The 245,978-nt window shown below is 42.1% G+C and overlaps 10 protein-coding genes, 1 long non-coding RNA gene and 1 other non-coding gene across 24 annotated transcripts in view; 6 read left to right on the forward strand and 6 right to left on the reverse strand.

Moving 5' to 3' along the window:
- Window positions 1-5,773, reverse strand: part of si:dkey-82f1.1 (DENN domain-containing protein 2A) — a 36,891-nt gene extending 31,118 nt beyond the window's left edge. The window contains 1 exon segment of the mRNA XM_056417203.1: window positions 5,607-5,773. The gene's annotated coding sequence lies outside the window, so the exon portion shown is untranslated.
- A 5,789-nt stretch (window positions 5,774-11,562) lies between these two features.
- adck2 (aarF domain containing kinase 2) lies at window positions 11,563-17,044 on the forward strand. 3 transcript variants are annotated; one of them, XM_056415865.1, is made up of 10 exons: window positions 11,564-13,072; window positions 13,199-13,345; window positions 13,914-14,042; window positions 14,681-14,776; window positions 14,876-15,154; window positions 15,295-15,423; window positions 15,741-15,794; window positions 15,872-15,885; window positions 15,943-15,985; window positions 16,201-16,283. In XM_056415865.1, exons 1-8 carry the CDS (start codon window positions 12,206-12,208, stop codon window positions 15,878-15,880), a joined length of 1,710 nt encoding a protein of 569 aa, XP_056271840.1. In that variant the 5' UTR covers window positions 11,564-12,205; the 3' UTR covers window positions 15,881-15,885; window positions 15,943-15,985; window positions 16,201-16,283. The 3 variants fall into 3 exon arrangements, with proteins under 3 accessions (XP_056271839.1, XP_056271840.1, XP_056271838.1); XM_056415864.1 differs by having other exon boundaries at window positions 11,563-13,072; window positions 15,741-15,885; XM_056415863.1 differs by lacking the exons at window positions 15,872-15,885; window positions 15,943-15,985 and having other exon boundaries at window positions 11,567-13,072; window positions 16,201-17,044.
- A 106-nt stretch (window positions 17,045-17,150) lies between these two features.
- LOC130194952 (SRSF protein kinase 2-like) lies at window positions 17,151-96,067 on the reverse strand. The gene is given in 19 exon segments (XM_056416180.1): window positions 17,151-19,485; window positions 22,282-22,374; window positions 22,742-22,834; window positions 24,787-24,856; window positions 24,975-25,082; window positions 26,415-26,515; window positions 31,165-32,284; window positions 35,544-35,553; window positions 35,703-36,097; window positions 36,929-36,954; window positions 39,099-39,121; window positions 39,123-39,262; window positions 40,183-40,289; window positions 40,397-40,484; window positions 40,985-41,072; window positions 42,490-42,598; window positions 46,016-46,167; window positions 95,652-95,718; window positions 96,006-96,067. Coding segments are annotated over 19 exon segments (2,991 nt in total). The 5' UTR covers window positions 96,022-96,067; the 3' UTR covers window positions 17,151-19,300.
- A 1,404-nt stretch (window positions 96,068-97,471) lies between these two features.
- pus7 (pseudouridine synthase 7) lies at window positions 97,472-105,291 on the forward strand. Of its 2 annotated transcripts, XM_056417562.1 has the most exons (17): window positions 97,472-97,552; window positions 97,756-97,860; window positions 98,785-99,081; window positions 99,172-99,256; window positions 99,649-99,765; window positions 99,846-99,990; window positions 100,983-101,094; window positions 101,200-101,277; window positions 101,430-101,558; window positions 102,167-102,292; window positions 102,378-102,439; window positions 102,545-102,705; window positions 102,868-102,994; window positions 103,217-103,318; window positions 103,635-103,764; window positions 103,953-104,044; window positions 104,785-105,291. In XM_056417562.1, exons 3-17 carry the CDS (start codon window positions 98,795-98,797, stop codon window positions 104,919-104,921), a joined length of 1,890 nt encoding a protein of 629 aa, XP_056273537.1. In that variant the 5' UTR covers window positions 97,472-97,552; window positions 97,756-97,860; window positions 98,785-98,794; the 3' UTR covers window positions 104,922-105,291. The 2 variants fall into 2 exon arrangements, with proteins under 2 accessions (XP_056273537.1, XP_056273538.1); XM_056417563.1 differs by lacking the exon at window positions 97,756-97,860 and having other exon boundaries at window positions 97,490-97,552.
- Window positions 105,292-111,354: 6,063 nt separating this feature from the next.
- aplnr2 (apelin receptor 2) lies at window positions 111,355-113,113 on the forward strand. The gene has a single exon (XM_056416182.1). The coding sequence runs from the start codon at window positions 111,355-111,357 to the stop codon at window positions 112,744-112,746; it is 1,392 nt and encodes a 463-aa protein (XP_056272157.1). The 3' UTR covers window positions 112,747-113,113.
- Window positions 113,114-113,919: 806 nt separating this feature from the next.
- On the forward strand, window positions 113,920-132,315 carry hdac10 (histone deacetylase 10). Of its 3 annotated transcripts, none has more exons than XM_056416517.1 (21): window positions 120,076-120,198; window positions 122,280-122,370; window positions 124,287-124,421; window positions 124,530-124,626; window positions 124,739-124,836; window positions 125,037-125,141; window positions 125,229-125,297; window positions 125,388-125,514; window positions 125,803-125,868; window positions 125,954-126,013; window positions 127,379-127,468; window positions 127,554-127,660; window positions 127,738-127,805; window positions 129,139-129,376; window positions 129,494-129,584; window positions 129,687-129,772; window positions 130,104-130,160; window positions 130,270-130,351; window positions 130,917-131,105; window positions 131,200-131,359; window positions 131,469-132,315. In XM_056416517.1, exons 2-21 carry the CDS (start codon window positions 122,312-122,314, stop codon window positions 131,501-131,503), a joined length of 2,019 nt encoding a protein of 672 aa, XP_056272492.1. In that variant the 5' UTR covers window positions 120,076-120,198; window positions 122,280-122,311; the 3' UTR covers window positions 131,504-132,315. The 3 variants fall into 3 exon arrangements, with proteins under 3 accessions (XP_056272493.1, XP_056272492.1, XP_056272491.1); XM_056416516.1 differs by lacking the exon at window positions 120,076-120,198 and adding an exon at window positions 122,103-122,121; XM_056416518.1 differs by lacking the exons at window positions 120,076-120,198; window positions 122,280-122,370 and adding an exon at window positions 113,920-114,339.
- On the reverse strand, window positions 115,166-120,065 carry LOC130195168 (E3 ubiquitin-protein ligase TRIM39-like). Of its 2 annotated transcripts, none has more exons than XM_056416519.1 (2): window positions 119,933-120,065; window positions 115,166-117,344 (listed from the first exon to the last, which is right to left on the reverse strand). In XM_056416519.1, exon 2 carries the CDS (start codon window positions 117,340-117,342, stop codon window positions 115,699-115,701), a length of 1,644 nt encoding a protein of 547 aa, XP_056272494.1. In that variant the 5' UTR covers window positions 117,343-117,344; window positions 119,933-120,065; the 3' UTR covers window positions 115,166-115,698. The 2 variants fall into 2 exon arrangements, with proteins under 2 accessions (XP_056272494.1, XP_056272496.1); XM_056416521.1 differs by lacking the exon at window positions 119,933-120,065 and adding an exon at window positions 118,827-119,913.
- LOC130195169 (uncharacterized) lies at window positions 120,758-122,074 on the reverse strand. Its single transcript, XR_008832027.1, has 2 exons — window positions 121,986-122,074; window positions 120,758-121,342 (listed from the first exon to the last, which is right to left on the reverse strand). It is a non-coding gene; the product is annotated as an uncharacterized LOC130195169 (long non-coding RNA).
- A 421-nt stretch (window positions 132,316-132,736) lies between the features above and the next one.
- On the forward strand, window positions 132,737-151,490 carry parvb (parvin, beta). Of its 4 annotated transcripts, XM_056417405.1 has the most exons (14): window positions 132,957-133,046; window positions 136,635-136,884; window positions 140,971-141,060; window positions 141,665-141,735; window positions 141,831-141,933; window positions 143,768-143,908; window positions 144,474-144,589; window positions 145,525-145,583; window positions 145,715-145,734; window positions 146,115-146,176; window positions 146,291-146,359; window positions 146,608-146,709; window positions 146,822-146,894; window positions 148,965-151,490. In XM_056417405.1, exons 2-14 carry the CDS (start codon window positions 136,869-136,871, stop codon window positions 149,039-149,041), a joined length of 999 nt encoding a protein of 332 aa, XP_056273380.1. In that variant the 5' UTR covers window positions 132,957-133,046; window positions 136,635-136,868; the 3' UTR covers window positions 149,042-151,490. The 4 variants fall into 4 exon arrangements, with proteins under 4 accessions (XP_056273378.1, XP_056273380.1, XP_056273377.1 ...); XM_056417403.1 differs by lacking the exon at window positions 136,635-136,884 and having other exon boundaries at window positions 132,737-133,046; XM_056417402.1 differs by lacking the exons at window positions 132,957-133,046; window positions 136,635-136,884 and adding an exon at window positions 138,310-139,055.
- Window positions 151,491-152,164: 674 nt separating this feature from the next.
- parvg (parvin, gamma) lies at window positions 152,165-164,914 on the forward strand. Of its 3 annotated transcripts, XM_056417639.1 has the most exons (15): window positions 152,165-152,297; window positions 152,448-152,589; window positions 153,647-153,746; window positions 154,203-154,270; window positions 154,893-154,995; window positions 155,296-155,439; window positions 156,974-157,089; window positions 157,175-157,230; window positions 157,325-157,359; window positions 157,470-157,531; window positions 158,043-158,111; window positions 158,204-158,305; window positions 159,705-159,777; window positions 161,938-162,058; window positions 163,693-164,914. In XM_056417639.1, exons 3-14 carry the CDS (start codon window positions 153,677-153,679, stop codon window positions 162,009-162,011), a joined length of 972 nt encoding a protein of 323 aa, XP_056273614.1. In that variant the 5' UTR covers window positions 152,165-152,297; window positions 152,448-152,589; window positions 153,647-153,676; the 3' UTR covers window positions 162,012-162,058; window positions 163,693-164,914. The 3 variants fall into 3 exon arrangements, with proteins under 3 accessions (XP_056273614.1, XP_056273612.1, XP_056273613.1); XM_056417637.1 differs by lacking the exon at window positions 152,448-152,589; XM_056417638.1 differs by lacking the exon at window positions 152,448-152,589 and having other exon boundaries at window positions 164,126-164,914.
- Window positions 164,915-167,204: 2,290 nt separating this feature from the next.
- On the reverse strand, window positions 167,205-167,318 carry LOC130196005 (U5 spliceosomal RNA). Its single transcript, XR_008832155.1, has one exon. It is a non-coding gene; the product is annotated as a U5 spliceosomal RNA (small nuclear RNA).
- A 5,491-nt stretch (window positions 167,319-172,809) lies between these two features.
- On the reverse strand, window positions 172,810-210,615 carry shisal1b (shisa like 1b). 2 transcript variants are annotated; one of them, XM_056416760.1, is made up of 5 exons: window positions 210,410-210,615; window positions 192,544-192,761; window positions 187,020-187,233; window positions 184,049-184,351; window positions 172,810-176,171 (listed from the first exon to the last, which is right to left on the reverse strand). In XM_056416760.1, coding segments are annotated over exons 2-5 (585 nt in total). In that variant the 5' UTR covers window positions 192,611-192,761; window positions 210,410-210,615; the 3' UTR covers window positions 172,810-176,170. The 2 variants fall into 2 exon arrangements, with proteins under 2 accessions (XP_056272735.1, XP_056272734.1); XM_056416759.1 differs by lacking the exon at window positions 172,810-176,171 and having other exon boundaries at window positions 184,045-184,351.
- Between the last annotated feature and the right edge of the window lie 35,363 nt (window positions 210,616-245,978).

Below are 245,978 nucleotides of genomic sequence, written 5' to 3' on the forward strand. Positions count from 1 at the left end.
CCGGGGGAGCCGAGCGAAGGCGAGAGCTTGGGAAAGTGCACTTCCGGAGCGTAAACTCCAGAGTCAACGTATTTTGACCTCCACACACCCCGTGACCGACAAGTGAGAGCCAGAGCCAAGACCGCCAGTGGACACAAAAGAAAACAGAGTGAAATGGAGAGGGGGTGTTTAGCACTGCTGAAGCGAGCCAAACTAAACTGGTCGAGAAGGTGTGCGTTTCAATCGACTTCTACTCAGGGCAAACATATAACTAATGTACTTTGTAGTTCTAATTGTAGGCAGTTAGCGAAGATTAAATCAGAGCAACGGAAACATCCTGGGCAATATCAAAAGGAGAAAAGATTGTTTATGCAAGAATTGATGTATTTTGAGGCGATCCCTATCCGAACAAGACCTCGATGAAGACTTTCAAAAGGACTGACTACAACCCGACCCTCGTCATCACGCTGGAGACAGACAAAGAGAAAACTACAACTTCCTCAGCTCTAGAGCTTAACAAGACGGTGTTTAGATATGATTCGGGTTGATCAAAGCTACCTTTGTGTCTGGAGTATCTACTCATTAAGGTGTTACACTCGGATGAACCTCCAGACGTCGTTTTAATTCCCGTTGGATCCCTAAATTGACAGGTAAACAACATTTTTCACATTCTCAGTCACGGCTGCAAGAGAAAGATGGAGAGAAGAACAGAAGAGCCGTCGAATGACGATTTGAAGGTCATCGCTCGTGCCGTTTTTCCATCTCGAATATCACACATGCCGCACGCGGCCAAACCGACAAAGCGTGCGGTAAACTCGTTCCCATTTTGCTTGGAATGCTCATTATGCCGTGGCAACCGGAGCCTAAATCAACGAGCTGCACGGCCACATTAGAGTTACACTTTGAACCCAGATGGACGCATTCCTTTCCTCCGCCACATGCACGTTCATTTTTCCAAACTGGGGATGTCAAACAAATGGTCAATGCATGTTCACGCACAAGTCCACTGTTTGTGTCTGTGTGTGTGTGTTTATGCGTACATGTTGCGGTCCGTATTTCCACGTCTGTATTTGCATCGTCCTGTGCCCGTTTTCCTGCATGTTTGTGCGTGTGTTCTGGGAAGGGGAGGGTGGGTGGGGTTGGTGCAAGACCTGCCAGCGGGCAAGTTCCTGCAAAGCCAAACCAGGCCTCAAAACTCTCGGCTTCTCGGTGGTCTTCACCAGCGTCGGTTTGCCGTGAGGGTTTTCTCTCCGGCCCACATCTGACACCCGGCCGTCAAACTGACGTCTTTACCGATCTCTCCGCACCGAGCTCAGCGGTCCACATTCTGTGCCGTCGTCTGTACTGTAAACAACGCGGTAAGGCCGGGTTTCCTGCGAAAATATCTCCCAATTAGAGTCGCGAGAACCATTTTTCTCTCGGGCGATGCTCCGGTTTCTTATTAACGCACAACGTAGAGACACTTTGCAGAGTGAAACTGCCAGACGGATGAAACAGCTGGCAAGCAACAGGCTTTTGTGAAAGGAAGTGAGCGCATGTCAGGGATATATGGGTGCATCGAATGAAAAATGACCATGGCCAGGTGCCAACTGGATACATGCCTCCAGTATCCAGTGTAACGGGATGCATGATCCATGCATGTATTTTAAGTATTCGTGTTGGTTTGACGCACACAAAAAAAAGGTTACTGGTGGAATGCATTACCCATGCATCTGTGTATGTGGGGAGAAAGAGGGTGGAGGGGTGGGGGGGATTGATCATGACTAAACCCATGGCCATCTACCAACATCACAGACAATACGTCCCCACCCACCATATCTGTGAAACAAGAGGAATTCTTTCACCATCGCCACAGGACACATTCTTTTTCCCCGAGTGCGTCACCGTGGCGACAACAGCAGCTCGGGGACGGCAGGAGATTGGCCCGGTGGGGTCTTTAAGTTACAGGCCGCCCCCGCAGAGTGCCTGTCAAAAGCCAGATCCTGTAAGAGGAGGGGTATATATGCACGCTGTAACCTCCGAAAGAAAAAAAAAGGCCAGCTGTCACGTTTCTGAGCGGAAAAGAATAGAGGGAGACAGATGTCACTGGATGCATCCGCTTCGCCAGGGAATCCAGAAGGAGAATGTAATCAAGTGCAAGTTAAACTGTGAATAAACACCAAGGTTATCACGTTATACTGTACATATGGATACAGACTTCTGTGTGTCTGCGGGGAGAACGGGAATCTAAGAGTTAACTCTCTTGTGAGTCGAGGGCCATCGTGCCAACATCAAGCTAAACACCGTTTTCCTGGATGAATTTGCACTCCGGTGACTCATAGCGATCGTCAAGGCCGATTTCTCCGCTGCAGCGTGAATTCCGAAAGAAAAGAAATAACAAGCCGATCCACTTGTGAGAGATGACAAGGCTTAGTCACGGTGCTAAACATCTGGCGTTTGAGTTTTCAAACGGAGCATGCATGCTAATATAAAGAAAACGATCCGTTAACCTCGACTTAATAGATTGTGGGCCTCGTGGGTTGCATGTGTTGATATGTCAGGCCGTGTTTAATGCGAAGGGGGATCATGAGCAGGGTTGCCAGGTCTGTGTGACAAAACCAGCCCAATGGCCAATCAAAACCAGCCCAAAACCAGCCCAATGGCCAATAAAACCAGCCCAATATCAGAACTCGAAATATGCCCGTGCCAAACCATATACACTGCTTTTAAAGTCCATGTCCATGTGTGTACGTGCTGATCTGGAGTCAATTTGGTAGGATTTGGGTATAAATAAATTATTTCATTTAAAATATGGATTTTTATTTCAAGATATTCATGTAATTTGCATGCAAAATAGGTCGACCCGAACCAGCGGACAAAAAATTCAACCCGCGGCAACACTTCAAAAGTAGCCCAATTCCGCGGGAAAGACGCGGACCTGGCAACACTGATCGTGAGTCACGGAGAGCGAAGAGACGTGTCCAGAAATGGGCGTGAAAGAAGAGCAAATTATGCAAATAGAGCAACATGTCCTGAGGACGAAAGCGAGTGTGTCTGAGGAGCAGGCTGAATCTCTCGAGGAGGAAGAGAGAGCCACTGAGAGTGTTTATTCTGCGAGTGAAGAATAAAAGGGTCACAAATACCCTCTTCTCCACCACAGTGCACATTGTCCCACACAGCAGTCATGCAGACAGTTAGCCTCAGAATGTAAACACCCGACCCAATCTGACTGTGTGTGTGTGATAGTAGCATTGGTTCTTGACACACACACAAACCAGAGGCCCTTTGCAAGATTGCGGCACCACTTATTACCTCGCTGACGAGCGGACAGACGGCCCCTCTGTCTTTATCTCCAACTCTATAAAACCTCCTCACAGCAGCGGAGAGTCATGCAGTCTCAATTCAATACACTCTCAACTTAAGCCAGTTAAGTAAATACAACGCCAGAACCAGCAGAGACACAGGAGAGTAGAGGAATGTTTGATCTGTGGTTCGTAAAAACAACAACAACACTGACCTGCGGAAGCTGTTCAGTGTTATGCCAATATGAAAAGAAGCACTTTGACCGCTATTAGAATGAGGAATATAAAATGTAATGTTCCACGGTTACGCGTCCAAAGGGTCTTGTTCGTTGGCCTTTTAGTTCGCCTGCTGGGCAATGATTAAACCCAGAGAAAGCTGCTGAGATGGATTATGTTGGCTGGTTGATAACCATCTCTTATGGGTCATTGCTTATAGGACACAGGAGAGAGATTCCTGTTGCATCGTGGTTTGACATGCAGCAGGCAATCCGTTACCCCCAATGAAAGCGACGCGGTCGCACCACGGATACACCAGTGGGTCAAAAGCTTCACGGTGTCCCGTGGTGGAGTTATTTAGAATTTTGCTTCGTATCACGAGTTCTAGCAGCCGGTGCAGAAAGAACGCATTGCGTATGCATGCCACGAGCAAGAGGCAGCGAAGACATGGCGGGTTTCTTTTGGCAGAGGGCAGTCGGAAGGTGGACATTCCCAAACAAGTCAATAGTATAATCAGGAATGTATATTAACTTGCCCAAGTAGTTAATGAATAAAACGGGTGTTTACATAAAATGTCACTTCAAGGAAAGGGTTATTAATAAGTGCTGGAAAATCAACCCTGTCCTGCAATTCCACCTACTGCCAGTTGGGGGAAGTAAAGTAACAATACTGCAAGTAAGAGAAGATGTTTGTCTTGAAAGATTCACAATACTTCACTTACACTTGAAAAAAAGCCTCTGCCAATGATTTTATGAGGTAAGAAATGCATTCAAGCTGGTTGTTAGGCTGTAAGGACGCATCCTGCTTATACATATAAACTACATTGTGATTGTTTACAATGAAAACTCCACATGGGGCAATTACCAGACAGTCGGACTTGATCTTTTGTCGGTAAAGGATATGAATCATTGTCCTTTGTATTGCTCCTGGAACATATCAACCTCTTAACCTCTCACGTTATACATTCAAACAGTATATCACCTTTTTAAGTCCGTTTAATTTATTCATCATTCATTCATTCAGTAGTGCTGTTTTACAGCTCGTCTACATATTCAAAACAAACTTTGCTGATGCTTGAAATTTCAAACTGCATCCCTTCCTGCATATCAGAGAATATCTCTGAGGCCACAATGAGGAAGATGGTCAAATAAGAAAATGTTAAAACTGTCATCAATTGAAACACTGTCATATATCTTAGACATCCAACAAACTATTGACATTACTTCTTGAAATTGTCATCGGCATCCTATTTGTCGATTAAAAAAACACAGGTCAAAATGTACACTTTCCAACACGACTGCACAGTTTCCTTCATGGCTGATCGTGAATCCACCAAACCACTTGTTACCCCCCTAAAAAACGGACTTCTTTGGAGCCACCTGAACTCCTCTGTCCTCCCTGGGGAGGTCCCCACCCCGGCCTGCCTGCCTCCTCCTCACCGACAGCACCGCCACTGGGACTCTCTCTGCATGAAGAGGTGCCTTTGTTCACAGTGAAGAATGCTCATCTCATCCTCTCCTCTATTCTCCCTCTCCCCCCTTTAATAAGCAGAGTTGTTTTGGAATATGTTGGTCTAGGTGCACACTGACCTCCAATTGGTCACCAAACTTTTTTTCTACACCTTGTTTTCGTTGAATAAGCGCGTGTGTGGGTAGGTCTGTGTGTGTGTGTGTGTGTGTGTGTGTGTGCTCATGTGAACTCAGATACTCCAGTGAGGTGGATGAGCCTCTGGTGGGCAGCAGTAATGGACTTGGAGCAGACAGTTTGAGACTTTAACTGGAGGCCAAAGAAGTCCAGAATGAAATACGACTGAAATAAACACGGACAAACCCACATCCTAACATGTACCATCCCTGTTGCTTTAGACAAGCATGCGGCATACACACTATGTACATACACACACACACACACACACATGCACCCTGACACACTCAAGGTCACGCACGCGCATGCACATATTAGAAAATATGAGAGTTGACGCATATGCATGAAGATGAAAAGCTCAGGTAAATACATATTAATAATTGTCAGACTATATATATATAACGTAATAAAACTCAACCCATGTGTGTTCAATGCGTTAATGACGTACATGCACATGCTGTGCTCTCCAACTCTTCACCGCGTTACCTTTGTGGTGTGGGTGAGCCCTGATGAAGTGCCCTCGGAGTAGTTTCTCATTGTGCGTAACCGGAGCGCGCGGCACGCAGCATCCACTCGCATGGTTCCTTTCCTTCCGAGTAGCTGGCCCCTCTTTTTCCCCTCCTCTCTACCCGGGTTTGTACACCGCTACCCTGCGCCGCCGACCTCTCTCACTTTGCATAGCCGCCCCCCCCCTCCTCCTCCTCCTCCTCCTCCTCCCCGCTCGCCTGCACCTCACACACACACTCGGAGAGGCACGATAAAGTTTTGCAAAGAGGCACAAAGTCAGAGAGAGATCCCTCCTCCCGTCCCCGGCCTCTGCGCCGCCGGACTGTTGACGACTCTTTCTCCACGCGCGCGGCTCCGAAACGCGCACTCACTCACACGGAGTCCCCTCTCTCAATGACGCCGGCCCCTTCTCTCTCTCTCTCTCTCTCCCTCTCTCTCCCTCTCGCTCTCGCTCTCTCTCTCTCAAACTTTTCCCACCCCCTCCCCTTTCTCCCTTCCTCCCTCCTTCCCTCCTCGCTCCTCTCTCTCCTCGCTCTCTATTTTCCATCATCACCCCCCCCCCTCCCCTCTCCTTCCCCTCTTCATCTCCTTCCTCCCACCCACCTAACCCCCCCACCGCTGAACTAATCTGCAGCTGGCCGGCCGATTGGAGGCCTAGTTGCCGGGGTAACGGAGTGTCCTGTTTAAAAAAAAAAAAGGAGGAATGGAGGAATGGAGCAGGAAGGGGCAAAGCTGAACACAAGTGAATACATAAATAACAACCTCCCCTGGGAGCAAATGAAAGAAGCACAAGGGCAACTGTGCCTCTCATTGAGGGGACAGCGTGTTCATTTATTGTATATCTTTCCATGTGACAGTCAACAACAACAACAAACAACACACACTATAGCCTACACGTGTAGTGTATAGGCATGTGTGCTGAATGCTGTGTTGGTTGACCTCAGGGTCAGAATACAAACCGGGGAGTCCGGCTCGCCATCGGGCCCTGGACTCGATGCTCAAAGAGGGGAGAGAAAAGGGAGAGAAAAGGGAGTGAGAGAGCAAGGCTGGACAAGCATACAGATGACCAGTGTGACTAATGATTCATCTCTTTGGCGAGTCAATTACGACTACGGTACGTTTTACAGACGGTCTTCAAAGCCAACCATCTTCAATAATGGAATTGTATTATTGTCATTCATAGGGATATGGGTATTTAATGTGCCACAGGACACTTAGACATTCCCATTTAATAAGGTTGCAGCCTAAAGAGACGTCTTTAATATTGTGCTATACAGTCGTTTAAGTGAAGTATGCAAAGAGAAACTTCATGGAGATCAGAGATGGAATTATTAGCCTCCCCATATCGCATAGTTCATCAACCGGAAATGAATCCGCACATATTTATTTTTTATTAACTTCTTTCTGGATGTTGTGAGTGCTGGATAGCTCTGGGATTTGGACTATAACTGTGGTACATTTAAATGTTGTACTGTAACTTTTGTGTTGTTATTATACACCGTTTAGTTTGATCTATAACAATGCATTTTCTTTTATGAGATGATCATATTTTTCTTGTAAAATTTGAACCTCTATATTGAGCTGTCAAATAAATAAAGTGGAATGAGAAGTTTAAAAAAACCTCTTGACTGAAGTGGAGTATAGCATCAAGTAGATATACTACTAGAATGTACCTCAGCATTGTAGTGTAAAGAACAGTACTTGTGTCACACGTGCATGACAACTGTACAATCACACAATATTGGGTACCATTGATTGTCCTGTCATGTTATTGTACTTTTCAGATACAGCAACTGATCTCTAAACAAATGCACTCATCGGGGCCTTTAGGCTTCATAAAGAGTCGCGGAGCATCACCTCTGAAGAGCAACTATCCTGCTGACCTCTGAGCCCGAACGCTGACCTCGCCTTTGAAAAGCAAGGGAGAACTAAAAAAGCCTGGCTTGTCCATCAATAGCTGGGGTGGAAGAGGGGGGGCAGGGGGGCAGGGTGGGAGGTGGGGGCTGGTAACATCTGTTTGGCGTTCATCCCACCTTATTGTGTTGCCGTGTCCTCTATCGGGCCTACAGATGGGATCCATGGGAGCGCACCGAGCCCAGTGTCCAGAGGACTCACGCCGTGACATGGGAACGTGGATGGAGCCAGTTCTCACTCCTTGATGCTGCATCGTCGGCTGTTTGCAAGACCTCTGGTTTAAGCAGAGGAAATGACAATGAAATGAAGCCCAGGGTGTGTTTTGTCTTCTGCCTCCTTCTTTAACTTTATGATCCAGAAACATATGTCTGCCTTAATAATGCAGCGCTTAAGTAATATTTTAGGATCTTTGTTCAGGAAAAAACAGCATATCCCTTCAGGAAGCCCTTCCATTAAGGCTCATATAGGCGACATACTGTAACTCTGCTCGGCACAATAGCGTTCCCATCCACAACGGACCAACAGCTGGAAATGTTGTTGTTGTTGTTGTTGTTGTTAATTGCATAAAATCTTCCAACTCAAAAATCTCCTGCAATTTTAACGGCAACAGATTAATAAAGTAAATCATTCAAACATGTAATATCATTTAATACAAATATTTTAATAATACTAAAATACATAATTAAAACTATTACTTGCGGCGCTGGAAACTACAGGTGTTGCTTTCTGTCATTTTAGTCAATTTAGAACACGTTTTTTAAAATGCATCAAAACATGGCTCAATCATTATGTTCAATTTTACATCCTGGTTTCATCCATTCATTCCCTTTCCCTTCCTTCACAGGCACACAGAATAATATGTAATTTGTCTCCATCTGCAGGACACTTGGCGTCTCTGCAGTTATTTGAAGAAGTTAGTGGTATTTACGCGTTTAAGTCAAATATTGCTTCAGTGTTGTCTTTTTTACGATTATTATTCATAAATATTTTCTTGTTTATTGACATGTCAAGAATGATATATTTAGTTCTGAAAGCTTTTCAGTTAATTTTTAATTAAATTAATAGTCCTTTTATGAATCTCAATCATAGTGGACACCATGGGATTCAAGATTCAAGATTTCAAGATTCAAGATGTTTTATTTGTCACATACACACACAGGGTGTGCAGTGAAATGAAAGTGGCAATGCTCAACAGGAATGTGCAAGGGCAACAAGTACACACTATTTACAATAAAAAACAACACAATATTTACAGTAAGTGTGTGTGTGTGTGTGTGTGCCTAAGAGGGGCAGTTGTGTGGGTCTATGTGGGGGTCCTGGTGAGGTCGGAGTTCACAATCCTGATGGCCTGAGGAAAGAAACTCCGTCTCAGTCTCTCTGTTCTTGCAGCGTGACTACGGAGGCGCCTGCCTGACCGCAGCAGCTGAAACAGTCTGTTGTTGGGGTGGTGAGGATCCTTCATGATCCTGCCGGCTCTGGTTCTGCACCTCCTGGTGTACAAGTCCTGCAGGGTGGGGAGTGTAGTTCCAATAGTGCGTTCAGCCGAACGCACTACTCTCTGCAGAGCCTTCCTGTCCTGAGCGGAGCAGTTGCCAAACCAGGCTGTGATGCTTCCTGTCAGGACGCTCTCTACAGCTCCAGAGTAGAAGGACTGAAGGATCCTCTGGGAAACTTTAAATTTCCTCAGCTGCCTGAGGTGGTAGAGGCGCTGCCTTGCCTTTCTCACCAGAGTGTCTGTGTTCGTTGACCATGTCAGATCCTCGGTGATGTGGACTCCCAGGTATTTATACCCGCTCACCCTCTCCACAGTAGTCCCGTTAATCCCCAGTGGTGAGTACGTCCTCTGTTGTTGTACCCTCCTAAAGTCCACAATCAGCTCCTTAGTTTTGGTGACATTCATGAGGAGGCTGTTGTCCTGGCACCAGAGTGACAGATCAGCAACTTCCTCCAGGTAGGCCTTCTCGTCGTTGTCGGAGATCAGGCCCACCACCACTGTGTCATCCGCAAACTTGATGATGGTGTTGGAGCTGAACCTGGCCACACAGTCATGTGTGTACAGGGAGTACAGTAGGGGGCTGAGGACGCAACCCTGGGGGGATCCTGTGTTCAGGGTGAGGGTGCTGGAGGTGTGTCTGCCCACCCTGACAACCTGTGGCCTGGCGGTCAGGAAGTCCAGGATCCAAGCACACAGGGGGGTGTTCAGTCCCAGCTCAATCAGCTTGCCGGCCAGTCTGGAGGGGACTATGGTGTTGAAAGCTGAACTATAATCAATGAACAGCAGTCTCACATAGCCCCCCCTCTGGCTGTCCAGATGAGAGAGTGTGGTGTGCAGTACCTGGGAGACAGCATCATCCGTGGATCTGTTTGGGCGATAAGCAAACTGCAGCGGGTCCATGGAGGAAGGGAGGAAGGCGCAGATGTAGTCCTTTATCAGCCTCTCAAAGCATTTCATGACCACCGAGGTGAGGGCCACTGGTCGGTAGTCATTCATACATGCTGGAGAAGCATTCTTGGGCACAGGGACAATAGTGGATCTCTTGAAGCAGGCGGGGACCACGGACTCAAAATGTATGTATTTAATGACTCAACATTGTTGTATGAGGTGTACCAAATGCATGATATTCCTCTACGTTACCAAAAACAGAAAATGTTTCGAGGAATATCACAGCTAAAAATAAAAAATGAAGAACAGTAAAGAATGATGAACAAAGTTAGTTGAGGTAATCCCAATTAAAATAAATATATCTCGTCTAACAAGCAAAACAATTCAGATGGATAAATGATTTAGTTTAATAATCAAGTTGAATGTATTATTGGTTTAAGATCACTCTACGGATATAATTTGTAAGTTTAACTTCTATATTTGTGTCTTTTCGCACGAAAATAGTCCCGTGTATCCTTTATATGCTGTAAAATTAAAAAATTAAAATAATTTTCAAAATGTTTCAATTGTAAGATGTTAATTTAACTCAAAATAGGTAGGAAATCACACACAAATAGTGTAAGTGTGGTTGATGTAGTTGCAGGTGTTCTCCAGGAGGAGGCAGTGTATGACACTCAGGAGAGCTGGTGTGTGAGGCTTTTCATGTGAATAAGAAGATAAAGAAACGCCGATAAAGCTGCTATGTGGCGTACATATCTAATGTTTACGTGTATTTGTAAGCACAGCTAGTTTAAAAAAGAGTAAAAAGAGTAAAAAGAGACTGGGTCCCGCTGTATTACTCAGGCTGCACTCCAGCGTCTATTCACAGGCGCGATCCCACTACTGAGCGGCACGGGGGCTTTGACCTGCTCCGTTTCCGGCCTGGACCGGTGCACCCCTCCTTAGACGACCTGGTAATCCCGGGCTCCCCCAGGAGCACCATATCGATACCGAACTTAGTGCGGACACCCGATCGGCATAGTGCACTGCAGCTCAGAACTCCTGAGCTCAAGCGCTCCGCCAGCCTCAGCCTCCCAGTAACTTGGATTACAGGCGCGCGCCACCGCACCCGGCGAGGAAGAGAAGCGCGCATAGGACTCTTGACTCTTCCTAAAGTGACGTCATCACTACAGCGGCCTCTAGTGGCGGTAAATTGATTCAACACATAATAGAAAAATAGTTTCCTGAAAAGTATCCATAGCTGTCAGACAATGTGGAGAAAAAACTATAACACCATTTTTTTTTAACGTGCATCTACTGCACCTATTTTGCATTATTTTTCCCTATTAGTTTATTTCCTCATCGTACAGTTTCATGTCCTCCTCTGTTGCTCTGCTTCCAGCCAATCAGATTTCACCTCGATGTAAGAACAGAGTCCTGGGGCCTTACTTTGCAGATTCAAGTACATGGGGACATTATCGTTTATTGTCATACGTTTCAACCGATCAGATCTTTAGTTTGACATGATGGGTGTATTCAGTATATCTCTCACACATCACCTCAGACGTTCCCCTTCAGTCGCCACTTTCAAAACAGCACTTAACACCCATTTATTTAAATTTGCATTTAGTCTGTGACACTATTTGTATTTTATTCTCACAATTGTCATCTTTTATTGTTATTATCCTCTTAACAAGACTGCATGGCCCCTTTGTTGCAATTGTATCTTTGAATATTTGCTCAATACAAACGACTGGTAGATGAAAGGTCAGTTCACCAAACAATTAAGATTCATCCTCTGAAAAAGATTCAAAAACATAACTCTGTTAAACTCAGTTTTCCATTAAAGACACAAAACACGACTATTGTTTACATTGCTTCCGGTGACCGCGCTCCTTTAAGAAGGAGCCACGTGGTCTCGTCGGCACGCGTCATACCCGGAAGTAAAGCGACCCCAATGCTGTTTTCATTTCCCTTGGACTGGTACAGGAACGTCACCTGAACCATGAACATGCCTCACTCGTGGGGCAAGAAGCGACCCATTTCCCTCCCGTGTACTGGAAAGTGATAATAACTACTACTGGTCGTCATTAAAACCAGTAGTAGATACATACATATCGTTGTAGCTAGTTTATTATAGCTTTAATCCAGGTCGCTTCTCTATTTACCCTTCCTCGTGAATGTTGACATGTAAGCTCGAGTAATTTATTAACTTCTATTTTGCGAAAGGGTGTTTCGTAAAAACACGACGGCCACATGGACAAAGTCTCCTCCTGGACTGCGCTAACAGCCGTTTGACACGATGGCCGCCGTCGGAGCGAGAGCAGCCCTCCTCAACCTGAGGCGCGCCATCCAGAGAGCGGGTTCCTTTCCCAGACTCGTGCACAGCTCCAGGCCATGTTTCCTTCGAAGAGGGAGGATTTTAACCCACATCCCCAAGGTCACGCTGCTGTGTTGGGGTGCAGTCACTGCGTCGTCCTGGGCCGCAGCCACGTGCCAGGAGGCGACTCTCCCCGCGCGTCACCCCGCGGACAAGAAGTCTCTCGCCAAAGTCCAGGTGCACCGCGTTGTGTTTCTCCTCCGCCTCGGCCTTCGCGCATTGGTGCTGCTCCTCAAGTTCGGCCCCCTGCTCCTGCTGTGCCCCCTGGCCCTGGTGTCCACGCGCTGGGCCTCCCTCTGGCTGGACGCCCTGCTGTGGGTGACTGCGAGATCTGGTCCCACTTTCATCAAGCTGGGTCAGTGGGCCAGCACCAGGCGGGACATCTTCTCTCTGGACTTCTGCGAGCGCTTCTCCACCCTCCACGCGAGGGTGCGCCCGCACTCCTGGGCCCACACCAAGCGGTGTCTCCGCGGGGCTTTCGGGGACGGCTGGAGGAGGGTTTTGATGTTCGAGAGCAAAGAGCCGGTGGGTTCGGGGTGCGTGGCACAGGTGTACAGAGGCTGGGCCAAGGCGGACCAGGTGGAGGACCCGGCCTTCCGGTCTCTGGTGGAGGAGATGGAGAAGGAAGACTTGCTGGAAGCCTGGGAGATCCCCGGTCTGGGAGGGGTGGCCAGATCCCTCTGGCAGCTCTGGAGGGGGAGCGAGGAGGAGGAGGACTTTGGGGAGAGAAGTCATCCAGAAGGGCTGAGCAGCGCCGAGAAGGAGCGGCTGATACCGGTGGCTATCAAGGTGAGGATCCTCGGCCATGTTGGTGGACTGAATCGATCCCCTCGGGGAAACCCTTCGCGTCATACATTTTTTTCATTGAATGTTAATGTGTGTGTGTGTGTGTGTGTGTGTGTTAATGTGTGACAGGTGATCCATCCAGGCATCAGGAAGCAGGTGGAAATCGACATCACGCTGATGAAAGCGGGGAGCTGGCTCCTGCAATGCCTGCCCGGACTCAAGTGGCTCAGTCTGTGCGAGGTCGTGGAGGAGTTCGAGAAGCTCATGATCAAACAGGTGGGAATACCCCCCCCCCCCCCCCCCTAGAGCAGGGGTCAGGAACCTTTTTGACTGGGAGAGCCATATATTTCTAAATATATTTCATTGAGAGCCATATAGTATTTTTAACGTATAATAAATTAAATATGTCTTGCTTTTAATGAGACTTCTGGTGCTGCATGATGCTACGGGGGGGGAGGGGGCGCACACGCCGGCATCGGAGCTCTGTGGCGCGCGAGACGGCGAGCCGAGAAGTGTTAACGCGACACGTCGAGACAGAATGACGTGCTGCTGTAGAGACGATCAATAACAGACGTTTAGTTTAATAGAAGAACAAAGACGTCTTTAGGAAAAGGACCTTAAATTACTTCTGCTGTCATCTGGCGCGATAGAGGAAAATTACAGGGGGGCGGGCGGAGATTTTTTTTTTTTAACTCAAAATTGTCTGGGAGCCATATGCCGTCACCGGAAGAGCCAAATATGGCTCGCGAGCCAGAGGTTCCTGACCCCTGGCCTAGAGTGTTCAGAGAAAACACATAATTAAGTTGCTTCCGCATCCAGCATGAAAACTAAAGTTTTGTTTCAGATCGATCTCCGTTTCGAGGCCAGGAACATCGAGCGCTTCCAGGAAAACTTCCGCAATGTGGACCATGTCAAGTTCCCGACCCCTTTACGACCATTCGTCACCAGGGCCATTTTAGTGGAAACGTTTGAGGTGAGTACACAAGGATTTCAAATGACTGAGCTCCAAATGTCTCTTACCAGCAAGTCGCACACATCAGAATGCCAAACGCACAGTTATGAACTAGAATGGGCACTCGGTAGAGCGCATACCTTCGCATATCACAAGATTGGGCATTGAATTATGAACATGTTGGCATTAGTTGCCAATTGGATAGAAATTGACCGTGCTATGGTAAAAAGAAGATTTTGACCTTTTCATGACCTTGACCTTTGACCCGATTGATCCCAAAATCTAATCAAATGGTCCCCGGATAATAACCAATCATCCCACCAAATTTCATGCGATTCAAGAATATTTTGACCTTTTCATGACCTTGACCCGATCGATCCCAAAATCTCATCAAATGGTCCCCGGATAATAACCAATCATCCCACCAAATTTCATGTGATTCGGTTTAAAACTTTTTTTTAATGTGAGGAACACGCATACAAATAAATAAATAAATACACGGCGATCAAAACATAACCTTCCGCATTTTCAATGCGAAGGCAACTGTTGTCATCTTTAACACACTCCGCCTATGTGACACAATGTCTGTGATTTCCAGGCAATGTGTGATAATCTTGTGTCCATGAGACGTTCAGTTCACATGCAACCTTCTCCTCCAGGAGAGCGTGCCCGTATCCAACTTCCTGAGCCCCGAGATTCCTCTGGAGGTGAAGCAGAAAATAGCCCGGATGGGGATGGAGACCATGCTGAAGATGGTGAGATACGATTGGTCGATGCCATTGCTGTTTCACAACGTGCATAGGTCAGATTATAATCATCCGTGGTTTGTCCCCATCGATACGTCTGCATTCCAGGTGTTTGTGGACAACTTTGTCCACGGAGATCTCCACCCCGGGAACATTCTGGTCCACTGTTGGGGACCTCTTTCCGGCTCCTCCGACGGTGCCGGTGCATCGGGGGAGGCCCCCGGTAAGACCACCCTCACCGACCTGTGGGACACGGTGGTGGTCAGCTTCAGGCCGGACAGGTGTCCTCTCCAGTTGGTGCTGTTGGACGCCGGCATCGTGACCCAGCTCAGCGACTACGATCTCGCCAACCTCCGGGCCGTGTTCACGGCTGTGGTGCTGCATCAGGTGAGGGATCGCATTTTGAATCTGGTCCACAGCAAAGACTTACAAAAAAATATATAACAACAACTACAAAAAACAAGAAAGCAACGTAATGTGTGAGTCAAAGAAAACCTCCACGGTTTCGTTTGATTTCCTCTCTTCAGGGCGACCGAGTGGCGGAGCTGCTGCTGAACCACGCCCGCGCCAACGAGTGCCGCGACGTGCCGCAGTTCAAGAAGGAGATGTCCCAGCTGGTGGACCGCGCCCTCGGCAACACCCTCGCTCTGGGGAAGGTACCGACCTCCGAGTTTGCCTTTCTGATGCAGGATGATGGCCACGATTGATTATATGTTCATTCATTATATTGTTATGTTGGAATATTAGAAAAATAAATTGAATACAGCCACACTCCTGCTAATTAGTGAGTAATTCTCAATCTGTTAGCGGTTCATTTTGCTTTTGCAAAAGCCCATCCATTCTCACCAGAACACTTTCTGGTGATGTAACGTATTCAGAGTTAATAGATACGGGTCCGTCCATGGCGGTCGGCGACGTAATGAAATAAAAGAGTGATTACCAGTAACATGTTTGTTGTTGTTGTTGTTTATAGTTCCGAGTGGGTGAATTGCTCTCCAAAGTCTTTGGTCTACTCATCAAACACAAGGTGAAATATCAGGCGGCTCCAAAGGTCACGCTGAACAAACACTATCTAACTTTTCAGCGTCACGTTTATTCTTGCAGTACTTTTGAGTTTTAGCTTGAAGAACTGTAGTATCGGAGGTCTTGCCTGAGGTCAAAGGTTAATGAGTAGCAGCTTCAGCAACAGAAGGCATTCGAGGTGAACCACCTGAGAATGTGAGCATGGGAATGTGTTACTTATAAGTTACGTATTTCATTTATTAAACTCTTGATTGTTTTGGCTGAACTGATGACTGAATAATCATCCCCCTCCCCCCTTTTTGACTACCAAATGGATAAAATTGCATAAAAAAACCCTAAAAGCCACAGAAACAATGATGTGGTAACTCTGTTGCCGCGTGATGTTCATCGTTGTCGTTTTGTGTTCCTAGGTGAAGCTGGAGAGTAATTTTGCCTCCATCGTGTTCGCCATCATGGTGCTGGAGGGTCTCGGCAGGTCACTGGATCCTCAGCTGGACATCCTGGATTTGGTCAAACCGCTGTTGCTGAAGAACGGCGCTTCACTGCTCTGACAGACGCGTACACACACACACACACACACACAGACAGAGCTCAAGCACAGTGAACCACACACACACACACACCTGAAGTACACAGTACTAAGCTGTATATACTGTATACACACAGTGAAGTCCACTGGACTTGTGTATCCTCCTAATGCGAAGATGATGATGATGACGGGTTGTCTTCATGCGCACGAGATTCCACTGGGGGTCACATGGTCACCGTCTCATCACACTACATTTTCGCAGTGAGCGACCTCATTCAGTTTCACACTTTCATCACTGCTACTCGTGAGTTTTATTTATCTAATTTTTAGCAGTAACATTTTAACCACTTAAAAAATAGGCATTTCTAACCGACACTAATGAACGAGCGACTGCGGGCTTTACTTTTTTTGATCCAGTTCTAATGGCCTCATTAGCAGACACACACAGGTTGCATCAGAGAGCATTTGTAGTGATATAAAAGAACATACTTGATGCTCTTGAGGCATTTGTTTGACTTTTTAATGACCAATATTGATTCAGGATGTCTTTTATCACCCCATCTTTTATTGGATCTGAGATGTTGTCTAATAGGCCGTATTTGCTCGAGTGTGTCTCACAATGTACTGTGACATTGACCATGTGAAGTCTAATTGAACTCGCAACTGACCCAATGTCTTTTAACCTTCCATTAAAATAGTGGAAACACGTGGCATATTTTCAAAAAGAGTGTGACAATCTTTTCTTTCTTTTGTTGCCGTTGGTAACCGGTTGTAGGTTTTCTCACCTTCTTGGTATGGTTTGGCTGATGAAGCATAAAATTCACGACGGGATCCATTAATTTACAATTTTATTAAATCTGTCAATGAAAAACACAGACAAGAGACGCCATTCTGTCAATGTCATCAGGAAGAACAGTCGGCATGGACGAACGAGTGAGATCAGGAGGTTTGGGTGCTAAATAAACTCATCACATTCCCTTTATTGCAAAACTGTAGATTTTTTTTTCTTATTTTGTATCGCCATCAAGAGCCGAGACGGCAGCACTGTTCAAGTAAGGAGGGAGGGGACAGGTGACAACTGTGTAAAAAAAAAAGAAAGAACAAATTTCAATGTAATAATAATAATAATGATGACAAAAGAAATAAAAACATCTCTAAAAGACAAAACACAATCACCTCAGTATAAGAAGAGATTCTGTCACGGTCACAACAACCAGAGAAAAGTTGTTTTCTTGTTTTTTTTCATCTTTTCTTCTTTTTTTAATGAATTAAATAGCTTTTAAAAATATCTCACCATTTACTTATAGTCATCTTTTTTCATTTATTGCGAAAAATAGGCAACTTGACTAATTGTGATGATGCAAGTTTGTGTGTGTGTGTGTGTGTGTGAGAGAGAGATTAAGTGGAGAGATATAGTGGAACGTCTCGTCGCGTTGTCACCGAGAGCGGCAGCAGTGTGTGGCTCCGCAGTACCCTCACTCAGCCACCAGGGGGCACAGTTCAGTCTGAACACTTCCTGCGGGGTCAGAGCTATGGCGCCCCACCCCTCTACCCCCACTGTATTAGAGGAAGTAAACATACTCCAACAACCTCTGTTTTTTTTCTTCTTCTTTTTTTGGAATGATGCTTGTATGTTGAAACTTTGTCCACGGTCACTTCTCTGCGTTGCAACATCTCAGTTCTATGTACAAAGGTTTCAAATCCCTGAAGGACATCGACAAAGACAAGTGCAACCTCCATGTGAGACCGTCCCCTTTTTTTCTTCCTGGAGTAGCTCAGGGGTCAAAGGGCTCCTCTATTGGATGTGGGTGGGGGGGGGAAGAGGGGGAATAGTACTGATCAGGTAAACGTGCCACAAGAAAGAGAAAAAAAGAAGAAAAAAGACTTGTTCCCGTGGAATAAAAGTCAGGAATAATGTCAAAGGATCAAGATTTAGGATTGCAAACGGTTGTAGTTCCCTTCCTCAGAGGGGGCACCGGCATATCCTAACGCACAAGAGAGGTGATGAAACGGGAAAATAAAAATAACACGCCCATCGTCCGCTTGTCGTCTCCGTTCATGCTGATCCATCAGTCTCATGCATTTTGAAAAATAGTCCTTTTAAAGACCAAGTGTTCCTCTTTCGTGTTAAATTGATTGTATTTTTATTTTTGCTCATCCCGCACTTTTTTCCCGTCTGTCTTTTGTCAGAGTGGCAGCGGTCAGCGTGGCGCCCCCTGGAGGACTGGCTGCCCTCCAGTTCTCTTGAGGTGGCCCAGCAGGAGCAGGCAGCTCGTTGAGGACCAGAACAGTGAGGAGGTTTATTTGGGGGGGGGGGGATTGGATTTTTGGAAGAAATCAGGGTGTAAACTTTTAGTCCGATGTGGATGCATCTCTTCCATAGCAGGGTGAGGGAGGCAGGGAGGGGCGACGGGGCTGGAGAGAGAGGAGAGGAGAGGGTCTACGTCGGCAGATCTTGAGCACGTGCGCTCGTTACCTCTCTTAAAACACACACACACACACACAAACGTGTCTGTCTTTGAGGCCCTGGCGATGTAAAGGTCACGGCAGATGGAGCTCCTCGTTGAAAAGATCAGCAGCTGTCAGTGGTCCACGACTGGATCCAAACGCGGTAAAATGGAGCATTCCAGGGGGGGGGGACGGGACATCTTGACGGCCCAAGAAAATGCGTCTCTCTCTGACTTCTCCCTCTTTTTTTCCCCCTTCTTTCATTTTTTTTTTTACCCTTCCAATGATCTCTTGTGGGAGATGTTTTGGAAAGACACGGCGACTCCGTGGCGTTATCTCCGTACGCGTGTCTTTACATTCCTTATGGGAAAAGACGGAGGGCCTCGCGTGGGACTCGAAGCCGACTCAGATAAGCATGTGATGGATGCGAGGGATAAGGAAAGATTACATCATCGTCATCGTCTACTCTTGACTGTTTGCCTCCAGCTTCTCTCCGTGCTGTTGATGGTGATGATGTCGGGGCTAACTTGTGGCTACGAGTTGAGCCACGGGTGGTTGAGGCATTCGCCCGCCGAGGCCCTCTTCTCGGGCACCATCTCCAGCATGGGCAGAAGGAAGTGCGTGAAGTGGCCGGCGTCTTCGTGCGCCCAGCCGTACTTCTCCACCAGCACGTCGAACAGCGACCACGGCTTCAGCTTGGTGATGTGCCGAAGCTCACCTGCAGGGGGCGGTAAGGGTCAGAGTCAATGACGGCAGGAGGATGAGGGGGGGGGGGGGCTTAGTTTAGACCAGGGGTGTCAAACTCATTGTGGGCCACATCAGCATCGTGGCCGCCTCTTAAAGGGCCGGTGTAACTGAAGCAGGGTATAAACTACTCCCAAAACATATTGTTCAATAACTGTCTTTGCATTTGATTGTTGTTTATTCGAGAGTAGAACTATTGTACATTTCTCTCATATTATAACAAAAATCCATTTTATTTGTAACCTTCAAAATAAAAGCACAGGATACAAAGGTGATCGTATGTCTTTCGAGCCGCCAGGGGCCGCATAAAATGACGTGCTGGGCCGCATTCGGCCCGCGGGTCTTGTGTTTGACACCTGTGGTTTCGACGGTAGGTTCACCCAAATTTGAAAAACATGCAATAAGACTGGTGATATTTTCAATAGAAAACTAACAAAACCGACAATTAATTGATCCTGCGAGTAGCCAAATAATGATATTGCGTATTCTTTAGTGCTATGGAGATCTATTTAAAGCACGTCGTTGTGCTCGCTGACATGTTCCTTCATGATGATGAACTTGGCCACTGTGGCTTTTCATGTGTCAATAGTCCACCAAATGTGTATTAATACACAGCTGAATAGTCCCCAATAAATTAACAGCTGTTTTAGAAAACTACAGGGCCTTGTGCCACGTGTTTGTGAGCCATTTATTTTATATTGACATCATCAGTAGGAACACGTGGAGTTATGTCTGAGTTCCACAGAAGGAGCAGGAACGTCAGGAAGTACCGAGAGGCCGACTCACGAATTGTTGGTTTTGTTTTTACCGTGGTATTTGTTAAAATTAGACAAATATAGAATAACACCAGTATTATTATTTAGACTCTCGTCATATCTACTCATGCAGATTGTTTTAATTTTGCAAATCGCTTAAGATATCCATCTCTGAAATTTCAGCCTCCACCCAGGTGGTTGCATCCAGAAATTAAATTATATTTAAATAAATTAAAATATTTATTCAAACCCGCTAATGTACTATCATTGGTACCGATTGGTACCAATTCTCCAAGCATGCCCTTTTTCAGTCGTGTTTTAACTTTAGGAATCAATCCGGCAACCCCTAATCTAGAGTCACCTGGACCACGTTTTGAAGAGAAAAGATGTTGAATAATTTGTCAACGTTTTGTACACAAACAAAACTATCTGCATGGCTAGATTCCCGTAGAGATGAACAGATACGTTTTTGGTTGTGAGAGGAAGGTGTTCATCACGAAAGAGCGGAGGAAAATGATTGGCTGGGAGCACAAGACTGACGTAGAGGATGCATAATGATGGAGGGCCCAGTTTAAACCACGGCTGCCATGGCAACCTCTCCTTCCTTTCCACTGATTGGAGAACTGGGGGAAAGGAAACCATCACTGAATGGATCCAGGCTCAGTGTCGACGCGTTGTTTTTATTACTGTATGTTCACTCTTTTCTTAAAAGACTTTGTACGTTTCAATTGTTTTGTCTCTAATCCATGTATCTAATTCACCCAAGGTAAATCCAGATCAGTGTGCGCGAAGGAAAACGAGGTCACGAGGGCGCCGGATCGCACCGCCGGAGCCCGGAGAGACGGAGCGCCGCGGGATGAAAGGGAGAACATCGAGGCATCGAGCGCAGGCTCAGACCCCCAGATTGAGACGACATCAAAGGCAGAATATTCAGGCCTCATGGAACATTATGAAGAATATATGAGCAGAAAGGGAAGGAGGAGAGAGTGCACGGGGTTACCAGCGGTACCGAACACCGATCCACACACTTACCGGGCTCAAAGACGAGCAGCATCGCAAAGAGGTGTGACGCCCGGCTGGATGTAGGACTTTACTAGAGTATTTATTATATTGCTTTTGGTATTGTATTGCATTCTTTAAAGTGTGAAGGCTTTTTGCTTACCAAAGAAATATCGATGCTAACTGTGATTATACACAGTGTGTACCAACTAGTTGGACTTGATTTTTTTTTCCTTCACAAAATTCAACTGCAAAATATCTGAATATCTTTTGTTGTTATTCTGAAATCCATATTAAGTTAATGTATTTTCTGACTATTTTGAAAAATAACTCAATAACTCAACTAGTTGGACTTGATTTTTTTTTCCTTCACAAAATTCAACTGCAAAATATCTGAATATCTTTTGATGTTATTCTGAAATCCATATTAAAATAATGTATTTTCTGATTATTTTGAAAAATAACTCAATAACTCAACTAGTTGGACTTGATTTTGTTTTCCTTCACAAAATTCAACTGCAAAATATCTGAATATATTTTGTTGTTATTCTGAAATCCATATTAAGATAATGTATCTTCTGATTATTTAGAAAAATAATTCAATAATTTGGCCATTCTATAGAGATAGTTTGATGGAGATAAAGTTATGTTCAACTTTATCTCATTATCAAAATATTAAGTTTTTTTTATTTTTATACTGTTTCTATTTTGTCAACATAAAAAAATATATTTACATTTTTTATTTTATTTCAATTGAAATATTTGAAAAAGACATGTTGTCTTACGGGAGACCAAACGAGGACGCTTAACCTGAAGGCCTGGAACTCAAATGCAATGTGATCAAATCACGATGCTACATTACCAATAAAAATCACTAAACTACAATAATTACTCCGACGAATCACTCATTTCTGCTGCTATTGACGACGTATCCTCTTCTACAACTCCTAATACAAACGGTTCTTGACCTCAAGAGCTCCTCCTCTCGCTACCTCGCCAGCCACCGCGTCGTTTACCTTTCTTGGAGAAAAACTCTCGGCTGTACTTCCCGGCAGCGAACACTTTGCGCGGGACCTTCCCGAGGAGCTCCGTGATCAGAGCGATGTGGTCTGCCCACCACCACATACATCACAGAGGGAACAGGCACGGTTCATCATTACAGCATGCACACACACACACACACACACAACACGGCCGGCTGCGTGGGACCGTCACACACACTGCACATGGACACGCTGCTACTTTAACACCTTGAAGTGGTGAGGATTTGAGTCTCACGCTTTTTCAGTCATTTCTATTAATGCATCCGATTATTGCCAAAAAAGCAAAACGTGAACCTCTGAAGTTTATATGGCGGCCGTTCTCTGGTGTCCAAGTCTGTCCATTTTAGACATCTCTCTGTGTGTGTGTGTGTGTGTGTGTGTGCGTGTGTGTGCGTGTGTGTGTCAGTCCCACCAGGTCTCTGGCCAGCGCTACCTCTTCGGTTGAAGAACTCCCGTGAATATTTTCCGGAGAGCGCAAAGTGCCTCGGAATACAGCCCAGCAGCTCTATGATGTGGGCTATATGGTCTATGGAGGAGAGAGGGAGGGAGGGAGGAGAGGGGGCGAATGAGGGGAGAAAAGAGAGAAGGGCAAAGGGAGGAAGAGGAAACTTAAATGAAACAACGGGAGAGATGAAAGTAAAATAAATTGTAAAGAGGTGGAGGGTGGGATTGTGGGTATAGGAAAAATAAAAACAGGGACAGGTGGAAGAGAGCACAGGGTCGGGGAGGAATAAAAAGAGACGGTCAAAAGACGGCAGAGGAGAGAACCCTGTGTTAGTGAGCTGTGCCTCCACAGCAGAGGTGACACAATGAAGTGGTCAGTCTTGGAATAAAAAAAGTCACATGCATTCAGATCGAGAGTTGATTGAGCCGGCCTCGACGGGCCGAGATCAGAAGGTGCGAATCGGGACGCCGCGAACCAGCGAACACAAGCACCGTGAGGCCGCGTGTCACATGCAATCAGGAAAACGACACGATGAGGAGACGGGAGTTGTGTGAGCTGGGGGGGGCGAAGATGAGTGGAGGCAGAGCAGCAGAATAAAAAAGGACAGGATTTACAGTTGACAGTGGATAGGGGGATGTGGGGAGGGGCGTGGCTATTGTTTAAACTAAGCTCAATGTGGCCTTTTTTTAAAATAAATGTACAATACAACTGGTATTCATCCATCACAGTTGTTGTCCATTGCTTAGATGCATAGTTAGAAACAATAGCCCCTCTTTTTTAAAGATGGCAGGCTTAAATCTCATCATACTGAACAATCAACTACACTACCGTTCAAAAGTTTGGGGTCACTTAGAAATGTCTTTATTTTTCAAAGAAAAGCACTGTTTTTTCAATAAAGATAACATTAATCAAAAATACACTCTATACATTGTTAATGTGGTAAATGACTATTCTAGGTGGAAACGTCTGGTTTCTAATGAAATATCTCCAGAGGTGTATAGAGGCCCATTTCCATCAACTATCACTCCAGTGTTCTAATGGTACATTGTGTTTGCTAATCGCCTTAGAAGACTAATATCTGATTAGAAAACCCTTGTGCAATTATGTTAGCACAGCTGAAAACAGTTATGCTGGTGATATAAGCTATACAACTGGCCTTCCTTTGAGCTTGAAGTTTGAAGAACAAAATTAATACTTCAAATATTAATCATTATTTCTAACCTTGTCAATGTCTTGACTACATTTTATATTCATTTGATGAATAAAAGTGTGATTTTTCATGGAAGACACTAAATTGTCTGGGTGACCCCAAACTTTTGAACGGTAGTGTATGTCAAATGTTGGAGTTTAAGAGTAAAATGTGTACTCAGTTTATGTCATCAGTGTCTACACTGCTCGCGTGTTTTCAAACTTAATTAATAAAAGTAGCTTTGTAACAGTGTGTGATTTTTATGGTATGATAACAGTCTCTGAAAATATCACTGTTTCGCTGTTTATGATATTACACGCTGACTATATTAATATTATTATGAAATATGAGACGATTTATGTATTTATTCATACTGAAAGTGACAGACTGCTCCTGTCTGCGCCTTAAACTCACACATTGATAAGTAAAGTACACAATAGGATAACCGTGAATGTAATAGTGTGGCATAGCGTTCCATTTGAAGCTGTGACTGCATCTGAACAATGGGGATAGTCTGTAAATTCAACTTTAAATAACGCACATACATACATTTTCATAGGAAAATACATGAAACCAATTGAATGTTTTAATTAAATCAGATAAGATAATTAAGATAGTCTGCTTTTGTATTAATGTGCTACATAAAAAAGCTTTCCCTTTACCAAAAGCTCTTTTTTTAATCTTCAAGTCTAGAATCTAGAAAAATATTGCAGATGAAGTCTACAGTGCTGAGATATAACATTCAGCCCTGATTCCGCTGTGGAATACTTTCACATGAGAAGTTTTCTGTTTCTATATTTGGACATTAAAGTTTTGTTTCCGTCATAAAGATCTAAATACTCACCCTCATCACGGGAGTAGTCCTCTCCGGAGTGGGGCTCAAACAAGTAATCTCCAGTCGCCAGCTCAAACGCCTGCAAGAGACCAAGGACAGCACACTGTCCCACAGGCTACGCTGCACATGTGTGTGTGTGTGTGTGTGTGTGTGTGTGTGTGTGTGTGATTTAAAAGTTAATATCTATGTGTCCTCACCATGCAGGCAGTACTCCAGATGTCTGCAGGGTTGCTGTAACCGGCTCCAATCAGGACTTCAATGGAACGGTACTGTCGCGTCTGGATGTCCTCTGTAAAGTGCTTGTGCTGTATCCAAGTGAGGACAGGAGAGGAGAGGAGGAGAGAGAAGAGGAGAGATGAGATGAGAGGAGAGGAGAGGAAAGGAGAGGAGGAGAGAGGAGGAGAGAGGAGAGGAAAGGAGAGAGAAGAGGAGAGGAGAGAGAAGAGAGGAGAGGAGAGAGGAGAGAGAGAGGAGGAGAGGAGAGGAGAGGAGAGAGGAGAGAGGAGAGGAGAGAGGAGAGAGGAGAGGAGAGAAAAGAGGAGAGGAAAGGAGAGAGAAGAGGAGAGATAGAGACGAGGAGAGAAGAGACGAGGAGAGGAGAGGAGAGAGGAGAGAGGAGAGGAGAGGAGGAGAGGAGAGGAGAGAGAGAGGAGAGAGAGAGAGGAGGAGAGATAGAGAGGAGAGAGAGAGAGGAGAGAGAAGAGAGAAGAGGAAAGAGGAGAGGGTAAAACGAGTAGAGGAGAGGAGAGAGGAGAGGAGGAGAGACGAGGAGAGAAGAGACGAGGAGGAGAGGAGAGGAGAGGAAAAAACATGACCAACAATGACCTGTCTTGCCCCCAGTGTGTTGTTAACCTCTGACATCGAGCTCATTACTGAAATGAATCTGAATGAAACCTAATTTAAATGAATGATGTCATCACTCATGTTGCCATATATAGCCCTCATTTATTCTATGAGGGTTTTCTATTACCAGAGGAAGATCTGTGGTTGATCAAAATGTTTATAAGAAAATTAAAAGGGAGCTGTGATTCCACTTCCTGGTGTGTAATTTTAATGGTTAATAATTCTCCAAACTACTCAAACCAAAGAGAGTTCTGCAGGAATGAGTCCTAACATCTGGAAATGAGTTTCCCTCTTCTTTTAATAAGTTAATGGGATTTTTAATGTTTTTTTGGTTAGAATCAACCACGGAAATAAGATCTGTGTTTGATTCAGGCTTAATGATTTCGATGTTTATTTCTGCGATATAAAATACGTCATTAAATCCCCCTCTCATGAAGCTTTTCCTTAAAAAGGCATTCTTCACATCGACTGGTTCGCCTTTACGGCCTCTTGTGTAGACTCACTCAGTTCATTTATAGCCTAAACGTTAGCTTTTCACTTCCGCCAATTGAATTCACACTTAAAATAATCCGATAATTGTTGTTCATTTGTGAAGATTATCTTTAGAATGTGTGTTTCCCACAGAGATTATTTTATAAATCCCATTGGCTTCTTGTCAAGGGAACCAGTGCGATGCTAACTGCCGTACATCATCCCTAAATCGAGCTACATATTGTGCAGTTTGAATGTGGATGACCTTTTGACCCTAAGCTGCTGCACGTAAAAAGCCTTGTCAAATCAATGATGTGTCTTACCACCCAGCAGGCATTCCCAAGATCAGCGATTTTAACTCGAATAGTCTCGGAGTTGCGCGGGTCGAGTGGGTTGATCAGGAGATCTGCGGCTCTGGCCCTGACTGGGAGGGGATGGAGTGGGAGAGAACGGAGTTAACACAAACAGGAAGGAGAGATGAGAAGAGTCGACACACTGTGATGTCATAATATACATTTATAATATAGACCAGGGGCTCAAAAGGAATCCCACCATAACTCCTGATGACCTATTTACAGTGTTGTTGCCTGGCGTAGTGCTTATTAAGCTCCAGTGATGTTGTTGTTGTGTATTTTATTCATTCAGTCTATCAATGTAATACAATACAATATTATTCTATAGAATATACAAAACAAAAAGACTGAAAAGGTATCGGTAGAAGCAAAAATGCTTATATATTCCAATCCTAAATTATTATTACCAAATAAATCAGATAATTGATATAAAATAAAGAAAGCTCCAGTGATGTGATCCTAGAAGTGACCATAGAGTCGAAGTTAATAATAATAAAAATGAATGCTTTGGGTGGATGAGTAATGGTGGTGGTGAGTCATTAATAGCCAGAGGTAGATATTGTAAACACTAAAATGTAATAATGAGCAACCTATTTTCCCCCGGCCAGCTATGATGTATACGACAGAATACAATGAAAACAAATTTAGCATTCAAGTGATTACATGAATGAATGCAGTCAAACATATTACCAATAAATTGTGTAATCTTTAAAGAAATTATTCACATTGTATTTATTAATATGTGTCATTTCATTATTATTAGTATAAGTTTAATTTAATTTAATTGATTATTATTTGCTTCTCAAGTGCTTTTCTGGCACATACAAAAATATTATAAAATAAAAACAGACTTTTGATAAAGGGCATTTGAAATAAAATGAAAAGGTAATGAAAGAAAAATTAACTCCCGAAAAAATTTATTATGAATGTATAAGCATGATGAAATAACATGCCCTGATACTCTGTTTCTTAAACAATTTTTCAAATGATGAGTTATTTTTTATATGTAATACTAATTAATTAACTGTACCATACCATAACCCTAATTATGAATTATGAATGGTTGGAAGGTGTGAATGAACCGCTACGAAACTGCATTGCGGGATATAGGATGCAAAATATAACGTAGTCAATGAAAGTTGCTGAAATTACAGTTTTAGTGTGAGGACTTGAATGCGTCTCAGTGTGAGGATCAGTAGTCGAGGTGCCACTCAAGTGTCTCAGTTGGAATAAGGATAAAACAGCTGTAGTCTAAGTCCTATAAGCACTGCTCTGAGCTGAGGGAGCTGAGTTGTGTGTGTGTGTGTGTGTGAATGTGTGTGTGTGTTTCTATGACGAAGTGTCTGTGTGTTATTACATCTCCAACACCTGCGTTCCGCTGCCTTGAAGCATTTTTTGTGAGATTTAGTATGTGGCAGAAGTTTCACATACATTCCAACATGCGTGAACGTACGTGTCGTTCCTGCTCGCCGAACCTGGAACATCTGACGATCTCATGCCGTCCATTCTACCTTCCCCGGGAGTTCAGCTCGGTCATCACCACAGCCGTCTACATTCCACCACAAGCGGACACCGACGTAGCACTATCGGACCTACATGATGTGTTATGTCGGCATCAGAACAAGTATCCCGACGCGGCTGTGGTGGTGGCTGGGGACTTTAACAAGGCAAACCTAAAAAAAGTCATGCCGAACTTTCACCAGCACATTACGTGTGCTACCAGAGGGGAAAGAACGTTGGACCACTGCTATACGCCATTCAAGAGAGGCTATAAGGCTGTCTCTCTCCCTCCGTTAGGGAAATCAGACCATGCCGCCATTTTTCTGCTTCCGGAGTATAAACAAAGGATCGCGCTGGAAGCGGTAGTGACGAGGAACGTAATGCGGTGGTCTGACCAATCAGAGGCTGAGCTACAGGACGCGACTGGGACATGATCCAATCCAGTTCCAGTGACGAGTAGCAATGAGCCTCATAGCAACGCTAACGGACACCATCGTCCCCACGGTAAAAGTTAGGGTCTTTCCTAATCAAAAGCCGTGGGTTGATAGATCCATCCGTGAAGCTGTGAATGCTGCCTATAACTCCGGTCTTGTATCCTTCAACATGGACGAGTACAAGGCAGCGGTCTATGGACTGAGGAGGGCGGTGAAGGAAGCCAAGAGGAGGTACCGAGACAGAGTGGAATCACAGATGGAGCAGCGCGACACCAGGCGCCTATGGCAGGGGCTACGGACTATCACAAACTACCGGAGCAGACCCCGCAATGGTGAGTGCCGACGCATCCCTAGCGGACGACCTGAACTCATTTTATGCACGGTTTGAGGCTAGCAACAACAGCGCTAGCTCGCCGGCCACAACAACATCGTAGCTGTTAGCGAGGAGGTGAGTTCTACCGCTGGGGATGAACACACACTCTCTGTGACCGAGCACAGTGTGAGGAGGGCTCTGTTGAGGGTGAACACCAGGAAAGCTGCAGGTCCAGATGGCATATCTGGGCGAGTACTGAAGACCTGTGCTAACCAGCTAGCTCCAGTGTTCACCACAATATTCAACCTCTCCTGGCTGAGTCCGTGGTCCCCGCCTGCTTCAAGAGATCCACTATTGTCCCTGTGCCCAAGAATGCTTCTCCAGCATGTATGAATGACTACCGACCGTGGCCCTCACCTCGGTGGTCATGAAATGCTTTGAGAGGCTGATAAAGGACTACATCTGCGCCTTCCTCCTTCCTCCATGGACCCGCTGCAGTTTGCTTATCGCCCAAACAGATCCACGGATGATGCTGTCTCCCAGGTACTGCACACCACACTCTCTCATCTGGACAGCCAGAGGGGGCTATGTGAGACTACTGTTCATTGATTATAGTTCAGCTTTCAACACCATAGTCCCTCCAGACTGGCCGGCAAGCTGATTGAGCTGGGACTGAACACCCCTGTGTGCTTGGATCCTGGACTTCCTGACCGCCAGGCCACAGGTGGTCAGGGTGGGCAGACACACCTCCAAATCCCTCACCCTGAACACAGGATCCCCAGGGTTGCGTCCTCAGCCCCTACTGTACTCCCTGTACACACATGACTGTGTGGCCAGGTTCAGCTCCAACACCATCATCAAGTTTATGGATGACACAGTGGTGGTGGGCCTGATCTCCGACAACGGCGAGAAGGCCTACCTGGAGGAAGTTGCTGATCTGTCACCTGGTGCCGGGACAACAGCCTCATCATGAATGTCACCAAAACTAAGGAGCTGATTGTGGACTTTAGGAAGGTACAACAACAGAGGACGTACTCACCACTGGGGATTAACGGGACTACTGTGGAGAGGGTGAGCAATACCTGGGTGTCCACATCACCGAGGATCTGTCATGGTCAACAAACACAGACACTCTGGTGAGAAAGGCAAGGCAGCGCCTACCACCTCAGGCAGCTGAGGAAATTTAAAGTTTCAGAGGATCCTTCAGTCCTTCTACTCTGGAGCTGTAGAGCTGACAGGAAGCATCACAGCCTGGTTTGGCAACTGCTCCGCTCGGGACAGGAAGGCTCTGCAGAGAGTAGTGCGCGCTGAGCGCACTATTGGAACTACACTCCCACCCTGCAGGACTTGTACACCAGGAGGTGCAGAACCAGAGCCGGCAGGATCATGAAGGATCCTCACCACCCCAACAACAGACTGTTTCAGCTGCTGCGGTCAGGCAGGCGCCCGTAGTCACGCTGCAAGAACAGAGAGACTGAGACGGAGTTTCTTTCCTCAGGCCATCAGGATTGTGAACTCCGACCTCACCAGGACCCCCACATAGACCCACACAACTGCCCCTCTTAGGCACACACACACACACACACACACTTACTGTAAATATTGTGTTGTTTTTTATTTGTAAATAGTGTGTACTTGTTGCCCTTGCACATTCCTGCTGAGCATTGCCACTTTCATTTCACTGCACACCCTGTGTGTGTATGTGACAAATAAAACATCTTGAATCTTGAATCTTGAGAATCCACTCAACGTCGACTCCTGGCTCAGACACGTCTTTTAGGAGAGAGATTAAGCTGAGAGGCAACACTCAGACTCTGGTTTGATACTCAAGAATCTCTGAGAGAGTGGATTTTGATGTACAATATATTTGTGGTGAATAAAGCGAGCTAAAAAAAAGGTATACTTTTCCAGTTATGCTCCTTTTCTGGTCTCAGTGAACACTCCAGTTCTCCAGTTCCCTCCTCTCAACGTGAATAAGTGTTTATAAATGGGTTTTTGGTTGGATGCCTCAACTAGGTCCGCGGTTAATAAAGGTTTAAGATATGGCATTTTAACGTTTTGTCCAACAATGTGAAATACTTCGATAAATATCCTACCGCCCTGAAGCTTTTACGTAACTTAAAAAAAAGTAGAACGCTAACTAAACGAGACGTCAACACTCGAAGGAACATATAAATATAGACGATGGACTGCACTCGTGTCGCTTTAAGGGTCGTGGGGAGTGCATTTTAACATTCTTGTGGAAAATGTGTGAGGAGAAGTCGAGGAGACCTATCCTTCGTCGACCTGTGATGTCATCCACTCTAACGTTCCGTACATTCATCACGCGTTCACTGATTGGACGTCACACACCACAAGTATTTTCGCCGACATATTGAACACTCTTGGACTCCGTTGTGGATTTCTTTTACGAGTGAAAATAAAAATGTCGCGTTTGTAAACCGGCGGACACACGGTGACCTTCGGGTCTTACCTCTGGGTGCGTCTCCCGTGCTCGAGGACGACACAGTGCGACTGCGGTCAGCGGCGGGGCTGTTGGGCGACCGGCCCGCTCCGATGTCTGCCAATCCAACAGAAATGGGGTTTCCCGGCAACGGATCCAGGGGCAGGTCGGGGAAGAGAGGCACGACGGCCCGGTGGCGGTCGCCGCCGCCGTTGGTCAGCACCGGCTCGGCCGGGTCGCCGTTGTACATCTCGTAGCCGGAGCTGAGCGAGAGGTCTCTGTCCGTGTAGCTGAGCTCCGAGTCCACCAGGGGGCAGAGGAGGAGCTCGGGGGTCGGCGAGGGAGGCGCGGGGCTGAGGGGTTTCGGCTTCAGCCCCTCGGACCCCAACAAAATGTGACCGTTGGTTTGGGCCGAATTACTTTTGTTGTTCTGGGGTTTGATCAGAGACGTGGTCTCCGTGAGGAGCTCCGTGGTTGTGTCGTCGTCGTCGTCGTCTTCCTCATCCTCCTCCTCGTTCTCCTCATCCTCGTCCTCCTCATCCTCCCGCTCCTTTGACTCCTCTTTCTTTACCACTGCCTCCTTCTCTGTTTTGCTTTTACTCTTTGGCTCCTCTGTCTCATTCTCCTCTTTTACAATGTCTTTCTCCTCCTCCTCTTCTTCTTCCTCCTCCTCTTCTTCCTCTTCTTCCTCCTCCTCCTCTGCTTCTTCTTCTTTTTTATCCTCTGCGCCTTTTAATCCCTCCTCCTCCTCCCCCTCCTCCTTGTTCTCTACCTCCGCTTGCGTTGGAACTACGTTCCCTTCGTCTGTGGTGGGAGGAATGGGACCATCGTTTTCAGCGGTAGGCGTGGGCAACTCCTCCTCCTCCTCCTCCTCCTCCTCCTCAGCGGGGTCATCATCCACGTTGCGGGGAGCCTCGCTCTGCTCCTGGGGAGGCGCCGCGCCTAACACGGAGAGAGAGAGGATGCAACATCGGTTAGGAGAGGAAGTGAGTGGGAAGGAGATACAAACGCAATCAAAGGCGACGCAGGCAGCGAGGAGAAAAGCATGAAAAGAGATCGGAGAGAAGGAGGCGAGCGAGAGAAACAGATTGGGAAGAGAGAGAAGGTGGAGGAGGGAGACAGGTTGTTTTTTGTGAATCAGCCCAGCCGCCTATAGTTAGAGGGACCGGCGTGGGCCGAGCGCTTGGAGCCACTCCACCTCCGATTCATTCACACACTCACACTCACACAATCACACATTAACACACTCAATCAGTCACTCACTCACACACACACTCAGTCACTCACACACTCACTCACTTACTCATACACTCACTCACACACTCATACACTCACTTACTCACTCACTCACACACTCACTCACACACTCACTCACACATTAACACACTCACTCACACACTCACACACTCACTCACACACTCATACACTCACTCACACACTCATACACTCACTCACTCTCACTCACTCACACACTCACTCACACACACACACACACAATCACACATTAACACATTCAATCACTCACTCACACTCACACACTCATACACTTACTCACTCACACACACTCACACATTAACACACTCACTCACTCACACACTCACTCACACACTCACTCACTCACTCACTCACTCACACACAATCACACATTAACACATTCAATCACTCACTCACACTCACACACTCATACACTCACTCACTCACTTACTCACTCATACACTCACTCACTTACTCACTCACTTACTCACACACTCACTCACTCACTCACTCACTTACTCACTCACTTACTCACTCACACACACTCACTCACACACTCATACACTCACTCACACTCACTCACTTACTCACTCACACACACAATCACACATTCACACATTCAATCACTCACTCACACTCACACACTCATACACTCACTCACTCACACACTCACTCACACACACTCATACACTCACTTACTCACTCACACACTCACTCACACACTCATACACTCACTCACTCACACACACACTCATACACTCACTCACTCACTTACTCACACACACTCACACACTCACTCACTCACTTACTCACACACACACATACACTCACTCACACTCATACACTCACTTACTCACTCACACACTCACAAAATCACACATTAACACACTCACTCACACACTCATACACTCACTCACACTCACTCACTCACACACACACAATCACACATTAACACATTCAATCACTCACTCACACTCACACACTCATACACTCACTCACTCACTTACTCACTCACACACTCACTCACACACACTCACACACACTCACTTACTCACTCACACACACAATCACACATTCACACATTCAATCACTCACACTCACACTCACTCACACTCACACAATCACACATTAACACACTCACACACTCACACATTAACACACTCACTCACTCACACACTCATACACTCACTCACTTACTCACTCTCACTCACTCACACACTCACTCACACACACACAATCACACATTAAATCACTCACTCACTCACACACACACTCATACACTCACTCACTCACTTACTCACTCACACTCACTCACACACACTCACACACTCATACACTCACTCACACTAACTCACTTACTCACTCACACACACAATCACACATTCACACATTCAATCACTCAAACTCACACTCACACTCACTCACACACTCACACAATCACACATTAACACACTCACTCACTCACACACTCATACACTCACTCACTTACTCACTCTCACTCACTCACACACTCACTCACACACACACAATCACACATTAACACACTCAATCAGTCACTCACTCACACACACACTCAGTCACTCACACACTCACTCACTTACTCACTCACACACTCACTCACACACACTCACACACTCACCACTAACTCACTTACTCACCACACACACAATCACACATTCACATTCAATCACTCAAACTCACACTCACACTCACTCACACTCACACACAATCACACATTAACACACTCACTCACACACTCACTCACACACTCATACACTCACTCACACTCACTCACTCACACACTCACTCACACAATCACACATTAACACACTCACTCACACACTCACACTCACTCACACACTCACACATTAACACACTCACTCACTCAGACACTCACTCACACACACTCATACACTCACACACTCATACTCACTCACACACACACACAATCACACATTAACACACACTCATACACTCACTCACTCACACACACAATCACACATTAACACAACACTCACTCACACACTCACACACTCACTTACTCACTCACACACTCACACACACACAATCACTCACTCACACTCACCACTCACTCAATCACTCACACACACTCATACACTCACTTACTCACTCACACACTCACTCACACTCACACTCACACACTCATACACTCACTCACACACACTCACACACTCACTCACACTCACACTCACTCACACTCACTCACTCACACTCACACACACTCACACACTCACTCACACTCACTCACACTCACACACTCACTCACTCACTCACTCACTCACACTCACTCACACTCACACACTCACACTCACTCACACACACACTCACTCACACACACACACTCACTCACTTACTCACTCACACTCATACACTCACACACTCATACACTCACTCACACACTCACACACTCACACAATCACACATTAACACACTCACTCACACACTCATACACTCACTCACTCACTCACACACTCACTCACACACACACAATCACACATTAACACACTCACTCACACACTCATACACTCACTCACTCACTCACTCACACACTCACTCACACACACACAATCACACATTAACACACTCACTCACACACTCATACACTCACTCACTCACACACTCACTCACACTCACACAATCACACATTAACACACTCACTCACACACTCATACTCACTCACTCACTCACTCACTCACTCACTCACTCACACACTCACACACACACACACTCACACACTAACACACACACACACTCAATCACTCACTCACACACTCACACACTCATACACTCACACACACACACACTAACACACTAACACACTAACACACTCAATCACTCACACTCTTCTAGTTGTCGGCGACCGTAACCAGAGCAACGTGACCGAAACATGTTGTCCAGTGCTTTTAAAAAGACAAAGATGTATAGGAAGGAAAAATAACTAACTGGTGACTTTAAAGCAAAATAGAACAAGACAAGAATCAACGATAGGATTCAATCAATGAGCTTATTGATAAAGCCAATATTATCTCAATATGTAGGAACGCTCCATAATGCTCTTTCAGACAAGGCGTGTAACGTTCCTTCAGGATACCCTTAGGTCTGCCCTCCACTACACATGTCTATGAACCAATCACATGCATCTTCCTGGATTCATCACATTAAAGATGGAGAGCACTTATTCCTGACATCAGATTTATTTTTTCAAAGGGATATTTTTGTCTATTTCTGTGAACAACATTCATTACCATGGTGAAAACTTGATGTGACTCACATGTATGATTGGTCAACCTGACGGGCCTGGGCCTCTCCCTCTCTCTCTCCCTTTCTCTATCCCTCTCTCTATCCCTCTCTCTATCCCTCTCTCCTCCTCCTCCTCCTCCTCCTCCTCCTCCTCATCTTCCCCATCCTCGTCGTCGTCGTCCTCCTCCTCCTCCTCGTCGCTCTCTCCCACAGCCATGCTGGGGCCCAGATGCGATGGCGGCGGCGGCGGCCGCGGCCGCGGCGGCAGAGGTGAAGACGGGGTGCTGCCATCCTCCCCTCTCTCTCCCCCGTCTTTGGCACTCTCCTCCTTCTTCTCCGCCTCCCTCTCCAGGGCTTCGATCTCCAGCATCCGCCTCTCCAGCAGCTCCGCCTGCCGCTTCTGTTTCTTCTTCAGCTTCTTCTTCTTGTTCTTGGAGATCTTCCCCACCTTAGAGAGAGAGAGAGAAAGAGAGAGAGAGAGAGGAAATACATCAGTGAACTCAACGTAATCAAGGAATACAAAGTGTGTATGTTTATTGGAATTGTGGGTTGTGATGTGTAAGTAATGTCCAAAAATGCTTATACTGAATATTGATAATACATATTAGTACATTTTATGTAGAGAATATCATCACTGACCAATAAAATATACTGTGTGTATATATATATATATATATATATATATATATCTTTTTTTCATCAAAACCGAGGGATCAAGTGTTTCTTGAAAAGCTATTTTGTGACAGGGACAGAATGCACACAAAAACACTGTTTGGTTTTAGTTTTTAATTTGAGTTTTTTTAACAATTGAGAGGTTTGGAGAGATTAACTCTTCATCATAACAACAACATGTTGTTTTTTTCGGTCCTTAATATTCAGTGACAAAACAATATTGGAGATTTAAGATACATTTCTGTTTTGGTTTTCCACAGGATTTTACAGTCTTCTTGTTCTGATGGGGAAATGCAATAAAACAAACATCTCAGTTATTAACTGCAGATGACAAAGTATTTGTGAAAGTCTGAAAATCGCTGTTATCCCAAACAAACATCTTCACTAATTGAGAGGAGCTTTGAAAATAATAACCAATTAAAAAACAACAATAGGACATTTTGACTTCACATATTGTGGTGCGCTCAGTACCGTCTTTGTGCCTGTGACAGATAGCCCACCAAACGGTGTAAATCTCTGTAGAGTGTGTGTGTGTGTGTGTGTGTCTGTGTGTTAATGTGTGTGTGTGTGTGTGCAATCTGTTCATACTCACATCTGTTGTACTCGCCGGTTTCAGCTGGGGGGCTGTGCTAACTGACAGACAAAGGGAAACAACAACAATCAGAGGCTTTAAAGTTTCACTCGCATCAACGTTTCAAATGACTTGCAGTACGGTGAAAATGTGAATGTGTATACACATTTGCAGGATCAATCTTCCACATTTTGCATAAGTGGCGTCTCAATATGCACGCTCAACTCACAAAATAGGGCAAACATGTATTTTTAGGATGAACTGATTTTAGTGTGGAGGGTTTCCAGCTTGTGCAACAATCCTACATACAGTACCTTCCATCTTTTCTGAAACACATCACAAATGACAGAAGCAGAATTTAGAGACATTTTGCTTTAAAGCATGCCTGCACTTATGGTAATGACATCAAACACGTTATTTATTTCTGCCTCCGCCGAGCGCTTCTGTTGTGGCGGCTGACGCTTGTTTGCCTCACTTCAATCGTGTGCAGTTAGCGGTGTAATTGGTTACCCGGAGGCTCAAAGAGACTCCATCCGCTGATGCAAGAAATTGACAGCTCATGTCGGGGTTCACCGGGAGGACGGGGTTCATGTCGAGTTCGTCGAGGCGGTTTTGTTAAGAACTTTTTTTTTGGAGGAACTCGTGAAGGGAGCTGAAAAAGCGTCTGGGAAGGCACGAAGGCTTCTCTGAGAATCCTTTTTCCTTTCTTCATTTATTAAACAGATACAACTAGAATGGGCACTCGGTAGAGCGCATACCTTCGCATATCACAAGATTGGGCATTGAATTATGAACATTTTGGCATTAGTTGCATGCCAATTGGACAAAATGTATCGTGCTATGGTAAAAAATTTTTTTTTGACCTTTCCACGACCTTGACCTTGACCTTTGACCCGATCGATCCCAAAATCTAATCAACTGGTCCCCGGATAATAAACAATCATCCCACCAAATTTAATGCGATTCGGTTCAATACTTTTTGAGTTCTGCGAAAGATTTTGACCTGTTCATGACCTTTGACCCTATCGATCCCAAAATCTAATCAACTGGTCCCCGGATAATAAACAATCATCCCACCAAATTTCATGCGATTCGGTTCAATACTTTTTGAGTTTTGCGAATAACACGCATACAAATAAATAAATAAATAAATAAATACACGGCGATCAAAACATAACCTTCCGGCATTTTCAATGCGAAGGTAAAAAGAAACAATTAAATCTTTGATGATTCATTATTTATTTGAATTTAATAACCAAAACCAATTTCAAATCAGGAATATGAGCTCATAACCTCCTACATGTACTGGAAGCTTCCCCTTTTTACGTCCACAGGTGGATTCAAGCATTCCCCTCCTGCCATCTATTTAGCAAGCATCCTGGTCGAAGAGCTGCCCAGGGCTATTAGGATTGGTTAAAAGAAATACTAACACGCCCGAGCCTTTATTCTTCGCGACACAAGAATGGTAATATGATATGATATGATATTCCTTTATTCGTCCCACAGTGGGGACATTTCAAAAATCACAGCAGCGGTGTATAAACGTGTATAAACGTCAGACCAATATTTTGTTCAGCACTGACAGTGGGGGGAAACTACATTTACCAAAAATCAAAATTTCAATGAGAAAGCTGCCCAGTACTAAACAAACAGACTTCGCTGCATGCTGGATACCAGTGGAGCTATGCTACTGCCCCCCAAAAAATACTTTTACTGGCTGTCTTAACCCTCCTGTTGCCTTAGGGTCAATTTGACCCCATTCCATGTTTAACCCTCCTGTTACCTTTATATTTACTGACATATTTTACCCTCGGGGTCAATTTGACCCCAGCAATTAAAACCTCCAGAAAATTATTAGAATTAATATTGTTTCCCAAGTTTAAGTGTGAGGTACTTTATGTTTGTTTGTTGACTACCTAAATAGCCCTTTAAATATATTAAAAAAGTTGATATTTCTTATATGTTTGACACAGTGAAAAACAGCCTGGGGTCAAATTGACCCGAAAGAACACCGACGTTAAACATTGAACGGGGTCAAATTGACCCTAAGGTCACAGGAGGGTTAAGTAGATCGCCCTCCCTCACCACATATGAAGCTATACTCATAAAGGATGGACCAGCCAGCGTGTCCAGCCTCTTCTCAAAGCAAAGCTCCCAACATGTTGCGCTGTTTCCTTCAAAATGAACCCAGTGTGGGCGTCTCTACCTGCTGAGCCAGACGGCGGGGGCTCCAGCTTTCTGCCACTCGGTCGCCTCCGTGGCCATGCGCCTCACGAAGGCGTCATCCACGCACATCAAGATGTTCTCTGGCTTGATGTCCGTGTGGATGATTTTACATTTGGTGTGGAGGTAGTCCAGACCCTGCAGGACCTACGAATAAACAAAGATGTTATTCGTGAACAACTCTTTCCCAGAGCCAAATGAGCCATCCGTCTCATGCGCGTCGAGGAGAGGCGGTGTGGACGATTTTGGGTTTTCGCCGTTTCTCTCATTTGTTTCTGTCCAGAGGCGGTCGGAGATCGAAGCGGACGGCGGTCTCGTTTAATCGCTTCTCATTTTTCGGCCTGGCGTTCAGGAGGCGGGAGGCCGGCAGCGGCTGAAACGGAACAACGACTTCACGCGCTCGTCCGGTGGCTGAGGGGGGAAATGGCTGAAAGCGCCGCGTCGTCGGACGGCGCTGAAGTGTGAAGTGCACGATGGCTTTGAGCCGTGTTATTATCCGGCCAAGTATCAGGTGTGAATGCTGCTGTCTGAGTCAGTCTTTTGCTCTTTTTGTATTGAACTTCTTCATCCACTTTTATAGTCCGTGAATACGTTTTCTTCACCTCCTCCTCCTCAAGGAAGTCTAGATAGAAATACTGTACGTCTCAGAACTATAATACACTTGCAAGTTTCATGATTGACACACTTTATTTTGCCTATACTTATATACCTATATACCTTTAATAAATAAGTCACCTTGTTTGACATGTACTCTTCAAAAAAAATCCATATTTGATCAATCGCAGTGGTCAGATACATAATTGATCCCGATTTTGAAACATTTTTTCTTTATTATTCAATTTTCTTAAATGTAATATGTCCTGCTCTGCTATTTTATTTTATATTACTGTATTGCATATATTATATATATTGTAACCTTGTTTGCTGCAGCTACAAACAAATAACATATTTCCCCCTGGGGATGAATAAAATCAATAAATACAGTCAGCATGGTCTGATATATTGTCTATAAATAGATCTGGTTGGTGTGTGTGTGTTTGTTTATGTGTGTGTGTGTGTGTCCTTACTTGTTTGATAATGCTCTTGACACATGGCAGTGGCAGACCTTGGTAGTTGGATTTAATAATCCACTTCAGCAGGTGGTGACCTAGCACTTCAAACACCATACACACATCTGGGACGGCAAGTCAAGGACTCCCATCAACATGTATTTGTCAATCAAACACACACACACACACACACACACACACACTAGCACACACACTCCTCTGATCGGGATACGTATGCCGTTGATTCCTGAGATCTTGAAATCATCTATCAACTGAACCACCATGTCCTTGTTGGGGTCGGCGGGGTCGCTCTCTCTCACCTGGAGCACAAGAGGACAGAGCGATGAAGAGGATGAAGAAGGACAAAGACAGAAGAAAGAAAGAAATGTGACAGAAGAAAAGACACCACAACAAGAAAGACTTATGGGAAAGAAAGGGGGAATGGGACGACTGAAGGAGAATTTGAAGAGAGAGAGAGAGAGCAGGAAAGGAAGAGGAGAAGGGAGATGAATGTGAGAGATGAAGATGCTGAAAAATGGACTCCAAGGTGAGTGTCCTCTGCACCCAGCATGCAAGATAAATGACCAGTGTATCTGTAGTGGTTCTTGTTAACAGAGAAACACAGTGAGGCAAGGTGTGAGGAGGCAGGAAAGAGGGAAGAACAGGAGGCATATTAAAAGGATGAAGAAATAGAGAAGAACAGGATGATAAGAAGAAGTAAGAAAAGAAGAGAAAACACTAAAGGCAAACAGGAACAAACAATGGAAAAAATAAAATAAAATAAAAAGCAACAGATTCTCCAAACTAATCAGATCCTCACGCATCGCAGCAGTTTGATCTCGTCCAGGGCCGTCTCTGTGTAGTGCTGGGCGCTCTTCACCACCTTCATCGCCACAAAGTTCTTCACTCTGCAGTGACACACACACGGATAAACAAGCAGTCATCTTCCCACTGATGGGGCGCCGGAGCCAGTGATGCTGATTAATGTGCACATCGACGTCTGAGAGCGATTGAACCAAATGTCCCTCGCCAAGTCTTCATCGCCCACCAGCTCTGGTTCACACGGCCCACGTGCCATCGGAGAAGCTCATGTGGCATTTTGTCACGCAGAAATAACATTCACACTTAATGCTTTATTCTCTCTCTCTGTCTCTCTCTCCTTGCTGCAGTCTCTTTTTAAATAGGACTCCCTCTCTCCGTCTCGTGCGCCCCTCCACCTCCCAGTCACCGGTCAGTCTTATCGGATTCATTATTTGACCAGCCGGCCAGTCTCGGCCCCCGAACCCCATCGGCCACGGGTCCGGAGGGATTTATCGCCCCCCGATCACACGACTCCCCATTGACACTTAGCGCCAAAGGCTTTCTTTCATATCACCTGGTATCATAAACAACGGTCTGGTCCTCAGTCACTCGTCTCTCCTGATTGAAAGGTGTTTGTCTCTCAGGGGCGTGTCTGAGGCTGATTCCTTACAGTCTATTGACCTGTCATGTGACCTACAGATCACCATGAACACAGGTATACACACAAAATAGTACATGTAGATATATCTAAATAGATTCGAAAGAGCATATACACAAATCATTTAATATTACAATAATGTTTTTAGAACATTCTCAAAATCGCACGAATCCAATATTTGTCAGTACAAAGCAACAAATACTGTATAATTTAAAAAGTAGATGATATCACTTTTTAAGTTAATATGACAAACTTAGAAATAATTCCATATCATTCATTTGGAGTTATTATTATCAATATTTTCGCAATGAGAACGGCGAGCTTGAGCTAAAACAGTAAAGTTGTAAACGATGCACGTCAGGAGGGAGGAGAGAAGATCACCCAGGTCCTAATACTGTCAAGGAGTGTGACTGTAAAGCGTGCGTTGAGTAACCCAACTCCACCTCACTCGTGTATGACCACCACGAGAGTAATTAAAACCTGTGACATGAGTAAATTAGTGTGTGTGTGTGTGTGTGTCAGGGAAAGGTGACACTGTGTTGGTGATACTGTCATCCAGACACCCTGGTTGCCACATGAACACAGCAACAGCATTATAGTGCAAATGGATGATGTACGGCTTTGGTGCCAGGGTGAGTCGGTGCTGGTTTCAGCCGTTGTCCTGGTAACGTGCCAGCTAAGGTCAATAGGTGTTTGTGTGTGGGGTGTGTATGTAGTTTATATCTGACGAGTGCATGCGAGAGAACGAGAGCAAGGTGAAATGAAGGACTGCAAGAAGAGCCTCTGTGTGCATGTGTGACGGGCTGTGCTTTCTGGGTCATGACATGTTTGCTGTGTGTGTGTGTGTGTGTGTGTGTGTGTCTTACTGTATGTCCCAGCATAGCCATACGGTGGAGAAGTGGCCCCATCCCAACTTCCTGATCACGTGGTACCTCCCGTTGAACAAATCCCCGATCTTCACCGGATGGTACCCTCCTGAGAGGGATAGAGAGAGAGAGAGGATGAAGGTTACGGGCGAGTGTTGCCGATAACCGGGCAGTGACATGCAACCCATGAGTGGAGCGACAGCAGCAGAGAGAGAGGCAGATACAACGAGACGGGGGAGAAGCGTTGTGGAGTAACGAAAACAAAAAGGAGAAGAAAGAATAGCACAAACAGGTCGAGTGACAGTAAAAAAATACAAAATATATTCCCATTTTAAACATGGGAGATAAGATTTAAACAAAAAATAGCTTTGAACATGAATGATGAAACAATTACTGTAACATTTATTGTTATTTTTATTTTTAAATCAGCAGCATTCGTGAATATTGGATGTTATTGATTGTGTATGACAGACTTGCTAAAGGAAATTGATGCCTCGTTAAAATCGACCTCATTGAGGACACCTATCTGCTTGACTGCACCCGTGTCAATTATCCAGCACTACTCTACTTGCGATTGACACCACGTCTGTTTAAAATGTGAAGAATTGTTGAATTTATTAGTCTTCTATGAAAGAAAGCCGAATGTTTTCTGGTTTTGGAACGTTAGACTCGCACAAGAAAACATTTGTAGATGCTGTGAAGTTATGATGGTTATCTGTCTTTCTTTTTCTTCAACATTTAATGGGCGAAACAAATAATCACAACATTATTAGAATTTTTAGTTGCAGACTGAATCAACATTTTGCATTATTTAGTATTGAGTAAATATGAATTGTCCTCAATAGTAATAAATAATACAGCACTTCACATTTGGAGCAGGTCAGAGCCTGCAGGAATTTGAGCTCCCGTTCCAGGTAAAGATGGAATGCTTTTGCATGCTGCCTATTTCGTACACTGTGTCAGAAACATGAATATTTAATATTGATAAAGAGTAAGCCACACATTGAAGCTCTTCTTAACCCTCCTGTTACCTTTGGGTCAATTTGATCCCATTCAATGTTTAACCCTCCTGTTACCTTTATATTTACTGACATATTTTACCCTTGGGGTCAATTTGACCCCAGCAATTAAAACCTCCAGAAAATTATTAGAATAAATATTGTTTTCCAAGTTTAAGTGTGATGTACTTTATGTTTATTTGTTGACTACCTAAATAGCCCTTTAAATATATAAAAAAGTTAATATTTCTTATATGTTTGACACAGTGAAAAACAGCCTGGGGTCAAATTGACCCGAAAGAACACCGACATTAAACATTGAATGGGGTCAAATTGACTAGAAGGCTTCCGTATAAACTCAACTTAACCCTCTGGAGTCGACGTAACACGACGTAACACATCTAAAATAGTTTGAAACTACAAAACCTTGTGATTTGATCTGTGTGACCCATTTTGAGAAACTACAGTAATATCCCTGTGAGCACATGTGGTTATTTTTTTAAAGGAGAACAGTCTACCTAAGACAAGAAGCATACATTTAAACTGCGTATATGCATCAGTTAATGTGGATCAATATAACTTAAGGTAACTCCGACTTTATGATAATAAACTCCAAAAAGTTGCCCTTCAGACAACCTTTCTAGTTGTCGTCTGTCATTGTTGGGCTTGTGTACTGGTGCTTAATAAGTGTTTGAACAGAACATAATTCAGTAATTGTTTGTAATGCTTCAACCGTGTTTACCTCAATGAGACATCAACATCCTCTCTGTTGTTGTTGCTGCGATGACACCACCAGCTGGCAGAGAGACACGTCTGGCTTGCCAGGGTTTCATTTGTTGGAGGTGTTTTATTATTGAACGCAAACTTGGTGAATTGAGTAATTTTAAGTAAAAAAAGCACAGACACAAGAAGGGTAGGCAGTCCTAGATATTACTACTGCCGCTACTACCTCAGCTCCTAATAGAACATATCATATGTTATAGACAACTTGGTGTTATGGTTTTTAAATTGCTCATAAAGATAAGAATATAAGAGCTAACACATGAGGGTATTTTTAAACTGAAGAGCCAGTGAAAAGAAGTACACATAAATAATGTTGTACTTACTATTTTCATCCAAAACCTCATGATGTTCAACACATCATGTGATCTAAAGACACCGTGGTATATTTAGATTGATCACAGCAAAATGACATTTAAAACACGACTGCGGCACGGCCTTTTTTCCTGCGGATGCAGAATGACAAGTGAGGTGTAATTCTCTGTGTTGACAGAACTGGGTGTAGCATTTTGAAACTGTGTAAAGACGATGAACCTCGGAGCTTTTTGGCATCCTAAACCACTGCAATGCAAAGAAAAGATTTTTTAAACTTTGCCAGTAAGACAATATATATGCAAATATACAGAACTATTTATTAACATTTTTATATTTTATATATTATTATATTTTTATTTTATTTATTATTATATATAATTTTATATATATACATATATATATAATTTGTTATATATTATATATAATTGTGTATCTCTTATATATCATTTTGTGGGGGCTGCACGGTGGTGTAGTGGCTAGCACTGTCGCCTCACAGCAAGAGGGCCGTGGGTTAAATTCCCGGTCGGGTCCTTCTGTGTGGAGTTTGCATGTTCTCCCCGTGGCAGCGTGGGTTCCCTCCAGGTTCTCCGGCTTCCTCCCGCAGTCCAAAGACACGCAGCAGGTTAATTGATCTCTAAATTGCCCGTCGGTGTGAATGTGAGAGTGAATGGTTGTCTGTCTCTATGTGTGCCCTAAGATGGACTGGCGGCCTGTCCAGGGTGAACCCTGCCTTCGCCCTGTCAGCTGGGATCGGCTCCAGCGCCCCGTGACCCTAATGAGGATAAGCGGTATGGATTGTGGGAATGGGAATATAACTTAGTATATATTATTATATATTATTTTCTATATATTATTATATATCATTTTTTATATATTACGATATATTATTTTTTATATATTAGATATTATTTTGTATATGTTATTATATATTATTTTGTATATATTATTATATATTATTTTTAATATATTTTTAGATATTATTTTTCCTCTTTGAAATATATTGATTTCTCTTCATGTATGAATTAGTCTATGTTATAGTTTTTATATGATTTCTTCGAATGTATTGCTGTTAATTACTTCAAATTTGTTGATTCACAAAGTGGTAATCTAATTGAAAAACAAGTAAAAATGATTCGTAATGATAATTTTTTAAATTTTTTAAAATAAACCACTGCAGGACTCGAGACTGACGCTCCTTTCTGGCAACAACCGAACAGCGGTGACACGCCGGTGTCACAAACTACCGAGCGCTTCACACACTGATGGCTACAAAGACGCTGCTGCAAATCCCAGCAGGGTGAGAAGAGGAAAGGAGTTTACAGATACGAGCGGGGGGAGCAGACAGAGTGAGACATTGTTGGGCTCGGTGCGACACAGTTATGCTGAGTGGACGAAAAGGAGACGGGACAGAGGAGGAGGTGTTTCGCTCTGACCTTTGCAGTAGTCCGCGGGGTCCTCCTGCTCCTCATCGTCAGAGCCAAGGATCGCCTCCTCCGGCTCCGGGGGCCCTGCCGGCTCAGGGGGAGGCGGAGGGAGCGGCGGGGGAGGAGGGGCACTCACCGGCGCTTTCTGCTGGGTCTCAGGCCTGTGAACACAACAATGGGGGGAAAGTTATAGGTTAGCTCGTCGGGTCTCTTTTCATGGGAAACCCCCCTTTAGACTATAGATGAAAAATAGCCTCTTGGCTAACTCTGGCACATTTACTGCAATGTTTTTATCAATGTGCACTGTCCCTTATAAACCATTAAAAAAAATATATATATATATATATTTCCTGCTCTGACTCACAGCGAGCGCAACTATATAGACTGAGCTTTAAGTGCAGATGACTAATATCGAAATAATAACTTGGCTTAATTCAACAGTGATTCATCCGGTACGGAGTTCATGAGAGCTTTTATATGTGCCGCTCTGAATACAATGTGTCAGACAGGTCTTTCATGCGGGGAAAGAAAAGACACAGGAAGTGATGTTTTGAATGTCTGTGTCTGGAATAAATGTAGAGAAAAAAAGAACTACAGCAATAGTCACTGTTGTTGAATAGAATAAAGAAGGAGGGGGCAGCGACAAAGTTGTTAAATCCACAGAAAGTCCAAGAAGATGAAAGACATCACAACAACAGGAACCTTTTTTTGACTTCAGTTCAGTAAACGCATCAAAAGTGAACAGTGTTCAATATAAAACAGGTTCTAGTCAAACCACCACTGAAATCACGCTAACTGGTATTTATTCGAGCATTTTCTTGAACACGCTTATATAAACAATTAGTAGTTTTATGTTGGTGCGGCAATGTTTGTGTGTTATATAACAATAAAATCAACAATTCATGTCCAAAAAGTGCCGTGCTCAGGGAACCTGTTACTTCTGCAACGAGTCGAGTCAAACCCAAACTCGCTAAATTCCTGCACTCGCTAAAGAAAACTTTGAGACAGACAATAAAGCACTTCTGCATAATAATACTGTGATAATAGAACCACAGGATCATCTTTATATCAATTAATTAAATTAAGTATTCCAAAAACAGCGGTGATACAAAAAAAAAAGGAAATCATGCATTGTTATATTGTGCTTTTGGCAATTTCAAAATTGTATCATGAAAAGATTTCCTCAAGATTTTAAAATCTCGTGCTTTGCAGATGAGGATTACGAGTCAAGATATCTCAATAAGAGATGTTCATGAGGATGTAATCAACTGGAGTGACCATAAACAATGATCCTCACGCAGGTTGAAACATAACGGGCTGGTATTGTCTGTAGATCACAGACGGCCCGGTTGACCCGTTTAACACCTCGGACATGCATTACCAGAAAAAATGGATACCATCCAAAATGTGGATTTCCTTTCAATCCTAGAAGAATGTAGTCGTACCAGTATGTAGCATGCAGGTATCCTTAAAATGCACGACATGATGCATGACATTGACATAATAATACATATCTGAACAAGACAAACTAGAACGGGCACTCGGTAGAGCGCATACCTTCGCATATCACAAGATTGGGCATTGAATTATGAACATTTTGGCATTAGTTGCATGCCAATTGGATATAAATTGACCGTGCTATGGTAAAAAGACGATTTTGACCTTTTCATGACCTTGACCTTTGACCCAATCGATTCCAAAGTCTAATCAAATGGTCCCCGGATAATAACCAATCATCCCACCAAATTTCATGCGATTCAATAAGATGTTGACCTTTTTCATGACCTTGACCTTTGACCCGATCAATCCCAAAATCTAATCAAATGGTCCCCGGATAATAACCAATCATCCCACCAAATTTCATGCGATTCGGTTTACAACTTTTTTTGTTACGCGAATAACACGCATACAAATAAATAAATAAACTAGAATGGGCACTCGGTAGAGCGCATACCTTCGCATATCACAAGATTGGGCATTGAATTATGAACATTTTGGCATTAGTTGCATGCCAATTGGACATAAATGTATCGTGCTATGGTAAAAAAAGAGTTTGACCTTTCCATGACCTTGACCTTTGACCCAATTTATCCCAAAATCTAATCAAATGGTCCCCGGATAATAACCAATCATCCCACCAAATTTCATGCGATTCAAGAACATTTTGACCTGTTCATGACCTTTGACCTTGACCTTTGACCCGATCGATCCCAAAATCTAGTCAACTGGTCCCCGGATAATAAACAATCATCCCACCAAATTTCATGCGATTCGGTTCAATATTTTTTGAGTTCTGCGAAAGATTTTGACCTGTTCATGACCTTTGACCTTTGACCCGATCGATCCCAAAATCTAATCAACTGGTCACCGGATAATAAACAATCATCCCACCAAATTTCATGCGATTCGGTTCAATACTTTTTTAGTTCTGCGAAAGATTTTGAACTGTTCATGACCTTTGACCTTTGACCTTTGACCCGATCGATCCCAAAATCTAATCAACTGGTCCCCGGATAATAAACAATCATCCCACCAAATTTCATGTGATTCGGTTTAATACTTTTTGAGTTTTGCAAATAACACGCATACAAATAAATAAATAAATACACGGCGATCAAAACATAACCTTCCGGCATTTTCAATGCGAAGGTAATAAAGCAACTGCTAGATAAGACTCAATCAGACATGGTTCATCTCATGGTCAGTCCTCTTTGTTAGCAGCCGTGTTCCACTTCCTTCCCCTCATGTAAAATGGACCTGAGCCCAGGAGAGAAACAAACGTATAAAAAAAAGCTGCCTCTTCCTCCAGGCCTGGCTACTTTTTTGAGCATTTATCCAGGCCGACGTATAATGATTGATGGGGCAGGGGGGCTCAGCGCTTTGCTTCAGGACGTTCCCGTGGCACACGTAGCACATCACGGAGTCGATCCCACTAAACCTGCCTCTGTGCTCTCCTTGCATCAGGATACTGCAAACTATCTGCTTTTCGGGTTTGTGAGGTCAATACGAGTGGTCAGGAAGGTCAAGTACGCCACCTGAAGACCTTCAGTTTTCAAAGGTTCACAAGCGAAGACATTTGGGAACCCCTGCTTGACGTTAAACTGTAGGCTGCACCCAAAGTGAGGATGTACCAACGCCATCCAACAAAGGCGTCCACGTTGTTGTGATCATGTTTAATTGAGGTACGTTTCCTTTATTACCTTCGCATTGAAAATGCGGAAGGTTATGTTTTGATCGCCGTGTATTTATTTATTTATTTATTATTTGTATGCGTGTTACTCGCATAACTCAAAAAGTATTTAACCGAATCGCATGAAATTTGGTGGGATGATTGGTTATTATCCGGGGACCATTTGATTCGATTTTGGGATCGATCGGGTCAAAGGTCAAGGTCATGAAAAGGTCAAAATCTTCTTTTTACCATAGCACGGTCAATTTGTATCCAATTAGCATGAAACTAATGCCAAAATGTTCATAATTCAATGCCCAATCTTGTGATATGCGAAGGTATGCACTCTACCGAGTGCCCGTTCTAGTCTTATTTTGTTTCTGTCTGATGACCTCTCCTGTCAAACCCCTGAACAATATAGACTTCTATCAAACAATACGTGATGTAGCTCTAACATTTAATCCATATTGGGTCATTTTTTATCAATTTCCTGATCATGATTCAATCGAATCTTGACCGTAAGAAAACTCAAGTCTTTAATAAAGACAAACAAGCTTGGCAGAACACTCCCTATTTAGCGTCACCTCCGGGTACCGACAACATGATCCAATGCTAAATTAAGACGGAACAGATATATGAACACACAAAGCCAGTGCTTGTGAGCTGTTGTACAACAAAAAGTGCGGTCACAGGCTCAGACACATGATGGAGCCTCTTGGTGCATTGCCATGGCAACTGCAGAGAGAGGAAGGGAGGGGGAAGAAAAAAAATCCAGGACACAAAGCGGAAACGTGGCGGCAAGGCCAACACACACACACACACACACACACACACACACACACTTTCGTCTTCCAATGCAGCATTGAAGGACAGCAGATAACTTGGCGTTGAGATTTCCTTGTTGTTTTACACACACACACACACACACACATTTAGTAGAGGGCGCGTGTCCTTGCAGCAGGATGTTGCTTCTTTACCAAAGCAGTCACGTACGGTGTCATACATCACGTCTATAAGCTCAGCGCCTTTTCTCAGCCTCATCTCGCCATTGGCTGTACAAACACTTAGCCTCCCATAACTTTCTGGACCGGAGCCAAGCAGCAACAAAACATTGCGATAGCAAAGACGCCACATCGATGGAAAAGGCAGACTGGCAGAGGAGGGACGGTGGCAGAATAAAGACGAATCGAGTGAGTGAAGAGACGGAAAACAAAAAAAAGTAGGTAGAGATGAAGAGAAACCGGAAAGAGAGAGACATAGGATCAGGTCAGATGGAGAGAGAGAATCGAAAGAAGACAAAGCCAAGAAGTCAAGAGACAGACGTGAGCAGAAAGACAGGCAGAATGAGACGGGTAGGAGATAAAGAAATACAGTAAACAGAGAGAGAGCTTTGAAAAACAGCAAGCAGTCGAAAACAGAGGCAGCAGACAGATAAAAGAAGAACAAATCTAAGAAAAGAAAGCGAGACAGGAGGAAAACAAATAACAGCATGGGCACAATCAGGGAGGAAAACATACAAGACAAAGACAGATTTGCCTCGTATGCAAGTAGGTGTTTGTCTTTTTTCTGTCCATCGAGCCACACAGACACAATGTTCATCATTCCACCTTAAATTATTCAGAAAAACAGGTGGAGGTGGAGAATTCATGAGAGCTGAGCAAGTGGAAATCACAAGCAGTAACAAACAGGAGGCTGACAGCAGTGAGCTCAGGTCATTACCTCCGAACATACTGTGCAACATTTCTGTAATTAGAAATTAGGATGGTGTTTTCTTTTTTCTTCTTCTTCTTTCTCCTGCTCCTGTTTGTGTCCACAGATATCCTGCCAGACCACGACTGAACGGTCCAGAGGGCGTCACGATGTTTGACATCCTCCACAAGAACGAGTGATCTCGGTGATCTCTTTCAGTGCAAAATCTGGACAACTATTGTAAACCAAACCAGCACTACCAGTATTTTAAACTAGTGATTCTAAAATGTAGCTCTGAGTTTCAGTACGCAGGTTTGATACTTTCGTGTAATAATCAATTTCCTCAACTGATTGTCCCCATTTTCTATTTCAATATGCTCTTTCTATAACACCCGGTTCCGTGTCTCCTATGTTCCGTGTCTCCTATGTCTCCTCTGTGTCGTCTCTGTCTTAATTGGTTAATTCCCTGCACCTGCCCTCAGCCACTCTTGTCTCGTTAGTGTCTGATGTCGTACACCTGTGTTTCCCCCCCTATATATTGTGTCAGTCTTTCTCTTGTCTGCTGTCGGATTGTCGTCTCTAGTTCCGTGTCTTTTTCCCGTCGTCTTGTCTGTCGTATCTGATCCTGCCTGCTTCGACCCTGCCTGCCTGGCTGCCCTGACCGACGATCCTCTGCCTGCCCCTTTTGGACCTTGTTTTTTTGTAAACTGTTTTGCCTCATTAAAGAGTGCTTTTTTGTTATTTATATTGCGTCCAGCCTGTCTCTCTGCGCCTGAGCCTCACCCCGTCACAAAGACCTGACACTTTCTACCTCGCCTACATGCACAGTAGCTGTTGTATGTTTAAGCCCTCACCGTTTATGTAACTTAAAACCTCATTTTCAAATAGTTCATGCTAAGTCAAAAAGCATAAACAATAGGCATTATTGCGATGGCATCCCACCAGCCTGTGACGGTTGGTTGTGACGCTGTGACCAAAGTGAAAAAAAATCTGCTGACAACCTGGCAAAGCAAACCAAAACAAACAAAAAATTGCTTCTGTGGCACTTCATGATACAGTAGGTGTGTATCCAGGGCCACATTTTGCTATGTTTACTCACTCCGACCTACAAGGCGGGGGGGGAAAAAAGCGAAGAGGTGAAAAATTAAAAGAAAGAAGAAGCTATACAACATTATGTAGTGTGCATGTGTGTGCCACGGCACCGAGAAGGCCTACGACCACAACTCTGGACCAAAGGACCGCTGTCGGTCACTTGTTTCGTGCTGGTCGGTCAGAATGCACTCAGCACTAACTCAAGGCGTCTACAATAGAAGATGCCGATCCCCAGGATGGCACACACACTCGAGTCGGCCTCGACGGGTGTGTGTTCGTGCACGTTTGTGACAGCTTTGCTTCTAGTGAGAGAAGCATGAACCATCAAGAATGTCCCGTGTGTTAAAGTTAAAGTATTTATATGTTCATTGTCCACTCTTGCGTGTAATGCATGATTAACCCTCCTGTTACCTTTAGGGTTAATTTGACCCCATTCAATGTTTAATGACGGTGTTCTTTGGGGTCAATTTGACCCCAGGCTGTTTTTCACTGTCAAACATATAAGAAATATCAACTTTTTTATATATTTAAAGGGCTATTTAGGTAGTCAACAAACAAACAAAGTACCTCACACTTAAACTTGGAAAACAATATTAATTCTAATAATTCTCTGGAGGTTTTAATTGCTGGGGTCAAGGGTAAAATATGTCAGTAAATATAAAGGTAACAGGAGGGTTAAACATTGAATGGGGTCAAATTCACCCTAAGGTCACAGGAGGGTTAAACATTATATGACATGCATATTTTAAGGGACATTTAAATGTACTTTTTTTCATGCACAAACGACGCTGGTGTCATCGGTACAGGTTGAGACGGGACTCTCTCGGCCTATCACCTTTTACCGTGGAAGTAAACGGCGGCAGAATGCACATGACATCTCGTGATGTGTGTGGACATGCCCGGGCTGCGTCCTTACACCTCAGCCCGAGTGTAAACGTGTGGACAGATCTGAACCCACACGCTATACCCGCGTCAGCCTTTCCAGTCGCACGCCCCGCGCTGGCATACGAAGCCCCGGTGTTACATTCTCAGATCCGACGTGCTTCATCTGAAGATCATCACGAAAAAAGACATTTCACACCGTAGCTCATGGTGGGATTAGTTCACATTTTGTGTTGCACTAAAAGCAACTCGAGGGGTTTGACATGTTGATAATCAACAGAGGGCAATGTCCGAGCTCCACGCTTCACACCTGAAAACCAGTTATGTCATATATGTCATCACGGCTGCAGTGGAGATGCTACTTCGAGCTGAGGTCTGTGGACGGTGTTGTAAAAGAAATGAAATGCCACTGGTTTCCCAGTTGATTCCTCATCGTACCACACTGTTTAACCCAGTCACTGTTTAACCCAGTCACTGTTTAACCCAGTCACTGTTTAACCGAGTCTGTGCCGCCTTGCTGCTGGGAAATCGCTGACTCGACAGGGCAGCGTTGAAAATATCACCAGTGACGAGGCAAAACAACTGTATTTACCCTCAAAACAAGCATTCATTGTGATATAAATACATATCTGTGTCCACAGTCATCACGACAATGGCGCTTAAGGCTCAGACATCTTCAGATGAAAAGTTCTGCATGGTATTGTGATGGTGTCGTGAGATTTTCCCAGTTCGATAACAGATCCTCCTTATTAGACTATTATTAGTAGTATTTATGAGCTGTGAGCTTTTTACCTTCGCATTGAAAATGCGGAAGGTTATGTTCTGATCGCCGTGTATTTATTTAAAGTTTTAAACCGAATCGCGTGAAATTTGGTGGGATGATTGGTTATTATCCGGGGACCATTTGATTAGATTTTGGGATCAATCGGGTCAAAGGTCAAGGTCATGAAAAGGTCTAAATCTTCTTTTTACCATAGCACGGTCATTTTTTATCCAATTGGCATGCAACTAATGCCAACATGTTCATAATTCAATGCCCAATCTTGTGATATGCGAAGGTATGCGCTCTACCGAGTGCCCATTCTAGTTTAATAATATAATACATAATAATGAATAGTTCATGAATATACTGTAGACTTTAATTCTTAAATCGTATTATAAAACAGCTCTGCCCAGTAGTTTTCATCATTAACTAAATCATGATTATTTTTTAGGGAGTATTTTTCAGCCATGATTTGATTCTCTAGGTAATATTTACAGCAGCAGGATGGTGTATGTGGACATGTGGAGGAGCAGCATGTCACCTGGTGTAGCAATCATGCCTTGTCTTTTCTATACCATATAAATAGTTCATATGCTATTCGTGTGCATTGTTGTGTGTTTCAAACTGGGTCTTTAAATGCATTAATATGTGTGAGGTCCATGAATCTGCATATAGAGACAACCCCCAGTCTGTGTGAGTGACTACATATTTAACTTGATATGATAATTTATACATTATGATGTTGGTAGAGATATAATGTATAATCGGCCTTTTGTGTTGTCGAAGGAAGTTTGTGCGTTTCTGGATTTTCCGGCCTCCTGTCAACAATACACAATGGTTTCTTTTGAGATTTACAGTCCATGCACAGATTTTATTTTCGGCTTGTTTTTATCTGCTTGTGTGGCGACTTCTTCATCCACAACAAATCAGTAACTGAACCGATTGAGACAATTCCACAATTGCTCATTCATTCGGGTTCGCTTGTCGGGAATCTGGGTCTCACTGTGGTTGTCCCATTTAATGACACATATCTACAAAAGGGTCCAAAAAAACAAAAATGTGAAAAAAATGAGAGAAAATTAGTAGTGAGCATGAGCTTTGCTATGATGTGTCAGTGCCAAAATACATTCCGTTGAGCAATTTAAAAAAATAAAAAAATACATTATTTAATGAAGCATAAAAAAAAAAAAAAGAATAAAATGCATTTTGAACTCTGCAATTTAATAATTATAATTTCAAAAAAATTCCAGTTTTCTATATTCTCCCGTGACTTGTTATTAACTTGAACTAAAAATGTCATCCGCATGCCATACAAGACCCGACATCAGGGATGCCTCCCGCTGTTAATGACAAAGAGAACCACGCGGCGTTGCCAACACAACTCCGAGAAGCCGTCCCGAACGGTTGACCGCTCTGCAGTTCAAACTTGATGACTCATCCTTTAAACGTGTCACGTTATCACCAAGGTAACAGGTAGTGCTTAGCAACAAGAGCATCATCCTCCACTCTCATTGTTAAGGCGTGGGTTTCAGACCGCGGGTGTCCTTCAGCTCCGCTTAACCATTCCAACAGTCCCCACCTCCACGATTGGTTCATCGTTAATCTTTCATTCTCTCCCGTCTCTCCCATCTTGGCTCGGTCGGACAGCTGACTCACTCTCTCCCATCCTCCGGAGTGTGCGTCTGTGAGGAGGACTGAGATCTCACCTCTATTTTCAGGACGCAGCCTGCCGTCTCTAAATGCTCTGCCCCCACATAACCTCTATCCGGTTTCATACCACTAGCCGACATTTCAATACATTATCACGAGGTGCAATGCTATATTCACACGCAGTATACACACTATTAAAGTGGATCCGGCTTCTTTGAAGCAGTGAACTTTCCTCAGCTAACATGGTGAATCAACGAGGCAAGAGAGGCCCAGACAGCATCAGCCCCAGAGCACTGAAGCGAGTGCTCCACTTGTTGGACTCACAATGGGCAGTTTAAAGAAACATCCTAATAGATGCAGCACAACCACAGATACCATCTTTTTAATTCCATGCAATCTTCTTCCTCGACTAAATCTGGCGCCTACATGACCCACAACATGGCCGCCAACAGTTCAGTCTGATATTCAGTTGTGTGATGCAAGTAGCATATCGTCACCTTCCTAAAACAATGGCCTACGTCATTTTTACAGGTTTTTTGGAAATACAAAAAACTTGACCACATATTGATCTATATAATATGATATTGTGATATATTAGACTACAGGGGTAGAATCACATGATGTGTTCAACTGACGATGTAGGCGATTTGACCAGAGGTGGCCAGTATCATGACGAGATGATTTAGGCAAAAAAAAAAAAAATGTGTCCAAAAATAATTTAGGCCATTATTTTAGAAAGGTAACGATATGTTTGTGTATGTATATATATATATATATATTTATATATACATATATATATACATATAGCCACCGACTCTGCCTTTGCCATGTGTGTGTGTGTATATACAGTATATAAATACTAGCTCTATATATATATATATATATATATAGAGCCACTGGCCATAGATACACTTTGAATTTCGTTTTTTAGCACCGTTAAAATATTAATTGAAATCACGAGCCTTTCCATAATAATGAATACTTTTATTTGTAACTAAACACACAACACTGATTTGTATTCCTCCTGATAAATTGCGAAGAATATTTCCTTCCCCCGAGTGAGTTGGAAATTTCTATATATGTTTTTACAGCCACTTTGATCCACGATATGGATCCAGGCTGTGTGAACCTGCTTTCAAAGAAGCAACATTCCAGACAAATGGCCAGTGTCACTCATCTCACAGCGCATCAAGAGACTGGCTCTGTAAAACATCTGGAAAGTAAGGTATGTGTGACCGTCACCGAGAGAGGTCCTTTGACCCTTTGACCTCTCCAGTGCTTTCAAAACCACCCAGCCCATCACGCTTGGCGGGAAGATTGCAGGTACACGGCAAAATGTCAGATGTCAGACTGGAATATTGTGCCCTGTATGTTTGGAATGTGTTGTGGATCTGTTGCCTCCTCCAAGTGTCCTCTGAGGACTCCTAAAGCACCGGCTGCAACAATGAGAGAAACGCAAAGGAGTACAGCGGTCTAGTAAAAAGATGAAGTTGCTATTCCTAGCATGACTACGGAGCTAGAGATCAATTTTGTCAATAATGACCTGATCTACTAGTGCTACCATCAAGTGTTGTGCACCGACAGATATGCTAGAGAGGTTCATGTCATTTATGTTCGCTTTCTCTCATTCCAGGCTTCCTGATTGTTTTCACCTGTCATCACACCTGTCTCCTATGCTCATGTCAGCCCCCCCCTGATTGGTCCCCCTGTGTGTCTTGTTACCATGTTTTAAATTCCCTGTCTCCAGTGTTCCTTGTGCAGTTCTGCTGGGTCTTGATGATCAGGGGTTATGTTTGTTGTGAAAAGTTTTTTGATCCCTCACTTTGTTCTTCATTTTGTTTCATCATTTTAGAACAAGAAAAATAGAACAAAAATACTATCTTCGTCTCTCCGGAGTCGCAATTGGGTCCTACTTTCCTAAGTGTCGTAACTGAAACGACAACAGGAACACCACCACATGGACCCAAGAACAGCACAAGAACGCTCGGGTACAGGGCGTACAGGGCGATTTCGAGTTCAAAAAAAAAAGTCAAGTCAAAATACAAATACAAGAGCTGAGAGCCAGGACGGCAGGGGGAAGAATATCTACCAGATGCAACAAAGATGCAACCAAATAATTAAATAATAAATAATTTTTCACTCAACAGCCTTCCTCCTCTGAGAATTTGCCTGTCAATACTCCAGCTGACGACCAGCATCAGGCTGTTTCTCAGGCTGTTTCCTCCCTGTTCCGGCTGGCTCTCTCGGAGATTCTCAGAGCCTTTCTGGTAGACTCTTTTCTGTCTGTTCTTTCAACACAACCCAGCAGCTGCATTTCTGTGCATGGTAAAGTGCATGGGTGTTTATTGTAATGGTGTGAGCTGAAGAGCTGTGGCCTGGGAATGGTCTAATGGAGCAACTATTGAAGACTGATACTTGACACCGAATTAGAATAGAGACACCACTTGATTTTGCATATGCCGCTATTTAGGCCAGCAGAACACTGTTTCAAATCGTTCATCAGCCGCTACGGTGGCTGATTATGCCATCGAAAGCTTGATTGCAGCATTCGGACCGCACAGCAGCAGCCGACAGCGGATGGAATTTGCCTTCGACTTCGGAACCGATAACTGTCGACTGGGCTCCACCGGAGACCCGAACATCCGAATCCCTCGAGCTGGAATCCTCATCACCTGGGCCATCCGGACAAGAGGCTATCGCCGCCGAGAGAGAGGAGATGTTATTCCCAGCCCGAGATTCGCGCCGCCAGAGCCCGCCAGAGAGGAGGGTCGCTTCCGACCCGGAGGATTACCACCCGTTTGCGGAATTGACCATCAGAACCCATGCAGAAGGGGACCAGCTTTCTGAGGAGAGCAGCGCCCGGGCTGGAGAGGAGGAGAGGCAGCGCCAGCCTAGCCGCATCAACGTTTCATGCCGGAAAAGAAAAATCTCACCAGCCAAAAAAAGGGGTCTTCAGTGAGCAAAAGTGAATCAGGTTTCCCTGTTCAAAAGTTAAGCCTTGTAGCAAGACTTAGTCCCTTAGACTTTTGACCAGGTGCTCAGTAAGAGACTCAGGGCCTAAATAAAGCCTTATACACAAACAGGTAATAAAATAAAAAAAATAAAGCTCAAGCCTTATAGACTGGGGCAAAGTAACAAGCATCCTGTTAGCGCTGTTGTTCACAGTCAGTTATACTACCCCCATGGACCATACGGAGGCTTATTGATCACACCACACCGATGCACTCATATTTAATATAAATAAGCAAATAATTTTGAGTCGATTTTGCACCAATTTCAGTTTTCTTTCCACATTATTTTGGGATTGTTAGGGCAGGGTTTCCTTGGCTGAAAGGGGAATTCCTCAAGGTTGCAACCTGTTTAAGAAGCAGTGTAACAGGTGCTGACTATTATGATCTTACACTGCCCCTTCCTTCTATCATGATCTACACTTAGATCTATCCTTGATCACACCTGATCTTAAAGGTATAGTGATTTAAAAGGATTGCTTAACAGCGTCTCACCGTTCTTTTGACTCTCCCCATGAGATTTTGACTGTCCCATTGATCTCTGACAGACCCTTAGAGCTCATAGACATGACTGAATTTGAATGATGATCTTTCAAGACAAGAAAATCAGGGGAGATCGTCTCATCTCCTCTGAGAGAGCGGGATTCTTTTGGTCAAAGAAAGACGGGTTGAGAGGACCTTGATACTATCCATTGAAATGACATCCCGAACACAGTCCGCTAATCCTCATCTGCTTTTGAACTGCTTCAAGCGTACGACAAATCACCAAAGATATTCAGAAATGAATATTGAAGAATTCATCACTTTGGAGGGGAGGTAAGGGGATGGAATGAATGAACACTCAGAATGGTCACTATAGTGAAGGTACTGGAAATTGGGGAAGAATGGTGACTGTGTGTATTTTCATTTCTTTGTATTGTTTTTTTTGAGAATTCAATTCTTTTCTTGTTTTTCAATGAGGGTGAATGAGATTTTTTCTTCTTTCAGGGTTTAATCCTATAATGATGTTCTCCAATGTCCAGACGCTAAAAACCCTAAAAACTATGTCCCAAGGGCAGAGAGAAGTGGATAATCAGCTATATGTTCTTTCTCAGAGGCGTTGGCAGCCACAGAGAAGGTCAAAATGATAAATAAGGAGTAGTCTCAAGTTAATCATAGGATAATGGATAGAATTTAGGTTCTAGCAAATGCTCAGTTCCTAGAAAGTCCTACTTCAGGAAAGTTTTCAGCTCCTCTGCATCATTCTGCAGCTGCTCCTCTTATTAGTTCTAGAGTCCCTCTGCTCTCTCCTGGTTCTCCTCCCCTTAATCTTCTTGTTTCTCATCTTCCCCCAGATCCTTCACATCAGCTTTCTCAGACCATCAGAGATGGTTTCGCCAGTTTATGGTCGAATCAATGAGAGGCCCCTGAGGAATCGGAGGAGATCGAGGTGGATGCTTAAAATGAGGGAATTGGCTACAAGAGTGCGTGCTTACCGCAGAAGACAACAAGATGCATGGATGTAATTATGTGTCGCGGAAGCAAACAAATGAGAGCGAAATTATGAGGTGAGGGATTAGCTGATTGTTAGCGGTAGAGCGACAAGACACTGGGATACACTCAGAAGAACTGAATTTACTCAACTGGTTGCCTCAACTCCCGACAATTTTCTTAGAATATATCCTTTCTTCCCTTTTCAGTCCACTCTCTCTTTTCTTTCTCAGAGTCAACTTTTTAGAATCTTTTTTCGATTTACTGTCTCAGATCAAAACCATCCTTACCTTCTCATGTTTATCCGCCTTTGTCCCAAAGTGGTTTTTCCTCCTTCCCGCTGTCCACAATCCCTAAGAGGTAAAATGTCATGAATCCAGCGCCTAGAGGCAAGGGAAGTAGCACCCCAATGTTCCTGTGGGCTTTCATCCACTCTGGCTGCGTGCCGTTTGTTCCCAAGGTCCTTTCATCCCTCACACATCATCCGGACCATGAAGAACAATGTTATAGGCTCAATGTTCAGGATTCAACAACTGTTCTGTGTTCAACCGGGCTGTCCGTGTGTGTGGAATAAGACGTGCTTCCCAAGCCGATGCTGCTTGACCTTTGTCCTGCTGTTTAACCTATCACCTTGGTCACACATCCAGAGGCCATCCCAGGCTTCGACAGTGGTTGAGATTTTTCACAAGATGGAGATTTTCATCCAGTGACCCAATCCCCCTCTGCCAAAGTCACTTCAGAGGTCACCATGGATCATTTCACCTCAAAGCAAGATTCATCCATGATTTTGTCCGATTCAGTCCACCGAGATTTTCATCGCATTCACGATGGGTCGTCCATTCCGATTCATTGGTCAGAACATCATTTCCGAGCCAGTCATCTCCACACCGCCCACCTGGGTGCCACTTCAGACCAGTCAAATGAGGTCCGAGAGCCTACCACTGAAACTGAGACTCCGCGACGCTGTCCTGCCTCCATGACCACCCACCTCACATGGGTCCTACGTTGGTCCACCTTCATTCCATTCCACACCTCCATGGTCACCAGTTCTCATGTCATGTGGTTGCCCACAATACGGCCACCTTCCTCTCCACAGGTCTCAGTCAAATGGTTTCCATCGAGGTTGGAGCCCGTTTTGCTCTCGCAGAGTTTGGGCTGCTGCTCGCCCATCGGCACATGCCATTCAGCTTTGATGAAGGTCCCAATGACGCTCATCTCCGGGTCGCCATCTCCAAGAGGCCCTCCTCCATTCCAGGCCAAAGTCGCTCCCTCCACTCCATGTCACCAAACCCACACTGGCCAGAATTTTTGGTCGATTGCGGGTCCGCCCATGTCGTCTCGAAGGCCGTGGTCCCGTTACCAACAGTCCGCTTGGACCCGGTACGAGAGCCAACGTTTTGAAAGTCGGCCCAGGTGTTCCCACCTCAACAAAATCAAGCCAACCCTCCACCGCCACTTATTTCCCTCCGGGTGTGTAAGTACACAAGGGGGCGTCTGGAGGGGGTGGCAAGGGGAGGGGCGTAAGCTACTGAGCTGGAAAGGGTCCGGCAAAGATCATGATGAGACTGGAAGGGTTACGGTCCTGTAGCTAGTAGCTGGATAGCTGCTATTTGTTACGTAGACCTGGTACAGACCCGTTTGACCTAGAAGGGGTCCTGAAGTTCAACTGTTTATTTATCATTTTTCTTGTTCACCAGTTCACCACAGAGTTTTCCTTTCTTGTCATATGTTTTCTTTATTCATCACACCACTTCCCTTCTTGTTGTCACCTGTGTCTCACTTCTCTCATGTGTCCTTCCACTGTCCTGTGTGTTGTCTTGTCCTGCTGTCCTGTCTCCCAGTGTTCCCAATTGTCTCCCTGTGTCTTCTTTTGAATGATCAGGTCGGCCTTTGTTTCCTCTTTTTCAGTGTTAGTCTGTTGAAAGTTTGAATATTTCAGTCTCAACTTTATCTTTGTCTCCGGGTTAGCGCTGTCCAATACCCTACTGGTCTGATTCTTGGTCGTTCAAGGAGAAAGAAGTACGGTTCCTCAGAGCACAAATCAATAAAGTATTACCATTATTACATAAGCTAATAACACAGCTCACTTATTCATTATACAGCACTTTGGCAGATACGGTTGCACAAAACTTGATTTATTTTTCATGCAGGTAGAATTTTCTTTTCATTTCTACTGCCTCGTAATTCTTCATGTTGAGATGAAGATTGCCCGTTTGCATCATCTACCCTTTGTTCCCTGAGCTGCTGTAACAATTGAATTTCCTTTCAGGAATCAATAAAATAGCTCCGTGACTCAAGACACTCCAGCTAGCTGGACACAATTGCAAAATATACAAAAATGCAATTAAATTAATCTATGTATTTTACAAAAAATAAATATGTGTTGCATGGTGCAGATGCCTAGTTACCCCTCACACACGTTACTTTATGTCTGAAAAAAAAGCATCAGATAAATGCCTAAAATCTTGAATATAATCCACAATTTAGTCACAACAATATGAGGTTGCAGCGTTTACTGCAGCTCGCCATGATTAAGCTAAAACCTGCAGCTTCTAATTAATAGTCACAGGAAAACATAAATCCTGGCAGGATTCGGGCCACAGCGATGTGTCGAGGCTGCATCTACTGTCGTCTGTGTGCCCCACAGGCAGCCGAGGGATACAAGACCACACGCCGACTGAACTCTACAGTAGATGTATAATGCAAAAGCGTACACGTATACACAGGGGGACCAATGCAAACATATCAGAAGGCTTGGAAATAAACCGTGTGATATAACCAGTTGACTTGGAAAACAAGAGCACTGCACTACATGGCTGGTGGGGTGGCGTATATACGCATGCACACACACACACACACACACTCACACAACGCCTTGAGGCAGTGCAAGTCAAGTGACATGACTGCAGACCGAGTGGGACAAGCACATTTCTATCTCCTAAACACAAGGCCCGACATCCACATCCCCAAACACACTAAAACATACATGCACACCAAGGAAATATTCATGTTCTGTGTGTGTGACATCAGTCCGGGGTTGACGGCATCTTCTGCATCATCCGACAACGTTTTTTTTTATGCACAGAAGACGCCGGATATATCTATTATATTTTACCCTCTGCAGTCCTTTACAATATAGTGCACTCATTCCCTGCATTCTGTATTTATACATTCCAGTGACGTCAGGCAGCCACAAAGCCTGGCATTATGGACGTTACATCCGCCCACACTCCGTTACAGCAAGCGAGAATCACAGGAAGACGTGTGTGTGTGTGTGTGTGCGTATGTAAAATGCTAATACAAACTAGTGTAGGCACAGTGAGAACACAAACATGTCAACTGTATTCTCTCATACAATAATCAAGGTACGATTCGCTCGTCACCTGCGCTATACGGCCGAGATGATGATTTCAGGAACAGGAAGCGAGGATGCAAAAGGATCAGAACACTGAATTAAGGGATAATTTGGATGTTTGAAGTGGGCTTTTACTTTTATACAGTTTGTGTATTCGCGTCAGTCAGCAGGCTCCAAATTTGCAAAAACACTGAAGCAAAACAATGTAATGCAAAAACTTATTTTTTTACCAGCTACAAGAAAGGCCCACCAGAAAAACAAGATTTCAATTGTACACTATATTTAGAATATTTCTATTTTACCTTGCCGGGAGACATCTATACAGTCCAGGTTTCTGACAGGGAACTGAAGCGTTTATCTATATACCGGTACTCCGACAGTATTTGACCTTGCGGAGGTTGCTAATCTACCACTGGCTTGATCGGTTAGCTTGTTGGTGTTATTGTGTGACTTTAACAAACGTCTGGGGGCTTTAGCGAGAGCATAGATTAATTCAACAGTTTTAGTTCTGCCTCCGTGCAGTAAATCCTTTCTGATTCTCCAAGCTGGGAGCATGCTGGCCTTCGTCTACTGACTGGTAATACACCAGACTACGGTTAAAGTACCTCATACAACTCCACTCAACACACGTCTGAACTATTCCTTCAATCATTAGTTGAACCACGCAGTCAGGAGTCCACCATGTCGGAGGGAAGTTGTTATATTCAATAACAGAAGTTCAAACCGGGGTCGCCAAACATTTTAACGTCCTTGCAGGGGAGCCCAGAACTAATTAATACCATTAATAAAGGTGCACTGACATGGCTTAGTGGGCCACTCCACGGGAGTGGAGCCATCGTTAATGTTATTGATTACACCTGTGTTATTGATTGCACCTGTGTGTGCAGTGTGTGCAGTGAAAACAATGTCTATGAAACTCTTTTAGGCTGTCTTGTTTTTCTCAAAATCACTGCAAATATATGAATGAATACCAAATAATACCATTAACTGAGCAAATATGGAGCTTCTTTTTTCCTGCAGATCTACAATAAAGGTCCCTTAAGCCTTCTAGTGTCTCAATTATGCGTCGCGATATATATCTATTTACACAAATCAGGCCTATTTAATTAAGATCAAATACAAAAAATAACTCCTGTGTATTAATAATGACTTAACTGTACATGTACTATGCTCCACAATGGCTTGCAGTAATTAAAATCCTGTAAATGTCTCATTGAAGAGAAATGAATACTCATTTTTTTCCAGAAAATGTATTTAAATCAGTTATTACAAGCAACACAGAGGAATCACGCACTTGCTGGTTTGAGACTGTTGATGATTAACTCTGCTGCTGCAGCCTGCTCAACCATCCCGAGGGGCTCCATTGATAGCAAAGGCCCCAAGTTGAGCTACATAGCAATAACCCTCATGAAAAGTCACACAACGTTATTAGTTTTCAGAAGCGGGCTCTAAATCATTTCTATTAATCACTGCCAATCAAAGAGAATGTCACCATTAATGATATCTATTTATATACTGTGCCTCAGCACTACAATAAGATGCAATATAGACCTGTCAATCCAAGGAAAAGAGCTTCTTTCTTCACGTGTTAATTTAGATTGACGTTTTTTACCCATTAAAGTGTCCAAAACCACATTACATGTCCAAATTGTATTTTTACATGCAGGGTTAATACTGGGTTTAGAACGTGATGCTACAATGAGTGTGGTCCACTCAAAAGTAAGAAAGTCGAATGTGCGACAGCAACGTCAAAAGCTAAATTAGAAAAACTTTGAATGCTTGAAAGAGTTGTTGAACTTCTTACGACCCCTTTTTTTCCCCACGTTTAACCTATTCTGAAAATGAAACTCAGCAAATGTACCCTAAAAGTACAATCAATAAACAGCTTGCCTTTATTGTCCTGTCATGTTGCCTTTCAGTTCTCAACAGATCAAGACCAGGACAAATCTTGCACCACTAAAACCTTGAGTCTGGTTTTTCTTTCGAACTGCAGCCAACAACTGTTTTCATTATCAAATAACCTGTCTTTTACTTTCTTGAGCAACCAATTGGTCGATTAAATGCCCCAACATAGTGTAAACATCCATTATGCCTTTAAATGTCTTCTTTTGTCTGACAAACAGTCCAAAACACAATAATAGTCTTTGTGCTGCAACATAAAAGAGAAATGGAGCAAGTCCTCAAATCCTAGTTATTTATTTTTGCTCAATAAATATGTAACGCTTTGCTTGGTTTCTCGTGTTTCTTCTCTGTAGCTCCCGTGTCTCCTCTGTTTCTCCTCTGTCTTGATTGGTTAATTCCATTCACCTGCCCTCAGCCAGTATTCTGTCTCCTTGATTGGTTAATTCCCTTCACCTGCCCTCAGCCACTCCTCTGTCTTCTTGATTGGTTAATTCCCTTCACCTGCCCTCAGCCACTCCTCTGTCTTCTTGATTGGTTAATTCCCTTCACCTGCCCTCAGCCACTCCTGTCTACCTGATTACATCATGCCGTACACCTGTGTTTTCCCCCCTATATATGGGCATGGTGATTCCTAGTGCTTTTTGTAGCTGAGTTTTTTATGTTTGACATTTTTCCAAAGTAAAGTGTTTTTTTGTTTCACTCAAAGTCCAGCCTGTCTCTCTGCACCTGAGCCTCACCCCGTGACAAACCCGTGACAAAATCACTGCAATTAATCAATTATCAAAGTAGTTTAATTCAATGTAAATCGACCAATCAACGAATCGACTAATCATTACAGCTCTTAAAAATGTATACATAATATGGTATGAAAGTATAAATATAATACTTAGTAGTGTCAGCAAGTATTCCTGTCCGGTCACAACTTCCACCAATAAGGAAGGGAGGAGAAACAGAGGTGATAAAAGCATTTTTGGATCAATGGTTCCAGCTAAAACAAAATGACCACAGCCCTCTTGTTCAAAACCAGAAGTCCCACCCCATCCTGAACCCCCCACCTCCACACCCCCCCCCCCCCCCCCCTACCTGTTTCGGAGGGCCCTGTGGCGCAGGCGGAGCACGCACAAAGCCAGACCCCATTTCTTCTTCGTGGTCAAACCCAAACTTAACTCCATAGGGTAGGAAAGAGGGACGGGCGGACGAGAGGACAGCGTACAGCGTACAGCAGCTCCCGCTCTCAGCTGTAGACTCTCGCGGATGCAACAGTGGAGGGACAAGACAAACCAAGCCCTGAATTCCAGCAAAAGTCACATGGGACACTCTAACACCCACCTGCAAAGGATCCTTCTCAATGCCCAGTTTGGAGTATACAGACACTAATGCACACACATACTGTCACTTAAGCCCGGATGCATCTATTTTATACCAAAAAACCGACGCATGCAGGATATCTCACATACAGATCTGAAATGCAACACATTAGCACCCTTCCATCTGCATGAGCGTTTACACAAACTTGTTACCTGAAATACTCTCTAAGCACTCTGTAAAGACATGCAGCGGCAATTAAGCTTCCAGACTCTGCTCCTAAAAATATTCTATAATATGAGTTGAATGTCAGCACTTAAAATACCACAGTGTCTGCAGTCAAAGCTTTACATATTGCGATTAGGACGGAGTAGAAATGGGGGCTTTTAGTTTCAAGACGACGGGTCAGCTCAGAAAGACCAGCCACGCTGCGCGTAAAGCCAGATTTGAAAGGTGGAGCCGATTGAAAATAATGACCCAGAGGGTCGTCCCGGTACCGGCCAGCATGGCTACCAATAATCAGAGTTGAACTTTATACATAAAATTGCCTCTCACGACTTAAATCCATCGGTTTTCAGACAATATATATGAACCTATAATTCAGTAACCTTTAAGGAGAGACAAATAGCTTAAATATAAGAATAAGTGCCTCTGATGGCATCTCAAGTCCCTTTCCCACTGGAACAAAATAATATCTTTTTTATTTAGTAGGAAAAGTTACAATTGGCATTCATTTCAGGGATTTATTGGCTCCAGCTCCGATTGGCCGCGATGGAAACATGAGATCAAATTTATTTTCGCCCTCTTTAAAATAAAATCCACAGGGATTAATGTATACTCTCCTCAAAGACACAGGACTCCATTGACCAGACCAAACTAAATCAAACTGATCTGTTCGTAGTTCCACTGTTCCAACAATCACAAACTCTGTTTTGGAAGAAAGACTGAAAGAAGTCATCATAACAATATTTTACTGTTTATTGTCATGATGTTGAAGTGACACACCAGGGGGGAAAAACAAAGACATACTTGTCTACTGGCAGTAGGAAAGTAGTCTATTGGCTATTTTAAGTGGGGGATTTTGTGCTGAATAAATCTTGCATTTTCATGCTAAATTTGGAGGGGAAAGGGTATTAGTATATTATTCTATTAGGTAGTTTAATTAAATTAAATCCAATTCTGTGTGCACAAAAATAAAAAGATAATTTGTGAAAATATTTTATGGATTATATTTCACAAAGGCAGCAGGATGTGTTATTGTATTCAGCAGGCATGAAACAACAAGTAAGAAATAAATTAGAGACTAGTTCACTTAGTTGGTTATTTTAGGGCCTGTATAGTACTTCAATAATATTTCCTACAAGGACTTTAACCTAAAGTTGACAGCAGGGTCCATTTAATTATTTAGTGGCTTAAAATATCATTCCTCAATTAATAACTGCAAAAATATTGCAAATATTCCCGTGTAAATCTCGAGCCACCCAGTAAGAACTGATGCGTCAAGCTTCAGCATTGTTTACCCTGAATATTTTTTCTTTCATATAATATCGGGGCTGTGCCTCCATATCCTACTTTCTCCCGATCACGGTGGAGAAGTACGCACATCGAGATCGCCACACCCTTCTCTGCAGTGTGTGCCGGCGTCGACAGGAACACACACACACAGCTGCGGCGTATTGGACGTCACCGGCACTTTACTGATTTTAAAACGAGAAGCCCGGGTGCGAGCTGAGCATGCAGAGTTGGCATGTTGACAATCTGGAAGTGTTCCAGGGGCCAATGGCTCTCGAAGGCCCACCCACTCCGCTCGGGCCTGATGCGGGTCGACAACAACACCCAGGACCGTGCTGCAGGAGGAGACGACAGCTGAGCCGGGCTCTCAGACACAACAGATGAATATTGTTCTCAGCTACGCAGCAGATGAGTGACTCAGTCCTACAGGGCACGGGGCGTCGATGAGGGCCTACGTGCGCACGCATGTGTGTGTGTGTGTGTGTGTGTGTGTGTGTGTGTGTGTGTGTGTGAGACTGTAACAGGAGACAAAGAAAGTGGTAGCAATTGCAAAAGTGTGATGTTTTCACACACATCCATATGCAAAGCCGCACAAACAGACACATGTCTCCCCCCCACCACCACCACCACATACACACACACAGAAACAGGCCATTATCATTCCACTGCTTCAACGCTGCAGCATCAATAGAGATTAGTCCCCCGGTGACCTAGCATTACCCAACACACTGCGCAAGTCTGCAGAGAGCCATCTATCGTCTCTCTCCATCTTCCCTCACTTTCCCTTTCGCTCCTCTCCTTCCCCCCCTTTCTGCTTTTGTATCTTTGGTCTATCCGAGGCTCCCCAGCCGTCTCCATCAGCTCTCTCCCGAGGTTTCTGCTGTCCTTTCCTGTTCTCTGCTCTCTATGGCTCAATCCAGCATTCGTCCCCAGGCTTTAGAGTCTCTTTTTTTCCCCCAGCCACTTTATGGGTCCAACTTTCTTCCCGGGCTATCCTCCTTGTGCCACGTTCTTCGGCTCGTCTCCTCCACAAAGACGATTAAAAAAGAAAGTCAAAATGTCCTCCCTCTTTATTCCCTCTCCTCCTTCGTTTACTCTTCCACCATTTCCCTGTTTCGTCGCAGTAAAGTCGACTCCAGAAAGACGAATACGCCGATAGCTCTAAAATGAAGAGCGGAAGGCCCTGGCTGTATGCTAACCGTCCACGCTGCAGCTAAAGGCATTACATAGTAAGATAGGGGAACTAAAGGAGATCGTTTTTTCCTCAAGTTTTATCTTCAACAAGCTCTTATCTATTATTAGCATCGTTGGAATTGCTTATAAAAAACAAGGAGTTCCTATTGGTGCACAGTTCAACAATATACTAGCAAATGCAAGAATGCCACTGAGTTTGCTTTCGTAACCAAATGGGCCATTTATGTTGTAAGAGATCATCAAATTATCCATTTATACCGGATTTAAATCAAATTTTCTTTGTTTCTTTTTTGACAGAAATGCAGCAAATTGTGCAAAACTTATTTTTGATTCGTTTAGATTGTATTCATCCTCAGGGGGAAATTTCTGGAAGCAGCGGCAAAACATTGTGAAGATTCACTTGTTCATGACCAATGTCACCTTTAATTTGAAGAACAGTACATGTGCGTGATTGGTTCCAACAGAAACATGTAAAAAACCTCCCGAATGGAAGCAACACCAGGCGGCAGAGGGAGATTTAAGTTAAAAACAAAAGGAGAGAGGAGAGAATAAAGACAGAAGGAGAAGGAGATAGTGAGCGACCCTACATGATGGGAGCAGAACAGGAAAGACTGGAATGTTGCATATGTAAACATAGTGAGTCAACAGGGGACTGACAGCACCGGACACAAACACTCAAAGTCTAAAGCGTGAGAAAAAAAACACCTAAATGATAAGCACTCGTGCTGTTAGTGGCAAAATGTTTAGTATTAAACAGTCAAAACATGTAGAGGTAATCTGCTCAAAGTGGAATTTGGTGCCTTGTTGATAAATGTGCTGAAACATTAAAGGTCAACACAGAACAAACTTGAAGGTAAACAGACCAGTATCATGGAGGAAATTGTGGGCGTACTGTCAACAAAATAAATAGAAGATGTTCTTTTCGAATGATGTACACTACTGTTCAAAAGTTTGGGGTCACCCAAACAATTTTGTGTCTTCCATGAAAAATCACACTTTTATTTATCAAATGAATATAAAATGTAGTCAAGACATTGACAAGGTTAGAAATAATGATTAATATTTGAAGTATTAATTTTGTTCTTCAAACTTCAAGCTCAAAGGAAGGCCAGTTGTATAGCTTATATCACCAGCATAACTGTTTTCAGCTGTGCTAACATAATTGCACAAGGGTTTTCTAATCAGACATTAGTCTTCTAAGGCGATTAGCAAACACAATGTACCATTAGAACACTGGAGTGATAGTTGATGGAAATGGGCCTCTATACACCTATGGAGATATTTCATTAGAAACCAGACACTTCCATCTAGAATAGTCATTTACCACATTAACAATGTATAGTGTGTATTTTTGATTAATGTTATCTTTATTGACAAAACAGTGCTTTTCTTTGAAAAATAAAGACATTTCTAAGTGACCCCAAACTTTTGAACGGTAGTGTATCTGTCCACAACTTTGGACGCCGTGACCCCCCTGACCTTTTCCCCTTCGCTTCAGCTTGTGACCAAACACCTGAAACATAAGCTAATTACATTCCCAGCAGCCTCTGCTGTGTTTGAGCAAACGTTAGCGTGCTTCCACACCGAGCTCAGACGGTTAACATGAAAAAACACGACACATGCTTCACTCCAGCATGTTGGCATGGACACCGTGGCCGCGTTAGCGTGTCGCTCGGTCTCGCCGCTGTTCAACAGTGTCACCCAGGCGGCGTATTGATTTTTCAGGCCACCACGGCGTGACCTTTGACCCCGCGCTACACTCGCTGACACCACAACTGCCGGGACACTCACGCTGGATCGTGAGCCTGGGTTCGGACCACATGACCTGCTCCTTGGGGGGGGGGGGGGGGGGGGTATCGCCATGGCGATCGGGTTCAATACACCACCTCTTGAGGTGTCTTGTTCCTGGCCGCTGGATGCTCGACTCAGTGATTCCTATTACTGATTAACCACACAGGATTTCATCGAGCAGGGTGGACATTCCCAGCATTATTCTGTGGGGACGCAGTGACGACTTGTTTGCTCCGCAGTCAGGTTAGTCCTGCTTAGGTGGCCAGAACATTTCGGACCAGTCACATCCACCCACATGCACTTTTATTTACCATTTCCGCACAACTAAAAGGCCTCGGAGGGACGGAAGAGATGTCACGCATGCAGACGTCTCCTCCTCCGTCCGTCCCCGAATCGAGATTGTAAGTGTTAGGTTTAATAGTTTCTTTTGATAACATCTGCAGAGGTCTTATGTTTTAAATTAATACATATAGAAAGATATTATAATAGAAAATATTAGGGAGAATATTGATATTGTTAATGTATTATGAAGCATAGGGGTAATGTTTACTCTATGCAAATGTAAATGGCAAGAATTAATGTATGTTGCATGAGAGTGACTGTATGTTAGTATTATTGATTGACGAGGCCGGTTGAATTCCGTCAAGTGACTTACAATAACAAGGGACTTTTATTGTGAAAGTGACTTTAATGCGGACAATAACAAGACGGGACTCTTATTGTGAAAATACTTGTTTAGCGACTTGACCGGAAGTGACGTTTTGACGGGGCCGGGGACATTGAGTATGAAACTCCGTGGATTAGAGAAATCGGGTCTCTTCCACAGGTATTCTCGACGCCGGAAGGAGGGCGGAGGAGCCGAAGAAGAGCACAATCGTGAGGCCTTGAATGTTTGTTTTACCCTTCCTGCCATTAAATGTTGATAACTTAATTCACGCGCGTCCGGAAGCCTGTTTTCCATCATTTACGAAGTGCCCAGTTTCAGAATTACTCTACATAAGCCAGAGAAGGAAGAAAAAAAAGAAAAAAGAGGTAGCCGCAGAGAAACTTAAAGTCATCGTCTGCCTCTCTCCAGACATAATAGGGGAGCGGGTGGGATGGTGTGAATAATGGAGGCCGGGAAGCCAGACAGGCAGGGCAGGCCGACTCGTTTGCTCGCTCACTCCCTGCCACGCTTCATTAGCTGTTGTCATGTCGCTGCATGGCTGTGGCTGCTTGTGTGTGTGTGTGTGGCGATGGGGGTCGGACCACAGAAGGTGGTGGAGGCCATAGAGGCCAGTCGAAGCCACATGTACTCTGTGAATGTGACCGTTGCCATCACACGATATCCCAGTGCTGGATGCGATGTTGTCTGCCGCCTGGCTTACTGGACACATTCCAACATCTCACACGGCCTCCTCTCCTCCCTTTTATCCTTTTGCTTGTGGATGATCTCCGTCAGCTTTTTTTCTCTCTCTCCAATAGGCAGATCTGGTTTACTTCAAAGCTGAGAGAAGGGGGTCGCTTCATCGATTAGTGACGGATCATCATTTGCCAATCATCTTCGGCGATTAAAAAAATTAATACAATCCGTTCGAAATGGATTATTTTCGCGTTCGGGAACGGTTGATCAGACAAAACAAGCAATTTGAAGACGTCAGTTGGGCTCTTGAAACTCGAAATGATTGTCAGATTAAATGATAATGAAACTAATCGTTAGTTGCGGCTCGATTTAGTGTCTGTCAGTCGTTCATAAAGAGGGAAAGAAGGAAGGAGGCTGCTACGAAGCATTTATATGCATCCAGTAACTTGTGTTTCAACCGGTGTCCGGTAGATGAAAGAAGAGATGAGATGGAAATGTTCGGGTAGTGTTGGAAATGGCTTGAGGTGAGTGTGTGTGTGTGTTTGTGTGTGTGATGATATGGAAGACAGCATTTAGTCAATCAATCTGGATTTGTGATACCATCTTTTTTGATTTATTTATCTATTCATCTTGTTTTACCTCCCACCTTCCATCACATTGTTCCCCCTTTTCTAACCGTCTCTTTGTTCCTTTTCTCTCTCTTCTTCCTGTTCGGTGTGAAGAGTTTCAGCAATCACAGACAAAATCATGCGTCGACCAATCACACTTACAGGGTGCAGAACAACAAGGCTTGATATAAATCACGCGCTATTTTCATACCATGAACCAGCCCGTCCCCTTTTCATCTGCTCCGTGCACGCTTTCAAGTGAACGTGGCATTTTCTGCTGTAAGCACCACACTTAGTTCAACACGCTTACCCAGAATGCACGGCGACAGCAGGTGATGCGATCGACATCAAAGACCGTGAGGTTTACCCGCCACCCTCTCGGCACTCCTTCCTCTCTAACGAGCCAGCTTTGCAACAAAGCCGTTTAAACTCTTGACCTTTGGGTGTTTATTTATCAAACTTTTGTTTAATCCTTAAACAAAGTCTGTTCAAAGGGACCTAAGCCCTTCCACCCAACGGCGCCACTTATGACTTCAACCGGCGTGCCGTCACCCTCGGAAAGAAGCTTTGAGCTGCTCACGAGCAACAAGTATGTCAAAACACATACATATCCTTACACACACACACACACACACACCGTCCTTGTCCTCCATCCATTTGCATCTCCGGCATGCCTCAAGTGCCAAGTTACACACCGAGGATCGTCTTCCTCATGCGAGCGCTCCAAGAGAAATGTGTCACCGTGTCGCCTCTTGCTCTCTTCAGGCTCAATGTACATTTGGGTTAACAGTTATCCAATCCATTCTGCCTTATTGTTGCCAAATACGTTGGTGCACATCCCAAAATAAAGCACCCCATATCTGTGTGTGTGTGGCGCTGATGTTGTAGAGAGAAAGAATTGTGTGGAAATGTCCCCAAAGCACACGCCAAATATACACTACTGTTCAAAAGTTTGGGATCACCCAGACAATTTCGTGTCTTCCATGAAAAATCACACTTTTATTTTTCAAATGAATATAAAATATAGTCAAGACATTGACAAGGTTAGAAATAATGATTAATATTTGAAGTATTAATTTTGTTCTACAAACTTCAAGCTCAAAGGAAGGCCAGTTGTATAGCTTATATCACCAGCATAACTGTTTTCAGCTGTGCTAACATAATTGCACGGGTTTTCTAATCAGATATTAGTCTTCTAAGGCGATTAGCAAACACAATGTACCATTAGAACACTGGAGTGATAGTTGATGGAAATGGGCTTCTATACACCTATGGAGATATTTCATTAGAAACCAGACGTTTCCACCTAGAATAGTCATTTACCACATTAACAATGTATAGTGTGTATTTCTGATTAATTTAATGTTATCTTTATTGAAAAAACAGTGCTTTTCTTTGAAAAATAAAGTCATTTCTAAGTGATCCCAAACTTTTGAACGGTAGTGTATAATCAAATACAGATCAAATAAATCTAAAAACAATAATCTGTATTAACGAAACAGGTCATTACTACATCTTCATTAGCGGTGATTTAACAGAAATTATGAAACCTTTGTCCATCCAACAGAAATGCAGCAAATTCTCATATCTGAGAAGCTAAAATTAAAACAACTTATGACAGTGTATGAGTAATTGGTCAATAATAGCAATAATAATAACAGTTAATATATTAATTTACCATGTATGTACTGCTTCATTAATAAACAAGTTAATGCAGCACCATCTTCACATCCACCACCATAAGTTGTGATTAGCGGTGGCAGTTCAATAAGTGTGATCTTTCGAACATATCCTTTGCCATATGAATCTCTTTTGTGAGCAGCCAGCGTATGCAAATGCAAAGAATAAGGATGCACTTTTTTTTCTTGAAAGCGAGACCTGCTGTGTGACGCTATCCAGCCCAAAAGGCCTCCCCTGATGTCCATGTAGCGCTCACAAAGCCGCCGGTTCCTCTCTGATCCCTTGCACAGTTCATCTCGTGGCATTCTAACGCAGCTTTGAGCCGTATTAGTCTCTTCCTGAGGTTCGCGGCATTATTGGGTTTCTTTCTAAAATACTTCAGGGAGAAAAAAAACAACTCGTGACTCGTGACGCTTGCGCACTTTCGGAGCTATAGCATTGTGATATGTCGAAAGAGAGGGCAGCAGTTGTGTGTGTGAGTGTAGCGCTTTGTCGGTACCTGCCATGCAACAAGGGGCCGCTGCACGACTCTTAATTACAGTCAGGCGGCTGTGACCCAAACAAAAGAGGCCGCGACAAACGAGCCGAGCAACGACATCCACAAACCGCCCGAGGCGACCCGGTGAAAGTCCGATTGACGACGAAAACAGAGATGTCGTTTCCCTCCACCCATCCGCTCTTTGACACCTTTCTGTGTGTGTATCCATATCCACTGCCTGCTCCTTCAACTTCTCCTCATGCCCATCAAAAGCTGCCACCGTACATGCTTGCTCTGCTCTGTGCCCAACTGCCCATGGAATAACGCCTGATGTTGTCAGCGCCCGCTCAGACTTGGCGCGGCATCAGCGGCTATACCCGAGTCATCAGTCTGCCCGCTCCTCGAGCCTCCGGCACCCGTCAAATCGCGTCTCTTTCCGCATTTGCACACTTTTGAAAGAGGGGGCGTGGCCTGGGCCGTGTTGAATCTGAATGGATACGGTTTCCAGTGCTTGCCGATAAGAAGTTCGGACACGTATCACGACTTTGACCGATTCACGTTGGGATGCACTGCTCAAAACCGAGATGGAAACTAACCAACAGTATTTCCCTTCTCGTCTGTTTTTCTATTTTCAATTGAAAACCTGACTCTCTTAACGCTCCTGTTGCCTTTACATTTACTGACATATTTTACCCTCGGGGTCAATTTGACCCCAGCAATTAAAACCTCCAGAAAATTATTAGAATTAATATAGTGTTACGAGCTCAGACACTTAGGAAGTAGGACCCAATTGAGACAGAGATAAAGTAACCTGATCATGGCAAAAGACCAGACGAACTGACAAGGAACACTGGGAGACAGGGGAATTTAAGCACATGGTAACAAGACACAGGTGAAAACAATCAGGAAGCCTGGAATGAGAGAAAGCGAACATAAATGACATGAACCTCTCTAGCATATCTGTCGGTGCACAACAGTAGCCAACTCCTGATGGCCCAGGCTGATTGTAAAAGTCGTGGATAAGAGTCTTGTCTCTTCCAGTCTTTGATGACTCTGGACACTGTAAGTCTTTGGTAGAGAGCCAAACCTTTTGGCCTGGACTGTCAGCCTTCATTGATCATGGCATGTGCCGATGGAACCATCACCTCTTCCTCGTTGTTAGGGAAAAGTGGAGGCTGGAAACCATTGACACAATGGAATGGAGAGACCTGTCCATGTGAGGTGGTCACTCCAGGTGGTCTGTCCATTTGACTGAGGGTGATATCCTGATGACAGGCTGACGGTGGCACCTATGAGTCGACAAAACTCTTTCCAGAAGGCGGAAATGAATTGTGGACCCTGTCGGAAACAATGTCATTAGGGAATCCATGGATCCTGAATACGTGATTCATCATGACCTCTGCGGTGACTTTGGCAGAGGAAGCTTGGTCAATGGGATGAAGTGAGCCATCTTTGAAAATCGATCAACCACTGTTAGAACCGTAGTCTTGCCTCTCCATCTTAACTTGAGATGAGGTCTTTTCTTCATGGATGTTGAATCCTGAACATTGTTCTTGCTACTGAACAAACAGCAGATTGTTGGGACACATGGATGCATCTTGTTGTCTTCATATAGTTTCCCAAGTTTAAGTGTGAGGTACTTTATGTTTGTTTGTTGACTACCTAAATAGCCCTTTAAATGTATAAAAAAGTTGATATTTCTTATATGTTTGACACAGTGAAAAACAGCCTGGGGTCAAATTGACCCCAAAGAACACCGACGTTAAACATTGAATGGGGTCAAATTGACCCTGAAGGTAACAGGAGGGTGAATTGACTGACTGAAGTCAGAACTATGAGCTGATACAACAGCAAAAACATGTTTTCAATGATAATATAAAAAAATAAAAAGATTGGTCTCACTTCGATCCTGTAAGTCTGCATGGTTGAGTCTAATTAGACGTAAATATGCACAAATGCTTTAAGAGGCTCTTCATCTTTATGGAATAACAAGGAGGAGAAGGCCTTCTGAACCATGGCTACCCCGAGGTAAATGTGCTCGTCATGTCTCGTGAAATAATCTGTCGAGGCAATTTGAAACGACGCTGGCGTGTGCGCGCGTGTGTCTTCGTCTGTGTGTATTTTCAATTGGCCATGTGAGCGATGACGCTTCTTAACTTCACCGTTCACGCTGCACAGCTTCATCCAATGTGTCGCCGTGTCACTCTACGATGGCAGCGGATCTAAATAGGGTAGATGCTGAACATCTGCTCGCGGGTGTTGCGGAGTAGTGGTGTGATGTTCGGAGGGTGCCATTGTTCAATAACGCCACCGAGGTGCTTCATGTGGCGAGCTGTTGTCCTGCATCGCTGCCGAAATACACTGATGCTGCTGCTGTTGACGTGTGTTGACACTCTCGCTGTGTAAGCTCTGTGCTCCAGCTCCATAAAGAGACGGCATGTGAGAGTGTGTGAGTGTGTGTGTGTTCTTGTTATTGTTGTCATAGATTGTACAGCCACATATGGGGCCACCAGCTTGAGTGTGTGTCCGATTTGAAGTGTGTGAAGGATTGGGTTTTTAGATGGTGTTTGAGTGTGTGTACTGCATGTGTGTGTGTGTGTGTGTGTGTGTGTGTGTTATTGTTGTCATAGATTGTACAGCCACATATGGGGCCACCAGCTCGAGTGTGTGTCCGATTTGAAGTGTGTGAAGGATTGGGTTTTTAGATGGTGTTTGAGTGTGTGTACTGCATGTGTGTGTGTGTGTGTGTGTGTGTTATTGTTGTCATAGATTGTACAGCCACATATGGGGCCACCAGCTCGAGTGTGTGTCCGATTTGAAGTGTGTGAAGGATTGGGTTTTTAGATGGTGTTTAAGTGTGTGTACTGCGTGTGTGTGTGTGTGTGTGTGTGTGTGTGTGTGTGTGTGTGTGTGTCAGCATGTTCTGTTCAAGCAGCCAACAGAAACGTGCAACAATGAACTACTGCAGGTTTTTTCTTCTTCTACAATCAGACTGCTGTGACCCAGACAACAGAAGAAACCAGCTTAGAAACACAGACTGAGGAAACATGGAGGGGCTGAGGGGGAGAGGAAGAATACAAAATATACAGAGAGAAAGAAAGACGAGTGCGCAGATATATGGGGCTGAAATGATCGATGAGGACAGAGGGAAGGAGGAGGAGGAGGAGGAGGTGTTACCTTTCGGGGGACGAGGATTTCTCCGAGTTCACGGACATGAGCGGTGCCCGTTAGCCGCTCGCTGGCCCAGGGACCGCAGGAGACGGAGAAATAGAACAGAAAGCTGCTCTCTCTCTTTCTCTCTTTGTGTGCTCTTCTCACACTCTCCGTCTCTCTGCCGTGTGTCGAGGTATGGGAGAGGAGAGGGTTACTGCCTCCCCTCCTCCTCCTCCTCCTCGTCCTTTTCCCTCCTCCTCTTCCTCCTCTCTTGTCCTCTGCTCAGAGGAGAAGAAAGGATGGAGGACAAGGCTCCGCGAAAGGATAAAAAGAGGAGCGACTGTGCAGTGCACAATCGGGCTTAATGTGTGTGTTTGTGTGTGTCTGTCTACATCGGTGTGTGTGTGTGTGTGTGTGTGAGCTGATAGCGGGAGCAGCAATGTCAGTCAAGCGCCCCTCCTCATACCCCAGCCTCCTTCCTCCCTCCCTCCCTTTCCTTCCTTCCTTCTCCTCTTTCACTTTCCTCGCTCACACTGAAGCTCCCCTTCGTCTTCCTCGTCCCTTTGTCTCCTTCCTCTCTGAGTGTCGCTGGTTGATGAAATGAATACACAAGCTCTAGATCCACAGTGTGCGTCTGTCAATGTATCCCTTCCTTCTCTCTCTCTCTCTCTCTCTCTCTGTCTAGCTGGCTCTATCAGGCCTTCTGCAGCTCTGCACAACAACAGAGCCCAGAGCGAGCTGGAACGTTCCACTTTCTTCACAAGCAGAGGGGTGTTGGCTTTGTCAGAGCAACAGGACAATCAATATCTTTCTCCTTGAAGCACACTGTCCTCCCCCTCGTTTCATCTCCGAATTAGTCCCTCCCTCACTCTCTCCCTCTTTCTCTCTCCCTCTTTCTCTCTCCCTTTCTCTCTCCCCTATAATTGCCTTATTACGACATCCTGTATCTCAGGGCAACGGCGTACAGATCTGCCTTGATTTACCCCCCTCCCCTTGTTTTTTCTAGACCCCCATTTCTACCTCTGTCTTTCTTGGATGCTGGATTATGTATATTTCTTACTGTACATTAGTGTGTGTGTGTGTGTGCGTTTATTATATTATTTTCTGCCCCCAACCGCGGATGGATCTTCTTTTACATGAGTGAACAGCTCACAGTGAGGTCGCCGGAGGGTTTGCCATGATGGGGGTCTGTCTCAATCTGACCTCAATATTAGCGAGTGGGTGTGCGGATGTTTGTGTGCACATCTATACGTATGTATGAATGTGTGTGTGTGTGTGTGTGTGTGTGTGTGGGCGTGTGAAAAATGCACAGTGGGAGATAAAAAGCCATCCTGAGGTTAATGTGAATGACTCGTCGTACAGGGGGGAGATATAGAGTGTAAGTGGTTACTGTATCTACAGGTTACTTCTCTGAAATATGTGACTATTCAAATGATTGTGAGACTTAAAACAGAAAAGGCATACTGATGAAGAGAAAGAGTTCAAACTGGGCGATATATATATATATATATAATTTATATATATATATATATATGTTTCTTCTACCAGTTGATTTTCTATTTAATATCTCTGTGTTTTTAGGTCATTGTGAGCGATGTTGTAAATAAATTAGCATGGCTGCTTTGTGGCAATATTAGATTTGCTGGATTTTCCACCAGTGCGATGAAGTATGTTGCTTTGTCGGGTATTTAATCATCCTATCAGCGACGCTAGTGGCTTGGCTCCGGACGTTGCCAGTATTTCAGTTTTGTCGGTCCACTACTTTTGTCCAGACTCATATCTCAACTACTATTGGATGGATTGCTGTGCAATGTTCTACAGACATTCATGGTCTCCAGAGGAGGAATCCTGCTGACTCTGGTGATCCCCCGAGGTCCCCCCCTCGCTCCACCATGAGATTTATGTTTTTAGTGAAAGCAAAAGATAAAAAACAATTGGATGAATTCCCATGAGAGGTACATGCATGTTCCCCTCGGGATGAATTGTAATTACTTTGGCAAACTCATCATCAGGTCAAATTTGCATTTGTCCAATACAAAATAAATGGCGTTAGCATTAAGCTCAACTAGCATGACTGTAGAATCTTACGGTCTTTTCAGACCGAGCTTCTTAATTAAACAAATGTAATGCATTTATCTCCTTTTATTCCCCGTTGGTGCAATTTCAGCAAATTTGTGATGCTGATATAAACAAGCAAAGAAACTAAATAATGACTTTTGCTCACAAGACCAATAGATTTTTTTCCGGGGACATCGTCACGGTGGCAAATGGCATAATAGTCCTACTGCCACACATCAATAGACAACAATTTTCCACTGCCTTTAATTTTTGGTGGAATGCACGGAACGCAAACATTTGTGACGACCTTGTGAAAATCTTCACTGTAGTAGTATAAACACAGATGTAAGAAACATGCCTGAAAGACAGAAATAAAAAAGGAACGCGATGATCCCCTTTCTCTCCGATCTCCGTACAGTTCCACTTTCTCACATAAAAGGACGACATTAGGCGCACACGTCTCCGAGCAAAGCTATTGTCCTCATTCTCCGTGGATGTGGGCCAATGGGGGGTAAAGTACACACTCGGTCTCATCCAGGCAGCGACAGGAATATTGAGCTAATATGAGAGGTCACGCTCCACTTTAATTTATTTATTGAATTCCCGTAACCATTTTTTGGGGGGGATAACGGGAGGTGGGAGAGGGGTCTGGAGGTGATCTCTCAGCAATTTATCTGACGTATTGGATGGTGTAAGAAAACCAAAGAAGGCATCTGGGATACCATTTAATTTAGGGTTGCCACAAGTCATCCTTTAGCTGTTTCATTAATTGTAAAAAAAATGAATGCATCATTTCAGTTTTTACAAAAGAAAATCTTGCTTTTGTTGCTTTTCTCTGTTTTATATCATTCTTGATTGAGTATGTTGGGGGGTTGTGGACACAACTTGACATTTGATGAGCCCAAAATGATTGTGATGCCCATTTATTCCCCCCACTAGGTCAGGTTGTCATGGGTGACAGAGCTCCTCAATGCACCGCCCTAATTCTGATGGATGCTGCGTTACGATCTTGATGTCACCGCTCCGTGAGGTTGAACCTTAAGATTCCCCAAAAAAAGAGGAACATGCACACGCACACATGCCCTCACTGTGGCACACACGTACGCACACACCCACTCACCGAGGGTATCGATTCGCAAAATTCGACGGCTGATTCTCGTCTTCGAAAGGAGACGGAGCGAAAGAAGAATAAGAAAGATGGGGGAGGGAGAGCGCTGATGACTCTCATGAGCAGATATATTTTGGGAGTCGGTATTGAGGCTGCCGGGAGCTATCTTTAAGCGGCCTACTTCTCCTCGCTGCCTGATGGATGCTGGGGAGAGAGAAGGGGTTTATGCGTGCAAATCCACACACACACACGCACACACAGGTCCCATTGCAAGCAGTGCACTCAAACACACAAATGGAGCCGCAGACAGACGTCACATCAAAGCACAATCATACAGACAAGAAGACAAATGCATACACAATAGACTGTGTGTGTGTGCGTGTGCAGAAGGGTAAGATGCCTCCACTTTAACAGTGACGCTGCTCTTTGTGTCAGCAGCCTTGTTGTTGCCGTCTGCAGAGAAAACACTGCCCTCGAGTGGAGAGACACGCAAGCACACACAATTACATACACACAAAGGAGTTCATCTTAAAGGTGTGTGTGTGTGTGTGTGTGTGTGTGTGTGTGTCCAGATTGATTGACATACTGATAGCCTCGGGTCTGCCTCGGAGCGGCTCATTTTCTTTGCGACAGACTTCCATACGGAGGCCACTGGCTTTTGGGACTCAGACTGCACGCCAAAGCCCGTGGGTACTGGATGTGAATCTGATCACACACACACACACACACACATACATTGTTAATATGAGCGTGAACGCATTCAAGAGGGTGTCTAGGATGTACACATTGTCAGAACTGGTACTACTATCCGACTATGTGAAGTATATGTTCCTTCCCGATCTGCAGAACGGACTCAGACGAGACAAATGGTAACTGTGACTTAAAAGGTTCACTCCATTGATTTGAGGTCAATTCGCCGAACGAGAGGGAGTTCTACTGAGTGTGTGAATGTCCTCGGTACAACAGAAGGTTGATGAAATTAAAGTAAGCGTGTCAGCGACAAGAGTTCAACAACTCAAGACGGCTGATTGCAGAACCTTGTGAGGGTTGGAAACACGTAGAATCGACTACGACATCCATCTCTACTTTTAGACTCATGGGGCGTCGATGTTTATGATTATGACTTGGATGTTGACGCTGTATTTACAGGTCGGTGGGGACTGCATTATGACATTAACATGGCAGTAATTTCATATTTTCCCTCTGACTCGCATGAAGGGAAATGTAGGTTTTTGGAAGTTGACACATGCTGCAGACGAGAAGTGATGGTAGATATCTCAGCCGTTACTGCTTCGACCATTCTTTTTATAATCTGTGTCCTCAAACCTACCTTTTTGTTTATCACGATGTAAAAGTGACACATCATCAAGTGTACACATTGAAGTCAATTCTTTAATAAAAATGACGACTCAGCGTGTTGAAACAGTATAATGTGTTCACCTCTACCCTCTCTTCTAGAGGCCTAACTATCTATCGTGCTTAACTCAAGTCTGACTTAATTAAAGTGCAATATTAAATCAGCAGACTGCTCCTTTAACAGTTCACACTGGTTTCCTTGGTGATTTCAAAACTAGAAATGACATGTTTACGTCATCTGATTTGTGGGGGAAAAAAAGCTCAAACAGTGCAGACATGTGTCATGGATCATGTATTAGTTGCCAGACTGGTCCCATCTCAGTGTCCCAGTAAGCCATGACGGTGAGCGGACCACATATTATTTGCGCCTATGCTTTTCCTTAAAAAGTCTCAATACCAGACGTTTGTATTCGCCATGAGGCTTTTATCTCACTTTGTGCCTTGAGTTATTGCACTTTTTCCTCTCCATCTCATGTCCCGTCACTCTAGTTTCTTCCAGCTAAGCGGAAAAAGCCATAACCCTTCCGACCAGACACACACGCGCGCACGCACGCACACATACACGCACGTGCACACACACACAGTTACCAGTCAGTGTTGAGTGCTCGTAATTCATCCAGACACACACAGGTAAGCAGCTTGCACTTTCTGTGCCTCATTACCCTGGGGAAGGCACTCTACAGCAATATGTTTGAATGTGTGCACTTTGCAAGTTAAAGTGAGTTTGAGTTGGGGTGTGTGTGTGGGTGCGTGCGTGTGCGTGTGTGTGTGTGTGTGTGCAATAAGTTGGCAAAGAGAGTGAGAGTGAGACGGGAGAGAATATGTACAGTTTAGCAAACTGATTATGACCCAGTAATAGCACCTGTGTGTGTGTGTGTGTGTGTGTGTGTGTGTGTGTGTGTGTGTTTGTGAGAGCTCATGAGCAGTGTGGTGTGTGTTTAATTGATGAATGAGTGACCTCTGCCCTCCGTCCCTGTGCTCTGACCCGAGCTGCTTCACCGGACTGACATGGATTGCGTCGCAACACTTAACACCAACACCCACAAAATGGCCGACTTCTTGTTTTTTAACGCCCTTCCACTTCACTAATGGAGGGCCGGTCCAGGAACAACACTTAACGGAGATGAAGGTGTTCGTTTAATCAGAGTATTTTATATGTACTGATGTGCCTGCAGGACAGTTTCATAAAGATGTTCAAAGGGCTGCTCACACATCAACGTCAGGAAGTTGTGAGAAGACGGCCATCACATCGACGTGATGCAAAAAAGGGCGTGCAAAAGAGACGTTCTGAAAGTGTGCGTGGAACAGTCCAAGACAAAAATATATATTTCATTTACTATGACATGTGTGTTTCAGATGCATTGTCCTTTGATCGACCAATCATTACTTTTTGATTTAAGAGTACAAATTTAATGTTTCTTGCAGGTCTATTAAATCCGCCCATAGACACATCAGGCACAACACTGATTATCCCTTTATTATTGCTAATAGTGCATTATTTAAAGCAGTATGCAGCAAGCTTCTTGACAGCCATGTTGTTCTATTAAGATTAATTTGACCCCATTCAATGTTTAATGTCGGTTTTAATTGTTCAAAGGGTAAAATATGTTAGTAATTAAATGAATATAAATCTAGTTGTATTCTTATTTCTACGGAACATGAATGGAGTTTGCGTGCATTGCGATATCGAACTTGATACATTAATAATCTATTTACAAATAATAACTAACATTCTTAACTTGACCATTCAAATGATAAAATATCCTTTCTGGGGTACCCTTTGTAAAAGCATTATGAAAAAGTGTTTTACTGGCTTCTGCTCTCATCAATCCAGTGACCTTTGACCTTCTGGTTACAGAGAGCCACGTCTAACCACCAAAAGCACCAAACCAGCGGGTCCTTCTCCAAATATTTATTTTGGCAAAAGTGAAAATGTAAAAGATGAAATGAGACAATTCAAAAGAAGTGAAATGGGATATTTGTCTACTTGACTGACTCACATAAAACAACAATCCTTGTATTCATCATGCAGGGAACACATAATCTGATGAGTTTAAGTATTCAGACATTTACAGCACAGATAAAACCCAGAGGGGGAAGAACCGAACCTACAGTGACTTCTTTCATCACAAGACTACAAACTAGGACATGGCTACCCTCTAATGGACAGAATAAGAAATACAATCATGAGACTGGAACCTGCACAGTCCACTTGATACGGGACACCGAAGAAAAGTAAAGAAAGCAGCACTTTTGGGTGGCCAAACCAGGATAAACAGGACAATAACAAGGTGTTTTATTTTCGTAATGTCATGAAGCATGAGTATAGAAACGAGCCCTGGGCTTTGAGCTGAGGGGGCGTACAACAATAAGGCCCACATGTGTGTCCAGCTTCAGAGTTCTATGATATTAGCCTTGCAGGATGGGGACAGAGCGAAGCCAGGCATGCCACCACAATGAGTGTAATAATGCACATACCAGAGGTATACTGCTGTTATGTGACTGAAACATATAACGAGTTGAATGTCTTAGATGAAATGTGAGATTACAGTGGAAAATATGCCTCAAAATAATAATCTATATCGAGATAAACGATTGTGGCCATATCACCCTACTGCAGACTGAAATATCTCAACAACTATTAGATGGATAGCAAGCTTTTGTTGAAAATAATAGTGATGTCCCACTAAGAATTTATTGTAATAAACTTTAATTTCGCAATAATCAGGTCAAAAATCAAATTTGTAAATACACATTCACATTAGCCTCTGGTTTTACACAGAAAAAATTAGTTTTAGTTACTTCACAGAGGTAGTTATTCACATTTTCATGAAACACAGCATTGCAACCAACCCCTTTACGACTAATTCAATATAAACAAAAATTTAGATTTCTGAAGTTATTGAGATGTTTATAAGAGCTGAACCGATTAATTAAATCAATCAATCAATGATAATTGAATAATCCGTCAAAATTACAAACATTACAAAATTACAGCACATCCCTGGGGATTTGCTGCTTTTCATTGTCTTATATGATAGAAAATGTCATTTCTTTTTCATTTTGGACGACTGGTGAGAGAAAACGAGACCAAACGAGATATTTAAAGACGTCATCTTGAACTAGAAAAGGAAAAAAGAAAATCCTTATTTGCGGACCTTTTTCCCCCCACACCTAGTCATTTTGATGATTTGCCCAACCATAAATCGGCCCAATCTTTCCATTCATGCCTACATTGCCAGAAGCTTCTGAGTCTCGAGAATACAAGAAGAACGATGCGGGGCTGAACGAGGACACAGGACTGATTACCTAATGTTTACCAAGGCAGCAGCTGCCTTGATACAATACGGCGAATGCCTGGGCAGTACACACATGTACACACACTGTCTCCAGAGATCTGGGTTAGTGTGCTGAGGAGATACAGAGACAAACAAATGCCTTGTGGCTCGACCGCAAACTGCTGATTACAGCCGACACAAGCGATCCTTCACCATTGGAATGGGTATTGATCCTGGCCTGCTTTACCTGTGTGTACGCATTCATCATGATATCTGTGATTATTGGTGAATAAATGAGGGAGACATTTTTGTATGTGCTGCAATCTGATCTATCAAAACCCCACAGACGACATGAGCAGCATCTTGGCAACTTATTCTGAAAACAACTCTCTACAATTAACTGAAACTGAAGCTATGTTCCATGAGGCTTTGGGTTTGGGTTTAACTTTTCCTACTTTTTTAAAGGGGGCAATTACTTTAAATCATTCGGTGGCGGTTCACTTTGTGCAAAAGCTATCAACCAAGCAATGAGAAGCCGTGGGATGACCTTGATTATTATTATTTGTTTATTTATTTATGAAAGCTAGGGTTGGTAATGTTCTTTAACCCTCCTGTTACCTTTACATTTACTGACATATTTTACCCTCGGGGTCAATTTGACCCCAGCAATTAAAACCTCCAGAAAATTATTAGAATTAATATTGTTTCCCAAGTTTAAGTGTGATGTACTTTATGTTTGTTTGTTGACTACCTGAATAGCCCTTTAAATATATAAAAAAGTTGATATTTCTTATATGTTTGACACAGTGAAAAACAGCCTCGGGTCAAATTGACCCCAAGGAACACCGACATTAAACATGGAATGGGGTCAAATTGATCCGAAAGGTAACAAGAGGGTTAAAAACATTTTTTGTTGTATTTTCTGAAATTCTCTTTACATCCCGACAGCAATCATCTTCCTCAAGCTGCTGGCTTGACAGCTGTGAGCTCTAACAATAGCCATGTTCAATGTTTATGTTCATTATGATGATGTCAGGGGACTTGACAACTTCCTGACTAGATTTAGAGACTTTTGGAGCCAGCGCTACGAGCCACTTAGTGGGAAAGAGTTTACAACACTCGGCTGGGTTTTAATGCTGATAATTTAGTTGCTCAACATTGCTAATCGTAGCTTTAAGTGATCTGCAGCATCACGCTTAGTAGAGGTGCATAGATAGTGACGACATAGACAAGATTATGCAAACATTTATGCAAAATGCAAGGGGTGTTATGTTTTATTTACAGTTCATGGCAATATCTGAGAGAAGTGAAAACAAGCTCATATTTGTGACCATACCGAAGAACAAAAATAACCCACATGTACAATTCTATAATGAGTTTTGCGAAGTGTTGATATGAAATAATAACTGTGCTTTAGGGGGCTGTGGAGTGGAGTGTAACAGCCGACTCGGCATTTCAATAAAACTACATTTTGAGAAAGAAAACCCCCAAAATGAAGTTGATGCTGAGGAAAAGACGCCACCTCAGTTTCTGTCTTCTCTACATAATGTGTGTAAAATGTGTCCCAAGAGTTGTCTCTTATTAAATATGATCAGAATAAAGGTATACAATTAAGGATTTACTTGATGGACTTCACATTGAGAAGTACCACTTATGTAGCTCGTCAAAAATGTAAAGCCATATAAAAAAACGGAGAAAGGTTGCAATAAATGAATGACTTTGAAGGTAAGAAATGCATAAATAAATGATCAGAAAACTTGACAGAACATCCGTCAGAAATGCAGCTTCATAAGCTGCTTCACCAGAAGGTGGCAGTGGAGAGCGAGGAGCTCCTGCCCTCAGAGAACGACATGATGCCCTATTAATGTCTTTCCCATCCTCCTTCCACGATGACCCACTGGCCTGCACTTCAGACGCATTACATGAGGGGAACCAATCCTATCTGGACCACACACACTCTGAACATGGGACCCCCCCTCGTCCTTTAATTCACTCTTGTTCTGTGCTCTTGTTGTTGTTTTCTTGGCCAGCGTTCTGGGAAAGCAGGATGAAAATCCTTAAAGTGCTCAAACTCCCCGAGTCAGACCAACATCTACTTTGACAAAGGGGAGCAAAATCCAAAATTAAAATCCACGAGTAGTATTCAGGAGCAGTTTCATATAACAGATTATGGTGCTGGCAGCTAAAAAAAGAATACACACTCAACTTTAGCCTCGGTGAGGCACCCTACGAAACCAGCACACCTTACTAATTGCTTTAGGAAAAGGTGAATTTAAATTAGGAGTTTTTCTTCAGGAGTTCCTATACACCTACTGGAGTGTCCTACTTCTTCTGTATTAAATTAGCCAGCAATAATACTGGCACTGTGGCCATCGGGGAGGAAATCATTCCCACTCAGACACCACAGAGGAAGCAGCTAATATCACATTACAATTCAGTATGTATAACAATAACTGGATCTGTGAGGGGCATAGCCGAGCTCTCTGGCAGTAGGATGTCCACAGATGAAATGTTATATTTGGGTTATTTATTATCACACTGTAGGACTAAAGAAAAATATATTTATGGTTACATTGTCAAGGCTTTGACTAAACATGTCCTCTTATATGCAGGTACAGAATATCGCCAAAATACATTTGTTATTATGCTGCATTAAACAGATTTCCTTCTTATCAAAGTTGGACTAACGAATGAAATAAATGACAAAGTCGACTGTGAAAGGTGTCGCTCGTCTTGAAAAACCAAAAGCAGCAGCTCCACTTAGCATTTTAGAATATTTTTGGGGTTTCACCGCCTGAAACTTCTGTTACTTCAGGCTCACATTTCCAGCAGCAGGCAGCTGGTTTCAGTATTCCATTTTTTTTTTATGTACGCTCTGATCGCATCATCAAATGGCGATTAATTCTGCTCAACTGTCACCATCAAATCTAGTGCCGCACGCTCAAATACAATTAGTTACACCTCTCAATGCTGACGTGACAGACAGTGAGTGGATGCTCCTCCATGGCAATGAAAACACAAACAGACACAAACAAACAGAACACAGTGTGGGGCCATTCGCCGACGTATGTGCTTTCCCTCACGTGTCGCATTTTGTACTAACTCTTGCTTCCTGCCTTCAGCCACCATGTGGCATCCTCTAATTTTCTTTCTCCCCTTTTCTTTACTCACTCTCTCCATCCCTGGCTCTCCTGTCGATAATGATTGGCCAGACTCAGACTCATGCAAACTCTCCTGGTCACCTTCTCAGTCTTCCTCCCTTGTATTCTTGCTCTTTATCTTTTGCTCCACCTCTCTAGCCTATCACTGTTTCTCTCTCCCCATTCCTCTCTCTCTCTCTCTCTCTCTCTACATGCAGCACACATGCTCTGCTCTCAGCACCCGCCATCAGCTCCATCCAGTCAGGCAGCAGTATTGATAAAAGAAGCTTTTATTAGATGAGCAGTACCAACCGATCTGCTTTCCATAAATCAAATCTTCAGAGCTCTTCCTCACGTCTGTACAAAACATGCGAGCCACCACGGCTTTACGACTGAAACTGGGAGGTCCGTGAGGTCATCCATAGCGACGGGAGCTGGACTTACAAGCTTCCAAGGGAATCAATTCAATTCATTAACGGGGAACCTTTTGCTTACCATTTGCTAATCTATAAAGGGTAATTAATCACTCTAGAAAGCTGATCTTACACGTGACCAAAATGAAGATAACATAATGGAATGGAAAAACCCAAACGTCTGTCATTTTGGGAGTCAGATGAGAAGATTGATATTTCCAGGTCCGAAATGCGCGTAATTTAGAATAAGGACTGGGGAAAATGGCAATTTGTGATTTTACGGGGCTGTTGTGTGCTGTTGGTGAACCACAGAGAAGATGGTGGGAGGTGGATTTAGTTATTTCAGAAAGCTGTCGGCTCTCTGTTTCCCCGTGTGTTCAGTCTTCATGCTAAGCTAAACTAATTTAAGGTTGTCTACTTCCATATCTAATCAGGTCTGTGAGTGTTATCGATCTTCTAATCAGGCAAGAAAAACACAAAACATCCCAAAATGTAGAAGTTAGTTGTAATATCTCACATATGGGCAATATCTGTATCTTATATCAAACTAAACATAAGTAACAGCATTCATGAAACCCAATAAAACAAAAATAATTCAGATGGCCTCTACCCTGAGGGGTTAAGATGCCGATTATGAATAATTTGTTCCACCTGTCTTTCTCCCTAGTTCCCCGACTTGTATCTCTGCTATCGTCACCTTAAAAAAAGCCACATACAATTATCTTAAAAAACATGGCGAGTCTGTATAAAAATGTTATACAACAGTTTGTAGATGATTATTATTAATACCATGTAAACAAACCGAAATGAAAATGTTATTACACTATTAGCTTCACTCGTGCTCACAGCACAGAGTGAAATGCATCCCCTCATAAACCCATCCTATAGGGGGCGAACTGGCGCCTCTCGCTACAAATTTATCCTCCATAATCCGTGTAGGGGGTTTGGGCGAGTGACCATACTGCCACCCAAAATGTGTGTCATGTATCATGATTCAGTTTCATGAATTCATAAAACCTTGACATGTGATGTAAATCGTGACTCCAGCTTCAGCTCGCTGCGTGATCTCTGCACAGTGTCCAGCTGCCTCTTCGGTTAAAGACTCTGGGCTGGACAGAACCCAGACCAAAGATCAATTTACAGTACAATGTGTGGAAACATTAGTCAGGATAGAGCAGCTCATTTCATGCGGAAAGGTCCGTGGTGCTCCGAATGGCACCGCTATAGCTGACAGATATATGTCCCGAGAAAAAAATTAGCATTTAGACATATCGTGCTCTGGATGCCAAAGTTATGACGAATGAATGCTATTTTTCTGGTGTCGCTTTGTATATCTTTCATCCTCACGACCCCAATCTGTTTGGGTATGCTGATCCAGATCCATTTAATCTTGGAGGCAATTCCCAACGAAGCCTCGGCCACTGTGAGTTGTCATCGTCTCATGTGAGAAGCGGCCACGATCTGAACAATCTGAATTCAACCATGTGGATGAAACGTGAGCTCTTTCATCAAAGATAGGCAGTTACTAGTTGACTTGCAGAGGATGCGCGTCACTCAGAGGGCTTTACAATCTGGACACATACAGCATCTCTGTCCCAGGGCCAGAAATCGGATCAGGAGAAACTCCCAAGGAATAGAAGAAAAAAACATTTCACGGGAAAAAAAGGGGAGAAACCTTCAGGAGAGCAACAGAGGAGGATCCCTCTCCCCGGATGGAGAGAAGCAGTAGATGTCATGAGTACAGAAGGAATCATTACAGAGTTACAACACATTCGATGAATATGACAGATTGTATGAGTAGTTAGTAGTAAGCATGGACCACGGTCCAGACCTCCACACTAATTTAACTTATGACAGGTCAAAGGTCAGCAGTAACCTTCTTCAGTCACATGTATCTGGACTAATAGTTGTCATTTTTAAAAGCCGGAGTACAGAAAATTGCTACTCTGCCATCCCTTTAGAACTATTGCATCATTGTTGTTGTCTTTATTGCTCGTCTAAGAGTCACACAGGCAGCGTTTCTATGACAACATGAACAACAAAGGGCGTGACGGTCTATTCATTTCAAGTGGCATCCCTAGGGTCAATAAAGGGAGGGATGATTGAGTGAGAAAAATAAATGTGACAAACATGAATAAACAAACGCTGTGAGAACGAACTCCTGCGGCAAATGGTTCATATTTTGTCGATATTAGTTAAACTTCCACTAAAAACAATCAGATTGAACACTACAGAAAATAATTTTGGAACCGCATAAAACAGTATGCCACCTCTGGTATAGGAAATGCTGAACCTTTATGAAATTAAACCATGCTAAATCTTTAGCATTAGTTTGTCAACCGGTTGAACCACATGCAACATCTCAGTACCAGTTTGCTTTCAACGCCTCAACTCCTTTGAGTTTGTCACACACACACACACACACACACACACACACACACACACACACACACACACACACACACACACACACACACACACACACACACACACACACACACACACACACACACACACACACACACACACACCTAGGGGTACGTGAAGGCACTTCAGGGTGTACCTGAGATTTAAAATATATATATTTAAAATTAGCATGAATTAAAAAATCCTTTACAAATAATTATTGAATAAATATTCGATAAAATATAAGTGTATGTTCATAAACTGACTTTTATATATTCTATAATAAATCAGACCCTGGTGGCACAGCTGAAACAAGGTTGAGAACCACTGGAATAAAGAGATAAAATCAGGTTATAAAGAGCAGGTAATAGCTTAAACTTCAAAGGGCCAACCAACAAAGGCAAAAATTTGATGATAAAAAGAGACGTATGAACTTCTCTATTGGGCCACAACCAAATTCAAATATTTCTAATTCATCTAGCTGCTCTATTTTGAATGTTGCTGTCATTGTAGATTGAATAGAGGTCATAGAAGCTGTAATAAAGACTTTGAGGAAGAGACTCGCAGCTGAAAGACCAATCGATCGGTTTCTTGCTTCCAAACTCGCTCTGCTCAGCACGCCACGCAGTGGCTCTCCAACATGTGTTTGATCTACTGCTGAAGCTCTTCAACATTTAATTTCCCCTTAGCATAAAATGCCTCACAGATGACGCAGTGTGTACCCTCAGAGACAAATTGTGTCACCCTGTTTTGTAATCTGCAAGAGTCAAAGTGAGAAACTCCTGAAACAACATCAATGTGTGACAAACTTAAAGATGACTGATGTCATGACAGACCCGTCGCCCCCTAATAACAGAGTTAATACATAAATAACTGTCCCGGTGTCGTCACTTGAGTGCATCTGCAAATAAACTGTGTCCATTGCCCCAAAGTGATAGTCATTGTGGGGTTTCTTATTAAATGTCCAGCTGGTGGTTCCAGGTTTTGTCAAACAATGAAATAATTAAATGATTTTTGCAATTTTGGCAGCACAATGATAATGCTAACATGTTCATAATGATAGGTAACAGTGACCTGGTTCAACATCTGAGTTTAACCTGTGTATGCTAACACTTGCTAAACATTAACATACTGTAACAGTTTAGCTCCACGCCTTCCTTTGTGTAGTAGTAGTTTTCATCCTGTCACTAACTATCATGTCATTCCAGATCCTGCTTCCCATCTCGTCAGTCCAACTCCCTTCACCTGCCTCTGATCCCTCCCTCGTTAGTCCCTCATTCTCTTCACCTGGTCCTCACGCCCTTCTCACCTGCAGCCCATCCCCTCATTAGTCCCTCACTATTTAGCTCCCTCACTACCAATTGTCCTCTGCCAGATTGTCTTGTGTTTTTCCGACCAAGCCCTCGAGCGTTCCATAGTTTGATTATTCTGTCTGTTCAGATCTTGACGAAGCTTTCAGAAAAGAATCTTTATTTGAATTATCTGTCTCCTGAGTCGTGCATTTGGGTCCATACCCTAATCCCGTCGTGACACATACACAAAGTAACTGAGGCTGATAGGACGTTGACTAAAATATCGGGCTGACTGATATTCTGCTCTAGGATGAAACGTCGGGGGATCAGCAAGTCGGTAGCATTGATACTGTAAGGACCTTTAAGTTCTAAAGCAAATGTCCTTACCATCCATTAATTTACCACTTAAAGCCAACAAAGTCAACAACAAAAATCTGAGAGAAAAAATGCTGCTGCGGTATAGCCAGACTTTGTTAAACAACGATAACAGATCTGTGCAGAGTGCAGAGCAAAAACATCACTTCTGTGAGTCACAGTCTGACTCTTAGTGAAGACAAACACATCTGTTTCAATACTTCTCGTGTATATTTGGATCCTAAAAGCTGTTTAAAATGTTACCAGATGAGTTCTCTTTGGATTGTTTTGGTGTGTTCAGACTGCGATCGTCAGTTAGTTTTGTTGTATCTAAACGCCGGTACCATGTACCACAGCACCGACCACACATCTAAATTGTGATGCATGTAATTCCACAAGTCTATATATTAATGGCTCTCGGATAAAGGCAAACAACTGTCACCTTTACACTTCTAATTAGTGCAAAGTGCCGTTGACCTCACAGCATGACTCTGCCTTACTTTGCTCTGAGGACTTTCAGAGGAGAATGACTGACGACACATATGTGAGTATATGTGATGCTGATAAAAGGACAATGGACCACAGCCAGATGATGTGTTCCTCTACGCTTTAGTTAAATCTCTTTTCCTTTGTTTGTGCCTGCACTCATGTGCATGTTTCTGTGAATTAATGAGTTTGAACATGGGAAGTTGTATCTGCTAAAAAAATGTAATGACTACATTGACTGAGCCTACACTCAATGCTCTGAACGGAAACGTCTACATTTGTGTTGGAAATGTGTTTGTGCGTGTGTCTCTAACTGTGTAAGGGTGTGTGTACATGTGTGTTTACATGTGTGATTGTGTTGTGGTTACTGAGCACAAAGCTTTCCCCCAGCTGTGTGAGCAAGAGAATGAGAGAGAGGCTACTGTGACCCAGACCTGGATAAGCGTCTGCTAGATAAGCAGCTTACATGATTTCCTTTATTGCTGGGACAAATAGTCCATTGACAGGAAATTAAGCTGCAATTATTTTGATAATTGATTCATGCTTAAGTCTTCCAACAAGTAAAACTAATAATAACGTAAGCAGCGGAAATGTGAGAATTTGAGGCTTTTCCTTGTTTTACAAAAATGATAAATTGCACATTTGCACCACATTATTAATAAATTACAAAACAAGTTAAGCACATAACATTGACAATAATACAAACTGCAGCCACATTTAGTTGTGAATATCTTTAAAAAAATAATCATGCAGTCATTATATTTCTCATTTTCTCTGTCTTGTGTAATCCTTATCCCCATAGAGTTAAGCCCTTCTGTACATATCCCATGGCGAAAGGCCACATCCACAGCATGTCACCTCTCTCAGAGCAACCACTGGCTTCATGAATTGATTGAGTTTTGTTGTTGTTGTGTGCACACATCTGTCTGCTTCCGTGTTCAATTTCAGCAAATCCGAGCAGCAGACACCACCGAGCTGCCCACACCGTCGGTATAGCACCTAATTGATGCCCTCTTCGGCTGCCGGTGACGTCGCTCCAATAGCATCGTGCCATGAAGTAAGCCCCCACTCCCCCCACTCCAATTCTGCACTTCACAGAGCCACTGCACTGCACGCGGGGGCTGCAAATACCCGTGCATCCACACACACACACACACACACACACACACACACACACACACACACACACACCGCAGGAAACAATGCTCCAACAAATGCAAGAAAAGTTACATAATCAAACGATTCTCAAACGGGAGGTGTTTCACTTCTTATCCCTGCTGCGGAAAGGGGTCAACGAAATGAGCTGTCACATCTGTCACACCTCTTTTTGCAACCCCCGGTCAAAAATAATCAAAAAATAAGCACCCCAAAAAATCAATCAGAAGTGGAACAAAGCGCAAAATAAGGTATGAATCTTCGGGGTTGTGTAGGCTATACTGTGGGTGCTGGAAACCGCCGTGAGGGAGTCAAGTGGGGGTCCTCTCACGTAAATGGCAACTTCCCACACTCGAGAGTAGCCCGCGTCTTGTGTGATGAAAATATACACGCCTTGTGCCATATGTGCGCACAGGCTGTACCGCCGACGCGCCGGCGTCACGCACAGACTGACCGCGGCTGCCAACACACACCAGACCCCCGGGCAAACACACACATCACTCTCACTATATACGTCGAACAGTCCCCGACCGACGCCGCCGCCGCCCATGCTTACCTCCGATGGTGACCCGTTCTGTCTTTCTTCCCCTTCGGCCTCCTTTTCCTGGCCTGGATGGCCATCACTGCCATGGGGTGGGGTAACGATTAACCACGGGCACGACCGACGTCCGAGTCCCGGAGAAGGTTGTAGGATGGACGGGGGTGGGAAGGAGGGAGGGGGGATAACGAGAGAGAGAGAAACGAAACACACATCATTAGGCTCTTGAATGTGGCTGGCACGGGGCATTTTGGCGTCGTTCCGCTTGCCCGCGGTTGGCTTGGCTGCACGCGTAACTTTCGCCACCTTTCATATTGTAATGCGAGCAGAAGAGCGAGAGCGTGGTCAAGTTAGAGGCTGAGGGATACGCACCTTTCCTGGAGCTCATGTTTCCTCCTCTTCCCCTCAGCAAGGAGCGGGCAGCTCAGCGGCAGCAGCTGGATTCTCTTTCCCTTTCTCTCTCCCCCTCTCCTCTCTCTCTCTCTCTCTCTCTCACACACAAAAAATCACGAGCGCACACTAACCTCTACCTATGGATGGCACGCGCTCCCTCTGGCGGGAGTCGTGCGCACTCCTTCGTGGACTTGCACCACATATGCAACGAATGTACGTTTAAAGTTTTCCAGCTGGATATAGTCAGTTGTTTGCACTTTATTAAATGCCATATAGTCTGAATATTAGAAAATGCCATGATCTCTCTGTTTCTACTGAGTCTATCAATAGGGAATAACATGCTCAAGAAGGCTTTGGATGAAGAAACTCACAATAGACAGATTGCATAACAACGGTTCACTAGTTTCGCAGTGAATCTGATATACTCCTCCTCGGCTATGTATTTTTACACAGAATCTACTATTAGTATAATAACTTGGCAGCAAGCGCATGTTGCCTCTCTATTTAGTGTTATCTGTGTTGTGTTGTCTGTAGCACACTCTTATGCAATGTCATCAAGATGTTATAGTGTCTTTCATTAAGCATAATATGGGACATTCATATTGTGAAGTTATCAGTCAAAGCCGGAAAGGTTCAGTGATATTTATACAGCTCCGCAGCAGACAAGTTAGATTTGGACCTAGAAATAGGTTTGTAGATAATAATAACAAAGGTACACATTTATTACTCAGAGTACAATAATTGTAATCCCTTACAAAAAGTAAATCATGTCAGGTAGAAGATGGGAGATTTTGACTCTTATGTGTCAATATGTTTGTAAACAAATTAAAAAAGGTGCTCTGAAGAGTCATTATCATAAGACAACCAACGCAGCAATATAGCTGTATAGTCATACATATATATGACTATATAGCTATATAGTTAAATGGTATATGTGTGATCAAATGCAATATAATAAATAAACCTGTCCCACACAGAGTGAGGAAAAGGCACCGCTGGGATTCGAACCCAGGATCTCCTGTTTACTAAACAGGCGCTTTAACCATCTAAGCCACGGCGCCGGTGTATACATCGAGTATTGATAGTCTACAGTATCGTAACACAACCGTGAGATACGAAATATATCTGTATGCTGTCTGGTCTGGTGACGTTATGAATGTTTATATTTGATTACAACAACAAAAAGATCACTGATTACAAATCGCGTATTGGTCTAACTAGACCCTGAACGCATCTCTGATATTTGTAATGCGTACACACCAGAACGCTCAGATCATCAGACAATGGTATTTTAATTGTCCCAATGTTCAGTAAATCTGGTCGTTTTCAACGTTTAACACAATGTTCTGCTCTGGAGTTTTTTTCTTAGTATTTTTTTGATTGACAGGTGCCTTAACCAAACGTTTTCAGTGGGCGGGCTCGAGGCCAGGATCTGTTTCCGGAACCAAGAACACACATACACACACGTGTGGGGTAAAGCTGGCATTCAACGCAGTTCGTGCTCTTCTGAAAATCACCAAACGCAGGTAATTTAAATCAGACTTTTTATTTATTTTATGTCTCGAAACAGAAACGCGCCTCGCTTTATTTACACCAGCTCGTCTTTTATGCTCGAGAGGTTAACTTTAAGCAGCGATGTCAGCGAACAGATGACAGAGCGAATGCGCTAGCGGATTTGCTAACTTTTGGGGATGTACGCGTTACGTTACGTTAACTTGTGTCTTTCAAGTGCCTGTATCAAACTCGGGTCCACTAGGAGGTGTCTGCAAGTGTTTGAAACGAGAAGCGTTTCCCGGTTCCTCGTCTGCTTCTCGCCTCCTCGGCTCCTCCAACAGTAAGTCGGTAGCATCGTCTCCTAGGCCGTTCATGTCAGTCAACTTCTGTGACTCACTGACTTCAAGTGCAGCAGTTTTAATGCGCTACTAGTGATGGTGTGTAAAACAAGATGCACCATACTAGATTGACATACTTGGATTGGTTAATGTTAATTCTCACAAAGTAGGCTGACTTGTAATTTGAGATACAACTGGATCCGTGATGTTCTGAGTATTATACCGTAGTTTAGTTTATTATGTCATGATAAAGAGGAAATTAAATCACACAGCTACACCTTGTTAATCGTGACACAGTTTACATTGTGGTCCTTATTGCAACTATGGCAAGGATGCAGGAGTCTTGGTGACGTCATGATAGCAAATTAACTTCAGGTCAAGCAGTTAAAATATGAAATATATTCTAGTGTGTATTAGTAAGAAACCTTCGAAAAGTGGTGTTTTAAGATACTGGAGGAATTGGTCACAGATGGTCTGGGGCTAATGTGGGTCAAGCTTCCAAAAGAACAACAACTAGATCCTACATTTCCCATAATGCAATGTAATTAAATCTGTTGTTATACTTCCCCTCTGCCCATGTTTTTGAAACTTCATACCTACAGTTTGTAATGCAGACTTTCTCTTAGATAGTTGTCTCATTGGCATCCTGATGGGAGAGAGGTTTGAAATGTTACATGTTTCAAAACTATGTCTTTATAATATCCAACTGGGGACTTTTGCTCTGTGCTATCCCCCAATAAAAGTAAAAATAACTAAAATTGTAGGAAAATATAGGAAACGGTTGTTGTTTTTCTCAGCCGACATTATACAATTGTTTTCACAATAGATCCAAGTATTCTTAATTTAATGTGAACAATTTTTGGAATGCCCTTTTTCAAGAAGCACATGTGAATTAAAGCTCAGTCTCCCTCTCTCTGCTGTCACAGCTTTGCTCCGATGTCTGAGTCTGAGCCCGCGCAAGTCGGAGAAAAAAGAGGCTGTCCAGAGGATGAAAAGGGAGACGCGCCGTCAAAGAAACCAAGAGTTGAGAAGGATCAAAAGAATGGAAGCCCGGACCACCAAGATGAAGATGGAGAGGAAGAGCCCACGGGCAAAGCAAGTGATGGGGAGGAGGAGGGCGAGACCTTTGCTGATATGATGAAGCATGGCCTCACTGAGTTGGATGTGGGCATCCTGAAGTATGTTAGTGACCACGAGGGCTTCTCCGGAATCCTGAAGGAAAGGTTTGTCCTCCAGAGTCCTTTTTTAGAAGTGTACATCTTTTCTTTCAGTTTGGATAGTTTGACACATATTTTGTTGCCGTTTGTTCTCAGATATTCTGATTTCGTGGTGCATGAAATCAGCAAACAAGGCAAGATTCTGCATTTAGATGACCTCACCGTCCCTCCAGAGGTCGAGGTAAGATGTTGTGTTGAATGTAATGTCGGGTAAAAGAAGTTCCAGAATTATTACGTGCCATCTGAAGAGTTTGAATCGTATGTTTATGATCATCCTAAAAATAGGTTGATCCTTTAAAAATATCATGGATTTCAATACTTTTGGCGTCGAAAATTGTTGTGAAATTAATCCATCATATATTCACTGAAATGGCTTGATCTTTAAGCTGACTGAGGGAGTACCAGGCAGCCTTTAACATGTGGTATTATTTATAAATCCAGAGATGAAACTTGGGACATCTCAAAATCCTTATACACGTTGACTTGTGACAGAAACACAAAACAAACAAATAATAAAGGAAACCTGTATAGATGTAACATCAAGTCACGTGTTTTGTGTTTCATCTAATTTAGGAAGTCCCAGAAGTTCAGCCGCAGCCAGAGGAGTATGACGTGCTGACTGAAGAGCAGAAGACGCAGCTGGAGAAGCTGCAGCTCTACAAGAACAAAGAGGACAACGTCTCCATCGAGGTGATTTCACGCTCCCCGGAGGATGACATCACTTAAAGAGTATGACGTAATGTCCTTTCGCCTCCTTTCCACATTTGTAGGTGATGGATGACACAAAAGAGAAGCGCACGTTGGTCCACAAAGCCATCAAGACTCTTTATCCTGGTCTGGAGACGAAGACGGAAGAAAAGGAGGGGCGCAAGTTCATCGTGGCCTACCACGCTGCTGGGAAGAAGGCTCGATCAGGTATGTGGAGAGGGGGGGCAGGAGCCGATGTCGGCTTTCAACTGTCTGGAAAGACTTCTTGACCAGTAAATCAGTGAAATGATCAGAAGGAGGATTTTTAGCACGTGTACCTTTTTTTTTTTTTAAATGTAAAAAAATTTAAGCTTATGTCTTGCAGTGCATGTGGCCTCCAGAGCAGTAAAATATGTTGCATGCACTTGTGCGTGATCAAGAAACCTGCAATATGCACAAACGCATTATAAGACACAAAGGAAAGGGGAGATTCAGTATCGTGGTGCCTTGATAAACCCTGCACCCTTATTGCATAACCATTTAAATACCATTATTCCACTCTCACCACTGATAACTCGCCACACGATCTTTAAACATCTCCTTCCTCGTAACATTGTGTTATCCTCCTCTTGCTCCTCTCCGGTGGAAAGAGGTCAAAGCAACTGCAGTGAGAACCTATTCTCCACACAGCGCAGAGGAAAAGGTTCAAACCCAGCTGGAGTTAGGTTGCGGTTTTGTAAATAAAATGTTATTTCCATAAAAACAAGGTAGTTTTCTTTACAGGTAACACGTGGTAGTTCAACATCTTTTAAGCTTTTACTTGAATCTTTAATTTAAATGTTTATGTTTTGATCGCCGTGTATTTATCTATTTATTTGTATGCGTGTTCCTCGCATTACAAAAAAAGTTTTAAACCGAATCGCATGAAATTTGGTGGGATGATTGGTTATTATCCGGGGACCATTTGATTAGATTTTGGGATCAATCGGGTCAAAGGTCAAGGTCATGGAAAGGTCAAAATCTTATTTTTACCATAACACGGTCAATTTGTATCCAATTGGCATGCAAATAATGCCAACATGTTCATAATTCAATGCCCAATCTTGTGATCTGCGAAGGTATGTGCTCTACCAAGTGCCCGTTCTAGTTTTTTATGCGTTTAGCTCAACAATTCACAATCTATATTTCAGTGCAACCTCTTCTTCTGTGCCCATGAAAAGCTCCGAGGAAACACTCCTGGCCCAAAAACCGTGGCAGTTTCTGCCACTTTGTCCTGTACAAGGAGAACAAGGACACGATGGACGCCATCAATGTGCTTTCAAAGTTCCTCAGGTCTGACTGTAGGACTTGCCCAATGATCTTCACTTGTTTATTGTCCCCATGGAGTATGATTGTAGCTCAGGACCATCATTCGAACAATATTTTGTGTCGTTCCAGGCTTAGGCCAAACGTGTTTTCCTACATGGGAACCAAGGACAAGAGAGCCATCACTGTGCAGGAGATTGCCGTGCTCAAGTGAGTGTGAAGCTTAGATTTTAAAGAAGTGCTTCATGCTGCATCTAGTCAGTGCTGGAGGCGTTTCTGCTGTTACTAGGCAGATGATCTCCGGTGAATCAGCTCGTTGTACTGGATCTGTAATAAAGGAACCCTCGTCTCTGTCCCCTCAGGATCACAGCGGAGAGGTTGGCTCACCTCAACAAGTGCCTCATAAACCTCAAGCTGGGAAACTTTTGCTACAAAAACCACCCTCTGAAGCTGGGAGAGCTGCAGGGAAACCACTTCACTGTGATCATCAGGTCAGCAGGTTTCTATTCATGTCTGTAACAGGGTCACTGAGTGTCTAGTCGGTAATGTTCTATATCCGGCTGCAGCCTGTGCCTCTGCTCTCCCCTCTCGTGCCTCCATCCCTATGCCACCTCGTATAGGGTAGAGACCCTGATGAGCTGATCCCCTGCAGCTGAGGCCAATTAGGCCTATTCCCGGCACCTGTTCCCTGAGCCACTCCCCCGCACTCTTCCACAGCTGGTCCTAACGACACGCAGCCGCCACAACGTCCAATGGATTCCTTTCCTTTGCTTTGTTGTGAATGCTGGTTCGCTGTAACTAACCAGTCGCCGTGTATCCCACACGTATTTCGTGAATGCATAATTAAAAAAATTAGGTTAAATCTTTCATTTTGATAATTGCCAGATCAAAAATCATCTGATATATTCATGAAAGGTGCTTAACAAAGTTTATATCTACAACGCTATGACTCGCCAATACATAAAGCTTGTGCTTCAGTTTGAGTCTTCTTGCATGTTCAGTTAATCCATTCTAACTGTGATGTTTGCCTAATTTATTAACGACTAGCATACACTCTCGGGTCTAAAGAAGTCTAATCATTGTTTGATTTGTGTACCAGAAACATCTCAGGGACAGAAGACCAGGTCCTCCAGGCCATGAGATCCCTCAAGCAGACGGGCTTCATCAACTACTACGGCATGCAGCGCTTTGGCACCACAGCTGTGCCGACGCAACAAGTTGGGAAGTAAGGTCATGACACACGGAGATGCTGACATGCATTTAGATTATGACAAGACTGACGAGGTGGTTCTTCTTTTTTTCGGTTGCAGGGCTATCTTGAAAAACAACTGGAAAGAGGTAGTGGATTTAATTCTGAAGCCTCGTCCTGGAGGTAATGAAGCCTTTTGTTGTTGTTGTTGTTGTTTTTGTCCTCACAGTCTTCTAAGTAGTTAAGAAGTATGTCAAAACCTCCCTCCGTTTTTCCTGCTTTCTCCAGCGGAGAAAGAATTCATGATCCGCTGCAGGGAGGAGTGGGCAAAGACCCAGGACCCAGAGGCCGCCCTGCAGAAGCTGCCCAACAAGCGATGTGTCGAGGGGCAGCTGCTGCGGGGCCTGTCCATGTACGGCAAGAAGAACATTGTCACTGCTTTTGAAATGGTTGGTTTAGCGTTTTAAAAAATATATCAGTTTTTTATTAGCGATGCTATCAATAGGCTGAAAATGTGAGCGAGACATGCAGAGCATGAAGGAAGTAGTATAGCCATTGCACTGGGCAGGTGTAAATATGTGTTTTGGATTATTGTGTGATCTTTTCTTCAGCTCCCTCGGAACAACCGCCTGATGTACGTCCACAGCTACCAGAGCGTGGTGTGGAACACCATGGTGAGCCGGAGAATCGAGGCCTACGGCCTGAAGGCCGCGGAGGGGGACCTCGTGCTCAAAGGATGTAAGTAGCTCACGTTTTCTCGGCACGTTAAATATTAAAAGAATGGCACTCGGCGTTTTTGGAAATACACATTCTACTGTCTTACTGATAACTGAGCTTTTAGAAGTCGTTGGTTTGTTCACGCTCTTTATGCTAATCTAAACTAACAGTCTGCTGGCTCTCGTTATATATGACTCGTAAAAATGGAAACGCTGCCTCCTGATGTTGTCTGTGCTCGTGAAGCGACGGCACACGTGCTGTCTGCGGAGGAGGCCGAGAGCTGCTCCATCCACGACGTTGTGATGCCACTTCCTGGGTTTGATGTCATCTACCCCACCCATCCCGGTAAGAAGTGTGATTTTTTTAAATTTTTTTATTTATTATTTATTTGTGTGCATGTTGCATGAAAAGTAAAAAATCACTTTGGGGGAACTTTGACACTCACATAGTGTCAACACAGACTTGTGGCACACAGCTTTTAAACTGCATTCAGGTCTAATGAATAAAAAGCTTGAGGATGTAAAGTAAAATGTGTGGTATAGCAAAATCAAGATTAATTGAAACAAAGAAACAGTTAAATTAAGTTTACGGCAGATTAAGAAATGAAAGTAAAGTGTCGTCCCGAGCTTGTGATTGACTGTAATGCTTGTCTCTCTGTCAGTGGGTAAAGGATACAGAGAGCTGCTCTCTGCAGACGGGTTGGACATCGACAACATGAGGCACAAAGTGAGGGACTACTCTCTGGCCGGAGCCTACAGACGCATCCTCATCAGACCCACTGACGTCAGCTGGTTAGCACCAAATTAATTACTCGTGTATCATTTGTATAACACGGTGTAGCGCTGTTCTACGAAGCCCTTTAATGCTGTAATAGCAACCGTATCGTAATAGAGAGGCGGTTATTGTGCACTGCAGTTTATTGGCGTGCTTTACTTTAATCACTGTACCTGTAACCTGGAGTTTTGTCTCCGTTGTGCAGGGAGGTGATCCAGTACGACGACCCCAGGATCTCACTGGTGCACAGTGACGTTGAGATACTAGAGAACAAACCCGCTCCCGTCTTCAACAAAGGTAACGTTGCTTTTGGTGAACTGGACGATTAATCTGTGGACAAAATAAATACGTCTTTTTTTTGGGTGATGGGGTGGAAGTGAGTTGGATAAAGCAACTTTCGAAACTTTATTGGAATAGACTATATTGCCATCGCAGCAGGACACCACCTTCTTTTTTTCAATTTACCAAATATATTAGATCACTTTAACCACCTATTGCCGGAATTTATATAAAAATATATATATTTTTTTTGCTGCTGTTAGATCCTTTTTATTAAGTATAGATTGTTAATTTCAATATAGCACATACGATAGATATACATTTAGGTATGATGCAAATTAGTGACATTAGGCATAATTGTTATGTAGATTATGTTATTGATGCCGCTATTGCTGAATCAGGGCTTTGAAATTGAACATCGACAACTTATGTTTTTGTACAATCACAGCTGACATGTAGAGGTGTATGTGTAAACTATGCATCAACGGGTTTATTGGGATACAAACGCCACCTCGGCTGCATTAAGACCGGAAGCGATTTGAAGTCAAATTTGTGATCATCGCCTGCAAGCGGCTGACCTGAGATCTTACATTGAATGATGTGCTGTTGGTAACACTGACGAATCATGACCTTGTGAAGTTGACGCGGTGAACGGCTGTCCAGCCGACATGGAGGATAAGCTTCTCCTAAAAAGGGTAAGGAGAAGCGATGGAGACGCTGCGCCCTCTGATCCAGTGTGTCCCTCTTTCCTCCCACAGAGGGGAAGTATCGGGCTCTGCGGATGGAGTTCTCCCTGCCTCCCTCCACCTACGCCACCATGGCGATCAGAGAGATCCTCAAGTTGGACACGAGCATCAAGAAACAGACGGAGCTCAACACCACCTGGTTCAACTGAGACTCTCAGTGCTGCTGCAGGCTGCGAAGCGCCCGTCGACTGGCTGCTTACCCCTGTGGGTGTTTTTAAGTGTGCCATGCGCGTGTGTAGATTATTATATACGGCAACACTTCACTATCATTCAACTTTCTTTTTTTTAATGTTTTTACTTTCTCCAAAGTTTCTTTCTGTGCTGAGATGACTGATTTAGGTAACTGTTTGCTGCCTCGGGCCTAAATCTCTGCTCGGAGGGGGGAGGGGCTCTCGGCATGCCCCTTTTTGTACAGAAAAACTTGGTATCTTTTTCTTTCTTCGTTTTTTAACTTTTTGCTGAATGTTTGAATTGAAGAAAAAACTCTTTAAGAGAGAAATAAATAATGTTGGGTTGATAGTGTGAGGTCTGTCTTTGTCTGTTATCAAGACACAAGTATTGTCAATACTAAGAGGATCTGAATAAGCCCATTTCCACCTTTTTATATTATTCAGAACAATTAAATTATACAAGTTATTTCTTTCCCGTGGGCGTGTGTTCAGCTGATTGTCGCCCTCTACTGGCCCGCAGAGTCAAGTGGTCTTCCACAAATGGATGTGAAATGTATTTTAGGCTCGTCAATCTGCTGCTGGTCAAATACTGGAGCTGACCATCTGGCACTGTGGCACATGCCAGCTGGCTGACCACTGCTACCCTCTCAAACTAGATCTAGTCGGCTGTAGCTCAGTGGGGTAAGAGGGCCGTCCTGCAACCGCAAGGTCGTGGGTTCGATCTCGCTCCCCATTAGTGCAAAGTCGTCGTCCTGAGCAAGGCACTGAACCCCCCCTTCTTCGGGCGCACCGCAGCCCACTGCCTCCTTAATAATAACTAGATGTTAAATGCAGAGAACACTAATTAATTTGGGATTAATAAAGTGTATATTTCTATCTATATTCTAATCATCTCGTCCCCCTGGGGCTCCGTCTGCCCTGCTGGCTCTGGATCATTTCACTGTTTTTATGGTTTCATATACTGTTTGTATCATAACTGGCTGGAACATAGAGATCTTACCAGATCCCAATAACTTATGAACAAAGACACAATAGAATGTTACTGGGAGTGATATATTCTCCTTTGTACTTTTCCGCTCCACTTTACTTAAATTCAAGTTGGCTTATGTAGTTCACATTTAGATAGATAGATATATACTTTATTAATCCCCTTAAGGGGAAATTTGTCGTCACAGTAGCAGCACCAATAAACTAAACACACGAGAATAAAATATAAAAAACAGGGATGAAAGATATAGATGTATACAAGTAAAATATAAAATGAAACATGTATATATATATATATACACACAAACAAATATAATACAATGACTGCAAAGTAAAATATGTATATATATATACAACATATATGCATACACAATACAATACTAATGACTGCAGTGTAAAATTTAATTCAATATTAAATATAGACAGTGTGCAAAATGCAAAGTGTGTGTATGTGTGTAGTGTAAATAAATGAAATGTGTGAAGTGCAGATCAACAGATTTCATCTTACGGTTGAGACCAACATGTCTACAAAAGGAGGGGGGGGGGGGTACTGCAACACTTCAGAAGAGAGCTGACACGCTATTACTGCTAACTGTCACTGTAGTTCTCTATTCTGACAAGCAGGGAAATGCCAAATCCTATTCTTTTTAAACTCTAGTTGTAATTGTGAACAAACAAAAATGCGAAATGTTGACATTGGCCGAGTTTGTTTGTGTTGCTTTCCATAAGTGACGGTCGAGCTACAGACACGTGGCTGAATGAAAATGTAAAGCAGTTGGTCTAATCTGTCTGCTGCACAGAGGCAAGTCAAGTTAATATGAGATGAAGAGAACAACCATATAGGGGCTTTCATGGCGAGTTTATGCACCACAGACGATTAAGACACCATCGGAGTCGACACAATTGAAATAAATGGGAGAATTTGCAAAGTTTTGAAAATGTACCTTGGTTACTAATTATATTTTATGAAATTGTCTGACATGTTAACATGGAGGTTCAATCTTGCCCTCTGAGGACAACAAATCTAAGCTCTCCGGTCCATTTAGTAGCTCTTTCGGGCCTTCAATGTCATCTTTACAAAATAGAGCTCAGAAAAGCAAGTTAGTGGACTTTTTTCATTACGATTGTTTAAAAATATATAAATACTAACTTAATAAATCAAGATTAGTCTAATTATAACAAAAAAACAGATAAATAGAATTGTGACTAACATTTTAATCTGCAAACAAGCTCCAACAAAGCAATTATAATTATGCAAAACTAAATTGGAAAATGTGAATCAAATTGAAACATGAGGGTGATCCGTTTTGTTTACTCACGGAAACAGTAGAATTAGATTAATTACAACAAATAAACCATTGAATCCAACTAGGCTGCTAAATGCTGAATATTATTGACACTGGTGGGACCCATCCCCGTTTCCTCAAGGCAGGTGCAAGGCGCTATTCCGGCTATCGAGAGGCACGCAGTTGTCGTAGAAGATCTGGAAAGAGCTGCTCACATAAGTGACCCTCTTCAGGAATCCCTCCAGCTGCTGCACCGTCATCTCTTGAACCGCGTCGCCCGAGGTGGTGACCCCGGTGACCACGTCGGCGGTGCCGCGGCAGTAGTTGTTGAGCCGCCTGCGGATGCTGTGCTCGTGGTTCTCCCAGGGCCCGATGTTGAACTCTCACCTGAGGGACCACGTTGGTCAGGGTGTAGGTGGACGCTTTGTCGTTTGCGTGGGCCTGGTGCTCGTCTGGATTCAGCTGACCGCGTTCGAAGATCACAGAGTTTGAGTAGTCGTCGAGCGCGGCCTGAGCATCCTCCAGATTCTCGTGGAGGTCCTCTGAAGGGAACGGCTGCGTCTCACGCGACGTCGGACGCTGTGGAGAGCTGTCAGAATGAACACGGCCGTCACTAATGTAAGAACGTGATGTCAGGTACGTAGATTAACTGAGTGGTCGCTGGGGAGTGGTTAGGCTCAGCTGTGGAGGGGTGTGGGGGAGTGACTCAGGGAACAGGTGCCAGGAAGAGGCCTAATTGGCCTCAGCTGTAGGGAATCAGCTCATTAGTGTCCCCGAGGTGGGATCGGGATGGAGGGACCAGAGAGAAGAGTGGAGGCAGAGTATCAGTCCAAATAAAGAATATTACCAAGAGCCTGCTACACTGGAGCCACACCCCCACACCCCTCCACAGCTGAGCTTAACCACGCCCCAGCCACCACAACACTTATTACCAAAGGATCTTTTACAAGTTGTTTCTATCCGAGGCGGCGTGCCCATGTACAGGGACCGTCTACACTCGGGTGAGAGCTTCTCCTGCACCTCTGCTGCCGCCATGGCAACGACGAGAAGGCAGATGAGCGCACGCAGTCCCTTTGAAACGGCGTCCCGTTATGTGGACTTTGCCTCTGTGCTTCACATCATCGCAGGCGTATTATGCAAATTATTATCTTTTTCACTTTACAAGTAGTCACAGTTCAGTGATCCTAAAGGTCCGGGAGCTATTTTCGTTGACAATTACACGGGTGACGAATGTACTGAAAACAGAAGCGTACCGTGTGGGAAATATTAATCAAGAAGAGGCAGAAGGCCGTTTATCACATTTTACTAACGGTATTAATAATGACTCTGTTCCGTTTACACTAAGTGTTCCTGTAAGTCATTAATAAATAACGCGTGTAATTTCCCTGCAATGAGGCAAACATCAGCCGTGAAAAAGGCAACGTTAAGCCCATTACCTTCGTTTAATGTGTTTAATCTTTCAAACCTTTTGAGCCTCATTGCATTAATGTCGGATGAACTCCGAGGTCACAGCTTTCCATCTGTGCAACATGCTCTCCATCGGCCTAGAAAGAGGCCCGCCAAACATCTCCAAAAATGGAAATGAACTTTGTGTTCTTGTTTTAAGCTGAACTTTAATGTATTAAAGTCTCTCTTAAAATGTTTGGTATGTGAGGGAAGTTTTTTTTTCAACCTCGAAGTGACGCCAGAGGAAAAATCCCTGAAGTTATATAACTGTCAATAAGAGAAACGACGTATCCACCTACTCTGTATCACTTCCTTCCCCCTGTTGTTTCCCACTGTGACGCTCCACATACAGTTTTATTCAAAGCGGAACTGTTGTATTTACTCTGTCTTTCCTTCTTTCTCTGTGTGTGTGTGTGTGTGAGTGTCTTTGTGTGTGTGTGTGTGTGTGAGACCACCACCATGTTTCTGAAAGAGAAAGGACTGTGGAATGTTTTTGGAAACATCTGTTTCCATCACAACAGGTTGATGGCAGCGTGACCTTTGCACCCGTGGTAACAAACACTTCCTGTTTACCAATCGTAGCATCTTCACCGTTTACACTCAATCCCCATGCTGACCCTACAGTATCCATACATCAAAAAACCACGCTTAGATATAACAGAAACAGAACCTTAAAGAGTGACACAAATAATAGACAAAATGTGACCAAAACTCGTTTATTATCTACAGAATGTGTTGATTTTTTTATCAAATTCGTACAAAATAAAGATAGGATTTGCAAATGGGCTGACACGAGATTATATTAATGTAAGATTATTTAAAATATGAATACTAGTAAGCTGCTGTTATGGGTGTCAAAATACTAAACTGACCAATTGCTGGTTGTCACTTTTTATCACAGTGTGTAATACATAAAAATATGTATTATGATAGCAACTGAAATAACGACAAGTCTACCTGGTATCTTGTCCACATTTCAAAACAATGACTCTGATGGATATCCACACATTAATGGTCACTCTGCTGTATCACAGTTGAACATTTGTGAAAACATCAATGCATGGTCGAGGAGACAATGCGGAAGAAATAACTCTAAAATCACAAGTCAGTATATGACACAAAGGTTTAGTAATATCAAAGTAACTAACTTAGACCTGTCAAATAAATACAGTTACGTAAAAAAGTAGAACATTTTGATTGGCAATATGGATAAGAAGTGTAAAGAATATAAAAAAAATTTAAAATCAAAGTGGAGTAAGTACCTCAAAATTGCACTTTTACGTAATAAATGTGTGAACAGTGAATTGGAAGAGACATCGCAGCTGTGTGTGTCATCTGTAATCTGTCAGTGTCGCTCTGTTTTACACCAGGTAGATACAGAATAACGGTTTTAAATTACTAACATTCACCCGTCTGTTGTGAGGCTGCAGCCAGACTCAGAGAGTGAGGGGGGGGTATTTGTTTGTGGCTTGTTACCTTTAACCACTGCGTACACGGTGTGTGTTTGAACATGCGAGACACAACAAAAGAGTGTGTTTGGGTTTGCACACATTTGTGTGCATTTGGATGTGCGTGTGTGTGTGTGTCTGTGCATAGAGAATACCAGCAGCCCAGGGAATTGTGGGGGATCTATTTGTGTGTCTCGGGTATGTGTGTGTTTGCTGGGGTGAGGGTGGGGGGGGTAGGACGGGTGATGTTATTGTGTCTCTCGGGAGGGTTTGTGTGTTTTTGCTATGGGGGGGGGGGGGGGGGGGTTGCAGGTCTCGTAACTCTGGGGTGGTCTGGTTTGAGAATAAGAGAAAGGAGGGAGTGTGTTTGTGTTTGTTTGTTTGTTTGTTTGTGTGTGTGTGTGTGTGTGTGTGTGTAAGACTTTAGATGAAGACACACCTTCCTCAGCCGGCTCAGTACAGATATAGAGATGGAGGGACAAGTCACAGAGAGAAATGGAGTGAGAGAAGACAGGAGGAGAAGTTTGATGATCATCCCCTCATCGTCTCAGTAGAGGCTACATCGTCCAGGCCCGAGGTAAGCGTCTGTTAAGACTACAATGTTTTCATGTCAAACGTGCAGTTTAGATAAAGCCTTTAATCAACATTTACTGCATGAATTTAATTGACATTTTTGTATTGTAAAGCCAAAAATAAAAGCAGAAACAGACAAAGGATTCACATGTTGCATTCTTAGCATCCAACATATTTCTTAGATGATAATACACGGGAAAGGCTCATTGCCTCTTTAGACTCTGTGTGCCTTGGCATTCTGGTTGTCTTGTAACAATCAAACTCTTCATCATAGAGGTCTAAAACATGAAGAAGAACACACGAAACGGATGAAATTAAGATGCGTGTTGCTTAACTTTGCCTTCGAGTTACAAGCTGTGCATGCATCATGTTACGTATTTGCATCATTTTAACCTGTTGCAAAAGTTTAAGAATCTCATTGTGTTTATTTTTTTATTTTCAGAGGATCCGAGTCAACGGACTGAGGAAGAAGTGAGACTGAACAGGAATGTGGTCCCAGAAGCAATAGTACCACTGCAGGAGTTTGGACTTTTTTTGCTTCAAGACATTATAATATTACATATAACGCGACACATATCCAAACTTCAGCTTGCCACGATCATATTTGGACCTCCGGGGATTCTTAAAAAGTGCAAATGATTTGACATCGACGCCGAGGAGACAAACGCACACATGTCGGACGCGGGCTTCCTCCCCTCCCCTTCTACCCCCCCACTCGACCACTGCGACTTCAGCGACTGGTCTCCTTCCTTCTCCATCATCCCGTCCGTCTACCTGCTGGCCTTCCTGGTCGGTTGCCTGGGCAACGGCCTGGTGCTGTGGGCCTACCTGGACCGGGCCGACGGGAGGGGAACTGGAAAACGCTGTTGCATCCTCAGCCAGCAGAACACAAGCAGCGCGGGGAAGACGGAAAACCGTGGCTCTTCCTCCTCTCGCTCCTCCGCCTCGTCCTCTTCTCACCCCTCCACCCCCCGCCCCCCCCGCTCTCTGACAGACTCGCTCATCGCCAGCTTGGCGTTGGCCGACGTCTGCTTCCTCGTCACTCTCCCTCTGTGGGCCGTCTACACGGCGAAGGGCTACCACTGGCCTTTCGGGCGACCCCTGTGCCAAATCAGCAGCTTCCTCACCGCGCTCAACATGTACGCCAGCGTGTTCAGCCTGAGCATGCTCAGCGTGGAGCGCTACTGGGTGCTGACCGGACGCCGGCACTCCAGCCACCGCGCCCCGCGGAGGTGCCCCGGCAGGGCTTTGTGGATACTTGGAGGGGTGTGGGTGCTGGCGGGGGTGCTGGCACTTCCCGCTCTGCTCCTGCGCTCAGTCAAGGAGGTGGAGCTCGACACCGAATCCGATTACGACTGGCGGCCGGAGCCGGTTCATCCGACGCCCGACTCCGGATCGCTGTTCCTCTCCTGCCAAATGGATTACTCCCCGCTGGTCGGAGCGGAGGTGGAGGAGGCCGATCGAGAGCAGGCGGAGAGGTGGTGGGGGGCCGCGCTGAGTGTGAAATCAACTCTCATCGGCTTCCTGCTTCCTCTTGTCATCTTGCTGGTCTGCTACTGCTCATTGGCCCGGCTCCTAAACAGACATTTTGGGCGGGGCCCGCGTCCTGACCGAAGGCGCCAGCGAAGACTCCTCAGGGTCATCGTCACTTTAGTGATGGCTTTCTTTCTGTGCTGGCTGCCTCTGCACGTCAATAAGACGGTTGCCATGCTGCTGGAGTTTGGTTTAGTCCCGTACTCCTGCTCTCTGGATCAGATCTCACTGGCTGCTCAGCCGTACGTCACCTGTTTAGCTTATCTCAACTCCTGCCTCAACCCCCTCCTGTACGCCGCATGTGACCCGTCGTTCCGGAAGAGGTGCAGACGAGCTCTTCTCCTGCTGTGCAGGACGAACAGGAGGGGAAGAGGAGGAGGAGCGCGAGAGGGAAGGGCGGGAAAGAAGGATGAAGAAGAGAAAGAGGAAAGGAGTTCAGCTTTTCCGTCGAGAACACAGGAGGAAACAGCAGAGAAGACGGAGGGAGAAGAGGAAATGGCTGGTGCCGTGACTGCTGAGATTACTGCTTGAAATGTAGGAATCGTGTCTAATTTCACATCGTGGAACCAGGACATCAAGCAAAGCCTGTGTGATATAATTTTTCACTATTTCAGTTTGAGATTATCAACAATAGTGGCCCAAACTCAAACTGGAAAAGTTTCAGAGATCAATAGTTTTAAAATACACATCCTAATCAAATAAACATCTATGATTCTAGAGAACAAATTCCAATCCCTGATTTCAGAGAAAACATTCCAATCCCCATATTTTCCCAAAGGAACATCCACCACTTCCTAAAAGTGGATCATCTTGCCAGAACAGCATTTTCTCATGCCATCTGATCTGTTTCTATATTGTGTACTATATATACTCTCGGTGTTTACTGACTCTTTTTGCACTGTTGTTTTTATCTCTATTAAAACGTATCATGTGATCCACATTTGTCTTTTGATTGTGAGAAAATATAGTACATCCATAAATATGTAGGAAAATAAAATAATAATATCTGTTAAATTTGCAAACAAACCTTTAAAATAAAACAATGTTACTTCAGGAGAATACAACTTACAATGTATTGGTCAAGGTGTTCAAACGACCTGGTTAAATAAGCAAATAGATATTATTACGCATATTATTACACATTATACACATCCTTGCCATACGTACAAAGTAGATGTGTGTGTGTGTGTGTTTATGGTAAATAAGAGTGCTAGTTTGCTCTAATAAAATATGGTGTATTTGGGAATAGTACATAGATACATTATAGTTCATTTTAATGCATAAAACTATTTTTTTTTTACATTCGTGGCGACCATTTCTATTCAAACTAAAGCATATTCTAACTAGAATGGGCACTCGGTAGAGCGCATACCTTCGCATATCACAAGATTGGGCATTGAATTATGAACATGTTGGCATTAGTTGCATGCTAATTGGATAAAAATTGACCGTGCTATGGTAAAAAGAAGATGTTGACCTTTTCATGACCTCGACCTTGACCTTTGACCCAATTGATCCCAAAATCGAATCAAATGGTCCCCGGATAATAACCAATCATCCCACCAAATGTCATGCGATTCGGTTTAATACTTTGTGTTATGCGAGTAACACGCATACAAATAAATAAATAAATACACGACGATCAAAACATTACCTTCCGCATTTTCAATGCGAAGGTAACCAGTAAACTCAAAAATATATACATTAAACATGTTGCCATTGAAAAGTAAGAAGATAAGTCACCTCTGCAGAAGTAAGTACCAGACCCCGTCCAGAGGGTGGCGCTAGTTCACTATTAAACTGTTCAACAACCTCCTGAGAAGAGAGAAGAGAAGACGTCTACGTGCTAGAAAAGTGTTTCCGAGGCTAATGCAGAAAAGTAAGACTCCTCTCGGTTGTGTTGTTGTTGCTGGTGAATGTCAAAGATTAACAACACATATTCTCAACTTCGTGCACATTTTGCATTAGAACCGCTTTGCCAACTTACAAGAATAAACTTATGTGTTGATTAAATGTTGTCACATGTTTTGCAGTTTGACTGCGGTCTGAGAAATAACGTCGCAGGATGGGAACAGCATTGCTATATGATGAGGAGATGACCAAATACAAATTGCTCTGGGTTGAGTAAGTAACCGTTACGTTGAGCTTTAACGAATCACACCTAATTTAATATTTTATGGTAACATATTTAAACTACTATGACTGCGTCTTAACGCGAGTTTCACCTATTTTAATTGTTCTGTGCTCGTGTGAAGCATGGATGTAACATCTTTAAACGCGTTACTACCTTAGTCAAGTGAAGCTTCCAATACGCGAACTAACGTGTTTTTTCTGTAACGTTATCTTACTTGTATTTTATATAGCGCTTTTCTAGGTACTCGCTTGTTTGGTCGGAACTGAAGTTGCGGTTCTTTGTGTCGCTGCGAAACACGGACGGTTATGGAGGAGCACCCAAAGCGTTAGCTACAAAGCTAACAGCGGTGGTTACACAATGTTTCCTTCTAAATCAGTTTATTGCCTCACATGTAAAGCGTACAGTTATCACATTTACTCGATAAGTCTTTTTGTTAATAACGTCTGTATCGTCCACTGCAGTTGTTACTTTGGACTCTATTAATACTATTTTGTACTCTTTGCTGGCTAGCGAGCTCTAAAAGCAGACTCGTCTCCGCTGCAGTGTTTCTGCCGGACCAACGTGTGGTTTCCGGGGTGTGACGTAGCAGCTCTCCTCTTCAGGGTGGCTCCGCCTCTTACCTGCAGCTCTGTGGGTGTAACCCTCACCTTCACCTCCCTGTGACTCACACACAGTCATCTGGCTTTTTGCCTCCTTTGTTTTAAATCCGGTGAGATATAATTAGATTTTTACCAGTTATTACAAATGACGATACACATCATAAATACATAAAAGTGACTCAGATGAATTACTTGGAGCATTTGAACCTTCCACAAATGAATGAGAAACAACAACAGGCTTTTAACAAGACAATTACATTTGCAGAGATACAGGAAGCTATCGATGACATCCCATAGTGAAGCAGATGGCTTTCCTCCAGAAATATATACAGACTGTAAAGATATTTGTATTCCTCTCTTAAGTAAAATGTACAGATACTCCTCCCTGAATCAACACAGACGGCTGCTATTACCTTCATACCAAAGCCAGGTAAAAACTCAGAGGAGCCGTCCTCATATACAGACCAATTAGTTTACAATGTGTAGAAAGCTAAAGGGAGTGGGGATACTCACGAGCCCCCGGCTGACCGCGGACTGCATTACTCAGGCCTTGTGTTCAACAACTCGTTTATTTGAGTTCTTTACAATCATGTTTACAGGTTTCTTTGGTTCATAAGTCATCCCAACAATATTCACAAAACAAATCAAAGTTGGCCAAAGTGACTAATAGTTCAACTGCATGAATTTCACACACAATATAAACATTTATTCTATTCAATTAATAGCATCGTTACAATAACCATAGAGTGATTAGTTCACTCCAACAGGAGTGATGATCAGAGGTGCAGAGTTTTTATCATGACTATCTTGAAGACAGAAGAATGGGAAGAGTTTCTCCTTCAAGGAGCAGCTAGTAAAGGAGAAGATAAGAGCTGCAGCTTTTACATCATAGAAGGAGATCAGACCCTCCTCATAGTCCACAAACACCCCCACCTTCTGAGGCCGAGTCTTCAGGGAAAGAAGAACTGGAGATTTGGCAGCAGCTGTGTACTCGCTTCCACTTCGCAAACTTATAGTCCAGTAACCCTTTTGAGGACTCACTATGACGTTTCCCTTCCTGTTGACCGACTCTCTGGCCACTCCTAAAAACCAGTCAGTCTTTCCTTTAACTTGAACCTCAAAGTAAAATCTGCCTGTAGAGAAACCTTGCTTTCCTAGGACAAAAAAATAGTTCATAAATCTCTCTGGGTTGTCTGGGAGATTGTTCCACACATCAGCATGGTTCACTTGTTTCCCATCATCCGACAGGATGAGACCAGGATGAACCGTTTCAGGATCAAGAGTCACGTCCACTGCAAACTTCTGGACCCTCTTCAGCTCAGCGTCAGCAATCAGCGTCTTCATCTTTTTACTGAGAGTCTCCTCCAGCTGAGACACAGCTCTCACCACAGTCCCCTCATGTGATGCTGGAGGAACACTGACCTGAGACCAGTCCTTGGTGGGTGGTGGATGGTGGATGTTGAGGGACTGGACACTCTGGAGGAGGAGGAGGTCTTCAGAGAGGGAGAGCTTCTCCACCTCAGTGCTCCTCTTCATCAGATCAGAGATCTCCTGTTCCATCTCTCTGATGGCGTCTTCAGCCTGTTTCTTGGTGCTTCTCTGCTTCTCTTCTATCGTAGTGATGACCTCGTTCAGTTTTCTCTCCACAGACTCCTTCAGACCAGTGAAGACCCGAACACCTTCTGCTTTCTCTCTGTCTGCATCGTCCTCACTGAGCTTCACGTTGTGTTGGACCTCCTGAATCTTCAGTCGTCTCTTCTGGATCATCTCCTGAGTTTCAGCCTCTGTCTTCTGCAGCTCGACCTTCTTTCCTTCACATTCTTGTTTCAGAGGAACAACATTGTGCATCTTGTGGTCCAACACAGTGCAGAGCATGCAGACACACGTCTGGTCGGTCCTACAGAACAGCTCCAGAGGTTTATCGTGCTTCAGACACATCCTGTCTTCCAGGTTCTCCACAGGGTCCATCAGCTGATGTCTCTTCAGACCTGACATTGTCAGGTGAGGCTCCAGGTGAGTCTCACAGTAGGAGACCAGACACACCAGGCAGGACTTCAGGGCCTTCAGTTTGGTTCCAGTGCAGACGTCACAGGGAACTTCTCCTGGTCTGGACTCTTGTTGCTCTGAGCTGCTGCTGCTGGCTTTCTGCTGAGTCGACTGTCTGAACTGAGAAACCATCTCACAGATGAAGGTGTTGACGAGCAGCTCAGGTCTTTTGAAGAAAACCTTTTTACACATCGGACACATGTTCTGGTTGTTGGTATTCCAGTAATGATTGATGCACTTTTTGCAGAAGTTGTGTCCACATGGTGTGCTGACTGGATCAGTGAACACATCCAGACAGACGGAGCACAGGAACTGATCTTCAGACGGCAGATAGTTTGAAGCAGCCATATCTACACACATTGTGGAAAGAAAATAATTATTTGTTGGAATTAGGAAACAAGTGTGATAATTTGATAACTTTCCACCCTTCTACCAAACTGCTCAAGCAGCCTCTCTCTCCTCTGTCCTTATCCTCGACCTTTCTGCTGCATTTGACACAGTGGACCACCAGATCCTCATGTCCTCCCTTCAGGACCTGGTATCTCAGGCTCTGCTCTCTCCCTCTTCTCATCCTACCTCAACGACTGCATTTACCAGGTAACCTGGAGAGGAGTTGTGTTTGAACCTTGTCCTCTAACTACTAGGGGTTCCTCAAGGCTCTGTCCTGGATCCCCTCCTCTTCTCTATGAACACCAACTCTAGACTGTGTCATTTGCTCACCCTTCCCAAACATTGGTACTTGCGTAGCGAGCTGCAAACAGATCGGGTCTACGTCCAGGACTTGGTCAAACCTTACACCCCACCCCGTTCACTCCTCTCAGCATCTACCAATCGGCTTGTTACTCCGAGCTAAACACTCAACAAAGTCACGACTGTTTGCTGTCCCGGCTCCTCATTGGTGAAACAAGCTCCCAATGACATCAGGACAGCAGAGTCTCTAAATCTCCCACCGCAAACTAAAAACACTTATTTTCTGACTATATAGAGTAAAAAAAGGATAGCATGTTAGTACTTATTGTAAGTCGCTGGATTAAAGTGTCAGCTAAATTAAATGTAAAGTAAAAGCTTTTAACTTTGACATAAGAAACCAAGATCAAAGTCGTGCCGACAGACTCAACCTCGCTCCTCTTGCAAAGCAGCACAGAATAAGTCCAAAGTGAGTTAACCCTTGTGTTGCCTTAGGGTCATTTTGACCCGAATCAATATTACACCCTCCCCCCGCCTTTGGGTCATTTTGACCCGATTCAATGTTTCACCCTCCTGTTACCTTTATATTTACTAACATATTTTACCCTTTGGGTTCAATTTGACGCCAGCAATTAAAACCTCCAGAAAATTATTAGAATTAATATTGTTTTCCAAGTTTAAGTGTGAGGCACTTTATGTTTGTTTGTTGACTACCGACATTAAACATTGAATGGGGTCAAATTAATCCTAAGGCGGGGGGAGGGTGTAATATTGATTCGGGTCAAAATGACCCTAAGGCAACACAAGGGTTAAAGAACAGCTCTGACAACAAAGCTCTGCTTACTGATGACTAACACATCACATTTACTCCAGCTGCTTCACAATAAAAGCCTTAAACTCTTATTGTGAAACTACTTGAGGAAATAGAGGAAGTGATCAATGAACAGTAACTATAGAGCGTATTCACGTGACGTCAGAATCTCAATCGCGCCATCTTGGGGTCCCACTTATTAAATGTCAGAAGAAGTTGACCTGGCTATCGTGTTCGCTGTTTGATTATGGGAGAGCCCAGCAACCTCATGTCCTTCTGCATTACCAAAGAAAGTTTCAGCGGTTGGAATTGAATATTTACAACGCTTTTTTACCTGATTTTACTCGCTCAACACTTTGTGGTTAATTCGCTAGTTACCCCTAGTTACCAGCACACAGCCCGGTCACATTCCTGTAAAACAGTTTTCATTTCCGCTATCGACCATGGGACATTAACAACTATTTCTGCGTTATACTTGTTGTAGAAATACCACATCAATCGCCCCGTGTCTGGGTTCATATATGATCCGTAGTCGCACAGCTCCGCCTCCGGGACGAGTGTCTGGATGAAGCCGCTTCCAGCTCCTTCAGGACCAGCAGTGACTGTTTGGCTGGCCGTGCTGATGCTGTTCCCATGGAGCCAGTGTTTTATTTCACCGTGAAATTAATCACAGAGTAAAGGCAGACATCGCCCGACGGAGTTGCCATGTTCATGACTTCCTCCCAAGTTTCCATCCACAGATCCTTTTGCGCAAGTGAAACATTGATTTTTGCTCGGCGAAAAAAGCAAAAAGAGATTATTGACGAGTGTGTCAATGAAAACGTGCCCACAACCCGATGTATCAACAGAAACACATGAGAACAGTCCTAACGCTCATACGCCGAGTGAAGCCGAAGTAGATGCATGACAAGTTGAAGTAATAGCCTCTTGTTGAGCTGATAAACCCATATTCTGAATCATTAGTCCCACATCCAACAATGAGGCACAGTATAATCACAAGGCACACCGCTTTGAACTGAAATCGTGTCTCCTTCAGGATATAATGGTCATTTCTAAGGGAAGAGCGGCATACAAACAGGCAAAACAATGCCGTGGTGGGACCCCAACATGGCCGCCAAAGGTTGTTGTGGTCACGTGAGTGAATACGCTCTAGAGCAGGAAAGTCTGAGTGAGACGAAACTGAAAACCACAGATTCAGTTACTAGTGACTATTTTTTTGCTCCATCCCAATGCGCGCAGACCGGCGTCGGAGCTCCGCAGCGGAACAATCGATCGGCGTATTGAGCACCCCTGCATTCAAGCATTAAATAGCCGAGAGGTTTTTTCAGCGTGAGGAATTCGATGTGTGGCGGGAGTGCGTGAGATGAGACCGAATTGCGTGAGTCTCACGCTCAATGCGTGAGACTTGAGAGCCCTGTGAATATGATCAGATGTACTCACCAGTGTTTGGAAGAGATTGTTGAGTTGTTGATAAAAACCTGAAGACGTCACTTTGAATCGTCTCTGAGAGAAAAGCAGAGACTCGTCTCGACTGCAGTGTTTCTGACTCTGAATTTAACTCTCGTTTCCGGGGTGTGACGTAGCAGCTCTCCTCTTCAGGGTGGCTCCGCCTCTTACCTGCAGCTCTGCGGGTGTAACCCTCACCTTCACCTCCCTGAGACTCACACACAGTCATCTGGCTTTTTGCCTCCTTTGTTTTAAATCCGGTGAGATATAATTAGATTTTTTACCAGTTATTACAAATGACGATACACATCATAAATACATAAAAGTGACTCTCAGATTAACTACTTGGAGCATTTGAACCTTCCACAAATGAATGAGAAACAACAACAGGCTTTTAACAAGACAATTACATTTGCAGAGATACAGGAAGCTATCGATGACATCCCATAGTGAAGCAGATGGCTTTCCTCCAGAAATATATACAGACTGTAAAGATATTTGTATTCCTCTCTTAAGTAAAATGTACAGATACTCCTCGTTGAATCAAAAACTCCCTGAATCAACACAGACGGCTGCTATTACCTTCATACCAAAGCCAGGTAAAAACTCAGAGGAGCCGTCCTCATATACAGACCAATTAGTTTACAATGTGTAGAAAGCTAAAGGGAGTGGGGATCCTCACGAGCCCCCGGCTGACCGCGGACTGCATTACTCAGGCCTTGTGGTCAACAACTCGTTTATTTGAGTTCTTTACAATCATGTTTACAGGTTTCTTTGGTTCATAAGTCATCCCAACAATATTCACAAAACAAATCAAAGTGACGTATATTTATTTATTTATTCTCTTTATTAACGTTAATCACACAATAAAACATCCTGTATTCTGTAAACATATAAATGTAGGAGGCCTCAATCTTAATGAAGCTCCATGACAACAAAACTATTAATCTATGTTTCCTGTGTGAACATCAGATTTAGCGGATTAACTCAAAGTCAAACTTCAGCTTCATGTATTTGGTGTCTTTAAAGTCAAATTCGACTGCATGATATTAAGACAAGATATGTACATTTATTCTCTTCAATGAATAAAATCATTACAATAAACAAAGAGAGTGATTAGTTTACTCTAACAGGAGTGATGATCAGAGGAGCAGAGTTTATACCACCATCATTATGACCAGGACAGAAGAATGGGAGGAGTTTCTCCTTGAAGGAGCAGCCAGTAAAGGAGTAGATGAGAACTGCAGCTCCTACGTCATAGAAGGAGACCTATAATACAGCCATAAATATGTAGGAAAATAAAATAATAATATCTGTTAAATTTGCAAACAAACTGTTAAAATAAAACAATGTTACTTCAGGAGAATACAACTTACAATGTATTGGTCAAGGTGTTCAAACGACCTGGATAAATAAGCAAATAGATATTATTACGCATATTATTACACATTATACACATCCTTGCCATACGTACAAAGTAGATGTGTGTGTGTGTGTGTTTATGGTAAATAAGAGTGTTAGGTTGCCCTTATAAAATATTGTGTATTTGGGAATAGTACATAGATACATTATAGTTCATTTTAATACATAAAACTATAGTTTTTTTACATTCGTGGCGACCATTTCTATTCAAACTAAAGCATCTTCGAACTAGAACGGGCACTCGGTAGAGCGCATACCTTCGCATATCACAAGATTGAGCATTGCATTATGAACATGTTGGCATTAGTTGCATGCTAATTGGATACAAATTGACCGTGCTATGGTAAAAAGAAGATTTTGACCTTTTCATGACCTTCACCTTTGACCCGATCAATCCCAAAATCTAAACAAATGGTCCCCGGATAATAACCAATCATCCCACCAAATTTCATGCGATTCGGTTTAATACTTTTTGTGTTATGCGAGTAACACGCATACAAATAAATAAAGAAATACACGGCGATCAAAACATTACCTTCCGCATTTTCAATGCGAAGGTAACCAGTAAACTCAAAAAATATATACATTAAACATGTTCCCATTGAAAAGTAAGAAGATAAGTCACCTCTGCAGAAGTAAGTACCAGACCCCGTCCAGAGGGTGGCGCTAGTTCACTTTTAAACTGTTCAACAACCTCCTGAGAAGAGAGAAGAGAAGACGTCTACGTGCTAAAAAAGTGTTTCCGAGGCTAATGCAGAAAAGTAAGACTCCTCTCGGTTGTGTTGTTGTTGCTGGTGAATGTCAAAGATTAACAACACATATTCTCCGTCAACTTCGTGCACATTTTGCATTAGAACCGCTTTGCCAACTTACGAGAATAAACTTATGTGTTGATTAAATGTTGTCACATGTTTTGCAGTTTGACTGCGGTCTGAGAAATAACGTCGCAGGATGGGAACAGCATTGATATATGATGAGGAGATGACCAAATACAAATTGCTCTGGGTTGAGTAAGTAACCGTTACGTTGAGCTTTAACGAATCACACCTACTTTAATATTTTATGGTAACATATTTAAACTACTATGACTGCGTCTTAACGCGACAGTTTCACCTATTCTAATTGTTCTGTGCTCGTTGTGTGAAGCATGGCTGTAACATCTTTAAACGCGTTCCTACCTTAGTCAAGTGAAGCTTACAATACGCGAACTAGCGTGTTTTTTCTGTAACGTTATCTTACTTGTATTTTATATAGCGCTTTTCTAGGTACTCGCTTGTTTGGTCGGAACTGAAGTTGCGGTTCTTTGTGTCGCTGCGAAACACGGACGGTTATGGAGGAGCACCCAAAGCGTTAGCTACAAAGCTAACAGCGGTGGTTACACAATGTTTCCTTCTAAATCAGTTTATTGCCTCTCACATGTAAAGCGTACAGTTGTCACATTTACTCGATACGTCTTTTTGTTGATAACGTCTGTATCGTCCAGTGCAGTTGTTACTTTGGACTCTATTAATACTATTTATTTACTCTTTGCTGGCTAGCGAGCTCTAATTAATGCTATAACGGAACCAATCGGTCTGACGCTGTTCATAGAGTACACAATTTATTTATTGTTTAACGTTAACTTAGTTTTTTCCAAGGGAGTTACAATCAAAACCTCAAATAAATTCATGGTCGTAACAGTGTAAACACATTGTAATATAATATACATGAAAGCAAAAAAGCAATAGGTATCTGGCTAATTAAAATGTAAGCAAAGTTGGTAAGAATAAGAAAAAAGAACTGAAAACCCTGACAACTTCTCAAATAAAAGCCCGGCATAAATTTATACATAGCATCTAATAATATACGATTAGATTAGATATACTTTATTCATCCCCAGGGAGAAATTTTGTGAAGCAGCAGCAAACATGTTTACAAACATACAATACAATAAAATAAAATAGCAGGGCATATTACATTTAAGAATTTAAATAATAAAGGAAATGATCAAATACAATTGAAAGTGTATACACTGTCATACCTGCAAACTTGTCACCTTTCGGCGAAGTTCGCCGTTTTAAAATCAAAATAGGTCATCCACGTGAATAGTGTAGATCCGAAGAGTTTTTGTTTTGGGGTAAGGGGGGGGGGGGGGGAACAGACTCATGGAACAGAATTATGGAACAGAATCATGGAACAGAATCATAAACAGGTTCCTGGAACAGAATCATGGAACAGACTCATGGAACAGGCTCAAAGCTCAGCAGAGCACACAAGTAATAAATAAAAAAAGGAAGTTGGTTCATGAATGACTTTAACCATGTTATATATAATGATAATGTAAAGTTGTTATTACTATTTTTAGGGCCCGATCACTGAATTATTCAGAGGACCATTTTTTCTTAAAATATTTGTTATTATTTAGATTTGCGGTCAGAACAATCAAAAGACCGTAGTTATAAAAGCTTTGAGGTGTCATCGAACAACGTGGATGTGGTGTCGAGACCCCCCCGTTGTCACCTTTTTCACCCCTCATGAGTTTGCAGTGTATAATAAAATACACATGTAATTGTATACACCTATAAGGCACCTATCTAACTTAAAGAAGAGACCTATGCTACAGTTTGAAGCACAATTGTCGACACCAATTAAAAGAACAATATTGCCATGTGTTTATATTTTCAGCACCAGTATGCTTAGTGTGTATTCTTGATTTAGGGGAGTCCACCGCTTCTTGGCATTTTCACATCTGTTATCTGTTTGTTATGATATTTGTGCTCAAAAAGTGCTAATCTACTAATGACAACAACAAAAAAACATGAATTTGAACAGATCAATCACAAATTCAGTTGAGTGCTAACGTAAGATACAAATCCATCACGAGCTGGCAATGTAAAAATCTTCAATTGAATTGTATGGCCATCATTTAAATATCATTTTTCTCCAGCCCCGTATGTAATATTGAGGTACCTGAGCGCCTGACGGTGAGCCATGACGCTTTGGTTAAGACCGGCCTGGCTGATCGATGCGTCGCCGTACCTGTGCGCGAGGCGACCGACGCAGACATCCTGCTGGTTCACAGGTCGGTCCAGATGGTGACAAAGAGTTCAGTTAATTGTTCTTCCTCTTCCTGAGGCCACAATAAATATCTAAAACCACTCATCAATGTGCACATTGCGGATCTGAACAGTGAGGAGTACTTGGAGGCAGTAAAGACGACCCCCTATATGACTCTGGAGGAGCTGAAGGACTTCACCCTGCAGTACGGTGACGTCTACTTCCACCCAGTGAGTCCTGTCCTGCATATATTGCAGTTGCATACGTTGCCATTTCTTTATATCTATAGGTCAGCTTCACTCCTAGTCTTGGATAATCCTTTTTCCTCATTGACTCTCCTAGAACATCTATCACTGTGCCAAGCTGGCTGCAGGCGCCACACTGCAACTGGTGGACAGTGTTATGACGGGGAAGGTTAGGAACGGCATGGCTCTGGTCAGGTGAGGCCATTCACGCCTTAGACACAGCTGTCCTCATATGTACCCTGACGCGCTGCCCTCTTTTTCTACGAATGTTACAAATTAAATACTAAGCGTTTGTTTATAAGTTGTCTTTTAATCCCTCTTGGCTAAATGTATTTATGTATCCATTACTGCATGAAATCCTGTCATGCATATCTCTCCTCTGTCACTGCTGACAGACCACCAGGACACCACAGTATGCGCAGTGCTGCCTGTGGGTTCTGTGTGTTCAACAATGTGGCCATAGCAGCGCGATATGCCAAGCAAAAATATGGACTTAAAAGGTAACTTGAGACTTGTTTTGTTTATTCTTGAAAGATGGACTGTATTAGTTCGGACACGCATTGATTTATTCCTGAATACGTATCCAGGGTGTTGATCGTCGACTGGGACGTACATCATGGTCAAGGGGTGCAGTACTGTTTTGAAGATGATCCAAGGTGAGTCCTTGCGAACTGACTCGTTAAATCGTTCACGTCGCCGTTGTCTTCGAGTATGATACATTCTGTGTGGCGCATGTTTATTCCCAGCGTGCTGTATTTCTCGTGGCACCGCTACGAGCATCAGAAATTCTGGCCTCAACTCAGAGACTCGGACTACGACTCTGTTGGCAAAGAGAAAGGGGCAGGATTCAATATCAACGTACCATGGAACAAAGTGAGTAACCGAAAAAGACGTTTATTGCTTTATCTTACGTTCTAACTTTATGTTGACTGAAAGAATAAAGTTGAAAGAGAGAAACACTTTCCGCTTTGACAATAATGTCAATTGTTCTGAAATGGCAGAAACAACTTTTGTTATTTTTGGAATAATTTAATGTATTTAATTATCAAATGAAAATACAATTTCCAGTTCATACAAAAGAACAAACGAGCAGCATTCACGATTTTTTTGTTTGAATGTTTACATTTTTTAAATATATGACGTCACATTGTGATCATTTAGGTGGGAATGAAGAACTGTGACTATCTTTCGGTCTTCTGCCACGTCCTTCTGCCAATCGCATACGAGGTGAAGCTTTTCAGAAAATTCTTGCTGACAAATACTGATGTGGATAATATTAATGTCGATTTATTATGTGTTTTTTTTATCACAGTTTAGCCCAGAGCTGGTACTAGTGTGTGCAGGCTTTGACGCAGCCATCGGTGACCCAGAGGTACTGAATATAAATATACATTTTGTTTATATTCAACAGCTGTGCTGTACAAATTTTTTTCTTTTTTGGTGACATAGTCTTAAATGTGTAAACTAAATTATACTGCACTATATTTTATTTATCTATTATTTCTATATATCTATATTTCTATATATTATATATACAGGACTGTCTCAGAAAATAGATATATGTGATGGTTCTTTTTTTTTCTGTATGCAATTAAAAAAAAAAAATGTATTTGCATCTTATTCATTATTACAAATATTAAAATTATTCTTTATTTTTTTATTTTTTAAATATATGATTATATATACAGCTAAAATAAAACTCAATATCCTATCTCTAAAAATTATAATATATAAAAAAAATTATACTAGTAGAATTATTAAACAAATCATTGAACACCTCTAAACTTTTTAAACACCTGCGATTCCTTTAAATTGACAAAACTTTTTTTATAATAATTTTTTTTTTTATTAAAATTTTAATTAGATATTTTAAGAGAGTTTTTAAGCTGTTTTTTTAAATCAGCAAAATTTCAAGAATAAAAAAAAATGAATATTTCAGTTGATTTTTGAATGAATGAATAATGAATGATTTTTTTTTTTTTTTTAATTTTAATACAAATAAAAAAATTTTCAACATTCTATATTTGAGTTTACAGATTTTCTGAATATAATTTAATAATAATATATTTAATTATACTGCACTGTATTTATATATATATATACACATATATATTGTATATATACATATTGTATATAATAATATATATATATTTGATTTGACAGATATTTGAATATAATTTAATAATAATATATTTAATTATACTGCACTGTATTTTATATATATATATATATATATATATATGATATATATAATAATATATATGTATAAAACATATATATATATATTATAAAATATATATTGTATTTATTTGATTTTACAGATGTACCCAATAAAGTGCCCATTGAGTGTAAAGCATCCTATGGGTGTTCATCCTTGCACTTATGTCGGGCGGCTGTAGCTCAGTGGGGTAAGAGGGCCGTCCTGCAACCCCAAGGTTGTCGGTTCGATCCCCGCTCTCCCCATTAGTTGCAAGTCGAAGTGTCCTTGAGCAAGGCACTGAACCCCCAGTTGCTTCCCGGGCGCATCACTGCAGCCCACTGCTCCTTAATAACTAAGGATGGGTTAAATGCAGAGAACTAATTTCCCCTTGGGGATTAATAAAAGTGTATATTGTATATTATTATTATGTCCTGTTGCTCTTCTATCTCACGACTTGTGAGTAAAGTAAAACCCTGTGTCCAGCCTGTTTGCCATCATTGGGACATTATTTGGTAAACTTGACTTTTTTATTTTTAGGGTGAAATGCGTGCCACCCCCGACGTCTTTGCCCACCTCACTCACCTCCTGATGAACCTTGCAGGAGGGAAAGTGTGTGCCGTGCTGGAGGTCAGGCCGCAGAGATACGTTCCGGACATGCCGCCATGCTGTCGGAGGAACATGTGGTTGTAACATATTGTGTTGTGTTTTCCAGGGAGGATACAACTTGACTTCCCTCCACCAGTCGGTGTGTCAGACAGTTCAGACTTTGCTCGGAGACCCGGCGCCGCGACCTGCGAACCTCGATGGTCCCTGTACGAGGTCGGTCTCGGGTCAGGTACATCATGTGCGCGTGTGTTTTTTGTAACTGTTATGAATGAATTAGTTTCTATTTTCAGTGCACTCGAGTCCCTTCACTGTGTCCGAGCAGCTCACAGGCAGTACTGGTCCTGCCTTAAACATGCAGGTATAACACCCACATTATTCCTTTTCAGCTTTTTCATCTATTCCTTAAATATACCATCACACTGATTTTAGGACAGCACTCTTTTAAAATGCTCTGATTCATGGACAGTTTACAAAAAAAAAGAAGATGCAATTTGATTCAACAGAACCAGAGATATGGGATCAGTTTCAACATACTATTTATACTAGATATGAAGTGAAATGTTGCATGTAGTACGTTACAAGTGCACTGTATATGGATTATGTGTATGCAAGAAATGCCCGGGTGTATACTAGAGCATGAGACGTGAGCTTATTGGACATACTCAACCACCCAAAATGCATTGCGTCTCTTCAACCAGTCCAGTGACGGACGGTAGAAGGTTTTAAATAATAACAAATAAAATGATTTAAAAATGATGGCGAGTGACCTTAAGGTACAGTTATGAGGAAAAATGCAAAAAGATAGAACACTAAATATTTAATCAACTTATTTTCCTTTAATGGAATAAAACTGGATAAAGAGTTTGTGAAAACATTTTTCTTTTACCGATAGCTCGGACCGGTAACATCTATACAGTGATGTGATGCAGAGAAGACGAATTGATTATGTTAGTTCAATGTGAACAGAATGCTGCTAATTGCAAAGTATTTAATCATTTATTTATTAGGCAGTACAACCATCATCCTTTTTTATTTACATTACCCACAATGCAACTCTGCCACTGAGATTCAGGTGTGTTGTGCTAAAGACGGCTAATTTGGCCTCGAGCCGAGATGACTTTTAACTTCACTGCTTCATAAAATACACGACCGTTCAAAAGTTTGGGGTCACCCAGACAATTTCGTGTCTTCCATGAAAACTCACACTTTTATTTATCAAATGAATTGAACATTTCATAGAATATATCGTCAAGACATTGACAAGGTTAGAAATAATGATTAATATTTGAAGTATTAATTTTGTTCTTCAAACTTCAAGCTCAAAGGAAGGCCAGTTGTATAGCTTATATCACCAGCATAACTGTTTTCAGCTGTGCTAGCATAATTGCACAAGGGTTTTCTAATCAGACATTAGTCTTCTAAGGCGATTAGCAAACACAATGTACCATTAGAACACTGGAGTGATAGTTGATGGAAATGGGCCTCTATACACCTCTGGAGATATTTCATTAGAAACCAGACACTTCCACCTTGAATATTAATTTACCACATTAACAATGTATAGAGTGTATTTTTGATTAATTTAATGTTATCTTTATTGAAAAAACAGTGCTTTTCTTTGAAAAATAAAGAAATTTCTAAGTGACCCCAAACTTTTGAACGGTAGTGTATGTCATTACTCCTTTCCCCAGCGGAGCTGCCCACCTCTAATATCAGCACAAAGTGCATTAAAGTAACCGAAGGAGAAGAAGAAAAGCAGGAGACGGGAGAAGAGGAGAAAAGTGCAGAGGAAGAGACGTGGCCAGAGCCTCCGAAGCGCTTCCCTCCTCCAGTGAGCACAGCTGTCGTCCTCCCTGAAGGCGTGGCTTGCCCGGACGGATGTAAACGCTTCAGCTCATCAGAGGACCCGGCCATAGTCGACAAACTCAGGTGAATACCAAGAATACCACAGGAGGCGTTGAAATTCAAAGACTGTTTATTATTGTGATTTTGTCTTTATTATTATTATTAATATACAAAATCTGTTTTTTTTACCCCCACAATAAGGGAGAAGTTCCTCCCAGAGTCCGATGACAGCGATGCTCTCACCACCCTCTGCAGTCTCACGGGCCTCGTAGAGGAAATGGAGAAGAATGAGGTACAAGGCTGCATGTTGTTGTTTGGGTTCTGCGAGATGACCTGCTTCTCTGACCGGCCCTCACGAGCCGCAAGCTGATTATATTTAATCGCCACATCTCAGATCCGCAATGGCTTGGCGCTGGTCCGTGACGTCTCCATGGCGATGATGTGTGTTGTCCAGCATGCTGCGACTGCTCATCACGACCGGTACAACAGAGTGGATCTAGTGCATGGGCACATTGAAATGACTGCATGCTTTGTTATTACTGAGAAAGACAAAGTGACAAATAAGACTTGCTTTGTGAAAGGGAAAGGAATAGTTCTACATAATTTTTTTTTTTTAAAAGACATTTTACTTATATTTACTTGGTTACTTACATGTGTGTACTCTAGAAGGTAGAACTATTTATATTGTGTTTCTGGGATTTATTGTTTGTATTTTTCTCTTTTGTGCTGAAGGGATTTCTGTTGCAACTGGAAGTAAACAATCAAGCGGACGTCACTGAATATGATTTGATATCCTCTTCTCCTCGCGCAGGGTTCTGATCGTGTGTGTTGGAGACGCGGTGGTCCCGAGTCAAGGCACAGACGATGGGTGATTGTCATTTGTGTGTCGCAAAATTTGACTTTGTGTTCAAATTTTCTGACGAAAACAGATTTTATCTGTGTAAACAATGTGATGAATGAAATATTCTCATCTTCAGGAAAACACTCCTGGTGCAGTTCAGCAACAAGGAGTCGGAGGAACAGAAAGGCAAATTTCACATTCATGTGTGTCTGAAGAAGGTATCGTGTATGATAATCGTAGAAATCACCATTCAGAGGATTTGTACTGGATGCTCATTCAGTATTATTGTTCATTTGTTCTTGTCTTTTTTTCTCATATTGTGTTGTGGCCAAAAAAATGCTGCATTGCGACATTTTATATACTGTACCTCATGAATTTATTTTCATTTAGACCACAATATTGAGCTGATTTATTCAGTGCTGCCCTATCAGTTGTTTTAGTCAACTAAGATTTATTTAGTTTATTAGTTTTTTTGGGTGCTTTTTTTCATGCCGAAGGACTTTTAATTCATGAAAACATCCCTGATGAACTCGAAGATTAAAACGTGGTGCTTTTGTGTGATTCATTTTACATATCTGATCAAGGTCAAATCATTTCTGCGGTCAAGGACGGCCGTGCTTTTGTTGAATAAATGTCTTGAAAACAATGTCTTTTTTTTCAATATACTTTGAAATATTTTAACACATTGATGTTGCAATATTATATAACATGATTATGCACCTCCGATGTGTATGTGTGTGGGTTTTATGACGGCCCCAAGTGTATTTGTTTGTCTTCCCGCAGGGCTGCAGCGACGTGTCCGGGTTCACACAAGCTGTGTTGGGCCTCCTTCTGCCTCTGGGATACGAGTACGACCCCAGCCTGGTTCTGCTGGTTCGGACGCCGGGTAGCGGGCTGAGTGACGGTGCGTGGCAACAGCTAACCGGGCTGCTGCAGGGCCTCGCACAAGGACACACACTGGTGCTCATGCCGGTAAGAAGAAGAGGTATACGTGTTCATCTTTGGCCTCATTTGTGGGTCGTTTTTTTTTAAATGGCAGGTGTTCTACACATTTTTGTTATTTCAGGAAGGTGAGAAGGCATGTGTCGGCCCCACGGCCTCCTCTCTCCTCGGGGTCGCCGCCCCCCCTCTGGGGAAGCTTCACGCTCCTCTTCCGGAGGACGTGGCGGCGCTGGAGAGACTGAGACTCGGGCTGCAGGCGGACTGGAAGCTACTGCACACTACAGGTGAACTTGCAACGCAGCGTCACATGGCGACATTGCTCATCATGTGAGATCCAGAGAGGTTGAAACCACCTGTGTTAACTCAATAGGACCTTCTGTCTCCTAAAAACAGCACCAGAGACTGGAGGAGGAGGCGAGGAGCACTGAAGCTGATCCTGCTTCTTTTTTGTTCAGCAATGAGTTGAACCACGTAAATCAAACATCTTGATAAAACTTTATTTGATTTTTCATGTCAAAAAAAGCATTTGCGCTGTGAATTTTGACAAAATACTGTACATGTCAAGACACATGTTTGGAATGAATCAAAAATCTTGTGAACCCCACGATTGATTGTCAAATAGATTTACAGAGTTTTTGATGAATGAATTAAAAAAAGCTAATCAATCTACGTTACCCCAAATCTTTTTATAAATTTTTATATTTTCTCATTTGTTTGTTGTTTACTGTTGGCTAATTTGTGATTGTAAATAATTTAGTAGGCTTAGGAAACTTTTTTATTATTTTAGCTTAAAATGTTTATACATGAATATTAAATAGTAAATCTGAAATAACTTTTGTGTTGATCTTGTTACAATGAAATGTCTTGATATGTAATAAAATCTGCAACATGATATAAATGTTTTCATTCAACCAGGTTTTAGTATGTTTGCAAAATGAAATGATTTTGGGTCGATGTTCAGTCTTTGAGAACAGAAGAGAATCTAGTAAGTACATTTACTTAAGTACTGGACTTTAGTCCTGGACTTGAGTACTGGACTTGAGGTTTGTACGTAACTTAATATTTCCATTTCCTATCACTTTGTCTTTCTACTCCACTACATTTCAGAGGGAACCCTACATGCATTTCACAGTTAAAGCTACTAATCATTAATGTTAATGTTTTACAAACAAAACATCTGATCTGTTTATAAATGTAAATGCACTGCAAATAAAAAGACAATAAACTGCTCAACCAACAACAGCATTACTTTATTGCTTAGATATAAAGGCATCATTAATAATGATGCATTTCAATTTAAGTTTCTCTGTTAATACTTGTTGACTTTTTCTTTAAGTGCAGGACTTAAATTTTTTACAATGAAGTATTTAAAGTGCAAGTCATAATACTTCTCACTACCCTCGACAATATAAGCTCTGACAATCTTTTGTAGGATTTTCAACTGACAGTTCATGGTCTTCATTCATTGAAAATCTCAGAATGCTAGATTTAAGTTAATTTCCCTGCACTATTTATTAATTTCCTCTCCATATTTTACAATAAATAGTTTGTTTAGAACCATAACGTCTATTTTCTTTTTCGACCAGACGTTGTAAACCCTGTTCCTCGTCCCGCCGCTAGGGGTCGCTGTGGGCGCGGCCCCGCCAGTAAACACTGAAGCAGATGAAGCGTTTTTTGTTGTTGCACACACGTGAACCATTCCTCTTGTGTTGATGCTCCACGAGCGCCGCTTCCTTCAATCTGCTGTCTGCCGGTGAATTTGGTGACTCTTATTTTTGGGACACATAGGAGGAGTGACATCACTCACGAGCAGGCATTAAGCGGTGCGCGTGCACGCCACAGACTCATCATCACGCCGAAAGATGTCTGGGAACACAAGTGCGACCACGCAGTCCGCAAAAATGAAAAAGGACGAATCCTTCCTCGGGAAATTAGGAGGAACCCTGTCACGGAGGAAAAAGTCTAAAGAAGGTAAGTGTCTTGTTTTTCGTTATGATATAATATTAATAATAATCCAGTGTTATGAAAAGGCCTCTTTCTGGTCCCCTTGGTGGTGTTTCTGTCCATGGTGCTGCAATCACATGATGCGCTATTACAATATATTCTCTGGGACGTCACTGGCACTTTAATCTACTAAAAGCTCACGAGATGTGCAACACATGGATGCATTTAGCCATCAGCTGTTAAAAAAAATATCTGGACGAATATTGTAATCCGGGTCAATGTTTAATTTACATTATATAGTGTCATAATTCATACATAGGTTCAATTGCTCACACATTGTTTTGTTTTATAGTTCTCCAAGTGAATAAAGGAGAGGCCAGACAAAGTCCCCTTAACAATTCCACAGGCCTTTAGCATGAGGCACTGAGTATAAATAGATCTTATAGTCACTTGGGTGATGGGAATGCAAGGTTATGAAGATAAAGGTCTCAGTGGGACTGTTTCTAGTTTATAAACTCTCTCTAACTTATTGTCCTATATTTTCCAGACGTTGGTCAAACTATTTTCTGCCAAATGCCAGACACTGTGCGGTAAAACAGACAGCTGCAAGGTTTAACGCCTCGGTGTGTGTGTGTGTGTCTGTTTTTCTTGTGTGTGTGCTCACAGCCATGTGTTTGCAATCTCCATTAAAGGAGGTCCACTGTAGCAGGAGGACGTAGACAGACAATGTTAATTGTTCCGGGGGCCTTCGGTCAATAACTTCCATCCAACTCATATCTAAAAGAAACAAAAGGGGTTTCCACTCTTTTTTAATATAGCGATTTAACCGTTTGAATTCTCTTAATCAAACTGTTCAAATTCTAGTAGTTTAGCCTCTGCAGTCTGGATGGACAGCTGTTTTTACAGCCAAACATAGTAAAGACCAAAATGTGTCGAGATGAATTGACATGTGCATCTGAAACATTAATCTGATTGACGTTAGTTAAGAAATAATGCCAAAAGAAACTCTGATTCCAGCTTTGTTGAATGTGAATGTGTCTTTTTTTGTTTTCACGTCATTGTAAGTTAAACATATTTGTATTTTAAACTGTTGGTCGGGTCACTTTGTGACCTTTGTCTCTGTGACACGTACAGTTTCTGTCGAAAAATGAATTGATAATGAGAATAATAGGAAGTTGCAGCCCTAATGTATGTGTAATAATACTGTCATGGCAGAGGAGAATAGTTTTTTTTTTTCTAACTTCAAAGCTGCTTCAGGAGTTTAACAGAAAAGTGCAGATTTCTCATCTCAGTGATTTATTAGATGATAACAGGTTTAACTAGAATGGGCACTCGGTAGAGCGCATACCTTCGCATATCACAAGATTGGCCATTGAATTATGAAAATGTTGGCATTAGTTGCATGCCAATTGGACAAAAATGTATCGTGCTATGGTAAAAAAAAAGATGTTGACCTTTCCATGACCTTGACCTTGACCTTTGACCTGATTGATCCCAAAATCTAATCAAATGGTCCCCAGATAATAACCAATCATCCCACCAAATTCCATGCGATTCAAGAAGATTTTGACCTGTTCATGACATTTGACCTTGACCTTTGACCCGATCGATCCCAAAATCTAATCAACTGGTCCCCGGATAATAACCAATCATTCCACCAAATTTCATGCGATTCGGTTCAATACTTTTTGAGTTTTGCGAATAACACGCATACAAATCAATAAATAATAAATAAATAAATACACGGCGATCAAAACATAACCTTCCGCATTTTCAATGCGAAGGTAATGAGGAAACCAGAATACTTGTCTTCCTGCTGAAAGCTGCGCTTCAAGCTTCACAGCAACAAGTTGACATGGTTAATATAACTTTGGGACACAATGAACATAGACCATCATTTCTCAGAATGATGTCCCACAACTTGACATCGATGCAGAGTTGTGAAGTCTTCTTACAAATTGAAGGATGTTACACGTTTTCATAGAGAAAGAGCAGCTTCAGGGATTCAAACCAATCAACACGAATCCAACTGCCTCACATTGTTGGTTCCAGCTTCTCAGAAGTGAGAATTTACTGCTTTTATTTGACACCATTGGAGTTTATTGAATATATTGGGATTTTTGGGCAGTCGGTGGAAGAAAACAAGTAATTTGAAGATGTCACTTCGGCGTTTAGGAAATTGTGATGGATAATGATCCTTTTGGTACCACAGAAAAAAACAATTCAGAAATAAAATAAATGGTACTTTCAGTTTAATGATAATGATAATGTAAATAGTTGTTAGTTGCATTAATCAGTCTTGAAATAGGACTTTTTAGAGCTAGGCTAGCAGTTTCTATCTGCATCCAGTCTTTGAGCTAAGCTAGGCTAACCTCGTCCTGGACCTAAAGCACACGGATATTAAACTTTCTCTTTCTTATGATCAAGAATCCTTCACTTAACTGTATTTTTGCCACACATTTCTGATGTTTCAACCATTTATTATGTTGTGTGAGGCGTCACCTCTCGAACTCTGGTGCAGACTTTAGTGTCGGGTTCGGACATGTAGAAGTGGAGGAAGGGAAACGTGTGATCGGAGGAGCCTGAAGCATTTCCCCTTTGTGCTGATGTGTAATGGAAGCTGTATAACAGTTCCTATCATCTTCCAACCTCCAGCTTATCTTCAAATAACGTGCCCCGCCCTTCATTTAGCCAACGCATGATTATAAGCCTGTGCTGAAGATGATAAAGTCTGCAGTGAGGACAGTGGGGAATCACCTCCCTGTGTGTGTGTGTGTGTGTGTGTGTGTGTGTTTGAGTGCAGCCTGTGAGAGTGCAGTGCCCCTGTGTGGTCAAAGTGGATTAAAGCCCAGCTGATAAACACATTATTTCGGTAATGCTGGAATTAAAAATCCGTATCAGTATAATGGGAGGAAACCATATGCCAGCGGTTCCCAAATTCAAGAATGCCGCGGCCCAATTTGAAATCTGAAAATGTAACCGATTAAAAATGTATTAACCGACAATGTATGTTTGGATACCATTTTCTCCGGAGCTCATATATATTTACTTTAATACTACAAGAGGGCGCCCCATTTGACATTGTTTTGTTTGACGGTCAGAAAAATAGGTCAGATAAAAGAATAACACGTAATTTAAATCATAAATATTTTTATATGAATTTCAAACTTTTCAAAATTGAAAATTAAAAACATTTTATTTATTTATTGTAAATGACCTCTCGCGGCCCATGCAGTACCTTCGCGGCCCACCAGTGGGAATCGCTGCCATATGCGGTTTAGTCTTCATGGAGCTCATGGCCTCAAATGCTGCTGCTGCTGTTGTGGTTTCTGTTATTTTTTGGGTGTGGTGCTTTGTATTCATTAAAGAGGAACACCCACGAGAGACGCGTTGCCACTGGAACAGTTGATTCACGTTTGCTGAATAATCATTACCAGCGTCATTGGATGGTGCCCTTTAAAGAAAGGGACTCTTGGTGTCTTCACTCCTTTGCAACGTGTGCACTGTTTAGTTAAGTTAAGCATTTAAAGAGTCCTTTTCTTGTTGTATGGGATGTGTTGCTTCAGGCTATACAACATGACATAAAGGAACCGTTCTTCTTTTTTCTTTCCACAGCCCAGATGCCTGCATGTTCATGTCTGTATCCTGATAAACTGAAAGGAAGTGTGCATGTCTCTGACAAGGCTCGACTCCCTTTGTCAGCAACAGATAGTTCAGTGAATACAGAAAAAAAACCATGTTTGCTTTATAAGGATGGAGAGGATGAGCGTCGGGTCACATCCTCGCCGTATCATCTCAGGGTGAAGAGTATTTACTCTCTGAACATACACACGAGTACTAAGATACAGGATGGATGCTGATTGTAGTAAGTCATCTGTTTATTCTTGCGACTCTTTTTTGACTCACTCGTTGTATTGTTGCTAACTATCAAAAAGAGATGGAGGATTGAGTACATCATGATTTAATTAATGTGTTAAACATCCCAAAATGGTGGAAATAAAACCAACACTATTATAAATATGTTACAATATATCGTTTTACTGTTGTTTATACTGTTGAGAAGTATTTAACATTTTTAACACCCACATTGAAGGTAAATCGTATCATTATTTTAGCAGTCAGACTGGTATTTTAATTTGAAAGAGTAAAGTTAATCTTAAAAAGGAGGAAAATATATTTTCAGTTGTAAACATATGTACAACTAAAATGCCAAATAAAGCAAAGGTAATTAAAAAATATTAGAGCTGATGTACACTACCGTTCAAAAGTTTGGGGTCACTTAGAAATGTCTTTATTTTTCAAAGAAAAGCACTGTTTTTCAATAAAGATAACATTAAATTAATCAAAAAAACACACATACATTTGTAAATGTGGTAATTATTATTCAAGGTGGAAGTGTCTGGTTTCTGAATAATATCCATATAGGTATATTATGAGCCCATTCACTCAACTATCACTCCATGTTTCTAATGGTCATTGTGTTTTGCTAAAGACTAAAGACTAATATCTGATTTAAAAACCCTTATGTTAGCATGTTCAAAAACAGTTATGTGTTATGCTGGTGATATATGCTGCCTTCCTTTGCTTGAGCTTTTTAACAAAAAAAAAATAAATAAAATTAATTTAAAAATTTAATTATTAATTGTTTGATCTTTTTTTTTCTTTTCTATATTCAATTATTTTTTCAATAAAATGTGTGAATAAAGTAAAGAGAGAATTTATCTAGGTGACCTTTTGACTTTTTTTTCTTTTGTAGTTTTGACTAATATTAGCTGATTAATAATGAATATGTAAGAAAATGCAGCACAGAAAAACTGAAGATACATTTAACATAATGCAATTCTTCAGTTTCTTTACCCTGATATGTCGAACTCAGAAAGTATTTTGGTCACAATACTTAAAAAATTGTATTTAAAATATTGTTATTGGACATGTTTATCTATTTTAGGTGTTTAGTAAAAAGACCAGTAGAAGTCCAATATGGAGAAAAGTGAACTACAGGTGAATAAAGTACATAAGAAACACTCGTAAGTAAATAAAAGGAGTAAAAAGCGCCCCGTGGAGCAGACTCAGTGGCTGCTGTGACTCACTGGTGCCTGTGTTGGTGTAAATAACCGCGGCTATATTTAAGGTCCGGCCTGTCTTCTCCCTACAGCTGCATTATTTATACCCCCCCCCCCCCTGTGCCACGGTGACCCCCCCTCGGGAGCAGTGGAACCAAACAGACGCGGTCGATTTCAATCTGCTGTTTCAATCCGCTGTTGTTTACCATGCGGACCGATTACACTGAGGACATCTTATGATATTTTTTGTATTATCTCTAAAGCCAAAACACATCTGTCCATGGACGCTGTTGCTGTCCTCCTCCCGTAACGGATTATTAAAACCACTGGCGTTTATTTGTGTTAGATGAATGTTCCTGACTGCAGGCTTTGATTTGTAGTTGGTGTAATCCTGTTAACAGGAATAAAGCCACTGATGCCTGATTGATTATCCGCTGCAGCAAAGGATAATAAAGGCTCCGTTCACATGCCGGGTAAACATCCCCTCCCTCTTGAAATGCTGTTGAATTACTCTCCTGCCATTCAAACAGTCAGTAAGAGAAACAGAATAGTGCACATATGTTTACACCACGCCGCATGCATTATATATGAATTATATTGAGATTGAAATGAAAGGATACCTGTGACCGGTCAGTGGCGTTGTGTCCTGTGTCCAACAGCCCACAGGTTACCGGTGTTGAGTCGATGATATGTGTTTATGTCCAGTGTGGACCTTCCTGTCCCACACACACACACACACACACACACACACTCACCCCTCAGCGTCTCCTGTAACTGGACCGCAGACGTGGGGTGGAGGGTTGTGACAGAAATAAACACGTGATGACGCCCCATGCCACTGCTCAGTCCCACCGACTACGACTCACACACACATATACGTGCACTCCCGCATATTCTACCTCAGCTCGCAGCCGTCGTAGGGAACCCGGAGACATGGCGGGGCTGCTGTGTGGGACCAAGAGGAAGAAACAAGGTACATTTGGGTTTTTTATCAGCGGCTTTTTGAGGAACTCTGAAGTTTAAATGGGGAAGCAGGACCCGTTACCTTCGTGCAACTGCAGGTTAACGTCCAGCTATGTGTTGTGTCGGTTGTTTTGTGAGGGTAAGATGCAAGTAGTCACTACTTAAAATGACAGTCTGTGTGTGTGTGTGTGTGTGTGTGTGTGTGTGTGTGTTGCTGTGATATTTCTGGATCCAAGGGGTGAAAGTTGTTTTATTTCCATAATTAAAATTCTCAATATAGTGTAATATGACCATTTTCACCCTGGTTTTACTTCACTGTGTGAAGCGCCGGCAGCAGTAATTGAGTGGGATTCACTGGAGGGGGAGGAAGCAGCACAATTATGATGAAATGCAGAAAGCTTGCTCTGTAATTACAGAGCAAACAGCAGATCTGTGGAGAGATATGATATTCTGCTCTTTATGGGAAGGTTGAATCAGATTGTAACTCTATGGGGACTCCTCCTCCTCTTCCGACTCCTCCTCCTCCCGGGGTTATTATGTCTCTGTTCATGCTTTTGAAGTTCAGATTGTGACCAGATTCTATCATAAACACATCAGTCAAGACTTTGTGTTATTATAGTATCAATTGGAAACATCTATTCAGCATACTTTTAACTTGAAAAAGAGCTCAAAGTGCAACTATTGGTTCTCCTCACAGGTTGTATGAACTGCAAAGTCAATGAAAAGACAGATTTGATGCTATTGATTGTCGGTCGGTCGTACAGAATGAAATGCAGGGGGATAAAAGCTTTGTGTCCATTAGGGGAAGAAAGCCTTTGAATCTCTGCGGAGTCTCTCCGGTCAGAAGTAAAAGCATCTCAGTAGAAATGGATTTTATTCTATTCCTGACTCAAAGTGTGTGTTTGTGTTTGTTACTTTGTGTTTGGTCTCTTTAAATAAACTTAAAGTTTCACGGTTTGATGCTAAATTCGTCTTCTAATCATATTTTCAGGATGTTGTATGGGAACATTATTGTTCTAAAATACATGCTTGTATTAATTTATCTGACAAATAATAATAATAAACTGATTATGATTAATATACTTTTGACAATGATTTTTTAATGCACAAATCATGCATACAATGAAAGCCTGCCTTACGTAAAAGCACATAATCATGACTTTTACAACACAATGAGGGTGAATTTCTTTTAAAAAGTACCACGGCAACTTAGTTTTGCCCAAATATGACATCGTCTGACTCATGAAGGACCTTTGTTTTATAAAAGGGTGGGAAATGAATGAAGCAGAACCTGAAATATCCTCTTTTTTTATTCGTCCTTGTCAATAAATGCCGCCTAAATTACCCACAATGCAATTGGAACTTGCAAATGCAAGTTTAAATTGTAATCCAGGTGTGTTATGCTACAGCTCCTCATGTAAATCTAATCCAGCTCCAGCAGAGATGAGCGTTTTACACGCGCAACGCAGACGTTCATGTGTAGAGGCGGCGGAGTTCGCCTGTAATTGGCTGGTTGAAGTGTCTAAAGATTTAGAGAAACCTTTACAGAAAACTTTTTATTTGGCTTTTACGGACACTAAACCGAGAAGAGGGGGGGGGGAATGAAGAAGTGTCTCTAGAGGAGAAGCAGTCGCCACAAATTGACATCAAATCGACACCACAAGGGTCATCAGTGGTGATTGTGAACTGGTTTACCAGACATGTGACGAGCTTTCTCTTTATTGTCTTCTTCTTTTCTTTCTGTCCCACGGTCTCTGCCTGACAATATAACGAGGGCTCTTTTTTTAGACGCAATTTGTTTCCTTCCAGTTACTCATAAGCAGAACTAACAATCACGTCTTTTTTCTTTCTGTTGATTTGTTTTATCGAATTTGTGGCGACTGGTTTTCCTTATGTTTTTTGTGTGTGTCTTGTTTTCTCACCAGTGAGTGATCTCCGTGAGGAGGGGAAGAATGCCATCAATGCTCCCATGCTTCCCACGGGGACAGACATCCACCCGGAGGACACACTGCTGGGTACAAACACACACACACACACACATGGAAATGTAAAGAACTTATTTAAAATGTAAACATATTTTATGCAAAAGAACTGTTACCACCTGGATGTTTAACATTTTTTACTGTTTTTCATTTTCATACTCAATTGCATTTAAATTATTTTCCACTTTTGTGAAAAATGAGAAGAAACACAACTAATAAATTAAAAAAACAACAACAACAAAAACAATTGAAAATAAGGAAAAATAATGAATCATAATACACCCACCCACACCCATGGCCTTTACATTTGTTCACAGATTTTTGTAATGTGTAATGTTCCACTTTTTTGCACATCACTGTCAGGGGTTACCGAGGTCACGGAGGGTAATATTGATATGTTGACACATGTTGAGTAATGGAGACTTTGACAGTGGAGGAGCAGGAAATGAAAGTGGTGAGGGGGAGTCGCCTTTGTCCTCCGTCAGCATGAGAATCACCCTTGACTTCAGGGCGAAAGGAACAGAGTGTGTGTGTGTGTGTGTGTGTGTGTGTGTGTGTGTGTGTGTGAGAGACAGAAAGTGTGTCTGCAATGAAACGGGATGAATAAACTGAATTTCTCTCACATTATCTTCACCAGAGGAAAACGCGGAGAGGATCATGTTGGACCCGACGTCGCGGGAAAATCTTAAATTTAAAGATCTGCTGAAGGTAATCTGGGATCAAGCATCATAACAATATATAAAGAAACGGTACATAGAAGCAGTTTGGCTGTAGTTTGTTTTATTTTGTTTATCCGTGTCCAGGTCCTGATCGACTGGATCAACAGTGAGTTGGAGGAAGACAGGATCATCGTCAAAGACCTGGAGGAGGACTGCTATGATGGACAGGTGCTCCAGAAGTTATTTGGTGAGGCATTGGTTCCTTTGGCATCACTCAGCGTAATTATCCACACAGCTTCATGTGGCCTTCAACTTGCATGTAACATACATGTAAAAACATATGAAAAGCAGTATTAGCTGTAGTAGGAACTATATAATTACTGCTGTTTCGTGAATATTGAAAGTGAATCGATACATGTATGTTAAAGCAACAGGCCGCACCATTAACAACAATGTATACATTTCCATTCGCAGCTTGTGGTTTCGATATAAAGACGTTTTTGTTTCTTATTAGAGTTTAATGTTCGAAAAAGCATTCTCAGTACACAGTTAGCAGCAATTTAATATTTAATGTAGCATCATTTCATTACTTTATGTTTCTGCGTACCAGCCGTGCATCTGACATGACGAATAATGGGGAATTAGCAGTAAGTTGGCAGTATAGTGAATATCTTGCAAAAAAAAGTATTCTGAATACACACAATTCACTCGCTAGCTTTCTTTAATTCCGTAGCACATTGCCCACTTCATCAAATAACATGTTAACTTGCTGACATTGTCCCACTCCGGTTTCCACTCTATGTGTATCTGGTGTCTTTGGTCTGTTCGGGGCTTCCCCCTCGTGTCTCTCATTTGTTACAGCAGGCTGACCACAATGTTTATTTATTGTGTGCCAATTATCTATTTAATTTCTAAATATAACATGTTTTATCCTGTGTGTTGACTCTTTGAATTCTGCGGTGGGGGGGGGGGGGGGGGGGTTGTATACTTAAAGAGGAAAACGGAGGTCTCATTACCTTCGCATTGAAAATGCGGAAGGTAATGTTTTGATCGCCGTGTATTTATTTATTTATTTATTTGTATGCGTGTTATTCGCATAAGTAAAATAGTATTAAACCGAATCGCATGAAATTTGGTGGGATGATTGGTTATTATCCGGGGACCATTTGATTAGATTTTGGGATCGATCGGGTCAAAGGTCATGGTCAAGGTCATGAAAAGGTCAACATCTTCTTTTTACCATAGCGCGGTCAATTTGTATCCAATTGGCATGCAACTAATGCCAAAATGTTCATAATTCAATGCCCAATCTTGTGATATGCGAAGGTATGCGCTCTACCGAGTGCCCATTCTAGTTTATAATAGTTCTGTTCTCCATACAAACACCAGCTTATTATTGCAGCCTGGCAAAATGTGTCATCCGCTCTCAAACGTGCAACAATGAAAACATCAAGACCCCAGCATGTTCAATGAAACAAAAAAATCCAGGTAGTACGACACAGGACTGGCATTTGGTTGCATATGTTGCAAAAGTGTAAGAACAAACAACTAAAAACACAGCAGGAAACATTTGGTTAAGTGCTGTGTGATTTTCCTCATTTCTGTTAAAGCCCTTTTTAGTTTTCTCACTCTTTTCTCACGGTCACACCTTCTGTTCTCTCAGTCTTTTATTGCATCAGTGCCCAGTTTAGATGTCCTTTCTTTATCAGAGTTGTATATATATATATTTGAACACACACGTTGGAGATAAGCTTCCTAAATCCTCTCCTACTCTTGCTTGGAGCCGAGGATCTTTGTCGTCTGCATTTCTACTTTTTCAAGATCAAACAAACAAAATCCAAACAAATTAAATACTGCATATTTTTGGTTTAAAGCACTTCTGTAACTTGTGTCTTTTATGTAAATGAAGATTTTTAATCTGTATACAAGTTCCTCTCATTCTCATTCCTATTCAAACATTGCACTCTTGCTCGAGTTTATCTGTTCAACACCAGCCGCGCGATGGAAACAATTATTCAGTCTCTCCCTGAGTGCTTGAGCTGATGTCTCATCTCCGTTGTTGTTGTTGTTGTTGTTGACAGAAAAGTTGTCGGGCAGGAAGCTGAACGTGGCCGAGGTGACCCAGTCGGAGATCGGCCAAAAGCAGAAGCTTCAGACGGTTTTGGAGGCCGTCAACGAGCTGCTGCGGCCTCACGGCTGGACGCTTGAGTGGAGTGTGGACTGTGAGTGTTTACATTGACTTCAGCGATGAGCTGCTGGAACTGGCACTCCAGAGGTTAAGTGTTATACTTCTTTAACCTGAGAGATCTGACAAGCGAAAGATGGAAAAAAAAGAATGGTTTTGAAGCAACAGAGCTGTCTTGATATATCTCAACTTGTAGTCACTACAATGGGTCACGCTTCAATTCACCATCTTTCAAACTCTACACGTCTCTTTTGCAACACAGGTTTTTTTTTTGGAAGGCTAAGATAAGCCTGATGACATCGCCATGACAACTTTGGGGTCATTTTGGCACAGATTGGGGAGCTCCTCTATAGCCACAGTTTTACAGGTTTTAAAACATTAGTGTAATGCCTCCTCAACATATTATCTTTTACCGTGCATAAGAAATGCAAAGTAGTTAATCTAGTACAGAGTTTTGAGGAGTTTTGCATCTTTTCAATTTTTAGTTTTGTCTCTCGGAGAAAAAGAAAAGTCACAGACCCTTCATCTTTAAGAAAAGTAGGTAAAGTGATCTTAAGGGGAGCAAATGGCTGACTGTCCTCTCTTCTGATTGGCTATCACAGCTATCCATTCAAAGAACCTGGTGGCGATTGTCTATCTGCTGGTGGCGCTCGCCATGCACTTCCTGGCTCCCATCAGGCTGCCGGAGCACGTCTCTGTGAAGGTGGTGGTTGTCAAGGTAACGCGGCTCATCAACCACACACAGGGTTGGCATTGAATGTCGTTATTGTGCAATGACGCAGGGATGGATACGGAGGTTTATTGTTATTTTGATTCATTTATTTGAACTTTTATTTAACCCTAATTGAGATTAAGAACGTCTCCTTTAAGATTGCCGCTGATAAATGTGACGAATAATGTCAGTTAATGCAAAATATACCTCAAAATAAAACACAAGAAACTTAGAAAATATCAAGGACCCATCCAAAACAATAATATAATGAGGCTAACAGATGATAGTTATAGATATACACTACTGTTCAAAAGTTTGGGGTTACTTAGAAATGTCTTTATTTTTCAAAGAAGAGCACTGTTTTTTCAATAAAGATAACATTAAATTTATCAAAAATACACTCTATTCATTGTTAATGTGGTAAATGACTATTCTAGGTGGAAGTGTCTGGTTTCTAATGAAATATCTCCATAGGTGTATAGAGGCCCATTTCCATCAACTATCACTCCAGTGTTCTAATGGTACATTGTGTTTGCTAATCGCCTTAGAAGACTAATATCTGATTAGAAAACCCTTGTGCAATTATGTTAGCACAGCTGAAAACAGTTATGCTGGTGATATAAGCTATACAACTGGCCTTCCTTTGAGCTTGAAGTTTGAAGAACAAAATTAATACTTCAAATATTAATCATTATTTCTAACCTTGTCAATGTCTTGACTATATTTTCTATTCAATTTTCAATTCATTTGATAAATAAAAGTGTGAGTTTTCATGGAAGACACAAAATTGTCTGGGTGACCCCAAACTTTTGAACGGTAGTGTATGGCTCACTCATTTGTCAGTATTTGTCTTTATCTTGTATTTATCCATACATGTGACGATAATAACAGGTATCGGTTGTCGTTATTCTAACTGAGGCGTTTTTATTTTGTTTGAGCAGAAACGAGAGGGGATCCTGCAGACTGCTGTTGTGACCAAGGAGCTGACGAGCACCACCGAGTAAGAGCTCGAGGACCGTCTCCTTTTCTCTATTAACGCTCTCGTGTAAAGTTAATCCTTTAATAAATGTTTTATTGTAGTGCAAAGTATAAATGAATAATCGTCTCCCATTTTTGCTGTGCTTCTTTCAGAATGATGATGGGAAGGTTTGGTGAGTCCCAGACACAATTCATCTCACAGCATTATGTAAATAATTTAGCATTTTGGGAACTGGGTTGTTCGCATCCCAGCTGGCAGTGAGATGAGAAGATCAATCACTCTAATGTCTGTTTGTGAAATGTGTTGCTATGCTCTAGCTTCTTCTAAAGGTTCTGGAATCTGTCTTCTCGCAGCTTACTGATAAACATGTTTATTAGAAAGCAACAAGGGGGGACTATTTCTTGGGCGGGTGCAGTGAACTCCAGCTAAATAACTGTAAATGTACAACTTTCCTAGATAGATATGAGAGTGATATTAATCTTCTCATCTCAAAATGTCCCATATGGTCAAACTGTTACTTTAAGGGTTGTTTTTGTTCTTTTTTTTACAAAGAGAGGGACGCGTTTGACACTTTGTTGGATCACGCACCGGACAAGCTCAACGTGGTGAAAACGGTATTAAAGACCTTTGCTTTGCATGATAATATAACAATAATAGATGTAGTGGAGAGCATAATAATATGATTAGATTGTAAAAAACGATTAATAGTTGATTGATCCTGTTTCCAGTCTCTCATCACCTTCGTGAACAAACACCTGAACAAGCTGAACCTGGAAGTCACTGAGCTGGAATCTCAGGTAAGATATGGAACGCTTGACCTACAGACTCACAGTCATGTGAGTTATTACAAATATAATTAGTTTGTGTGATCCAAAATATTTCCATCCTCTCAACATCCCTCTATTTGCATGCACAATTACATTTGTTCACACACATATAATCCAATCTGATTTGCTTATTCAGTTTTAATATTGTATGTGCTGTAAACTGTGCAGGCTCTAAATATAATCTGTATGTGTATTTATGTATGTCTGTGTGCGTCCAGTTTGCTGATGGTGTGTACCTGATATTGCTGATGGGGCTGCTCGAGGACTACTTTGTCCCTCTGTACAACTTCTTCCTCACCCCTGAGAGCTTCGAACAGAAGGTGATCGATCTCACCCTCATAAAGTGACACGTGTCAGTCAAACGGGTCACATTTTAAGCGACTCACCAGTGCATTGAGCTTCCACGTTGTGTCCCCCCCCCCCCCCCATTAGGTCCACAATGTGGCGTTTGCCTTTGAGCTGATGCAGGATGGAGGCCTGAAGAAACCCAAAGCCAGACCAGAAGGTATTTTATCAACATTGTTATAAGTTCAGATACCAGTTTAATGGAGGTTGACGGATATTATGAGTCTCTTGCACTGACGGTGGTTTAAAAACGGTGTTTAGTGAATGGTTGATGTCTGACAGTAGCAGTCATATTAGAGGTTGTCCAGTAGATGGAGACGTTGTCTTACCCTTTAACTCTAGAGCTGGGTGGGTGGTGCTGAGTTCCTTCTGCCCTGAGCTCCACGTTTAACCCTTGTGTTGCCTTAGGGTCATTTTGACCCGAATCAATATTACACCCTCCCCCCGCCTTAGGATTAATTTGACCCCATTCAATGTTTAATGTCGGTGTTCTTTCGGTAGTCAACAAACAAACATAAAGTGCCTCACACTTAAACTTGGAAAACAATATTAATTCTAATAATTTTCTGGAGGTTTTAATTGCTGGTGTCAAATTGAACCCAAAGGGTAAAATATGTTAGTAAATATAAAGGTAACAGGAGGGTGAAACATTGAATCGGGTCAAAATGACCCAAAGGCGGGGGGAGGGTGTAATATTGATTCGGGTCAAAATGACCCTAAGGCAACACAAGGGTTAAATAAACCATCCAGTTCTTTTTAAAGAGAGCTTATACTTAAAGAATAAAAAATATGATTTACTGGCATCACATATTATGTCGACTATTATTTCATAAGCAAAGTGTTCCCCTGTTTTTCACAGACACATTTTATTTGACCCATTATGCTCCACAAAGCCCCTGTAGAGTGAGACATGCTATTATAGGAATAGCTTTAAATAATCTAACACAGTTGACTGATGGCGTACTTTAACTGTAATCAGCATTTCACTTAACTGAAGCCATCACATTTATATCAGGGACTATAACTAATTTTAATCTGCAGAATATGATAGAGAAAGAATAATGTGTTTGATGTTTTGCGACTTTAAATGTTAACAGTCAGTACAACCATGTGAGCTCAATATACGTTAGACCTCATATTTAATTATGCAGTATACTTCTCTTGTATGCACTTACATAATTCTCAGAGCAATCACGTTTTGCTCCACGTTCTCCTCCCATGTTTCTCCATATTTAATGTCTCACGTTTTACTTTCTTGAACCACTGTATATACTATTGATATTGTGCTTTGTATTTATTATTTCTTTTTGCATTCATTGCTCTTTCAATGTTGATTTCCTGATTTGTATCTGTTTTATTATAAGTGCACGATGCACAGTCCTTGAAGATATATTATCCTGCTCAATTGTAAATGATTATAAATATGCATCAGTATCAACTAACTTTAAAAATATGGAAATATTGTTTCCCTCCACAATGTATTATTGCAAATTTTCCCTTCTTCAAACATGTTTTCAAGTCAAAAAGAAAATATTTCTTCTTTGCAAAAAAAATATTTCTTTGTGCTATAATTGGACATTATAACAATTATTTTCATACCCATATTATCTTCCAACTGCGCTGCTACGACAGTCACATGCTCTCATTCGCATTCAGTCTGCTGAGTATTGTGCACATCTGCAGGTTCATTAAAAATTAAATATATCAGCCGAGCTAGCGGATATGCAGACGCTAAGCGGCTGAAGGCGACCTCGTTTAAATGGTGATGCAATAGGACACTGCTGTAACAACATGATGTCAGGCATGAATCCCTTAACAAAGGCCTAGTTGTGATGATACATTACAACACTGATGTGTTACATCATGTTACCAATGAAGAGAACAGAGAGTGTGTGTGTGCTCTCCTGGTAAAAAGTAGACATCATATGATTTCTGATGAGCTATTTTACTATTTTATTTTATTACGCTTCATATCATTTTCAAAATGTACAAATAACCTTTGTAGGAAAGTAGTCCAGCAGCAATCACAGAAGGAGCTCTTTTGCATCGTGAACATGATTTCATGGTCGCACAGCTCATTAATTGTGTGCTTCGATGTTCCAAGGATCCAATTTAGTATCATGTAAGATGAGATTTTGCGCATGTCAAAGGTCTAATTATTCTTCCTCTAGCTCCTCATGATATGTTCAGCGAACTAAATGTCTCTGCTGCGTGCGTTTTTGTGTTCTAGATGTTGTCAACCTGAATCTAAAATCCACCCTCAGAGTCCTCTACAACCTGTTCACCAACTACAAAAACTCTGACTGAGCATTTCCTGTTTCACGCCCTGACATCACTCCCGATCCCTGTTCCCGCGCTGATGTTACGCTGTACGGTCCGGACACTGGAGGAGACCAACTGGGACTGAAAGTCATCATTATGTGGGACTTGTAAAGAGCCGCGGCGAAGTAGCCCCAAAAAAAAAAGGCTCTGAATGTTCGTATTTTATCTTCTCCAAAATGTCAGTATTTATTTATTCCTTCCTTGAATGTTAAATTCAACCCAGGAAACCCTGCGACCTTTAGTCTGTATTGAGTCCTCAGCCGGCACAAGAATAATGAATAAGCAAGGCCGGATGTTGAAACTGGAAAACATTTCTGTGTTAACTCCAGAATATTTAAGAAAGTTTAACAAACATGGTTATATATTATATAGTATAACAAATGAAGTCGTGTAAATATTCTAAGAATAGTTTTTGGAAAGACATATATTTGCTTTCTTGCCAAGCGTGTGATGAGGAGATTAATACCAAGCTCATGTTGGAATGATAAATATTAAACTCATTTTAGAGCCGGCAGACGGTTTTCTTAGCTTAGCATAGAGACAGGAAACGGGGAAAATGCTCGTCGGATAACAATCTGCGTAAAACTCAAGTAACACATTTTGTATTGCTTTTTTAAAAATCGGTTGAAAAAGAAAAGTGTCCAAACAACAATAACTATGGATAACATTTAAAAAATGTCAGGTTGGACAATAATACTGTCCACCAGGTGTCTTTATTGTATACATACATTTTGGACATAAGTGCCGTTAAACCTGGAGATCGTTTCAATGGAATTGCTAAGCAACAGCTTGGGTCCATGTTTACTTCCCTTCAGTCAGCTGATGCCATTCACATACACCGGAGCAAGGCGTGTGGTTTGTAGCCCTGCAAAAGGAAATGCTCTGGAGCTCATCTTGAACGAAAATGTTCTATAAAGTTCATTTAAAAATGCTCAAAAACCACATCCAATCGCACCATAACTGTCCATTAGAGTCGGAAGCTGAGATGGCTTCGCTGATACTCTGCTAAGCTGGTATCGTTAGCAGGAGTTTAATATAATAGCCTTTTCTTTTTTTTGCAAATAACAGCTAGGGGAAAAACTACATTTTTCCTAAAGTAAATTGAGTTTTAGCTTTAGCTAAGCATAACTGTGACTATCTCACAAACTAGATTTGAGATGGTTTTAATTCATACATTTTCTTTTAGCTTTGAGATGACGTCGCTCTCTTTCTTTAGCGGTCTCGTTGGTAACAGTTTCGTTTTTAGCTCTGCTTTGGAGAAACATGATGTTAAAATCTGAAACTGATAACTCGTGACAACATCAATGAATTATTGATATAATATATAGTCTACAGATTCATATTAATATGTACCCTATACCTTCTCCCAATCTCAGCTGGGATCGGCTCCAGCGCCCCGCGACCTCAAATAGAATAAGCGGTTTGGATACTGCAGTGGAATTAATAATATTAATGAATGAATTAGTTTTTCCGTTGTTTCCCCCGGCTTCCATCTTAATGCTAAGCTAAGCTAACTAGCGGCTGGCTCTGATTTCATATTTGTCCACTCGTTGTTGGGTGTTATCGATCTTCTCCCGCTGCCTAACTCTTGCCAAGAAAAGCCAATGTGCATTCTTCCCCAAAACTATTCCTCCTGTTACCTTCGGGTCAATTTGACGCCATTCAATGTTTAACCCTCCTGTTACCTTTATATTTACTGACATATTTTACCCTCTGGGTCAATTTGACCCCAGCAATTAAAACCTCCAGAAAATTATTAGAATTAATATTGTTTTCCAAGTTTAAGTGTGATGTACTTTATGTTTGTTTGTTGACTACCTAAATAGCCCTTATATATACAAAAGTTGATATTTCTTATATGTTTGACACAGTGAAAAACAGCCTGGGGTCAAATTGACCCCAAAGAACACCGACATTAAACATTGAATGGGGTCAAATTGACCCGAAAGGTAACAGGAGGGTTAAGAAACTTTAAATTGCTCTATATTCTAGAATATCTGAAAATACGTTGTATATTCTCACTACATACTTGACAGCTGAAGGAACTGTGGCCGATCCTCTTTTTACTCTGAACTATGCACACCATAAGCCATATTTAAAAGTCAATGCTGTTGCCTTAAGTGCAGCGGGCTCTCTCCGTCCCGGGAGAGCTCCAGCCAGAGTATCTTCGTATTCACCGGCCTTTCATCGGGGTCTCCGAGGAGGCCCGGACCCCACACTGCTCTTCTGAAGCGGCCCGCGGAGCCACCTGGAGACCGGCTAAGATGTACAGTGGACGACTTGTGCATTTTAGAGCCGGGTCTGAATTATTAAGAGAGTGGATGACTCAATCTAAACCGAGCTCGCGCTGGATGTCTCACTCCTCTGTGTGTGTGTGTGTGCGTTTTCAATTCTTTTAATTTTGCCTATCAAGAAATAAATGGCTGAAATCAAACCGAAAGAGCATTTCATTACGTCTCTTACTTGTGTGATAGCTTGGATTCGCTTCGGCTTTTGAGCGAGATTGGCCTCGGAACAGGCAATTCCCGCTATTTGGGTTTCGCTAAAGGAATTATGGGTTTTATTTTAGACCTTTATTTTCTTGTCTCATTCCTTTGTTGCTATGGTAACCTTCCACATCCCCCCCCCCCAAATTGCCCCTTCGTCTGGCTGATGGGTGGTCCTGTTTCTATTCTTCAACGAGGCTGGTGCTCATGCAGAGCTTTTTGTTTGTTATTGTTGTTGTTTGTTTGTTGGAGAATGGAGAACGCTGGAGACCAGACGGCAGCGAATTGATCCGGTCACAGATGGAGACGTGCGAGTGGAGCTTCAGTGGTCCGGGACTCTCGAGTGTCACGTTTCTCTCTCTTGGACTTCCTGGATTGTGGTTTTCCAAACAATATATTTGCCCCCAAGGGTCTTCCATATTTTCTTTTTCTCTCGACACATAGTTATTACCAAAGCCTGAAACCTGGTTCGTGACTCAGAATATAGACGGCCTTATCTAAAGAAGAAAAAAACGCTGTGCAGAGGCAGTATCGAAAAGAGGAAGCGCTTCTTCTCCGCCACATCCTCTCATTTGTGCTCATCTTCCGTTTCGGGCCCCGTGACATGTTGTTTTCTTCTCAAGCGACGGTTTGAACCTCGCTGCCGTCAGACGTTTTTGATCAGATAGAGTACAGCCCTCCGCTGGTTGGACCGTCCTTGGAAGCATCGGTTAAGGAACTCAATTCAGCTGAAGCGGCTCTAAAGAGGGCCAAAGGTAAGCTCGTTCAAAAAAGGCTTTTTGTTTGTTTGTTTGTGACCTTGTTTGAAAGTTACTGTCAAACTCAGGAACAGGAAGCCACTCACACATAAAACACACAGGGAAAAGTCAAGTTTCTCACCGGTAGCTTTTCTCCTTCACATCCAGGAAACAACAGCTTGACACGCTCCAGGTCACGTTGGCCGCGTCAGTGTTACTCTGTGTTTGCTGTGTTTTGTCTCAAATAATAATAATAATAATTCAGAGAGAACCCTTCAAATCTGTGGAGGGGATCGAGCACTTGAAGGAAGTGAGGAAACTAAACATCTTCCTATTTTGGGTTTTGACCGGTTCAGTTGTGTTTAGAGAACTTTGCCAACAATCCTCAATTATAAAGCAAACCCAACTCCAGAAATCCACTGAGCACAACTTGTTTTTCTTTGCACCCAAGAAGCAGCCATGTTTATTGCCACGCATCGTAAGCTGCCCGGCAGTGCGATCGGCTTCCTCCACTGCAGCGGTTGGAAGTTGACCAATTTATTCAATTAAATTCAGTGTATTGTGTATCGCCCAATATCACACATTTAGAATTTGCCTCAGAGGGCTTTACAATCTGTACACATACGACATCGCTGACCTTTGACCTCACATCGGATCAGGTAAAACTCCAAAGAAATGGCAAAAACCCTTTCATGGGGAAAAAAGGAAAAAACCTTGAGGAGAGCAACAGAAGAGGATCCCTCACCCCGGATGGAGAGAACAATAGATTACAAAGCATTTAAGTTGCATAACATTCAATGAATATGAGGAGATAAGGCTTGCAGAATCAGTAACTTCGTTTAAATCACTTCTTAAAACCCATTTTTATAGAACAGTTTAAGTTATGCCGTCCTACCAGTTTGTCTGTATTTTATGTATTTTATTTTATTTATTTTATTTTATTTATTTCATTTATTTATTTTATTTATTTGTATTTATTTCATTTATTTTATTGATTTATTTCATTTATTTTTATTTATTTCATTTATTTAATGTATTTATTTAATTTATTTAATTTATTTTAATTTATTTTATTTAGTTATTTTAGTTATTTTAGTTATTTCATTTATTTTATTTATATTTGTATCTTACCATTCTATTTGTTTTACCTTGATTCTCTGTAGAGCACTTTGTAAACTTTGTTTTTTAAGGTGCTATATAAATAAAGTTCTTATTATTATAAAGTTCTTATTATGACAGGAGTTATGGTCGAGGACACTCACAGAGCCACTCGTCAAGAGAGAGAGAGAGAAACTTTCTGACAGACAGCTTCATGGAGAAAGTGTTTCTTTGTATTCAAGCTCTTATGACGCAGGTTCTGCTCACAGGTCTTGAATATCGCATCCTGAGGAGAAGCGATGGAGGAGGCGGCGGCTGTGTTTGAGTATCACAAAGAGGAAGACACTGTGGACGTCGAGTCTTTTCAGGGTCAGTCAATCAGGATTTGCGTAATACGTTTAGTCTGTTTTGATACAATACTCACACGTACCTACATTAAGATACATATCAGTGGCTGGACTCATTCATCTTGTCCATACTGAAAGAAATTCGATAATTGAATACTATTATATGGAATTGCTTATTTGCTTTGGTTAATTCAGACTGCTGAAGTTTCAAATCAGCTATCTTTTAAAATGACGACAGCAGCAGTTTTATCTGTTTTAGGTCAAATACCACAAATAACACCACATGTTTATTTACACATCCGGCAGACACAGGGCCACACAAAAGCAAATATCTGTGTATTGTTAATGAGAAAACACATAGTTGTTGCCTTTTAACTAATCAAATTCTTCAAGTGCTCGAGATGATATAAGAAAGGCGTCAATCAAAGAATTAAACAATACAATTTGACCACTGTAGTTTGTAAATATCTTCACACAGGAGGAGAGAAGCAGGCGCTCATTCAGCCAACGTCTTTAAAAGACCCCAAACTCGTAAAACTAAAGGAGGTAAGAGATGAATTCCTGTTATCGCCATTTGTCTGGATCGATGGCTTCGATTCAACATTTACTGCAGCGTCAGAGCTCGTCCTGGGGAGTGTTTCTTGAGTGGGCTGGAGACGAATGCTACACAGGAAATACATGCATGTGTGTGTGCAGTGAAGAGCATGAATACTATCCGACACAGGGAGAGAGGTGGATGGATTGGTGAAATTTTAATGAACATAATTATCAGAGGTGATGGGAGACGGCTAAGAGAGTCCAGAGCCGGCAGAGTCTGCTGGATCTCACTGTAATAAAAAGGTTTTGATTGGAAAAGATGGCAGCACAAGTGCTCCATGCAAGAAGCAGTGAATGAGTAAATAATTAAATAAGCCCGGCATGTCTCATATGGAGTCGGGAGGGAAAACAAATGAAATCCAGTTATTCTGCGGGGAGTATTTTCTATTTGTCATCATTTCCATCTACTTCAGGATCGTATTATCTTTGAAAATCAACTAAGCAAATCTTTTTTAAACACGGCGTCACGCTGTTTCTCATTTGGCACGTCGGAAACCGAAAACACTGTTTGCAAGAAGATGAAAGCATCTGGTGTTTGTAGCTGACTGTGGGATAAATTGTGTGTTGGTAGGCACTGGTTTACTGGATCAATAGCACTTTGAAACCAGAGCACATAGTGGTCCAGAGTCTGGAGGAGGATCTGTATGACGGACTGGTGCTTCATCACCTGCTGTGTGAGTTAATACACATTTGTATGGAAGCCTCGTGTGGCCATCCATCATTGCTGTACTTCCACTCTACTATTATCCAATTGAAGATTAACAAATGTTTCCCCTTGTCGTTGACCGAAAAGCTGTCATTTATAATATCCACAAAAAAAAGCCATTGACATTAAAATAATATTATTATTTAATAAAAAGAAAAAAACATAAAGATGACCATTCTAATAATTGTTATTGTACTATGACTACTGCTAATAAAAAAATAAAAAAATCTTAAAAATAATCCTCATCGTAATAATAATTTTTCCACAGCCAGGTTGGCCGGTGTGCACGTGTCCGTGGAGGACGTGGCGCTGACCAGCCACTCTCAGGTCCGCAAGCTGGGACTGATCCTGGAGCAGTTGGACAAGAGACTGGGCCTGCAGGACAGCAGTCGGATCAAGTGGAACGTCAAACGTGAGTCACGCGGCTCGAAAGCAACAAGAGGACAACATCTTCCGATTTGGCAACGTCTTCGTTGGGATTTAGTGCGATGGCTCCAGGGCGCCACGTTTGATAGTATACCAACTGTGAGGGATTCTGGGGGAGATGAACACGGCGGGGTTATATTCTGATCACGTCAACTGATCCTGAAAAATAAAACAATGTGCCAAGAAGGACCATTGTCTAATTACCTTCGCATTGGAAATGCGGAAGGTTATGTTTTGATCGCCGTGTATTCATTTATTTATTTATTTATTTGTATGCGTGTTATTCGCAAAACTCAAAAAGTATTGAACCGAATCGCATGAAATTTGGTGGGATGATTGGTTATTATCCGGGGACCATTTGATTAGATTTTGGGATCGATCGGGTCAAAGGTCAAGGTCAAAGGTCATGAACAGGTCAAAATCTTCTTGAATGGCATGAAATTTGGTGGGATGATTGGTTATTATCAGGGGACCATTTGATTAGATTTTGGGATCAATCGGGTCAAAGGTCAAGGTCAAGGTCATGGAAAGGTCAACATCTTTTTTTTACCATAGCACGATACATTTTTGTCCAATTGGCATGCAACTAATGCCAAAATGTTCATAATTCAATGCCCAATCTTGTGATATGCGAAGGTATGCGCTCTACCGAGTGCCCATTCTAGTTTGTCTTGTTTTGGTTTTAAAGATGCCGGTGAGCACTTACCTCAAACAGATACATTGATTTTCTTGCAACTGCTTCACAATGAAAGACGCCCCATGTGGCACCAGTTGCATGCTTGCGTGCTTTTAATGTAAGTGTTTGATTGGGCTGCAGAAGAATGACAAGTGAACAATGAGGTAAAAAAAAAAAAAAAAGGATAATTACATGCTGCATCGTTTCTTATGACTTCCCGTGTGCGTAGGAATTGCATAGGCAATTGAGTCCAGCATGGGAGTGGCGGACTCCACCACTAGGCACAGTGGGCATTTCCTCCAATTCACCTTCTTAAAGACATAAAAACATGGATGACCTGCAACGGACTGCATTCTTTCATCTACGTAATATTTCAAAATCAGGCACATCTTGTCTCGAGACTGGATTACTGCAACCTCCAGTTGATCCAGAATGCTGCAGTGCACTGGCTCCCAGTAAAATCAAGAATCACCATTACATCTATTGCATCTGTCCATCCTAGGAGAGATGAATTGAATTGAATTCTTAAGAACAAGGAGTGAGGAAAATAAGTCTGAAGTGGTCCGAACTAACTCCAGTCACACGTGTAGCATAAAGAACAACGTTATGTTGGTCTCACAATGTGTGTGTGAGTGTTGACCAATGAAAACGTCATAGAGAGGTGCTGTTGTGGATAAAATGGCTATTGCTGGAAAAAAAATGTAGACCATAAATAGGATCAAAAACAGGGTTTAATTTCATGATTGTAACGTAAAAGTTTTCAGTAGTAATTAAATTTCAGTGTGTGTTCATGTGTGTGTGTGTGTGTGTGTGTGTGTTTTGTTCTCTGCTGTTTACCTGTCAGTCATCCACAACAAAGACCTCCTGGCCACCATTCTTCTGCTGGTTGCCATGGCGAGGGCGTTCCAGCCTGAACTCGAATTGCCACCGAATGTGACGGTTGAAGTTGTGGTTGTGGAAGTGAGTTTCAAAATGTGTATTTTTACCATTTGTTAAACACACACCTCGCGTGACTGCTTCTACAGTCGGTTCATTTTTCATCCAGGTGAGCAGAAGCGGAATCAAATCCGACGTACACACGGAGGTCCTGACGGATGAGAGGTGGAGAGGCATGTTGTATGTCCTGTGCGATTATACGGATGTGAGAAAAACACCTCATGTTGTTGTTGTTGTTGTTGTTGTTTTTTTCCAACAGGGATGCAGGCTCAGGCTCCCAAAGCAAGATTGAAAGTTAGTAAAAAGCTGTCGGAGGTTGAGCCGATATGACACTCTGAATGTCACTGAAGCGGCGTCTCACCTGCGAGGACTTTAACAGCGCTTCCTGTCTGTCTGCTCCCCAGGGGAGGACCCCATCGAGCAGCTGATGAAACTTGAAGCTCACAAGGTCGACACGGTGAAGAAGGTACAAGGAGAGGAAGGGAGAAGTCACCTGTGGTGTGAGAGAGCACACGGATATGAAGACAGGATTTAAATAACTACGATTTATTCGTGGAATCAACTTATGAACCTGAGAAAATGCATGAAACTATCAAATGGGAAAGAAATTTGTTTTTTCCCGGGTATATCGTATTTGTGATTGGATCAGAGTATTTAAACCAATTAGCAATTTAAAATTGGGCTTGTCTCTGCTCATAATTGTATTATTATTATTTGATTGAAATTATTCGTGAATAAAAAAGATTAATTGATGATCAAAATAGTTGCCAATTATTTGTCATTTTTGTCAAGCAATCATCGTTAAATCAACCGATTCAAGAAGGGCCCCTCTTAATGATCATTACAAATAATGTAATCATTATTTGAATATTGTATTCATCATTAATACAAATTGTAAAAAAAATTTTTTTTAAATATACTTACTAATCTGTCAGCAACACATGACCAACCTGTATTTCAACGTTGTCCATTTTCAGGCCATCTTACACTTTGTGAACCAGAATATGTCGTCCATGGGTCTGCAGGTGGCTGATATGGACAAACAGGTAAAAAAAACCTCATTGATCTTTTCCTCTGAGATTATGTCACCAAGACCTTCCTCAGACGGGCTCAAACCTCCGGAGTGATTTCTATCTAGTTCGCTGACGGCGTGATTCTGCTGCTGCTGATCGGACAGCTGGAAGGCTTCTGTGTCCCACTGGGCCACTTCAACCTGACTCCAGTCAGTCCCTCAGAGATGGTACACACACACACACACACTCACACACACACACACACACACACACACACACACACACACACACACACACACACACACACACAGACAATACTTACTTTATTTGGTATTTGTAGATGCTCACAGGTGATGCTGAAGAGACAGAGAGAGAGAGAGAGAGATAACTAATTTAAATTAGGATGAATTTAACTTTTAAAGATATATTTTTTGAAAGTGTAGATAGCTGTAAAATCGTAATGCTTTTTTAAAATGATGTGTAATTTTAGATGATCTAATTTCCCACCAGAGTTTGGTGGATAATGAACTTCAGTACTGAAAGCTGACCCAAAATTAGAGCTATTACAATATTAGATATGATAAAATGAATATTTTACTCTTCCTATTATAAAAGCAGATGCATAATTACTTATTTGTCACTTATAATGATATCTTTGATCTCGCTTTACTTGAAGCAATTAGACTTGTCGATGAAAAATGTATGATTCTTGACAGATATGAGCAGTTTGTGAATAACTTAATATACAAAACACACAGTGACACTTCAATAATATACGTTTCTGAACTAACACTCTTCTTATAAACACATTATTTATCAGCCTGATTCATAATACCTTATGATAGATGATGTGTCACATATAATGTGTGATGATGAATAATGTCACAAATCACTGGTCCCCCTGTATTGAGGGGTAACATGTCGATGTGACTGAAAGTTTTATGAAAACTATATTAATATACACTACCGTTCAAAAGTTTGGGGTCACTAAGAAATGTCTTTATTTTTCAAAGAAAAGCACTGTTTTTTCAATAAAGATAACATTAAATTAATCAAAAATACACTCTATATATTGTTAATGTGGTAAATGACTATTCTAGGTGGAAGTGTCTGGTTTCTAATGAAATATCTCCATAGGTGTATAGAGGCCCATTTCCATCAACTGTCACTCCAGTGTTCTAATGGTACATTGTGTTTGCTAATCGCCTTAGAAGACTAATGTCTGATTAGAAAACCCTTGTGCAATTATGTTAGCACAGCTGAAAACAGTTATGCTGGTGATATAAGCTATAACTGGCCTTCCTTTGAGCTTGAAGTTTGTAGAACCAAATTAATACTTCAAATATTAATCATTATTTCTAACCTTGTCAATGTCTTGACTATATTTTCTATTCAATGTTCAATTCATTTGATGAATAAAAGTGTGAAGACACGAAATTGTCTGGGTGACCCCAAACTTTTGAACGGTAGTGTATATATATATATATATATATATATATATATATATATATATGAGTGGGTAAATTAAACAGAATCTAATATTTGTCTGACTATTTCCAATGTATATGTGGTGTTTGGATTTTGTGTTTCAAAAAAAGAAAGAAGTTTAATCTCGTTGACCTCTAGCTTCACAACGTGACCTTGGCCTTGGATCTCCTTCATGACACGGGCCTCCTAGTGTCCAGTGTTGATCCACAAGGTGAGGAAACGATACACACTGCTCACACAACATACACATTCATCCTGGTTGACAACAGAATAAAATCTAATTAAAATGCCAGCCACTGAGGATGGGAAAAAACAACAACAACAACAAACTGAAGTGCTTGCGAGTAAAATAATTGCAACAACAAAGCTCCTGGATTGCAATGTCAAACTAATCCGGATGACATCAACTATCGAGAGCGCTTATCTGCGATACGGAAACGGACAAAATCTGTTTGTCTGCGAGGTATCGGGCGGAGGTAGTTTGATTTACTCTCCACTGCTCGGTGGCGTTGACGCTGTTTTGGAGGGAAAGATGAAATCGCTTGCGGAATATGTGATGAGTGTCTCGATCACCGCGGATGATTGTCTCAGACCGAGGTCATCATCATTCATTTAGAGGGAGACGGTCAAGGGCACGATGCCACTCTGATAGACACAGGGATGTAACGTCAACGCTATGGCTACGGTGTGTGTGTGTGTGTGGAGGAAGATATGGTATCTGTATTAATGAGCTTAGTGTATCACCCAGCTATCAGACACATCCCAGAAATATAATGATTGTATCTGTGGACTGCGAAAAGGACTCTTACATCTTTGTGTTGGACAGTTTCTGCTTGCAGCTGCCAGTTATCAGATTTTCCACCGTAAAAATCACAGTTTCTTGATTTTGTAGCATGGATTTGTGCGAGAGTGTTTATCCAAATGATGCTTTCTCCTTGGTTTAATAAGGGGAGCGAAGGCATGGGAAATTGACTGCTTTGGTAATTTATTTCAGAGGGAATGTAAAAGTAACCTCTTCACTATTAGTTAAGCTATTTGAGGTGAACCACTTACCAATAGAGAATTATAATTCAGCTCATAAATCAGATCCGTTGCCTGATAAATGTTTCACCATGGAAGGTATTTGTGTTACACTCGTGTAATTCCTTTAAAATGCATCAAATAAATATATATTTTTTCTTCATTTATATACATTTTGTTGTGAGTGCTGTATTGGTTTATGTAGATACAAATGTGTACGGATGGGTGTAGGTAAACTGTGTAGAGACTGTGTAGATGTATAAATGAAAGGAAACTGAGAGCCATACAACGGGAGGGGTGGGACGGGGAAAAAGTTTTCTGTAATGTTTTGTTTTGTCTTTTTTGTCTTTTCTTTTTCTCCTTGTTTTCATCTTATGTTAAAAAAAAAAAAAAACATCATCCTTGTGTGGTGATTTCTACAAGGTTATATACATTTGTATATTTTCTTTTGTAAAATAATATTTTCAGCATAACAAACTGTAAATGCTATTTCACTCCAAATATTCTGTAAAACAACATTTTTGTTAATAAAAAATAAATCTTTAAAAAAAACTGTGACTGTGAGGGTTCCAGCACAATGAATCTAAGACAGGAGCTAGAAGCTAATTTAATTAACTGTTAGTGTCTTTTTAATTACTGGCATAATTACAGCGATGGAATGAGAAAAAAGCGGCACCGAGGGTCTAAAAGCAGAAGCGCGCTGCGTGCGTTAATTGGGTTAAGCCGGCGGTGGAGTCGATCTTAACGTCACGTTCATTCAGTAAGTGCATCTTACGACAGAGTGCAATTTTGTTGGGATCTCATCTCACCAAGGAGGTATTGATTAAACGTCCATCTAATGTTTTATTTTTTTGTCACTTAAATTTGTTATTTGTTTAGTGATACAAACATAAAACAAGTACAAAAATGTCAGACATAGACATAAACGTATATGTACACCCAGATACATACACCAACATCCATACACACACACACACACACACACACACACATACTGTACACACATATATATATATATACATTTGCACACATACATATACACACGCATACATACACACATACCTCCCCCTCCTCCAAAAAACAACAACTAAATAACAAAAACACAAAAACACAACAAAAAAAGTGTTATAAATAAACAACAAAAAGACAACAACAACAACAAAAAACAACCCCGGCACCCCCTTAATTATCTTTTACTTCATCTAATGTTTTTTTCTTTTTCTTTGTCCACCTGACCTGTTGGTATAGATTGTGAGAAACGTTATTAGCTAATGCCGCTAAAGCATGTCCGCACTTGCATCAGATGCTGAAGCTGCATTATAACGCTGAACGTCTCCTGATTGTGTGACAGATATTGTTTCTCGGGACGAGACCGCCACCTTGAAGGTCCTGTACTCCCTGTTCAAGAAGCACAAAGGGAAATGAGAGAGGAATAAACCCGAGGACACTCAAGGACAGAGACGAATAAAAAGGTGAAGCATTCAACCGGCGTGTGGTTTCCTCCATCTTATTAAACTGTTACGGCTGTACGTCATGTGAAGGGTGACGTTGGCTTATCTCTGTGGATTTGTACTGATGCTCTCAAGCTAATTAAAAAAAATAAGTACATGAAGCTCCATCAACAAGTGATACATCATCACCAAGTCGGTGTCTTCAATGGCGGTCAGCATCAGCATCAAAATGATTATTCTCGCCTCGCCTCCATTCTCGCGAATACCTCAGGAGGGACATTTCTTCAAATTTGCACAAATTTCGAAGGTCACTGTGACGTCTAAAAAAAGATTGGGCCATAATTGAAGAATTCATATGCTGATTATGTTAGCTTTACACAGATGTACACTACCGTTCAAAAGTTTGGGGTCACTTAGAAATGTCTTTATTTTTCAAAGAAAAGCATTGTTTTTTCAATAAAGATAACATTAATCAAAGATACACACTATACAGGACTGTCTCAGAAAATTAGAATATTGTGATAAAGTTCTTTATTTTCTGTAATGCAATTAAAAAAACAAAAATGTCATGCATTCTGGATTCATTACAAATCAACTGAAATATTGCAAGCCTTTTATTCTTTTAATATTGCTGATTATGGCTTACAGCTTAAGAAAACTCAAATATCCTATCTCTAAATATTAGAATATCATGAAAAAGTATACTAGTAGGGTATTAAACAAATCACTTGAATCGTCTAATTAACTCGAAACACCTGGAAACACATTTTCAAATGTTTGATTTTGTTTTGCTGTTATAAATCTTTTTTTCCACTTGGTCTGAGGAAATATTCAAATTTTATGAGATAGGATTTTAGAGTTTTCTTAAGCTGTAAGCCATAATCAGCAATATTAAAAGAATAAAAGGCTTGCAATATTTCAGTTGATTTGTAATGAATCCAGAATGCATGACATTTTTGTTTTTTTAATTGCATTACAGAAAATAAAGAACTTTATCACAATATTCTAATTTTCTGAGACAGTCCTGTACATTGTTAATGTGGTAAATGACTCTTCTAGGTGTAAACGTCTGGTTTCTAATGAAATATCTCCATAGGTGTATAGAGGCCCATTTCCATCAACTATCACTCCAGTGTTCTAATGGTACATTGTGTTTGCTAATCGCCTTAGAAGACTAATATCTGATTAGAAAACCCTTGTGCAATTATGCTAGCACAGCTGAAAACAGTTATGCTGGTGATATAAGCTATACAACTGGCCTTCCTTTGAGCTTGAAGTTTGAAGAACAAAATTAATACTTCAAATATTAATCATTATTTCTAACCTTGTCAATGTCTTGACTATATTTTCTATTCAATTTTCAATTCATTTGATAAATAAAAGTGAGTTTTCATGGAAGACACGAAATTGTCTGGATGACCCCAAACTTTTGAACGGTAGTGTATGACAGGATAACAAGATGAAGAGGTAACATTTTGAACACGCTGACGTGACTGGTTGGAAGCAGGCGGTCATTTATTTATTTTTAATACATGTTTTCAATTTGATTCACGTTCAGTCAAAATGGAATTGGTGTTGATGTGTAACCCGGTGTTTTTTTCCCTCTTCTGCTATAATTTGCTCTCTTGCTCTTTTTCCTTCACTTTCCTTCTCAGTGTGACACGGCTGGATTGTGGCACTTTTAATTCTTGCTTTAGAAATCCATCGTCAGTGTGAATGGAGCGCCCTGCTTCCTCCGTGTGTTCCTGCTGACAGTCTGTGACCTCCTCCATTTCTAATCAGTGAATGCTATTGTCATTTCTGTCATTTTTTATTTATTTTGTTGCCTTCGAATTGTTCACAAGTCAGCATCACAGACATGTAGGCAGCGATGGAGGAAGGCTCAGAGAATGAGAGACAAACAATAGCATTTTTGCAGATTTAAATACTGGGGAAATCCATATTATTATGCTTTTTGTTGGAAAGATGTGAAATGTCTTGATTTGAAAGAAATGTACTCTAACCAACACTGTCACTCTGGTTTAGTTTTGTGGATTTATCTCGTATATTCGCGACCTAATGTGTGGATTTCGTTGTTTTTGTCTCCAGGTTAAAGGAACTATAAACAGTAACAGCAGCGACAGTCACACTTCTTATTCGCTTCAGTTTTCATGCAGATCTGTTTGTTGACATTCAGGAAGCCAATTTATTCGTTTCCACCAGTGTGATTGAAAATGCTCTAAATTCACATTTTATTTCCCCTGACATTTCAAAAGATTTGCATAAAATTGGCTTGGTGGTCGGATGGAAACACAGCTACTGTATCGAGAGAGAAGACGGAGACGCTGAGGTGTGTGTTGCTCGTGTTCATCGTGTAAATTGGTCATTTCAGAGGGCATTAAAGTATTATGAAATAAAAAATGGCTCATCCTATATGTTTTCCAATTTACAGCCTATACACATCCCAAATGAGAGTAAATAAGATTTTTTTTTAAAATGAAATTGCACGTTGCTTTATGAAAAGCAGAACCCATAGTACACGACCAAACCATTAATGAACAATAAAGTGCGTTAAATTGTCATTTTATGGCCTCTCAAGTATACATTTTATTTCATAATTGGGTATTACATATTCCATTCAATCATAAATTGTTTGTCATCTCTAACATTAGGTGGTTTATAATAATATTATCATTACATCTTTCTGCATTCTGTCTTTTATGTAGCTTTATTCGCCTCTTCTGCTCTGTTTTGTAACTATTAGGGAAATGCAAGTACTTATTCATCAAATGTTTTGAGCTTAAGGACAGTCTCTATGAAGGTTGCTAATATATTTCAAAAATAATAATAAAATGTGTTTTATTGTTGCAATAAATGGCTAACACCTTGGTGCCTAAATGAGCTGTTTACTGCACCTTCAAAGAGAATCTGTAAATTACATGAACAATATGAATGCAAATGTGCAACATGATTGATCTGTTTCTTTATCTATGGAAACATCACCAATTATCTGCTTTCCTCATATGAAAAATGTATTTTTTCAAAATTTACCTGCACTTTAAATGCCCATTTTAACTGATCTTGTATGTTATGTTTCATAGTTAATAGTGTGCGTTTAAGCATCCTACCCTGAATCAATTTGAGGCACGGATGTGAAAAGGTTTTAATAATTGAAACAAGCTGTGTGTGCGTGCGTGTAAACATGTCTGGATTTGAGAAGCAATTGCGATGATCTTAAAGACACCACAGCAATGTGAGTGGAAGTCAAGGGCGACTAACGTCTTTCAGCCACTGTACACATGTCAGGAAACAGGTCACAGTTTAGCCTGTCATCAGTTTCTAATCCATCACAATAAACTAGGATGAATTTCAGGATAAACGTTTGAGGGATTAAGTCCGTTCTGCTCCAACAACAAACCTGTCTGCCTCCATTAGGACTCCACATCTCAACATTGTAAAACAGTCACTGGAAAGAGATAACTTATATTGCCCGTTAAGCGAGGGCTGAGAATGTTATATACATCTTTAAATCATATTTCATGCTACGGTGTGTATAATTTATAGACTTGGGGTGACCACACCGAATGGATGTTTTGAAGAGAAAACAAATGATGTTGTTTTGCAAACCCACTGGAGTCCATCCAACATGTTCACGGGAAACATGAGTAATGTCTGATAGCTTGTCACTTGCATCTCTATGTGGGTGGAAAAGAGGAGCAGAGCTCAGAAAGCAGCATGCTCCCATCACTCAGCTGCTGTATGAGTGGGTATATATAAGTTATCACACAGGTGACGTATCATAGGAGTGTTAACAAACCTAAAGAAGGAAGAGAGTTGGAATTAATTATTAGTATTAAGGCCAAATAGCTTGAGATGTGTTCACATTTATTTGTATAGCACATTTCGTACACTTTCTTTTAGTCCACATACAAATAAGAGGTGTCGACAAAATCAGACTCTCAAAGTTTCTCTGCAGTGTTAAATAATAAGAAGCTTTGTATGTGTGTATCATTACGGGGCTCACTATTGCGTTATGCAATCATGTAGAGCAGGGGTGCTCACACTTTTTCAGCATGCGAGCTACTTATAATATGTTATATATATATATATATATATATATATGTATTTATTTATATACACACAAACCCTGAAAAAGCAGGGTTGTCATATTTTGTTTGACTGTAAAAAGTAATTTACAGTGAAAAATTGGAGTAAACTCATGAGCAAGAACAGCTGATGTGGTGACGTCATCAAGTTAGCTGCTGTTCCAATCGCAGAAAGACCATCCTCCCGTCCTCCGGAGTCTGGACTCACAAGACCAGACTCTGAAGACCAGACTCCAAAAGAACACAAGTCTGTACTCAGTGTACTTTGAATTGAGAAACGTCTATTGTCACTGTAATTAACCCCTTAAAATGTGTATTGTTTCGTGTTGATTGCCTTCTTTTGTATCTGCTTTATTTGTTTTTATGTATGCCTTTTTATATTGTATTGTTTTAATGATTTTGTATATGTTTTAATCTACTTCCTCTTAGAGCTAAATCGGACTTTTATTTTGAAATGTTAAAAGGAAGCGCACCATTATTTTAGGAGGTATTTAAGAAAGATTTTTGGTTCAATTGTATTCGCCGAAAGAAAGAAAATAAAGAAGTTCACCAGCAGTAAGTCTGACGCCGATTCAGATACGGGGATCCGTTACAGTCACCATGGAAACATTGTCACATGATGGTTCTGTGCTGTGACGTCGCTAGTGAGTAGTGACGTCACGGAGCAGCGAACCAGAGTCTGTAACTAGCAGTGACTTCCAGCAGGAGTTACGTCTGTGAATCTCACAGAAACCCCCCTCCACCCAGGGAAGTGGCTGAATTGGAGAAGGGGGTGGGTGGGCTCTGCTGTGAGATCACAAAACGGGTGGGTGGGAAGGTGATTCTCAGAAATGAGAATTGCCAAGGACAATAGATAAAATAGAAACAAAAAGGGAATTCATTTCTTACATAAAGAAATTTAAAAAGTGTTCTTGAACACTTTTTGGGGGTGCAAGTGATTTTTTGGTTGCTCCGTCTCGATGCGCATGACCACATCGCATATAATCTACATTTAGTGGGAGACATCCAGTTTCTACAATGCATCTCGTAGAAACACATCGGAGGAACTCGTTTGTTGATCATTATTTTTGAACAAGAGAGGAAGCCCCGCGTGAGCAGGGCATCAAAAAATTGAGTTAGACTCTTATTGGTCCTCTCCACGGAAATCTTTAGTAAAAGGCGAAAGATTTATGCGCTTTGAAGAGAACCAAGAGTGTTACCTTTCGACTACCAGAGACGCCGACCACTTTTCCGGTGACACGTGCTTCACTCCTGGTGCAATAAAAAAAATCCACGACATAATAAAGTATTGTATACATTTGGTGCCGTGTTTATTGCCTGAGCTTGTACTTATTACGTGATTAAAATGTTAATCTACATTGTAAAACGTGTCGTTCCACCTTGTTCTCCCTTTTTTATATTGTGACGCAAAGCATGCTGGGAAAAGAGCATGTCCGTACCGTCCGTAGGATATTCAGCTTTCATTCTCCCTTTGACGTTTTTGTAGCGTTATTGTAGGAAAGCTACGAGACGTTGTATAGTTAATATGAACGTTTATTCGGTAACAAGTACCAGGCTACTGTGGGCCTACGCCAAAACAACACAATCTATTCCGTAAACTCCCGTAAACTCCCGGAAGTAGACTCGCTTCACACTCAAGTGACACACAACGACATCCCACTTCACTCCCATTGGTCGCTCGGATGAGTGACAGCTTCCACAGCCACACAGAGGCCATGAGACATTCACTGACCTCCTGGACTCAGTAATTGCCATAACTACTCTTATCTAGAACACTTTTTCCTATAAACACGACAACGCTTATAACAGGTTAAGATTACATGTCCTTCAGTCCGTTACAATACGTATGAACACCATAGAAGGGGAATGGGCATTAAATCATTTCGATTGATCTATGATAAGATATATTGTGTTTTTTGTGTGTTGACAACAAATATGCAAAACAAGTGGTAATTTATGATTATTTATATGTATTGTATTACATTTTAAAACGAATTTGTATCAGACATTGACATATTTAGTACATCTTAGAAAGTAAACAATGTTCCGAGTTTCGACTGAAGATTGTGAAGAATGTAATAATATCCTGAGATATTTTTTGAATTGACTTAAAAAAGTTTCTGCCAATTAAAAATGTGTACATTGGTGGAAAATAAATTTAACAACACACACAGCCATTGTTTTCTCTCAAGAGTAGGCTTGTTATTGTTATTTAAATTATTCTACTGAATAACCACACTTCTTCGGTGCTGTTACCCTGGAGGATATAATGAAGAATAATTTAAACTAAATTATGTTTACTCACAGATCATACTGGGGAAAACGTGTCCTCTGCATTTGACCCATTTTATATAAAGTAATCCCTTATCCCTCCCTCGAGCTCCCATAGAAAAGCTTATAGAGGTGGGGTGGTTAAATTGTTTATTTGCTGCAATTTATAATATATTGAATGCACCCTTTCACGAGACGTCAGTGCCTCGCCCAGTCTTTGGCAAACTTTTTTTACTGAAACTGTACATCCATCCGCTTTATAGGTTTATAGCTAATATATATTTTCACAAGCAAGGTCGACCACCATTAGCCTTATTGGGTCACTTTATGAAGCATGTTTTTTTAGCTCCCAGCCGCAGTAGGACAACAGCATTGATCTACTAGGCCGCCGGCTACAGGCCACTGATTCCTGACTTCTGTCACTTTACCTCTCCTTCTCGACGCCAACTTCATTCGGAAACCGTAGCCGCCATCTTGATGCCGACTCTTTCTACTGCTCCACTACCGTGGGTATATAAAGAGAACTTCAGAAAGCGAAAAAGGAAGAACAAACTACTGGCTGCTTGTGCTGACATGCATAGTATAAATGAATGTGTTGGCTCTGTTTAGTTGGTGTTTGTGGGCTTGTGATTATCAATCGGTTATAAGTCTGTTAAATGTTCCTGTCAGATGTAACCTTATCTTTGCTGACTGTTTCCTCCTTTAAATGAGTTGACAGCTTTGCTATCAGTATTAATTGTAAATTGAGTTCTTGAAGTGGCAGACGGTGACGTTGTTACTCCCTTGTTTGTTATTGGCACTTACATTGTGACAATGTTATGCTGTCTGGTTCCATAGTGGGGAAATACACACATCTGAGTGTTAACAATCCGAGGGGCTGAGTTGGCTTTGTCTATATTTCCCTGTTGCTCTCTCGTCGCTGTTGTTTTGAGGGCTCGTGCCAGATCTAGTGTAGACAATAATGTTGTGGCTTTAGGACTGTAAGCATGACTTCACACAGCTCATTCACATAATTATAATCCTGTAATATTGGCTTCATGGGGAGCTCAGTATGGCTTTTGTTACATTTTCTCCACACATTTCATATTCAGATGAGCATGACCGAAATATGTAACCTGAGTGCAATGGGTTTGTGCGACAGCTTGCTTTAATATTCTTCATACCAACATATCAATTACATCTGAACTGCTAGGCTCATGATCCCTTGCGTCATTAATCCTACATTCAACTGCACTCATGGATACATACAGCGTTACATTTTTGTGGGTTTAGTATGTGTATAATAATACTTTTCTAGACAGATGACTTGTCTCAGCTTGCTACTCCAAATCATCTGGACTGTGGTGATTGTATTGTACTCCCTGCAGTTTTGGCGGAATTAACTTTATTATTTACTCTCGATAACTCAGTTGTGTCGAGCTTGCTGTGTGATCAAATATTAAGTATTTACATAATTAATCTGTTTCTATGGGATATAGATGACTTGGCTCTAATACAAACTACAAAACCAATTTGCAAAAAATATTAATGACTCCAGCCTCTGAACATGTTAACTAATTTAATACCAAGAAATATAAAGTTTACTGAATCAGTGTGGCAGTGCGATTGTCAACAGAATAGGGAAACAAACATGTATTTTCTGGACTTTTCTCTAATCTTGCATTTAATTGTAAAACAGCAGGGCGACTGTCAGACCTCTAAGTAACTGCTGTAATTAATCAATCAATCTGAAAGGCTAATCACTGTTTGGTTTAACTGCTCACATCTCAGATACTTGCAAACTGTGACAAAAGTTTGCAAGTAAACACTGATTAACTTTAAATGAGCCACACAACTAGGCTGGGAACTACTGCTAAAAGAAATAATTAGGATTAGACAAGATGTGCCTGATTTTGAAATACGAGATGAAGATGCAGAATGCAGAGATTGAGCTTTGCTACGTGTTAAAGGACAAGTCCCGATCAAAAAGATAACGCCAAGATTCTTTACAGTGGTGTTGTGGGTTGTACGCAGAGCCGCATCCCATGACATCCACATCACCTAGATGGTGCGAGGGGCCGATTAAAATTCAATTGTATGGTCACGTAATATTAAACTTTTCTCCTTTGTTCATTTTGCTTGAGAGACAGAGAGAGAGAGAGAGAGAGAGAGAACATTGGTTATATACTTTGTATATTACTGCATATCTTGTAATTTAAAGTTGCATTGCCCTTTATAATTTTTATTTTACATCTTATACTATATGTATGTTTTGATTTTTTAAAATAAATGTACCTATATTTATTTCTGCTCTTGAGCTGCTGCAACAACCTACACAAGTATGAAACACATGTATAAAAAATAAATATTAATGAAAACATTTTTTAAAGATTTAAAATTATAATATTTGATGAAGTAAATTGTACACGTCAAGTACATTTTACTTCACAAGTGATAAGTATGGAAGTATGCAACGTCTGATTAGCTGAAAACAATGTGTAAGAAGGCCGAGGGTTTAGCAGGTCAGAGGTCAGAGTTCACAGTCCTGATGGCCTGTCAAAATAAATGTATTCTTTTTTTCTCTTTGTTGGACAATAACATCACTTAACTAGAACGGGCACTCGGTAGAGCGCATACCTTCGCATATCACAAGATTGGGCATTGAATTATGAACATGTTGGCATTAGTTGCATGCCAATTGGATACAAATTTACCATGCTATGGTAAAAAGAAGATTTTGACCTTTGACCCAATCGATCCCAAAATCTAAGCAAATGGTCCCCGGATAATAACCAATCATCCCACCAAATTTCATGCGATTCAAGAAGATGTTGACCTTTTCATGACCTTGACCTTTGACCCGATTGATCCCAAAATCTAATCAAATGGTCCCCGGATAATCAATCATCCCACCAAATTTCATGCGATTCGGTTTAAAACTTTTTTTGTTATGCGAATAAAATGCATACAAATAAATAAATAAATTAATAAATAAATACACAACGATCAAAACATAACCTTCCGCATTTTCAATGCAAAGGTAAATATCACACTGTACAACACATTAGCTAAAACCATACTTTGATCTGGAACTATATCCTTTCTTTGCATCGACTAGGTGCGGTCCACCAATCCAGCTGTGCTCGAGCACTCAAAACGGATTGTTAAAATGCACATCATGAAACATTAACATTAATAAAGGCTTTCCTTCAGATGGATCTTAATGTGGTGTCACTGCCACAGAAGATCTGGCCTGAGCAGACGAGCAACGAGGCCTAATGGAGTTTTAATAGATAAATGTTTGCAGGATGTATCTCGGGCTCCTCGATAACAGCAGGATGTGGAAATCCAGACAACGATTTTTAAATGGAGATGGATGGCAGCAATCGTATTCATGTGCGCGTGGATGGGAAGAGCGTCGGTTACTGGCACGCTGGAAGAAGGAGGACACAGATGGAGGAGTAAATAAGAGAGCGAGGAAGCAGTTGGATGAGCGGGACCTTGACAGAATGATCGACAGAGGCGGGTGAAGGTGGGGAGGAAGTAGAAGTCAGAGCTCATGAGGAAAGCGCAAAGGGACCTTGACAACGTGGTAACGCACGCCGTGGTAACGCACGCCGTGGTTGTCTTCGACGCAAGCGAGCGGCAGCAGGTGTTTGATTTGAAGTAATAACCTGGAGGTCTGACACAGGTCTGTCGTTCTCACCATCGCCTCGTTGCCTTGATGATGTTCCCGTGTGAGCCGGTTTGGGATGTGGCCTTGTCGGCCCGGGAAGGGGTCACCGCCTTGAGGCCGCACGAATCATCTCACGGTGCATCGATTGGCCGTAGAAAGAGCAAACGCAGTTCAATCTGAGGCTTACTTCGGCCAGAAGAAACTCATGAGAGACGGGGAAAGGTTTTCAGTCGAGTCAAACACACGACTGAAAACATCAATAACTCTGAGTCATTGTTTTTCTTTTACCTCACTATCAGCTAAAAAATACAAAGTTAATCAGCCATGCATGCCACACCTATTTTCTTATACTTTAAATTCCTCGAGGGATGTGCCAATACCATTTGTTTTTTAGACCGACTACAACTATTTGCATTTGGGTACTTGCCGACACAGTGTACTAATATGATTATTAAAGTGGTTCAGGGTGTTCCGACTGTGACAAAGTGAATATACAACATGATGCTGTCGCTGACATTTTAACATTCACCTTGAATTATTATTTCTATTTCCAACCATAGTTTTCCACTCCATTGTAATTAAAAATGAACAGTATGTGATTAATTGTTAATTTCAGTTACAGATATTTAGACTCCGATAACCTTTTATTGACCTTTGTCTGTTTCCGGCCTCCGTGGAGGCTCGGCTTTAAAGGCTTAATGAAATGAAGAAGTGTTTTCTTTCCAAAGAGCACCTGACGCAGAGGGATTTAAACACACTGGAAAAGATAAAACTTTATTTCTCCCTGTCGTGACAATACAAAGTCAACAAGTGCAATAACAATCCAACTGAAAACGGTACTGATCATTCTATCTAGTAGTAAATACATAGACAGAACGTGGTGCACATCATCATCATCATCGTCACCATCATCATCATCACCACCACCACCACACCCAAAACGTGAGGTGTCAACCACTACAAAGCTTCTGTGTACAGGTGGGTATTCAACTGTAAGGCAACTGTTACCATGACAACCTGACAGACTGAAACAGACATGTGCCCTCTTCCTCACGTCCCTTTTAATGTAAAAAAAAAAAAGTATTGTTATTTATTTGGGTCGAAGGTTGAGCTGATACGATTTACAGTACCACGTCACACATCAGATCAGAGTCAAACAAAACATCACAAAACCAACTTGGAACATTTTAAGAAACGGGAGAGGGGGGGGGGGGGGGAATCGAATTTGGATGTGAGAGGCAAGTTTTTCTTTACTTTATTGTTAATGGGAACAGACCTCTTTTGCTTTATTACAGGTCAGAACACACATCAAAACCCCTGAAAAATGACATGACCTTAAACACATCAGATGTTCCCACTCATTCAGCATTAGGGAGGAGTAATTAAATCCCCTTTGTGCTGCAGTGTCGGTTAAATAACTCCCCCCTGTGTGGTGCTCCTGGGAATAGCTGAGCAGCTAAGGAAAGAGGGCAGGAGAGGATACTCTTGAACAACTGTAGATCCACGGGCCTTACTATTTCACTTGGAGATATCCTATTTCTCTGCCCCTGAAAGCACGAGCCCACACACAATTACACTTTAGCCATTGCAATGTGATCGAACCTGCTCTAACAACTCAGCAAATGTGAATATTATTGCCGATAGCTGAGGAGAGAAGCCCAGCCGCGCATGGCCCAGGGCGTTGTTCAGAGGATCCACTTAAACTTCACGAAACAGAGAGAGGACAGATATGAAGGCAAGACCCCGGGTCTCGTGGAAGGCCAAGAGCCGACTGAGCAATTAGGGGTACCTCTTGTTAGATTTCAGCGGTTGCACGGACCGGAGCCTCTGCACCGGCGCAGGCTGAGCAGCTGCCACAGCACCAGTTTGCAAGGTGCATGATTGGGACTGACACCTCATTTCTGGTCCGCCCACCTGGTCCTCACACGCTATCGCTCATATACAGTCTGGCTTCTCCTGTTGCAGTATTTTGTGGATTACAGAAAATCAATTTCAGAAGTTCATTCAGATTTGGGCATGAGGTCACTAACTTACGGCGATCGTAGATATGAAACGATTAGTCAGTTTATATATTAGTGCAACTACATTTTTGGTTGATTCATTTATTGTTTTTCGTCATTTTTCAAGCAAAAATGCAAAAATAGTTCCTTAGTTTGAGCTTCTTAAATATTAGGAGTTGCTGCTTTTCTTTTTTTACTGTAACAGTGTAATCCCTTTCAGACCGTACACATTATTAATTCATTGAAGGTTGATTGGCTGATTAAACAATAACTACATTAATCTTCAATTGCACCCATAGGTGATTACAAACAAATACTTGTTTGATTATTTATTTCCAAGTCGAAACTGATTTCCTCCATAAAGATTAGGATATATGATCAGATATGATAGTATAGCTGAATATCCTGGGTTTTGGCCCACTGGTTGAATAAAACAAGCGATTTCTTCAGGAATTTCTGAAATTAATGTACTTTTTACCATATTCTGAACACCTGGAGCAAATAATTCAAAAATAATTGTCTAATTAATTGATAATGAAAGTCATCATTATTTGCAGCTCGACTGGAAAAGTTTGTCTTGAATTATTTCACTTTTCTCCTCCAACTCTGACATAAATTGATGGAGACCTTTTTCAATACGAGTTCACTATCCAGAAATGCTATAGGTCCATTTTAGTAACTTCACCGTTTAAATGTAAGCTAAACTAAGAGTTGACTGACTTTTACATACCACACCATCCCTCTGATTTAGCTACTGTACATTATTGCTGACAGTGAAAGGGGTTTTAATGTGTTCTTTTTAGTTTTTTACATTTTCTATTCCGGCTAATCACTTTCAATTGTCCATTTCCATTGTGGGGTAAAGAGCAGTACTTATAAAGGAACCAAATGGATATTCATTTGCATCATATTGCTAATGGATCTGATTTTCAGGCAGTTCCGGTAATGAGGAAGGGCAAACCAGTCATTGTATGAGGTTACAGAGGCAACTGTCTCGCACTAACTTTATAAGTAATGCTCTCAAATGGACTCCCGGGCTCGACGCCAAGGATTAAGGTTGTGTTTAACTTGACATGAAGCTCCTTGCTGTTGTGAGGCGTCCCTGATCCTCACTATGACGTGTTCACACTCCGAGCGACAAAGCAACAGGCTCACGGTTCATTTACATTTTTTTCCAATAACGACGTGACTACGCTATCGAGAGCTTCAGCAACACTTACACGCTGACGTGTCTGACCACGCCTGTAGCTTCGTCAACAGTTGTGCGAACATGGCATTCATGTTTTGGGTGAATGACCTGAAAGTCAAGATCCCTTTCCTCAGCGTCACCAAACCGCAAGAAAACTCTTGATGGCCGAATGTAAAGCCTTTTGATCTACAGCCGTTTATCTGCATGGCGTTGTGTCCTCGTCAGACACAATACAACGTAGAGGAACCACTTGTTATGCAGAGACGAGATCTAAAACATTTTATACAATATATTATTTTCCCAACATGGCTGCAGAGACATTTGGTGTCTGGTAAGTAACAAAAACATTCTACTCTAAGTGAGATGCTCAGCATCAACCTAAGCTGTTACATGTTCCCGAATGTTAACCACTCAATATATTTCTCTGACTAATTCACATAAATAAATCACCGAATAGATAACCCACAACTGTGTCTAACTGCTACTGAACACGAACTGACACAGCAGTGTAATACACATGTTTATATCTATAAAGATGAGCCTCCGGGCTCGTGAGTCCAGTTCATCCAGTTTCCGCTCCGATCCTTTTCGGATACTCCGGGGCCGCGGACATCTTTCCGGAGGATCACTGAACACCCGCGAGCCGCCGAGTGTGTCGCTCCTCTGCTGCGGCAGTACAGTCCTCCGTCCCTGCCGGCAGCCTTTGTTCAGCGGGGTCTCTAGATGCCGCGTCGGCCTGCTTCTGTCGGTCCATGGGCGTTTTGTGCTCATTAGGAAATGGCAGTAGTCTCTTCTAACGACGGCAGTATGGCGAGCCCACCACTGGCGTTTGTGTCTGTGGTCCAGAAAAGGGGCATCTGTGGGGCCTCTCCTCTGTACCACGTAAGGAAACAAGGTGTTGCTACTCTTCGGTTGGTCCGCTTGCAGAATCATTCTGTCGAGAGAGAGAAATGCAGATAAGTGAGCATTCTAGAGAATGAATAAACGCATAAAAAAACACATCACATCTCTCAGTTGTGGGAGTCGTCCTGTTCTCATGGTTTGTTATCATGTGTAAGGGATGGTCTCTGGGGTCGGATTCTGCTTTGGGTCTTGTTTCTGGTTTTAATTACCGGATCAGTCTTTGCAGAAAACACACGGATTCTACACCGGAAACGTACAACACCCACTTATCTGTGAACTCGAAGGTCCTCTCAAGTCTAAAATGTTGGACCCATGAGGCGGCTGCATTCGGGTGATAAAATACACATGGAGATAACATGTAATTGGCATTTCATAGCATGCATTAAATACAACCGCGCTTCAAGAAAACCAAGCAAATGATGAACAAATGTTTTAAGATCACAAACATTTCAAAGGCATCATTTAAGATTTTTTTCAAGAAAAGGATGTAAAAGAAACGGAGGTGTTTTCATTGCTGCAACTGCCATTTAAAAATCCGACAGCATCATCAAATTCCACAAAGTTGCCACGTGAGTTCTTTCGAAAAAATGTTTTTCCGACGCCTATTGAGCAACAAGGGCGTGGCTTTTAGTTGGCTGAAACGGTCTCAGATCGTGTGCTTAATGATCCACATTGATCTTTATACAGGCCTGGTATTGACTTGAGAATCATCTCAAGGCCCGAAAACACACAGACCAATAAAACTGCAGCTCTGCTTTTTAAAAAGCAATTCGATTTACAGTCTGTAATTCCTGTAAATACTTTCAGCCCACATCTATGAGTCACATCCCGGTCATTTCTGCTCCCCAAAATAATGCAACTACATTATTGATGGTCAAAAAAAAAAAGTTTCCACTTGAAGGTTATACTAATGCACTCCTGAGAAAATGACCCAAATGCAGTTTGCAGAAGCTAATATATGAGCTAATAAGAGATCACAAACACAGCCCGGAAAATAGAATCGCTGCTGCCTCACTTGCTCATGGCGATGCCAAAATATATTCTACAACTCTTAAGGAGTTACACCTATTCTCCTGCTCTCTCCTCTCAGCCCACAGCAGAACTCTGTGCCTGGCTGCCTTTGTGGCATCTATGATGGTAATTAACTCACACCACATGGAGAATGTTGCTTTAATTGGACAAGGTCTTGGCATGCTGCTCTGTGGACAGACACGCCAGGAATAATTTCATAATGCACAATTCTATTATTACCACAGAAAGGCAACCGGTGAGTTCAAATATGGACATGAATATGCAGGAGAAACCGCTCGGCTTTGATCATACTCTGACAGAAAAAAGAAAAGAAAACTGTGGGGAATAAAAAAGATGTGAAATGCCGTTTCAGCTCCTCGAGTGGAGCTAACTGTGGCAAATGTGGTGACTGTGGCTCTGGTGATAGAGCGGGTCGTCCTTCAATCAGAAGAACAATCAGTTTGATCCCCGGCTCCGCTTTTTTTCATGTCGATGTGTCCTTGGGCAAGACACTCAACCCCGGAATTGCTTCCTCAATGCTGTGCTTCGGTGTACGTTTGGGTTTGAATGGTATTTAATCCTGATGGGCAGGTGGCACCCTGCCATCAGCGCATGAACGGGTGAATGACGTGGAGTGTTGAAGCGCTTTGAACGGTCAGAAGACGAGAAAGGCGCAAGCACAAGTCCATTCATCATTTACCCAGTGCCATTTGCTGCAGGTATTTCAGTGTTTGTGTTGGGGATACCTCGGTACAAAGTGATGTTACACATAGACTTAGTGATGGAGACTCCGTTACTGTGTGATAACGCTGAGTCACTGTAGTCTGGCTGTGTTTTACCATTGAGTCAGGTGAATGTGGCGACAGCTGCCGCCTCACCCGGAGGGCTGCATCCTCGGCTTAGCTCAGCCGGCCCAGTTTGAGTGAGTCATTTATGAATCACCCATCGTGGCTCTTTGACATGTTCTGTTGATGTGCAGTGGTGCCATTTGATGTCGCACAACATCTCATGTCACCCTCTTGTATTTATTCAACTTCTGGCTGATGCGAAGCACACAATTAACCAAGGTTGACTCATCCATCCATCCATCCCTTTGTTATACCCACCTCATGGGAGGGCTAATTGGACGAGAGGCAGGGTGCTCTGGACAGATCATATTTAGAATTTTGACAGCAAACAGAGGCAAATAATCGTCTTTAACCTTGCAGCTATATATGTGTAACATAGTCAATCTGGTCTGCATTAAATCCAGCTAAAATGGAATTTACGCCACCTGCTGTGGTTAAGGTGCACTTGCATTTCAATACAAGACGCAAGGGATTGTGGGGGATCCCCAGAGCGACTCGGGATTCCTCAAGAGGTAACGTCTGTCTGATCGGGTCTGTGGGCTATATCGGGATAATAGATAGGAATAGTGAATTAAAAGTGAGCTGGCTTTATTTGTTTGTTTAGTAATTGTCTTAGATTGTATTCGTCATGTTTTCATTAGGTTATGTATTAGTTTTATATGTTTCGTCGCCAGTCATCAATGTTAATAGTAGCTAACCTAGCTAACACGAACGTGGCTCCGTCTCTCTAGAACGGAGCATGCGCTGTTGCCCACAGAAACTGACGACGTCCTCTGTCCCTTTGTATGAATGCAGGTATGTTATGAGTGTGTTATTAATTTGTGAGTTGTTATTACTCTGTTATTGAATTGTTATAAATATGAATAATTAATTAGTTAAGAAAGACAGTTTCTGTTCCTTTTCATTTATTTTATGGTCTTGTAAATCCACTATACGATCACTTTTTCTTTTGTTCACTGTTTTGTATATTATGTAACTATTGAAATGGGTAACGAGAGCGACTCGGGATTCCTCAAGAGAACGGAGCACGCGCCGTTGCCCACAGAAGCTGACGACGTACTCTGTCCCTTTGTATGAATGCAGAATAAACAGTTGCTCCCAGCCTGCCCAGCTCCAGGGAGATTCATTGAAAAGGAGACATCTCACAGGGATTACATATGCACAGCAACTCCTCATCAACACTGACAAACTCAATTTATGTAAAATATATGCAATCAAGCCATACTGAATTGATAGCAGCAGATCAAATAGTTATTGCAGTTCTGAGAGAAGGGAGTGTCAAGTACACTACACAAGGATGTCAAATAAATAATAATAAGCTGCTGCTTCCCACTAGCAGTAATTGCTACAGATGTGAAATACTGGGCAAAGAGGGTTGGCACAAACTGGGATCCTGGCCAAAGTTGTAACGTCCTTTAATGTGCTATGTACGAGAGGACAACCAATCAGGACTTTAATGCTGCTAAGCACTTTATAGCTTCAGCTTTAAAAGGTGCATCGTGTGATGTCGAGCCAGATGCTCCAAAGAAACCGAAGGCAGCATTTCACCTATATTACTGGGTCCATGCATTACACATTTACTGTCATCATTGTTATATAAAAACTAAGAAGCCATCTATTAAATAACAGTAGGGCAAGAATATGACTTAATTAGAATGGGCACTCAGTAGAGCGCAGACCTTCGCATATCACAACATTGGGCATTGAATTCTGATCATTTTGGCATTAGTTGCATGCCAATTGAATATAAATTGACCGTGCAATGGTAAAAAGAAGATTTTGACCTATCCATGACCTTGACCTTTGACCCGATTGATCCCAAAATCGAATCAAATGGTCCCCGGATAATAACCAATCATCCCACCAAATTTCATGCGATTCGGTTTAACACTTTTTTTGTTATGCGAATAACACGCATACAAATAAATAAATAAATACACGGCGATCAAAACATAACCTTCCACATTTTCAATACGAAGGTAATTACTGAAGCTCTGCTGGGTCCAACCCGTGTAATGGCAGTAATAGAAATGTGCTGATCCGGTGGGAGCCAGGATCAAACCCACGGTGCTGGTTATCTTTAATTGCTTTTGTTCACTCCAAAACACAAATAATTGTTCATATTTAGTTTTTACCTCATTAATATTTCAGTCCCTCCTCCCCAACAAAATATTATCTTTCAACCCCTGTGGTACAAATACCTCTCATCAATCATTGAGTGGGACGTTGTTGTCATTACGTGCCGCATTACCCTGTGTCTATAAAGTCACATCTATTGTCACATAGAAACAATGCATTCTTCCTCACAAGTCAGAGTTATCAACAATGGCTGGCACGGCAGATCTGTCGTTTTCCACATGCAGGATATTTTCAATAAAGAGAGAGAGTAATAACAGTTTCCCAGGCCGCCCACACTGAACCCTCCAGCAGATCTGCGGCATACCAGCCTGCTCACGTGGCGATATGGTAAACAATAGGACGACTCACTGAAAGACAAAGCTGCACTTTTTTTCTAGAGAAAAAGATTGCGGCATGTTTTGGGAAATAGTTTGATACTTTGACTTTCTGGGAGGATTCCTCCGATACGCTGGTGATCATTTGTGTTGGATTCCTGACATGCTGTGCGACCGGGTTGTTTTTAGATGCCGTTGCAGTTGCGGGATTTGACCCCAGTGTAAAGCACTATGTGTATTCGTACTGCGAAGGGCGCTATATAAATAAACTTTTACTTACTTACTTACTTACTCTATTTGTTAACATTAAGGCTAACAGATGTTCGACTAACTGGACCCAGTTTTCTGAGACATTACCCTGTAACTTCTCTGGGGATAAACATCTGTACCACCACAAATAAACCCTGGGCCGTGTGAAGACGCACAACATCAGCTGTGGCGTACGTACAGTATCAGACGTGGTTACTTAACACATTTAACACAACTGACTAGATTGTGAGAAGTGCTTCAATGTGTTAAAATGCAAACAGCCTATTCTAGTCTTGCCCCAGAAACTGAGTGCGGCTGAATTTTGCTCCCGGCACTTTCTTTTTTTTTTACTGATTTGATTGATTATCAAAGAATATTCATAGCTCCTGACCTTAAAGGAGAAAAAACTGAACTGAAAGACAAAATATGCAGAAGATTATTACCCCTCACTATCCATTCTGACGCTTTCCCCCCCATCAGTCATCGTCTGCATGAATTATCATCAGTTTAGCATTCTCTCGCTTTTTAGGCCCACTTTGAGCTTTTTACACTTTTTTTAATAAACATCTGGCTTAAAGCTGGAGCGCTTCCAGTGCTGGTCAACCTTGTAAGTCTAGGATAGATGAGTCCTATCATACTGAACTGACTTAATGTCTAATAAGGAGGCTCCATGGGTATGTCCAAGTGTAAGTTAACCACGTTTCCACCAGCCTCAGGATCCTTCTGCAGCATCCCAGCTCCCCTATCTATGACTTGCACATTCCACGCTGCTTCTCAAAACCATTTGTCAAACCTCTGCCCACATTAAATTATCATGACCCGAGAGAGATATCTACCTCAAGCGAGAGACTGTGAGCCTGCGTCAGACAGTGTCGGAGCCGAAGAACTGCATGAAAAATAGACTGCGCAGACGTGTGAGTTTGTGGAGCTTTATTCTGAAAGTCTGAGCAATGGATGCCGAAAGAAGAAGAAGTTCCCTGCGGCTGTTATGTAAATCATCTTATTTTAACAACAGTCGCACGCACCTTGAGACTCCTGTGACTGATCTCAAACGTATTGACGAGATTAACTGAAAGGACAGCAGATGGTGTTTTTCCACAGGAACTCCATGAGAGGTTTCTTGTTTGACTCAGAGTCGAATTGTTCAGTTTAAATAAGACTCAGGGGCCTCGGGCGGGCAGTGCAGCTTTCACATTAGTCTGATCTTTTATTTTCATTTATAATGATAGCTCCCTAATGAGCGAGTGAGACTGAAAACCCAAATTTGTCTTTTTAAAATGAAGTGTATTTTGAGATAATAATAATATTTTGAATTTATATAGCGCTTTTCTGGACACTCAAAGACGCCTAAAGAGATGAAAGACAAACACAGATCGCAAGGAAGCAAGGAAGAATCACAGCAAATCACTGAAATAATCCATCTCAATGTGTGGTTCCGTCTGAGTAACCTATGCCGACTCTGAGAGGGACATATTAAGCAATATCATTGCTCGGCAGTTATCATGTGTGTTTGTGTCCTGTGTGTATCTGTGTGCTCACTGCCCTCTTAATAAGGAATGCAAGTACACAGGGAGCCTGATGTTTGAGCTTCATCTATGTTGGAATGCCAGAAATGCTTCTAGTTTGTCCTGTTGGAAACACGGTTCCACCGTGTTACTCTCTCTACGTGACAAAACACTGAGTACAAAAGAAAAAAACAAGACAAGAAAACGAAACACAGTGAACCTGTGTTAAAAAAGAAATGCGGGAAAAATAACATTTCTTAAAGGGACATTTGAACTTCTTTCTTGGCATCTATTACACTATTACAAACAACAGCGAGAGTCTGCTTTATAATATGCTCAGAAGAGTAGAACAAATGATATGTTATAATAATCAGCAGGGTTATGTAACACACATTACTGTTAGGGTGTCCTTTTGGAGGTCTGTTTAGTTTTTCTATAAGCTCTAAAAGAACTTCAACAAATAACCTTATTGGCTAATCTAATCAAGACACCCATTCTGCCACCTATGTTTCTTTAAAGTATTTTGTCCCAAATATTTTCTGAAATCTACAAGATCTACAACACAGCACCCATTTGAAAAGAAAATACGTCACTTTTAAAGATGGTTATTCCCATTATTTCCTCTCATTATTTCCTCCCATCAAAACAGTGACAAACTAGAACGGGCACTCGGTAGAGCGCATACCTTGCAGACAAAAATGTATCGTGCTATGGGTAAAAAAGTTTTGACCTTCATGACCTTGACCTTTGACCCGATTGATCCCAAAAATCAAATGGTCCCCCCCGGATAATAACCAATCATCACAAATTTCATCGATTCAATGAACATTTTGACTTGACCTTGACCTTTGACCTTTGACCCGATCGATCCCAAAATCTAGTCAACTGGTCCCGGATAATAAAATAATAATCCACCATTTCATTTTTATTTCAATACTTTTTTTTTTTTTGGAAAGATTTTGACCTGTTCAAGACTGACCTTTGACCCGACCCGATCCCAAAATCTAATCAACTGGTCCCCGATATCAACCAAATCATCCCAAATTTCATTTCAATCCTCGTTTTACTTTTTTGAGTTCTTTGTTCTGTTCTGCGACTGACCTTTGACTTTATGACCTTTGACCAAACCCGATCGATCCCAATCGATCCCAAATAATAATCAATCAAACCAAATTTAATGCGATTCGGTTCAATTTCTTTTTTTTTCTTTTACGATTTTTTTATACAAATAAATAAAATAATAAATAAATAAATAAATAATAAATAAATACCTTCCGGCATTTTCAATGCGAAGGTAACAACACCTGGAGCAAACGACAGGAGTTGAGGTTTCATTAAAACAAAAGTATGACTGGCGTGTTAACTGCGTGCCAAATTAATCAGAGCACACACGGCCAAATTGCTCCCTAAATTACCGTATGACTGGTTGCAGATAAGCAATGTCGCCTTTAAACAGAGTCTGGCGCTGTGCTCCAGCTTTTTATTTTGATGTATGTCTCTAATGTATCTGAATTAAGGGTCTAAGTGTGTCCTATTGGGCTTTCTAAATAAAATGGATTTGACTATAATTACTTAATTTAAAGCTACATCCTCAGATTGTCCACTGAACTGATCTACAATCCCAACAGTCTTTTCCAGCATCCTGTCTGTAATGTATAAATCATTACTTGCACACTTCCATCGCTCCTTTTGAGATATTTCCGGTAAGACACCAGCTGTGGTTACCCAGGTGATTTGTGATGTAAATCTTAGTGCATGCTTCTCCGATTCTGTCAACTTTACAGTAGACATGCGTTGCCAGACCGCCGGTTGGCGATCGCCATGTGGCGGACAGTGACTCACCATGCGGTGGATGTGTTGTAGGGCAGGAGTGTGGGGCTGTGGCTCTCTCCTCTGATGCTGTGTCTGGGCTGGTAGTGGCTCGTTAACATCGGCTGGGCCGGAGCCTGGGCTTCGTTCTCCTCCGGCATGGACCTCTGCCACTGACTGCGAGCCTTCTTCAGCCAGCGTCCTCCCAGACCCCATCTCTCCAGGTAGACCCGGCACAGCTCGTAGTTGATGGCCGAGTAGTAGAGAAAGTCCAGGGCCAGCAGCACCATGACGAAGAAGCCGTAGATCCACACGCCGACCAGGGCCGTATAATTACTGCGTGAGAGACAGACTACGAGTATCAGCACGTGTGAAATCTGGGGAAGATGATGATAAACACTCTGGCATGCTCAGAGCTACCATCCAGATATCCTTCAGCTCGGCCCGTATGAAGCCCAGCTATGAAGGATCTGCCAGGTGTGAATGTGATCTGATCATGTGGCAAGACCAGGACGTTCATCATATCCTCCCTAGATTAAAACTAGTTAAATACCCCCCCCCCCAAAATAGGATTAAGAAGCCGTCCATCTGTTTCATCTGCTCCTTCCTAAATTCTACAACACATTTCATTAGCACGATTCACATTTTAATCCATTTGCTCCTCCGCGGTCCCTCCCAAAGTGTGTGCTCCTACTTTTTACATTTTCTTTATGTAATACATGATCCGGGATTTACTGTGGTACTTTTGAACTTTGTTTTCGCACATCCCACATCCACAAAGTGCAGCAATGTAAATCAGCGAAAAATAGAAATAGGAATTTGAGAGGCAGCGTTTTGCCAAAACGCGGATGCTATATATCGGGTGCGATGTCTTTGTTTCTTCGACGCTGAGGACAATTAGTTCGGGAACATCACTCAAATTGAAAGTGATTAGGATGATTCTATTGTACAGGATGAACACAGAGACCGAGACGAAGCAGGATATTACTCCGAAATAGAGATTTATTTGGATGGAAACCCATCTTTTATGTCATTTTGGCACACTTTGAAATGTATTCGACTGCGTTGATTAAAGCACTCAGGAAAAAGGTGATGAACAAGAGCCTCAAGTTGGGCCTTGGGATATTTACCTGCATAAATGGCTCTAAAACAAACATCTTTTATGCAGGCGATGGCACTACTGCACTTAAATCTAATGATATCCTGATCTGCATTTGCCCTTCTTCACCTACACATTTACCGACGGCTTAGTTCACGTGTCTACTCCGGTAATGTGTGCGGGCAACAGGCTGTACATGAGTCATGGCGGTAAGTAAGCAACAACACGTGCTCGGTCCTCGGCGGGATCGATCCTGACCACGCAACTAAAACAAATGTTATTCAACATTCAACACAGCTTCCTCCGAGAAGGAAAGCAGAATCAATGGATTATCTGTCAAAGGTGTTTTGTTGTTACAGTGGCTTTTCTAAAAATGTAATTTCCGCTCTGTATCATTCCATCTACTAACTACATTGTGAGCCACACGCTACAGAGCACTGACTCGTGAAACCCTCAGAAGACAAACGCCGTAGGTTTTTACCTTGACCTGCAGTAAATCTCAAACTCTATTATCATTTTGTCCGTGCAGTGTGAGCAGAGAGGAGAATTATGGGCAGTTTAACTCGCTTGGACAGTGGTAAATATCAGACCGGCAGTCCCGTCGCCCAGTGAGCCGAGATGAAAGAGTGGCTAAAGAGGCCATCTGACACTAAAATGAAATATCATGACCTGCTGCGGGGCAGTGGGTGAACCACCAGGGACTGAGGCATGCTGGGAGGGCATTAGTACAGAGGGCCGAGAGCTCTCGCTGAACGAGAGGCTCATTTGTCTGTGTCCCTCACGGGAATAAATGTGTTGCCGTCTGTATGTGCACTTGTGCTAAAAAGTATCCTGTAATTCTTGAATCTGTGCTCCTGTTTGATAGGATTTCATTTAGCAATACTTCATATACTTATAACAATATATGTTGCTCTCCTGAAGGTTTTTTCCCTTTTTTTCCCCCTGAAGGGTTATTTGGGAGTTTTTCCTGGTCCGATGCGAGGTTTTGGGGCAGGGATGTCTATGTGTACAGATTGTAAAGCACTCTGAGGCAAATTTGTAATTTGTGAAATTGGGCTATACAAATAAACTGAAAAACTGAATATAATAGCCAGCACTTAACACCTGCATGTCCCTCTCACAACACAACTGCTTTCAGCATCTGCTCTTCTCTCTGGTGGTTTTGAATGCCTCTGTAGGTGTGAATCAATGTCAAATAACCCTCCGAGTTAGAGGCAAGCGGCGTGAATCAGTGCAATGCTGTCGAGAGAGCGAAGCGTTTGTGAGTAGTAGACTATAACCAGCTGTTTTTTAAGGAAATGTCATCTCTGAAATCCGTTAGCCGTTCCCATGAAACTATTCTTCAAGAACTGTGAAACCGATGTCATTTGGGGGGAAAGTTCCATCAAAGCCCAAAGAAGAGAAGCGCAGCAACGTGGCCATCAATAACACACTCAATGTGTCGCCTCACTGCTCCTGAACCAGAAGGCATATAAGTCGATATAATTGTAACAATTTGGCGATTGACAGAAAAATTATTTTGATAATCGATTGATAATTTTTTAAGCCAAAATGCTAAACATTCCCCAACCCTTGGGCTCATGGGTCTGTGCCTGCTGGACCCGTTTTGTAATAAATCCAAGGATTTAATTATTCTCCATTCTATTAACATAACTGACTGTCTATCATCATATATTTTGATCTGGATTCAAATGATGGCTGACATTTTTGAAAATGCGTTATGTTAATAATGTCATTTTAACATTTTAATTTGATTATATATTGTTTCATTGTTTTTCAAAATAAATAAAATGGATATAAAACTAAACCAGATGAAATAGGAGTAATTACTGGTTCAGGTACAGGTGTATGAAGAGGTCAAATAAGGTCAAATGGCAGTGTAATTCCATCAATTCTTCCACTTACTTGTGCGCATAACCATCTGAGGTGGTGGTGAGGTTGATCTGCATCACCATCTGGAACTCTATTTCGTTGCAGCAGTATTTGAAGGCGGTGTTGTTGTGGTGGCAGCAGAACATGTAGGTCTTGTTGTCTGTGAGGCGAGGGCAGTGGAAGCCGAAGTGGTTTCCCCCTCTGCGGTCCGAGTAGGGTTCACACACTCGGTAATGAGCGGAGAGGGCTGCGGTTTTGTGGAAGACAAAATTGATGTCAAATTGACTGAGAAATGTCAGACATCAAGTGTTTTAGCAGACAGACACACAAATGTGACTCGTGACCTTTTGAGATAGAGTTGGTGTTTATCTTCCAACTCTGGAAGATAACAACCTTAACTAGAACGGGCACTCGGTAGAGCGCATACCTTCGCATATCACAAGATTGGGCATTTTGGCATTAGTTGCATGCCAATTGGACAAAAATGTATCGTGCTATGGTAAAAAAAAGAGCTTGACCTTTCCATGACCTTGACCTTGACCTTTGACCCGATTGATCCCAAAATCTAATCAAATGGTCCCCGGATAATAACCAATCATCTCACCAAATTTCATGCGATTCAAGAACATTTTGACCTGTTCATGACCTTTGACCTTGACCTTTGACCCGATCGATCCCAAAATCTAATCAACTGGTCCCCGGATAATAAACAATCATCCCACCAAATTTCATTCGATTCGGTTCAATACTTTTTGAGTTTTGCGAATAACACGCATACAAATAAATAAATAAATAAATAAATACACGGCGATCAAAACATAACCTTCCGGCATTTTCAATGCGAAGGTAATGATGACAAATAGCTTAATAATAATAAAACATGGAACAGACAAAAAAAAGAAATTCGATAGAAGACCCCATCTTAAGTAGAGAGGCGTACATGGCCAAAGCTCATCAACCCAGAAACAAGTATTAGATCATTATGTAAACATAAGTGAGTGCTTCTGGATGGAAACACCAAATATGATCCTCAGATTACATCATTTTTTATGGCAGTCCTACTTATTTTTGGCAGTTGGAGTGATATGAGCTGAGAGTACTGAGGTTTATTATTGAGCAATGCAAAGAAATGTGATACTAATAGTACTCATTCAGACAGAGGCTCATGTACATCCATCATCCATCTGCAGCTGTGCATTAAAGTCCGTCCTGCGTTAGGAGACGATACATCTTCGCATTCTTGCTGGCACGAAAAGGAGAAAATAGAGTCTGGCAATTTACGTCAGAAGCAGCTGAGACTCAATCTGGTAATAATGAATCACCAATTTGTCAGAGAAAGGAACCAGATATGATTAGTGTCAGTTCACGGGCTCTCAATGCCTTCATAACTCATCAGTTTCACATTTTTAGCATCTTCACTTTCCAAGAATGAATGCTCTAGTTGGCCTGGGTAGAGACTGTGTAATATGAATAGAAGTTGCCCCAAATTTTAGTTTGTTATTTCATTTTATCCACAAATTATTTAATAAGGAACGGCCTCCTTGAAAGTATAAATCTGGCAAAGATTGGTAAGAATATCAGTGAGTTTCAGAGAAACAACATACGAATAAGACCGATAACACAAAACAAATGACAGTAATGTGATTATTATCTTCGCATTGAAAATGCGGAAGGTAATGTTTTGATTGCTGTGTATTTATTTATTTAATTGTATGTGTGTTACTCGCATAACTCAAAAAGTATTAAACCGAATCGCATGAAATTTTGTGGGATGATTGGTTATTATCCGGGGACCATTATATTAGATTTTGGGATCGATCGGGTCAAAGGTCAAAATCTTCTTTTTACCATAGCACGGTCAATTGTTATCCAATTGGCATGCAACTAATGCCAAAATGTTCATAATTCAATGCCCAATCTTGTGATATGCGAAGATATGTGCTCTACCGAGTGCCCATTCTAGTTTTAGTTGTTTCAGCCTAGAAAAAACTCAAATAACACCTTTTTAAAACAACCCAAGATTTGCCTATATTTGCAGCCCAGAGTTATGACCGATATCTGTACCGAAGGAGACAATTTATCGTCAAAAATAAACTCTCTGATGGACCAGACTATGTGAAGGTGACATTGTTCTAAAATAACCGTAAATATATCTTTGGCATCTCTTTACTACATCAAAGGCTTCATATGCCGATGCAATTTGTGGGTACCAAAACAGACACGCTGATATATCAGTCTGGCTCTATTTATGTACTTCGTTTGGCGATTTTGTAATAAATTAGCCTCTTTGATTTCTTTTGCTTCATCGTTCTCCTTCTAAACATGAATTAAATGAGATGATTGCATGTGAAGTCCATCCAGAATATTTCCTATTGTAACAGATTTGTCCTTGTCTTGTGTGTTTCCTTTCATCAATGCAGCCCTACAAAATCTGGCAGTAGACGTGTTGTCGCTGTGACATTGATTTACTTCAATGTCCACTTATGCTGCGGGATGATAGAAGTGTTTCAGAAATCTCAGGTAGCGATGGATCAGCATTTGAAAGGAGGCATCTCTTTCAGGTGATAATGAGCTCGGTGTGGCCGGCCATCTTCCCATCTAACGACCCGCAGCGGAGCAAGGGGATCGCAGTGAAGCGAAGGGTGGTTTGGATCAAATTCTTCATTTGACCTCTGCATTGACTGTACAATCCACTCGTGATATCCCACACCACCTTGCATGTAATGGAGGGGGCAGCAGTTTGTAGGTGCAGGAACTGCAGGCACTTAAATTGCACTGGTTTTGTTTACTGACCTCTAGCGATTTTTGTGTGGTACAAAGGCGCTCACTAAGTGTCAATGTTTTTTTTTACGACTTTGGTAAACTACAAACGCAAGCCGCTCAGCACGCCATCAGACGGCGTAGCGTCGTCGCGTAATATACACTACATACCGACGCCCTGGGTCAGACGCTACGAGACGTAGATAGGGTGTATGTGTATTTCAATTCAAGAACAGAGACATACTGTTGGCGTAGCCTACGCCAAAACGACAACACCAAAAAACCAAAACCAAAAAAAAAGCTGCTCACGTCATAGCTCCGATCGATCTCCGATCCGAACCGTACACACACAACAACATCACTCGCTGTCCAATCACAGACGGCCTCAGCTACCAGCTCAGGAGACGCTGTTTTAATCGGACATAACATTTCCTCAGTCCCTACAATACACTGCAATATGCCATGATATTGTTACAGTGTGTATAAATTTGCGTCTTTGCGCATGCCGAGATCCGCCGCCGCCCTCTCCTCCTCCCCATGTCGGACGGAAGAAGTCGAGAGAGAAATTGGGTCTGTGTGCGCGGATGTGTGTCGCCGCATCACGCAGCAGCGAATGCGACGAGAAGTGGCTTAGGGGGGAGCAGTGGTAATATATTTCTGCCTGTTTTCTGCCTAAAAAGCGCCCTATTTCTAGACTGAAATAATATCGGCATTATAATTATATAACTATGAGGATTTTATTAGTTGCCTATTTAGTGGTGCCCCCTCAGGACTGGTGCCCCCCGGCGCAGCGCGTCGCGTCGCGCGGTATGGGGCGGCGCTGCTGCAAACAGCCTGGAGAACACAAGCCACACCACCACATCTGAGGACCGTGAGAGACAGAATTTATTTTTGATGTTGTTGTTGGTGGTGGTGAAGAGTCAAGCGGAAATGGCTGTATCACCACGAGTTGTAAAAAAAACGCCACCACCTATCGTATCGGATATGACATGCTTTTATGATTTGAATTTACCACTGCATGGTATATTGGATAACAGCTGATCCCAAAAGATAGCATAGTAGCAAACTAAAGAAAGCAGCATTCACCATCACCATCCCGCATGAGTGACAGATTGACCTTTAAAATCTAATCCTATAAAAAGCAAATGGTACTTATGGTACTTTTGTAGTTCGACTATGTTGAGGAAATGTTACTTCCTGTATTCTTGTTGTTCTTAGTTTGTACTCTAGGTTGAAATGCACTTATTGTAAGTCGCTTTGGATAAAAGCGTCTGCTAAATGACATGTAATGTAATGTAACTGGCAACGAGGAAACAAGACGCCCTCGACATTGGAAGTGGAGCGTAAAGTCCTTTAACGAGGCGAGACTTAAAGGTTTGAAAAGAGACGAGGACGAGGGAAGTCTCCAGGCTTCTCAAATGAACAACCTCTGGTTCTGGAAAACCGGACGGTTGTAAACACACCCACCTGCCTAATTTCATTAACACCTCTTGAAATCTAGGATGCAGTTACCAGCTTGGCTCTAGCACTGCAGCGTGTTTACAATCTGCGGTCTGAGAACTGGCATGGCTCCCTCACCACGAGCAACATCTGAGCATCAGTCGCTGATCGAACATCATATTTATTTATTCCTGGCTACGCTCAGACCCACCAACTGTCATTCTTCCTCTGAAACAACATCAAACATGCAGACAGCTTATCAATAGAGCAAAAACAATGTCAATTGATCATTTACCAAGCAAATGCTGGTGCTATGGCTTAACTCAAGGACATTGTAATCGTCATTTTAAACTATTTTTGTTGAACAAAATATAGATTTATCAGAATAGGGATGGATTGTTAATAATTTATATTATATATATATATATATATGCATGTATGTATGTAATTATGTATATATATATTAATCCATATATATAAATGTATATATATATATATATATATACATACATACATATATATTATAGTGCAGCCCTACTATCAATATACCTGGCTATATGTATCGTCATCAATTTAAGAAAATAATCTAAATAAATGATTAACAATATTATTATTCTTAATAAAAACTAATTGACTTAAGTTAAAGGTGAGATGTAAAGTCCCTTTATTATATCAGTTGATTCTGGTTTTAAATTTAAACTGTTCACTGCAATGGATTTGAAGTGTTTCAGTAAAAAAGTCACTTAATATGGCTTTTCCATTTATTCCAACCTGCTTTGTGCTCCTGCTGCAGTGGCAGCTGATTTCTGCCTCCATCCCCTATTTCGTCATTTTAAAACATGAGTTGGCATCTTTTCCCTTGTGCATAATGCATATCTCTCAGAGATATGTGTTGGCTGTGCTCCTCTCTTTGTATCTGTGAGGGTTATAATGTGCTCTCCTCGCAGTCGTGCGCTGCATGTCCTCATTTAGAGAGCGCCCTGAGGTTCAGAGCTTTTCCCACCAAGTGCACTTTGGCAAGGAATGTTTTTTTAGACCCTTGATGTTGAGTGTCTTCGCCTTAACTTCTGGCCATCAGATGTCAACATCTATCTCCTCGGAGCCATGAAAGCGTGTCTTTTAGGGTCGTTTCGTGTATTTAGCTCATGGTGCAAATGGCTCTCTCCGTCCAGGACTGAGACCGACATTTCTGTGCATCCACAGTTTATAGAAACCACTTTGAGCATGCCTATATAACATGAGAACACCCATAAACTCCTATATGAGTGGTTGGAGGCTCCTGCAGTTATATAAATATACTTTTCAAGGGGGCCAGACAGGCAGACTCACTGATAAGCACACAGTAAACGTTGCAGACCTGCAGTGGAGAGCAAGAGGAAGATGACCGTCAGGACATTGAAGGACTGCCGGCTGGTGATAGTCATCTTCTCGACCTCATGTGGGAAGAAGGGAGCGAGAGGTATGGAGAGGGATGGAGGGATGGAGGGAAGGGGGTGGTTCTGCTTTAGCTGGGCGTGGGCATCCTCTGCTTGTTGACAGATCCTCTCACATGACTGCTGCTGGGCGTCAGGACTCCTGATGGGAACAAGACAAGCAGAGAGAGGAACGGTTAAGAGATTTGATTTGTATTTCAGGAAGTTCCACTCTACTGTGTGGACAGCTTGTCTGGCGGTGAGTGAACCACGATGCCTCCCTAAATCTGTCTTCAGGTTTATGTAATAGGATGGCTAGGGCATAGGATTGAAATTGGCACTCTAGGCAAAATACCTTATTGTGACAACATTTTTCAGTTTTTGACACAGCATGTTTCCACAAGATGCTGTTATTTCAGAAGGGTGGAGCACATCTTATGCATGTATTATAGGAATTATTGAGGCAAAAATGTGGAATTATAAGCCGATGAGCTGAAATACTGTGATTAATCTATTTAGTGGACTGACATTGGCCACGAATTTTATAAACAATTGATAATAAGAATGGTATTTAATTAAATGTACAATTCTGTAATCTATGAGCGTGTATTTTGGCATTCATTAGTGGGAAAAAAGCTATATCTGCTTTTCCACAGCTGGTCAGGAGAACATGCAAACAAATTAAATATCCCTTCAAATCAATGTATATGGAGAAGAAAGTTTACAATAATAAATGTATTATTAAATACCATGTAATGGTTAAAATCCTGGCAATTCCAGTGCATATAATTAAAAATAACGAATCCCGAGGCATTTATTATGCACATATTTAGCTTTTTGACTAAATTTCCCTGGAAGAAAATATACTGCTTACTGGTGCATTATATCAGGACCCAAAATAGTTAAGACACAGCTAATAAATCTATTTAGCATTTGAATTTGTAATTGAAATCATTGTAATTAATCAGTTTCTCCCATTTCGAACAGAGATAACGAATAAAAAAACACTAGCCAGCAGATATCTGATTATATAACTGCTTTGCAGTTAAGAAAAATGCTACAAGTGCACAAAATGATGGTGTTCTTACACTAAGTGTTGTTTTTATCAAATGTTTAATGAGTTACAGGAAACATGCTCCTTCAGCACACTTTACAGAGTTTGGATTGCAGAATTGCTGAAGAGCAGTTTACTTGAAAATAGTTCATCGTGGAAGTTCCTGAACTCTTCTTCTTCTGTCGATGTACAGTTACCATTCAAACTTGTGTCACCCATCCCCCGATGCTAAGGGAGATTAATGGGGTGGCAGCAGATTATGCTTAGCCATGCTTGTTCCTCCTGTTCTTTGGCAAATGTATTTCTTTAATCGTACCGGAGGAAATGGCACATAAACGGCCAATGAATATAGGAATTACAAACTCTGTCAATGAACAATTTGCATTTAGCCGTGGTTTTACAAAGGTGATGTGACTTTGAAGCGCTTATCAGCGGCAGCCACATGTGACAGAGGCACCCAGCATGAGCTGGATGATAATGGATGTGTTTTTTGTCTCAATTTCAGGGTAGCCAAAATCAAAGTCAGCGAAGCAAGTCTGTTTTTTAACCAGGGGGTTGGCGGTTCAATCCTCGCCCTAGTCGGTGTGTCCTTGAGCAAGACACTTAATCCTTAATTTCTCCCTGTAGCTGTGTCTACGGTGTATGCATGTATTATGATTGTAAGTCGCTTTGGATAAAAAGCGCCAGCTAAATGAAATTTAATGTAATGTAATACACATGTGTTATACCAAGTAATATGTTGAAATAGTTTGTTAAATATGGCGTTTGCTACTTAAACCATGAAATCTACACCTTCCGTGAAAAAAGATTATTTTTGAGTCCCAGAATCTGAGTCTGAAAATGACCCCAAGACCACCGAGGGCTTTGGCTGCAAGCTTGTCTTAAAAAAAAGTACAGAGAAGCTACATGAACCGAAAAAACCCTGAATAATTGAGAGGCCGACAGCAGCTGTATATAAAACCACATATAAGAAAGAAGCAACAACAACAACTATAAAACAACATCAATGTTACATTTTTTCTTCTGATGAACAATAATGTAACGGCGGATCACTTCCAGCTTAATGTTGCGTCATCACATCATCTGTTTTTCATTCAGCTTTTTGCAAGCTGTTTTGGCAAAACACAAAAATCTCGATGGAAAGTTTCGTTTAGAGTCTTAAATTCGTTTTACGTGAACACGACATCTTCATTAACCAGTTCAGAATTACGAAGTCACAAGAGATGATAAACGCTGCAGGAGATGAGCACTGAGCTTCATAATGCCTACAGGTGTGGGAAGTGTTTTTCTCCGATCATTCCATGCACTGATCGGATATCATTTTATCAGCTAATTTTTGCTGCACAAGAACAACAATACGTGTTACTTGCTCCTTATATCTGATTGGTGCTCCGCATGTGCAACTCACAACATGTATATATATTTGGATATTTTTGTGTTTGTTTGTCATCTTCAGAACAGAAACAAATGGGAAAGGAACTTCTCTTTTTGAAATAACACATCCTTTACAAGCTGCCAACGCAGAGTTGATAGGTGAGCTTCATGTAGGCTGGGAAGAATGTCGAGAGAGAAGAAGCACTCGACAACTTCCACGGCTTTCACACCTTTGCACACGTGGCTTGGCTGACCGCTTGACGGGTTCAGAAAACATTGGATGACGCAGACTTCCAAATTAGAGACTGACCGGAGTGGGCCGGAGAACAATAGAGCGTAGGGTGCGGTTTGAATCATCACATGATCAAATGTGATAACGTATCCGCTTGGATCCGCTTGGCCGTCGCACACTGACACACAGACCTGAAGCAAAACCACGGGATCCTGGATGACAAAAATCTAACTTGAATTCTGTTCCTCTGAACAAAGAGGACCCGGTATGACCTGCACTTCCTTTTTTAGACAGCCTGAACTACACCTTAAGAAGAAAAAATATATATAATATATATAGCGTATACATATGTGTTACGGCCTCTCTCGGTTGCACAGGCGTAACATACATAAGAGATACAGCTTTGACAAGGGTGGAACAAAGGAGGCAAACAATAAGTAAGGTGAAATACTGAAGCAGCCAACAACGAATATGTATTGGCAGAGTTAAGGCTTAACAAAGGTAAACTAAAACAGAAGCAACAAGCCGTCAGGGTCTCCAAGGACAACACAATAAACCAAAACCCCCATGCAAACTAGAAAATAAAAGGTCACACTGAACTACCATAGTGAAAGGAAAAACAATACCGAGCTCCTTGTCTAATCACATGTTGTGAAGATTCAATTCAATTCAGTTTATTTGTATCGCCCAATTTCACAAATTACAAATTTGTCTCGGAGTGCTTTACAATCTGTACACATAGACATCCCTGTCCCAAAACCTCACATCGGACCAGGAAAAACTCCCAAATAACCCTTCAGGGGGAAAAAAGGGAAGAAACCTTCAGGAAAGCAACAGAGGAGGATCCCTCTCCAGGATGGACAGATGCAATAGATGTCATGTGTACAGAAGGACAGATTTAGAGTTAAAACACATTCAATGAATATGAGTGTATGAATAGTTGATAGTAGGCATATTCCACGATGGAGACCTCCACGAAGATAAGCATTACTGAAAAGCAAACATGTGCCTGTTCAGTTGAGCCTTTGTGGAAAAACAAATGTGTTGGAGGAAACTAGAGAGGCCGAAACTCTTTGGAGAATCGCTGCTGTGTTAGTTCCTGTCGCTCTCCCTGTTCCAGCTCCCACTTGTTGCCATGCTTCTTACGTAATCCAAACCTCATGGGCTGATGGTGGCACGTGACCAAACCAGTGAGCGAAGCCGTTGCTATGGACCGTATGGACAGAATACGTATACGTGGAGCACAGCAGGGTTTTTAAAAACATTTTGATCCGACAAGCTGTTCGCTGTTCAGAAAGCCAGCCAGCTAAGGGTCCCGGGAGACTTGTTAGAGTAGCATTTATATTTGTTTATGTTTCTCTGCTCTCTTTCTACCTCCAGTGAAAGCTTCAGTGTACTGTCAGATGACAACGAGGGATTCCCATCCCATCAAGTCCCCCCTGCAAACCGCCTCCTATTCCTCTCTACCGCTGTTGCCTCTGACAATGGCGATACGGACGCTAGCTCTTCAGTCGCATGCAGTCACATCATTTTCACGTCGCTCTTTGTGCATTGCTGCAAAAGGGCGAGGTTTACTTCATCGCGGTGCGAAGGCCTTTGCTTACACAGGAGTGAAGGGGTTTGTGTAATGAGCCTGATGGTAGTGAAGCAGAACGCGTACTGTAAATACACGACGTCGTGCCCAGAGCAGAGCTCCCTGGGACTGGAAATAGAACATAGTGATCAGCTGAGCAGGCGTGCGACACAGATGGAGCTACTTGCTGTTTACGTCTGAGATCAAACCAAAATATACATAAATACCATGACAACCCGGTGGTACCGCTCTCAGAGTAAATGTAAAGGCTGTTACTGCATGAGAGGAAATATCTAAAAGATGAACACGCAATCAAAAGCACAAAGAGCGTGTTCATTCGGCCACATGGTCGTGGAAGCTGTTGCCCGGGAGAAGAAGGAAATATTATAAGCGACCAATTACTGCAGCAGGGTGACGGCACGCCTTTCGTTACAGCGGAGCAGGAGACCTGAATCTGTCAGAGGTTTGGTGAGGGAAAGTGCGGTGGGAGATTTGGAGGTGATATGCAGCGCCCTTATCTCATGAAGAGAACTCGTTTCTGTTATGACGTTAACTTCAAAGTATGAAACACTTCATCATGCTTTCTAAAAATCCTTATTTATTTATTCCTGCTATGTCTTTTATCTGATAGGCTTTGAAGTTCATACGACACAAACTCGACATTACAATGGTCTCTCTCTGCAGCTTAACTTTGTTTTTTAGGTTAAACATTATAGGTTCGGCATTTTGAGTATTTCCATTGCCTTTTTAATTACCTTCGCATTGAAAATGCGGAAGGTTATGTTTTTATCGCCGTGTATTTATTTATTTATTTATTTGTATGCGTGTTATTCGCAGAACTCAAAAAGTATTGAACCGAATCGCATGAAATTTGGTGGGATGATTGGTTATTATCCGGGGACCATTTGATTCGATTTTGGGATCAATCGGGTCAAAGGTCAAGGTCATGGAAAGGTCAAAATCTTTTTTTTTACCATAGCACGATACATTTTTGTACCAGTTGGCATGCAACTAATGCCAAAATGTTCATAATTCAATGCCCAATCTTGTGATATGCGAAGGTATGCGCTCTACGAGTGCCCATTCTAGTTATTTATTGTTTTGCCTGTGAAGGATAGTAGGTGGATAACTATTCACACTGCCTCTTTCATTAGGTTTTGTGCACGCTAATACACTCTCTGTGTGTACGTTGGGTCTTAATTAGTGTTAAAGTGCGTTGACAATCACCCTAAATCACACCAGTGTGTGAGCATCAGGAGTGAAGTTCAGCTTCGAGATGGGACTCCCACTTCACGCAGGTAATGAGTCTGCGTTAGCTAAGTGACTGCAACTCATATCTGGGTCTGCTGATGGGCCCGCATCCAAGTTCCGATCAGTATGCTGGCTCCAACGAGCCCTGCGTCGAATTGATGCTCCCTTTGACTGTCATCATAATAAATTGGGTTTCATTCACATTTGATGACATTAGAGCTTCACTCAGAGGCCCCACGGCGCTCCATTAGGATGCGACTCCCAAGTCGGGAGATTTAGAGCTGAGGTCTAATGGCCGTCACTGGCACAGAGAAGGGAATTGTGTGCATCGCAATTGTCAATGAGTTAAGAGCGGCAGTGAACCGGGTGGCTGGTAAATAGAGTAAGCGACCGCCAATGGCTTTCATCGCAAAACAAATATACAATGTCGAATATTATTGTATATTAAGACCTTCCCAAGTCATTTTGATAGTTTCCCTGCGCAGCACAGCTGGGTCTGAAATATATTTCAGCAGCACTGGGTGAAAGGCGGCATTCAAAGTGGTAGAAATATAATGAGCTTCAACAATTGTTCTCTAAAGATGTGCTTAAGATACTTAAACTCAGGATATCTTCCCATAGCCAGGGGGATTCACACATTTTAAATTTGCTCATTGGGATCATATTTATAAAACGTAACATAAGGCAAGGGATTTGTGTAACTTATAGCTGAAACATCAACACTTCATAAGCTTTGTATTGGCTATAATAGCAGTCCCTCCTCATAAGATAAACCATGCACGCTTGTAGACAAAACTAAACAGTTAACCCAACCTTTCAAAAAAAAATTCCGTATACAACTATTGACCAAACACTTGACGGGGAAATCTTTTTTACGACAGCTAGAACTGATAAGAATCCACCAAAAAAGTTGACTGTAAGTCAAAAGCAATTTGACTTCCTCTAAATATATGTGGAATATGAATTACTGTTCACAGTTTATACTATGTCGTAAAGCACATGCGTTCTGTGCCAGCTCTGATGTCTCTGAACAAATGTAATGCTGGGTCGCATGATGATTACATTTTATTTCTTGCAATTAACACAGAAGGAAATGTAATCCCATGAACTTTACATTTATTGCCAAATTAGTTTGTATAACTTAACCGAGCCAACACAGCGTGACACAAGCTATTTTTCTTGTTTCTGGAAACATTTGAACAAGTGTTTGTATGCTTTTTAACCACAAGTGACTTTTTAACTGCATTAATTGTTCTGCAATGATACCTGTGTCCTCGTATTGTATTATATATATTGTTGTTGTATTTGTGTTTGTTGCTTTATGGACTCATAAGTCTGAAATTAAATAAATATATAACTAAAAACTGGTGAAGGAAAGGCTGAGTCATAGGTCTTATATTAAATGTATCTTAGTGTATATTTGTGTTGATTTATATAGTAAAAAATCTAAACATTATAGACAAATAAAAGCAACAAGAGCAAGGCTAATTCATTCGGGGAACAAACACGTCATTATTTTTTTCTTTGATCCTATTTGCTCCAAACAGGCACAGCCAGATATCTTTCCATTAAACTGATGAAGCACTGTCAGGGTAACAACTGCTCATTCATTTGCACTATATCACTCGGAGAGCTGCAGAGCTACACATGAATATGACTGATGAACGGAGGTTCTTCTTCGGTTTATATAATCATCCACCTGAATAAATATTCCAGATCAAACAGTCTAAATAAAGCCCAGAGGCAGCAGCGTGTGTTTTGCTCTGGTGGCTTGATGTTGCTTGGGAGACGGCTACGTCACGGGAGATTTGATGAGGAATGTGACGTCTATTAATTAACGGCCACAATGCAGCGTCCAGGAAATGAATACGGTCGATCTGAAAGGGAGAAAAGCACAGTAGGGTTGCCATGGAGCGTGTTGTGGAGAGTTTGATCAGGGAGGCGACACACTGGGCTCGGCTATTGTGCAGTGCAGCCACCTTGCTGCATGGGTGGTCTGCTTCTGTTTTTACTTGGTAATGGTTTGTTAGCTTAACACAAGCTGAAGATGTGAGAAGAGCTGTAATCAAACTTAAATCTGCCGCTGGCTCGCTTAGTTTGCAGAGTACCTGCTGAGAGCTGCCATGCTGATGGAAACCATTCGGCCTCCCGCTTCATTTCGTCTCACACCCTCGATTCAGCACCAATTTGGATCGCAAAGGAAGACTTTTAAATAATACAGGTATTTAATCTAACCAGATCTAACCAGAATAATACCTATGATTAAATTTATTTAAATGCAGCTTCCTAAATACCTGGTAGAAATGGCAGCACGGCATCATTGTTTGGGACAATCTACTGTAGGAAGAATTTTTTGTTGACGATACATCTGCAGAGTGCAATATCAGCATCCTTCTGGAAATAAACCTGCAACAGATTCAGCTCCACTCCTCCAGCCTCATTTCAGCTCGCATCAGCAGTTGGTATCAAAACAATGGAGGTGATGGGAAAAGAAACCCGACACAATTTCTCAAGTTTTAACCAAATATAGAAAGTGAAAGGCGTATTTACAACTCGTCAGAAACACCTCAGAGATGAGCACCATCCAGCAGCTGATAGAAGAGCAACTATTCTTGATCAAATTATAATTTTATGTATTGCTTGGCAGTAAATATATGCATGCGGTGAGGGAAAGACGGCTAATGAGACGTATACTGGAGTCTAATCAGTTGAATTCATTATGCAATCAAGGTCTCAATTTAAGATAATGCAGATCTACAAAGGTCTGCAGCATGACTGAATCCAGGATATTCAATATCATAAATCATCTAGAGTGCTTAGCTTCCGTCTCTTTTTGACGAGCACTGAAATGAGAGCTTGCCGTCCCTGAGCAGAAAGCTCTCCGAGATCTGCCTTGATCGAGCGACTTTGAGGATTGTTTGTTGTCGAGTTTGACTGCTCAATGTCACAGAGACACAGAAGCTTGCTTTCCAGGAATGGTTCCACTGCAGCTCAACACACGGCTCCATCGAGGTTGGAGCTGCCTCCTGGCTACGCAGAGACCTCGTCTGTCAACGCCTCGGCGCCTTGGCACTCAAATTCAGTTTTTTCTTTGGTTGTGGGATTGTGACTCACGGAGAATAACTGGACTCGATTTGGCTACGCGGTTCGGAGACACATCCTGATGACAGGACATTATCTCCCAGACACAAGCCCTGCATTGTTTGTATGGATTTGCTTTAACACGACCGACTCTGGGCTCAGTTCCGCGTCACTCTCCGCCTGAACGCGGAATCAAAAAAGATTGGTAGCCTGGTGGGAATTTAGAAAATGAAGAAAGAGACAATTCTGACTCGGGACAACAATGCATAACAAAACTGTGGCTGTGAATCTGTGTGAATATTCGCGTTTACGCAGACCATCATGGTCGGGGGCCAACACAATACATCAGTTGTCACTTTGCAAAAAAAATATGTTCTGATCCAGCAGTTATCTCTAGGGTTGGGTACCGGAAACCGGTGCCGACATGGAGAGCACATCAGCGTCAGGCTGGGCGCCATGGGGAGACCGATGATGACAAGAGCAGCCTTAACTCAGATTAGTCCCGTAACGTTGATTGCAAGTCTTGCATTCATAAAAGTAGGCCAACAAATAATAAATTAGCCATTATAACCATCTTTAAGCTCGCTCATAGCTCGTGCTAGCTACGAGATACGAGCGCGACAGTCTGATATCCGTTTTTTGTCAGTGCGGCCATGAGACCGGCTTTTACAGGGAATATGACCGAAGAGGTTTTTAATGTCGTCATTGTCAATCGTCGTTTTGTGCTTCTTTTTTTTTAAAGTATCGGTTCAGGCACCGTTTAGGCACCGCTATCGTTTTAAAAGTACCGGTTTAGCACCGGTATCAAAAGAAGAAAAAAAATGATACCCATCCCTAGATATCTCACGGTATTTAACACAAATAAACCAACAAGTATTAAGGGGTTAAAACACTGACGTGAGGTATAGTTTGTGTTTGGTGTGCACGGCACATCCTACTCTGTGATGGGAAGGGATTTTTTACCTTTTATTTTATTCATTTCGGCATGAACTTCCTGAAGAACATTCTTGAATGAGAAGCCACATTTTACCTGTGCAAAATCCTGCATATATTTATGGCACAGAAGTAATATCTCTTTTAAGATACACCGCAAACTCTCCAACAAAGGACACATGGACTCAACTGTGTAAGTGGCTTTTACCTTAAGGTTACGATATGATCATTAACTAACAATATGTACCTGCGAGATGTAACCTATTACATTAGATGACCCCGTTCCTTTAAGGTTATTACGTTTGCTCATGTCAACTGACACTCCCTGAACATATTAAAAGACACATTTAGGAGTGTGTCGGATCTAAAAGTGGCTCACTGAGCGCAGAGTATGCGTGTGAGTTTCCCCTCAGATAACCCTCCTGAACAATCGTCAGCCTTAAGAGGTTTATCACCCCAGACCAAACTCTGTGCCGCTTACTGTGTAGCCTAGAAATAGCTGTGACAGATGTCCCGTGGAGAACCGGAGAGCTCTCTCACACCTCGGGGTCCAAGAGGTCACCTCGGGCAGCGGCCACACCATACGGCCAAGAATACCTCGGAGGAGAGCGGATAATACCCAACACTGCTCCACGTCCAAACGCTAATGGCATTTTGGCAGGTGAGAGAAACCTTAAAACACAAAGAACCGCTTGTGGGCCGTTCCAGCGATCATTACTGGAAGTGTTGGTGGATTGGCCGTCGTAGTGGGACGGCACCTCGTTAATGAGGCTGTCCGGATTTTGACCCGTGGAGAGTGAACTTAACTCAAGTTCGCATTATTATGGCAGATCACCTTTGAATTATATTTTCCTATTATGTCCTGGAATGCTCTCTGAAGGCTAGTGAGTTCAACTCTGCTCTCTAATGTTGTAAATTTGTGCTAAATGCTCTGAAGTGTTCACTAAAAAGGTCCAATTAAGCCAATTTATGTGACTGGAATGAAGTTTTTTTTAATAATAAAATTGGACAATAGCAGAGTTACCTGCTGTTATTAGCTGATAATATGTGGATGTGTTTACTGTGTCTATTTAAATTATTCGTAATTATTGGAGAGAGGAATTATAGTCTTTTGATTCAACATGTAATAAAATGGCTGTCATTTGAGCCCATAATGACTCCCGGATTATAATGAGTCTTTAAATGACATTATCTCTGTCAGCATGGTGAGCATATAGAGGCCTGCTGCTGCAATATAGACACACACACACACACACAGTTACAACCACTGTAATGAGGGTTTTCTGATATTGGACTCCAGTATGTGAAGCAGCAGTCTCCTTGGTAGCCGACTTACGAAGCAAAAGCCCAATATCCCACAGACACACACAGCTTGTATCCACATTAATGCTTTTCCTGTCTCGTACCAAGCCGTGCCTACTTATGTCTCAGATGCCCAATCTGTATTTGTCACGGTGCTATTACGAGTGGACCCAAAAGCACGACTCAGACAGGAGTAACAAAGATGACTGTCTTTAGTTGAAAACAGGCTGGGTCAAAACCGGGAGATCAGTCCAAGAAATAAACAAGTCCAAAAAGGGGCGGGGTAGAGAATTAGAGGTCAGAACAGGCAGGTCAGGAATATACACTAATAACGTTGGAGAACTTGGCATGAAAACACAAGACAATCTGGCAGAGGACAAGAGCAAGTGAGGGAACCTAAGTAGACAGGGACTAACGAGGGAATGGGCAACAGGTGAGACGGGCATGAAGACCAGGTGAAGGTAATGAGGGATTGATTAGGGAGTAATCAGAGGCAGGTGAAGAGAGTTGGACTGACGAGATGGGAAGCAGGATCTGGAATGACATGATAGTTGAAGAGACAGGATGAAAACAACGAATAAAAAAAGGAAGGTGTGGAGCTAAACTGTTACAGTATTTATACTTTGGATTTCTATCAGGCTCTTTTAGAGGAAGATGGATTGTTGTTGTTTTTAGTAAGTAATGTACAATAAACAGGTCAAATAAACATGTTGGTTTTATGTGCATTTTAAAGTGGTCAAGGTTAAATCATAATGTGAATATGCCAAAAACAACACATGTCAATGTCCAAAAAGGTACATATTACGGAGCTTGACTGTTTACGTTACCTCGAGCCAATGTACCATGTCTTTCTATTTCCTGTGAAACCCCACTGTCCAACACTCCCTCAGCACCAAACAACAGACAGATCAGGTTGGTGAGTGGCTGGTGAACCACGTGGAGCATTGAGCAGTCACATATTTCCCTCAGGAGAAGACCAACAACTGAGCTAAAAAAAGAGTGAATATTAGTCTATCTGGTTATTTTGTTACTGTAAAAACTATTTGTCACCATAATAAAGATATTTCTCATCACTTAAATCAAGTAATCACAAGACTAACGCAAGCATATTGCCCAGCTGTTTCCCTCCAGTCTTCTCACTCGCCACTTCTCGTTGCCACTGTAGATGCATTAAAGCGGTTACCTCGACATGGTCCTTTTATCTGGTGATAAAAGCCTTATCTCTACGTTTCACGGCTGAGCTTAGGTGACAGAGTCTCTGCTGCACCTCCGGCTCTGTAATCAACGGGCAGTGTCCGACAGCGACGTTTAACCCTTCGCCCACTCCCCGTGCGTCTCTGCTGTCAATCGCACCTGCTCTCTTCCTTCAACACCTCAGTCAGGGCGGTCCGTCGAACTTTATCTATCTTGGCTTGTTTGGCTTGTTTGCTGCTCTCAAATGAAATACAAAGTGCTTCCACATTATGTACAGTTACAGATCTGTAACATAATGCACATACATTATAGAAAATGTGCATATTTTGTTTTAAGATACAGAGCTTCTCTTATCTGAATGTACATTTTTGTTCACAAGTCAGTGCAGGTTTGGGTCCATTTTATCGAGTTACCACTAGCAGCAGTCAATATTTCTTGTTGCATCCATGTGACGTCTGTGAAGGGGATGAACATCATTCTCATTATAGTCACATCTCACACTGATCAACTGGAGGGTAAACACAGGTCGAAGAGGAAAAGCTGCTCTGATCACAGGTCAGAGTCCAACTAACGAGCATTGACATGGAGTGGGGTCACGCATACAGATTTAAATGCCAATATGCCAATATTATGGTTATTCTCTGTGTTTTCTCTTTTGTAATATCACCCTTGGGAAAAGTCACCTGACCTTTCCTCCTTAAATAATTTTTTAAAGAACTGATTACATTGAAAAGAACAATAATGAACAATACGCAATACATGATTGAAATTAACAATAAGCATAAACGCTATACTTCTGAAAATGGGCCCAACTTATGATTAAATTTCCCTCTTGTGAATTGTGTGATTTAACTGTTTCAGCTGGGTCAATACTACACAAGCCTCTGAGGAGCCTGAATCAATGTATTTGTTCTCCCCCTAAGTGTTGACCAGACACACACACACACACACACACACACCGTGCGTTATAATTCAAAGCAGCTACTGGGTGAACCTGTGTCTGAATTTCAACAGCTTGTTGGTATATTTGATTATTTATTCATCATCTCATTTCAGTAACTGAACACGAGGAGGAAAATGCCTTTCTGACGCCAATAAAAAGAAGAAAAAACACCCCATCCCCCCAAAAAAACAACACAGCAACAGAGCCCAAAGCAATGTGCACACATTGAGGAGCAAAATAAATGCACCTTCTCAAAATATTGACATTTCGATTTCGTGAAAAAAAAATGTACGGGCTTTTTTCGTCAGTGGCAAACAAGCATTGAATTTGGACTTGTGTGGCTGTTGCACAAGTGTAACAGTCCGCCCAGAGGGGTCGGGATGCATGGATCCGCATGGAGCGGGATACTGATATTAGCATCGACAGTATTTGGCACAAAGTGTGAGCTGGCTCTCTGCCTCCGGCGTCTAATGGTTACAGCATTGAAGTGCACGAGGGCCACAAGGAGGGAGAGCCAGAGCTTACAGCTGATGAGTAGGGACAGTGTGTGTGTGTGTGTGTGTAGGTGTGTGTGTGTGTGTGTGTGTGTGTAGGTGTGTGTGTGTGTGTGTATGTGATTCGCTCCACAGGCTAGATTATCATCTGTCTGGTGGAATCTGATCCGGAGGAGACTCCTCCATCAAAGGAAAGGCAACGTTTCATCAAGAAATCTGCCTCTGCCAGCCTCTCTCTCTCACACACACACACATACACATTAATAAAGACATACAAACACACACACACACACTTATATCCTCACCCACACAGAGCTGTAAACACATGCACATGCATACTGTATGCACATACTCTTCTTCTCTTTTTCATCTCTTTCTTTCTAACAAGCACACACACAAATTAAAGCACACACTTAAGACACACGCATACTGTACACCCATACCCATACCCACGCGCACAAACACACACGCATACACACACACACACACGGCCAAGGCTGGGGAACATGGTGTGAACCCCCGGGAGTGAGAAGCCACGACGACAGACCAGAGAAACCAAACGAATGCAGAGTTTTCTAAATTCCAGATCAGAAAGCAAAACACTTCTGTGCACACAGTGTGACTACATGCTGTTTATTTTGGGTTGAAGAATGTAATTAGATGGCGGCTGTTTGTGTTATTAATCAGTTATACTGTCGGCTGGGAACTGTTCAATATGATTTTTGGTGAGTGGGGGAATGCGAGGATCCAGTGCACTCGGAAAGTCAGATAAAAGCCTTTGTTCTGTTAATGTGCAAACAGATGTATTTCCTTATTTCACTTTTATTGCATCCGTTTGCTATTCTAAAAAATTACATCTAAAGGATTACATTTCAGAGAGCATGCAACCCTATAACCAACATTAGAATAAATATTTCAAAGTCTTCAGGGGCTTTCACACATAAAATCTAGACTCCTAATGGAAGAAAATGAACGTCATATTCTTACATTGTTTGTAGAAAAAAAGACAAATGCCTCACAGGATAAATGTGTAAACCTCGAGCCCAACTAAATTCCTTTTGATACTTAATACTGAAAGTTGATTCATCAGTTAGTCGACCGTCAGAAAATTAAGCTTCAACAATTTAGGAATTAATTAATTTGCAGGATTACCAAACATTCACTTGTTCCAGCTTTTACCATGTTCCATGTGATGATTAACTGAAAAGCTGTATCTTAAGGATAAATGGCTCTGAACAAAACAAGCCATTTGGGGACTTATCTCGAGCTTCAGAAAATGTTTTAAATGTTTGGACTAACCGATGAATTGATTTATGGACAAACATTTTATTTATTTTTTCTTTGCAAACTCAGAATATGTATCTATTTCAGATTTCTGAGGTTTTAATGCAACAGAAACATTTATTTGTGTTTACATGAGAGTCATCCAGTAGGAGGTTCCAGTAGATTTCAGTTTTTCCTCATGATTCATACAGTTAGTAAGATGATAGATAATAAGATATCTGGAATATACAGTTACCTGGTCGACAAAATGTTCAATATCCGGTTAAACATTGACTCCTGTTTGTGTGTGATAAACTGGGGACACAATACTCGGAAATACAGTTTCAGTTGGTACTCTCTCCTAAATAACCTACTCTGCGCTCTGATATGTCAAGATGTATGGCTGGATTGTGCCGTGTGTGCAGTGACAGGAAATGCCACTCTGTATTGCTGAGAGCGTAATATATTTCTGCCACATCTGAACCGTGATAAGAACCACCATCCGTGAGATAACGAAACCACGGTTGTACCAATTTCAGCTCCTCGCTTACGACTTTAATATTTGAGGTTGTGGCACCAAAAAGTCTTCCTCTGCCAAAAGATTGTCTGCATTTGGTGCCGCCGGCGACTCGGCAGCTCCGGCACCAGTTGGATCGCCTGTTCTGAATATGAAATGCTCCTCACTCAAACATCTTCACCTTGAGGGCTTCTGCCAAGACACCGGTCACGACGCCTCCCCTGGTGTGAGTCTGTGCATGCGTGTGTGCGTGTGTTTGTGTGTGTTATTCTGCCTTGCATGTGTATTGGTGCATGATATGCCTGGGGGGGGGGGGGGAAATGAGTGTATTTACTGCACGTGCAAGTTAATGTGTTCACGGGATATATATTGACACACCCTCAATGGCGATGACTCCTCCGGGTAGGGAAAGTGTCAGCAAGCCACTGATGGACTCACTTACTGCACAGTGTGTGTGTGTGTGTTTTTGTGTGTGTGTTTGTGAAGACAAGGTGACAAAGGAAACGTGCCTTCACCGATGACTGATGGCAGAACCCAACTGTCCTCATCTTGCTTATTTTCCGGTTCAGACTAAACACAAAGCACTAATCTGCTGCTGATTGATCCTTTTTGAAAGCACCGCTTTTGTATAAACACATCCTGTTGAATATAGACCGAACATCGACGGCCACTGAAATAAATGGACACTAAGGCTTAGTCGGATGCAATATATCTCCTTTTGTGTCAAAACACACCGAGTTAAGAATAATTGCCTCGACGTGCCTCCACCTGTGTTTACAAAGAGAACAGAATACTTGTTTCTTCTCGATAATGCATTTTCATGCACACACACACACACACACACACACACAACAGTGAATCTCTGAAGAACTCAGTCATTCATCAGCCTGCGTCAGAGGCCTTTGTTCCCAGGAGCCAGAGGCCAACCTCAGTGTCTCCAGGCACACTTTTTATTGCTTTCAAGGTGAATTTTCTCGCTCATACACAATATAAATACAGCCTGAACAAAAGCAGAGTCCTTCGTGAGCCCATTCATCGCGTGCACAACTGCTCACCCATTCATTACAGAAATTACACAATAGTCCATCACCATATGAAATCAATGTATGGGCCAGGGTGTTTTTTTAATGACTTCTTGTCTTCCTCCTGTTGTCTCACTGACCGTGTTTACATGCATTCGAATAACTGGCTTAGTCGGACTGAAATCGAATTATCCGTTTAATGTAAACACCTTTGTTCGACTATGTGCGGTCCGACTACGATCAGATTAACACCCCTGGATAACTCGATCCGATCCGGTTGATAATTCGACTATCGCGGCATGTGACGGTGAATTGGATTAGGAACTGGACTTTGCGTCTTTGCGCATGCTTGAGATCCCGCCGCCCTCCTCCCTCCCTCCCTCCCATGTCGTGACCCGGAAGTCGAAAGAGTCGAAAGAGACGATAATGTCACTATTAACATTGTGCAAGAATAGTAGAGGGATGTAGCTTCGCCTTGCTCTCTGTTCGCCATCTTTCTCCAAATGTTGATGTTGTTGTTGTTGGTTGTTGTTGGTAGTGGTGAAGAGGTCAAGCGGAAATGGCTGTATCACCACGAGTTGTAATGTAAACAGCGCCACCTATCGTATCGGATATGACATGCTTTCGGCCAATGATTCGAATGACTCACTGCCATGTATATTGGGATAATAGCAGATCCCCCAAAAGATAGCAGAGTCCGACTAAAACAAGATTCGAATTATACCATCATGTAAACGCACTGACTAGTTTACCCCATGAATAATTTCCTCCATGTGTGGTAATGAAATCTCTACCTCCAATACACACCCAAGAGACGTATTATGTTCGTATGCATGCGTGGACCCACACACAGCCGCGCACACAGCACAATAACACACTTGCTGTGCACGTGCGTTTGCAGCGCACACACTCGCAATAATGTTCGCTGTCATGCAAAATCAGAAGCGCTCACAAACCGCTGCCCCATGGCCAGTTTTCACACAGACACACACATGTGACAGCGGGATCTGTTCCCCTCAGAGGAGCAGGCTTTTGTGCGAATGAACAAAGGGAATCTCCTTTGTCCTTTTTGCTCCTCTCTCCCCCTAAAATCCTACCACGTGCCACCAATGCGTCTCCCACTGTTTCCAAGTTACCGGCAGCGTCGGCCGCCGATCCCACTTAATTGCCTCTTGTGTAAAGTGACGACTGATGAGAGCGAGCCGTCCTCGTCGCCTTTTCCCATGCTGCTCGCTCGCTGCTGCTGCCTCACCAAAGGAGAGACTCCACCTGAGACCCCCGCTGTATGCCTTGGGGAAATTACACAGTCGTGTTGAGCCAGAGTGAAACTTCCGTAGCTCGAACTGGGGACTTAATGCGTGAAAAAATAAACGTGACTGAAATAGTTCTCAACATTTAGAAAACTGCTCTGTGAGGACACTTCATTTCAGCCCTATTGGAGACGAAGGGATGGAGATCACACGAAGATGAAAGGCTTTGCATCGGAAATGTCTTTGAGATAACAAAGTAAAAGAGCACAGAGTAAAGCAATAGCAGCATGCAGTGTTGACTATTGATAAGCAGCTTTTCATCACTAACCTTTGCTCGAGCCTGGAGAAAAAAGAAAAGGTCTTCTCGCTCACTCCTACTCGCTGAATTCACCACCCTGTTGCTCCTTGATTCCTCTTCCTTTGTTGCGCCTCTTCCTCACAAATAGAACCTCCTCATCCTCAGGACCGGGGCAGGAATTAACAGCTCACGAGGGAAGCCAGGCGGAAGAGACAGAAAACATACCAGAGAAGAAGAGAAACACTTCTCTTCTCGCCCCCAAGTCCTCCCTGGCAGTGTATCCCCATCCGTCAGAGCACAGCGACTGAGAGTATGTGTGTGAGAGAGAGAGAGAGAGAGAGAGAGAGGGCGTCAGAGAGACAGATGAAACGATACTGAGTAAGTGGGCGAGTGAGAGAGAAAGTGAGAGAGGGAGGGAGGGAGGGACAGAGAGCTTGTGTGTATCCACTGGAGGGTGATCCTCTATATACTGCATGAGCTCATGTTTATCTGCCTGCCTGTCTCCTCTGCATGCATTCCTTCCCGACAGGAGCCACACGGTCAGTTGCTTTTACAGGAACAACACATTGTTTCCTCTTGAGGGAGAGGACTTCCTGATAGTCCTCCACTCAACTTCCATCATAAGTGATATACTGACTCCCTGTGTTTGTCTCTGTCTCTCTGTCTCTCTCACACACTCCTGCAAATCAATACAATCTAGCTCTCTGCTCATTTATTAGCATCATTGTGAGAGGTCATCTAATCTCTTATCTCCCAGCATCGGCTGCCCAGAGGTTGTTCCAACAAGGAATGTGTCGCAATGTTATTTCGGATTCACGCTGTGCAAAGATACAAACCGACAAACAGAAGCGACATTGTGTCAAATGCGCAAATTATCAGATACACTGAAGATAAAACTTGCATTCTCTCAAATGGCCAGCAGGGGGGGGGGCGACGACTCCTGTTGCAAAAAGAAGTCAGATTGTATGGAAGTCTATGGGAAATGACTCTACTTCTCACTTGATTTATGACTCAGTAAACATTGTAAACATGAGTTTATGGTCTCAATTGTTATAGTTTCAAGTCTTCTTCAATATACAGCATGATGTTCATTTGCCCCATTTATAGTCAAATAGACTGGCAGATCTACCTTGTGATTGACAGATCGCTAACCGGCATCGCTACATCACTCCTCAGTCTAAATATGGTCATTTCTGTTAAACTGGTTGCAAAAAACAAGATGCTGACGGTCAAAATACAAAATGGACACAACTCAAGGTTTCAAAACCGTAGTCCACAAACCAATGGATGACGTCCCGATGACCAACCAGCAATTTGATATGATGGGTATATTTTGCGATTCTATAATCAAAACAATTAATATACACTGGAAATGTTATATATTTGACTTCCGACAGCTTATTTGAAAAAAGAAATCTTTTGTCAAAAAATATATTACCTTGGGCTACGAAAAGCTGCCAAACTGCATTTTCTTTCACAATTTTCTGTCGATCTATAGCCTAATTCATTGAAAAACTATTTTGCGATTGATTGATGAGGAAAATCATTATTTGCTGCACTATTGCATTTGCATACAAACAAGTGCTGATTAAGTGTGCCGAGAGAAGATCGATTCTCTCCAGGCCACCCTGGGAATTATGGCCCTTTATAGCCACCTCCCAGCTGTGTTCATCAACACTGTCAGTGCTTATCGTAGATCAAAATGAATTGAAGCTGTCCAAATTATAATTAAACCCACAATGACATTTTATCAGAACCCGGCTTTATGTCACTGTCTGAAGAGTAAACTAGTGGGAACTGTTGGTTTTCAACATTTAGGCTAAAGACAAACCAGTATTGACTCTGGTGCCTAGGTATCAGCACTGCTTGTGTGTATAGGACACGCTGTAACGTGACACTCTGCATTTCTTATCTTGCTCTGTCTATTCCTGATGTCGCATAGCAGCCACAGAGCCTAAGTCAGTGCGTTTACATGATGGTATAATTCGAATCTTGCTTTAGTCGGACTATGCTATCTTTTGGGGGATCTGCTATTATCCCAATATACAGGACTGTCTCAGAAAATTAGAATATTGTGATAAAGTTCTTTATTTTCTGTAATGCAATTAAAAAAACAAAAATGTCATGCATTCTGGATTCATTACAAATCAACTGAAATATTGCAAGCCTTTTATTCTTTTAATATTGCTGATTATGGCTTACAGCTTAAGAAAACTCTAAAATCCTATCTCATAAAATTTTAATATTTCCTCAGACCAAGTAAAAAAAAGATTTATAACAGCTGAGTGTTTGTCAAGGCTCAGGAAACCCTTGCAGGTGTTTTGAGTTAATTAGACAATTCAAGTGATTTGTTTAATACCCTACTAGTATACTTTGTCATGATATTCTAATATTTAGAGATAGGATATTTGAGTTTTCTTAAGCTGTGCCATAATCAGCAATAAATCAGAATAAAAGGCTTGCAATATTTCAGTTGATTTGTAATGAATCCAGAATGCATGACATTTTTGTTTTTTTAATTGCATTACAGAAAATAAAGAACTTCATCACAATATTCTAATTTTCTGAGACAGTCCTGTACATGGCAGTGAGTAATTCGAATCATTGGCCGAAAGCATGTCATATCCGATACGATAGGTGGCGCTGTTTTCATTACAACTCGTGGTGATACAGCCATTTCCGCTTGACCTCTTTACCATTACCAACAACAACCAACGACAACAACATCAACATTTCGAGAAAGATGGCGAACAGAGAGCTAGGTTAAGCATAAATTCTGTCTGCTCTTCGGTCCAGAAATGTGTGGTGGCTCGACTACTTTTTATATTTGACCTTTAAGACCTTCTTTGTGTTACACGTTTTACTGTACGGCGAGTTTCCAAACCTGCTAGGAAGACAACTGGAGAGAAAAACAGAACAAACAACAAGGCTTACAGAACAAGGCAACTCGTGCTACTACTTTGCTCGCTGGAAAGTTAGCGCCAGCTAAAATGGCTGCGAGCACATCCCCAGGTGAGGAAACCCACTCAGCCCCCGAGAGCCCGTCACGATGCAGCAGCTGTTCTACCGGCTGGAAACCCACCGTACCGGTATGAAGGAAGACACGACGGCGCTGATGCAGACTTCATCTCAGTCATTACAGGTCCCCATGGACGCGCTTACGAGGGGATGTGATTTCATCCAACAAACGTCTCACCGAAACAATAGTGGGCACACACTTTGAGCGGCTCACTTTGGCCGAAGCGACCATTAAATCCATGAAGTCCCAGAATAAACTTCTTAAGACCCGTATTATTCGCCTTAGCTATCAAACCCTTATCCGTTGCTGTTAAGGCATCCCCTAACATTAAAGGAATTCACAGATGGAGCACTGAGCACGGAGTCTCGCTAGATGCTGATGATTTATTAGTTTATATTTCGGACCCGGTGGAATCTGTCCCCGCACTAATTGAAATCCTGAAGCAGTTTGGGAGCAATTTTTTCTACGGATTTAAATTGTATTTCTCCAAAAGTAAATGCTTCCCTTTAAACAATTTGGCAATAAAGACTCCAAGAATGCAACTGACTTTCCACAAGTGTGATTCTGAACTCAAATATGTTAGCATCTATATCACCCACAAATTTGAGCGCTTATGTAATAGAAATTTATTTTCATTAATCACCAAAATGAAGACTGACTTTGAAAGATGGAAAACAATCTCATCTTCTTTAACAGGTAGAGTTAAAATAAGATGATTGTTCTACCACGCTTCTTATATCGGTTTCAATGTCTGTCAGTGTTCCTGCCTAAACTCTTTTTTACTGAGCCTTCTCTGGGATAATAAACAACCGCGGATAAGTAAAGTGATGCTCCAAAGACATCGGTCTCAAGGTGGACTTTCTCTTCCCAATTTCAGATATCACTATTGGGTAGCAAATATACAGAAAATAATACACTGGATCAAGCTCCCTCCAGTTAGCTGGTGCCTAGATGAAGCGAAATCTTGCCCATCATCTTCTCTTCTAGCATTGGTAACCTCTAGACGACCATTCTCCCCAAGAAAATATTCATCCGACCCGATCGTAATTACAACATTAATAATTCTGCTGCAGTTTCGCACCAAATTTGAGCCAACAATTATTGTGAAAATGAACTCAAATCCATTGCAAAACCACCAAATAGAAAGATGATTTTATTCGTCACAGTAGAGAGCCATAATGAAATTCATGCCAGGATTGCTGTTTTTAGATAGAACGCTCACCCAGAGCCAGTCAAAATTACACATTTCTCTTACAACTCTGATGAAATATTGAGTGGCTTGAAATGTACTCGGGAAATGAGGTCATGATCAATGAATGCAAATCAGGGAAGCTGGCTGCGTGGAATGTTTGCTGGCGTCACTTAGTCACAAGATAATTCCTCTGATGACTGAGTGTCAGACACCACACACACACTGACTCTCTTTACTGTCAATAGATAGTCGATTTTAGCAGCGGCTGGCCAAAGGTGGGAGTTTAGGTGTCTGTCTCTGGGTGTGCGTGCTGTGTATCACCTCATCGTAGCTGTACCGTCATATAGATGAGAATGATCTTCTCCAGTCTCCTTTTCCGTTTCACTTCCTCTCAGAGATTCAGATGATAGGATTAGTAGCGGGGCCTTTTCTTCCTTTAAGCCAATTTCTTAGGATTTTCTAAATGAGACTCCATAAATGTAGGAGATCAGCTTACGCAGCTCACCATTAAACTTGCAAAGACTTTTTTTTAAAGGCTTGTTTGTATTTTTCCTTTCTTAAATCCCTCTCCCTTCTAGTGCAGCCCTCTGGAGCTGGGTATTTATAGTGGTGGTTTTAAAATGAATTTAGGTTATTATTAGGGCTGTCAGCGTTAACGCGTTAATCTATGCGATTAATTTGGCCGCGTTAACGCACTAAAATATTTTAACGCAATTAACGCAAATTTTTTTTTTTTTTTTTTAAACCGCGGCAGTACGGTTTGACACTGTTTCCGTTTTTAAAACAATTATTTCTCCGCGAAAATAAGGAGCAGAAATCAGTTTAACTCGTGGATGAATCAGTCGGGTTTCCTCCTGCTCCTCCTTCTTCCCGTCTCCCCCTCTGATACACAGAGACACGGAGGGGCGACGTGTCGGGGGACGCGGCGCGGAAAGAACTCGTCACACGAAACCTTCACCATGATTTGTCAATCCGTTTCGGTAAAAACAACCAATGAACACTCAGTAAATCACAAAGGACCTCCCACCTCACAGGTTAGGCTCATTTAGCAGCCTGTCAGTCAGAGAACCAGAGAACACGGCGCGAGGACAATGAGCCCCATTTCAGAGCTGAGATTGTTCTGGAATGTTTGATGTAAAACACGTGGGGGTGTGTCACATGCAAAAGACTTTAAACGGTGAATTTAATTTATTTTGTAAAATGTATAAAATGCCCCCAGCCTCCAGAGGGTTAACGTGACATATGTGAATGTCAGTCAGTTACCAAGGCCACTGGTTCTGCTGTGTTCAGTGTTAAAGATGACAGGACCAATGGGGTCTCAATATATATTTTTTTACTAATCTGATGTTTCACTGAAGAAACAATTTATCATAAACGATATTAAATACCTCGCTGACAATGTATATGTAGGAGCCTCTTTGAAAACACAGCTCTGTGTGAAGTTTTGTCTTTAAAAAGAAGGAAAACACTTTTAAGCGCGATTAATCGCAATTTCAAAATGTGCGATTAATTAGTTAATTTTTTTTAATCGATTGACAGCCCTAGTTATTATGCAAGATGTAGCACCGCTATGAATTAAATGTCCTGCAGCTGATGCCGCGCAAACCCCATGATAATAAAGAGAGTGAATGTGGTTGTCAAGCTCATCTCAAGGGCCTTGCTTAAGCGCACGAGATAGAGGTCAGAAGAGACGTATCGGGAATTGTGCAAATCCTTGCAAGTCATTGCATGTCCTCAGCTCTTAAGACGGATGCTGCTAATAGAAACATGCATCTTTCCACTTTCTCAAGTGTCACTTTTGGACATATGAGTGAGGTTTTTCACTTTTGCTCGATTTGAATTGAGTGAGATTCTTAATATAATACCGCAAAATGAGCCGTTTCTTATTTCGGGCAATTGTTGATCTTCAGGTACAAGTTTGAAAAGTGAGACTTCAGGTGGTCGCGACATTCTGGTGCTGATACTGTCACGACGCTATTAGAGTGGACCCAATAGCACGACAGGAGTAACAAAGAATACTGTCTTTGGTTGGAAACAGGCTGGGTCAAAACCAGGAGATCAGTCGAAGAAGCAAACAAGTCCAAAAAGGGGCAGGGCAGAGAATCAGAGGTCAGGGCAGGCAGGCAGGGTCAGAACAGGCAGGTCAGGAATATACTCTAATAACGCTGGAGCACTTGGCACGAAAACACAAGACAATCTGGCAGAGGACAAGTGGAAGTGAGGGAGCTAAATAGTGAGGGACTAATGAGGGGATGGGCTGCAGGTGAGAAGGGCGTGAGGACCAGGTGAAGGGAATGAGGGACTAACGAGGGAGTGATCAGAGGCAGGTGAGGGGAGTTGGATTGACGAGATGGTGTGACAGGATGAAAACAACTATTACAAAAAGGAAGGCGTGGAGCTAAACTGTTACAGATACAGTCTTTTACAAAAAGAAAAATCAAACAACATCAGCTCTCTGTTTACCCAAATCCCCTGAAGGGTGGCTGTCGGTGTGAATTCTCTCATTCAGGGAAGTGTGTCCTCCTAATTGCCTCAAAGTATAACGTTGCTTGTTGCTAAGATTTAAACCCCATCTTGAAAGCAGCGGGGTGTCACTTAACATCAGCAATTACAAGACTCAATCATAAACCGCTCAGCCATCTGAAAAATGTTAGGATAATAATTTTTGCCTCCTTGAAAAAACAAACAACCCAGTGAACACACAAATATGCTGCTGAACAGGCGAGAGTTTTTATGGCCCTCTTTGAATACTTGTTCTGTGCCGAGCAGCTGCATTTCTCACTAAAATCAACGTCTGGAGGGAATTAAATAGTGAGATTATACGCACACAGAGAAACTAGTTTTTCGTTGTTGCGGGATATAACTTTAAATGGCATTCATAGATCAAATTCTTGTTTGGGAGATGGATTTAACGGGAGTTAAACTGTAAACTTTTCCAACTCTGAGCTTTTCCCACTTTACACTACAGAAGAGAGTCTTTCAGACCGGTTTTGAGCCACAGCCCCACTGCGTTGTGTTTCCACAGTTGACGTCTAGTCGATGTCCATGTGAACTGATAAATCGTTCCTGGCATCTCACTGAAATGGCTTTGCTCTCTCAAAAGTCATTCCGTCCAAACTCCGGACTCTTGCAGCAGTCATCATATTTTCAAGACTGAGGTCAGCTCTGGTGTTAATGTTTCTATTTCACCAGCATTTCACCATCATCATATAATCACCAACGTTGTTTACTGTCAAAACAACATACACACACACACACACACACTATTGTTCTTCTATCGGCCCTGCATTGATTTTCTAACTCATTCAGTTATGAGATGTTGCTCATGGGGGAAAAGAAGATACCTGAAAGGACCTAAGCAATTAGCTTATTATCCTATTAGTCAGTCAAAAAAACATTAAAAAGGAACATTTTTCAATCGCTCGTTACGTCATCTAAAATGGTTTTTTTATTTTTATTAAAAATATCTTTGAGGACAGCGGTGGGACAGAACAAGCCGTTTAAAAGTTGTACTTTTAGCGATGGTAAATTGCAATACATTTGTTTAAACCATTTTGATAAACACTAAATCATTAATAATTTTATTGTACAAAGAAATATATTTTTAAAAAGTTTAGCTTTATTTTTTACTTTGAAATTACAAAACTATATTGTTTTTAGTTTGATTAAATAAGTGTAAATAGTTACAGTTTCAAGGACTAGTTGCTTTCTTTCTTTATATCCAGTATTAACTGAATGAATCCCCAATATTTGGAAAACGTTTAATCTGCAATAGGCACGACTGTAGAGGCGACTCAATTTTGGAAATTGTGCAGTCGAGCGACGTGCTAAATGTGGTGATTTAATGAAAGAGGCAAATATATCATTTTTAAAAGACAAAATACTACAAAACCTACGGAACCCAATTTACTTTGCCCTAAAAAACGACTAATGTTTATAGGCAAATACTCCTAATTTATAAAAGGATGGCTCCTGCTGTATATCACAGTGTGCACTGTATAACATGTTAGATAAGTCATTCTGGAACAAAGCTCTTAACATCCTTTTTTTGCACAACATACTCAAAAGATGAAGAAGCCAAAAGAAATGTCAGCCAACACAGAACAGCTCCATAAAATATTCACTAGCTGTCAATATTACATCTGCTCTTTTCATCCTCTCGACTGTGTTGTGCACCAGAAAGCCTCAGTGCACCGTCAGCATCAAGACACTTCCCTCAGAAGCCTCAGTGGCGGGGGTGGGCTGGCCTTAGGGGATACCGGGGTAATCACAGGTAGGCCGACAGGGTTGGACCGGTCCAATACCGGCCCACCTCCATCACCAACTGGCCCTCTCTCTGACATCGCCAGCCCCAATCGACTATATTCTATACTTCACAGAACAAGTTAAATTCACTCCAAAGTCAATAATCACTGACTGACATTTATATACTACTCCTCAAAATCTCTTCACACTCATGATTTCCATCTTCTTTACTCATCCAATCTCTTCCGTCAGTCTAACTTTGTTCTAGTAGTTATTACACGTCTATCCCTCTAGCCTGCTCAACACTTGCACCACTCGCAACTTCAGAAGCAGAGAGATCATTCTGAGCTGGAAGTGGAGACAACTCTGCCACAGAAATGGGGAAGAAGGAAGAAATCAATGCCTGGAGAGATGCCCCGAGATGAGGCTATGACTGATGCCGGGAAAAATCATCCAAGATTGAGGTCTACAATTGAATCATGGACACAGTGGCAGGAAGCACGCACCAGCGTTTCCTCAAGACTGCCACTTTGTATGCTGATCTCACACTTTTGGACCCGAAAAACTTCAGCCAGGTGACATCTTACGGCGATAGTTTCCCAGAGGGCGGCACTCCAAAAGTTGAGCCTGTGTTTTGCTGCTCTTTGATGACAGAGGCAGAGTTACAAAGCAAGCTCAAAAGTCTGGCACAAGCTCAGGAGCTCACTCTCTCAACAGCACCTGGAGGCTTTTATATTGATGGATACTCAGACAGATGTTTTGCAGATGCTGAACAGTGAGAAACTTATAGGCGGTGTTGCAGAAAAGAGTGAGCTGCTGCAGAAACTACTCATCAGGTAATAATAACACGAGTATCCTGATTGTTTTTTATTACCATGTGACTATAATGCACCTCGACTGGGAGAGATAGTTTAGGTTCTGTTACTTAACTTATTGTTTTGTTATGCACCTTCAACAGCCGTACACACACACACACACACACCCAGCATGCAACACTTCTGATACTACTGATGTTAACGCCCCATCGCATATGTTCTGTTCTGTTCATTTGTACAATATAGCTCATACTAACTCTACCCTCTGATTCCAGTTCATTCCGTAAGGCTCTGTAGTTATACGTATAACCATCTGATACGAGCACAGAGTTAAGCTTATCTAGCAAACTATACCTACCTTGGAGCATTACAATAGCCAGTATCATGTTATTCCATGTGTCCATCCAGGCAAATTGGTGAATCCAAATGTTATTAAAAAAAACATATATGATGTAATTTCTTGTTTGGGTATATTTCCAAGTAGGCCACCGACTGGTCGAAACGTGCGATGCATTGAGTGGGCCGTTCTGACAGTAACTCCCCGGCCACTTTTTTCCCCCAGTCCGCCCCTGCTCAGTGGGTAAAGCTGTCAGTCAAACTGTTACAGACTGATGAAACTGGTGGTTCACCTAAAGAGTGTATGAGGCTTTTGGGGAAAAGCTTTCAAGACCAATTCCCGTGAATATCTGCAACCCTCCGACTGCAGATGTACACCTTTAGTCGGCTTTGCTTGTCATGGTCACCGCCGAGCCCTTATTATTGCTGTCATAAAGCACTGGAATTACTTTTGTGTTTGTGAATAAAGATGATGCATTATTACAACGGTCCTCTTTTCAGATAAAGCGGGGGTTGTTTTGTGCAAAGTTTAATAGCTTTTCACCTCCAGAGCCACCGTGTCTGTTGCAGCGATTGATGCCTTCACTGTCGATTTCGCCCAAGATAATTAGTGAGAAAACAATTGAGGAGTTCACAGCGGTGAGATCATTTATATTCTCCACCAGACCTTTCATTTTTTTCCCCTTTAAAGGGTCCATAGTAAAATCAAACATTGTCTTTGGACAGTGGGCTGTAAAAATTAAAGACTAAAGAATAGCTGATTAGCAGCAGGGATGTAAATTTGCTTTTACGGTTCCTGTTTTAACTTAGCCAATGACAAACTAATGCAATAAAAGGAGATGGGGGACAAATGGAAAGAATTAGTGGAATTCAACATGAAAATGTTGTGCTAAGTGTCAGAGGTGTTATTAGTAACTAATGATATCGAATGCTGACTGTTTTATCTTTTTGCCACCAATAAAGGAAGTAAAAGAATACAAAAATGTTTAAAAAAACATTCAGAAGCAGCTTAACTAGTTAAGAACTAATTAGGAAAAGCAATTGTGTGCTGCCTTCAGAGCTTTTAATGACATTGATTAGATTTTAAAAACAAATATATTTAAAAAGGAAAAAGACTGAAACTCATTAATGTACCATTTTTTACACCAAGTAGTGCTTCACCTCTAATCACCTTTTAATAGCTCAGGCTTCTGAGCCATGCCAACTGATCGCTCCAGTAAGGTGGTGGTACAAATTAAAACCAGAGAAGAAAGATATAGAGAATAATTTGAAATACAACTCATTTTGGCAGGAACACAAACTTCTTTAACTGCAACATTAAGTTGCAAATCTTCGTGGCACGGGGCCTTTGTTATGCCCGATTCAAATCAAACACACCCGGGTGTCTGGCTCCTCGTGTCTCGTGCCGTGATTCACAGCTCTCTGAGAGGAAAGATAGATCTCACACTTGATGAAATTACCTCCTTCATCAAATTCAACTGTAAGCAGTGACGATATAATGCTCATATGTGCTGAGTCAGAATACTTACTTTTTAGACTTGTTGAGAGCAATGAACCTAGTGAGATTTCTGAACACTTTCAACCTGGCACACGTCTGTTAATCTTTTATCTTAATCGTTGTCTCGTGTGCATGTTTAATTGATTAGTACTGCAACCAAAGACTGTATAAAAAATATATATTTAGTTATCTTGACATCACCCATTGTGTGGACTGCGGTTTTTGAAGCCTCACGTTTGACATTTTGGATGTCGCCTTCTTGTTTTTTTGCCTCCAGAGCAGAAAAGGAACAATATTTGGACTCCAAAGGAGTGACATGGTGACACCGGATATGTCTTTGGTTGGGATAGTGACCTGTCAATCCCAAGACCACACCCTAAACTTTACATACCCTGCTTTATTCTCTGTTTTACTCTAAATGGGATTGTGTAAAAGAAATTAACATCATGCTCTGTTGAAGAAGAGAAACATCGCGATTGAGAGCATAAACTAATTTTTTCAATGTTTACTGAGGTTAAATCAAGTGACAAGTAGCGTCATTTTCTCACAGACTTCTATATCTGACTTGTTTTTGCAACCAGAGGAGTTCCCCCCTCATGGCCAGTAGAGCGAATGCAAGTTTAACACACTTAGCTTCGCGTTAGCTTCACTTTTCAGAAATCGTCCTGCTTGAATGCAACAGAGAGAGTGAGGGAGACACATTTAAGGCATTGAGGAGCTTGTCCTTGGAACATGTATCCATAGTTTCATTGTTAGAAGCGGTGGCGAGCATCTCTTCTGCTTCAGCACCAACATATTTATTTTAATCCATCAGTGACTCTCAGAGAACTGACAATGTTTCTTCCTCGCCATCAGAACTTTTGAACAGACTGCTGCCAAATGTTGCTCAAGCAAGCAGCTCTTTCTTTAAACGTCACGTCTGAATGAATCTGTAAGGAACGTTGATGTAAAAGTGAGTGAATGTCTCACTGCCATCACTTACACAGATAGATGAAGCCAGAAATGTTATGTATTACTTGCCTGAAAAGGGGGGATTCTTATGGGAGTGTGGAGGTCTAAGACACGGACTGACCTCCTGGCCTGAACGTTTATGTCTACTTCCAAGAAATCCAATTAAAGCTTTTTCAACCTTGCCGTGTCTTCTCCAGTTTCTGTTTATCTGCTCTAATCCTCAGTACTTTTCAGATTTTCCATGTAGACTTCAGTAGATTGAAAGTAATAAACTCTTCGATGTATAATCCCCACGTTTCTTTTAACCTTTTAACTGTGGCTTAGAGAGGATCGGCAGTTCAATCCCCGGCTCCTGTACTCCATGTCAAAGTGTTAACTCTAAATTGTCATGGGTGTGGATGCTACTTAAGCCTCATGAGCAGGTGTATGAATGAGTGTTAAAAGCATTTTTGAGTGGTCAGAAGATTAGAAAGGCGCTATACAAGTCCAAGTCCATTCACCATTTACCCCACCTTCCATTGCTAATGGAGGAGCATGTGGCTTTTAATAAGTCGCACAAAAACATCACCATGGTGTTGCAAAAACCAACGCCATTGACTGTGTGAAAAGAAGTGGTAAACAAAGACATCATTTACTTTGTGAAAAAGAACCCTTTAACTGAACCATATGCTCTGTATCATAAACAAAATACCTACTCCAAACCCCAACAACTATATATTTTAACAAAACTACCCAACCCAACTATTTGCAGACTATCCAAAGAAACCTCATGTTATACGTAGGCTATGATACTATTTGAAAGTAGTAGTTCTTAGTTACATCACAAACTGATTGACTCAACTGACGAAGAACCCAAACTAAATAAAGTCTCGTGACGTCTCGGGTGGCAAAGTATCTCGCCATCTTTGAGCTGGATGGAAAGGTAAACTGCGAAGCATGTACAACACAATAAGTGAGACATCAAGTTCACGTCCTAAAGAACCACGTGGCTATAGACGAGATCGAGCAGCTCAACCACAAAATGAGGCGTGGGCTAGCTTTCCCAATTCTATCTCTGCAAAGTATCTTCAGTCATTTCTCCAAGTTTAAAGTGATTAAATATAGCAATAATATTTTTGACTTTGATAACCGAACACAGATGGCTGGTTAACAGTCTGGAAACCACTTTGAAAAGTTAGATTTGATGCCTCTAATTACTTCACTATAAATGACACATCATTATCTGTGCTCCTTTATCTGGCAACAATAGTTTTGGAGTGGAGCAGTTGACGTGTTAAGATGGTATTCCGTTCAATGACACGAACATTAACGTTCATTGAGACTTTAAAGGAAGTCCCTCTCAAAGCCTTCTACAGGAAGGCTGTCGGCACCACAAATGACTATTTATATCATGTTTACCTTTGAGGCTTTTAGTGACTTATCCGGAGGAGCTTAAAACGAGCCTGTTCAGGGACGCAGACAAACGATGCACAGTTGCTGTGGGGAACCGAATGTCTCAAACTTCCTCTGTAACTATAACACCGCGGCCTATCCTGGACAGATTTATAGATAATGGTAACTCGTAAAACATAACATTGGCACCGGCCTTCTTGCACTGGGAAGTCTTCCCCTCTGTCCGAACACGTTTGGTAGAGTATTGATTTTAAATGATATACCCTTCTCTTTGTGAATCACATGTATGATTTATTTTTACAAATAACACCATCAATCAATTAAATTGTTCTGGTTATTGATTTTTCTCTGACCCCTGTCCTTGAACAGTGATTGCAAACCGTAGGGCCTAACTGGGCACGACAGGCATGTCAAGCTTCGTATGGTAAACACAACCCTCGGTTTCTCGAGAGTTTGGGTGGTTCCGTTTGTTTGTGTTGTTGCAAAGCGTCAGGATTGAGTTTGTGCTGAAACTGCGGCTTCATATCTCCTGTAAACACTCTAATGGTTCACTCCCATTGCTGAACAGTTGGTATCTTCCACAAACCACCACTATAAAACCAAAAAGTGGAGCAAAAGCGTAAGACATATAGTTCGTAGCAACGTTAGCAGCTCTGTCCTGGTGTTGCTTATCCAAGTATGTTTTCTAAATCCAAAACCATCCTGGGGTTATAGCACAAACAACATATGTTTGTTAGCGTCAGCGAGCAAGCTGAGGCTAAAATCAAAATAAAATTTGCTAGCAACAGCTAGTTGTTCTTCCTTTCTTGCAGGCAGTTGTAGATACTGTGTGTGAAATTAATCGAGTGTTGAATCTGCCTGTAAACTGTAGACGATCCCAATGAATCATTAGATGATTAGATATGAAAACAAGTTACATTTAGGGGAACAGACAAACAAGAAGTAGACATCTGTGGCAAAGTTATTGTCTGTGCAATCTTTGTTGATTGGAGAAGGAATGGTGATCAGCACTTTCTATTACTAAATCAGCATAAGAGCCATTGGGTGTGATTGCACAAGGTCGTTAGAGAGCTATTCAGTCGCATTCAAGAGCCCCTGTGTGTGTGTATGTCTGTGTGTGTGTGTAAGTGTGAATCTAGCTGCGTATAATCAGTCAACCTGGCGATGTAAGTAAGGCTCTTTGGAGCACGCTCCTCATGACTGATGAGCTGACCTCTGACCTCAGTGTGTGTGTGAAGGCATTCCGAGATCCCTCTGCCTATAAGAGGCTGCTCACGCATTGAAGCCTGAGGCTGATCGCTCATAAGCTTATATGTTTTCCACATTACACTTAGATAGAGTATAGTATGTTCTGGTTGTTCAAAGATGGTTCTGTGAAAAGCAAAACAAGTGGATATGAAAACATGTGTCATGCTCTGCTTTAATTAGAATAATCAGACACTGCAAGTAGCTAAATTGAGAACTCTCAAAGCAGCTTTGATAACAACTGATAAAACGCTGCAGATCTAAATTCAGTGGCAGGTTGCTTTTAAGGCTAATTATGCCACTACATTGACGGTTAAGCCTTTGGTGTAAAGGAAGCACTTAAAGGAGCTGGAGCGACTGGAGGTTAAAAAAAACCTGCTTAATCAGAATAATTCATGAATATATTAATTCCTATTAATTCACCTTTTCTGCCTTCTTGGTGTATTTCAAGGTGGTGTGAGAGCATGTTGCAAGCGTGCTGTACACCTGTCGCAAATGATCAGAGCATCTGATCTTTACTGGGATTTTATGAACAGAGTTAAATAACTTTAATGAACTTAAGATGTTTTTTTTTTCTGTTGCAATATCTGTAAAGTGCAGAATAGAAATAGTGGCAGTCAACTGGAGTTACATCTTGGGAAGGAAAGCATTCGCTCTACTGAAGCGTCCTTGAGGAAAACACTAAACCCCTACCAGTCCGCGGTTTCTGACTCCCAAGGGGAGAGAAGAAAAGGGAATTTATTATTTGTGGGATCAATATGCTATCAGAGAAAAGCATTTATTACCACAGGATAAAGGGAAAAACTCACATAGGACCTGTTTGCTGATTCCTGGATTACCATAACATGGTGTCATTGGTAGTCGGCCTGAACGAAGAAGCCGACTAAACCATTGTTATTCTATCCAGTGTTTGGGGTTTGGCTGCACGAGACAAGGCTGTTAAATCAAGCATGGATCATCAACTCAAGGATCATTTGTGAAACCAACAATAGATTTAGAGCGGATCACGAGAAAGAACACAAAATACGGGAAAAGGCTTTTAAAGGGTGTGATGAAAAAAACTCAAACAAATGACTGCAAACACTAAAACACAACCTTATTTGTAATGTTTTTTTCATTTGCAATATTTCTGAGACCCCCATTGGGGTGGAGATTTATTAGCAGTGTAGATCTCAGCAGACCTGCAACGCTGAGGAACATTATTTAAGCCCTGTGTAAGGTGACAGCAAATATATATCTTGTTTTCTTCAATATTTGCAAAAGAATATTTGTCTCGGATCTGAAGTATACCGCAAATCTAATCATAGCAATGCGTTGACACTCAACCCTCTGCTGAGCCAATAGTGACACTAGTGTTTATTGGGATAGCCTTGAGGAAAGCCGAGATTAGCTTTGATCGTACATGCACACGCTGTCATGACGTATTGTGGCTCGTCTTTCATCTGTTCTCTCAGTTTGATTCCATCTGTCAAATGTTCATACTTATAGCACCTCAGGGTGTGTTTTGTCTTTTTCTTTGTTTCTGTGTCCATGGGTGTCCCTTTTGAGATGGGTGAGAGGAAGAAAAAAGAGACAGACTCACTCTCTTTTGCCCTCTCTGAGCCCATGGAAAAAAACAGACACTGTGATTTCTATTTGATTTGTCGTGAATCGCATTAACTCAACATGAGACAGGACAGACACTGCACACAAGCCATGACCAAACACTCGGAGGTCCACTGCATGCAGAGAGCGGTATCCGCTGCACGCCAACGCCGCTCAATGCGCTTAGGTTCTCCTTCTCTCATGGTCCAACTTAATATTGCTGGTGCGGCAGCGCTGCTCTCCTTCATGACAGTCGGAGCGCTGGTGAGAATGACTCGTGACATCAGACACAGATGTGAGCAAAAAACATTCCGATTTACTGAACTCCAAATCGGTAATCTACTCTTTCTTATGAGCAAAGAACAGAATATTCGGCGAGGAACTTCCCACTTTTCCAGGCGTTTTCAATTACAACGCTAATTAATCTTAATTCTGTGAGCAAAATTAATGGCGGGCCAAAATACATGTGTTTTGTGTGCCCTCTGCAAGTTGATGACTGTACTCTGCCAATTATAGGTAATGAGTTAAAAGAAGCAGAACCACTGCACAACCACAAATGAACTTGAAAGACCCAAACAGAGCAATGAGTCTTCTCTCTAGCGGATCGCGTTACCTCAACGTCAGGAGTGGCGTCCTCCCTCTTTTTACTCACGTTTCAATAATTTAAGATAATCAGCTTTATAGTTTTGAAACACGACCTTTCAGGGTTTGAATAAAGAAGCCTGGGCTGATTTCAGAAGTCTACAGCTGCTATTTCAATGTGCCACAAACTTACTTCATCAACATTTAGGTAAGATTGATTGATTGTTTATCTGCACTCAATATATAACATTACATTTTTAGGAAACTTGTTTTCCCTTAATTTATCAGCAGAAAATGAAATGGCAAATATCAAATGTCAAACGAACTTAATGAATATAACATTAAGTAATGACTGTGTAGTTCTTGCTTTTCTCTGTCGTCTCAAACAATGAGGTTTGTACATTTATGTTCAGAACTGTCGGTCTGTGAAAACAAGACATCTGAGTAGTTGGCAACGGTATAGTCGACATACACACGCCGAGACAAGCGTGCACAGATGCACCTGAATGGGGAAATAAATGAAGCGTAATTTGATCGCTGACTGACGGGCCGGTGGCAGATGAGTGTTGGCAGCATGTGGATAAAGACAGACAGATGCCTTCAGCGTAACGGAAGACAAGCAGCTACGTGAAAATGAACAAACAAAGTTATTTCAAAAGCTTTTTTTTTACCAGCATTATCTGGAAAACAGTTATTTGGTCGCAGTTAATTGTTCAGTCTTGAATGCTTTTCATTAGGCTTGTCTAGGTGGGCGGTATCGCAGCAGCCATATGGTGCGTGAGCACACGCCAGTGTACTATTCTCGACACCGTCCCTATCATCAGTTCATCTCTTTCACGGGTGCACCGAACTAAACACACGATTTTGGATTAATGACCCAGCAAAAATCAAGATTGACGTGGACAGTAATCAATCACATGAATGGAACGGACAGTTGACGTCACATGGAGCAAGATATGTGATTTCAGGTAGATTATGTGTAAAACTGCACTTCTGTATTCGGTCTGTGAGAGATAAATCACGTTTTTTTTAAAGCCTGTATTTTATTCTTATTATACTTTAAGCGTCCAAATCAATTTATTATAATTTCAAGTGTTATTAAATATGTGGAGTGAATGTTCTACTCCATTTTTTCATTTAGTTTTAGAGCTTTAGAGAGGAAGGAACCAATTTCGCGTTAGGAATCAGGAACCTCATCATAACAGAGGGGTCCAAATGCCTCCATGACCTGAGAAGTTTTGTTATTTGGGTCAGTTGCTACTGGTTGTGTCTGGCATTTCAAATTGGAGCCAGGCAAGACAAAAAGGATTCAGTCTCAGGCGAGGTGGGAAAAAGAGGACAAACGGGGGATCGCAGGGTGCCTCCTCTAAAGCTGGGCCCCTAGGCTTGGACCCAAGGAGCTTGGCTGGGCTCAGCCTCACAACACAGATCGGCCTTGTTGGTGCTATTACGCCCACGAGGAGAGAGGATTGTCTGGCGGCTGAGCTGGTGCAGGAAGTTTAGCAGTATGAATGATGTGTGCAGCCTTGAGCTTACCTCTCTGCACAGTGCTGGCTCTGCAACAAAGCTGCACAGCAGGGACTGCACTCTTTCGGTGAGATGTACTCTGGGGAGACTTCAAAGTCGCTGGCTGTAAATCACATCCGACAAAGAAAAGAAGAAAGAAATTAAAGTTAGTTTAAAGTGGCACGAATCAATACTTTTACCATTCCAATGTGTATCAAATGTGTGTGATTTAAAAAGTGGTCGCTCATAGAGATTAACCCATTGAGAATGTTTACCCGAATCCCTCAGCTTTACCAAGCTTTATAGCATCCCGCAGCTCATTGTTTTTTCTTTTTTTTTGAAATAAGTTTGCTTTTATCTCTCATAGCATTGTATACTTGTGTTATTGTCTCTCTGTGCTGGATGTAATAGTTGCTATCGTATGCTTTTTATCTCTACAATTTGTTTTAGCTGCCCCCAGGTGGCCAAACAAATCAGTTATTGCCGATTTAAGATCGACAAAGCAGATTCTGAATGAGTGTTGGCCTTCAGTGGGCCTTGTGGTTGTCAATGCAGAAAAATACAAGTCCATGTATGTCCCTGACGGTACTAGAACATCTGTCAAACCGCATTGTGAAACATGTGCACAGTGTGCTTCTCCCAAGGCCGATGAAGCAGAAATGCGTCTTTAAACATCCAACACTTGACAAAAAATGGCACCCTACCTGCACATTGCCACTCTAAAGTAATGCTTCACATCATTTAGTTATAATTAAAGACAGTGTTCCGTCTCTCTCTCTCTCTCTGCTTGGTCGATGCCACCAGTGTCCTTTTAATTTAATACTGAATTTCAATTTCACGCAACTTCAATTAGCCCTCGTGACTGAGACACGGTGGTTTGTAATTAAAGGCACAATGCACAGCGTACACGCAGAGAAGCAGAGCGGGGAACAAACAAAGCTCTTGTGTCAGACCCTGCCGCCCCTTGCGTGCTGTGTTTGTGCCCGTTTGATTACTCAAATCTGCATGTGAAGATGTTCGATCATTACTTAACACACCGCCGACAGAAAGCAATTAGCGATATTGGTGGGGAGAGTTTCCTTTGACGTTAATGAAGAGAAACATTTGAAGAAGAAGGGGAGACTCTCACTGGCAAAGCCTGGTTGCCATGACAGGGATGACGCAAAACAACAAACTGTCTTCACTCCCTCCTCTCACACACACACATACACAAACACACACAACCCACACACAGAGTTGTTGGCTATTTTCAGATCCACAAGACTGTAATTTGAGTGCTCCAGTATGGACCATTGTAACCAGGGTGCAGATGGGGGAGGAAAAGTGAGAGGGATCAGAAGCTGACAGGGTTGGAGATTAGAGGGACGAGCAGCTGAGGGTATAATGGGAACACAGCTGGCAGGGTCAGGGGAGCCACTAGTTATCCAGTCCACCTTTGCCCCCGTATCATTCTTTCATCTGCTTTCACCTGCGAAATCCCTTCTGGAGGAAGACATCCTCTTGGATTGCCTGTCAAATTGTACTTTAAAAGTCCCAAACGCATTTTCACAGCACGAGGGAACGTTTTGTCTCAGTCGCGCTCGTGTACTCGATTGCCGTGCCTCTTTGTGCAATCACGTTTTCTGGACAATTGAATGCAATTTGCTCGTAACATTTGTTGATGTGTTTGTGACGCTCAACACACCTGGGGGACCTTGTGCCTGTGTGTGTGTGTGTGTATGTATAACATTAATATACAACGTTAGTGATTCATGCAGGTCTACTATACTGTAGTCGTGTGTTGCACCCGCAGGAGAGCAGCAGGATTCCTTGCGAGATGAGTGGGTGGAAGCTATTCTCGGAGCTGGACAGGGTTTTATTTTCAGACATCAATTAGCCTGGAAATAGCAGCAAGTCAGAGAGAATATTACCAGGATGATTCAGAGAGGAGGCAGACACCTGCGCCACGCTGTTTATAATGGAAGATCTCAGGCAGCTGTCATACACATTAGGGTGATGGGAGAGAAGCTTATATGTGACTCGGCATGAAAGCCTGTGTGAATGGGCATAACGTGCTTTGTTTTCCTCTTATCAATACTTCTTCACTATGTAATGGATTATTTAGGGCGCAGAAGTACTTCAAGTGAAAGCAATATTAAGCAATAACATCGAGCTGTAGTTTGGATGAATCATAAGGTTCAGAGCAGGTAATAGAAATCATTGTGTTCAGGTAGAACCTTTGAAATGACTGTTTAACTATTAATATCTTCGCATTGAAAATGCGGAAGGTTATGTTTTGATCGCCGTGTATTTATTTATTTATTCATTTGTATGCGTGTTCCTCGCATAACAAGAAAAGATTTAAATCGAATCGCATCAAATTTGGTGGGATGATTGGTTATTATCCGGGTCCCATTTGATTAGATTTTGGGATCGATCGGGTCAAAGGACAAGTTCAAGGTCATGGAAAGGTTAAAATCTTCCTTTTACCATATAGCACGGTCAATTTGTATCCAATTGGCATGCAACTAATGCCAAAATGTTCATAATTCAATGCCCAATCTTGTGATATGCGAAGGTATGCGCTCTACCGAGTGCCCGTTCTAGTGTTAGAGATGTTTTTGTTTGGGTATGTTTAGGTTACAAGTCTAGAACTGCTGTTTAAAAACCTCTAAAGCAAGAAGTACGTGTCACATGATCCAGAACCGGACTGACTTCTTTAGGCCTGGAACGATAACCAATACTTTCATGACCTATTTATCTGTTTATTCCTCATTTATAGTTTGCAACAGTGGAAAAATGCCCTCTCTGGACCCGGGATTTTCAATCTTTTGTACCTTAACCCTCCTGTTACCTTTCGGGTCAATTTGACCCCATTCAATGTTTAACGTCGGTGTTCTTTGGGGTCAATTTGACCCGAGGCTGTTTTTCACTGTGTCAAACATATAAGAAATATCAACTTTTTTATATATTTAAAGGGCTATTTAGGTAGTCAACAAACAAACATAAAGTACCTCACACTTAAACTTGGGAAACAATATTAATTCTAATAATTTTCTGGAGGTTTTAATTGATGGGGTCAAATTGACCCCAAGGGTAAAATATGTTAGTAAATGTAAAGGTAACAGGAGGGTTAATGCCTTATTTAATTGTAAAAATAAATACATTGAAAGGCCACCTTTCCCAAACAGTACAACTGTCCTCATCATATCACCCACAAACACAAAAAGGCCCCCAAAATATACAATTTACTATCATATTGATCTTCAGCCGAGGGGCAGTATTTCCGTGGTTCTGGTGTCACCAGCGGATTTCCAGGCTGAAACCTCCAAAATTGTCATTCAGTTAAATCGACTGTATTACATTACATTAAATATCATTTTGCAGACGCTTTTATCCAAAGTGACTTACAATAAGTGCATTAACCATGAGTACAAACTCAGAAGAACAAGAATCAAGAAAGCCAAACTACAAAAACACCATAAGTTATACCATAATAAGTGCCATTCAAGTGCCACTGAAGTGCTAATCTGTTTTTATTCAAGGTATAGTCAGTAAAGATGTGTTTTCAGTTTCCAGCGGACGATGTAGAGACTTTCTGCTGTCCTGATGTCGGTGGGGAGCTCGTTCCACCACTGAGGAGCAAGAACAGCAAACAGTCCTAATGAGTCACAAGTCGATTGGTTGATGCAGAGCGGAGTGAACGTGCTGAGGTGTAAGGCTTGACTAATCCCGGAACATTAAAACCTTCATGAAGGTAGGATTTATTGCATGACTCTTACAGTGAATTAGTTTTGGCCATAGGTAATAAACTGGAAGAACTTTTCAATATTAATTTAGTGATGGTTTAAAGCTTTTCCTGTCATGTTATTAAAGCACTTTTGGCTCGGCCCCAGGAGAGATTAGCAACTAATCAACATGTTGCAGCAGACAGCTTGGCTCAATTACCACAGCCAGTAAGTAGGAGCAACGTTCATGTTAGCTATTCTTGGAGCTAATACTCAAATGCATCCCCCTCATTGCTCCCAAACCCACCACTTTATTTCCCCCGAATTATTAAGGAGGAAATACAGTAGAAGTAGAAGTCTACCTTGGAGTAACCCTCGATCGTACTCTCACCTTTATAGAACAGATCAAAAACACAAAATCCAAAGTCGGTTCCCGAAACAACATTCTACGGAAACTGACCAACTCCAAATGGGGAGCCACAGCACACGCATTAAAATCTACTGCTCTGGCCCTGTGCTATTCCTCTGCAGAATATGCATGCCCTGTTTGGGAGAGGTCAACCCATGCCCAGAAACTTGACCCAGCCTTGAACAACACCTGCCGTCTGATCACTGGCTGCTTGAAACCCACCAACACAAGCAACCTGCACCTCCTCGCTGGCATTGCACCTGCTGATATTAGATGGAAAGTTGCCAGCCGAGTCGAGAAAACAAAAGCTACTAGCGATGAACGCCATCTCCTCCATGGATGTCACCCTCCGGCCCAACGGCTAAAGTCAAGAAAAAGTTTTCTCAGCCAGGTCCAGCCCCTAACAAAGTCTCGGGAAGAAACCAGAATACAACTCTGGATGGAAAAACTTGAGAATGACCCACCTCCAACTGACATGGGAATACCCCCCACTGAAAACCTACCCCCTGGCCAAGAAGCATCATGGGCTCAATGGAAAACACTCAACCGCCTTAGAACAAAAACGGGACGATCCAAAGATGCTCTGGTCAGATGGGGCTACAAGACTGGCCCAACCACCTGTGAATGTGGACAAGCAGACCATACAATGGAGCACTGCCTCGTCTGCCCTCGACCACCTAACCCTTGCAGCCCAAAAGACCTTGCAGTATTCAACAAAAATGCAAAGGACTGTGTAAAGAAATGGGAAACTGCCATATAACTATCATGCTTCAGTGAAACGAAAAGAAGAAGAAGTAGAAGATGTCTGGTAACTTGGACCGTCACTAGTTGCTGTCACGACAACTTACAGTCTTTGTGATCACTAAATGAATAAATCTAAAGTCTTCACTGTGCAGCTGGTGCAGCTAACATGCTACCTAGCGGACAGGGCCCTTGCAAAATGCGGGAAGACTCGCGGCGGCGGAGTGTGTGTTTACACCCGGGATGCATGGTGTCGGGACGCTGTTGTGGTGTGTAACCACTGCTCACCACTGGCGGAGTTCATGATCGTAAAGGGCCGTCCTTTTTATCTGCCGAGGGAATTCACAGCGATTCTGCTAGTCGCCGTTTACATCCCCCCCCCCTCCCACCCCCAACAACAGTGACAGAAACGAGGCACTGTGTGAACTGTATCAGGCTATCAGTGAACAACAGACAGCTCACCCAGACGGCTTCATCATCATCGCTGGAGATTTCAACCAAGCAAACCTCAAGACTGTCCTTCCCAAACTATATCAGCATGTTGATTTCCCAACAAGAGGGGACAACATCCTGAATCTGGTCTATCCTACCCAAAAAGAAGCGTACACGGGATCATCCCTACCCAACGCAGGACTCTCTGACCACATCGCCGTCATGCTAATGCCAGCATATAGACCAAGCGTGAAAGTCTCCAGACAGGTCCTGAAGCAGGTCTGGGTGTGGGCAGGAGGGGGGGGGGGCCTCCTCTGCTCTCCAAGACTGCTTTGACACAACAGACCGGGGTATGTTTAAGCAGGCTGCCACATACAATAAACACACATACATTGAGGAGTACACAGACACTGTTACTTCCTACATTAGGAAGTGCATTGATGATGTGACCCACATAAAGACCATCATCACTATGGCTAACAAGACACCATGGCTGATAGGGGAAGTCCGTCGGCTACTGAGGGCCTTCAGAGCCGGGGATGAAACGGGCCTGAGAAGAGCGAGAGCCGACCTGTCCCACGGCCTCAGGAAAGCAAAACAGGATGACACAAACAAGATAACCTCTCACTTCAGGGACAGCAGAGACACACTGAGCCTGTGGCGGGGCATTCAGACCATCACGGACGACAAAACCAAGCCACAGACCTGCGATAGCAACATCTCTCCACTCTCAACGCAAGGCAACAGGTCCAGACAACATCCCTGGACTGCGCAGAGGAGCTTAATGTCTTCACGGGTGTCTTCAATACTTCTCTGATCTCTGATACATGCTGCCGTCCCATCGTGCTTTAAGGCCACCACCATCACAACTGTGCCAAAGAAATCCACACCGTCCTGCTTTAACGACTATCGTCCAGTGGCACTTAACCCCATCATCATAAAGTGCTTTGAACGGCTAGTCATGGCACACACATTACCTCATCACTTTATCACTCTTTATTACTATTATTTACTTTATGTCGGACAAAGAGACAAAAATACTTTAGATTTTCTTTATGTTAAACATTGGAAAATTGACAATAAAGATGACTTTGAAGTTCGGAAAATTGCTTTGAAAAATTTCATTTATTGGCCCGATGTGGAAATTATCAAAAGTGATAACACAGGCAACACAGGAGAGCCTTGATCACTTCCTGAATTTACAGTGCACTCAAATTATAAACATACTGTGGTATCGTGCCTCAGCCTCATTATACAATTTGGGTTAAAGGGGTGCGAGTATCTGAACCCGTCCATGGATCAAACAGCAAATCATCATTAGTTTGCCTTTCAGAAAGAGGAAGGAGAGAGAAAAAAAGGAAAGGTTTAGTGGGTGTTCAAAGGCAAAAGGAAATATGAACCACCTGTGCGAGCCCTCGTTTACTGGGTTGTGAAAAAAACATTTGTATATTTTTTATTTCTAAAAAGCGGGCCCGGTGCCTTGAGGCTGTTTTCAGGCGCAGACGTCAGTCTCCGTGCAGAACAACAGTGAAGCAATTAGTTAATGGTTCATACCGTGTACGGTTTAGTCTCTTTGAAAGGCATCTGTTTCACAGGGTTCACTCGGACTTTACCTCCAGTAAAAAAAACTTCTGCATCTTCAAATACTAGTGACAGTTAAAACTGTAAGAAGAAAACCGCCGTTCGTACGAATAGCATAGATTTCTGCCCATTGTTTCCTTTTTTTTAAAATGGGAGCTGCAATGATAAAACTGCTCCGTGTCTTATTTCTCTGTCAAAAAACCCAGCACGTTTCCAAGGCAACCGCGCTGCCCTTAGCCAGCTGTCCAAAGTGAGATAACGTAGCAGGCAGAGAGTTGATAGGGAGTTCTATAAATTCCCATTGTGATCGCATGGATTAGAGAAAGCGGTTGTGTCTGCGCTGAGGTGTGTGCGTTTACCTGGCTCACATCCGCTCGGCCTCATTCACGCGCTCAACGCTTCTTCTTATTAGCGGATTTTATCCGATCACCGCAGGTGAAGTCAGGTGTATAACTCGCATATTTTACAAAACAGATTTGTTAAAAAGTCGCGTTTGTTTATTATTAAGATATATATATTATTTTTTTACACTACTTACAATTCATTAGCACTCCTTGGCATAATTGTCCCCTCAGGTTTCCCCATGTATTCAACACCCTTTATGACAAAGTATGACTGTAGTGTGCCAGTGCAAGACCTATGGCACGAATGCATGTTAGGCCACCATCTGGTAGCTTGTGCAGTATGTGTCCCTGCCAAAATGGCAGGATTGGTAATGTAGAAACAGCTTGTCTGAGACATACAGGCCTTATTTACATGCCTGTCCCTATAGGCAGAAACCAGCTGGCAACAGGCTTTGTTGGAATCTATATTAAGGTGACAAGGTAGCGCACATATTTCTATACACAAACTAAGCACAAATTATAGTTATGTGTTGATGCCCCATGTACCTTGCATACAGACACAAATGGGAAGCATGGCATATGATTTTGAAAAAAGGCAGATAAAACGATTTGCATCCCTCCCAGTGTCTAATAAGTTACCATGACAACCAGAGAGGAGTGGATTGCTCTTGTTGAGCCTCAGCTCCTTTTTGATGGAAAGGTTTCCCTGCTCCTCGATCATCCATAACCACCTCATGATAAAGACGCATAATCTATATGGAAAGAATATATTACACTTGGTTTCTTAAAGCAATCAGAGAAGACGACAGATGTCTGCTGAAGGCAATTTAAAAATCACTCACACTGACTCAGCGCCTTCACGCATTTGAAAAAACGTCTGCAACATCAGAAAAGCTGGAGAGTTGCTCTAAGAAAAACACAATATATGTCCTGGTTCATGTAAATAGCAGAATGCAGAATGCTCAAATGCTGCTCGCACATATTGTGATTATGGGATTTTTGTGTTTTGTTGCAATGTCGATGTGAAAACACATCACAGTCACATCACGTCTGAAAATTGAATGCCTGGAAATAAAAAATAAAAATTATCTTTCATTACTATCTACAGCAGCGGTGAGGAAACACTCATTGAACCACTCACCGCATTCTTGTAATCAACACTCACACACCTGTTGGAGAGGATTAGCATGTGTCGCATCCCTAATCTCACTTTAATATGCACTTCAAGTAACAATGAGCTGCTTGACTTCCCCGATAGCTCAACTTGAATCTGATTCAATGCTAATTCAGATACTCGGGCTTGTCTTCATGGTTACAGACAAGTTGTGAGTCTTGGGAGATAACAACTCAGGCATTAAGACGATGGGGGGGAGGGTGGCATTGAAGAGGAAATGTGAAATGTTTTGTACCAAAACCTATCCCTACTGGCAGCAATGGGAATTTGCAACGGTTGTAACGCCTTTTAAATTAAAGGTTTGAATAGATTAACCAAGGATCCAGTCTTTCCGAGATAAAGTGTTTATTTCTAAGGCTTTTATTGTGAAAGGTAAGGAGGGAATCGGGTTTGCATTGGTTGAAAGTGGTAATAAAGTTTGCCATCTCTCATCGGACTACAGTCTCCAACTTGTTGTACACTTTAGTGTACTTTAGAACATGTCCGCTCCGCGCAACACAAATACAACACGCTTGTAATATCATAATAAAAAACAAACGCGCCCTGGTGTAAAAAAGACTAACCGTCCAAGGTCAATACCTAACCTCAAAACAAAGGCAGTACTTAAAGAAACCGTTTATAATATGAGCTTAACATTCAGGAGTTAACCGACTAGAACATGAATACCGCCATTTAACAGCCTCATCACTTTGTCATGAAATCTTATTTATTATTTTGTCATTTAAATAACCAATTTTTAATTAACCTGCAACAGAAGGACAAGCCCGTACAAAATTCAGTTCAGCTTCACAAGGCCGAGGGAGTTTTGTTCAGACAGATGCACATTCAAGGATAACGAGAGATGTTTTCCTTTTCCCTCTCGCAGTGAGTCCCAAGACCACGTTGTATGCCTTTGTTACGGTATCCTTCGTTTAATTATGAACCGCTGATTGAAATTCCACGACCATCAAGGTACTGAAGCGCACACGGACGAGGAATGCAAAATGTGACATTTCTATATCGATTCCTAGCTTCAGCGAGGCGACGAAGGATCGTGGCCCCCCCGGGAGAGCGTGCGGTGAGGGGGGAACTCATCAAGGTGAGCTCGTGAAGATAAATGATAGTGATAAATATTGTGACATAAATGTTAAAGGGCGTGTGCGACATTGTGGCACACGGTGCACCCCTCCAACTAGGAGAATGAGCCAAGTGGTTTTCTGCTCTTCCCGCTCAAAGGAGGGACCTGCAAGGCAACGGGCAGCTAAATGTCACATCTGCCTGGCTGATGCATGCGGACGGAGCGCGCCGACAGCCCTGTGAAACCGCAGCCTGCTGCTGCTGCTGCTTCGCTCTTCCATAACAAAGTCCTCATCTCTACTGGGGAACAATAGCGACTGTCATCGTGTCACCCGGGTACCTCTCCTCCAGCAGACAATGGACACCACAGCATTGCTCGGATGGGAGTTTAGGACCATGTGTGTTTTGAATAGATAGTAAACCTGGACACTTTCTCAGCCAATCAAAACTTCCTCAGTCCCCTCCTGCTGAGCTTTTCTACCTCTTTGTCCCTTTCTTTTTAAATGCTAGAAACCCCTCGTTGTTCGGAGCGCTTCAGTTTTATGTAAGGACACCTTGTCTCTTCTACTTTTTCTTGGGCTGCGCCGACAGCTATTGTGACACTCTGCTACCTGCTGAATGACTGTCAAGCTGTTTGTGCAAGTTCAAAACAGCCACCACACAGGTTCATTCCTTTGAGGCAGACGGACGGTATATTTCTTCTGCCGTTTAGAAGGCTGTTTGTTGCAGGACAAGTGTGTTTTTACGCATTTCTATCAATATATACCGGGTATCAATCACATTTATATTTCTCTGACTTAAAAGGAAGGAGAGGAGGCAGGGGTGGAGAGAAAATGTGACAGTTATTTGAACATTGCTCCTCCTGCCCGTTCGTGTGGTAGTGGTGTGGTTCCAGGCTGAACTCCTCCTGGCTCCTTGATTAGACTATCCACACCTGCTGAAGCAACCAAGCTGCCTTCAATTAACTAATCAACGTGCTGTGTATCCACCCCGGTTCCTCATCCACTCATCGTCAGATCGTTGTCTGTGCTGATTTGGTAGTGTCTGCCGTTATGGCAAAGCGTCAACCTAGTTGTGTTTGCCTCGCCTCTGACCCCGTCTCTCTTCTTCTCGCAGTCATCCCGGTTCCCCAGTCTGCCTTCTGTTCCCTCCCTGGACTCTCCAGCCTGGTTTTCCCTGCCATTCCCCGACTGCTCCTCCATAGCTGTTTCCCTGACAATAAAAAATGTCACTCTTTACTCCCTGCTCTGCGTTTGGGTCAGCCACCACATATCATAACTTTCTATTTATTATCTGGTGAATTAGTCCCTTTTTAGCACCTTCCTTCAGCTCATGTAAAATGTATTTCATGCTTCAGCTTCCAGGGAAGTGGTGCATGAAAAAGCACTCGGACCAGGGAATGTGCCACAGACATGTAAATAAATGACACTTGGTGCTTGGCTTTAATGTTATGTGGGAGTATCCTTGAGCATAATAAGTAATTATTTTTGAGCTGATATAGCAGACTGTATTATTTCACCAAGTACTTTTCATGCACTTCAAAAATACTAGAGTAAAAAATAATTGCGCAGGATGTCAAAACATTGCATTCCTGCAGCCTATTTGATATTCGTTCTGTTTTATGTAACCCAGACAAGTTGCACTGTGGCCGACCTTTAACTGGTGAGAGAATTAAGCTTTCCACGGGGCCTATTTATATGGAGAACAGCACCATATTAATATGTTAATACCTGCCAATTCTTCCCCGCTTTGCATTTAAGAGAGGAATAGATTGACCTTTGCTGACAACGTGCCAACAAAATCAAGCTGGCCTAATTTAAGAAAGTAGTTTAGTTTCAATTGCCTTTTGAACGAGCGGAGCGTCAAGAGCTCGAGGTGACGTGTGGGAAAGAAAATCACTGGGCGTGAAACATTTAACAATGAAAATGAATTACGCCTCTACACTCCGAAACTGTTTCAATCATTTGGAACAAAAGTTAAGAGTTTCTAGGAATATGCATTTAGTAATTTATTTCTATTCAGAATAGCACATTAACGGTGATCGATCCGTGGACCCTTATGTTGGTTCTTTCACAAATAACATGCCAACTCTGCTCTGAAGCGGACAATAGGCTCATATACAGGCCCTGATTGATACTGTGGGACTATACGTGCGGATACATTACAATTCATACACAGAATATTTAGCCTGAAACAACAAAAACTGTTTTAACGTTTACAAATAAAAGAAATACTCTCGAGAGTTGGAATCCACAGGAGAGACTTCTCTTCTATGCCGTTTACTTCAAAGCTAACCAGCTTCACTTTTCCCAGCAGGTGGGAAGCAAGACACAAGAACTATACTTGGGTCTAGAGGAGCTGCTGCATTCATTCATGAACTAAACTGAAACATACACTGTACAGTTCTCCTCTGCTCCAAGAGCCTCTCTCCCATTGATTTAATCCATTGATGTCCCAGAAAAACCTTATTTAAAGAACTGTAAGCATGGTACTAAACCAATCAGCTACGGGATGAATTCTGACCAGAAAACATTTGATTCTGAGCACACACAAAAATGTAAATGGAAAGAAGGCAAATGTTCAAGCCTTTGTATATATATTTTAAAGTGAAGGAACTTCTAATCCTATAAACCATTGTGAATGGTGACTCACCACCTCTGGAAACTCCACAAAAACGTTAAAGCTAATCTCTTGTCCATCTAAAATTAATTTAGACTTGTCAAAGGTTTTCAGAAACACATTTTGTGGAACTACTTTTTTATTATATGACGGTTCAAATTAAAATCAACTAAAGTGACCGTTAGTACCCTGTTGACACCCATGAGAGATACAAGATAAGAGATGTGTTTGAGTCAAAAATCAGTGAATCCACATTAACTTGTATTTTTCCAAGCAGGAATCATATCCAAAATGGAAAATGGCCCAACATAGCACCGCCATGGAAACCTACTGCAGGATTTGAATCAGCGTCTTGCTAACTTCAAGGTACGCTGCAGCACTTTCCAGCTGTTTGCAGACCCCTTCTCAGCTGAGTATGTTGCAAATGGGACTTATTGACTTGCAGTGCGACCGTAATCTAAAAGCTAAACTCAGAGATGCACGAGGACAACCAGACATGAGACATAACCTGACAAGTTATGAGAGAATTACCTCCATCCTTCCCTGAGCTGACAAAAGTGTTCAGTCGGGTCGGGAAGCACATACAGTATATCTGCGAGAAAATGTTCTCGACTGTGAACTTTAATAAATGCAAGTTCAGGTCCAGGCTTCGCGATGTCCCTCTTGAAGCTGTGCTCTGGGTTTCTACTGTGACCTCAATCAGGGCCAATGAGGCTCAGCTGTGTGAGCAGAGCCGTGCCAGGTGGCAAGAAATAGAACAAATTACAAATTTAGTCAGGGATTGCGTTTGTCGGTTCGATGCAATGTTTCAATAAGTAATGTAAAATAAATTAAGGGAAATATATTTGCACTGTTAAAAACTACTATAGAATGTATATAAACTGCTAATTGCATTTTTTTAAATGAAAATATGTTTTCAAAAATATTGCAGTAAGTTGATGTTGAGATTTCAGTTATTAAACTTGTATTGATGTGAGTAGAAGAGAACATTTCATCACTTTATCTGGATGTGGAAGTTTATTTATGTAACTAATAATTTGTTTGCAGTGTACGGTCCTGTTTTGAGACAATGGACCTCTGTGTAACGCCCTGTTCCCTTTCTCAGCTCTGTGTCTCCTTTATGTCTCCTCTGTGTCTCCTCTGTCTTGATTGGTTAATTCCCTTCACCTGCCCTCAGCCACTCCTGTCTCCCTGATTGTAGCTTGCCGTACACCTGTGTTTCCCCTGCTATATATTGTGCCAGTCTTTCCCACCTGAGACCAAAAAGAGCGATTACTTTAGAATGTGAGACAATGAGAGCGATCACTTTCGGACCTAAGGCTATTGAGAAGGAAAAAAATACAAAATACAGTTCAAATTATACTTGATTACTATTTAATCACAACTTAAATATATGAAGTACAAAATAAGTTGTTCCAAAATAGCACACTTTCAGTATACTTCTTAGTAGGGCTTCAAGTATGCTCAAATTAAACATAGGCCTACTTAACATATTTATGTTTCACCTGGGATATCTGATAGTAAGAACAAACAAATATGTATATATATATATATTTCTATATGAGAGAGAATAAAGGTCATATTTGTAGGTGAAAATCTGTGAAGACCTAAATAAGTTGACAGCAAATATGCAGTACATACTACAGTATACAGTATGCTTTATGGGTGATGTTTGTCACCCGACACCTAGGAGGCATGTTCGTCTTAGTCTTAATTTTAATCGTGAGATCAATATGAAGTCAACAGGATTTTTTATTTTATTTGAGCAGAATATAGGGCAGCTGTCTTTCAACTGTTTGAGAAAGACATTATCATTGCCGGAGGCATTATCATGTTTGGATATAGAAGAACACAATTTGGCAAAGAATAATTGTGCTCCGGGGACACCAAATAGACGTCATTGATCCAGAGGTAAGATTGAAGTATTCGAATTTTACCACTTGTCTTCAGATTCATGAAGCCCATCGGTTATCGCCAGGGTGTAGGTCTGCAGCAGAGAACAGTGGTAGTGACCCATATTCATATCTGGACTTCATTGATGCTCTCGAACTCGAGAGGGATACGGGCGGAGTCCCGAGGGTTTGACATTACAGAGACTGGGTGGGATGAATTGGTGCTATTGGGAGTTCTGCCATGAAACTGAGGAGCGACCTTCAGGTCTGAAGCCAATGTAGAGGTGCTTGAACCCTGCATGCTCTTTAATGAGCAGAGGGCAGCTCCATTAGCTGACCAGAAGAAGTCTATGAGATAATAGTCTCAATGGCTTGCTTCAAGTCTCCTTCAATACAGCATGATGTTAATTTGTATTAATATTATGGTCTCATTTAGAGTAGAAGCAGAGCATGTTTAGGAGCATTTCGTCTGTATGATTGACAAGCCGCTACCACGGCGACCTGTCAATCAAACTGTGTGCATTTAACTTGTTTTGGGGTGAATTTGCAAAGGTATGTATCCCGTCTACGAAGCAATCGATGGGCACAACACCAAACCTCTTTTAAAAAACCAGACTGAAACCAGATAATGTTGCTGCAATCATGAAAGAAGCAGGTTGAATGTTAACCTGTAGCAAACAAAAAATGGAAGTTATGTATTGCATCAAATTGAACTTGTGGGTAATGAAATTCGCTACAATATTAAAAGCTAACAACAGAGTCTGTGTGCATCCACTCCAGAGCCCGAGCTACGACTGATGCTCAGGAACTGCAATACCGTTGCCCAAATTCAGGTGGTTTTAGAAATGGTGTGGAGAATTGTTTTTTTAAATCTTACACTTCCCTGATGGAGCAGCGTATGAACCAGAAACTTTTAATGATACAATATCCACACGCTATCCCCGTCTTTTGTTTTTTTGTTTCTGAACCCTCTATAAATGCACCCACATTTCTGGGAACAGAATTGTTATTGAAATACAAGTTTATAAGCGAGTTCATTAGAGCGTCTGTACTGGGCCGAGGCGCCTTTCACACCAGCCCCGTGGCATGAAAAGAATGGTGGTTCAGACCAAGAGAGTTCTCTGTTTGTGTCAGAGCTCATAGTTACTGACATTTGTGTTTAGATAGAGCGATAAACAGAGAAAGGACTGCCGGGCCAAACTAATAGACGGTCTCAGAGTTTGGTAAAGTGGCTGGCAAGTGGGTCTTCATCATGTCGTACTTTTAATGATCTCCCTGTGTGTGCTCTGGGAGATATGGAGTATAAACACCGTTCCAACGACTGAGGCAATTTCATTACACCGCACAGTTTAATGTGCCCACTGTTGGTAAGTATAGACCAAACGTACCCTGGGGTGAAACAGGTTTTCAGGCTTTTGAATTCAATACTTTGACCTTGAGGGGTCAAACAAGTCCCCCTCCCTCTATGTGAAAGTGGCCTATAATTAGCTTCTTTTATTTTAAAGTCAGATTTTTACAAAAGAGGGATTTAGCTCTTTACAGGAACATTTAGATCTGATTCATCAGGATGAAATCATATTTCTTTGTTTTGAGCCCTTGAAAGGTGCTTGTAGCTGACAATTTTTATTAATATATGTATCTGCTTCCTCATATGTCTTGGTTAATCTTGACATATGGGTCAGAGGGATACTATTAAAAAACATAGTTTAATGTTGTAAACCCTGTTTGACTGCTCAATTTCAAACCATTCATAAAAAAGAGCGGTATTGGGATTAAATTTGCAATTATTATTCCCTAAAATAAACTCCAGGACAGCATTTGTTGTCTACATACGAACAAGAAATCCCAGTACCACAATATAAAATCGCATGTTTATCTAGTTTCTACATGAATAGAATAAGATAAATTAATGCAGCGTCTTGTTAAATCTCTTCCAGGGCATTTATTTTAAAAGGATATATGGCCAATATAAAGTCGTTGATCGTACAACCCAAATGAACGGTTGTCAAAAAAGATTCAATTCGCTTCGCTTGGTTCATAGTTGACATAATAATTAGTGCAGCTGTGCCGCAGATGTGCAGCATTTCCGCTGCTGTTGACATGACACTGACAGAGCACGGGGAGATACACTGGCAGGTTTATCTCAGTCAGTCACACAACAGCCTCATTAGCGAGCTGACACGTTGTGTTTGCCCTGAAAAGGGTCCGTAACAAAGAATGTATGAATGCTTAATTTACTACATGAGCTGTGCTATCAGGAGGTTATGCATGTTTGATGTGAATGTGATCTCAGCCTGAAAATAAATGACTACATTCTGAGTTAGAGGAAAAAAGGACAAAAATAGTTACCTCAATGTCATTTCTTTTTTCTTTCAATTGTCTTAAGATTTCTATAAAAAACACAAATGATTTATGAAGCCATGAAGCAGCGAACCTTCAAATCATTAGTATAATTTTTTAGAATGAATCAACATCCAGGGGGAAAATGGGCAAATTGCCTGAAACAAAGTTCCACCACTTTCACACTTAATATCTGGTTTATGAGGTACAATAATAAACATGTTCAACAATCAACTACGAAGCATAATGATGAGGACCCTTTAAAATGACCTATTCTGGTCTGTGTCATAGAAATGCAGTTTGAGCTGATAGATTTTCAACCCGTCTCACCCGCTTCTCATATAAAATACAATTCTGATTCTGATTCTCGGTTGTATTAACAGCTATCCAATCTACCAAAGACACATAAGGTGGCTGAGGGTAAACGGGGTCTTTGTCAGGGGTAATCGTGAGGGTACTAATTTAAATTGTATAATCCAGTCACTCAAGTTTATCTTTTGCTAAAAATAAGAAAGCTTTGGCCTCAGGGAATCCCAGCACTTTGAACCATCTCAGACAGGCATGATAAAGCTGTTAGAACTGACCCGAAACATTCACAGTTTATATTTAAATGCAGACTGAAGCACATAAGCCTTTAACTTACTTTAAGAGTAAGTAAGAGTAACACTGGCAGTGTTGTCCACTTGGTGCCCTTTGAAACCTCCCGACTGTTCAGTAAATTTCCCAAATGGCGTCGACAGCAGCCTCCCCAGTGACACAAGCTGCCTTTTTAAATGTTTTTTGTTGTCCTCGAGAGCCATTTAAGTTGTCAGCTCAAGAGCCTCTGTCGGAATCACAAATTGGAAAGCTGATGAAGTAAGACAGAGACCAGCAGAGTGCAAAAGAGCTTCAGAGTATAGACACGATACGCATTGTCCTGTGTTGAGGATTTATTTCAGA

This window comes from Pseudoliparis swirei, chromosome 6 (genome assembly GCF_029220125.1).
Source record: "Pseudoliparis swirei isolate HS2019 ecotype Mariana Trench chromosome 6, NWPU_hadal_v1, whole genome shotgun sequence".
In the NCBI taxonomy this organism is placed as follows: Eukaryota; Metazoa; Chordata; class Actinopteri; order Perciformes; family Liparidae; genus Pseudoliparis; species Pseudoliparis swirei.

What these genes read in the sequence shown, in the direction of transcription:
- adck2 (XM_056415863.1), top strand. Translation starts at nt 12,206, where the DNA reads ATGGCCGCCGTCGGAGCGAGAGCAGCCCTCCTCAACCTGAGGCGCGCC. An exon ending in CGGCTGTGGTGCTGCATCAG is followed by an intron (nt 15,155 to 15,294) that starts GTGAGGGATCGC and finishes TCCTCTCTTCAG; the next exon opens with GGCGACCGAGTGGCGGAGCT. An exon ending in ACACCCTCGCTCTGGGGAAG is followed by an intron (nt 15,424 to 15,740) that starts GTACCGACCTCC and finishes TGTTGTTTATAG; the next exon opens with TTCCGAGTGGGTGAATTGCT.
- pus7 (XM_056417562.1), top strand. Translation starts at nt 98,795, where the DNA reads ATGTCTGAGTCTGAGCCCGCGCAAGTCGGAGAAAAAAGAGGCTGTCCA. An exon ending in AGGACAACGTCTCCATCGAG is followed by an intron (nt 99,766 to 99,845) that starts GTGATTTCACGC and finishes CCACATTTGTAG; the next exon opens with GTGATGGATGACACAAAAGA. An exon ending in TGGGAAGAAGGCTCGATCAG is followed by an intron (nt 99,991 to 100,982) that starts GTATGTGGAGAG and finishes GCCCATGAAAAG; the next exon opens with CTCCGAGGAAACACTCCTGG.
- aplnr2 (XM_056416182.1), top strand. Translation starts at nt 111,355, where the DNA reads ATGTCGGACGCGGGCTTCCTCCCCTCCCCTTCTACCCCCCCACTCGAC.
- hdac10 (XM_056416518.1), top strand. Translation starts at nt 114,281, where the DNA reads ATGGGAACAGCATTGCTATATGATGAGGAGATGACCAAATACAAATTG. An exon ending in AAGTGTGTGCCGTGCTGGAG is followed by an intron (nt 127,469 to 127,553) that starts GTCAGGCCGCAG and finishes TGTGTTTTCCAG; the next exon opens with GGAGGATACAACTTGACTTC. An exon ending in GAAGCTACTGCACACTACAG is followed by an intron (nt 131,360 to 131,468) that starts GTGAACTTGCAA and finishes TCCTAAAAACAG; the next exon opens with CACCAGAGACTGGAGGAGGA.
- LOC130195168 (XM_056416519.1), bottom strand. Translation starts at nt 117,342, where the DNA reads ATGGCTGCTTCAAACTATCTGCCGTCTGAAGATCAGTTCCTGTGCTCC.
- parvb (XM_056417402.1), top strand. Translation starts at nt 138,905, where the DNA reads ATGACGCCCCATGCCACTGCTCAGTCCCACCGACTACGACTCACACAC. An exon ending in CCCGGAGGACACACTGCTGG is followed by an intron (nt 141,061 to 141,664) that starts GTACAAACACAC and finishes TATCTTCACCAG; the next exon opens with AGGAAAACGCGGAGAGGATC. An exon ending in CTGAGAGCTTCGAACAGAAG is followed by an intron (nt 146,710 to 146,821) that starts GTGATCGATCTC and finishes CCCCCCCATTAG; the next exon opens with GTCCACAATGTGGCGTTTGC.
- parvg (XM_056417639.1), top strand. Translation starts at nt 153,677, where the DNA reads ATGGAGGAGGCGGCGGCTGTGTTTGAGTATCACAAAGAGGAAGACACT. An exon ending in TTGAAGTTGTGGTTGTGGAA is followed by an intron (nt 157,090 to 157,174) that starts GTGAGTTTCAAA and finishes TTTTTCATCCAG; the next exon opens with GTGAGCAGAAGCGGAATCAA. An exon ending in AGGTCGACACGGTGAAGAAG is followed by an intron (nt 157,532 to 158,042) that starts GTACAAGGAGAG and finishes GTCCATTTTCAG; the next exon opens with GCCATCTTACACTTTGTGAA.
- shisal1b (XM_056416759.1), bottom strand. Translation starts at nt 192,610, where the DNA reads ATGACTATCACCAGCCGGCAGTCCTTCAATGTCCTGACGGTCATCTTC. An exon ending in CCTCTTGCTCTCCACTGCAG is followed by an intron (nt 187,234 to 192,543) that starts GTCTGCAACGTT and finishes ACAAAACCGCAG; the next exon opens with CCCTCTCCGCTCATTACCGA. An exon ending in TCAGATGGTTATGCGCACAA is followed by an intron (nt 184,352 to 187,019) that starts GTAAGTGGAAGA and finishes TCTCTCACGCAG; the next exon opens with TAATTATACGGCCCTGGTCG.